Source organism: Camellia sinensis, chromosome 4 (genome assembly GCF_055761805.1).
Source record: "Camellia sinensis isolate YWXY chromosome 4, ASM5576180v1, whole genome shotgun sequence".
Taxonomy (NCBI): domain Eukaryota; kingdom Viridiplantae; phylum Streptophyta; class Magnoliopsida; order Ericales; family Theaceae; genus Camellia; species Camellia sinensis.
In genome coordinates, this window is record NC_138964.1 from 65906989 (window position 1) to 66195346 (window position 288358).

General features: G+C 37.4%; 5 protein-coding genes, 1 long non-coding RNA gene and 1 pseudogene across 29 annotated transcripts; 3 read left to right on the forward strand and 4 right to left on the reverse strand.

The window, feature by feature from the left end:
* The first annotated feature begins 13614 nt into the window (after positions 1-13614).
* LOC114289378 (uncharacterized) lies at positions 13615-19854 on the forward strand. 2 transcript variants are annotated; one of them, XM_082925088.1, is made up of 4 exons: positions 13615-14234; positions 15278-15682; positions 18608-18705; positions 19505-19854. In XM_082925088.1, exons 1-4 carry the CDS (start codon positions 13704-13706, stop codon positions 19719-19721), a joined length of 1251 nt encoding a protein of 416 aa, XP_082781214.1. In that variant the 5' UTR covers positions 13615-13703; the 3' UTR covers positions 19722-19854. The 2 variants fall into 2 exon arrangements, with proteins under 2 accessions (XP_082781214.1, XP_082781215.1); XM_082925089.1 differs by having other exon boundaries at positions 19508-19854.
* Positions 19855-20654: 800 nt separating this feature from the next.
* LOC114282700 (uncharacterized) lies at positions 20655-40214 on the forward strand. 22 transcript variants are annotated; one of them, XM_082925107.1, is made up of 13 exons: positions 20876-21432; positions 29837-29992; positions 31389-31512; positions 31658-31825; positions 36192-36248; positions 36331-36471; positions 37333-37498; positions 37642-38467; positions 38577-38635; positions 39252-39321; positions 39425-39523; positions 39606-39658; positions 39787-40214. In XM_082925107.1, the coding sequence occupies exons 8-12, from the start codon at positions 38306-38308 to the stop codon at positions 39642-39644; spliced, it is 429 nt and encodes a 142-aa protein (XP_082781233.1). In that variant the 5' UTR covers positions 20876-21432; positions 29837-29992; positions 31389-31512; positions 31658-31825; positions 36192-36248; positions 36331-36471; positions 37333-37498; positions 37642-38305; the 3' UTR covers positions 39645-39658; positions 39787-40214. The 22 variants fall into 22 exon arrangements, with proteins under 22 accessions (XP_082781229.1, XP_082781226.1, XP_082781232.1 ...); XM_082925094.1 differs by having other exon boundaries at positions 37642-37774; positions 38004-38467; positions 39425-39658; XM_082925101.1 differs by lacking the exon at positions 31658-31825 and having other exon boundaries at positions 37642-37774; positions 38004-38467; positions 39425-39527.
* Positions 40215-63747: 23533 nt separating this feature from the next.
* On the reverse strand, positions 63748-71880 carry MCM5 (Minichromosome maintenance (MCM2/3/5) family protein). Its single transcript, XM_028233115.2, has 18 exons — positions 71446-71880; positions 70929-71072; positions 70662-70841; positions 70477-70575; positions 70215-70351; positions 70001-70106; positions 69361-69495; positions 69186-69263; positions 68843-68947; positions 68601-68692; positions 68374-68506; positions 68146-68241; positions 67669-67760; positions 67504-67594; positions 67018-67127; positions 64795-64924; positions 64596-64697; positions 63748-64063 (listed from the first exon to the last, which is right to left on the reverse strand). The coding sequence occupies exons 1-18, from the start codon at positions 71737-71739 to the stop codon at positions 63980-63982; spliced, it is 2208 nt and encodes a 735-aa protein (XP_028088916.1). The 5' UTR covers positions 71740-71880; the 3' UTR covers positions 63748-63979.
* A 24696-nt stretch (positions 71881-96576) lies between these two features.
* On the reverse strand, positions 96577-226860 carry LOC114266517 (dicer-like protein 4). Its single transcript, XM_082925113.1, has 24 exons — positions 226525-226860; positions 225536-225713; positions 205661-205771; positions 199615-199755; positions 199426-199498; positions 198284-198324; positions 197902-198045; positions 197689-197817; positions 189943-190081; positions 189572-189668; positions 186177-186366; positions 152263-152423; positions 151965-152171; positions 151231-151493; positions 150864-151138; positions 150360-150787; positions 131861-131955; positions 127708-127913; positions 126603-126812; positions 125667-126128; positions 125298-125570; positions 123117-123443; positions 98908-99326; positions 96577-97126 (listed from the first exon to the last, which is right to left on the reverse strand). The coding sequence occupies exons 1-24, from the start codon at positions 226665-226667 to the stop codon at positions 96976-96978; spliced, it is 4863 nt and encodes a 1620-aa protein (XP_082781239.1). The 5' UTR covers positions 226668-226860; the 3' UTR covers positions 96577-96975.
* On the forward strand, positions 105373-106520 carry LOC114284287 (alcohol dehydrogenase class-3 pseudogene; annotated as a pseudogene). The gene has a single exon (XR_014366661.1). The product of XR_014366661.1 is annotated as an alcohol dehydrogenase class-3 pseudogene (transcript).
* On the reverse strand, positions 181182-182335 carry LOC145824700 (uncharacterized). The gene is made up of 2 exons (XR_014366662.1): positions 182251-182335; positions 181182-181211 (listed from the first exon to the last, which is right to left on the reverse strand). It is a non-coding gene; the product is annotated as an uncharacterized LOC145824700 (long non-coding RNA).
* A 39497-nt stretch (positions 226861-266357) lies between the features above and the next one.
* LOC145823814 (uncharacterized) lies at positions 266358-273503 on the reverse strand. The gene is made up of 4 exons (XM_082923338.1): positions 272612-273503; positions 272119-272351; positions 270692-271128; positions 266358-266586 (listed from the first exon to the last, which is right to left on the reverse strand). Exons 1-4 carry the CDS (start codon positions 273501-273503, stop codon positions 266358-266360), a joined length of 1791 nt encoding a protein of 596 aa, XP_082779464.1.
* Between the last annotated feature and the right edge of the window lie 14855 nt (positions 273504-288358).

The window sequence follows — 288358 nt, forward strand, 5'->3', positions numbered from 1 at the left end:
TCGGCAATAAGCAAGGGTTGCAACAAACCCGCTGGCCTCTGATGCTCGGTCTTCACTTGCTGACAAGTAAGGCACTTCGACACGAAAACCGCCACGTCTTTTTTCATACCCTGCCACCAAAACTGGCGACCCAAATCATGATACATCTTAGTGCCTCCTGGATGCACCGCAAGGCGTGGATGGTGAAACTCTCGGAGTACTTCCTCTCGGCAAGACTCCGGCACAAACAAACGGTCCCGATATCTCACACTCAGGTCGGGATACACCGTCAAACCCTTCTCAACCTTCTCATTGGAGATCTTCTCTCGGAGGGATTCTACCCCAAGGTCACCTCTCTGTGTCTCTAATACTCGACTCACCAGTGTAGGCTGCGCAACAACAGAAAATAAGGCCGCAGCCTCAACAGATTTGCCCAGAAGCAAATCAAACTCGCCAAGTGTCCCCAACATCTCCCACTCCCGGATGGCTATGCAAGCTACATCACTAATGGACTTCCTACTAAGGGCATCGGCCACAACATTGGCCTTTCCTGGGTGATAATGCAACTCAAAATCGTAGTCCTCAATGAACTCCATCCACCTCCTCTACCTCAAATTCAAGTCTCTCTGTGTAAACAGATACTTCAAACTCTTATGGTCCGAGAACATCTCGAACCTCTCACCATAAAGGTAGTGCCTCCAAATCTTCAAGGCAAAGATCACTACCGCTAGTTCTAGGTCATGAGTAGGGTAATTCTTTTCGTGAATTTTCAACTGATGTGAGCCATAGGCTATCACTTTCCCTTCTTGCATCAACACACAACCCAAACCCTCTCGTGAAGCATCACAATAAACGGCACAACCCAAGCCTCTCTCCGGAATAATCAAGACCGGAGCGGTGGTCAGTCTAACCTTCAACTCCTGGAACGACTTTTCACAAGTCTCACTCTATACAAACTTGACCCCTTTCTGCGTTAATCTAGTCAACGGCGAAGCTAGCCTGGAGAAATCCTTCACAAACCGACGGTAGTACCCAACTAATCCCAGAAAACTGCGGATCTCAAAAACGCTCTTAGGCTGTGCCCAATCTTGCACTGCCTCAATCTTGGATGTATCAACAGACACCCCTTCCCCGGATACCACATGGCCTAAGAATTTGACCTCTTCTAGCCAGAACTCACACTTCTCAAATTTGGCATATAGCTTGTGGGCTCTAAGTAATTTAAGCACCATTCTCAAGTGTTCCTCGTGCTCCTCCTCAGAAGGTAAATAAACCAGGATGTCATTCACGAAAACGGCCACGAAGCGATCTAAGAATTCCTGGAAGATCCGGTTCATCAAGTCCATAAAGACTGCCGGTGCATTGATAAGCCCAAATGGCATCACCAGAAACTCATAACGGCCATACCGCGTACGGAATGCCGTCTTCGGAATATCCTCCTCCTTGACTCTCAACTGGTGGTAACCCGATCTCAAGTCTATCTTAGAGAAACAACGGGAACCTTTCAACTGGTCAAACAAGTCGTCTATACGGGGCATAGGGTACTTATTCTTGACCGTAGCCCGATTCAACTTCCGGTAGTCAATACAAAGTCTCAAGGCACCATCTTTCTTTTTAGCAAAGAGGGCCGGTACTCCCCACGGTGAAACACTAGGGTGAACAAAACCCTTATCTAGCAATTCCTGGAGCTGAATCTTCAACTCACTCAACTCAGCTGGGGCAAAACGGTAAGGTGTCATAGAAATCGGCACCGTGCCGGGCACTAAATCAATAAAGAACTCTATCTCTCGGTGAGGTGGAAAACTAACGAGATTTTCGGGAAGAACACTCGAATACTCACAAACCACCCTCGGCAACACATTCTGGGTCTCATCACACTCACTACTCAAAAGGCTGGCAAGAAGACCACTAAGCTCACTCCGCTCTCGTGGATCATACACCGGTGGTAACACACTACCAACCCGATCCCCTAAGAAATGGAAACACTCCCCGCTCAAGGTACATACTGTGACCCTCTAGCGGTAGCAATCAATAACTGCCCGGTATGACGATAGGCAGTCCATACCCAAAATAACATCAAAACCCTTCATGGGCATAATGACAAAAGGAAAAGGAAGCCTACGGTCGGCGACCTCTATATCACAACCTTTACATCCGTGTTTCAAAATTAATTCACCCCCAACAGGTGATACAACACATATAGGAGATGCTAACTGTGCCAACTCCAATTCCAAAACAGATGCAAATGCAGCAGTTACAAAGGAATGAGATGCACCCGTATCAATCAACACACTAGCAACCGAGTTACAAAACAGAAAGGTACCTCTCACAACTAATGGAGCCGATACTAGATCCTGCGTGGTAACAGCATACATGCGCCCTGTAGGTCCCTGATCTACCTGCTCACCCCTAGGAGCATACGACTACTGCATAGACTGGGATGATGAAGCTCCCGGATTGGCCCTCGAGGCTTGCACAGACTGAGCTGGCTAATAACTTTGCGTCTGCCTAGAACTAGACGCTCCCGAAGTGGCACTCAACTGTGGGCAAAACCTCTTCAAGTGCCCAGGCTGACCACACTGATAACAAGACAAAGGCTGGCCCCTGCCCTGACTCTGGCCTTGAGGTCGAACTGAAGAAGAAGCAGCTCGCTGACCTCCTCCCTTCTGTGGGCAAACTGAAGACTTGTAACCCAGCTGGCCACATGCGAAACAAGTCAAGCCTCCCTGACTACCTCTCCCGGAGCCTACACTCGGCACTAGGAAGGTCGATCTAGCCAAACCGCCCTGAGATTGCTGAGGGTTGAAACCTCTCTGTCTCCTGCCATCACCCTGGCCATCTTGGCTTCTCTTGGAGCCTCTCTGTCCCTCCTCTTCCTCCTGCATCATAATCTCCATATGAGCTGCAGCATCCACCAGACGTCTATACTCTCGAATGAAAGACCCTCCAACCCTCAACTTGAGTCCACGCCTCAATTTCCGTTCAAACTCAAAGCAACGGCGTTCCTCGGACACCACAAGTTCAGGTGCAAACCTGGACAAACTTGTAAATGTGGCCTCAAACTCGGCCACTGACAAACCCTGCTGCTTAAGCTGGCAAAACTGTTCCGTCAGCTTTCTCCCTAGCAGCTGAAGATAAGAACTTCTCCTAGAAGGCATTTACAAAAACCCCCCATGCACCATCAACATTACCCTTCTCGTACTTCCATCACTGACCCGCATCTCCTTTTAGTTGGAGGGATGCCAAGGTCACCTTTAAAGCCCCGTCCTCGATGCTAAGCATCTCAAACGTCTTCTCCATCTGTTCCAACTACTCGTCAACCTTAAGTGGCTCCTTCGGATCCCCAATAAAATCGTCCGGGTTAGACCGGAAAAACTCTCTCTTCAAGAAAGAAGGCCTGCCTCAGCAACATGGGCCTGAGCCTGATTCCCAGCTCTGAGAATACCCAAAGCTCCTGCTATCTCTCGGGCCAAGGCACTCATAGCCTGCTGACTCGCTGGCTCGGCCACATTAGCCTGACCAACTCCCTCCTGCATTGCTGGAACGTCATCCGGTAAAGGCATTTCCTGCCTACCACGCCTACCTCCACGTCCTCGTACTCGTCCTGACATCCTAATAAAGGTGACAAGAACATTAGAACATTCATAAATGTGCCGAAACTAAACACTCGCGTCCTACTACACGGACAACTGCAATTCACTCTACATAAGCACATAAACACATAAGCACTTACGAATTTCATTTCCGGATAATGACAGTCCCGAGGCGTTACTAGAGTTCCGGTTAAAAACAGCATTGATCAAGTGCCTTTCCAACAAGACTCCCAGGAACCCAAGGATCCAATCAACATCCTAGAAGCTACATTCCATACCCACATAGTCACATAAGCATGTTATCAATTAAACACATAGCATATGACACTACATCTAAGTCTCTATCAAGCGAGACAAACCCATTGTGATACTAATCACTTCCCACGTATCCAAAGTATTCGAACCTGGTACGCTCTGATACCAAGTTGTGACGCCCTCAAAATAATACATAAAACCCATCACTTTAGACATGTAATGATATAAGAGAAATCAACATCTTTCTATTCATCAGAGTAGTTCTTACAACAATATTAAATGTTAACAACAAAAGCAAATGCCCTACGGGCTTACAGCTTTCCAAGTCAACACTTGGTTACAAAAAGAAGAGTACTAACTCTATACAAAATAAGCCCTTGGCTTGATATACATGTAATACAAACAAAATAATCAAAAAGAGTCTTCAACTCCCATAACCATCCAAGCTATGTCCTTGGAGGTGGTATGCTACCTGTACCTGAAAAAGATGTCCCATAAAGGGTGAGCCAACGCCCAGTAGAGATATGCTAAACACAACATGAGCAATAACTAAGACATTAGCAATTGACAAATGTTTGACTCGCATAACCCAATTCATATACCACTTTCATCACATGACCACAGTGTCCATATCTCATCTCATTTTCCATTTCTTATCAAATTCACAATTCACAACAACGGCTCAGAACCTAGCCAACAATTTACATGAGGTAGTGACTCATATTAAACATTTCCCATTTCACAATATATAGGCATACTGGCTATATCAACACTTTGATAGATAAGCATATAAGCTATATCAATACTTCCATAGATAAGAATATGAGCTATATCAACACATTAACTGATAAGCATATGAGCTGTATCAACGGAGTCCATTCCCTATCTCCTCCCAAACGTTAACCGGTTTAGAGGTCCATCCCCTATCTTCCCCTAAACCATGGAGTACATCCCCTATCTCCTCCCCCACACACAACGTATATACACAAAGGTCATATACATAATCAATCAATACATATAGTTAATGTATTCTGCCAACCGTCATACTCTATGACACAACCAATTGATTAGTTTTAGTTTGCCTAACCATCATGCATTGTCTACAACAATTAAAACTACCCTCCACCGGTAGCCCAGAGCAATTATTTCTAAACAGATAATAAAAGTACCAACAGATAAAATATCTATATTTCCAAAAGTGAGTGATTAATAAATCCAACTTCACTAATCCATCCCATAATGAGCCAATTTCATTATATTCAACTCAATTCCACAATTTCTCACCAAACGTCATTAATTACACTAATGACCCAAATATACCCAAACATGGCATAATTCCCCTTATTCTCAATATTGACTCCAAGAGTCCATATATTACCAACAACATCAACATACTCATTTTGAAACCCAAATACATATTTATGGTCCAAAATAATCAAAAACCCTCTTTTCAAAAGTATACGTTTGAAACCCTAGTTTCCAAAACCCAAAGCCATTTATACAACAAACTCAATATCTAGGTCAAAACCCATAAGAGTGAGTAGGAATCCCTACCTCAAAAGATGAAACCCAACGAAGGAGACGACAAAAATGAAGATGCTCCAAATCCCGAAATTTTTGGATCAAAGTGTAGCCCTCGACGATCAACACCTTTCTTACAAAGGCCAAAGGGTGAGAGATTACCCTAGCTAGATCAATACTTAGAGAGAAGTGGAGGTTTTAGAGAGAGAATGTCTTAAATGGCGTTTTTGAAAAGTAAGAGAGAAAGAGAAGTTGTAGAAAGTGATTTTAAAACGCCTAGTTGCCAACTGATATACGACATTCCCGCTCAAGCGGATAACAGGACGCTCGAGCCTCAAGAACAGAAAACTGGGTCCGCTCGAGCGCAAGAATGCCCGCTCGAGCTCCAAGACACAAAGATAAAGCACACCCGCTTGAGCGCGAAAGACCAGTCTGCTCGAGCGTAGATTTTCATCTCCTAGAACTTTCACCAACAAGGTACTACCCGCTCGAGCGCCAACAAGCCCACTCGAGTGCAACCCGCTCGAGCGCAAGAAACCCGCTCGAGCATAGAAAACACATCTGCAGAAGTTTTGTAGGGACACGAAATGCTAAAAGGGTGTAAACCCCGCTTGAGCGTAAAATGACCCGCTCGAGTGTACCATTCAAAAACTGGGCAACAACAATGGGAGCCAAAGCTCTACCAACCTGTAACAACCAAGCCCAACACATCCTAAAACTCAAACAAATGGATTTAAAGAACGACAACAAGATAGATATAACTACCAACTCCACGGAACCAAAGTCCGGGATACAATAGATACAAAAAGGAAAACCAGGATCGCTATACTTTCTTAAATGGTGAGTTAGATGAAGAAATTTACATAGAACAACCATAAGGGTTTTCTGTTCCAGGAAAAGAAAAGAAAGTGTGTAAATTGGTTAAATCATTATATGGTTTAAAACAAGCGCCAAAGCAATGGCATGAGAAATTTGACAAGGCAATGATGTCAAATGGATTTAAAATTAATGAGTGTGATAAATGTGTTTATATTAAAAACATAGACAAAGGTTGTCATTGTATGTCTTTATGTAGATGATATGCTCATCATAGGTAGTAATAATAATATGATTAAAACTACCAAGAAAATGTTGAATAAACATTTTGACATGAAGGACATGGGCATTGCTGATGTAATTCTTGGTATGAAAATTACCAAAACATCAGAAGGATATGCTTTGTCACAATCTTATTACATTGAGAAAATACTTGACAAATTCAGCAAAGATGATGATCATCTTGCTAGAACACCTGTAGATGTTAATTTGTTTCTATCTAAAAATATACAGGAAAGTATTTCTCAATTAGAGTATGCCCAGATTATTGGAAGCTTAATGTACTTGATGAACTGCACTCGTCCGGATATAGCTTATGCAGTAAGTAAATTAAGTAGATATACGAGTAACCCAGGAGTAGAACACTGGAAAGCAATTATAAGGGTTCTTAGATATCTCCGATTTACTCGTAACATTAGGCTTAATTATATCAGTACTTGAAGGATACTGTGATGTAAATTAGATATCGGATACTAGAGACTCAAAGTCCACCAGTGGGTATGTCTTCACTCTTGGTGGGGCGGCTGTATCTTGAAAATCTTCCAAACAGACTTGCATTGCTAGGTCTACTATAGAATCTGAATTCATAACTTTAGACAAAGCTGGGGAAGAAGCAGAATGGCTTCGCCACTTCCTTGAAGATATTTCAATATGGCCAAAATCGGTGCCTGCTATATGCATACATTGTGATGGTCAATCAGCAATAGGTAGAGCACAGAGTCATATGTATAATGGTAAGTCACGACACATTCGTCGTCGACATAATACCGTGAGACAACTACTCTATAATAAAATTATTTCCATTGAATATGTGAAGTCTAAAGACAACATAGCGGATCCACTAACCAAAGGGTTAGCAAGAGAGTTAGTTGAGAATTCATCGAGAGAAATCGGACTAAAGCCTATTAAATAAGAGTTACCACAACGGCAACCCAACCTAGTTGACTGGATATCCCAAGATCTAGGTTCAAAGGGACAACCGAGTTGTGAATGACTCAAAAGGATCACTGGGGAGTTTAACTCCTACCTATTTCTATGATGAAAGAGTGATGTCTGCAGCGGTTTAGGTTAAGTAATACTTTTAATGATTCTTATATCTAGGTAAACCTAGTGGAGTATGGCAGGATACTCTTCATAAGAATCACCTATGTGAGTGTGAACTGGGCCGGTTCTATGAGATTTGTGAAGAGCTACAATTCTCTAGAACACTCATGAAAGACCAAGTTGTTCATGGCCAAAATGAACACAATAGTGAGAACTAAACTGTGTCTGGGGATATACTGTGTGAGTTCTATTGTCTTGGTTTACACAAACGGCTGAACAGTTCAAGACATCATGTTCACTAGTTAGCTAGTAAATCTAATAGTGTCTCACAAGGGAAGGTTCAAAGCCAAAAGCTACCTATCATTTTCAGAATATTTCCAATTTTTGTACTTTTTGTATTTAGATCATGTTGTTGCATTTTCTCTCCGTCAAATTCTTTTCATGTGGGGGATTGTTGGAAAAATGGTTTAATATAGGCATATTTTGGGCCAACTTTGAGCCCAAAATTGAGTGGGTCCCGAACGTCTTTTGGGGTGGGTCCGAAGAGGTGAAGTGTTATTTGCCGCGTGGCAAGTCACACGGTGAAGACGGTACGTCAAAACCATTTATGAGTGAATGGGAAGTTGACGTCGTTTTCGAGTTCGTGGAATTGAACATTTAAAGATTTAAATGTGGGTTTCCTTTTAATGAGTTGTCCCACATTGAAACTTTAAGAGAGTTTTTTTTTGTGTATATAACCTCTAGACTACAACACTTGTTGAGCCCCAAGAGGCACCCCAAGTTTGTAGAAGGGAGAAGTTATGGATAAAGTGAACCATAGCCCAAACCACCACACACGCGCACGCACCACCGCCGTCCGTGCGTCCGTCCGTGCGTCCGACCAGTCGAGTCGTGCAGGGCGCGGGTGTAGGATGTGGGTTGGGTCGGTTCTTATATTAATTTTTTGGACAAAATTTATTTAAATTTTAAATAAAATTAAATTCAAATTTTGTGCCAAAAATTGAATTAATTTTCTGTCTAAATTTATCTCTTTCAATCCAAAATTCCTCAACAGATTAAAACTGTTTTTCAGTTATTTAACTTCTAGAAACTGCTCAGTAGTTCCGGGTGTAACTGTCCAGCAGTTAAATCTGTTCAAACAGGTTGTAGATCTGTTTGAATTTTGAAGTATACCTGTTCAAACAAGTACATACCTGTTCGGTTCCTCACAGCACATGTTGGACAAATTTGTTGTGCCTATAAATACCAACATTCTAGCAGTGTTAAAGCATCCGAAAATCAGTCTGCAAGTTATATGTTTGCTGTCCTATTTCTCTCATTTGCATTTATAATCTACATTCTAGTTTTAGAGAAAATTAAAGAGAGTATTAGAACACAAGGTTCTAGTTTGCCGGCCAAATTTGTTTTGAGTGCTACTACAAATCTGTGAAGATCATTGTATCTTGGGAGATAGACGTCACATAACCGTAAACACCATAGCAGGGCGAATCTGTCTTAAGGACAGAGTGCCACACACTCGACTTGGTCTTTTATTTTTCATTTGGTTCGACAAAATAAATTCTGTAAGTTTTTATTTTATTTTGTTTGATTTAGTTTCAATATATTTTATTTACACAAAAGATTGTTCCAATAGTTATAGCCATGTTGTACTAGGGATATTTTGGATTTTGAATTTTCTATGTCTACAGTTGAAAAATGATGGATGTTGATTGTGAAATGAATTTTAAATTTGGGGGATGCACCAATAAATCCCAAATTAATAACTTATGCACTGTTTAGTCCTAAAAGTTTTTTTATAGACTGAAAGGTCCCATTACAATGTTAATAACATCAGATACAATGTTAATAACATCAGAGTCATGTTACAAACATTGGATTTCAAACATCTAATGTTCATCAAATTTCAATAATGTTTGAAAATATAGGATGAAAAACATCTAATGTTCATCAGATTTCAATAAATTTTTAAATTATAGAATGAAACATCAGATCATTTACATCATTCACATCATGTTGATGTAAAAATGGGACTAAATTGAGCATAAGAAAACTTTTAGGACTAAATGGTTCAACGTTTCAAAAACTAAGACTTATGGGTAAATTTTCCTTTAAATTTATCCATTATGATAATTTTATTTAAGGATAGAATTGTACCAAAAAAAATAAAATTAGAGGGGGTTCGCTTTTGTAGAAGTGAGTTTTTGGTTAGAAGTGTACCATATGAATCTTTAGTTATGCATCCTTTAAAAAAGGGTGTAATATATGAATATTTAGTTACGCTATTTTTTCTTTTAATTATGACAAATTTTCTTCTTTATGTATGATATTACTTTAGTTATAATACAAAAAATTAGAATAATTTCATTTTTTTAATTATGCACACTCTTTGAAGGGTTTTTTTCTTTTTCTTTTCTTTTTTTTGTTTTTTGTTTTTTATTTTTTGTTTTTATTAATGTTATTGGGTTCCCGCCAGTTTTAATTCCCGCGTAATATATATATATATATACGGGGTGCGAACTTCACACAAATCAAGCGCCACTCTTCTCTCTCTCTCTCCAATGGCGCATCAGAAGAAACTTACAGAGTACGAGCTTCGAAGGCTTGAGAACATCAAGCGCAACGATGAAATGTTCGATTCTCTTAAGATCCATTCCAAAATTAACGACCTCTCTGCTTCAACTAAGCGCCAAAGGTCTCTCTCTATCTTACATTTTTTAAATGCCTATACATATATATGTATATATATATAATGTTAAAGATCTACTAAACTCTCTCTCTATTTCTCTCTCTAGAGCTCTGTTATAAATACCATGTTATAAATGATGTATTATTGATTTGTTTGTATTAATTACAAAGAGTAATGAACTCTCTCTTTTATAGAGGGGAGAGTGTTACAAAGGGGCCAAAAGAGCCGAAAGAAGAAAACATAATTATTAAACACTTTACATATTATATTCTAACAGCCCCTCTCAAACTCAAGGAGGATAGGCACTAGCCAACTTGAGTTTGGAGAGAGTAACAAAACAGAAAAATAAACTGATAAATAAAATAAAACAGGATAGGAGACACGGTATGGTCGTGTCAGACCGATGTAGCAGACAGTTTATGGGGTCATGTCGGACCGTTGTAGCAGACAGTTTACGGGGTCATGTCGGACCGTTGTAGCAGACACTGTGTGGTCGTGTCAGACCGATGTAGAAGACAATTTATGGGGTCATGTCGGACCGATGTAGAAGACAGTTTACGGGGTCATGTCGGACCGTTGTAGAAGACAGTTTATGGGGTCATGTCGGACCGTTGTAGAAGGACAGTTTACGAGGTCATGTCGGACCGATGTAGCAGGACAGTTTACGAGGTCATGCCGGACCGATGTAGCAGGACAGTTTACGGGGTCATGTCGGACCGTTGAAGCAGGACAGTTTACGGGGTCATGTCGGACCGTTGTAGAAGCTTGTGGTGGTGCACCAAGGGGGCGACTTAGGGAGTGCGCCATGGGGTGACTTGAACATGATACTGTGTATAACCCCCCCTCAAACTCAAATAGGTGTAAAGATAGAAACCTATTTGAGGTTGAAACAAAGGGATTGATAAAGCTGACTGGTGTAGAAGACACTGTATGAGTGTGTAGATAGGATGCCCAAAAGATATACATGGATGTAGATATCGAGCCCTCAAAAGACGTGCCCTCAAAAGGTGTAGAAACCTATTTGAGGTTGAAACAAAGGGATTGATAAAGCTGACTGGTGTAGAAGACACTGTATGAGTGTGTAGATAGGCTGCCCAAAAGATATACATGGATGTAGATATCGAGCCCTCAAAAGACGTGCCCTCAAAAGGTGTGCCCGCACCCTCAAAAGGCGTGTCATCAAAAGGCGTGCCCAAATGCATCAAAAGGCGTGCCATGAAAAGGCGTGCCAGTTTGTCGGCGAGAAGAGGCGCGCGATGCGCGTGGCTGCCTCGGCTATTTAACCAAGACAGAGCTGAGGCAGAGGCGAAGACAAACAATTGGCGAAAATCCTCTGAAAAACTCTTCGTTTTGCTGAGAAGGTTTTGCTGAGAAGATACTCTGTAACACTCTCTATAACACTCTGGTGCCCAGAAAAAATGGCTTCGTCTTCCCGCGGGCTGCTTACCCTCTTTCCCGACCTCAACGAGTCCACAGGAGAGAGAACTGGGGCGGTGTCCCGTGAACCTCAACCAAACACCACTGGGTTTGCTCCGTTGAACTTCCCGATGCAGGCAGTGGAGCAAAAAATGGCGGTGCAGTCGGATGTGGAAGCCAATCAGTATACGTTGAAGGCATGTGTGGAGTCCATGACGGCGGTCACAAATCTGTCGCACCGGCTACAGAGTAGGACAAATGAGGTGCAGCAGTTAAACTCCCAGCTGGCTCTGCTCCAACGCATGTATAAGGATGCGCGAGCAGAGATGAGCGTGCTAAGGGCAGAAAACAAGGAGCTGAAGCGGAAGGCCACCGTGATGTTCCGATTTGGAGGGCCGCCATATGCTGCAGTGGAGGAGCAGGGACTAAATGTGCTCGGTGGCGTGGGAAGCACGGAGGCAACACCGTCAAGGGTCGGCCAGGACGGAGGCAAGAAGAAGAGACCTGCTGCAGAATAGAGAAGGGATGTGGTTGTTGTTTGTGTTTTTTTTTTTTTTTTTTTTTTGTTTTTTTTTTTTTTTTTTTTTTTTTTTTTTGTAAAATGGTGATCGGGGTGAGGCCCGATATGAATAAAATGATTTTGGTGTGCAAGCGTCTGCGTCTTTGGTTTGTTTTTTATTTTATTTTTTTTTTTTATTTTTTTTTTTTATGAACAGAAAATATAAAAGAGAATAAAATAAAATAAAAAATAAAAAATAAAAAAAGAGAGAAGGCATGACAACTGTCTCTCGGGCAAGTATGTGATAAAATAAAATAAAAAAGGTGGGGGTGGTGGAAAAGTATGTTGGTTTTCAGGAAAAGAAAATGTAAAAGATAATAAAATAAAAAGAAAGTAAAAAGAGAGAAGGCAGCTTTAAAAAAGAAAACAAGAAAGCACAGGTCACTCACTCACTCTCTTTTTCAGAGAAAGAGAGTACATGCTTTTCTATTGTAATTACTCCTGTAGATGAGTTGCAGGTGCAAGGGGTTTATAACCCTGGGCTTCTGAGGAAGATCAGTGGTGTTGGATTTTCTGGGGGTCGAGGGGCTGGCCCTGGGGGTCGACGCCGGGAGTGATCATGTCGGGGCGTTGGTACATGTTGGAGAGGAGTAAGGTTGGGCTGATGCTGGGTTTGGTGTGGAGCCTGGAGCAGCGATCTCCATGCCTGCAAGCTCCGAGCTTGAAGTAGAAAGGGCAGTTGACTCTGTCCTTCTCTGTTCCGAATATCGAAGCCAAGTGCTCAGGTGAGAGCATGGCCCGTGCTTGGGAGGTACTTTCAGTGTTGCCTTTTTGCCGGCTCTCGAAAGCCGAGGCTCGATCGAAGCTGTTGTAGCTGTAGAGATCGACGAAGGCTGTGGAGAGAGGGGTTGAAGTGTTGGCGCTGACGGAGGCGCCGGAGATTGATCGGAAAGTGTGGTCTCCTCCGAGTGGACTGTGGAGGAAGAAAGATGATTCGGGTCGGGTCTGACGTAGCAGAAGGAGTGACCCAGATCGTCGAGTGGGTCGGAAATGACGATGGACAAAGAACTCCATCATGGCCGGTGAAGCAGACGCTGATCTTCCCCACAGAAAATCGCAGTGTTTTTCTATGCCCTAGCTTCCTTCTGAAGAGAAAGAGAGCCAGAGCCCTCAGCCCATGTGTGTGTTGTGGTGTCTGTGTGTATGGCAGTGTGTGGATCAATATGTGATGCTTCTGCTAACTCCGAATCAAAACAGCGGGAGAGAAGGTATGTGTAGAGGTCCGGCGGGCGGCCAAGGCGAGACTGCCGCCCGCCGGTGAAGCAGAATGACTAGGTTGTTAACCTAGCTCTGATACCATGTTATAAATACCATGTTATAAATGATGTATTATTGATTTGTTTGTATTAATTACAAAGAGTAATGAACTCTCTCTTTTATAGAGGGGAGAGTGTTACAAAGGGGCCAAAAGAGCCGAAAGAAGAAAACATAATTATTAAACACTTTACATATTATATTCTAACAAGCTCAAATCAAGTCTTACAAAAATGTCCCGGAGAAGAAATCGAAAATCGAAACCCCAATTTTCATTCGGCGTTCGCTACGGACCAAAGGAATGCCACCTGATGCCACCAATATGCACGATTTTGATGAAACCCTAACTAAGACCCCCAAATCAAACCCTAAATATGAGTCCTCAGGTCCTATTACCATCGGTGATGCGTATTGCGGTTACGCCTCTCACCAACAAAAATTCACTGAAAAAATCATGGGTGTTTTTAAAAAACCCCAATTGTGTTGCGGTCATGACTCGAGGGAGGAAATTGAAGGGGGTTCCTGCAATTCGATGGCTCGTGTGAATGAAAATGTCAATTTTGGCTACCCAATTCGGGTTCGGGGTTGTGTTGATTTGGAATCAATGGGGTTGGAACCAGAAAACATAGCTAGGGTTGTACCAGGGAGAATACTAGTGTTGAGGTTCTTTCCGTCTACGGATGTGAAATTGATTGCCGTGGGAAACAATTTTGGGAATGTTGGATTTTGGGATTTTGATGTTGAGAATGAGGATGGAGATGGGATTTATCTGTACCGCCCTCATCCACGGCTGGTTTCGGGGATTGTAATTCAACCATTTTCCATTTCAAAGGTATTACTTTTGCAATTTATTTATGCTGTGTTTGGTTGGGGGATTTGGGAAGGGATTTGGAAAGGGAAATGGAAAAGGTAGGTGAAATGTGAATAAATCATGCCTATATTTCACATAGTTTCACATACCTTTTCCCTTTCTCTTTCCAAATTCCTCCCCAAATCCCTCAACCAAATACAGCATTAAAGTATATGTTTTTTGCCCTATAAAGAAGTAATATAGCATGTGTATGTGCAATTATCCTCGTTCACTGCTCGAGCGATGAAAAACCTCTCTGCACGAAATCAACAATTTAAAGAGGCACCCTCTAGCACATTTCTTCACCTTTTTCTTTCTATCTTCTTTCTCCTCTCCCTCTTTCCGAAAACCCCAAGTTTCTTACCCCAAATCTCTCTCATTTCTCTAAGATCTAGCCTAAATCACTTGTAAGGAGTGAAGTACATGTAAAGATCTTGTTCTTTTACTGATTGGATCTTGGTTTTGTGAAGGATTCTTCTAGAAGCCTTGCTTTCTTGCTCTTTTATTGAGGTAGGGTTACTTTCAACTTAGTAACTCTTTGATTTGAAGATGTTTACGTGGTGTGATTGCAAATATAAGACTTGATTTAAAGATTGAGTGAGGTAAAACTTGTATTTGACAAAAAGGAAAAATTTTATTTGATTATTGTTGGAGTTTTCCTCAATCTTTCATAGAATATGATTATTGATGTTGAAAATTTATGCATGTGTGAAAATAAAGTAAAAGTCCCAAAATTATTGGAACCCTAATTTTGATCTTGATGAGTAGTGCTATTGTGACTAAAATTACCTTTAGTTCTTGGAATTTTAAGAATGATTAGAGGATGGAAGTTATGGATGATAATAGTTGAATTGAGATTTTGATTTTGATATGAATGAAATTATAAATTCTATTTCTGTATTTATTTCTTGTGATATTGAAAACTGGTTCCTTGAAACAACCAATTCTTGTATCCCATTTGTTGGTAGTCACATGACTCAATTTGGCTTGTGCATTCCTCTGTTTGTCTATCAATGTGTATGTAGGTTTATACTAGCTGCTATGATGGATTTATCCGATTGATGGATGTCGAGAAAGAAATATTTGATCTGGTTTATTCCAGCGATCATGCTATATTTTCTATTTCTCAACGAACAAATGATGCAAAGTCCTTGTATTTTAGCGAGGGTCATGGAGTTCTCAATATTTGGGATGAGAGGGCAGGAAAATCTTCAGCTTCGTGGATTTTGCATGAAGATAGAATCAGCACTATAGATTTCAATTCAGAAAACACTGACATGATGGCAACGAGCTCCACAGATGGAACTGCTTGCATTTGGGATTTGAGAAATATTGATGCAGATAAGCCGAAATGTTTGAAGACGCTTAACCATAAAAGGGCTGTGCATTCTGCTTACTTTTCACCATCTGGAAGCTATCTAGCCACAACAAGTTATGTAACGTTTTTTGGACTGGTTATGTTGTTTGTGACTCTCAGTAAGTATCTTGATAGAAATGATGTGAGACTGAGCAATATATTCTATATTTTGTTTCTGTGGGATGTTGACTATAGTGATTAGGTGTAACGATCCGGATCATTGCAACATTGTGAAGTGAAAATAATATTTAATTGCTTCTCCGATCAATTTATATATATGTATATAAAGCTTAAGCATCTAATAAATTATGTCTTTTAAAATTACAAGTTGCAATTGTCTCCAAATATTAAATAATACAAAATAACACCAAAAATTCGGTAATCAATGATTAATCTAATTATCTGAAATTGTATTGGCTTTCATTCCAAATCAACAAACAAATTCATTGATGGGATAAGCTCGACAGCTGAGTAAGTCACCAACTACCACTGCTAGTTGGAGATCAAGTAGCAGAAAATAATCAAAAAGGAAGAAATATGTTTTTTTGATGAATGAAATGATTTACTTGCGAGGTAGATCAATGGCTGAATGAACAGCGTAACAATATATCTTATTAAAGAAGACAATAAAATAATCCAATTATAGAGTCAAATTTATTTGTTGAAAGCAATGGTTCGATGTCCAATGGTATGATAATTCAATCATCAGAACTCAAGTCTTAGCAACCACAGCCATATTAGCCGATAACAAAGCCCAAAACCACACATAGGCCTGTGGTAAAGTTTCAGAAGAAACTAGTTTGCCAACTTTTAACCCTCATTGTCTAGAGTCCAGATCATAGCGAGACAAGACTCAAGTGCTAAATTTTGTACATGAACTTGCTTACTTTGAAGTACAAAACATTTTGATATCCTTGACATAAATATTTTGATACAAGTAATCACAATAATTAAATAATATCACTCAAAATTATTTCATACTTGATCCATATTTTAACAATACACATGCAAAACACAAAGAAGTACTTTTCAGGTAGAACATTGAGGCTGAAACATTAACAGTGGTATCACTTACCTCAAGTGCTAAAAGAATCCCAAAACTAACTTCAAAATACCACGATCCGCTTCAATCTCATAGTCCTGATAAATATAACACCACATAAATAATTATGGAAGGATTACACTCCAGTGTATTTATTAAAAAAAATTATAAATACATTAAAAATCTATAATTTTAATTATTAATATTCATAAACTTGACTACTAATCTGTAATTATTTTTTTAAATTTACACTGATATATAATTTCCTCAATAATTATCAAAGAAAACATTACCTAATGTGTGTTCATGCTATAATCTAAGTCTAGGATTGTTCATTGTCTACAACTGTCATCTATTCTATCTACTTCAGGTCTTGCAAATGTCCTTAACCCATACCCACTTATAATAATCCAATCCCCTTTGTTGATTAATATTAATGCCCATAAACTCACCAGTTTGGTTAAGCAATTTCGTTCATAAGTTCCTTTTTCTTTTTTCTCTTTTTTTTTCAACTATGGTTTCTATGATATCCAACCAGCCATAGGTGGGTCACCAACTCCAACCCACTAGAGAGTGGAAGAAGGTAGGTGACAACCAATGAGGTTCTCTCTCATTTGTGTATAAATAGAGGAAGAGAGAGCTTAAGAATGAGAGAGCAAACCAAGAGAGAGTAAGAGATGTGAGCTAGAAAGACCGTCTCTCTCGGTGTGAGAGAGGGAGACGGGTGAGTGGGTGAGTGAGGATAGTGTGAACTCCTCCTCTACTGTAATCTTTCTGTAATTTCTCCATTGTTATAGTGATAACCGGTTACTCTCTCGTGGACATAGGCATTGAGGCCGAACCACGTTAAATATGGTGTCTCATTCAGTGTGTGTGTTTTTTTGCTTGGTATAATTTATGAAAGGTCTTGGGTGGGATCCCCGATCCCCAACAATATATACATGCAAGTGATATGAATCCCACACAACACACCTTGGCTCCTTGCTTCTTGCACTGACCCAAGCAAGGTACAAATGTTGCCATGCTCTGCTACCTCAGGCACTTCTCACGGGTTAATCGCCAAAAACTACCCAAACATCATACATAACCTGTGCGTTCTAGCCAAACCCTAAAGTAATTTAGCCCCAAATTGAAATACAATAAATAATAGAAAGGAGAGGTTGTACTAGAGTTCTTAGCTTAAAGAATAAATAGATTGACCTAGTACCAAGAATTGATTCTTCAACCTCTTTTGTTGGAACCCTCAAGAGATCCCCTTCTTTGGATTTTTTGAGAATAACTGTAAAACCTAATGAGGTTATTAATCTAATTTTTTTTTAAATTACAAAGTTACCCTCTTCATATATTTGTTATATGCATGTCTTGGGTATTACATTAGGTTTTAAGTCTACCATTTCTTTTGAGATCACAATTTAACACTCAAGAGAAAGCTGGTGATGATACTTTTAAGATGGTGTATAATTTTTGAAGGGGCTTCAGCTTAAATATTTTTCTATTTCAAGTATGTATACTCCGAATTTAAGTTGAGATGTTCACAATTTATTATTAAACTTTACTGAAAACCAAAAAAAAGAAAAGAAAAGAAAATTCATATTAGTGATCGTCACAACATGAGCTAAAAATGTGTTGATGCTCAACTTCTAATTGCACTTCGGCTTATTTGCTCTGGGTTCTAGGTAGGTTTTCTCTTTCTATTTACCACCATTTTAATGGAGGTACTAATTAATTGTTCAGAACATATAGTTACTAGTTACTAGTCAACCCTTCCACTCTAGTCATAAAGTATTTGAGTTACCAATTCTTTTTTAGTATATATAGATTATGTTATATGATCAAATCTTATTTTTGTCAAAAATAACTTGCATATCGCTCTGGAAGTGGTCATAGGAATTTGTTACTTTGATAATCAGTTTGGTGGCTCACTCTTACTGATCTTCGAGGTTTCAATCTCTTCACAGTATTGATGACAATGTTGGCTTACTGACTGGGGCTAATTTTGAAGACGTAACTATGATCAACCATAATAATACAGACGGATGGACTTCTTCATTCAGGTATAGTTTTTGTATGTTGTCATGCTGTTGTGATTAGGTCTGGAACAATCAGCTCACTGTTCTTTGGTAAAACTGATTTACATTTGTGGGTGTTTTCTCATCTAAACTTAAAACTGGATTTATGTGCTTTTGTAACTGATTCACTTTGCAAAATCTACCTTGACTCGGACCTTTTAGATTAGACTCAGAATAGACATCCATGTGTAGATTATATAATTAGATATGAATCATTCACATTTTTTTTTATGCTGGTTGTTCATAACCGTTCTATTTAGCCTTACATGTTTGTAATGAAAAAATAAAATGGAAAATGAATCATCATCCTACCCATGCAGATGTATATTATCTCCTATTTGTTTTTAATGTGTTCATGTTCCCACTTTTGTCATGTAGTTGTTAGAATCGACGGTTTGATTCATGATTCATGCATAGATGGATGTGAATCTATAGGTGAATCTATTTTGGAATAGAATTGACAATGAATCTTATGATTCACAATTCGATTAATACTACAATTCATATGATTCTTGAACTGTCGAGTTGGATAGATTTTGTAGCCCTTTTTCCTTCTTTTTGTGAAAATTTCAAAATACAAATTCTAAGAGTATTTAGTGTGAAAATAACCAATATTCGTGCATGATTTGTTGTTCTTTTGGTGATTAAAAGATTTAATAGGATAAATTAATCTCGACCTTTTGGATCTTCATTTTAACACAAGAAATTTGTATATAAAACTCTGTATCTATCTATATAAGATGGGATTGATTGCTAATATAGCTTCTTCTTTTGGTTGAAAAAGCAGAGCAATATGGGGTTGGGATGATTCATATCTCTTCATTGGTAATATGAAAAGAGGAGTTGATGTTATCTCCGCGGCTAGGAGAGTACGTGTTGCGACTTTACAGAGCCCAAATTTGTCTGGAAGTCCATGCCGCTTTGATACACACCCTTACCAGATTGGGATGCTTGCAGGAGCCACAAGTGGAGGCCAGGTTTACACATGGACAACAACTTGAGCTTCTCTTTTTCAACCACCACGACGGTTGTACTTTAACTTAAAATTAACTTGTTGATGAACAATCAATTTAGTTTATATGTATGCTACTTCATTTGGTAAGTTTTAAATATATTTATGGTTTTGCCTCCCAACTTTTTCTTGCCCGGCCATTTCTGCAAAAACTGTATGTGAACCAGTTTAGATTATTTCTTTGGCAATTTCATTTCTAACTGAAAAACATTAATGAGGTGACCCTGTGTATTGCCATTCCAATGTACCACATTAGCTAAATTATTCTATTTTTTTAAATTTATTACTTATAATCATTATGGGTTTTATATCATCACTTAAGGTGAGGCTTACTATTATTGTTAGTGTCTCTAAAGTTAGTTAACTCCATAAATTTGGAGTAATTTGCAGTGAAATTAGAGTGATTGTGCTGGAGGGGAGTAATGATTTTTGAAATTCCTAGATCTATTATCACGAAAAAAAAATTGAAAAAGAAAAATTGGTAGATTCATACTGAATATCTCGTGTCCAACTTGAAATTTTTTAGAAGTTTAAGCAATATAAATTTTATTTAAGGTATGAATAGTGAATTGAACAACCCAAATTCTGTTATTAATAAATATAAAATATATAATAAACATGAATTTAAGTCATTGTTGAATTTAATATAATATTGCTTATTTTCTCACTGTTGAATTTAAGTCATTGTAATGTGATTAATTCTACTGTTTGATACATATGATTCAAATTAATTTTTTTTCTTACGTTTCATGTTTGAAATTTTACAGGTAATTTTTATTTTTTATTTTTATGAGGTGTAATGCATTGATTCAGAACAAGATAACTTTCTTTTGTCAAATTTCAACACTTCATACCTAATCCTAATTCTGTGATAAACTTGAGCTTTAAGGTTTGGGAAACTAACTTGGCAAGGTTGGACGTGGAGGAATTCCTCTATACTTTGTACACTTTAAACAAATTTTGGACAAGTAGAAAGTCCAACCGAACCTGCCCAAGTTACAGTCATGTTGTACCAGGGATATGTTGGATTTTGAATGTTGCATATCTACAGTAGAAAAGGATGGATGGTGACCATGAAATGAATTTTAAATTTATCCATTATGATAATTTTGTTTAAGGATAGAATTGTTCAAGAAAAAAATTAGAGGGGGTTCGATTTTGTAAAAGTGAGTTTTTGGTCAGAGGCGTATCCGTAAACAGAATCATCATTATGGATACATTTAAAATTATACCCTCATTCTAATAGGGTTAAACTAGGCGTATCCTTAAACAAAATTATCACGCCTCTAATCAAATATGAGTCATTTGGCCCTATTAGAATGAGAGATGCGTATTGCGGATATGCTTCTGACCAACAACTCAATGAAAAATCTCCGGTGTTTTGAAAATATCCCAATAGATGGAGGAAATTGAAGGGGGTTCTTGCAATTCGACGATTAACGTGAATGAAAGTGTCAACTTTTTTGGAATCAATGAGGTTGGAACCCAAAAATATAGCGAGGGTTGTGCCAGGCTGAATACTAGCATTGAGGTTCTTTCCGTCTACGGATATGAAATTGATTGCTGTGGGAAACCAATGTGGGAATGTTGGATTTTGGGATTTTGATGCTGAAAATGAGGATGGAGATGGGATTTATTTGTACCGCCCTCACTCGGCACCGGTTTTTGGGATTGCAATTCAACCATTTTCCATTTTCAAGGTATTATGTAATTTATTTTAAGTTCATATTTTTTGAACTATGAAACAAGTAAATGTTGTTTGTGTTCTTGCATGTGCAATTATTCCCTTTATTTGGCACATTTCTGCATTCATTTTGTAACCAGTTCTTTTATATTCCTTCTCATTTGTTGGCTGTTACATGACTCAACTTGGCTTCTCAATTCCTCTGTATGCCATTGCTTACCACTATATTAGTTGTGGATGGTTGATTTTCTTATATTTCATGTTCAGCTAAGTAGCAGAGATACGTGACACAACATAGATATGAGTCTAACACATCAATTTTAAAAAAAAAAAAAAAATACACGTGCGCATTATTCTTTTTTTTTTTTTTTTTTTATGAATTTGTTATATGTCAAATATATGAATAATTTATTTAAAGGTTTTTATTTTTATTTTTTTTGATCAGCAAAAGAGAGAATCTTTATTGTTGAACAAAGAAATCATTACATCAACAAAGATAAAGGATAAGTGCAGAAAGCATCATTACGAAACATACTCACTCCAGCTATGTTAGCACCAATATGTCCACTCAATCACTAGCTAGCACAACACCAGGAGTTGGTGAGCAACCAACCACAAAACAAGAATACAATAAACACCCAGCTAATCAAATGACAACAACCCAAAGCAGGCATAACCCAGCTGTTCCTCCTCAGACAGTCCTCTGATCACAGAACCTCACCTAACATATACATTGGCTCACTTGTTTGTAGGCTATGCATTATATCATTGACAGAATAAAGACATCCTATATCATTGAGCTTTAATCCAAAGGGACAACCTTACTTTGATAATCTCACTAAGAGCCTCAGTGTTGGGTTGAGTGCCGATAAAGATGCATTCATTCCTATACTTCCACACAGACCACACCACAGCCACAGGTAAAGCTCTCCAAACTTGCCTCTCTTTCTTTCTGAATTTCCACCCCATCCACCATTGAAACAAACTCTCCATAGACCCAGGCCAAGTATAACCCAACTCAATCCCCACCACTCTAAAATGTTTGACCAAATTTGCCACACAAAAGGGCACCATAACATTCAAGGTCTCTGTTTCAGATTTGCAAAATACACAACAAATGTCTACATTATTCCTTATAACTAATTTATTTAAAGTTAATGACATAAAAGTAACATAACAATAATTAAAATTAAGGATGTTTCATAAATTAAAAATCGATATCATTCACCCAACAATTGGAATCTAAAGAATGCAAAAATTTGTGGTACATTAAAATACACCTGATGCATACCATGTTGCAAGATAGCTTCCAGAGGGTGAAAAGTAAGCAGAATGGACAGCTCTTCTATGGTTAACTGTCTTCAAACATTTTGGCTGATCTGCATCAATATTTCTCAAATCCCAAATGCAAGCAGTCCCATCTGTGGAGCTTTTTGCCATGATATTAGTGTTTTCTGAGTTAAAATCTATCGAGTTGATTCTTTCTTCATGCAAAATCCACGAGGCTGAAGATTTTCCTGCCCTCTCATCCCAAATATTGAGAACTCCAAGACCCTCGCTAAAATACAAGGACTTTGCATCATTTGGTCATTGAGAAATAGAATATATAGCATGATTGCTGGAATATACCAGGTCAAATAATTTTTTTTTTCAACATCCATCAATAGAATAAATCCATCATAGCAGCAAGTATATACCTGCATACACAATGATAAATATCATGTTGGACACGACACTCTGTAAACATTCCTAAAATGTGTTTCTGACACTTCTTCAACGTGTCATAATAAAAAATATAAATTTATAATATCAGATAGTTTGCCGACACTTCTCAAAAACTTTGCCGACACTACTTGAACCCAAGTAAGAATCATGAGGGAAATGATGCAAGGCAGAGCAATATATTCTCTATTCTCTTTCTATGATGTTGACTATATTGCATATAGGGGTAAATCTACTATCTCTTTGGAGTTAAAAAAACTAGGAAAGTGATTCACAAGCAGAAAATCTATACAGAATTTTATACCAGAATAATATAACAATGACAATTTTAAAAATATAAGTCGCATTGACAGGCCTTGTTTTTAAAGGGATAGGATAGGACCCAAGACTGCACATCATTCTGGGTCAAAATTCTGTATGAGTTTTATTTTCATTTTTATAGCACTACTCAAAAAAGTAACTCTCAAATTAAGGTGGTGATGTTATTTTTAAGATTGTGCCATTTTTTAAGAGGTTTCAGCTTAAATATTTTTCTATTTCAAGCACATACTTGTAGATTTAAATTAAGATGTTCAAAATTTATTATTAAACTTTTACTTGAAACAAATAAGAATAATAATAATAAGAAGAAGAAGAAGAAGAAGGGACAATTACACACACACAAAAACCCAATGTTTGAGTCTTGTAACAAAATAAATCTTGAGTTTTTAATTTTGTCAATTTAAACCCTGATCTTTTAATTTATTTTCAATTTAAATCATTCACCTATTTTCACTAAGTAAAACCAACAAAAATAAATAAATAAATAAATAGTACTTTAATCATTAAACTCAATGTAGGTATATATAAAATATCTAAAATATCATTTTTATTGATTTTAATAACTAAAATACTTATTTTTCCATTGATTTTACTTAACGGAGATAAGCACATAGTTTATATCAAAAACCAATCAAAAGTTTAAGATTTAAATTGACAAAACTAAAAACTGAGAAATTATTTTGTTATAAGGCTCAAACTCTAGGAATTTTTTTGTAATTCCCTTAATAGTAATTCATATTAATGATTGTCACTGCATTAACTAAAAACATGTCAATGTTTAAACTTCTAAGGCTTCTAGATATTTTTTCTCCTTCTATTTACAACACTAATTGGTAACTTGAATCTGAGTTTGCCCAAAATTGCTTGAATTTTGGCTTGCGCGGTTCGGCCGGTCATCTGGCCAGTTATCTAGCTGGTCATCTAAAATTGCCCGAATTTTAGCTTGCTAGTTGTTCGGCAAGTCATCCGACTGGTCGTCTGGCCGATCATCCGACAAAAGGTGACAGCCATGATCGACAAGGGTGACAACCGCAGTAGACAAGTGTTGCACCGGTCGTCCGGGCGGTCAACCGGCAAGCACAAATTCGGACTTTCGAACAAACTCAAATTTGAGTTTCCAATCATTTTTCATCTACTTAATACTACTTTAATGGAGATATACTAATTCATTGTAAGGAAAATGTAGTCAACCCTTTCACTTCAAGCATGAAGTATTTGAGTTACCAATTCAATTTTTTGCATAAGATTATATTATATGATCAAAACTTGTTTGGTCCAAAATAACTTACACATCACTCTATTATTAGTGGTCATAGGAATTTGTGTTACTTTGAAAATAAGTTTGGTGGCTCACTCTTATTGATCTTTGAGGTTTCAATCTCTCCACACATTATCAATGACAATGTTGGCTTCCTGATTGAAGCTAATTTTGAAGACATAACTATGATCAATCAAGGGAATCATAATAATATGTCTACATTCAGGTATGGATTTTTGTAGATTTTCAAATTCTGATGTTATTAGCTCCGAAACAATCAGCTCGGTGTTCTTCGCTAAAACTGATTTGAATTTGTTGGTTTTTTCTTAGCTGAACTTAAACTGAAGTTATGTGCTCTTTTAACTGATTCACTTTACAAAATCTAACCTTGACTCAGAACCTTTATATTAGACTTCAGAGTAGACATCTATATATAAATTATTTAATTAGGTATGAATCATCCAATTTTTTGTTTTTTTATTTTTATTTTTATTTTTATTTTTTGTGATGCTGGTTGTTTATTAATGATTTCTATCTGGCCTTACATGTTTGTAAAGAAAGATGACAATGGATAATGAATCATCAACCCACACATGCAGATTTACATCATCTGCTATTCTTTTAATGTAGCGATCCCAATTTTTCCACTTCGCTGAGTATGTCGGGGATTGAGTTGCCCGGTCAGCTCACGGGCGTCCAAGGGCAGCGCCCTGCCGGGGATCGAGCTGCCCGATTAGCTTGCGGGGGTCCAGGGGGCAGTGCCCCTTGACGGGTCCTAGGGCAGCGCCCTGACAGGGATGAGGGGCAGCGCCCCCAAAGCAAAAATGCAAAATGCATTAGAAATTGCTTGTCCGCTCGAGCAGCCGTTTATGCGCTCGAGCGGAGAATGTTTAGTTTCAGAAGTTTGACCTGTCTGCAAAAGTACTAGAAAAGTGTATTTGACACTCGAGCGGGGCTTTCCACGCTTGAGGGGACCATGTTATATCAGTTCGTGAATCTTATATTTCAGATCACTTTTGTATATCTCTCTCTCTAAAAACCCTTTCCTCTCCCTTCTCTCTACATTTCCCTATGCCAAATTTGATCAAAACCTTGATTTCTCAATATCTATTAGAGTTATGTCATAAGTTCTTCATCAAAGTTGGTTAACTTATCGAGGGCTTCATTGTGTGTGGTGAAGATCAAGTTTCAACACCGTTGATTTTGGGGGTTTCATCTTTTTCCTTCTTCAAAACTTGAGATAGGGATTTTCTTAGAGTTATATATATATTTTTGCAAGATCTATATGATTTTCGAAATCATCTTTCGATAGCTTTGAAAATTGATTGTTGATTCGAGAAGTTGAGCGATTTTGAAAGTGGGTTTGTCTCTTGTTTTTTTAAAATGATCTTATAGGTTTTGATCTTCGTTGATTAAAGAAAAGATGATTTTGAAAAGTTTTCTTTCAAAAGATTTGAATTGTATAATTTTGGTAAGAAAACCTAGAATTTGGGGATTTTTTTAAAAGAGACTGAAAATATATGAATGATATTGTTATATTTATTTTGTATGTCAAAATAAATAGATGTTTGGAAAATTTCTTATTTATATTTATATAAATGATGAATTTTAGGGAATATGAGAATTGTTGTTTATTTTAGAAATTATTATTCAAAACATTGAAATAGTCTTGAAATAACTAATTGTTGAGAATACTTGAGAAGAGGAAATTGTATTATTCCTTGGAAGATGAATTGGAATAAAAGTATTTATATTCATTTTGTGTTATTGGCATATCAATATTAAACTTTGAAAGTTGATTTGAAAACTTGCATTGAGAAAAGAATTTTGAGAAACAAGTTTTCATGGAATGGTTTTGGGGTAAATACATTGGTAAGTTTTGATAGGTGGTGTAGATGATATTGAATAAGTTGGCCTAAGAGTTCGAGGTGAAAGACCAAAAACTCGCGCGGATAGGTGTCGAGCCTTCCGATTAATACCGGTAAAAATGATAATTTGGTAGTACTTGTATAGTCTACTTGTAGACACCGACCTAGGGATTACCAGAGTCGTGTTTACCGCCCTTGAAATAAATTGTTAAGTTTTGAACAATTGAAATTACATGATATCATTGAGCATGATAGTTTTCAAAAGATGAAAATGTGATTTATCTTCAAAAATGGCATAACATGGCATGTGCATTTCCTCTTTTGAGACTTGTACAAAATATATATACTTTGTTAAGAATTTCCTACTGGGCTTTATGCTCACCCTACGGGATTTTTGTGTAGGAAAATATGTGGTGATCGCACCCAACTAGAGGCGTGGAAGTATGTGTGTTGGGAGTACAATGCTCTCATTTTGCTATGACTCTGTGTGTAAGCCAAGGGCTGTATTTATGTGGGTTTGAATAACCATTTTGTGTAATCAGGCTCAAGCCTTGGAAACTTATAAACCCTTGGGGGTATTTATTTGTTTATTTACTTGTTATTGGATTAATGTATTATTGCATGAAGAACTATTGTATCATGTAATGTAAGTTTGGAGATTTATATTCGGTTTTCCTTGAAAGAGCCGTGATTGTTGTCCTATCATTTGGGCTAGAAATTTGGGCCGTTACATTTAAGGTGTTCATGTTTTCATTTTTGCCATGGTGATGTGTTGCGTATTTTTTAGAATATTTCAGTTCAATTCATTTTCAATAGTTTGTGCTGAATCTTACCATTCTCATTTTGATTCAATTCATAATTCTCAAAGTTACAATTTTAATTCACTATGTGATTCTTGATTTGTTAACTATGCTTATAATTAGTAGGATTTAAACCCACATCTCTTCTGATGAAGGCAAATGTTTTGCCAATTAGATGATGTAATCATGTTTTTATACAAGAATTATTAATGTGTCAAATTTAAATTATTTTATTTTCTCATTGTTTACCATCATTTTCATAGTTTATGCTGAAGTTTAAAATTCTTGATTTGATTAGATTCATAATTTGCAAAACTAGTATTTTGATTCATGATGCACATCAGATGACTTGAGCCTTATAGGACGTGCACACATGATACACAACACAATATATTTATGTACACTTAGGGTAACATACTATGTTGATAGCTCTTATATGATTCACAGAATATCTTAACTTACATGTGGTACATTATATATGTTTTATTGAAGTTATCTGAATCTTTTACATGTGCTATATTATACATGTTTTATTGAAGTTATCTGGATCAAAAAGATTGTTGTAGACAGTCCTCATGTTTGAATCAAAAACTTTGTATTTTTCTACTTCCAATTGGTTTTTAAAAGAACATTTAATTTGGTTTGGTATTGGTTATAATATATTTTTTATATATTACACATGATTTTTTTTGAATGTTCAATGGGTATTTAAAATCTGTTTGGTGGTACACTACAAGAATTCACACATTTGCCGACCACTTTTGCCGACCAAAAAAATTTTGGTCGCAAAAAAATGACATTTAGCGACTAAATATTAATTAGTCGCGAATGATCATTATTTTTGGCGACCAAATATTATTGGTCGTAGAAGGTTATATTTTGGCGACAAAAAAATGAGTTGGTCGCAGAAAGTGGTATACTTTTGCCGACCAACTACAAATTTGGTCGCGGAAGGTCACATATTTTTTGGCGACCAAAAATTTGGTCGCGAAAAACTTATTTTCCGCAACCAAAAAAAATTAGTCGCCAAATTAGTACTTTTAGCGACTAATATTTTAGTCGCCGTTGATTGAAATTTGGCGACTAAAAAAATTTGTCGGCGAAAGAACCTGTTTTTGCGACTAATTTGATCTTTTAGTCGCCAAAAGTTTGGGGAGAAATTTGAAACTTGGGGCGGGAATTGAATTTCAGAAAAAAAAAAATTAAAGCCCTGATCTTCTTCGTCTCTATCTAAAAAAAGCCCTAATCTGTGTCTCTCTATGTTGGCCCGCCCCTCCCTCTTTCTGTGTTCTCTCTCTCAATCGGTGCCCACTCTCTCTAGCTCACCGAAGTCCCTCACCACCATTGCTCACGTCGGTCGCACGTCGCCACCGCTGCAAATCGCCATCGCCAATAATTTTCTACTTCACACTGTTGATGCATCAATCGAACCCAGATTAGGGTAATTTGGTTTAATATGGTGATATGTAATAAGTTTCTCCTAATATTGGATTCTAGTAATCAATTTCCTTTGTTGAGAAAGAACCCAGATTGGATGTCTCTCTCTCTTTCCTTTCTCTTCATCGGCATCAATTTTCTTCCTATGAACGAAGATCAATCGAAAACGATGACATCGATCGCCTCCTTCTCGTCCATTCCGATCTCTCCTCTCTCAGTCACCAGGTAACTAATTCGTACTTCTAGAGAGAAATGAGATAGCAATTTCATATTTGATCGAACAATGGTTTGGAGAAAATTGATTCACCGAACTGCATTATTCTCTCTCCTTCAATTTTGTCACAAACTGCATATATATATATATATATCTGCTACGTGATCAGAAGGAAGACTACAGATGATTAATCTGCATATATATTAATCTGATAGATTTTACGTGATCAGAAGGAAATTGTTTTCACCGAGTTCGACGTCTTTTTCGTGATACAGATGATCAATTGCTTCTCTTTCAACCTCTTGGCCTCTAACCTAGGTAATAAATTCCCACCTGAACAATTTGATCTCTTGTTCTTGAACTTCACAACGATTTCAATTGGTTTAGGGCTTCACATGTTTATTAAATCAATATTAGTGTTGTTGGAGATATGGGTTTTATTAGATTCGTATCAATTTTGATTGGATTCGATGCTAAATTGAGGTTTGATTGAGTTGTCAAGCTATTACAATTCAAGTATTAATGCACCAAACCAATTGATGGTTTGAAAACACCTATATGGTTCCTGGAATTGTATAATGCATACATACCAATGAAATTTTTGTAAGAAGTTTATGCATTGGTTCTAGATGTGTTGAAAGGGTACAGTTACAGTATAATGGTTCATGATTATGAATGGGTGTGACTCTCTTTTTTATTTTATTTCAATATCTGCAAACCATTTGGAGTTTCATAATTCTCTGCAGATGTACTGCCTGTCTGCCTAAAGTACTGAACTTTTATTCTTATGTGTATTGTAGGGGCTTTTTGGTAGATAAAAAGAGGGGGTTTAATTGTTAGAGTCGAAGCAAGAGGAGGAGACGAGATCATGAATACTGGGTTTTTGGAGGGATTCTATCTAGGGTTTCGAGTGCGATGGCATTGGATGCGCCCTACCTGTTGAAGCTCCTCCTAAGGTTAGTCCTCCCGTCGCTACCACACCTCTGGTCTCGTCCTCTCTCTCTCTCTCTATTGCTCCATCAGATCTGGTCTCAAACACATGATTTACTATCTTCCTAGCTCTTCGATCTGGCCTTTCTTCAGTCGAATTGTACTCTTTTTAATCTTTCAGTTGCTATTTTTGGTCTGCTCTCTTTTCAATAGAATCTCATTCACTTTGATCTTTCTGTTTTTCAATCTCAGTATTTTCAATTTTTTCAATCTATGTTTGTATATTGGTAGAACATAATTTTATGTATTTCTAATCAACATAAGTTATTAGACTATGTTATTCCTTTTTGTCTGGAAGGAAGAACATTAGAATCGTTGATTTTTTTTTTTTTTAAATTCAGATTAAGGGTGAGAATGAGATTCAGCCCAGTTGATGTGGGAGCCATGAGAAGATAATAAATTGATTACTAGTATGAAGAGTTAGTCTTGTTAGTATAAATTGGGTATTGCATCATTTTTTCTATTTATCTTAAATTTTCTATTCCCTGAACATGTTATGTATGAACCAAGACTGCACTGGATGTACAACTCTCTCAATAAGTCAACAAAATCAAGATGGAGAAAGGAATAGTCTCCCTAAGCCAAAAGATACAAGGAAATAAAAATAGTACCTTTGAAAGACAAAATGATCCTCTCACAATTATCAGAAACACCTTTGTTTTCTCTCATTCCACAAGCACCATATGAGGCAAAGAGGAATAACCTCCCACGCTCTACAAAAACTACCTCTGGACAACCTCTCCTTCAAGAGGCAAACAAATCCTGAACTGAATAGGGCATCATAAATAACAATGGTGTAAAAAGATAGTTGTCACTTCCCACCTCACTCTTGCACATGTAGCACCAATCCATCAAAAATTTTCCCCCTTCTCCTCAGATTATCAATTGTCAAAATAGCTTTTTGTGCAATTGTCCAAGTAAAGAAGACCACGCTAAAAGGAGTTCTCGAGCACCATAAGGTCTAGAACTTCTCGCTGGTGCAGATATTTTCTGTCTTGAAATTATGCTGTTTGGTGGGGCAACAAGGGGTGCACTTGGTCAAATTTTCAGCAAAGCACATAGAAATTAGGTGCAGAAAAGCTGAAAAATGCTAAGCTTGTTTGTCTTCTGGCCCAAAAACAAGGTTGATTCAAATGAGCTTGTCCATTTTTGAATACATGATGAACGCTAGTTGTTTGCAGATTGCTTTTTAACACTGGTTTCAGGAATTGGATGTTATATACAATATATAGTGGTTTTCATGTTGAATATATAAATTCTGAAAAAAAGGATTTTTCTTGTATACATATTTGCTTTAAAAGCATCAATTTTTTGTTGTTCATCCTGACTCTTCATTGATTTAATCCCATTCTGTTCTCCAAGTTATGAGGAAGAAAAACGAAGAACTAACACTAAAAGCTATTAAAGGATCTACTGATCTTTGTGTATGTGGTTTCTGGAATCATGCCAAGAAGTTCAAGCTGTAATCAATTTTCTAAAACCACAGGTGATTTCCTTTTAGAAACTCAGTAAAACTTGATAATGGGCAGATCATTGAGCAGGTTGATTGCCTCCTTCATATGGCTCACTACAGCAGTCATCTTCAATCTTTTTATGGAGACATTAAATAAGTGTGAATGTTTTGACTACAGGCTGTTTTCTTGGAACTATGCTCAAGTCGTGTGCCTGTACTTACTCTTCAGACTTTAAAGATCTGTGTCGGTTTCTTGTATATATTAGTTCAATCCTCTTTTGGTTTGTTTTTCCCATGATTAACTTTTAGATGATCATCTCTGGGCAAGCTTGCTTTGCAAAGGATGGTAATATGTCATTTTCCTCCTCCCCTTATCTTAGTACATAGCTATCTTTTGTTGAAATTCAATATGGGAGATTTAAAGAGGTATTTTATTAACTATTTATAAGCATTGCCATTTTGTGTTTTGGAAGAGTAGAAAATATTCAAATGTTTTAGATCTAGCATATATGAGCTCATTTGTTGACATTAATGGCCCATTCATGAAAGGTGGGTCTGGGTTTTTTTGTTTGTTTGCTTCTTTTTGTTTGTTTTTTTCCCAATCCCATTTAGTAGATTCTAAGATATCATTTTGGGGGCCATATTATATGGAAGCTTGTTGATCTTCTTTGAGCATGCTTACTTTGTCCTAGAAGTCTGTTGCTTTTGAATTTTGTATATCTTGAATATATACGACTTGAAGGTCCTGACACTCTGTACCCAGAATGCCTCTGTATGTTAGATCTGTGCAGTGAAAAATGGTTTTTCTCTTCAGCATACCTTTTATTTAGTCTTCACACCAACCACAAAGGAAGGGATCAAAATTAGCTACTTTAAGAATCTAAGCTGGAGACCATTGTTATTTAGATGAAGTTTGTGTTGTCCAAAATGTAGAGAACTTGATCATAGGGGTAAAGGAGGCTTATTTCCATACCCAATAAAAGTGTTATGGTGTGTGACTTATAAGTTAGCCAAGAAAAGTGTTATGGTGTGTGACTTATTTCCATACCCAAAAAAAGTGTTATGGGGTAAAGGAGGCCTCCTGACATCTAATATTTCACTTGGCACTTAGCAATTTTCAAGTTGGGGCATTATTGGGTTGCATTCCTTGAAATGTCCTTTTGATAAAATTTATATCCTTTGTCTCGCAACAATTTATATTTCAACTAGCATTTAGCAATTTTCAAGTTGGGCATTGTTGGGTTGCATTCCTTGAAATGTCCTTTTGTGTAGAAATTTAATGTATAAAGAGAAATAGAGAATTGTATTATTGATTGATATTGATCTTCTATTACAATGATTCATGATTCCTATATATAGAAGAGGGTGAGTGTGTAGTAGGTAAGGAGTAGGTGAAGTGGAGGTGGTAGTGGTGTAGTGGGTTAGGTTTAGTGGAGTAGGTGAGGTGGTAGTGGTGTAGTGGGTTAGGTTTAGTGGAGTAGGTTTAAGTGGGTGAAGTAGGTGGAGAGTAGGTGGATTTTAACAGCCCCCCGCAAACTCAAGGGGGATAGGAACAAACCAACTTGAGTTTGGAGAGAGTAACAAAACAAGAAAATACATAAAAATAAAAAAGGATAGGAGACACTGTATGGTCGTGTCAGACCATTGGTGAAGACACTGGATGGTGGTGTCATAACGTTGTAGAGGACACTGTATGGGGGTGTCAGACCGATGTAGAAGACAGTTTATGGGGTCATGTCGGACCGTTGTAGCAGACAATGTTGTGACAGTTGTTGTGACAGTTTACGGAGTCTTGCTGGACCCCTGTAGAAACTAACCGGAATCAATGTCGGGACAGTTTACAGAGTCTTGTCGGACCCTTGTAGAAACTAACCGGAATCTATGTCGGGACAGTTTACAGAGTCTTGTCGGACCCATGAAGGAGCTAACCGGAATCAATGTCGGGACAGTTTATAGAGTCTTGTCGGACCCTTGAAGGAGCTAACCGGAATTAATGTCGGGACAGTTTACAGAGTCTTGTCGGACCCATAAAGGAGCTAACCGGAATCAATGTCGGGACAGTTTACAGAGTCTTGTCGGACCCTTGTAGAAACTAACCGGAATCTATGTCGGGACAGTTTACAGAGTCTTGTCGGACCCTTAAAAAGTCGCACCCTCAAAAGGTGTGCCCAATTTATCAAAAGGCGTGCCATCAAAAGGCGAGCCCAAGTCATAAAAAGATGTGCCGGACATGATGGCGAGGCACGTGAGTGCCTTGGCTGGCGCGCCCGTTTGTCGTCTGGCGTCAAGTGGCGCGCGATACGCGGGGCTGCCTCGCTATTTAACCAAGGTTGATGCTGAGGCTGAGGCAGACAAAAAGCTTCTGCAAATCCTCTGAAAAAACTCTTCGTTGTGCTGAGAGAGAGAGTCTGTAACACTCTGTTGCGAGAGATATTCTGTAACACTCTGTTGCCCAGAAAATGGCTTCGTCGTCCCGTGGGCTGCTCACTCTCTTTCCCGACCTCAACGAGTCAACAAGAGAGACAACTGGTGCGGTGGCACTGGAACCTCAACCAAGCGCCCCGGAGTTTACTCCGTTGAACTTTCCGATGCGGTCTGTGGAGCAAAGAATGGCAGTGCAGTCGGATGTGGAGGCCAATCAGTATACTTTGAAGTTATGTGTGGAAAGCATGACGGTGGTCACAAACTTGTCGCACCGGCTGCAGAGTAGGACAAATGAGGTGCAGCAGTTAAATTCCCAGCTGGCTCTGCTCCAACGCATGTATAAGGATGCGCGAGCAGAGATAAGTGTGCTAAAGGCAGAAAACAAGGAACTGAAGCGGAAGGCCACCGTGATGTTCCGTTTTGGAGGTCCGCCATATGCTGCAGTGGAGGAGTATGGGGGAGTGAACGTGCTCGGTGGACAAGGAAGCACTGAGGCAACACCGTCAAGGGCCGTCCAAGACGGAGGCAAGAAGAAGAGACCGGCGGCAGAGTAGAGAAGAAAAAATCCCACTGTGGGTGTGGGTGTTTTTTTTTTTTTTTTTTTTTGTTGTAAAATGGTGATCGGGGTGAGTCCTGATATGAATAAAGCAAGTGTGTTTGGCAAACTCGAATGGTAGGTGTGGTAATGCAGAAAAATCAACTGGAATGAATTTTTTTTTTTTTTTTTTTTGTGAAAATAATAATAATAATAATAATATTGGTATCATGGAGTGGGCGGTGGTACAAAAATATTGTGTAGAAAAAGAGGGAGATGGTGGAAAATTATTGTTTAGACAGAGAGAAGGCATGTGAGGTGTAAAGTGGAGGACAAAATAAAAGAAAAAAAAGGTGGGAAATGTGATGATTTCTGTCCCTTCGCACAAAAACAGTACCACTAAAAGATGTTGTGGCTGCAAAGCCTGAAAAACTTAATGCATCAGTGGTTGATGGCAGAGACAATTGGAGTGTGGGACAGAGACAGCTTCTGTGCTTGGGGAGAGTCATGCTGAAACACAGCAAGATTCTGTTTATGGACGAAGCAACGGCTTCTGTCGACTCCCAGACTGATGCTGTCATTCAGAAAATCATTCGCGAGGACTTTGTGTCGTGTACAATAATCAGCATAGCTCACAGAATACCCACAGTTATGGACTGTGGCAAAGTGATGGTTATGGATGCTGGATGGGCAAGGGAATATGAAGCCCCATCTCAGTTGCTCGAGAGGCCTTCGTTATTAGCCCAGCAATACTCAGATTACTATGCATTTAGAGGCCATGAGGTGTACCAAACACCATTCAAGGAGGGGAAGAAAAGAGGGTCTGAGAAGCTTGATCAGAAGCAGGTTGACCATAGGAAGTCCATTGATGCATTTGGACAGAGGACTTCACAGTATAGAGGTGTCACAAGGCATAGATGGACCGGTAGATATGAAGCTCATCTATGGGACAACAGTTGTAAGAAAGTTGGAAGAGGCAGGAAAGCGAAGGTATGTGTACAAAATTCCAGCGGGCAGCGAAGGCAAGGTTGCCGGCCGGCTGCCCGCCGGTGAGAAAACAAAATACGGGCCTAAATCTTATGGCTCTGATACCATGTAGAAATTTAATGTATAAAGAGAAATAGAGAATTGTATTATTGATTGATATTGATCTTCTATTACAATGATTCATGATTCCTATATATAGAAGAGGGTGAGTGTGTAGTAGGTAAGGAGTAGGTGAAGTGGAGGTGGTAGTGGTGTAGTGGGTTAGGTTTAGTGGAGTAGGTGAGGTGGTAGTGGTGTAGTGGGTTAGGTTTAGTGGAGTAGGTTTAAGTGGGTGAAGTAGGTGGAGAGTAGGTGGATTTTAACATTTTGATATCCTTTGCTTGTTTTAAGAGTGACAATCATTTATATCCTTGTCTTGCAACAATTTATGTTATTACCTTTCAACAAGTTACATTCTGTTTGCCTTATATATATCATACTCAGCATGACAGCATGATAGCACGATGTCATTCCAATATTTCTTGAATTCTCTTACTATTTTCCATTTTTGAATTTTTGGCAGATAAATGCCATTTATATTCGAGCCTTGTCAAAGGATATAGAATTTTAAACATTGTTCCCTACATACATTTTAAATTTGATTTCTCCTTCCTCATGTTAAATCCTATGAGTTCAACAATAGATACGCAACCTATGAGCTTTTGATTACGTTATTATAATAATAATCTATTGCTCAAAATATTGATTTGTTTTCAATTATTTGCAGGTAATGAGTCCCTCAATGGCACTGAAGGGACAAATTCAGTTAAAGTTGTGAATGGAGGTCTGCTATCAAATGCTATCTACACAGTTTTTAAAGACATGTTTGATAGAATCTAATTCATTTAGAAATTTTCTTTTGGCAGTGGCAGTTGTACAAGGAAGGACACGCACTCTGGTTGAGAGGTTTGAAAGGAGAGAGAGGGAGATTAAATAGTGATGAAGTTCAGGCACCCGATACAACCCCTCAAATAATACCTGAGATGGCTAAAATATCCCCTATGTTGGTATGGTTTTCCCTCCTAAAATAGTTATCTTCTATGGCTATTATGCATAGATAAATTGATATGTAATTTGGTTTAAATTTATATGACCTCTCACTCACACAGGATATTTTGAATTAGTAGACTACATTATTTTGTTATATGCAGATCCTAATAGTCCAAATCCAGCTACCATCATTTCTACCGTGTCTAGTTGCCGTCAATTATCACCATAAAGAACTGGTCACTAAACCATAATTATTACAAGATATCAACAAAATCAACCTTTAATGAAATATTTATACATTTTCTAACAAATACCTTTCTCTTTCTCTCATCCCTTTGTTGGACCCGAACCTCCATCAACCATGAAAGCACCACCATTCCCTTTGCAACCCCCTCTGTTACAGATAACCACAACCTCACACTAGTTCCCTCACCCAAGACAAACCAACACTAGCTTTCATATCTACCATTCATAGCTCTAATCAATCAACTCCATTGCAAAATATTTAATAAATCCTCAACTTACTCACATATCTGTGGATATAATGAAACCATAGGCTACAACTCAATTGAACTAAGCCTTTCTCCCAATTACTTGGGATTGGCATGGATCCTATTAAGCCATTTCACCAAAGTTAATACATTAGAAGGATTGACTGTGTACATATAAAAACAGTACTGACAGATAAATTGGCCAATGTTAATGGCCAGTTGTAATGAGAATGGTGTTCTATTCTGGACTATTTAAAATAAAACCCTGTATTTCAATTTTTTTTTTTTTTTTGATTTCAAGGTTTTTCTCTTACATAATGCAGACATATTCTTAGATTTTGTGAAGTAGTCTTTTGAATATTTATCATGCTACTTGGAAACTTACAGAATGGACATCCACAAATTACTGAAAGGGAGTTGACATCTGCAAATGATGGTAATGTTGCTGAAGATCTGATGCAGAATCATGAGGACTGTGTTTGTTGGGAATTTAAGGAAGGTTTTGATGCAGAATCATAATGCAGACACATTTTTTTTTTTTTTTGATTTCAAGGTTTTTCTCTTACATAATTGCTTGATGTTAGGATTTAAAATATATCTGTTTGATATCAAATGATAATTCTGTTCACATGCTTCTCACAAACCTGCTGGGGCAAAAATTTCCATTAATATTTGGTTGACATGGATTATTTCTAGGCTGAACTTAGAGCAAGTGTTTTTGAGGCAATTGAAGAAGAAGATAGGACAATAGAAAAGGAAGAAGGTTTGCCTCCTGCACTATTGGGTAGCTGCAATGACTGTGCAAAACAACTTCATGCTTCACCTTCAGGTTCCTCTTCAAATCTATTATTTCTCCTTTTTATTTATTTACTATTTTTTTAATTATTTTTTATTATGACTTTGAAGCTGTTGGGTGTTTATATTTTATAGGCTTAATACTTTCATAATTTATTTATCTTATGCTCCTGAAAGTTGTCTTTTGTATGACCATTGGAGTATTGATATCTTCTTTATAAAGTATTATATATATATATATATATATGACCATAATGTGTCAGGTAGTGGGAATGTGAATTGACTAATTGAAATACATGTCACGGACACTTATATGGAAGAGACGTGTCATGTTGGACCTCGTGTCAGACACTGACACACTATGAAATTTGAAATGAGAAGCAAAATACGTGTGGAAGAGACGTGTCATTTTGCAACATGAGAAGCAGAATGACGGTATTTACGGCTGCAAAATTTGAAAGATATGTAGACGGTATTTACTGCTGCAAAATTTGAAATTGGAGAGGGAAGATTGGAAGGGAAAATTGTTGGGGAGAAGAGGAAAAAAATTGATGATTCAGTGGACATGGTGGTTTCCAAGGAAGGTTTTGATGATGAGGATAAACTTCTGAGGACTGTGTTTGTTGGGAATTTAACATTGAAGGTTAAGAAGAAGGCTCTGTTTAAGGAATTTAGCCAATTTGGAGAGGTTGAGTCTGTGAGGATTCAGTCCATTCCTCTATTGGATGTAAGTATGTTTCCAAGATTTATTCCTTGGTTTTCATGTAAAGTGCTTCCTGCTCATTTTATACGTGTTAGCCGATTCTAGTTTTAACTATTGATGATTGTTTTATCAGACCAAAAAACCGACGAAGGGTGCAATTATCCAGAAGAAAATAAATGATGCTGTTGATAGGTATGCTTATATATATATCAATTATCAAATTCAATTCATCAAATGTAGTATGCTTGTCACAAAAAGTTATGATATTTAATGGCATCATCTCATTTTATTTTTGATTCCTGCAATTCGTTGGACATAATGGTGTCGTCTCCTTTTTGCCTTTGGAATTGCTTTGTGTATTAATATGCTCCCATTTATAGTTTTGCCTTTTGTTCTTGAATGAAATTCTCTTACATTGATTCAGACGTCCACTTTTATCATTTCCCAATATCTGTACTTTTGTTGCATTTAATAAAATGTATGCACATCCTTCAATGTGTGATTTCGATTCTTTACTGATGTTGGTTGTTAGAAGTGGTTTCTTTTCATTGATCATATGGCTTCTTCAGTTAACCATCCAACAGACATTTAACTAATAATCTTTAAATTATCTTTCTCACAAATCATTAATTTTTATATCTTTAATAAAAGCAGGTTGGTTCCTAAAAAAATCATTAATTACACGAGGCCATGAACATATTGAATTGTAACTATTAGTGTGTTGATTGTTTCATCAGGTTTTGTTTTGTTTTATTTTTTTTTCCTATTGTCGTTATTACACCAGTAATAAATTGTTGGGATCTTGCAGTGTTCACGCTTACATTGTCTTTGAAACAGAGCAAGCTGCCCAAGCTTCTTTGGCCCATAATATGGCTGCGGTATGTTGCTCTTTTGACAGTTAATCAACATGATTCTGGGTACAATTGGATATTTTGCTAGGAGAATGTTTTAGCTGCATTTGTAATGGCTTTGTTGATCTAGGTTGGAGGAAATCACATCCGTGTTGACAGGGCATGCCCACCTCGCAAGAAACTAAAGGGAGACAATGCTCCACTCTATGATAACAAGAGGATGGTTTTTGTGGGTAATCTCCCATTTGATGTGAAGGTGAATTGCTCTTCTTTTTCTTCTTATTCTCTCTCTCGCTCTGGGTATTTTGCAGAATGCAGGCTGCCTATTTGCTTCTCATGTTGCAAAATGACATGTCTCTTCCATGTAAGTGCAAAATGACGGTATTTACTGTTGCAAAATTTGAAATTTTCGGAAAAATAATTTAAGGGCAAATAACTCATCATTTTTTTTTATCACTTTATTTAATTGCTTGGTTTTGCATTTATATATAGGATAAATCAGCAGATGTTCGTAAAGCAGATGAAGTATGCATTGGTGAAATTTTCAGAGTTTATGGTCTTGATGCAGTATGTAGACAAAAAATTTTGGTGCCTCCTTTGGTTTTTGAACCAGACGAGCACCCTCCCCAACATATTTCTTAACAAGTTCACGAAGCTAAATTGTACTAGACTACTTGGCAGTATGAACATTTTTTAGAGGATTAAATATTTTTGGATGGATGTGTATGGATAACAAATATTAGTAGTTTTATTTGTTGATAGCTGCGCATGGATAACAAATAGTTATGTTTCAAATTGTTATGCTAGATGGATGTGACTTGTGAATGAAAACTTAGAATAGTTGTATTGTGTCAAATGTTAATGAATTATGTATTGTGTCGAATGTTAATGATTCAGTTAATTTGAATGATGTTTTAAAATTATAAGTTTGTTATGGATTGAATGAATTATTAGGAATTACAGGTGTATTGTTTTCCTGCTTTGGCGACCAATTTATTAGTCGCGGCATCCAAAATAAATTTTTTTCGCAAAAAATGATAATTGCCGACCAAGAGTTTTGGTCGCAAAAAATACATCTATTGCCGACCAAAACAGCTCTTGGTCGTGGAAACTCACTTTTGCTGACCAAAAGTTTTGGTCGCGAAAAGTAACAAATGGCGATCAAATTTTTTGGTCGCGAAATGTGATAATTGGCGACCAAAAAATTTGGTCGCGAAATGTGATAATTGGCGACCAAACTTTTTGATCGCGAAATGTGACAATTGGCGACTAAGAAATTTGGTCGGGAAAATATCACTTTTCGCGACCAAAGTGTTTTAGCGACAAAATAAATTAGTCGCGCTAATTAAATATTTAGCGACCAAAAAATTTAGTCGGTAAATCCAACTTTTGCCGACCAACGAAAATTTTGGTCGCGAATTACTTTTGCCGACCCTCAATTGGCGACCAAAGTAGCGACCAAAAATTTTGGTCGCGGATAACTTTTGCCGACCAAAAATAGACTTTTAGCGACCAATTTTTTTGTTGCTAAAAGTGTTAATTCTTGTAGTGGTAGCTAGGGTTTTGAAAAAGTCCAAGAGATTCATTGTGCTCACTCCTAATATTGATATATTTTATATATATCAATTTTGGTGGGTGTGTGCTTGTGATATGAGCTTGCTGTGAAAGACCAATTCAGTGGTTCAATTTGTCAAGTACTGTGTGTGTAATTTGGCTGGGATCAAAGAACTTGGTTCAATCTTATTTGTTTAGTGCTCAATTTCAGTGAGTTTCGAAAGACTGCTTCAGTCCACTCTCCGCTGCCTCTATTCCAACTTCGAAGGTGTTTGCTACTACTGCTGTGTGCTTTGAGGGTGTTGGTTTGGTCTATTATTTTAGGTCTTCTACAATCTGTTTCGAAGATAATTTGTTCATCTATTTAGTGAGCTATTTCCTCTATGTATTTGTGATTATTTGAAATTCACCTAAGGGTGGTTTGTGAGACCATTCATATTTCGTTTGTAATCATTTGAAAACTCTTGGTTGATTGTGGAATCAAACTACAGTCCTGTGGACGTACCTCACATTGAAGGAATTACGTAAAAATTATTATGTCGTTATTGATTTAATCTTTTGCATTATTTTTATTTCCATCGATTGATTTACATTTGTGGGAAATCATCTATTTTTCATAACAACTAGTACCAAAGCTTACGGTTTATTTGGGTTCATTTATTTGTGTAAATCAATGAATGGAGGATCTATTATTTTCTAAAGATTTGTATGGGTTTATTGAGGGTGATAGTGGTAAATCCGGGGGTATGAAAGATGATGAATGGAAGATGCTTAATCAAAAAGTTGTTGATGTTATCCATAGCACGTGACTTATGGAAAAAATTAGGTTTTTATGATAGAAAATTAGTCACAAATAAAACTTTTCTATTTCGAAAGTTGGTTGATTTAAAATATAATGAGGGTAGCCTGGAACATTTGAATGAAATGAAGAGTATTGTTAACCAACTTTCTTCTATGAAATTTGTTTTTGATGATAAGTTGCAGTCTTTGATGCTACTTAGTTCCTTACCTGAAAGTTGAGAGACTTTGGTTGTGACGGTTAGTAATTCGGTGTTCGATGGAGTTGTTACAATAAGCCAAGGCACTAGTACCTTGTTGAATGAAGAAAATAGAAGAAAATCAAGGAGTTTCTCTCATTCAGAGGCATTTGTTGTGAAAACCGAAGCAAAACAAGGGAAAGGAGTAAGACTTCTCATGGTCTAGATCAAAATCGTGACAAATCAAAAAATGGTTCTTTTTCAAAGAAAGACATTGAGTGTCATTATTGTTGTCAGGAACCAAAACCGACCTCTATAGGTTTAGCGTCATAACCGGCCAGTAATCATAGATTACCTAGGGCTTCCATACGAATAAATCCATTTAATGTAAGGTATGGGGCTTAGCGAAAGTATAAATTAACATAACATCTATCCATTGAGCCATGCATATATGAAAAGAACTTTATATAATAAACAAAGATTTGTTCCAAAAGTACATTCATCACATTTGTACAAATTTTCCTGTCTTATAGTTATACAAAACCCCAACTATACACAAATACAAAACCATTGAAGAAACAAAAAGGGGTTTAACTAGCATGGCTCCACCTGAGCCTGGTTTACTTCGCTTGGAAGCTCCTTAAAAGGCTGACTCGAGTAGACTTGAGGCTTTCTTAACTCTGATGTTCAGTTTTTCCACCTACATATATATATATATATATAAACAATAAGCTAGGGCCCAATGAGTAATAACAGAATAAAAAGGTTGTATGAATGAAGTTCGATAATATTGCCAAACCAAATCTCATTTCAATTCTCAATATTCAATAAATTTCATCGTTAATATCATTCAATATCAAATTAAGTGGCACATCCATGAAGCAATAACATTTTGATCACAATGAATCATAAAGGTCAAGCCAATGGACTACAAAGGGTCAAACCAATGGACCACAAAGGGTCAAACCAAAGATCTCTGTGTTTCAATTAATCCAATAGCCATGATATTGTTACCTCTAGGCAAGGCCTATGATCGATGGATGCCACAATACAGTTTTATATGTGAACGTCATTCATCGATAGAAAGTATCATTTTAATCAACCAATCAATCAATCGCATATTGATTTCAAGAACAATAACAATTTCAAAATAAATATTACTTGAACATATCTTTATAAAGTTACTACTCACAGTGGGTTATGTTATTACTAGGCCTCGAACGTCCACCTATACAAAAACACATAACAAACACCCAAATGAAGTACCATTCAATATCCATTTTATTTAATTCAATTCTCCTCATGTGTTTCTAACTCATTCCATGTTTATATGAGTTCAATTGGTGCCTAAGAGCACTAGAAATGATATGAGGATGCAAGTATGCACTTAAAAGAGTGAGTCAAAAGTTGCTGAAATTAGGGTCCTCACTCGAGTGGGAGTATAAAAATAATGGTGGTCGCTCGAGCACAACTTCGGTCTCTCGAGCGGTCTATAAACTCTGCAAAAGTACTAGTTGCTTGAATTTTACGCTTGACGATCGCTTAAGCCAAAGATTGAATAAAAGTTGGTTTGCTCGAGAGTGCACTTTGTTGCTCGAGCTACCGTGCAAATGTTTGCAAAAATACTGGGAGCATGAATTTTATGCTCGAGCAAAGTTTTACTCGCTCGAGCGAACTGGTCGAATTCTGGAATTTCCAGAATTGTGTTTGAAGTTCAAACTTGATATTCAAAGGTCCAAAACTTGTGTTTTTGGTTCAAAAACTTTGAAAAACATTGTATAACATGAAAACACTACCAATTTAAAACCATTTATTCAAATTCATACTCCAATTGTCCAAATTCAAGCTTATATTGTGTAGTTAAAACCAAGCATGTCATGGATTAAGTCCTCTTCTTTGTAAAACACCACAACGTGATATGAAATGCATGAATCCAAGGATGATCTTCAAGTTCATGCCGCCTAAGCTTCATGCATGTATGAATTTCAAGAAATCTTAACTCAAAATGAAAGATCAAGCATGCATGTGCATAATTCAACTCAAATTCATCATATTCATGGTAATTCATGCTCAACCTACTCAAATTCAAACCAATGATCCTATAACTCCATGAATTTAGTTTCTACATGACTCAATTCCAAGAATTTAGGATGAATCTCATACCTAATGTGTGAATTCAAGTGTATTATGGCTCAAATCTTCAAATCTCCTATAATCCTCTACAATACTCCTTGTTTCCTCTCTGAATATTGAGTTCTTCTTTCTTTCTCAAAATCTCAGCTCAAAGTTGTAAATTGTTAGTTTAAAAGATGAATTAGGCTTTTATAGGGTGTAATTAGATTAGCCTAATTAAGCTTGCTTATGATTAATTAATCCTACTCAATTTTGATTGATATTAATTATTTTATTCTAATTATTTTGGTCCGAATTAAATTTTGACGAAAGTTGCCATAAAATTCTAAATATTTTAATTATTTTATCGGGCTAGTCAATTTTGGCTTCTGAAGCCATTCGTGCTTTCAATTTCTGATTCTAAGTCGTTAAGTGAACAGATATTCCATATAAGAACAGATAAGTTGTAATGCCCTGAAAATAACCAATATAAATTATCTACACTAACTAACATCCACGAAATAATAACAACAATTCTCCCAACTTTACATCGTTAATCAACAAGTTTATACAAAAGTTCCACATGTAAATTATATATTCAAGGATACATGAATACATAAATCTATAGCATGTAGAGCATCATGTTCCCAAAAATAATAAAATGCCCTCATGGGCTTACAAATTCCAAGGCTTAAGCCCGGTTACACAAAAGTGGCCTCTCGGACCCATACATAAATAGCCCTTGGCTAGCAATTAAATCATAACAAAATAGAGTTATTACTCTTCATAACATATCCACGTTCTCAACTTAGCGGGATCACCATATCTTTTCCTACACCAAAATCCCATAGGGGTGAGCATAAAGCCTAGTAGAGAAGTTATGCAACCTTCAATGTTAAATGCAAATGCAAATGCCATGCGATGCCATTTTAAAGAAAATTCTATGCACATGCTCTTCTTAAAAATCATCACGTTTCCAACAATGGTTTAAAATCTCAATAATTTTGAAATCTCCAATTTTAATCAATAGGGGTGGTAAACATGACTCAGGTAATCCCTAGGTTGGTGTCTGCAAGTAGGCTCAACTAGTACTACCAATAACCCCACTTTACCGGTTGCTAACTGGAAGGGAAGTGGTACCTCCTCCGAGCGTGTTTTCGGCCTTTCATCCTGGACACTCAGGCTAACTTACCATTTCCATCTACATCCCCTATCCGGACTTACCAACGTATTTATCCCAAACATTTCAATAGTTCTCATTCAAAACATTCTTTTCCCAATGTAACGTTTCCAACTCAATTCAAGATGTGCAAAAATGATCATGAAAAGAATGAGTATATGATGCAATGATTAATATCTCATAACATTTCTCCATTTCTCTTACTTCCAATGCCATTTCACAAATGACCATTTGCTCAATCGATGCTATCAACACATAGTAAGAGCTTCTCATCATACACAATTTTTTAGCATTTTAGTCTCATCAAGGCTATATGTAATTTTTCAAACATCCATTTCTGAAGTTGCAATTCTCATAATCCATGGTACTCAACAATTATCATCTCACAATTATACAAGTTCATACATTTAACAATAGTTTTTAAAACAATTTTCCTCATTCTCATATATTAACAAGATTGCCATTTTGCAAACCACACCATGAAACCTACACCCATTCATTCTTTTAACACAAGAAAAGAGAGAAATCCATAGGCATTTCCATACTTTCCCAAAATCCCCAATTTCTAGGGTTTTTCATCAAAAACCAAACATTCCCCATTTCCTTGGTGAAACCCTACCAAAATCATCTTTCTTATGTTTAATGAAAAGGAAAACCCTCTAGGATTAACAAAAGGGTTGAGATTTAAACCCACATTTATAACTCTCTACATTTTGGATCTCAAAATAAAAATCAACATGAGAACTTCAAGAAAACTCTTAAATAAAATTAATATAGCAAAACATGTATATATAACTCAAGAAATCCCTACCTCAAAGTTTTTGGAGAAGATATGAGAGAAGAAACCCTAGAATCAAAAGAAGAGAAATCTTTGATTTCCACCACACAAAATGAAGCTCTAGCTTTTGATCTCCAAGATTAATGAGAGAAGATGACTCTACACCCAAGGGATTGCAAGGAAAATCAAAGAGTTTTGGTGTTTAATGAGGGTTTTTAGAGAGAAGGAGGAGAAAATTAATGTTTAGAGTGAGAGGGAAATGCCCAGAATGTGATATACACTCGGCCAAAAAGAGAAGAAAAAAAAAAACTGAGATTCGGAATACCCAGATTGCCGCACGTATGGAGCGCCTTCCCCGCACGTGCAGCCTTACCCCCTGCACGTGCAGCCCCCACCCCGTACGTGCGGCCCCCACCTCGTACGTGCGGCCCTGGTCCAACAGCGCAGAATTTCCCCAGTTCGCTCCCGGACTCGGCTGCGCACCCTCCAAAACAAAAGGAAAGCCAACCCGAAGTAAACAAGGATGAGAATTTGAGAAGGAATGTCCGGACACACAAAAGTGAGCATGTAATCACACAATTAAACTCATAATCATGCAATTAAGCTTATTGAAACAATATTACTTCTAGAAAAGAGTGCACAAGTCATGTACAAAAATATTACTTCTAGAAAAGAGTGCACATGCTTCTACTGATGATGCTTCTTTTCATAAAAATATTACTTCTAGAAAAGAAAATTGTAACAATTCGTACTCCTTGGACTAGTAGGATTTCTTTTGACTCTCTTATTATTGTACTTGAAGCCTCTTTCATTGATTTTAGAGTATTGATTGAGGTGATATCAAATAGTAAAGTATGATTGAATCAAAAGCATTAATGTGGATAATTATCCCATAAGCAGCCTCCACTCTTTTACCTTTTTGCCTCTCCACACTTTGAATATGGATGTGAGGCGAGAACCATTGGAAATTTTGTTTCCGAGACTTCAATTTGGACACAAGAATGACCTAAACAGAGTTCGGATGAAGGAGTTATGTCCATTTGAAATTTGAGTACCTGTGTTAGAAGCAAGTCCGCTCGAGCGAGCTTTTGACTGCTCAAGTGGTTTGTGCAAGATTCTGAGATTCTGGGAGCTTAATTTCACTACTTGAGCCAAGCTTTGACCGTTCGAGTGGTCTGTTCAAAATCAAGCACTTTAAAGTCACTTTTTGTCTCAAACTTTTCATTCTTTCTTCATATATTCTCTCCCTCTCCTCTATACCCAAAACCCTAGACCTCCAAACCTTTGATTTCATCTATTTTTCACCAAGAATACACCATAGATCTTGCATTAAAGATGAAGAACAAGTGAAGATCAACATTTTGACCAATTGGATTTTGTATTTTTCAAAGGAATCTTCTTGATCTAGCTTCTCTACTTTTATTTTTGAGGTAGGATTACTTTTAATCTTGTATCTCTTTATTTTGAGGATGTTTATGTGGTGCTATTATGACATTGATGCTATAATTTAATGTTTGAGTTTACAAAATTGGGTTTTGCTTCAAAAATGAAATTTTCTCTACATTTTCTTAAGATTTCCATTAATGGCTATGAATTATGAAGATTTTAGTTGGGAAATAACATTTAACATGATTTAGGAGTAAAAGCCCCAAATTTATGAAAACCCTAGTTGTAAAATTTAGAGAAAAGATGAAATTGATTATTTAATTCTTTAAAATTGATGAATGGATCATGACATTTTGAATATGTATTGATTGAGACTTGTGAAATTGGAACCTCTTGAGATTTTTTCCTAAATTATGAATATTGTTCCTCATTACTCCATTGAATTATTTGAATGGTGTGCATTACCCTTTACCTAAAGAATGTATGAATACTTGAAAATCTTGGAAAGGTTGTTTAAAGGGGTGGTAAATAGCATATTAGTCTAGGTAGGGAGTCGGTTTTTTAAAAGAGTTGTGTGTTGTTGGCAATCGCGCGGGGGAAAGTTTGGGTGCTCAATTGCTCTGTCTTGAGCTTATCGTTGGGCAAATGTGGGAAAGTGTTTTTGGGTGTCCACTGGTCTTACTATATTATAGTCAATAAAAGTGAAAAAAAAACAGATAATTTTGGGTGTCCATTCCCTGCTGTATTAATAGCTAGCAAACGTGGGGATATTTTGAATATACACCTATGCATATGTATGTATTGGGACTCTCTTTAGGGACTTCATGGCGTATTTATCCCCCGGCGTTGAATTGTGAAATAGTGAAAGTTATGAATTCATGTATTCTTTCTTAATATTATGAGTTGAATTAAATATGTTTGGTTGCGATAATGCCATATGGATTTTCGAATAACTAGATACTCTGTTAAAAGTATTTCTACTGGGCATCTAACTCATTCCTATCTAACAATTTCAGGAATCAGTGATTTGGAACCACCCCTATGAGAATGAGGGGGACTTTTGTTTTGTTGGGGCACGAAGGCTCATGGATGTATTATGTGAAAGTTCCGAGCATATGTGTTTTGGGATTGCGTGTCCATTTTGTCGTTACAAGGCATTGCCTTGATGTTTGTACACCATTAAGGCATTATTATTTTTATCCTTTAGCTTCTTGGACTATGTTAATGTTATCGTAACTAAGACAAGAATCTGAAAATTTATAATATTGATATGTAGTTCAATGAAAAAGAGAACTTTTGGGATTAATGTTACTGTTTGGTATGGTAAGATTTCAGATTAATCATGTTATGAGTAATGTTTTAATTTAATTAATTTGGGGGTGTTATAAAATGTTTTGGAGTTGGTACATTCGGATGTGTGTGGTCATTTGAAAGTTAGAACACATAGTGGTACACTTTATTTTGTTACTTTCATTGATGATTATTCAAGGAAGTTTAAACTTTTGCACTAAAAATTAAAGATCAAGTTGTAGATGTGTTTAAGTATTTTCAGGCCATGGTTAAAAGAGAAACGAGGCGAAAATTGAAGTGAATCAAAACAGATAATGGTGGTGAATACATTGGGCCATTTGATGAGTATTGTTGTAGTCAAGGTATTCGACATCAAATGACAATTAAGAAGACTCCTCAACAAAATGGTGTTGCTGAGAGAATGAATCGCACCATTGTGGAAAGAACAAGGTGTCTGCTTTCAAATGCTAAATTGTTAAGATCCTTTTAGGGTGGGGCAATGAAGATAACGGTTGACTTGATCAATTTGTCTCCTTCGTATCCTTTGAATGGTGATGTTCCCGAAAGAATTTGGACCGATATCTTATGAGCACTTGGGAGTATTGGTTACCGAGCATTTGTTCACATTCCAAAAGATGAAAGGTCCAAGCTTGATAGTAAGTCAAGGCAATGCATTTTTCTTGACTATGGGCATGATGAATTTGGTTATAGATTGTGGGATCCGGTTGACAAGAAAGTTATTCAAAGTCGTGATGTCATGTTCCTTGAAGACCAAACAATTGAAGACTCTGGCAAAGATGATCAATTGAAGCAAAAAACTAGTGATCTCATTAATATAGATCCATCTCCTTCATCTTCGATGGATGATGAAAATGGGGGAGATGTACAGCCTCTTACTAAAGATAGGAAGGATGATGTTAATCCTAATGATGTTGAGCCCGAAATTGATGAAGAGCATCCAACTCCAGAACCGCTGTGAGGCTCCTAAATTTTGTATTTCCATTAAGGCCTTTATTTTTTAACTATTTTAATAACGACCCCCAATTCCTCGTTTATTCACAATTTTAACCCTAGAATTGAAAATGCGTCCCAATCAAAGCCATGCAAACCCTAATCGATCCCAGTAACTTATGATTCATTTCTAACATTCTAATATTAATTAGTTAACTCTATAATTATAGATTGATCGCTTAAAACCCTAATTTCTGATTTCTACTATTTTCATTCGGTTATGCATCTTTTAATTTAAAACAAGATAATTCGAACCAAATTATTTTTGCTAATACTATTTTAATTATTACTACACTTGAAATAGATATTCTAATTAAGCCCAAGTGCTCACATTTTATTTTAATTGTATTTTGACCCCAAATCATTCTGTATATATAGAAAAGTACAATCCATTATAATAATATTTTTCACAAAATATCTACACTATTTTAAGATGAATTTGTAAACAAAAGAAAATGAAAAATTCCTTAAAAGCCCTATTCAATTGAAGCACATGGCCATGGAGATTTTGTGTAGTACTTTTGAAACCAATTTCATGAATTCATGGAAGACTTTTGACCAAAGACCCTAAATCAAGGATGTTTGTCTTGTACCCACCTTTCAATCAAGTTCCAAATCAACTAAGCAAGGGTTAATCCTAAGTAGATCACACTTAATCTTCCTAATCACCCATCATTTCTTTACAATTCAACTAAATACAAGTCCATTCCATTCAATTCCAACCAAAGGGCAATTAGGACCTTTCACTACATTTTTCCTATAAATAGAACCTCTCCCTCAACACTTTTTGGACATCAAACACATACACACACACACATAATTTCAGCTAGAGGGAGAGAAAGAGAAGAGAAAATGTGAGCGCATTGAGAGAAGGAGGAAGAAAGTGAGCAATGTTGTACAAACAAACCTTCTAGGCAAACAAGTAAGCCACAATACAACCCTCTCTTTTATTTTCCCATTCAAATACATGATCTTAGAGGTTTAAAGTAACAAATTCAGATGTGTATTCATAATGTTGTTGTGTTTGAATAGAATAATTAGAGTCTTGTTTCTTTTCTTACTTGTAGTTTCACTTAATAGAAACAAAACTATCTTCTTCTTTTTTTATCCATTTCTCACATTATTTCCAAATGAATGCCTCATTTCTAATAATCTGAGTTATTTTTAACATATTTAGCATGTTTTTATCATAGGAGAAGTAGAAAATTACTCATGGTTGCCCTCTTTTTCTATTACTCCTCTTATTTCAAGTTTTGTGCAAGAACGACCAATATTTTCAGCCCATTTTCAAACATTTTAGAAAAATTTAGAAAAATCTTCTTGACCTCATTTTTATGTAAAAATTTCCTTAAAGTTTTAGTTTTCAATTAAAAATGGTTTTATTTAAAAATAGTGAGTGATTTAAAAGAAAATCTGATTTTCATAACAGTAAATGAATCTGGATAGTGCTAGAGTATTTCTTTAATAACTAAAAATCTAGGACAGTTTTCCCATTTCTGAAAGATGATCTAGAAACTAGATAAAATTCTCTACAAACCCTGGAAAGGCCGGGTTCAGAAAAAAAATATGAAAATGTCTCTTAAATTATGATCTTTAGAGTGTATCTAATCTAAAAATTTGTTTTTGTCGATAATTTCATGCTTACAATTTCATGAATATGCTTATTGTCACATGGTTGGTCCTTAGTATGATATTTAAATTATTTTTTTATATTCCTCTACCATGGTGCTTTGATGATGCTCATACTTGTATAGAAATTACTGTCTTAAAAACTTGTTCTAACCCTAACTTAAAATATCTAACTCAAGGGGAAATTAAATAGGGTGTTGTTCTGTGCGAGTCCTGACTTAAGCGGAGCTTGTCTTGAGAGATCAGAGCAAGTTCGCAAGTTATAGTCTCCTAACTCAGAATGGACAACAAGATACCGTGGTGATCTTTGCAGGGGGTGCTGCCTTGGACCTGCAGGCCAGTGGGAGGATTTTCCTGTAACAAAAAAAAAAAGAAAAAGAAAAATGGGGTGGTGTTGGGTTTTCGATCACTTGAATAATGATAAGATGATAATGTATTAATTTCAAGATGGATTGATGGGACGTATTTCCTAATTGAAGGTTAAGTCTTGCGCAAGTGATTGTTCGGAATCCTTGAATGGACCAATTGTATTCGGACTCTAGGTACTTATGACAAATAAGATTGGAGGAGGTTATATATTTTTACCATCTCTTTTGAGGTCCTTGGTTGGCACTACGCAGTATGTAACCATTGTAGGCGTCCGAGGTAAGGTCTGTAAAGCAGGAAAAAATAAGGCCACTAAATAATCTGAGTCCAATTCTTGTGGTTGGAATGATGAAGTCTCTTTGGAGGATTTCCAGATTACTAACAGCTAACTTATAATCGTTTGCTTGTTTACTTGATTATTATACTTATTGCTTATTGTAAATGTGGTTGTACATTGGATTGGGAAAAAGGGATGGGGTATGTGTACATTTACTAGGCATTCTAAGCTCATGGTGTTTCATACCAGGTATTGACGAAATTTATGCGGATGATGACAAAGCAAAATATTTGAAACCTTATGGCTATCCTAGAAGAATTAGGAATTAGTAATCATATTTAGGGATTGTAAGTGTTAAAACTCTTGTCGTAATTAAGATATGATCTTGTAACTATTATTTTACTTATATATACATATATCTTTTATGAACTTATCATTATCTTTCCGTCGACTTATATAGACCTTGTGTTAATACCTTGTTAAGATCTGTCAAAAATGTAACTTTGCTATCTAAGGAGATTGAACTTTGAATGGAGGCTATATTGGCTCCTCCGATTTTTCCTGTGATCGATCTTGGTTATTAATCAAAGGACTCATTAGTGATGTTTCCTAGACTTGTAACATTAGAAGAATCCTATATTTATTTATTAATATATTCTCCGATGTTCTCGATTTTTTGGGCGTCACAGTTGTCACCACAACTTGAGTTGAGGAAATCTACAAGGAACTAGCAACCTTTGAAAATGTATCCTCTCAATGAATTTGTGTTGATATCCAATCAAGGGGAGCTCGAGAGCTACCAAGAAGCAATTGAGTATGCAAAGAAAAGTTATATGGAAAAGGCCATGGAAGAGGAAATGAATTCCTTACTTGAAAACCATACTTATATTTTAGTGAAATTGCCTAAGGGGATGAAAATTCTAAAAAATAAGTGGGTCTTCAAATTGATTTTCGATGAGATTTTCTCGCCAGTTGTGAAGATGTCTTCTATTCGGGTTGTACGTGGCATGGCCGCAAGTATGAATTTTGAAGTTAAGCAACTTGATGTGAAGACCGCTTTTCTTCATGGTGTCCTTGAAGGAGAAATTTACATTGAGCAACCGGAGAGTTTTGTGGAGAAAATGAAAGAGTATTTAGTTTGCAAATTGAAGAAAAGTTTGTATGACCTCACACCACGACAATGGTATAAAAAATTTGACTCTTTCATGATGGATAATGGTTTTTCCAAAATCACTTCAGATCATTGTGTGTTTGTGAAAAAAAAAATTGAATGGTAAATTTATCATTCTTTTGCTTTATGTTGATGACATATTAATTGTGAGTTAAAATTCTGCCATGATTAACAAGTTGAAGTTAGAGTTGAACAAGTCATTTGCTATAAAAGATTTGGAACTGGCAAAGCAAATACTTGGTATGAAAATTGTTTGTGATCACAAAAATGGGCTGATTTGGTTGTCTCAAGAAAGCTACATTGAGAAATTTCTTGAGAGGTTCAACATGGACAAAGCAAAGCCGGTTGGTTGTCCACTTGCAGGTCACTTCAAATTTAGTTTGAATCAATGTCCTACAAGTGAGAACAACAAGGAAAAGATGCTAAGAATTCCTTATAATTCAGCGATTGGTTCTTTGATATACACCATGATTTGTACAAGGTCGGATATTACTCACGTCGTTGGTGTGGTGAGTCGTTGTAGCGATCCCAATTTTGACCCGTCTCTGTGTGGTGTTCCGGACTCGGGTTGGTATGGTTTTGAACAGTGTTACGTATCTTAGTTTCCCTGTATTCCCCTTATTTTGGTTATCGGGTTGTAGCGGTGTGTTTGGAACAGGTAATGTGTAATAACCCTCACCACTGCTTACCGATAAACACTGATTACCGTTAAACTGAACTGATTATGACTGATAACTGAACTGATAATAATCTGCTTAAAGTACTGAACTGACTGACTGAAAATCGAAACTGAATTGACTGAGTATGTATGTTAATTTGCATTCTATCTGTGGATTGATTATTTGATCTGTTTGTGTTTTATGTTTAAACCGTTAATGGAAGGCCTTATCGGCGGCCGAATCCGGAAGTGATTGAGGTTTTATGATCATCATAATTTATGTGATTTTACGGTATATTTATCTGAAAACTGCTTAGGTATGATTAAATTAGATTAAATATTGACTTAATGCAAGGTTGCACTTATTTACCATTTTGCCATGGTGAGTGGCCACTACCTATACATCTTTGAGCTCATTACACATAACCAAAACATTTGCTCAGCCTTTTCTCTTGAGTGTATAGCCGACCATGAGAGGGAGAGAGTGAGAGAATTTGGATTTCATCTTGAATTGCTTGGTAATTAAAGTGTAGATTGCTACTTTGAGCTCCCAAACCTTGAATACAAGACTAAGGTAGGACATTCATCTTCTTGCTGTTGTCATAGAATTGATTCTTGCATGATTCATGCTTCAATTGTAGAGTTAAGTCTTGGTTTAGTTCATACATGTTGATATAGAGCTCATTTCATGCTTGCATGTTTGAATTGTTGAGTTTTGAGTTGAATTCATGGTAAAATGGTACATGCATGCTCATAATTTTGTAATGGTCCATGTTTTCAACTTGTTTTTGGATCAATTGGCTCCTTAGAGCATCAAATTGGAACTTCAAAATGATTTGAATTCTTGCATGTTTGCATGTTCATATTGTTCATGAAAATGGTTTAAAATTGAGTTTCAATTAAACACCCTTGGGCTTTGATTTCTCAAAATTGAGCTTTGAACCATGATATTCTATATGTTTACAAGTGTTTCCTGGAAATTCAGCCCAAGAGGATCGGTTTTGATGCTTTTAAACTTGAGTTTGAGCTTGGAGGTGCAATTTGGGATTTCCAGATTTTGCACTTCCGCTCGAGCGGGGAAAGTGGCGCTCGAGCGTGGAATCCGAGCATCCAGTATCTCTGCACTGTTTTACAGTCCGCTCAAGCGGAGGATTGGGCGCTCAAGCAGAGGATTGTGTCTCAAGCTCGAGCGGGCGTCGAGCGGAGATTTCACCCATCCAGTACTTTTACAGTACGCTCGAGCGGGAAAGTTGACGCTCGAGCGTGTACCTTTGTTGCATGACCGCTCGAGCGGGGAAACCTGCGCTCGAGCGGGACTCTGTTTTTCTGAAAATTCTGAAACTGCTTTTTGAGTACATCTTGGCATCCTCATCCCACCCGAGGCATTCTTAGGCCTAGTTTAAGGCATCTCATTGAGGGCATAGATGTAGAACACAACGAGACATTAGGGGTTAAGTTACTATCTTTCCCAACTGTGTAGCTTAGTGTGTTCAATCTGTTAACTGTGTAGGGTTGGCGACTGGAGAGGCACGCTCTAGCATACTGTAGCCCGAACTCTGTGAGTAACAATTGTGTAAATATATGTTCAACTGAGAATGTTTTCTGACTGTTTAACGAAACTGTTTTCTGAAGTAATTATTGTTAATTGTTTGAATGTATGTCCTATATTCTGAAATGTAATGTGGCATCCTTAGCAACTGTTGTATACTGTTACTGCTACTGTTACAGAGATCTCTGTCGGTTCCCTCGTGGAACCACTACTGTTTATTGATTGATGGCCATCATTACTGTTCGGTCTTTAAGACCTACTGTTTACTGCTATGCTAATGGATGTACCACATATGACTGAATAACTGTTCTGACTGAAAGACTGAAGTATTGTTTAATGAACTGCTTTCATTACTGTAAGGACATTTCATTCTTAACCTCTTTACGCATTATGTTATTCATTGGGCTTTAGCTCACTGCTCATATATATATATGTAGGTGTGCAGGCACCAGACCGCGGCTAGGAGCGTCAGGGTTACTCCAGTTTTGTCAAGCCAGCCTATGTGCCTCACTACGAGGTTCCAAGCCTATTTTGCCAAGGCTTAGGGGTGATTTAGATTCCCCCTTCTGTACCGTCTTACTGTTCTGTATAGACTGAATGTTTACCGTACTGTTATGCAGGGATTAAGTCCCTAGTCTGTATGATTGTAAATATTGTGCATACTGTTCTGTACCGTTTATGTATGAATGTATGAAAAGTCTTTTTGCATACAGATTGTCACGGCTCATTGGGCATTGCTTCTTTACTGTATTGGCTTCCGCCAGGCCCTGTACTCTGTTTTACTGTACTACTGATCTACAGGCCTTCGGTAATCTCGGATTACTGGCCGGTTATGGTGCTAAACCCATAGGGCCGGGTTTGGGTCGTGACATAATGTCTCCAAACCTTTGGATGTGAATCCAACCAGAATTGTGCCTTGCAGAGTTGTATCAGAAGTTAATTCTTTCATGTTTTGCCACTTCGCTGAGTAGGTCAGGGATCGAGCTACTCGGTCAGCTCACGAGGGTCCAGGGAGCAGCGCCCTTTGGCGGGTCCAGGGTAGCGCGCAGGTGGGGAAGAGGGGCAGCGAGCCCGAAGCAAAAATGTAAAATGCATTCGAAGTTGATTGTTCGCTCAAGCGGCCATTTATGCGTTCAAGCGGAGAATGTTTGGTTCCAGAAGTTTGACCTGTCTGCAAAAGTACTGGAAAAGTGTATTCAACACTCGAGCGGAGCTTTCTGCGCTCGAACAGGAAGCTGTGTTTGACGCTCGAGCGGACCATGTTATATTAGTTCGTGAATCTGATATTTCAGATCACTTTTTCAATTCTCTCTCTCTCTAGAAGTCATCTTCTCTCTTTGATTTCTCCAAATCCATTGGGATTTAGACCTAAGTTTTTCATCAAAGTTGGTTATCATCTCGAGGGCTTCGTTGTGTGCGGTAGAGATCGAGTTTAGGCATCATTGATTTTGGGGTTCCATCTCAATTCTTCTTCAATACTTAAGGTAGGGATGTTCTTAGAGTTATATATTTATTTTTGCAAGATCTAAATGATTTTCGAAATCATCCTTCGATAGCTTTGAAATTTGATTGTTGATTCAAGAAGTTGAGCGATTTTGAAAGTGGGTTTGTTTCTTGTTCTTTTAAAATGATCTTATAAGTTTTGATCTTTGTTGATTGAAGAAAAGATGATTTTGGAAAGTTTTCTTTCAAAATATTTGAGTTTTATAGTTTTGGTGAGAAAACCTAGAAATTAGGGATTTTTAAAAGAAATTGAAAATCCATGAATGATATTGTTATATTTATTTTGTGTGTCAAAATAAATGGATGTTTGGAAAATTTCTTATTTATATTTATATAAATGATGAATTTTATGGAATATAAGAATTGTTGTTCATTTTGAAAATTATTGTTCAAAACGTTGAAATAGTCTTGAAATGACTAATTGTTGAGGATACTTGAGAAAAGGAAATTGTGTTATTCCTTGAATGATGAATCGGAATAAAAATATTTATATTCATCTTGTGAAATTGGCATATCAATTCATTTGATTACATCAAACTTTGAAAGTTGATTTGAAAACTTGCATTGAGAAACAAGTTTTTATGGAATGGTTTTGGGGTAAATACGTTGGTAAGTCTTGATAGGTGGTGTAGATGATATTGAATACGTTGGCTTTAGAGTCCGGGGTGAAAGACCGAAAACCTACGCAGATAGGTGTCGAGCCTTCTGGTTAATACCGGTAAAAATGACAATTTTGTAGTACTTGTATAGTCTACTTGCAGACACCGAATGAAGGATTACCAGAATCGTATTTACCACCCTTGAAATAAATTGTTAAGTTTTGAACAATTGAAATTGCATGACATCATTGAGCATGATGGTTTTCAAAAGATGAAAATGTGATTTACTTTCAAAAAGGGGCATAGCATGACATTTGCATTTCATCTCTTGAGACTTGTATAAAATGTATATACTTTGTTAAGGATTTCCTACTGGGCTTTATGCTCACCCTACGGGATTTCTATGCAGGAAAAGATGTGGTGATCCCGCCTAACTAAAGGTGAGGAAATATGTGTTGAGAGTACAACGCTCTCATTTGGCTGTAACTCTGTTTGTAAGCCAAGGGCTGTATTTGTGTGGGTTTGAATAACCATTTTGTGTAACCAGGCCTAAGCCTTGGAAACTTGTAAACCCTTGGGGGTATCTATTTGTTTATGTTATTTTGAATTGAAATGAATGTATTATCGCCTGAAGACTATTTGTATCATGTAATGCAAGTGTGGAGATTTATTTTTAGTTTTACTTTAAAGAACCATGATTATCGTATTATCATTTGGGTATAAAAATTGGGACGTTACAGTCGTTTTCTCTCTAATTCGGGTAAAGAATATTGGGTAACTGTGAAATGGATTCTAAGGTATCTTTGAAGGTGTATTTGTGTTTTAGAAATGGTAAGCCGATGCTTGATGAGTTCCCGAATTTCAATATGGCCGGTGATGTTAATTCTAGAAAATTTACTTCGGGGTATTTGATAACATTTGAAGGGAGAGCTGTGGCATAACAAACTAAGTTGCAAAAATGTGTTGCTCTCTCAACTACCAAAACTGAATTTATCGCCATTACAGAAGTTTGAAAGGAGACTTATGGTTGAGCAAGAATTAGATTTGAAGTAAGAAAGGTATGTTCTTTATTGTAATAGTCAAAGTATTATTCATATGAGTAAAATTCCACTTTTCATTCAAGATCGAAACACATTGATGTAAGATACCATTAGAAGCATGATGCATTAGATTCGAAATTATTACAACTCAAAAAGGTTCACATAGATGATAGCATTGTCAAGGGATAAACATTTGAAGTGTCAAACTTTTGCGGGTAGGTGGGGGGGAGAATTGTTGGGTATATTTCCTTAGTGGAGTATGGGATCCAATTAGTTTTTTAAAAGAATATTTAATGTGGTTTGGTGTTGGTTATAATATATTTTTTATATATTATATCTGACTTTTTTTGGACGCCCAATAGGTATTTAAAATATGTTTGGTCCAAGAGATTCATTGTGTGTGCTCCTAATATTGATATATTTTATATATATATATACATATCAATTTCGGTGGGTGTGTGCTTGTAATATAAGTTTACTGTGAAATACCAATTCAGTGGTTCAATTTGTCAAGTACTGTGAGTGTATTTGCACTGGGAGCAAAGAACTTGGTTCAATCTTATTTGTTTAGTACTCAATTTCAGTGAGCATCAAAGGACTACTTCAGTCCACTCTCTGCTGCCTTTGTTCCAACTTCGAAGGTGTTTGCTACTACTGCTGTGTGCTTTGAGGGTACTGGTTTGGTTTATTATTTTGGATTTTTTACAATCTGTTTTGAAGACAATTTATTCATCTATTTGGTGAGGTATTTCCTCTATTTATTTGTGATTATTTGAAATTCACCTAAGGATGGTTTGTGAGACCATTTGTGTCTCGTTTGTAATCGTTTGAAAACTCTTGGTTGATAGTGGAATCAGACTACGGTCCCGTGGACGTACCTCACATTAAGGGAACCATATAAAAATTCTTATGTCGTTGTTGATTTAATTTTTTCGCATTATTTTTATTTCCATCGATTGATTTACACATGTGGGAAATCATCTATATTTTCCGTAACACTTTCTATATAAGATGGGATTAATTGTTGATGGCCTTCTCTTTTTGCTGAGGAAATAGAGCAATATGGGGCTGGGATGATTCATATCTCTTCATCAATAACGTCAAAAGAGGAGTTGATGTCATCTCCACAGCTAGGAAAGGACGTGTTGCGACTTTACAAAGCCCTAATTTGTCTGCAGTTCTGCATTGCTTTGATGCACAACCTTACTAGATTGGGATGTTTGCAAGAGCCACAAATGGAGGTCGGGTTTACACATGGATAACAACTTGAGCTTCTTTTTGTACCAACATTGTTGTATTAAGTTAAAATTAACTTGTTGAGCGGCAATCAATTTGGTTTGTATGTAAGCTTATTTCATTTGGTAAGTACAAGTATTCTTCATCATCCAATTCTGCGAAAACTTTGTGTGAACCAGTACTAGTTTACATTATTTCTTTGGCACTTCTTTACCTCTAATTATAAAAACATTAATGAGGTGGCCCTAAGTATAGCCCATTCTAATCTCTGCCCAATCTTTTCATTTTATTTCTCATAATTTGATTGTGGGTGGTGTGCTTGAAAATGAGGACATAAATTAAATAGAGTTCTCCTACGGACATAAATTAAACCACCGCATTTTTTATTTCTTGCTTGCAATGTTTTAGTTAATGTCAAGTTATTCAACTCAAAAAATCTGGAGTCGTTCCAAATGGTATGAGAGAATGTATCCCTAGTTGTGCTGGGTGTGAATAATGGTTTTGCTGTTCTTACCTTATCCCTAGTTCACATATCATATGTTAGAAGCCGAATCTTTGGTTACATTTCATGAGTGAATTGCATTAAGATTTTGTATATAAGATCATGCAAATTTTACTAACTTTGTTTTGTAACTGTTCGCGGGATGTCGGTAAATATGTAAGTTTTTATGCTTTAGCATCCCACTCGTGTGTGTTTTCCTTACTATGTTTAGTATTCTACCATGAGACTATTAGCTTATTTGATATAACTCATGCCAGTGGATGAAGGTTGTGTTGCTTAATTTGGAATGATATTGATTTTTATGCTTGTAAACTCAATTTCTTTGAGTTGTACATCTTTAAAAACTCTTTCAAAATGCACGAAATCAAATTGTTCCAAAATAAATGACAGTCTATACTTATATGCTTCACAAGTAAATTTTAGGATTTATTAAATAAATCAGAACATACAAAGTAAATAAAACTCATATCATGGTTTAATAGAGGTCGATCTTTGATCGGGTGAGTGGGGGTGCTCAATTAAAGAGCTTCCCCTCTCATACCTAAGGTTTCAAATTGAGATATCTTTGGTTACGACAAATAGTGGCCTTGGCACGAGTCATGGGTTTCTTAATTTTTCCAAAATATTAGATGGCGACTCTGAGATCTGGTGACACAGTCCATTTTTAGCAATGATTTTGCAATAAAATGGATTTTCTACAAAAGTTGCCGAATTTGGACTCTCATCTATGTTCACGTTGCACTCATTAAACTAGATCAAAGAGATCAAGGGTCCAAATTGTTTAACACGCACAGGTACTCCTGGGGCAATGTTACAGACATCTTTGCCATAGTTTAGTTTATGAGCATCAGTGTTCTTTACATCGATGTCAAATTAGTTTATTTTGGTCACCGATGGCATTATTTTGTTTAAGATGTGTTAACAACTAGTTGTAACTCAATTTTGTTTTATTCAAACATGTTCTCTTTAATTTTGTATGTTCAATCCGTTGGATATATAAAATTGTTATTTTGTAGTGTTTGTTATTTCCTTGTACAATTACTTCTACTCATCTCATTTCTTAACTAAAAACCCTTAAGATATTTAAGTTCTCTTCATCGAGGTAAGCAAAGAACTAGAAGGCTTTTGTCCCCTTGGGCTTTGCACGATTTTCTAGTTATAAGTGAGATTTCATTACCATCCTCATTCACATAGGCAAGACTTTGCCTTGGCACGCCGGCATTCACATCCTTCTGTGCTAAGCCTTTTTTGTGCAAACAATTTCATGTTTGAAACTTTAGAGAGATTTTTCTTTATTATTTTAAAGAAGTGTCACACATAAATGTAGACAAACTACATGCTCAACTCGAGATAAATTTCTTTTGTTGAATTTGGACAACCCAATCCTAACACTTTATGATAAACTTGAGTTTAAGGTTGGGAAAATTAGTTGAGGCTATGAGTTGGGCTCAAAAAAATTCCTCTACACTTTAGACTAACCAAATTAAGACTTGTGTTTCAATCAAGTAAGATCAGTTACATGAATCCCTTTAATCTTTTATGCAGTTGGTCCCAAAGCCATATAATAGATTACTCGACACTCTAGACTAAGCTTAGGTATACTTTAAACTAAGTTTGGACATATTCTCAACCTGACTATCCTACCATATATAAATAAAATGGTAGTCGCTACCAAAGTAAATATAATAGTTGATTTTGGGTGACCGCTCGAGCGGTTATTTGGTCGCTCGAGCAGAGATTTACAACTCCCAATATCTCGCAGGTTTGGAAGAGAGACCGCTCGAGCGAAGGAATGGTCGCTTGAGCATAAAATGTGAGCTCCAAGTATTTTCACTGTAGCTCTGCAAAACATCTAAGACCTTACGTTTATTGCTCGAGCGGTGGAAAGTTCGCTCGAGCGGTCCCTTTGTATTTTTAGCACTTTGCTCGAGCAATGGAAAATTCGCTCGATCGGTCTGTTCGGAACAGTAGAGTTATATTGCGATCCAAACACTTTTCTAACACATTTCTTTCACCCTCATTCTCTCTCTAACAGCCCTCTTTCCAAAACCGTAGCTAGAAAATCCTAGATTTCATCTAGTAATAGCAAGCATCAATCTTTGAGCCTTCATTAAAGTTATTGTTCGCATCAAGAGCTCCGTTTTGAACCGATTGGATCGTGCTATTTCGAAAGTTTATTGAGTGGATCTTCATCTCTCTTCTTACAATCGTTGAGGTAGGAATACATTTACCTTTGTATATTTATACTTTGGTTAAAATGTGTGTGAATCTTAAGGTGTATGGAACTATTGGAATGGATGATGTATGTGTATATATATAGGTTTTGTGTTGATGAAGTGGTTGTATGAAATTGATGATGGGTTGTGTAATCAATTATGAAATAGTGAGTAAATACACATGAATTAAGGAAAATAAATACTTAGACAGGAAAGCCCCAAATTTTCGTATGTAACCCTACGAGTTGTTCTTGATTTTGACTTAATGGAAAGTTGATAAGTAAAATTGGAGAATCCTTGTAATTACTTGTGTTGTGTTTGAAATGCTAATGTTTTGGAATGTGTTTGAGGTGCCCACTTGCCTGGTTCGTGGAAGGACGACGAATGTGAGAATGTGTTTGAAGTGCCCACTTGCTTAGTTCGCGTGAGGGTTACGAATGTAGGGATGTTGTAAGGTGTCCACTAGCCCATTCGTGCGAAAACGACGAAAGTGGAAGGTTTGAGGTGTCCACTGGCCATCGGTGTGGGAACGGAAAAAAGTGGAGATTGGATGTTAAATTGTGCGTTGTGTAATATCTTTTAAAACAATGAAAATTCATAGGCATTGATATAGGTCATGCATATTTAAATCAAATATTTATATACTTGGTTAAAGTTATGCTTTACTGCACAATTACTCATTATAACATTTCAAAAAATGAAGAGCCTCAAAATTGTCAACGAAGAAGAAGAAAAGACTACCTCTTTTCAAAATCTAAAATTTGTGAACTAAAAGTTGAAATGTAACTGTGAAACTCCTTTCTTCTTTTAATTTGAGTTTTGTATTTTTTATTTTTTTTTTAAATATCTCAAGTAATTATTTTGTAACTTACTCTAACTAACTAAACTGAGATCTATATAATTTTTGTAAAGTCTGTAGTTCAATAAGAAAGAGAAACATATGAATGGAATTACGTGATGCGTGTGTGGAGCATGTTCTTGTAATTGTTCAATGGTATATATATATATATATATATGGGGTGTTACAGTAAAATTCTCTGCAATAATTTTGTTATACTAGTTTAAGTAAATAGTTCAAGCTCAAGACACAAGCAGTTAAGATTCAAGTAAATGGTTTAAGCTCATTTTCAAAAACAAAAAAAAGGTTTAAGCTCAAAACACAATTATTTTTGCAATAATCTTGATCATTGCAAGAAAGTATTATAGAGAATCCTATTCCATCCCAGGGGATATTCTTGGAGAGTTGGATTTTGAGAGGTTTCATGTCTATAGTGATTCTTGATTCATAATTTGCATGGATAATGAATAATTAACTCGAACTCAATCATGTAATTCCTACAATAGTAGGGGAGTTGCAGACTAACTGGAATAATAGAGGACCACTAATTATACATGCAACTTGAAACTTGACCAATGCAATTCTCAAACTTTAATTTTTCTCTAATTTCAAATTTGGAGTCCACCAGAAATTACTCTAAAAGTGGCCCCTTGTGCATCACTGAATGGCATTCATATCATTACAAATGGAAGTCAGTGCTCATTTAAAAAAAGAAACAAAAAACATTGAAGCTGCAAATAGATGCTTCTTCCCACCCAATGTAGAGGCACTATAACTTAAAATCATTGCATTGTTAGAGGTTAATACAAAACATTACGCTTTACGAACAATAACGCGCCTTTCTCGCTTGTATTCAACCTCATCTCTCTGATGCATGATTAGTAGAGCTCTTCTAACCTGCCAAATGTGAAAACTATTATCATTAAAAAACAATTGTGTGCACCAATATACAATTGGAAGCCAAGAGGCATTAGCTATAAAAATTGCCATTATCTTTCTAGTGCCATATTCCTTTACTATTGTACTTTTTGCAGGAAGGAGTATAAGCATTAGAATATCAGGCCAAGAAAGAGTAACGGATTGAAAATGGATGGTAGAACAGATTCATTCATGTGTATGAAGCATTTATTCCTTACAATCAGTGGGTAGAAAATTTAGTCGAAGGGAACAACATTAATCATGAAATTGGAATTTTTTTCATAATCAACAATGAAAAAATGATATAAACTATTTAAGCTAATAATAAACACAAATGTAAATACTTATTAATGAAGAGAGAACTATGATACTTAATTGTCCATATATGTATGCACATAAAGTTATGAGGGGAAGTTTGAAAAATTTTCCTAAACTAGTAAAAATATAATTTTTCATATTTTGAGGGGAATCCGCCCCTCCTAGATCTAGCTTTAGATCTGCCACTACTTACAATCGATTCATTCATCCCCATCCTGCTAAGATCATCAATCAATCGTCTCTCTGATATGTGGCTTCCAATGCCCATTCTTCTCTTTATTTGGGTTTCTGCTTGCTGTTCATGAAAACAAACATGTAGAATTGTTTCACTACTCCGAGCTAGGAAATTATGGAAAGTGAAGAATGAACCAAGTCGTGTTTCTAATGCAAACCTTTATCTCATTTGCCATCTCAGGAGTAAGATTTATGTGCTGATTGATTCCTGACCTTGCTGCATCCATAGTGGCATTGTTGAAAAGCCTGATAGCTTCTATTACATGGTTATCATTTGCAACATGGGACCTAAATTATAGTGCACAAAGAAAATATTAAATGGCAAACTCACATTCTAATCAAACAAAAAGGAGAAATGAACAAAAAAATGACTGTTAAATACACCCAATTGAAAGACAATTTGTTTCAATAGTACGTAGTACGTTATTAGCAGCTGTAATTATTTTTTGGTGGGAACCTATTTAAGAGTAATTATCTTATAATCTTACTGAACCCAGAGGAAATGGGTGGATTCCTGAATCAGTGAAAATGTTTGGCATCATTCAAGAGAATTCCCAAGAATAAGATCAAATAAAAGGAACACCAATCATATGAAAGTATCTTAATATTTAGTAAAAACTCAAAAAGTGTATGGCAGGCTTGTGTTTCACATAGTTGTCAAATCGGGATTCGTATCGTGAATCGAAATGGTCTCGTACTGAATCGTGAATCGAATCGAATCGTGAATCGTAAAGATTCGGTCACTTCTTCTAAATTATTTAAAAACATATATTTACACATTTAGATGTTAAATATATCTTATGAATATAAAATATTTAGACTTAAATTAATAAAAATGTTATTTTGAATGATAATCACGTAATTTAATAAGTAAGAAATTAACAAACGTTCCTATGTAAGATCACCATCTTACATTTTTTTTTCTTTTTTAGATATTTCTTATCAACTATTCTTAATAAAAATAATAACCAAATAGACAAATTATCAATTTTTAAAGTAGCAATAATTAACAACGATATTGATATTTGGATAATAAGCATACATACTTTTCTAAGTAACAGTGAGCAAATAATAAGAAAGAATCATTTAGAATCTTTTTTTTTTAAAGCCTAAAATATTTTAAAAAGTATAACTGACCTCATACAATATTTAATTTAATAAAATAGCAATAGATAATTCATAGTATAATTTTAATCTTAAACATCTTTAGAAGGTGTATTACAATTTTTTAAAGGAAAAAAAAAAATGAGAAGAAAGGTTAAAAATGTGTTAGGTCTGACTAAATCTAATTGGATTCTATTAAAAACTTCATGATTACTAAAATAACAACAAATCATGTATATATGCTGGTTATTTTGATATTAAATGCTATTAGAAGTTGCATTATGTCATTTTTACTAAAAAGATGGAGGAAAAATAGAGTCGAAAATATGTCGGACACAATAATTTTAAAAATTGCATGAATCCTAAAAAGTGAATCGAATCGTGAATCAATTGTGAATGGTGTGATTCACTAAAGATTCACTTCCAAAATAGATTCACCCTTAGATTCGTATCGATTTTGCAAAAATTACGAATCGAATCGTGAATCGAATCGCGAATCGTAAGATTCTGATAACAGAGGTGTTTCACATAAAGCTTCACAAAAATCATTATCAAGAATGCAGCTATTAATGAAAATGAGATCATCACCTCAACTAATGGCATAGAACAAAGTCGTTCTAAAAAAAATCGTTGCAATTTTTTACCAACAGTTGTGAGACAGTTGCCACTCCCTATGATGACCCAAGATAATGAGTACAATATATTTGAGATTTGAGGATATGTAAAAGTACAATGCAGCATTCAGTGTCTATAGACATCCACAATACCAATCCTTAAGGGATATGATTTAGGTGAGGTCATATGCCTCTGTAATTAGCCTATAAATATACTTTTCTGATAAGCCTGAAGTCAGAAACCCAGCCCCTCATGGTCCCCCAACACTCCAATAAACCGCATGTAAGTAGTTGGGTAGTAGTTGGCTACTGGAACAATCAACAGTAATTCAAAAGACAGATTACTGAAACAGGATGCTAAAGCTTTCAGAGTCATTTTTCCTATAGTTGTTCTTATGGACCCTATTATCAAATCATCGAAAATTTTGAATTCTGCATTCTAATTATTCTACAACTGTAATAGATTTTTTGAATTGCTTACCTGGCAAGAACCAACAAATGCTTGTGCATATAAATTGTATTTCCAAGCATAATTTCAATAACACAGAATTCACACGACTAATGTTCTTAGAGGCATTTTAGTATAAGCACTGAATCAGGGTTCCAAGTAATATTTTGAATCACAGATAAGTGCAAAAGTTAGTATCCTCTCTGTTAACTTACAGTGTCATTTTTGCAAGTGCTTCACTCAACCTTACTATAGCTTCCAGCTGCCTCACGGTAATTGGTATTGCAGCTACCTCTCCAGTTTCATTTGACTGTCGCCTCATGTCCTACAAGGAGCAGCATTGTAGAAGAAAATGAATGAGAAAATAAAAAACTGAATCTGTGTGTGTTCGTCTGTTCCATACATATTTAGAATAACATTACCAAACAGAAACCATGTGGCACATGAACCCCTAATTATTAAATTGGGACCTAACTGGATATCAGAATGCTTAACTACATCGATGGTAATAAAATCAATCTGGATAGCCAAACTGCTTAGGGTTTTGACAAGTTATTGTTGGCCTCCAGATTTCCCTAATTTTCCATTTCAAACTATTGCAGAAGAATTGAAATGTTTCTGGTGTCAAGTTCATTGATTTATACCACAAGAGCTTCTTGAATTGTTTAATTTTCTATTTACCATAGCAGTCGAAAGGATACCTGTCTAATTTTAACATAACTCTCCTGCAACATTGTGGCTGCAGAATCTGACAGACGGGGGTGGCATTCAGTTCGACAGTATTGTATATACCTGCAAACATGTAGTTCAATTGATTCAGCATTTAACCATTATTTGACAGAACCACATCTGGAAAAGATTGACACCTTTTCAGCCAGTTATATTCTTTAGACGTTTTAGTGTCACCCATGGTTGCACCGGCAGAGGCATGGAGTTTGATTATATGACTAGCTATACTCTGTAAAAGGGAAAACATTCCAATTAGTTGCTACACATTAGGGGCATTAGCAGCCTAATGATATAAAACAGCTCCATTTTCAAATGGGATTGTATTCCACATGAGCTTTATCAGTTAATGAATTATCATTTATGAGTAGATATTTAAAAATATAAAATTGAAAATACTCGGATCTTTGACTATCCTTTTAGCAGAAATTTTGATTTTGCAAAATACTCCAAACCAAAGCATAAGTTCTACGTTAGTGCAAAGGGTAACAAAAGGAAATTGATCTTTTAGATAAAGATATTTTACTTAACAAACACAATCAACGTAATAAATTATTTCACTTCTTTGTATGCGTCCAAATGAGACACAACAATAGCTAAACAAGGATAATCAGTACCTTGTCTTGACTGTACATCCTAATATCTTTCACAATGAAGATTAGATCAAATCTTGAAAGAATTGTAGTCTGCAAATCAATGTTGTCTTGAGCAGTCTGGAACATAAATCAATCCTGTTAGTTGCTTAGTTTATAATATAAGAACAACAAATTATAAATAAAAAATAAAAAAGAAAAAAGGATGAAGAAATACAAAAATATATATATTAAAAACAGAAAACAGTAGACCTTGAGATCATCGTAACGCCCTGATGGAGGATTAGCTGCTGCAAGCACAGATGTTCTAGAATTGAGAACAGTCGTTATTCCTGCTTTGGCAATTGAAATGGTTTGCTGCTCCATGGCTTCATGAATAGCAACTCTAGACCACATGTATGTAAACCTTTCAGAATTTTCACAACCAGATATATATAAATAAAAAAGGTTCATCAAGACCTAAATTTAGTCTATATTACCTGTCTTCTGGTCTCATTTTGTCAAATTCATCAATACAGACAACACCTCCATCTGCCAAAACCATAGCCCCTCCTTCCAAGTAAAATTCGCGCTGAGTAGTGTTAAAGAATGTGCTTACAAGTCAGATAAATTTTTATCTTGAAGTAAATGGAAGATTTCATTCATCAAAATGATCTCCACGTAATAATAAGAATTACAAATACAATATCTGCATATATTCCAAACAAGATCATGAACTTACAGAGCTGCTGTCTCGAATTACGGAAGCAGTAAGACCAGCAGCTGATGAGCCTTTTCCAGAAGTATATACAGCTATTGGAGCTGTCTTCTCCACAAACTTGAGAAACTTCACAGTAAAATAATTATAAATTAGTAACTTATTTTTTGTCATAATGAAAACAACAGCATGAATTCTCTTAAAGCTTACATGAGATTTTTTAACCAAAACTAAACAAAATGGTTTTGAACCAGAACAGGGAATTTTCACATAGAAATGGTGATGGAAAAGACCGTAGTAATGAGCCCTTTATGTGATTTTTATGGAATACCTAACTCACAGGAAGCTCAAGAAATGCTAAACTGACCTGTGATTTAGCAGTAGATGGATCTCCCAAAAGCAACACATTTATATCACCTCTTAACCTCACACCATCTGGTAAAGTCTGCACAAGTAGGAAAATTGATGATATAATGCACAAGTAAGGTTCATGTTATCAATTATACTGCATCAATTTTTTAAGAGAAAGGTTCATGATATACCTTCCTTGATCCTCCAAACAAAAGACAAGCCACAGCTTTCTTCACATCATCATGGCCAAGGATAGATGGAGCAATCTTGGAGCATATGTTTTGATATGCATTTCCTTCTGAGGCAAATTTTTTTATTTCTTCTATCTGCAGACAACAAAATTATGTTAAAAAGAAAGTAATATAGAATATCAAAAGACAAGCACATAGAACTTAAATTTTTCTACAGCGAATATTTCTCTGTAAATATTGAAAACTTTGCACAAGTTGCAAGGGGCTCCGGGATCTCCATTAATGACAAAAATAAGCCTAGGCAGCGAAGAAACTAACAAAAACTTCGACTGCTTTTACAGCATTATTGACCTGATATGAAAGGACCTGCTTATTTATTTACCCTTCTGGTTACATTTTTTTCACAAATGATGCACTGGAAATTGAGGTCCACTACATTCTTCAGCCTCACAAATTGCAAATTTATCACTATATGGTACAATTCCCACAAAAAAGTGACCCACAACTAGAGCATAGCTCACATACTGGAAAAATTTGACATGGAAATACATAAACCAACAACCGTGAGAAACACATGCTATTGGAAAACATTTTAATTATTAATAACCTGCAATTCTAATTCAGATAATTTGACAAATACCTCTTCTGCTGTGAAGTTTGCCGGACACCGGGAGTCAGCCTCATTAGCTTCTTCTATTCCTACAACCCTTATATAAGGTTGTCTAATTGCAACTGCCCCTTTGTGGCTGCATAAGAGCCCAAATGTGAGAAAATAACATCCAAATAGTCGAAGCAATGAAGATGTAAGTCTCCAAAGTCATCAAACATTCAATCATGAAGTTAAAGAGTCTTACGACGTGGATGAATTAGCAGCTTGAAAGATACTATAAATCCCCATTATGGTCAATCTTGTACCAGGTACAATTGTTTGAACAAGATGACGATCGACAGAAAGAAGCATATTCCTTGGTAGCTCACCAGTAGGGACATCCTTACATTTCCCAAACCAAAGAGATTACAAGCAAATAATGATAATAAAGAAAACATACCAGGGAAAAAAAAAACAACATTAATTCAATTTCAAACTCCTCTTTTGGTGAAGCAAGAGTCTCTCACCTCAGGATTTTCCTGCAACTTCAGGGTCTGTTGATCAACATACTTGCTTTTATCTGGAACCACAATCCAGGGATCAATCGGACACGGTTCTTCCCCAGGCTACAAAAATTGCCAATCATTCATATTGTTTCAAATAATAATTCAGACAACAGGTCAACAACAACATATTATGCAATAGAGAAAACCTGAGCTATATGATCACATGATCGCGGCACAATTGCCCCGCCAAGCCCTGGACGACATGGAACAGTCTTCACATTCTTACAATTCTTACACAACAAAGTCACATAAGTCGCCTTTGCCTTAGTCCTCGATGCAGCAATAGTAATCCCAGATATCTTAACCAGTTTCGATATATATGGCGCCTACCCATCAACCAAATAAACCTTCATTTCAATACCCAAAAGACCAAAACTTTGAAATGAACTAGAAGATTCAATTAACCTACTAACCCCAAGAGATCTCATCGACACCGGATCCTCATCAGAATTCAGCAAAATCTGCACCTCCCCAGTCTCTGGTTCCTCCATTTCTCCGGTCTCTCCAGCAACTTTCGATCTCAAACTGGCCAGAACTTCAGCTGCCGCAGTTTCAAACTAATACCAATCCACAACAAAGTCCCATAATTCAAACATTGTATAACAGAAACCTAACAAATGATATCTATACTATTATATAAAGCCTGAGTTGGTGTAGACTGTCATTTTTTTGGTTTTTTCAAAATACCCTTGCCTAATGTAACTGCTCAGATCAAAATTTGTAAATTCTTGCAGTTTTAACAGTGCACACACCACTAGCATACATATATATATACACACACACAAAGACATGAATCTGAGATGAGATTTACAAAAACAAGGGCAGGTTATCCACAATAATGTCTCAAAATTCAATCAATTAACAATAATATAATTATGTATATACAAGTTTAGATCTGTATAAATGTATTTATGGTGAGATTTGAAATACCAGGGGAAGATAATCGGCGGGGGAGTTGCGAAGCAGTTCGTCGAGATTGTCGTATTTGCAGAGATCAGCGAGATCGACTTGGAGGAATTTAGGGTTTTGAACGAGGCTTTCTCTGTAGAGGAAGACATTGGGATGGTCTTTGCGTGCGTAGCTTCGTATGAACTCTTTGAATTTGCGGAGGATGGTGTGGCGGCTCGCCGCCTGCTCTGGATCTCCGCCGCCGCCACCGCCGCCGCCGCGGGGGAACTGCGCTTGGTCGCTGTAGAAGATGGCCCCCTCGTCCCAACCAGACATCTTCACTTCTCTCTCTCTCTCTCTCTCTAAGTCGCACTGGGAATGGACTTTTCTCTCTCTTGCTGGCTCTCTTTCTGTATCTCTAATGGGTTTTTGGCGGGAAGAATATGGCGGGAAATAGTGGGGGTGTGGTGTGGGCTATATTTGTGTACATCTCCCTCAATTGAGTTCCTGTCTTATTTTGGGTGTTTGGGAGGAAGGTTTTTTAGTTTTTTTTTGGCTAAAATAGTATTAAAAGATAAAATAGGTTAAAATAGTCAATAAGATAAAATGTTATATCAAATTCATAATTATTTTATTTTTTCTCTCACAAATATCACATCTAATTACAAAAAAAGCCTCCTAAAATAGGTAAAAATTAAAATAACCTACTAAAATAGTAACTTCCCAAACACCCACATTGTATAATTGAGGCCTCGTTTGGAAAGTAATTATTTTAGTCAAAATGTTAAAAAGTTCATATAACTTGCCACATCATTTTATCTATTTTTCTATATATATTTTTGTAAAAAAATTACTAAAATAATTTATTCCAAACGTAAATGAGCATTTAAAATTAATCTTTTTTTAACTAATTACAATTTTTTTTATTTTTTGTATTTTAAAAAATTACAAATAAATGGTCAGACCAATGCAAATAACAGAGGTATCAAAAAAATTTGCAAAAGATAAAAACTTAAAAAGAATTATAAAAATACATGGAATCCATTTTATTATTAAAAAAAAAAAAAAAAAAAAAGGCGGACAAAAAGGACGCGTCCTCTTCTCATACATTTACCAAATGTCAATTTTCCTCTTTCTCTTTTTCTTTCTCTTTCTTCTGCAACTCCAAAAAAATATTCAATTATCAAAAAAATATCTAGCCACTATTATCATACCCTCCCTGCTACCACCAACTCTTGCCTCCTCTTTCCTCGCCATCCCCAATCGCTTTCCATTAGAGGTGTGCGCGGTGCGGGTCGGTGCGGTTTGAGAGAAAATTAGAAATCGTATGGCGGGTGGCGGATTGATAAAAGTGTCACTAAAATTTGTCATTTTCCTTATCAAAAACCGGCGATTCAGTTGGCAAATAATGGCAGATTTGCCTTGGCGGTTCGGGCAGATTGACGGTTTATAAAAAATATAATTCAAATTACAAAACTTAAATCAAAGAGTAAAAAAAAGACGAGAGATATCATGATGTTAAGCATCTTGCGAAGGTTTCTTCTGATGCAGCAAGTGTAGCAACAACATGATAATATCAACGACTATGCCATCAGTTCATTACAAGCATCTGTGGAAGCTACAATAATCAAATACAATACATAAAATTCCCCTCGATCAGTAATGTAATACTATATTCTAAGGTATAGAACAACAAGCAAACTTAAGTAAAAAAGAATTTTTAGAATCCTATAAAACATGATTTAATAGCGGTGCGGGTCGGTGCGGTTTGAAAAAAAAAATAGAAACCGGCGGATTGATGAAAGTGTCACTAGAATTTGCCATTTTTCTTACCAAAAACCGGCGGTTCAATTGACAAATAATAACGAATTTGCCTTGGCGGTGCGGTACGGTGCGATTTTGACGGTTTCGGCGGTATTATGCACACCCCTACTTCCCACTACCTCTATTGCTCTCTATTCCTTCCCAACCTGACAATCTCCCTCACCTAAAATCTAAAAAAAAAAAAAAAAATTAGATTGGAGAAGAAGACGAATGCGAGTCACAACTCTAAAATTAAGGGTTACAACTTTAATCTCAATAATGGTTTTGTTTAATAAAACTAAGAAGTCACTTAAGTTTATTTGATTAAAAAGTTGACTAATAGTGTTTAGTTGTAAATTTTTTTTTTCGTATTCAACTTTTTCAGTTTATTTAGCCAGAAAAAAAATAAGATTTTTTATAAGCTACAATTAAAGTTTTATTAATTTATTTAAAACTCTTAAATAAATATGGACAAAATCTCATCTCTTTTGTCTTAATTATGCATCCGTTTGGGAAGTGGGTTGGCTTTTTGATTTTTTGGCTTTTGGCTATTTTAGCCTGGTTTGGAAAGGGTTTTTTGAATTTTTTGGCTTTTTTGTAAGAGAGGATTGTAATGATTATGGGTTGGATTTGATGTTTTGTTTTTTGTGGTTAAAATAGTTTATTTTGTTTTTTGTGACTATTTTAGCCAAAAAATCCTGATTTTTTTCTTCCCAAACGGAGCCTATATGACTTTTGAGGATATTTTGGATATTTGCATAACAAAAAGGCTATATGACAACTTATTTAGGCCTCGTTTGGGAATAGGTTAATTTAGTAACTTTTTGGCTATTTGGCTAAAAAGGTAGGTAAAAAAAACTTGTATGTTTGGGATGACTTTTTGGCTAATTACGAAAAGATGTGCAAAAAGTAGAGAGAAAAAGAGAATCTTTGACTTTTTGGTATGAGTTGTTGGCTTTTTGACTAATTTAGTGACTTTTTGGCTAATTGGCTAAAATAGCCTCTTGCCAAACGAGGCCTTAGCTAAATAGGTTTAACAATTTTTTATTTTTTTTTAAGGGATTATGAAAAGTTACACCAAATAAATTTATATTTGTTTTAAATCTATTAAGCTAATAATCTAAAATGTTATAATCATAAAAGCTAAATTATGTGTAATACCAAACAATGCCAACATATTTACAATTTGTTTTAAATCTTTTGAACTAATAATCTAAAATGCTATAATTATAAAAGCTAACTTATAAATAATACCAAACAGGACCAACATTAATTCAAAGTTGCCTTATACAATGCTAACTGGTGGTGTGTCCCACCCGATTATTGTGCTCTTAAATCTGCAAAATACAGATTTGAATTTGAGGGTTGGTTTGAGGTGTCCAAAAAAAGTACACTTTTTATCTTTTTACGAAAAGATGTGTAGAAAAGTAGAGAGGTGATGTAATGAAAAAAAGATAAAAAAATGGATTATATAGTGTACCCCAAACCAACTCTGAATATGAATTTTATGAGCTTTAGGTTAGTTACAGAAGTCAATTACACGATTATATTTTTGATAATTTAGGGATATACAAAATTTCATTTGGTAAAAGACCTCAAGAGGAGATGTTACAATGGGTACCGTCAAAAATGTGCATATGGTATGCCTTTTATAATTTTTTTACAAAATTTTATAATTTAAACCCAAAATGCTATAACTTTTTCACTGAAAAATATCATAACAAAATCTCAAAATGTCATAACAAAAATCACAAAATGTTATAACATTATCATCCTTAACTTTAGGATGCACATCATAAATTCGCTATTTATAACTTTATTACAAAATGTCATAACACACATCACAAACAATTATAACGTTCATCATAAAAAATCATAACTTTTTTATAATGTGCACCAATGGAAAGAGTGCACAATGTAAATTTCCCCTTTAAAATAATTAATATGATATTTCTATTATTAATCTAATAATTTAAGTTACATTTCTTTTGATTTCAATTTCATAACTAAAAATACAATAGGAATGTTTAGAGAAGATGATTAAAAGTTGACTTTTTAACTTTTTAGTTGTATTTTTTTTGGTAAGAAAAGAAGTGGGTTAAAAGCTAGGAAGTGGCTTTTAACCCACTTCCTAAAATAGGCCATAATACACATACAGATTTCTAGTCTTTAAGAATAAAAAGGTTTCAAAATATTTTCAAACTTTCATCATTTTCTTTTAATTTCTTTTTATCTAATTCGGTTTTAAATTTGAATAAAACTTCTGATTTAATATGAATTACTTTTAACTTTTTCATTAAATTTTTGTCAATTTTTAAAAGAACTTTTATTCTTATCCCAAAGATGAAAACAAAATTTTCAATGTTTCATCTTTTTAAATTTTTATCAAATTATAATTTGATAAAAAAAAATATTAATGGTTAAAATTCTCTTAATTGAAATTGTAGTGAAATAACATCTTAAAATAGTCAAAGTTTGAGTATGTAGTTAGTTGTATAATTTAATTAATTCTCTTCTCATATTTATATAAAAATTGAGACTTATGACTACATCATTATAAGTTAGATTATGGAAAAAAATTTGAGGTGTCAAACATTTTCTATTTGTAAATATCCTACATATTAAATAAAGAAAAAAGAAAAAAAAATGTAACTTTTGAATATGTGTTTATCAGTTTTGTTTTATGGACATAAACAATTGATGTTTCAATTTAAAAAATTAAAAAGTAAAAAAATAGATTGTATTTTTTAAAGACAAAAGAAATCATCTAACTCTTCTATATACTATTTAAGATAGACTATTTAATCATATAAAAAAAAATAGATATTATATTTAGAGATTATCCATAAATATTATGCTATTATATACAACTATAGTTATAACAAATTAACTATAATATATATGAAAGTTATATTAAGCTTTCATTTTCAATTAATTGAATTACAATTAACAAACTAACAAATAACAGTAATGATATAATGGGATAGAAAGAGGATAAAAATAAAGAACACGATGATATTTAAAAGTTTTAAATTTACCCAGTTATACAAAAATCTAATGTTATAATAAAATCTTGAATTCTCAATAAATTTTCACATTTTCTATAAAACAAAAATAACAATAAAAAATAAAAAATTTGATACTCATTTTTTTACTTCATTTTTATGGTCTTCATTGAAGAAAACAAAATCTAATCAAAATCTTTAGCACATAACGGATGTAGATACTTCAATTACAACCATAATCACCAGTAATTCTTCTCCACCATGCAAACCTGTAAATAAACACATAAATTTCACTAAAATCGAAACCAAAACCAAACCAACAGCAGAGAAAGAAAAATTACACAGGAAAAAAAATAAAATTAAAAAACAAATAAATTTATGGCGTGGGAGAATGTTGCCTACAACAACTTAGACCTCACCTAACCCAATTTGTTAGCATCTTTGCCAGTGCCTGTGAAGTTTAGGAGATGGGATGACTAATCAAATTATTCTTTAAATAAGACTTGAAAATTGATTAATTTATCCTATTAAGTAATTTAAAATTTTGATAGATATACATAAAAAAATAGATAATTATATTACTAAATTATAATTCAAATTTAGATATTGTCATATTTTTTTGAGATTCATATCTAAATTCTTATCTTTTTTATTTTTGTGTGGTTTCTATTTGTTTTTTTTTTTTTAAATTTATTTAAGATGGAGTTGTGGGTTTCTATTTTTTTTTAAATTTAATTTATCTGCTGTTTCTATTTGTCTTTAATTATTATTGTTTAGGTAAGTTATGATGTGAGTTAGATATGTGATGAGTTTTATTGATTTAAAGTATGATGGTGGGATATATTTTCAAATTAGATTTGTTTAGATAAACTTTAAAGATTTTTAAAATTTAAAATTGGATATTGAGATGCAAAAGAACGATTTTAACTAAATAAATAAAAATCAAATTTATTAATTTTATCTGCTTGTATATATGATTTTTAGTTTTTTTTTTTTTTTTTTGTTATGTTATAATATAATATATAAGATATAAATAGATGTCCACAACTTTTAGAAAAATATTATCTGACTTTGTGGGAAAGAGATAAGGAAGACAAGTTATATTTTTTGGAAATCGGTGAGAGAGATTAGGATGGAGAGATTATGAAATATTTTTATTATCTTTCCATTTGAAATCCATAAATCAAGGGATAATTATTATTTCTAAAATAATTAAATAAATAAATTAGTCAATAGTTTTTTTAATCTATTTTATAAATTGAAAAATCAATAATTTTAGAAAATTAATTAATTTGTCCCATTAAGTAATTCAAAATTTTGATAGATATATATATATATATAAAATAGATAATTATATTATTAAATCATAATTACATTTTGATATTGTTTTATCTTTTTGAGATCCTATCTAAATTTGTATCTTCTTTATTTTTATGTGGTTTCTATTTGTTTTTTTTTTCAATTTATTTTAGATGGAGTTGTGAGTTTTTATTTTTTTTTAAAATTTAATTTATCTATGGTTTCTATTTGTTTTTAATTATTATTATTTAGGTAATTTATGATGCGAGTTAAATATGTGATAGATATGTGAGTTTTATTGATTTAAAGTATGATAGTGGGAGATATTTTCAAATCAGATTTGTTTAGATAGACTTTATAGATTTTTAAAATTTAAAATTGGATATTGAGAGGCAAAAGAAATATTTTAACTAAATAAATAAAAATCAAATTTATTAATTTTATCTGTTTGTATATTTGATTTTTTTTTTTGTTATATTATAATGTAATATATAAGATATGGATAGATACCCACAACTTTCATAAAAAATATTATCTAATTTTTTTGAGGAGAGAAAAGGAATGCAAGTTTTAATATATATATATATTTTTTGAAAATTGGTGAGAGAGATTATGATGGAGAGATTATAAAATATTTTTGAAATCCATAAATTAATGAATAATTATTATTTCTAAAATAATTAAATAAATAAATGTAAGAAATAATGTATAGAGAAAGAGAGAGAGAATAAATTGTATGTAATGATTCCTATATATAGAAGAGTAGGTGGTAGTAGGTGGTAGGTGGAGTAGGTGAAGTGGAGGTGGTAGTGGTATAGTGGGTTAGGTTTAGTGGAGTAGGTGAAGTGGAGGTGATAGCGGTGTAGTGGGTTAGGTTTAGTGGAGTAGGTGAGGTGGTAGTGGTGTAGTGGGTGGATTTTAACAGCCCCCCGCAAACTCAAGGGGGATAGGAACTAACCAACTTGAGTTTGGAGAGAGTAACAAAACAAGAAAATACATAAAAATAAAAGAGGATAAGAGACACTGTATGGTCGTGTCAGACCATTGGTGAAGACACTGGATGGTGGTGTCATAAAGTTGTAGAGGACACTGTATGGGGGTGTCATAACCATTGGTGAAGACACTGTATGGTGGTGTTATAACGTTGTAGAGGACACTGTATGGGGGTGTCATAACCATGTAGAGGACACTGTATGGTGGTGTCATAACGGTGTAGAGGACACTGGATGGCGGTGTCAGACCGATGTAGAAGACAGTTTATGGGGTCATGTCGGACCGTTGTAGCAGACAATGTTGTGACAGTTGTGGTGACAGTTTACGGAGTCTTGCTGGACCCTTGTAGAAACTAACCGGAATCAATGTCGGGACAGTTTACAGAGTCTTGTCGGACCCATGAAGGAGCTAACCGGAATCAATGTCGGGACAGTTTACAGAGTCTTGTCGGACCCTTGTAGAAATTAACCGGAAACAATGTCGGGACAGTTTACAGAGTCTTGTCGGACCCTTGTAGAAACTAACCGGAATCTATGTCGGGACAGTTTACAGAGTCTTGTCGGACCCTTGTAGAAACTAACCGGAATCTATGTCGGGACAGTTTACAGAGTCTTGTCGGACCCTTAAAGGAGCTAACCGGAATCAATGTCGGGACAGTTTACAGAGTCTTGTCGGACCCTTAAAAAGTCGCACCCTCAAAAGGTGTGCCCAATCTTTCAAAAGGCGTGCCATCAAAAGGCGTGCCCAATCTATAAAAAGGCGTGCCATCAAAAGGCGTGCCCAATCCATAAAAAGACGTGCCATCAAAAGGCGCGCCAGACACGCGGCGATGCACGTGATCGACAGTGCGCGTGTCGGCCTCTTCGTCATGTGCTATATAAATGAAGGCGGAGGCTGAGAGAACATGTGGAAATCAAACCAGTCTGAAACCTCTGAAAAACTCTTCGTGGGCTGAGAGAGATACACTGGTAACACTCTGTAAACACTCTGTAACCAACCCATCTCTGAAACACTCAGCAACCATAACATGGCCTCTTCTTCCCGTCCAGCTACCCAGAACATGGCCTCCTCTTCCCGTGGTCTGCTTACGCTCTTTCCAGAACTGAACGAGTCCACAAGAGAAATAACTGGTGCGGTGGCCAGTGAACCCCAACCAAACACTTCTGGGTTTGCTCCTTTGAACTTTCCGATGCGGTCGGTGGAGCAAAAAATGGCGGTACAAACTGATATTGAGGCCAATCAGTATACTCTGAAGTCATGTGTGGAAACCATGACGGCGGTCACAAACTTGTCGCACCGGCTGCAGAGCAGGACAAATGAAGTGCAACAGTTAAACTCCCAGCTGGCTCTGCTCCAACGCATGTATAAGGATGCGCGAGCAGAGATAAGTGTGCTAAAGGCAGAAAACAAGGAGCTGAAGCGGAAGGCCACCGTGATGTTCCGTTTTGGAGGTCCACCATATGCTGCAGTGGAGGAGCAGGGAGGAGGCAACTTGCTTGGTGGTCGAGGAAGCACGGAGGCAACACCGTCAAGGACCGCCCAGGACGGAGGCAAGAAGAAAAGACCGGCGGAATAGGCGAGAAGAAAAATCCCACTGTTCCGATTTGTGTTGGTTGCGTTTTGTTTTGTTTTGTGTTTTTTTATTTTTATTTTATTTTTATTTTATTTTATTTTTTATGGTGTAAAATGCTGATCGGGGTTGATCCCCGGCATGAAGAAATGACAAGTTTGTAAAATGTTGTTTTTTTTTTTTTTTTTTTTTTTTTTGTTTTTGTTTTTGTTTTTGTTTTTTTTTGTTTTTTTTTTGTTTTTGTTTTGGGAGTGTTTTGTTGAAAAAATAAAAATAAAATGAAAGAAAACAAGGGAGAAAGAAAATAGATAAAAAATATTTATAGATGGATTATATGAAAAACATCAGTGCGATTGTTTCAAAATAAAGTGGGGTATTTAAAAAAGAGGAAAAGTGATTTGGAAAAAATAAATAAAAATAAGTGATTTTTGAAATCAAATGGAGGAGAGAGAGGGACAAACCCATGTGATAAAGTGGAGAGAGAGTCGGTGAGTGGGGTGCAAAAGGTGAAGGAGAAATGATGAATTGAAAATGGTTTGGGTCAAAAGTGGACACTGTTAGTGGGGAACATGAGTGCATTGATTATTTGATATAATAATAATAATAATAATAAAAATAAAAAGTTAGAACAGTTGGAGAGAATGAGTGGAGTATGGTAAGGGTTTCATCCAAAGCCAAAATTCCTGCAGCGAATCACTTCGCAAATCCTAGCATGAGCTTTTTCTCTTTCCAGGCTTATTCATGAATTTCCTGGTGATTTCAAGAGCCTCTGGTGGCATTGTGGTAGAGAACACCCCAACCTGGATTTTGGGTGGCAGCAACTGAGAACACCCCAACCTGGATTTTGGGTGGCAGCAACTGGAAAATATCATAGATCTGATTTTTAAAAACCTCGTGACAGCATTTCATCAGCTTCATCCAAGACAAACATTTTGATGCAAACAGGGCGAAGTGATTGTCTCCGCAACATGTCAAACACACGACCAGGAGTACCAACAACAACATGAACCCCACTGGAGAGAATGCGCTGATCTTCGCGCACACTAGTCCCTCCAACACAAGCATGAACCTTCACACTTTGCTGGGCAAGTTCAAGAGTGGGTGGAAGAACCAAAGCTTGGCACTCAACCAAGCTATAATCTAGCTGCTGCAGAATTCCAGAGCAGAATGTTGCAGTGTTTCCAGTTCCAGACTGTCTCGTCATATGAGGTGAAGAATTCTTCTCCATCAGCCTCACACATGACTACAGTTGCACAAATCTTTGTTGATTTTATTAGCGGAATAGGTTGAGGTCCGGCGGGCGGCTAAGGTGAGGTTGCCGCCCGCCGGGGAAGCGAAAATACTAGGTTTTAAACCAGCTCTGATACCATGTAAGAAATAATGTATAGAGAAAGAGAGAGAGAATAAATTGTATGTATTATTGATTGATTATTTAGATATGTTACAATGATTCCTATATATAGAAGAGTAGGTGGTAGTAGGTGGTAGGTGGAGTAGGTGAAGTGGAGGTGGTAGTGGTATAGTGGGTTAGGTTTAGTGGAGTAGGTGAAGTGGAGGTGATAGTGGTGTAGTGGGTTAGGTTTAGTGGAGTAGGTGAGGTGGTAGTGGTGTAGTGGGTGGATTTTAACAATAAATTAGCCAATAGGGTTTTTTAATCTATTTTATAAATTGAAAAATCAATAATTTTATAATGAGAGTTTGGAACTTTAGGAGAATTCTCATTAGAAACCCAATTTCCTTATATAACATATAGATTAGCCAATAGGTTTTTTTAATCTATTTTATAAATTGAAAAATCAATAATTTTAGAATGAAAGTTTAGAGTTCTTAGGAGGCTTTTCAATAGAAACCCCATTTTTCTTATATAATAGATAGATAGATAGATGGTATAGATAGATAACTCCAATCAAAATAAGAAACAAATCCTATTAAAAAAAAAGAAAGAAAGTAAAATCATTAAAAATAAGAAATGCAATAGTACTAAGATCATAATTAAAACATAATACAATAAATAAACATGAATATAAATTTAAAAAATAAATTAAATTTTCATACCAATTTTGAGTTTGAATATGAATTAATCTTGTTTAACTTGATCAAAGAATTGGCTAGTTGTTAGTCGGTCAATAAGGAAATCCACTTTTAAAAAAAGATTTTATCAATAAATCCTAAATGTTTGAATTGTGATCCATTTAGTTCGAAATTTTTTTGTTGTAATCCATTTGATCCTTCATTTGTGAAATGACACAATTACTATCAGTAAGAGTGTTAATCAAATCGTAACAACTGTATGAAATAAATTGAAGGTGCGCGCGTGTGTCACACTTAGGTGAAGCACACTAAGGGCCCTTTTAGTAGCTTCTATGGTTTAGTGTTAGTCACGTGCCACATTGGCCACTTGTTTTGGTGCCATGTATCAAAAAGGTACACTAAGGCTTTTCTTACTACCTTCTGTGGGTTGGGGTCTATCATGTAACACACATCCCGCCCTGGCTGGTTGGTCCCATACCAAAACAAGGGTATGCATCTGAAATTCCCCCAATAACCCCCCCCAATTGAATGGTGAGTAACGTTTATTGTTAGAAACCCTAGATTCAAGCAATTCCCATTATCGTGTTTCCAAATTTGAAACATAGAGTCATCATATCTCTTTCGTGATTCGGGGGAATATGGAAGAGATTTCCTAAATCATCATGTATGTTACATTGACAAATTACCACATTTACATTATGACGGCATGACAAGCTGAAGAGGGGAAGACCAACGATATGTTGGCGTTCCTATCTCCGACTTATTGTTTGTGCCTTGTATCAATGACAACTAAATGTATGTACCATCATCCTCTGTTGCCATTTAGTTTTGTCACAGTTCGTATGCTAGGGTTAATTGTGTTTTCGGTTTTGGTATGTTGAAATGGTGTGTTGCATGCATTTCACATATATAAATGTTAGGGGTTTATGGGTAACACATTGCACGTATATGTTGGCACAATGTATATCATACATCACTAGATTGGATTTTTTATTGTAACACCTCAAAATAAACACAATATATCCATCTCATAACCCAAAAAAAAAGAAAAAAACACAACATAAATGAATTGATAAGCGTTCATTATTCAGAGTTTGATATACAAAATGTGACACATGCGATATACATTCATAAACTGTATATCCTGAATCTACAGCATGTGTTATAAGATTGTGAAAAGAAATGAAAGCTAAACAGATAGTCACAAGCCAATAAAGGTTTACATCTTTCCAAGTCAATACTTGGGTACATCAAAAGTGAATCTTAAACTCAATATAGAAAAGCCCTAGGCTTGTACAAAATTGTTAGACATATTGTTTTTGATGATTTTGTTTTGATTTATGTTTTGATTTAATTGAAGAGTTAAATTGTTTGAAACCTTATAATTAATTTAACATCATAATTCATCCTTATTTTGTCTTGTTTATGTTTATTAGAGGCCAAAATTTCAGCTCAAACAAAGCAAGAACCAAACAGTAGAACACAGCAACAAGCAGCAGTAGCAAAAGCATTGTTTTGATTTTGTTTTGATGGATTATGATTGAAAACTTATTGTTTGATTAAATCCTTTAGTGTTCAACTATGTTTTTGAAAGCCAAAAATAAGCTTAAACAAGTGTTGAAGAAGTCCCATAACAACAGTAAACAACAGCAACAGAAGCAGCCAAAACAAAGAAGGCTGAGAATACACTGGGTGGACGTCCGTGAAGACGTCCGGCTAGGCCAAAATCAGCCTGTTTCATTCCAATTCAGTCCAACTTTGCTTCGGCTGTCAGACCAATAGTATGTTCGACGACTACGGACGACATCCTTGACGACCAGGACTTGATCAGACATCCGGGAGGAAATATGGATGGATGAGCACCAAGAACAAATCTTCATCTGGGACATTCGGGTGGCCGACCACTCTGTGCTGCAACGGCTCTTTTTCAAAATACTTGTCAACATTCAGACCCATCTTTCAACTACTTCAACATCTAATCATGTATGGGAAATGCAAGTTTGAATAGAGTAGGTTTAACCAAAATCTCACTTAATCTTCTTAACACACACAATAGACAACGGTCGATGAATTTCTTCTTAAATAAATATAAGTGCTCATGTTGAAGAAAGTAACACACTGTCACGCCCCAAGCTCCGTGACAACGCCGCACACTCATATAAGTGAGCATGTAAGGCTAAGAATCCAATCACATAACCCACAATGTAAAATACTCAAATTAAATCCTTAATTGTCATAATGCCAAAATTCATAAAAATAAATAGTTCTTATATGAAAATGTGCACCAAGTCCACTAATTTAATCCACTAACAAAACAATAATCCAAGTACTTAAATCATGGTCCTACTCTCGGCACTCCCACATGTAAAAAATCCCGCGCAGCTCTACTCTTCAGAATCTGAAAAAAAATAAGGGTAAGCTAGATAGCCCAGTAAATAACCAACCATCACTGCTAGCTGGATCAAGTATATAAAAATAAATAAATAAATCGATAACCAATAAATATAATTTTTTCTACAGTTCAATAAATGAACAATTATTTGTAAGGTGGTTTCATAGCTAAAAATAAACAATGTACAATACATTTTAAATAAAAAGCTAACAAGATAATTCAAAGTAATTCGTTGTTCAAATCGATAGTTCGATATTCAGATGGTTCAATGATTTGATTCACAAAACCCAAGTCTTAATGACTACGGTCACTTAGCTCGTGACAAGGCCCAGAACCACACATAGGCCGGTGGTAAAGCCCCAAAAGAAACTAGTTTCTGTGCCAATAAATAACCCCCATTGGCTAGGGTCCAAATCATAGTCAGACTAGAGTGATGTTCAAAATTCAAACAATACACAACTTTTAAATAAAACATTCGATATTTTCAGAATAAACGTTTAGTACAATTTTCAGAATAGTTTCACCAAATAGTCAAATAATTTTCATAATAATATTCGATGTTGTTTTATACTTGACCCATATTTTATTTTAAGAGAACATGAAGGCTATAAATAAATATTTATGATTTTAAACGATTCGATAGGAATAAAAAAAAATGAACCAACAGTGATAGAGGGTTACTTACCTTCAAACAGCTAAAATAATATTTTCCAAGCTAATCTCAAATTACCAAGATCCACCTCAATCTCACAAACCTAATAAAATATTACGCCGCTTAAACAATTATTATGTGCACCCATCCATCTATTCTTGTAACAACAATAGAATAAATTATCCCAATAGTCTATTAGGAACTCCCACGATTTAACATCAAAACAAAGCCATCACGGCTTCAGAAATTCTCAACCCATATTATTCTATTATTGTTTATATACATGTAAAAATTTGTAATTGCTTGTAGTCAATCGTGTATCCCACAAATACACCACCATTAAACTTAACCCATCACATATCAATCTCAAAATATGAACCACCCAAACGGGATGCAAAATACACTCTAAAATTGAGCAAAATCGAGACCTCCAACATAGACTACATCAATATATCTATTTAATCATATATGCCCATAAAATCATCTATTGATATATTAACACCAAAATCATAGATAAGAATATAATAAAATAAATCTTACCTTAAGTGATGAATAAAGAAAAATCACCACTCTATGAATCCTCCTTCTTCACTTTGGTTTTGTTTTGTTTTCTTTAATTTTTCTTTTACCTTCTCAAACCCTAGCCGTCTATGGAGCAATTCCCAGCCTCTATTTTGTTTGTTTCCCAAGACTTAAAGCCACAATAGGTGGGCTTATTAACCTAATTTCTCAAAGTTACAAAATTACCCATCTAAGTAATAGAAAATATAATGCCATCTCATAACTAATTCTTTGATATTAATAAATGACCTATATAAATTAATTTAATTACTAATCTATCCAATAAAATAATCCTACACACAACTTGGGTTTTACACACACAGAGACAACAAGCAAAACATTTTCATATTATTCATCACTCATATATTTTATCTTCTTTGAGTTCTTGAAGTGATCTTCATTTGAGTATTACATTCATCCTTTAGAAAATCAAACACTGAGCTTTTAGCCTTAAGCTTATTTACCTGCGAAAGGTTATCAGAAAATCCAAGAGACTTGGGCTAAGAAACTTTGTTTGATTTTGTCATCAATCTCAAACTCATCATTGGAGTTATCTGAAGTATTCTACATTGTTGTTTGATTATTTTTTCCTTTAGAAAACACACAGAGAGCTTAGCCTTAAACATATTTGCCTTTGAGAGGTTTTACCAAAAATTTGAGAGCTTCACTGTTGTATATCCATCTATGAGAGATATTTATTGTAAGCTTTCTTTGAAAGCAAAAACATCATACTCATCTTGTAAAGATCACTAGCAAGCTTGCAAAGCTAGGGAAATTAAGGTCTCTAGCAAGCCGATAAAGCTAGAATCTATGGAGGATTGTTCCACGTGTTGAGAGATTGTTAGCACCCTTGTGAAGCTAGAATAGAGTGAAAAATCTCAAGAGAAGCTTGAGGAGTAGATGTAGGCTTGGTTGAAGCCAAACCACTATAAATCATGTTTGCATTTCTCTTTCCTTATCTCTATACTTAACTATTATAGCTAATTGATATATTTGATATACTCACTGTGTTAGCTATATTTCATTGCCTTGTTGCTTGATCTTTCACTAATTAATCCATATTTGTGCTTGTCCTTGTTTGTTGTATTAGTGGTAATTTTTATTGGGGTATTAGTTATTTTAAATTGTTGAAACCTAATTCACCCTCCTCTCTTAGGTTGCTTTTTGGGTAACAAAAATTAAATATGAAACAACAACACTGAGCCTTCAGCTCCACATTCCTCCCAAGCTAAGTCCTTGGTGGAGGCATATCACTAATACCTGAAATGTTTTTTCCACATAAAGTGAGCCAAAGCCTAGTAGAAACACTACAACACAATGTATGAATTTTAACAAAGTCATAAGGTTTTATGCATATGCAATGCCAGTACCAAAACGTTTTACATTTCCTTTCAAAAACCATGCCATGCCAAGTTTATATCACAATTCATCAAATCATCTCTTTTACAATGCTAAACAGGGTAGTGAAGTACAACTTTGGGAATCTCAAACAAGTACAACCTTTCACGAATATTGTATCCGTGGGAAACCGTCAAACGGGACCCATGTAAACGTAGTCTATACAAGCATTACTATTGTCATTTTATGGATATTTCGTTCGCGGGATCGACACCCATGTATATGCGCGATTTTCGAGACTTTCACCATGGATACACATGCCAACTTAACTTTGGTGATATGCACCTTATTCCCAAGTTCACCCATTTTTCTCAAAATCATATACATTTTCAATGTATTAGTCAATATGCAACAATGCTCAATGCAAAATGGATGAGAATTTAGTTTTAGTTCACCTAATCCTCATGCAATTTCTACAACCATAGTTATCCTCCACCGATAGCTCAAAACAGATATCTCTAAACAGATAATAAAATTTTCATTAAAGATACACTTTTCCAAAATCTCAAATGGGAGTGATATTATATATCCAACTCCACCATCATCATTTCAATTTCACAATTTCCAATATCAAATCCATTTTCTCTTTAAAATCTCAACATTTACAATTTAGGGCAAAACTCCTTCTCTTTGAAAATCCATTTCAATACAAGAAATATCTCATTTGAGCATATATCAACCCCAAATTCATAATCACAACCTTTTTCAAGAAACCATTTGAAAACCCCTCTTTTACATTTTGCTTTCAAACCTTAGGTTTTACCAAAAACCCCCCAAACCACTATAGTATTTTGAAATAGCAAATAACTAAGGTAAAACTCATACAGAAGTGTAAAGAATTCCTACCTCAAAGTTAGAAGACCAAGGAGAGAGTGGAGGAACCTCAAAGAATCCGAAATTCACTTTTGTTCAGATGAAAAGAGAGCCCACAGAGTGTTCTACCTTTTTAACAAAGGGAATAGGGTGGAGAAATCACTAGATCTTGGTGTTTTTGTAGAGAGAAAGTAAGTTTTAGAGAGAGAGTGTGTGTGTAGATCTAGGGTTTTTGGAATATTTAGAGAGAGTGTAAAATGAAAAGTGACTCAAAATGGCTTGTTTATGAATTGATATATGCACAATTCGCTCGAGTGCAAGATTTGTCGCTTGAGCGACCAGATATAATAAGTTTTACCGCTCGAGCACAGAATACAAACTTCCAGTAGTTTTGCAGACAGAGGTCGTCGCTCGAGTGCAAGAAGCTTCGCTCGAGCGAAGAATACAAACTCCTAATATTTTTGTAGACCTGCAAAGGAACTGGAGTTTCACAAACACCGCTCGAGCGCAAGAAGTGTCGCTCGAGCGAAGGAACACAAATCTGGACAACACAAGTTTGAAAAACAAGCCACCAACCTATTCCAAACGCAATCAACACAACCTAATAGCCAAATTCAAGAAAGAATAGTGGGAAACAAGGCAAGAACAACTATATATAACAACGAACCCTGAATCCAAAACATCAAATGGGTCGGGTTCAAACCAGAATTGCTATAGTTATAGTCACCGTAATGTCATACGTAGGTGTTTGATGAGTGTGAATTGTGTCAGAATGGGTTTCAGCATAGTAGCAGCACGTTGTGTGATTCTTGAAAATTATTTTGCTATGATTTGAGTTTTTGAGTGTACACATTTGTTAGGGTGTGCGGGGTTGGGTCAGGGTTTAAATTGTCTGTGTGTATGTAATGTGGCGTGGTCAAAAGGTAAGTAACACATGATGTGCGTACGAGGACCACACAGGAAACAATCTCTCTACTAATAGGACTTATTAAATCAATAGAACAAAGTTGGGACTGATCAAGATAACTGTTTGTGGGATGGGATTTATTGGTAAATATCTCTTTAATGGAATCAAGTTGCATATAAGATTTTCTTTCTATTTTGTTTCAAGTTTTTAGACTTCAAACTTTTCAATTTATTTTGAGCAATGCTATGAATTCCAAGTGAATTATAAATTATGTAAACTGTCAATAAGTCATAATAGTTTTATTTAATTCCCATCAAGTCCTATTGAAAATAGGTCATAATAAAATCGTTGTTAAAAATAATATTTTGTAGCGATTTTTTTGTATATATTGCTAAAAATTGACAATTAATGACTTTTTTTTGTCATTATTTTTATAAGCTGTCACTAAAACTTGCAATTAGTGATTTTTTTTTATAACGAATTTTTTAAACCATCATTAAAAGTTAAAAATTAGTGACTTTTTTATGACAATTTTCAAACTGTCGTTGAAAATTAATAATTAGTGACGTTTTTTAATAGTGTTTGATAAAAAAAAATGTCATTAATTATCACAGGACCTATTGAACAATAAACTCATCTATTAAGAATTACACTTACGTCCCCCAAGTTTATTTGAAGTTCCTAGCATTTTTTTTTTCCTTTCAAAATAAGTTCACTTTCCTCTGTGGTTGGAATTTCCCTCCTGTACAATACATGTTAAATTTCCTTATGCAACCCATATTAGTATTGTCATTTAGTGTCTAACTTAAATACAATATATATTGTTCATGTAAATGGTTATATATAATTAAAATTCAAATTTATCTATTTTTTTCTTGCAAAATTTTAATTTTAATCCAATACTTGCAAGAATATATATATATATATATATTAATTTTCCACTTTTTCTTCATTCTAATCAAACGGAGGGAATTTTCGTGTAATCTCCTAAAACATGAGCCAATTACTTGTCAAAGTAGATTTAATTTAAACAACAATGATTCATCCCCCCTTTTCCCCTACCTCCTTTGACCCCCTCTCTCTCTCATTGGTTACATTTTTTTTTTCCCTGCTCCTCCAATCACCACCCGCCACGTGGCAAGGGGGGGGGTGAGGGGATGACCCCCAAAAGGGGGTCCCAAGTATTATTCTAATTTAAATTATCTTCCAACGTTTCTTGTTGGGCTTAAGAAAATAGTTCAAATTTTGAATATACCTTAAATTGGTGACCACGGTAAAAATTATTTTATGGGCAAGAAATATAACCTAATTGCTTGACACATTTGGATGGATATGTGCTAGTTAAGTAAAAGAAAAATGTTAGGGATCCTAAATATTTTACTAACATTTCTACTAAATGTTTTATATGGGTATGAGACCTAGCATTACTCTAATTAGAATTGAAACTAGGGTTTTATTTGGGTTAGTTTTAGGTTATGTTATAGTAACTCTTCAAAATAAATTAAATACATATGTTGGTAGAGGTGTAAAATTGGCCCACCGACCTACGGCCCGCCTGAAGCCCGAAGCAGCCCGGCCCAACTAGGACCATCTAGACTCGAGCTCAAGTCCAGCCCGTGATCTTGGGCATGGGCTTGGACCATGTGTTTTGGGGCCCAGCCCACTGAGCCACTCAAGGCTTACTCTAAGGTCCCGTCCGAGGCTAAATATCATTTTTAAGCTATTTTTGTGGAAAAAAAAAAATATATATATATATATATATATATAAAACAAATTTCAGGCTCGACCTACCAAATTGCCCGAGGCCCGAGTACCTCCTTGGGCCTGGGCTTGGGCTTGGGCTTGAGCCGAGATTTTGCTTGAGTGGCCCGGTCTAGCCTGATTTTTCGTGAGAGCCCACTAGGCCTGACCCCAAGTGGGTCGGACTGGGCCATTTTTACACCCTTATGTGTTGGATATACAATACTTGGATAAGGGTGTGGGACATGTGTCCAATCTTTTCTATCGAGTACTTCTTATATATTTGTATTTAGGAAAATACACCCATGTGAGAGATTTGATAGAAAATTTGGTGGATTATTTGGGGTCCTTAGCATAACTTGCATTTAACACTATTATTACTTGTATATATTGTTAAATGTAACACAATTTTATCCCACATAATAGATTAAAAATATAAAATATGACCCCACTTTGCTAAGTTCACATATCTTTAAATTTAAAATTTGATATATTCTACTTCTAGATATGCACCTGTACCCCAGCCCATAGAACATAAGTTTTAGATAAGTTGGTGGCTTAAGGATCGGGCCAAACTTAATGTTGTAAGAGCATCTCTAGCAGCCTCATTTCTTTCACTTTTCAGCCAAAGAAGCTAGCTTAGAAGCAGAAAACACTCTAGCAGACTCGTTCAAGCCTCACCGAAATGGATGAAAATTACAGTTACTCACCAGGACAAGCGAGGCACTATTCATATGCCTTTTAATTTTTTATTAATTTTTCCTTCCCTCATTTCTCATTTTGGCACTAAAGTGAACAAAACTTCCACCAAGTGGTTGACCACCCGATCATCACCCGATCAACCACCTTGTCGACCACCCAAAGCTCTTTTCCTACTTTGTTGTCTAGCCCTGGTTCAGTTGTCTAGTCCGTTGCTTTGCCTTGGTTGCCTACTTCGTTGCATGCTTTCGGTACTTTTAAGGCATCAAATAATTCTAAATAAAACCAAAAGATTAGAATTAAGATAATTGGATGACCGAGAGATGTCCTGGTGGATGGTAGATGACTGGGAGGATGTCCAAAACATGTTTAAAAGAAGATTGTTTAAGAATAATAATATTTTAAAAGAATATAGTTAAAGTGGAGAGTTTGTTGGAATGTATGTTTAAAAAGTGACTAGTTAAAGTAGTAAAGTGAAATTTTGGACAACTAGTTCAGCTATGCTTGCTGGAGATACTCTAATAGGTTGCACAAAATTAATTGAACTTGGGTTTTACTTTAATACCGGTAATTCTATTTGCACCCAAATAATAAATTAGTGTGCCTAACTAAAATTTTGAAATGTTAATTTCTATTATACCCTAATGTAAATTTACTAATAAGGATAATACACATTAAACTATAAAATAAAATATTATTTTTTGTTTCATGGTTACACCCAAACTACTTATATATATTTTTCATATTCAACTCTTTTCGTTTTCTTTCCAAAGTTTTAATTTTTTTTTTCAACTCACAATTTTCATCAACATCAATTGTGAGAATTTTTAACAGGTCAAATGTCATGGTACACAAAAAAAAAAAGGAAAAACAAAAAAGATAACCATGGAAGGTAACATTGCACTCAAAATACTCCCCACAAGACCACAACTCTTCCCCCCAACGCCTTACATAAGAACACCCATAATGATTTTTCAACAATGGCGGTTATCACATTTTCAATTTTTTTCTCTTTCATTGGATTTTATTTTCTCGGGTTTGCCGACGTCATTGTCTTTTGCTGGTGCCATCCTTTCTTGTATATGAACAAAATGAATAACTGTAATGAAAAACTTGTTTAAGGGTTTTTGAAAAGGTTTTCAAAGTAATGTAGTTTGAGATTTTTGATTTGTTTATTATTCGGATGTACCTTGAAGGGTAATTTGAAAAAGACTATAGGGTATATTTAGAATAAATTATAACTTGTTAGTAAAAACTATGCTAAGCCTTCATCGATAGAGACTTAACAATAATTTTAACCAAATAACCAAATAAAAAATTAAACGACTGTGTAAAGGTTCTAATACCTTCAAAGTATAAGGATTTTTTTGGAACAATAACAATTGAAAAAGTAAAGTAGACATAGAAAAACTTCATTGAAATATTCTATGTTTATAAGGTTACAAATTGTTGAAAGCTACTCCTAAAAACCATGATAATATATACCTAAGAATTAAGGTAAATTACTCCTAAAAATAAATCAGAGACTACTGAGTTTGATGATTTCTTGATCCCTCTTCCCGTCTTCTTTGGCCTCTTTATAGGTTGTAAACTTCAAACAAATCACAAGTAACTGCCTCGACAGTTTTGTTTCCAACCATGTGCCACACTTTATGGGAATAACTTCTCCAATATTTATGCCCCACTTTGCCACCATGTTCCAACCACTGCCTGCACAAACTGAAAATAACAATAACAATAAAATAGTAATAATAATAATGTGGTCATAATTAATCTTGAAAATATGATTTATAATTTGAATCGATAGATCATTATCAGCCAATCGGAATCAATAAAATTAGATTTAACTACAACCAATAAGCCACAATTAATAAAATTCGATTTGCTCACAATCGACAAAAAAAATATTTATGGTGCAAACAATGTCCCCAACTCTTTAAGAATAAGAAATCTCAAATTCTTGGAGAGTCGTAAAATTTAAACCTGGCTACTTGTGGAAATACCATTTTTTTTTCTTTTTCTATGATCAACAGGAGCCTGACTTTAAAGATTTGAAACCCAATAAAGAAAACATTCCAACAGTTGAAGTTTTTTATGAGTCATTCTTTATATAATATTTCTAGACATATTTTCCAAACAACATTGGTTCATTAACTATTTTACTAAAATCAAATTTTGGTGTGATCCACATATCCAAAAGAGATTTGAGATAACAAAACTCGTAGATGGCCATAAAAACTCATATATGCTGACATATTGAATAATGTCAAAAATTTCAATTCACGAACATTTGATTGTTCATAATTTTCACCCATAGTTGACTTAAAATCACACCTTTTCACCATATTGTTTGCATCACTCTCTGAACTACAAGTTACAACAAAGGGCTGATTTTTTTCTTTCACATATTAATGGGTTAGAAACATTTTTTGAAAACCCATAAAAGATTTTGTCCTTGTGAAATTGCCCCCCTGCCATAGAATTTTTATTCTCATGGCCTTTCGCTTTTTCACCCATAACAATCGATGAATTAACTTTTTCATCATTCACAACTCTTAAAGGCGTAGTAATAACAATTGAAAAGCCATAAATTTTGACTTTTGCAAGAATTTTCAATGTTTCCATTCATTAATGAATTTCAATCTCAAAATGGTCAATTTGATCATTTAGTTGACCAATCACTTTATTAAAATGATTTTGTGTTTCTTATCTCAAATAATATGATAATGGCACTATTGCTTGAAATTTTTGCCAATCAAGATAATAAATTTTTTCTTGTAAATATAAAATTTCATTCTCACGTCAATATATTTCATCTTCACAAAACCAAATCATTTCATCTATTTTCTTGACACTTCCTTTCATGGAAATCCACTTTATTGAAACATCATGTGATTGTGTTTTACAAGATGTTTTCATGCCATACTTTAGATCTTCTTATACTTCATCTTGCCTTCGAACTTTTGTCATCATTCCAAATTAGGATTTATAGTATGAAAATATGATTTATAGTCTGAATCGACAAACCATAATCGGCAAACCAAAATCAATAAAATTAGATTTGACTACAATCAATAGACCACAATCAATAAAATTGGATTTGGTCACGATCGACAGAAAAATATTTATGGTGCAAACATAACCTTAAATAATTTAATAGAGTGTACGGAGAAATTGGACATACTTAATGACTTCTTAATGCAAATAAAATCCCCCCCTTTACTACTCTCTGTTGGATTGGGCTGGTTGGATGGGTCATAAACATTAGGTGAGATTATGGGTCATAGGATTTTTTGATTGGTTTACCAGTTACATATTGGGTAAGGCCTATGTTTAAAGAAACTCAACTTGTTGTATCGATATATTACTAAATCACCGACATTAATATAAATCATAATACTGTTATTGAAAATCACGCTGTCTCTAACAATCTACTTGGATAGATAGTTTTGGCGAAAAAAAGATAAGAAATTTTGAGTAAAGAAAACTGTATTACTTGTTCGTATGATTAAGTAAGAGAAAAATAAAACTCTAAGTTGTTAGTTGCGCAGTAAAAATTTGATAATTTGATTCAAGGTTTCGAGTTCGAGTCTGTCAATGGTGCCACTAGAGGTTTTCCATGTCGTTAACTTTAAAACCTCTAGAAATTAGTTCTCGACAATCCAAATACTAGATTGTTCAGATTCAATTGGATTATGTTACGTCGGAGATACCTACATTAAAATAAATAAATAAATAAGTAAAATGCTGACTTAAAGCATGCACATTTTGCATCACCAAACGAACAGCCAAATAAATAAATAAATAAAACAATTTTGAGTCAAACTTCAACCAAATCAATCATGAATCAAGTTTAATACAATCTTAATATATATATATATATATATATATATATAAACTTATCAAGTTAAAAAAGCCAAATTTAAAAAATTGATGAACTTAAGTTCAAACTTCACATAACAAGTCAATCTCAAATGATTTTGCAGCAAGTGAAACACTAGTTGAGTTTAAATAATTTAGTTCGCTTTACAAAAACAAGCTACCATTTGAATTTAACAAGAGTTAGCTTGTTTGGTTTTAATTTTCAGAAAATATTTTTCAAAAAATTCTACTTTTTTTATTTTTCATTTTTTTTTTGTTTTCAATGAATTCTTTTAATATTTTAAGCATTTTTTTTAATTTTTAGACACACCTAACATAAATATCCTTAAAAAGTATAATATTTGTGAAAAAAATATTTAAAAATTTCACTAAATACCAAAAATACAAAAAAAAAAAAAATTAATACATTTTTCATATTTTTGTGTATTTATTATTATTTTTTAAATTATTTTACTATTTAAATACATCTAAGTAAAATACATCTAAAAAAGTAAGAAAAATTGCTTAAAATTTTAAAATAAACTAAAAACAGAAAAAATAAAAATAAAAAACTCAATTTTCAAAAAACTGAAACCAAACACACTTATTCTGTTTTTTTTTTCTTTTCATTAGTGATTTTTTTTCTTCATATTTTTGTCTTTCTTTCTTTCTCTCTCTCTCTCTTTTTTTTTTTTTTAATTAAAGTTTTTATATACAACTAAAGTAAATAGACCTAGAAAGTAAAGTCTTCGTGAATAAATCTGAAATAAGTTAAAGTACACCCAAAAAAAAAAAAAAAACAAACACAAACGATTACCAAACAGGTCCTAGCATTTCAGTTTTTTTCCAAATTTCTTCATATGTACTTAATTGTTTTGATACATCTAGACTAAGTGCATCTAAAAGTAAACATAAAAATTAACTAAAACATGAAAAAAAAAAAAAAAATCACAAAAAAAAAAAAAAGCATGAAAACAAAATTTGAGAACTAAACCAAACAGTTCTTTAACACAAATTTCCATCCAGAATGAAATTGCAATAACATCTTCCTAGACACGAACAGACAGATGACATATAAGAAACTAATTTGCCACGGTCGTATAAAGAATTCTATTAAAAAAAATTTACAAATTTCGACATATAACACAATAAACAGAAACACCAAATATATATATATATATATTTATATACATTATATATAAGGTCCTTGTAGATCAGTAGCATCATTCTTCTGTCTGTACATTCGATGGTGATGTATTGTACAGATAATGTCAATTACAAGGAAACAATAAGAAGACCAAAAAAACAAAAAAACCCTTTTTTTGTCAACCTTGAATGGTAAGAGATCATCTCTATGACATGAGCTGCACAAAGTTATATGGCTAGGAGACAGCCAAGAATTTCAGTTTTTCATTCAAAGAATCATCTGCTCAAACAACATACATCCCATGGCCATCAAATTCTACATTTTTATTACAACCAACACTCATTCATATAGATGATAATCCCCCATGCCTTCCCTCAGTGGCATGGGTGCCAGAAGTTGTTAACAATCAACATGTGCATGAGAGAGAGAGAGAGAGAGAGAGAGAGAGAGAGAGAGACCTATTTGATATAGGTCTAGGAGGGGTAGATTACAAGCAAAAACTGTCATTATTTACACAAACTACAAAGTGACTGCCCTTAGGGTCGAATCCACAACTGACATATACATATAATTTAAAATGCATATAAACTGTCTTTGCTATAACAGTTATTACCTACAAGTCTGTGTTAACCAGCTTGTAAATAATACATGTATTTGTGTATGGGCAATGATTATTTAAATCTTTTAGATTGATCTCAATTTCAGTCATGCAAGTACCCTGCATTCTTTAGGTACCAAAGTGCCCCTTCAGCTGCATGCTCAGCTGCATCTTTCTTTCTTGAGTGAGGTGCTCCAAAAGCGGCAATCACATCAGAGGCTTCTTCAATGTCCACAGACACCTTGAAAATGAATCTGCAGAAGATAAGTGAGGATAAGTCCTGGAGTATCATCGATAAGTTCATGAATAGAAGACTTAATTCAGGTGTTCCGTCAAGCAACTTTGGTTAAGATCACTAAGACTACATCATATTGTGAAAACTATTACATAAAAGTTAGCTTACGTTGTGTTTGGATCTTAAATTGGCGGATGAATTTGTGAAGACAAATGAGAAAGGGAAAATTGAAAAAAATTCCGCTTCTAATTCATTCACCTTTCCCTTGTCTTTTCTGTTTCCTCTACAAATCTCTCCGCAAATCCAAGATCCAAACACAAGCTTAATGTGGAAGCTGGCCGGAAAATAAAATTTCTAGATGAAAATTGTTCACACACAAAACAGTGTAGAAGAAGTTCATTCATTTTGAGCACACTTTCCTAGAATTTGGTTTGTATTATTAGATATTACAAGGTAAAAAAATGCTTTCCACTACTAAATCATTTTCCGATGGTAGAGAAATTTTTTTGGGAGTGTAGGTGTTTGGTAGTAAGGGGATCAATTGTGATGGTGGACGCTTCAATAGCCAAGAATCATCGAAGGCAGTGAAGGGAAAAAACGTAGCCTTAGAGGGAGAGAGGGTGACAGTGAGAGGTCCTCATCACCAGAGTGGAGGAAGATTATAACTAGAGTTGTGTTCTATGTGCATGGATACTCACTTATATATGGCCCAAAACAGTTGGCGGCCAGCTTACCTACGTATAGGTAGTTAGTTCTCCTTAGCTCAACAAAGTGAAAGCAAGGTACTTCTATTCACACGCCACATAAAATCTTAGTACACTCCATTTGTGTTGTTCAGATATAAATTTGAAGACAAAAGTCAACTGTTTGGACATAAATTTCAAAACAAAAATGAATTGTTCAGATATACATTCCTCTTAATAGTTGATATACGAACAACTGTTTTCCGTTTAGAAATTTATATCCGAACATTTGACTTTTGTTCAATAGTTTATATCCAAACAACACAAATGGTGTGTGCTGAGAGTTATTGTGGTGTGCGAATAAAATTTATTGTGAATGCATCAGACTTGTCATCGAGTCCCATGATTCATACTTCGGAGGCTGTATCATAGAAAAGCTGCAGAATTAGGCATGATCCCCTTTCAAGGTGTCATGTGATGGGTCAATGCCCCTCTCTCTTTCTCTCTCTAAAACTAGTCAAGGAGGAGCTGCTCCCCAAAGAGAAGAGATCCAAGCAACTTTGATAAGCCCTCGATCCTAATCTCTAATCGTCAATATTCCAGCGATCCAGAGTGGTGGATGCCTATGCCCTGCTTCCAGTCTAAGATGTCAAGTGATGGCCATGATAGTAGCGAGTAATCCCAGCTAAGAGGGAAAGTGCATAGGGGAGAAATAAGCATACTAGGCAATGAATGGTCATGGTCGAGTAGGCAAGCTTAGCTCAGCTGGGTAGTGTTGTGAACCAAGCCTCAAGCTCTTTACATTTTGACTCATTCACTTGGCACTTTGGCTTGCAAAAAGGGCATCAAGTGTCCTAATGGGCCAAGTAGCCATACTATGTGCTTTCAAATAGTCCACTTGGGGACATCATGGTGCCTTGGTAAGACTGCTATGTGGAGATGACGATGTCAAGATTGCAATGACATGGCGCCCATAGGGCTCACCAAGTAGCCAGGGCAATATAGTTACCCACAAGGAGTTAAAGTTATGGTGAAAGTATCCCATATTTTAAGTAAAATTTACCTACAATAATAATTTCTTCAACACTAAGAAGTAAATCCAATACTATGAACTTACTCTTTTAAGTGACTTGGTCCTATCTCTTTGCAACATTTAAATGACGGAGGTTTCCAGCAGTTAGCAGCACAAATTTCGTGTAAACGTGACTTTGCTGATTTCTTGCATGAACCACCTACGAGATTATGATCACCGCCTGCAGTAGACTGTGGTCCCTGTGCCTCAAGTGAAGGTTGAGGCTCTGTTATGGATCTGATCCTGGGGTGGAAAGTCTTCTTAGGCTCCTGACTAACGGGATGCACTTTCAGGTTACATTGACTTCTAGATGATTCCTGCAACTTCAAGTTATCCAACGGAATAGCATCTGGAGCAGTGACATCTATTGATGCTTCATCATGTCCAATTAGTTTGGCCTCCATCTTGAGGCTTGACTTCAGTACTTCCTCCAATGATTTAGACTTGAGTTTGTAACCTAGAGCCTGCACATCCAGAGTCAATGAGCATCTGAAATATAGTTGGAAAGAAAGATCAAAACCTAAAACAGTTAACACGATCATGGATGACTTTAATAAACATCCCCACAAAAGATCTTGAAGCTTTATAATTTATAGGAAAAATGATGGTTCTTACTACAGAGAACACAAACATAAACACACCAGAGTATCTCAGAATATGAAATCATTATTCCTAGAGGATGACAATAACAGCTGACAGTCTCCCTAATTAGGCAGATAATAACGTTGACTGCTATGCCTTCTTTGTATTGTTTTCGATCCTCCATGCGTATGAAGTATGGGCACGGATATGATATGATACACATACAACAATAAGACAAAATCCAAAAAAATAGATACAGGTACAACTATGATACATTGAATTTTTTATTATTATTTTAATATTATATTATACATGAACTCAAAGAATAGTGAGAAACCAATATTTAGGAAATTATATACTAGTTTAAGAGCCAAAAGTATGTTTTTTTATTTTTTTTCCCCAAGGATACTTAATTTGATAAAATCTGAAAAAGTAGAATACTACTTTAATCTCACTATTTTCTTCTTCGGTAAGAAATAAAAAAAGACTCAAGTGTTCAAAAAGTATCCAATACTTATCAAAATTAACATCAAGTATTTGATACATTTAGGAAGTATCGAATACGTATCCATGAGTATCCGAGAAGTATCGATATCCAATAAGGATATGACTTCCTTTTAGAAGTATCCATGCTTCATAGCTCTAGGCTAAAACTCAATAGAAATGTTCTGTTTGTGTTTATCACAAATTCTTGCAATTTCTTTATCACAAGTACAAGCCAAAATTGTTTAGGGTGGCAATTTCTATTAGAAGATTTTTTAGGGCTATGATTTTTGACATTTCACTTGGCCCTTGTAGTCTTGTATATTATCAATGAATTGAAAGGGGGAAACCAAAACCCCAAATGGCTACGGAGGGTTTTGAAGAGAAACCAAATAAAACAAAAAATAGAAACACAAACTCGGGTCTTAAAGCTGACTGGATTATGTTATTTGGTATCTGTGTGTATGTAGCATTCATATCGTTTCGGACCTTTACTTGTATGGTTATTATATTGGATTTTGTTAGTTTAATTTGGACTTCTTGTTGTAGGAGTAGCAATTTGACATTTTTGGGCTGGGCGGATCGACCGATGGTGAATGTTTCGACAACGGATGCAACTCTCTGTCTCTGGTTTTTGGCCTTGAGGAGGCCGGTTGTCCGGGTGGCCATCCAACCTATGCATTTCGCAACTTAACCATCTTTTTCTTTTGCTTAGCAAAAGTCAGTGGTAAGTTGTTAGATTAGTACCAGGGTAGAGTCGAATTCTCACCCTCTCTTTGCAAACAAAGTCTTGCCCCCCATTCCACTCCTAAAAGTAGAACCCAAGACCTCTTCTTAGGAGAGACTTAGTGACCAAAGGGTTAGCCACTCAGGCTACAACCTATGTTACATGGACTCGGATATGGGTGTGTATGTAGAGGTCGGACTCATCAAACCATAATTTTTAGGGTACGCGGAATTGGCAAAAAAACATCATATTTTTATATTCTTAATCAAGTATGTGAGATAAAATGGTACTCGTTAGAATTGTTATATGTTCGATGTTCTGTCATTTTTGTGTAAAGTTGAGGGTACTATGATCATGTTGTTAGGTGATATGTTTTATAAACATGTGCTGATGGTTTTAGGTTTATTTTAAGAAGCTAAAAATATATATTCAATATAACGCAGTCTTCTTTTCTTCTCCTCTCTCTCTCTAACCCAAATCATACTTTTACATATTTTTACTTTCTTACTAGGTATCAAAGCATCGATTCTACCCTATCAAGTGTTCATTAGACTCTCGGGATTATTCTGAGGTGACAACGATGTGCTGACGTCATCCTCCGTACGATGACGTCATCATGACATCACAATTTGTACAAACCAAATTGGCCTCCTAAGGTCGTTTTCTCCCTTTGAAGATGATGATGATTTTTGTGGAATTTTTTGGGACCATTTGATGTGAGTTTTCAATTTTCGAATGTTTTTCGAGTTTTTGGTGGTGTTTTCTTCAATCTATGATATAGCCCATTACCTGAAGTTTATTCTTCTTGTAATCATCTCTATGGGAGCCGAAATTACCCTAGAGGGCTGTTTCTGAGTTGGCCTTGCTGTTTTGTTGGATTTTTGAGTGATTCTGTTCATTTTTTTTTATATTTTATTTTATGTTTTTTGAGCATCAACAAAATTTCATTAAAAAAGGAAAGTGAAAGAGGACAAGAAGTCCTCATACAAAGAAAGAGAAAGAGAAAGAGCAAAACAAAAGCACAAAAGGGATGACAAACAACAGCCCAATCCCTAGAGATCAAGAACAAAAGGACTCCTTTAAAAGGAGGGGATACAAATACTCAAAATGAAGCCAAATATTCCGCCCTATCCCACAAAGCCTCTACACTTGCTTCCTTGCCATCAAAGATTCTAGCATTTCTCTCCGACCATATAGCCCAGAAAATAGAAAAAACAATGCTTGTCCACATTGTTTTGGCTCTCTTGGTTCTCCCAAACCCATTAAACCTAATAAGAAGCATTTGAATGCAGTCCCGCAGAGCAACTCACACTGCTCATCACATAAGCCGAAAAGACGCTGCCATAATACACAAGCCACCGGGCAATGAAGGAATAGATGATCCGCTACCTCCAAGTTTCTCTTGCACATCACACACCATTGAGGGCAAAGAGAGTGATTAGGACTTTTCCTTTGGAAAACATCATTAGTTGTGACACCCTTTTGAGCTAAAGATCACATGAAAAACTTCAATTTATGAGGGACAACCGCTTTCCAAATTTTCTTATGAGAAGGAAACAAGGGAACAGAGAGATTATCAATGAGCTTATCAAAAAAGGATTTACATGAAAATACCCCTGAGGAAACAAGATTCCACACCCTAATATAACAAGAGGAAGAAAGAAAGACCCCCTCGAGCACCACCAACAAAGATGTCAACTCCACTGCCTCCCCATTATTCAAGTTTCTAATGAGATCAAAATTCCAAGAGATGGGTGCCATAGAAGAGCATGCCACCGACGTTATTGAAATATTTCGAGAACGAACCAACCGGTAAAGAAAAGGAAAAGATCTATCAAATGAGATATCCCCTAACCAAACATGCTCCTAAAAAAGGATGGTCACCCCATTCCCCATTCTCAATGAAAAGAAGTTAGATACAAGTGGATACAAACAAGAAATTGATTTCCACGGTGAATGACAATTGCCTCTATTAACCACATTAGAATCTCTACCATTGGGTTGAACTCCATACTTGCTTTTAACAACTGAATACCATAGCAATTCACTTTCAATAGAAAATCTCCATAACCACTTGCCCAAGAGAGCAATATTCCTAGCAACAGTATTCTTGATAACCAAGCCACCTTTTTACCTAGGAAGAGAAACAGTCTCCCACCTAACCAAACGAACCCCTTTGCCTTCTTCACACCCTTTCCAAAGAAAATCTCTCATCAATTTCTCAATTTTCTTTACAATGCTAACCGGAATTTTGAAAAGGGACAGGAAATAAATAGGAACAAATCCTAATACGGATTGTACCAAAGTATATCTCCCCCCCCTTAGAAAACAAAGGTCGCTTCCATCCCTCCAATCTTTTCCCAATTTTGACAAGAACAGGTTCCTAAAAGGAAGCCAATCTAGGATCTCCTCCCAATGGAAGCCCCAAGTATTTGAGAGGAAAGGAATCCATGGAACATCCCAACATATCCGCCACCCTATGCATATAGTTATCTTCCAAGTTAATACCTACAACACTGCTTTTGCTAAGATTGATCTCGAGGCCTGACACAATTTCAAAAATTCTCAGAATCTTTAGCAAACTCCCCACCCTATTTTCCTCCTTTGATGAGAAGAATATAGTATCATCCGCAAATTGAGTAACTCCAATCCTATCCCTTCCCACCACAAACCCTTCAATGACACCCTTTTCTTTAGCTAAATCAATAATCCTACCTAACACATCAGCAACTAAAATAAACAAAAATGGTGATAAAGGATCACCCTGCCTTAGACCCCTAGATGCTTGAAAAGAATCTCCAACCTTGCCATTCACAATGATCGACATATTGCATGACGACAAGCACCCCCAAATCCACATTCTCCACCTAACTCCAAAACCCTTCCTTTTCAAAACAAAATCCACAAAGCCCAATATGCCTTCTCAAAGCCCACCTTAAAGACAACACCTTCCTTACGTAGTCCCCTATACTCCTCCACAACCTCGTTAGCCACTAAGACTACATCCAATATATGTCATCCCTGAATGCACCTTGTGCCGAAGAAATAGTTTCCCCAAGGACAGCTCTAATTCTCCTAGAAAGCACATTCGCTAAAATCTTATAGAGAGATGTAATTAAGCTAATGGGTCTAAAATACCCAATCTTGACCGACTTCTCCTTCTGGGGAATTAGACAAATGAAGGATGCATTGGTGCACAAATTAACCTTACCACTCTCAAAGAACTCACCAAACACTCTCAAAAGATCCCCTATGACAATATCCCAACAATCTTGAAATGCAGCCATTGAAAAACCATTCGGGCTTGGAGCCTTATCTCTCTCACACTCCAATATAGCCTGTCTCACCTCATCTTCATCAAAGGGCCTTTCAAGCCAACTAGTTGTTGCTAACTCCACTAGAACCCAATTAATGCCTTCGATCCTTGGACGATCCACACCCCCATCAGAATATAGATTTGAATAAAAATTAAAAATCTCCTTGACAATATGCTCCTCCTTGCTCACAACCTCGCCATTGTTGATTTTGTTCCAGTGCTATACCTATTTGTTCATTCTGGTGATTCAACTCAAGGTTGTTAAGATCGGGATCCTACATAGGATCGTTTTGGGGGTCTGTCGGATCGGATCGAGGATCGTAAGATCCTACTAAAATGATAAAAAAATGCAATAATTTTTATATGACTAAGTAATACTATCAAAATATATATAGAATAAGCCCCAAAAAAAGAAATATAACAATTCAAGGTACCATTCAAACATATTTTTCCAAAAAAAGAAGTCAAAAACATAATAAAAACAAATACTAACACTTGCACACCATTGTCATTGTTTCTTAATGAAAACAAGCCAAACTAAATAAAGGAAGAACAAATAAAAGACTAAATAAAGTCATCATGGTCGCCGAAGGAAAAATAAATAAAGAAGAACAGCAGTGCATGAAGGAAGAGAGTTGAATACACAAGTGCATAAATAGGAGACTGGAGGAGCATAAAGGAAGATAGTTGAATACACAAGTGCATAAGTTGGTGTCCTGATATATATTTTAACGAGAACAAAATATGTATTTTACAGAAAAAAAAATGAGAACAATTAATATATAGAGAACAAAATGAGAACAAAAAAAAAAGAAGAGAGAACAAAAAACAGCAAAGAGTTTGATTATTTTTATAGAAAAAAGAGAACAAAATGAGAACAAAAAAAAAGAGAGACACAGAAAAAAAAAGAGAACAAAAAACATAAATGTTAGTATATATTAGTATATATATTAGCTGTCAAACCTTTAATAATATACCTTTAATGATGTTGTTTGGTTTGTGTTTCTACTTTCGGTTTGTAATTGTTCTCCCTCTCCTCAGGTCATCACCTGCAAAGCTGCGATTGCTTGGGAAGCGAACAAGCCGTTGTCGATCGAAGACGTTCAGGTGGCTCCGCCGCAAGCCGGCGAAGTTCGAATCCAGATCCTGTTCACTGCTCTCTGCCATACTGACCTTGAGTAGCCATGGATATGAGATGAGGCCCAAATCGGATAGCAGAGATAGAGAGAGAGTGAGAGAGAGAAAGTGAGGTGCCGAGAGGGAGAGGGAGGTTTGAATTGGTTGAGCTCCGGCGGGCGGTCAAGGCAAGGTTGCCGCCCGCCGGAAGGCGAAGAACACCAAGATCTTTTAAACTTGCTCTGATACCATGTAGAAATTTAATGTATAAAGAGAAATGATTGTATTTCTCTCTCTCACTCTCTCTCTATCTCTGCTATCCGATTTGGGCCTCATCTCATATCCATGGCTACTCAAGGTCAGGTCATCACCTGCAAAGCTGCGATTGCTTGGGAAGCGAACAAGCCGTTGTCGATCGAAGACGTTCAGGTGGCTCCGCCGCAAGCCGGCGAAGTTCGAATCCAAATCCTGTTCACTGCTCTCTGCCATACTGATGCTTATACTTGTAGCGGAAAGGATCCTGAAGGTCTTTTTCCATGTATTCTTGGTCATGAAGCTGCTGGGATTGTAGAGAGTGTTGGCAACGGTGTAACTGAAGTTAAGCCTGGAGACCATGTCATACCTTGTTACCAGGCAGAATGTAGGGAATGCAAGTTTTGCAAATCAGGGAAGACAAATTTATGTGGCAAAGTTAGGGCTGCCACTGGAGTTGGAGTCATGATGACTGACCGTAAGAGTCGTTTCTCCGTCAATGGAACTCCCATTTATCATTTTATGGGAACTTCGACATTTAGTCAGTACACTGTTGTCCATGATGTTAGTGTTGCAAAGATTGATCTAAATGCCCCCTTGGAGAAAGTGTGCCTTCTTGGTTGTGGTGTTTCCACTGGTCTTGGAGCAGTTTGGAACACAGCAAAAGTAGAACCAGGTTCCATTGTTGCTGTTTTTGGCCTTGGGACTGTTGGCCTTGCAGTGGCAGAGGGCGCGAAATCAGCTGGTGCTTCGCGAATTATTGGTGTCGATATTGACAGCAACAAGTTTGATATAGCAAAGAATTTCGGGGTCACTGAATTCGTAAATCCAAAGGACCATGACAAACCAATACAGCAGGTTATTGTTGATCTTACAGATGGTGGTGTTGACTATAGTTTTGAGTGCATTGGGAATGTCTCTGTAATGAGAGCTGCTTTGGAAGTGCTGTCACAAGGGATGGGGTACCTCTGTTATTGTGGGTGTTGCTGCTTCCGGTCAAGAGATATCCACTCGGCCTTTCCAGTTGGTGACTGGCCGTGTTTGGAAAGGAACAGCATTTGGTGCAAACACACTGGTCCACCACAACTGGGACCTCATTTTAATCAATGACCTGATCTGAGGCAATCAAGACACCCAATCTCTCTCTCTCTTCCTTTTGCCAGAATTGAATACCCACTCTCCCTCTCCTATCATACACAGATAAACACATTGTTTTTCTTATCACTTCCTCTCACTCTCTCATAAAATAATACACCACCTCTCATGGACCCGACAGACCCTAGACTCATTATTATGCTCTCCATTCTCACCTTCTCTCTCTCTTCACTTTATCACATGGGTTTGTTCCTCTCTCTCCTCCACTTTGATTTCCAAATCAATTATTTTTATTTATTTTTTTATTTTTTTATTTTTTCAAATCACTTTTAATCTTTTTTAAATACCCACTTTTATTATATAATCAACATATCCATCATTCTTTTCCCCACTCAAATATCTTATACTAGCCTTCATTGATTCCACTGGATTCCAACACTTCATTTTAATCTTATTCTTATTATTATTTTCAAAAAAAAAAAAAAAAAAAAAAACTACATTCATTCTAGTTGATTTTTCTGCATTACCACACCTACCTTTCGAGTTTGCACAACACACTTGCTTTATTCATATCAGGGATTTACCCCACTCACCATTCTCCACACACAAAAAAAAAAAAAAAAAAACAAACCAAAACACAACACCAAAAGATTTGTTTTCTTTGCTGCAGACGGCCACCCATCGACCTCACTTCTTCGCCTATTCCGCCGGTCTCTTCTTCTTGCCTCCGTCCTGCGCGGCCCTTGCCTGTGTTGCCTCCGTGTTTCCCCCTCCACTGGGCACGATCACTACTCCCTGCTCCTCCACTGCCGCATATGGCGGACCTCCAAATCGGAACATAACGGTGGCCTTCCGCTTCAGCTCCTTGTTTTCCGCTTTTAGCACACATATCTCTGCTCGCGCATCCTTATACATGCGTTGGAGCAGAGCCAGTTGGGCGTTTAACTGCTGCACCTCATTTGTCCTACTCTGAAGCCGGTGCGACAAGTTTGTGACTGCCGTCATCGTCTCCACACATGACTTCAGTGTATACTGATTGGCCTCAATATCCGTTTGCACTGCCATTTTTTGCTCCACCGACCGCATCGGAAAGTTCAACGGAGCAAAACCAGAGGTGTTTGGTTGAGGTTCACGGGCCACTGCACCAGTTATCTCTCTTGTGGACTCGTTGAGGTCGGGAAAGAGAGTGAGCAGACCATGGGAAGAAGAGGCCATGTTCTGGGTAGCTGAACGGGAAGAAGAGGCCATGTTATGGGTTGCTGAGTGTTTCAGATTGGTTACAGAGTGTTTACAGAGTATTTCAGAATGCAAATGTTCGGCGGTTTCAGACTGGTTTGCACAGCCTCCGCCTCAACCTTGGTTAAATAGCCAAGGCAGACACGCGCATCATGCGCCGCTCGGCGCTCGACGACAACATGGGCGCGCCTTTTGATGGCACGACTTTTGATGGCACGCCTTTTTATGGATTGGGCACGCCTTTTGATGGCACGCCTTTTGAAAAATTGGGCACACCTTTTGAGGGTGCGACTTTTTAAGGGTCCGACAAGACTCTGTAAACTGTCTCGACATTGATTTCGGTTAGCTCCTTCATGGGTCCGACAAGACTCTGTAAACTGTCCCGACATTGATTCCGGTTAGTTTCTACAAGGGTCCAGCAAGACTCCGTAAACTGTCACAACAACTGTCACAACATTGTCTGCTCCAACGGTCCGACATGACCCCATAAACTGTCTTCTACACCGGTCCGACATGACCCCATAAACTATCTTCTACATCGGTCTGCCATAACCATACAGTCTTCTACAACGGTCTGACACGACCATACAGTGTCTCCTATCCATTTTTTATTTTATTTGTCAGATTATTTTCCTGTTTTGTTATTCTCTCCAAACTCAAGTTGGTTAGTGCCTATCCTCCTTGAGTTTGAGGGGGGCTGTTAGTATATATTAGTATATATATTAGCTGTCAAACCTTTAATAATATACCTTTAATGATGTTGTTTGGTTTGTGTTTCTACTTTCGGTTTGTAATTGTTCTCCCTCTCCTCTATAAAGGAGAGAGCTCAACATACAACAATTAATAATACAATCATTTCTCTTTATACATTATATTTCTACAATAAACATATATATAAAGAGAACAAAATGAGAACCAAAAATAAAAAGAACAATTAATATATATAATATACACTAATATATATTTTACAGAAAAAAAGAAAAAAGAAAAAGAAAAAGAAAAAAAAAGAGTTTGATTCGAACCACAAAATGAGAGCAGCTCAAAAAGAAGGGAAGCAGCTCAGTGAAGGGAAAGAAAGAGAATTGAGCAACGAAGAAAGAGAGGAAGAGAAGATTCGAAGAGAGAGGCAGCAGAAGAACAACGAAAAGAGTAGTGAAGGGAGAGGAAGAAACAGCAAAGAAAGCAACGAAAAGAGAGTAAGAGAAGATTCGAAGAAGAAGGAAGAAGCGTACCTAGTTGATTGTGGCTTCAAATTCAGAAATTTGCTGTTGAAATTTGCCCTAATTGCAAGGTATGCTTCTCTGCTTGCTTTGCTGCTCTGCGTCGCTGTTTGTGTACTCCCGATTTTGCTTTCAAGTTGCGAAAAATAGCTTCAAATCTAGATCGCACAAAGTCGCGATCCAGAAACGAGCCCACCGATCCCAACGACCCTATTACGATCCCACCACGATCCTGACCTGGAGTCGATCCAAAGTGCGAGTCAGATCGAATGCTGTATATTGGGTCGTAGGATTGTACGATCCTACGATCCGGATCGCGATCTTAACAACCTTGATTCAACTTGGTGATTACTAGCAGTCGTAATTTCTTCCCTTGGTAATTTCTTTCTTTCGTTTGTTCCTGCTGGCTGGTGTTGGTCTTTGCTTTATGCTGCCATCTATTGTTATTTTCTAGTATTGTTGTTTATCTCATTGTCATGGCTGAGGCAAAACCTGATGCAAAATCTTCGTTAGTTAAGGATGATGACTTACCTAAGTCTATTACCCCTAAGAAATTAAATGGACTGAATTATTTGGCTTGGGCCCATGTAGTTAAGATTTTTTTGCGTGGCAAGAAAAAGTCAAGCTTTCTTACTGAACTTCCACCAGCTGATAATGATAAGGGCTATGATGATTGGCTAAGTGAGGATTCTTGTGTTATGGGGTTGCTTTGGCATAGTCTGGAACCCCATGTTACTACTACAGGGAGTTTTGTGAAACCTCTATGGAAATTTGGGACTCCCTTGCTGATTCTTTTTCAAATCAAAGTAGTGTTTCTCGTGTCTATGAGTTTTATGAACAGATCTTTGCTACTTGACAGTCTGGCCGTCCTCTACCTGAATATTATAGTAGACTTTAGAACTTGTGGGATCAATTACTGCAACGTAGACCCTTTACTGCTAATTTGGCCTAACAAAAGAAATATTGGGAGGAGTTTATGATGGCATCCTTACTTTTGAGTTTAGATTCTAATCTATGAGGTTTCAAAGATCAGATTCTTGCTAGTGAGACTTTACCTTCAGCTGCTAATGCCTTTCTCTTCCATCTTCTTATCAACAGGCTATGTCCATGTCGAGTTGAAAACATGCTACGGATGAGGAGATGAGTGCACTTCCTCAGAATCAAACTTAGGAACTTACCTCTTCCTTTTGGGAAACCTACTAATGGTTGTCGTTGGATTTACATTGTCAAGTATCTTCTTGATGGTATTGTTGAGCAACTTAAAGCCCGCAAAGTAGCCAAAGGTTATACTCAAACCTATGGTGTTGATTATCAGGAGACTTTCTCCCTTGTGGCTCGCCTAAATTCTGTTCGGATTCTACTATCTGTTGTTGTTAGTCCTTGGCCTTTATATCAGCTTGATATAAAGAATGCATTTCTTCATGGAGATCTTCGAGAGGAGGTTTACATAGATCAGCCACCTGGCTATATTGTGTTAGAATATTATTAGTAGTTGGGTTATTATTCTATTTTAATTTTCTAGGTCTTAGGGCTCCCTTGTAATCATTAATCTTCATTAATATAAAAGGGGATGATATCATAATCAAACTCTAATCTCCTTTCTTCTCTAAAACTTACATGGTATCAAAGCCAAATACCTAGTCCATTGTTGCAGTTGATCTCTGCCGACAGTCCCTTTCTCTCCCATAGTCCAGTCGGCCTCCCATCCACTCCTATAGTCCAGTCGACCTCTCCCCAACCACCTACAGTTGGCCCAACTTCGTCTTCGTCTTCGTCTCAGTCGAACCATAGCTCCGACTTTCTTGCCTAGGTCTTCAGCCCTCATCCTGGGCTCCTCGACAGCCTATTAGGCTTGGACGACAGTCTCTCGACTCTTCTAGGGGTCTGTCGGTAGCCCTTTTGGCCCCTGTCGGCAACCCCTCTGGCCTCCTTGGCCCCCATCAAGAGCTCCTCCTTGGCTCTCTTCCGTCTGTAATCAGCCTCTGTTGGATTACATGTAATTAGCCTCTCTTCGTCTTACGTCTGTAATGTTTGGTTCTTAAAAGATCTTTTAAATAGCTTTGACCTTAAAAAAAAAAAAGGAAACTAGATTCTTAATTTTCTATGTTTGTCTAGTTACTATTGTGCTTGTATTCCTCCACTTTCCATGGCAGATTCCATCAGTGTGTCCACTACTTCTTAGACACCTCGAAGTGAGAGTTCCATTATACCTACTACTATGACTGATAATCCCAACCCTAGTCTTAAAATTGCCACCTCTTTATTTAATGGTTAGAACTATCTAGCGTGGTCGCAGAGTTTGACTATGTTTTTGAAGAGCAGGGGGAAGATGGAGATGTTGATGGTTGCCTTATTATCACAGTATAACTGCATTGAGTCCGTTTGATCAATAACTAGATCGCGCAACAATAACTTGATCCATAAGAGCTCACACACCCCTTGTACCATAGCTCTGAACTCAGCTTTTGCACTTGACCATTAGTCTAGTGCCGTTGATACACTTGATTCTACTTCTACTTCTGTTAGCCAGGATACTGATGATCTCTCTGGCATGACTATTCATGAGCTTGAGGATGTTCTGCGTCACTTACTGGACCACCGATCTTTTGCTGCTCTCAGTACATCTTCCTTGTCGCTTGCCTGCTCAGGTAACTTAGCCTCTTCTCCTCATGTTTTCCTTTCACATAAGTCTTTGCCCTGGATTATTGATTATGGTGCCTCAGATCATATGTTTACGTCCTTTGACCTTTTCTCTATCTATAAACCCTCTTCAGGTCAGGACAAAGTTAGGATTGCCAATAGTATTGTTTCGTCTATTTCTGGAAAAGGTTTAGTCCATGTCACTCCTACCATACCTCTATCTTCTGCTCTCTATGTTCCCAATTTTTCTGTTAACCTGTTATCCTTAAGTCGTATTACAAAGGATTTGAATTGTAGTGTGACTTTTTTTTCCTGATCATTGTCTTTTTCAAGACCTTGTCACGAGGACGATTGGCAGTGGTAGTGCAGAAAATGATCTCTACTTCCTAGATCAACCGGACACGCTTGCTCATTCTTCCACCATGAATCTTACTACCACAAATAATTTATTGATGTGGCATTGATGTCTTAGGCATCCTTCTTTTTATTTACATAAGCATTTATTTCCATCTGTTTTTACAAACAATAATGTGTCTGAGTTTCTTTGTGAGTCTTGTCAACTTGGAAAACAACACAGAGCTTCTTTTGCTCTCAATTTTAATAAAAGTTTAGTTCCTTTTTCATTAATATATTCTGATGTCTAGGGTCCATCTTGTGTTATGTCTGTGAAAGGTCATAGATGGTTTGTTACATTTATTGATGATTTTTCGCGTACTACTTGGGTATATCTCATGAAAGACAAGAGTGAGGTTTTCTCTGTGTTCCGTAATTTTCATAAGATGATTTGTACTCAGTTTGGAGCCACCGTCAAAATCTTTTGTTCTGATAATGGGGGAGAATACATAGATTCTGGGTTAGGGCAATATTTTTCTGCGCATGGCATTGTCCATCAGACCTCTTGCACCAATACCCCTCAACAAAATGGGGTGGCAGAACGCAAGAATTATCATCTTTTTGACATGGCTCAGTGCATGTGTTTTTCTATGAGTGTGCCTCGGTCGTACTGGGGCGACGCTGTCCTCACCGCTGCCTATCTTATTAATCGTCTTCCTACCTAGGTCTTACAAAAATAAGCTCCCCTTCAAGCCCTCTTAGGTTCTGAGTCCTTGTTTTCTATTCTTCCAAAAATATTTAGCAGTGTCTGTTTTGTCCACAATCACTCTCCTACTCGTGGTAAGTTCGATCCTCACTCCTCAAATGTGTTTTCCTTGGGGACTCTCTTACTTAAAAAGGGTATAAGTGTTATCACCCTCCTTCTCGTAAGTGGTTTGTATACATGGATGTCACTTTTTTTGAGTCCCAATCCTATTTCTTGTCCTCTTCGGTGTCATAGTCCTCCCTTTAGGGGGAGCCTTGGTGTGAAGTGATTCCTGTCCTTCCTATGGTGGAACCAGTTGTTCTTGCACCACCACCTCTTACTGGGACTACAAAACCCAATGTCACCAAGGATAAGGAAGGGCAAGTTTATGTCAGGCATAAAGACCAACAAAAAGTTAACTGGATACAAGAGACCACTTCTGCTCACCCACTGCCATCTCCTGCTTCTGATAAGAGTCTACGTAACTTTGAATCTCTTGAGTCCATTGATCTTGATACTCCTATTGATCTTGATGTTCCTATTGCCAAGAGAAAGGGTGTGGGATCTTGTACTCAATATCCTATCTCAAATTTTGTATCCTACTCTCATTTGTTGTCCTCATCTAAAGCTTTTGTGCCAAATATTTCCTTTGTTAACATTCCTAATCATTTTCAGGATGCTCTTGCTACCTTTGAGTGGAAACTTGCCATGATTGAGGAAATGAAAGCACTTAGGAAGAATGGCATTTAGGAATTGACTGAGTTACCTAAGGGCAACCGCCCTGTGGGATGCAAATGGGTGTACACTGTGAAACACAAAGCGAATGGTTTTATTAAGCGTTACAAGGCTAGACTTGTGGCAAAAGGGTTCACTCAGACATATGGCGTTGACTATCAGGAGACCTTTGCACTCGTGGCTAAGATGAATTTAGTTAGAGTACTTCTTTCTCTAGCAGTTAATCTAGATTGGCCACTTCATCAGTTTGATGTAAAGAATGCCTTTCTCCATAATGACCTCGAAGAAGATGTATATATTGACATTCCTCCTGGTTTTGAGAATCATCAAACAAAGGGTAAAGTATGTCAACTTCGGAAATCATTATATGGTCTCAAACAATCTCCAAGGGGTTGGTTTGAGAGATTCACTCAAGCTATGCTTAAATATAACTTTAAACAGAGTTAGGCAGATCACAATTTGTTTGTGAAACATTCCTCACGTGGTAAGACTACAATACTCATTGTTTATGTGGATGACATAGTTCTTACAGGTGATGATCTATGAAGCACGAGTGCGGGCACGGATACGATACGGGTATGTCGATATGGCAAATTCTTAAAAAAGTAAGGTACGAGTACGGCTGGGGTACCTCAAATTTTTTTAATTATTTTTTTAAATTAATAGCTAAACATCTAGCATATAAACCAAGTTTCAATACCAAAACTAAAAAGAGAACAACTTGTCTAAAAAGATTATATAATTCTTTCTTTTTCTTTTTTGATTGTCTAAAACAGGATGCAAAAGAGAGAAAAACAATGACTCATGGGGTAAGGGTGTTGGAAATAAATTACTAGATATTTTCAAAATTGAAAGAAGAATAATAAAGGTTGCAATAAATTCTAGCAGCTAAAAAAATAAAAATAAAAAATAAAAAAACCTCGTCGTACCAGTGTCGTAGCTATGTTGTAGCCACGACGTACCCACAACGAACCCAAATGTATTTGCCGTACCCGGCATGTATTCGCTGTACCTAGTACGCATACCGTCATACCAGTATGCATACCCGCACACGGTATGTAATAACCCAACCCTCTTACATGCTTTACGTCTTTAATTATATGTGTAATTATATGCTTAATGTGAAATTCCATGTGAAATTGTGTTTAATTATGTGAATTATTCGATTATGAAATTATATCTGTCGGTTATGAGAAAATCTGTTGAAATTATGACTTTTGGACTGGGAATTGAAATGCCTTTCAAAAGGTGAAATTGTTGAATTTTTGAACTGCTCAAACAAAGACCAGAACCGCATGTGCACGTACGGGGTGCACAATCGTATGTGTGGAAAACAGGGGAGCCAGATTGAGCATTCTGAAATAAAAGCACGTGCAGAGCCGCACCTGCGGCACCTCTTTCCGCACGTGCGGCCAGTAGGGGAAATTTCTGTCAGCTTCTTCTCTTCTGTTTGACCCTCTAGAATTATTAACGGGTACATTTGATCCTGCAGAAATGCTTAAACATGAATGGGAATTTAACGAATTGGACGAATGATTAAAGAGAAAAAACTTAAGGAAAAGTGACTTACTTACGAGTTGTGCGCTATGTGTAGGTCACATACAAGAAGGGACTGTTGTTCATCCACATCACAGTGAGTAATAGTAGTGTAACGATATGTTTTATTTATGTATTGTGATTACGATTCTTATATTTTTACTTGTGAATGGCGTATGTTATATCAACTGTGTTTTGATTGGAATAACGGGGTGATTGAACGATGATATATGCAATGGACCCGAGGTCGTTCTGCTTGATTGTGAATAATGGGCCCGAGGCCATTATGATATGGACTACTTATGATACTTTGCTCTAAAGCTGAGGGTGATGGAGACATGCCGATGTCCCATCCACCTTGTAATGATATGGACTGATTATGACTCAAGGCCTAAGGTCAAGGGAGATGGAGACATGTCGATGTACCATCTACCCTTTACTGTTCCGAACAACCGTTGATATGTTGGGCCCAATGTCGTTTTGTCCTGATATTGGGCCCAAGGCCGTTTATTATTGTGTTGGGGCCGAGTCCGTTCCGGAGTGATTAAGACTAAATCAGACATGTGATTTAAAATATATTCTTCATGACTTATGCTCATTCACAAGAGCCTCCTTACATTGCTATCATTCATTGAGCCTTGCTCACTCTGTATTTAGGTATGTTTATGTAGGTGATCAGCCAGGAGGCCAGCCCTAGGTCAGTTCCAGGAGCTTTTTGTTGGACCGATTTTGTCGAGCTTCCCAAGTGGAGCCCTTTTGATCTTGTGGGTTCTTTTGTATACCACATTTTGTTAAGTCTCTAATGACTTGCTATGCGTATTTTGTCAATATATAAGTTTTGGGTTGTTACCCCTTTGTTTAGACTTGTATGACATGGACGTGTTGGGACTGAACTGTATGAGTAAATGCTCTATGTATACGATGTATATGATGTGTGTACTAAGATCCTGGCATTTAGACATCGCTCAATGGACGTTTCATTTTGTCATTATAGTTGCTTCCGTTTTAAGCCCCGATATTGTATAAGATATTCACTGATTATTTTGTTTGAGGCCTAAGTATAGGCCGGTCATGTCCAAACTTTTAGGGGCAGGTTTGGGTCATGACACGGTAAGTACCGGTAGTCATACGGCACCATTTTTGGAGTACCCGTGCTTCATAGGTGATGATAGTGAGGAAATACCTCTGTTGAAGAAATATTTAGCAAGTGAGTTTGAAATCAAAGACTTGGGGAGCTTGAAGTATTTTCTGGGAATTGAAGTTGCTCGCTCCAAAGATGGGATATTTATCTCACAGAGGAAGTATGTGCTTGACCTATTAAAGGAAACTATGATACTTGGCTGCAAGGCCTGTGACACTCCACTGGAACCCAATCAGAAACTAGGGGATGATGAAGGAGGAGCAGTTGTTGATAAGGGGGAGCTATCAGCGTTTAGTGAGTAAGCTCATCTACCTATCACACTCCCGTCTTGATATTGTTGCTGCTGTCAGTGTGGTTAGCCAGGTTATGCATGCTCCTTATTAGATTCAGTTCGAGGCTGTCATAAGAATTTTGCGGTACTTTAAGTCTGCTCCAAGTAAGGGTCTTTATTTTTCAAAGCATGATCATCTTCGTGTGGAAGCCTATACAGATGCGGACTGGGGTGGATCAATTACTGATAGGAGGTCGACTTCAGGGTATTACGCCTTTGTTGGAGGCAACCTAGTTACTTGGAAGAGTAAGAAACATAATGTGGTTGCCTAGTCAAGTGCAGGAGCTGAGTTTAGAGCTATGACACAAGGGGTGTGAGCTCTTATGGATCAAGTTATTGTTGCTTGATCTACGTATTGATCAGACGAACTCCATGCGGTTATACTGTGATAATAAGGCAGCCATCAACATTGCCCACAATCCGATTCAACATGACAGGACAAAGAATGTTGAGATTGATCGCCACTTCATTAAGGAGAAACTCACTTGTGGCACAATATGTATTCTATTTGTGCAGTTGGGTGAACAACTCGCTGATATCCTTACCAAGGGAGTTGGGAGTAAGCCATTGCATAACATCCTAGGCAAGTTGGGTATGAGAGATATCTTCGCACCAGCTTGAGGGAGATTGTTAGAATATTATTATTATTATTCTATTGTAATTATTCTATGTCTTAGGGCTCCCTTGCAATTATTAATCTTCATTAATATAAAAAGGGATGCTATCACAATCAAACTCTAATCTCTTTTCTTCTCTAAAACTTACATATTGTTCCTGGTAGTGGGCATCTGGTTTGTCAATTGCGGAAGACTTTACATGGTCTCAAACAATCTCCTCGTGCTTGGTTTGATCGTTTCAATGCCGTTGTGTTCACCTATGGATTTCGTCGTTCCACTTGTGATCCCTCTGTTTTTGTTCAAAACTCCTCTACAGGGGTTATTGTTCTCATTGTGTATGTGGACAACATCATCATCTCTGGCAATTAGGAATGGCAACGGGCCAGGGCAAGCCGGGGACCACACTCCCCGTCCCCAATCTCCGATGGTAGGAATTTTCCCGTCCCCGGCCTCGATCTCCGATGGGGAGACTATCACCGCCCCCGTCCCCGCCCCCTAACGGGGATCGGGTTTCCCCGGCCAAGAAAATACCCCGGCCAAAATGAAAAAAACAACATATATTCAACAACAGATCTGATCTAAGCATATATATAATATATTCATCAACAACAACAAGCATATTTGTTCATCATCATCATCAACAACAACACACCCATTCACAGAGAGAGAGACAAACAGATCTAAAAATGTAAAAAATAAAAAATAAAAAATCTAACACATTCACAGAGAGAGAGAGAGAGAGAGAGAGAAGACGGCGATTCAAATACATTCATCAACAACGAGAAGCATATATGTTCATCATCATCATCATTAACAACAACACACCCATTTAGAGAGAGAGAGAGACTAACAAATATGAGCTCAAAATGTAATAAATAAAAAATAAAAAATAAAAAATCGACACATTCAGAGAGAGAGACGACGGCAATTGGATGTGATGGAGAGGAGAGACAACAGCGATGGAGAGGAGAGACAGCGACGATGGAGGGACGACGGCAATCGGCAGTGAGACAGCGGTGATGGAGAGGAGGGACAACGGTGATTGGGAGAAGGGACAGCGGCGATGGAGGGACGACGGCGATCGGCGGTGATGGGAGGAGGGAGATCGGCTCCGACGTCGTGAGCAGAGCAGCTGCGTAGAGAGAGAGAGAGAGAGGGAGAGAGGTTGAGAGAAATGAATGTGAGTGATGAGAGAGTGAGAGATGCCTCACACACACACACACATATATATATATATGGAGAATATTTGGGGAATATCCGGGGAATTTTTTAGAGATATTTTGGGGTCCCCGGCCTGAAAACCGTCGGGGATTTAATTTTCAACGCCATCCCCGGCCCTATGGGGATAATTTTTGGGGAAAACCCGTTTGAATCGGGGTCGGGGGATCGGGTCCCCGTCGGGCCGGGTTCAAATTGCCATCTCTACTAGCAATGACTCCTCCAGTATTGCTAATTTAAAACATTATTTGGGTTAGCGATTTCACACTAAGGACTTGGGTTATCTTCGGTATTTGCTTGGGATTGAGATGGCTCGCTCTGCTTAGGGTCTGTTTCTCTCAATGCAAGTATGTTCTTGATCTTCTCTCTGAGAGTGGTCTCCTATGGATTCCTATGTGAAACTTGATGGTAAGACTAGTGCCTTGTTTTTTGATATTGGCAGGTATCGATGTTTAGTAGGGAAATTGATTTCTCACTGTCACTCATCCGGATATTACTTATGCTGTGAGTGTTGTTAGTTAGTTTATGCATACTCCTTGTCAACCTTATTTTGATGCTGCGTGCCGTATCTTGGGTTACTTAATGAGTGCTCCCGGTCGTGATCTCCTCTATTGTCCCTCGCCTTCTTTGCCTGTCACTGGCTTTAGTGATACTGATTGGGAAGATAGTCGAACTGACCGTCATTCTACATTTGGATATTGTACCTTTGTTGGGGGTAATCTTGTTACTTGGCGTAGCAAGAAACATATGGTTGTTGCTCGCTCCAATGCTGAGGCTGAGTATCGTGCCATGGCTCATACCACCTTTGAGATGTTGTGGGTTTGTTCTCTTCTATAGGATTTTGGTATTTCTGTTCCCACTCCTATAAGCATGTGTTGTGATAATCAGACTGCTATTTTCATTACTAATAATCCTATGTTTCGTGAGCGCACAAAGCATAATGAGGTTGATTTTCATTTTATTCGGGATTTATTGTTGCGGAAGAAACTTATGACACTAGATGTTTGTTTTGATGATTAGTTGGGTGATACCCTCACCAAACCCCTCGCTCGTTCTTCATTTCAGCGTTTGTCTGCCAAGCTGGGCATGTTCGATCTCTATTCTCCAACTTGAGGGAGAGTGTTAGAATGGTTATATGTCCTATGTTATGTTATTTTTGTGTAAAGTTAACGGGTACTGTGGTCGTATTGTTAGGTGGTATGTTTTATAAATAAGTGCTTATGGTTTCAGGTTTATTTCAAGAACCTAAAAACATATGTTCAATATAACACAATCTTCTTTTCTTCTCCTCTCTCTCTCTAACCCTAATCATAATTTTACATATTTTTACATTTTAATTGTATATAACTTACAGTGCCAAAAAGACATTTATAGTATGGCAACTAGTGGTGGGATACGTGCGTTGCACGTGAATTGTCTTTGAGAGGTGAAAATACAAGTTGAAGTTATTTTAAAAGTTCTTTACACCAAAATCTTATAAACTATTAACTAATATTACTGTACTCCCTTCATCTATGAACTTGTATATTTTGACTCCCTCAATTGTAAAAATATATTATTTTCAACCCTCAACTCAACTATAAAAATGTATTGCTTTCACTCCTACAAACTCCCTTTAGACGACTTCCAAAGAGATGTATTTATACAATTTCATAGTTGAGGGGATCAACATGTACGAGTTCATAGACGAGGGGTAAAGTGTTATTCAATAGTAATTAAGGAGGTTTTAGTGTAATTAACCTTTATTTTAAAGTTACCTATGTGATTTGAAAAGTTTATTTTTTTATTTATTTGTTTTTTTAATAGAAATTAATGAAATTACTTCAAATATCATATGATAGATAGGACAGATTTTAACATTTTGTTTTGACATTTATGGCATTCAATGGCATTGTGCACATAAATCGTACCAATATAAATCGGTGAATGGTAATTTTTTTTTTACCCAATCAAAGAAGAGAATGAATATTCAGAAGGAATCATCATTCTCCAAAATTGAATGACAATGTTTGACCTCCCAATGGAATAACCATTCTCTCAAAGTGGTGAATAATAGTGATTCTATTTTTCCAATATAAATCCATTTACTTTTTGTAATCCACATAAACATGGGAATAAAATTAAAAAGAAATCACCATTCCATTTCATATAAATTAATCTGGCTGTTTTTGTTTGATTTGAAATGAAAAAAAAAAGAAAAGAAGAAATGATTGACATATAGACTATAGTATATCCCCCAAATTATAAACATAATCATGACCGCTGATAATTTGGATGTCCGAAGTTGTAGGAGATTTTAACAACACACTCTCAAAACGTGTACCATATGTAAGTTATGATATTTTGTGGTGTCGATATCGTTTTATCTCATAATCAAATCATTTTCAATCTAATCACCATAACTAATCATAATCAAATCACTTTTAATCTCATCATAACCAACACCACAATGAGGCATAATCAAATCGTAATCACCACAATAGATTATAACCAAAGATGACAAAAAGTTATAATTGAAACATATGGTACATTTATAAAATTTTCCACATGTGAAAAAGTTTGTGGGAAGAAGGGTTACAATTCAGAAGAGACTTTAAACTAAAAATTTGCGAAATAGAGTTGTGCTATTAGTATACCATCATCACATACGATTATAAGAGGTTGTTGTTTTGGAAGTGATGATGAGATTCGAGAGTTTCGTGTAGCATAAAAACGATGTCCCAGAATTTCATTGGTGATGCCTTCTTTTACTTAGTTTGAATTTGAATTAATATGGTGTTGGTTTGGTTTAATAACACTGTTGGTTGGATTATGCCCTTTCGCTTTTGATGTGGCATTTGATTATGCCATTCCGGTTGGATTAGTTTGAAAATAGTAATTTTTTTTAAGGGTATTCTAGGAAATTAGAAGTAGACAAACATTTTGCCCTTTTTGTTTTTTATAATTAGTAAGAGATTATACAACAATATGTGCATATAATAATAGTGTTATTTACGATTATATAAGAAGTATCCGTTAAAAAGTAACCGACACATATCTCATACCCTTGTGTGAGTGTCGGGTGTCCGACATGCGTATTTGATTTATTTTGAAGAGTCCGTGTAACATCCCTTGGTTCATGACTTAACCTTCTTGAAACGCAGCGTTTCACCTGGGTATCACATATAACTTCACAAAGTTCTTTTCTTCATTTATGACCTACCATTTTTATTTCAAATGGAAGAATTCAAAAGATATTTCGAACTAGATAGATCTCTCTTTTCATAAATTCACATTTGTTCCTGGCATTGAAGCCCTTGGAGGGAGATTTTGGCAAGAGTCCAAGAATTAAAGTTGCTCTACTCCTCAAGCTCTTTGGACTCATCAGTTTGGAAGTTGATTTCTCCACTCTTCTCAAGCTGGGGTTTGTGATATCATGTACATTGAGGTAGGGATTTCTTCTCATCTTCTTAATATAGGTTTTATGGGGTATATGTGGTAGTTTCATTATGTAAAAATTGTGCATCTCAACTCATGCATCATGTGGTTAGCTAGGGTTTCAAGATTTATAAATATATTGTGTTTAACTCTCCTCCAATGCAAACATTTTGAGAATATATCACTTGTTAAATGTTAATGTGAAAAAGGCCCAATTTCTTCAAAACCATAGAATGTAAAATTGAGAGATTTTGATAAAATTGTTGATAATTTACATGTTTTTGAAATTTATAAATTTCTCATCTTTGTGATGTGCCTTACACCTCATGGATTATGTTGTATTTATTTTTTTTTTTGAAAAACCTCATCTTGATTGCATAATGGTGATTTGCTAGTTATGGAAATGTGAGAATTGACTTGGAAAAACGTTGGAAATCTTGAACTTGGCTTGTTTTGGAATTGATATAAGAACTTGAAATCACACTCTTGGAATTGAATTGGTTTGAGAACCATTGATGAAAATGTTTTGAAAATGGTTACGGTTTTGTGAATGATAATGAGCTTTCGATAGAAAACATGGTGAATTCGGGTAGTATACAGAGATGAGATTGTTAAGCCGGACTAAGACTCCATAGTGAAAGACCAAAACCCCCAGAGAGTAGGTACCAATTTGTTAAATTGGGCTGATACTCCACCGTGAAAGAACGGAAGCCCGCATGAAGTAGGCACCAATTTTTTTCCGGCTAGCAACCAATAAAGTGGGGGATTAGGTGGTTCTTGTCATAGACAACTAGACCTAGGAATTCACCTTAACTAATTGGATATGCTTTGTAAATTGGAAAGAAAGCTAGTATTTCGGATGAACTTTGTGAAACAGAAACAGTTGATTTTGAAATGAACTTCGATTTCAAGTTATGTTATGTATTATAATTATATAGCATCATGATCATATACATTGTGAATTCATATTGTTAGAAACATTCTCTACTAAACCATGTGTTCACCCCTCGTTTAACTCTTTTCAGATATTGATGATGGACCACGACTTTGATTAGGCATAGAAGATGGATATGAGCTTTAGCTCTTTTTGACGACGTAGGGCCTCGTTTTTGTGTACAGCCGTGAGCCTTATTTTAAAGCGTTAATCTCTCTCTTGTTGATGTAGCCCACAGGGCATTTATGATTTGTTGAATTATTATTCTTTCGTAACATGCCATACATTCAAGAACCATATAGGCTTTGAATATAGAATGCATGTTGGTGATTGGGAAATCATGAAATGCATATAAAGGAACAGAGTGCAGGTTGTGGGTTTAAATTCACTCTATTATATTATTCTCTCATCTATTTTTATTTGTTCATTATTATTGTTGCTTTATTCCATTTATTTTTCATGGACTCAGATCTTGAGAATCCGGGACGTGACACATTCCAACTTCAAACACCAGTGTGATTGGAAGCAACATAGAACATAGCAATAATGGCAGTTAATTGAAGAATAAAATATTTTTTACCTTTAACTTTCCATATAATTTTTGTGCAGCGATTCTTTGGGCAGCTGTTTTATTTATGTTGGTAGCGCAGGCAGTTATCCAAACATTTTTAGCTTTCACTTTCGCTTCAACTACAAACACTCCATTCTTCTTTAAATATGGAAATTCCGGTTTCCAACTATGAAAATCGCAAAGTTTCCGAAGCTCCTGTATAGGATTAAGTTGAAACTTGGAAAAGCTCATAACTGGATCCATAAAAGAGAGCACTATCTTCCAAACACGATTCAAGTCGAAACCTGTGTCAAGAAGAATGGCACCGACACAAGACTCTACCAGGTCACCTAGAGCCTGAATCAACAGAGTGAAATTATATATAATTCAGAATCCCATGAATTTAGCATAATTCCGACTTTCCAAAATCAAACCAATCAAAACTATATATTCTTTTGCACTGACCATGACAAATTGAACAACAAAAAGGTATTGCCACAATACAATCACCTACTACATAGGAAGCATGGGTGCAGGTGCGGGTGCGGGTACACATGTAGGTATTGGAAAAACTAAATAAAAAATATAAAAAAAACACGAAAACATATATATATATATATATTTTATAATTTGGAGTAATACATGGCATAAAAATTAAAATATCAAATGAAAAAAATAATTAAAATATTGTTGTAATGGTAAAAAAAAGAACCCTGAAAATATTTTGTTATATTTTTTATAACTACAAAAACACACTATATCTTTAAAGTTTTAAAAAATAGCTATAATATAATTGTTCCACTATTCTTATATTTTTTAAAACTACATTTATGCCCTGAAGTACCTACAAACGTACCCATGTCATTCCCAAGTATTTCACATACATATTTCGCATACCCAGTACATGTGCAGCCATTCAAGTACCCATACCCGTACCCATACTGGGCAAGTACCGAGCACTCATACGACAATATCTTTGAAGTACTAAGGCTTCAAAACCTACCACAACTAGAAATACAGGATAAGGCATGATTCTCAAAACCAACCATCAACACAATTTCATTTGCAATGATGATCCTCTCATATGCATTATTACGAGAAAACAAAGTGAAGTTGACAAGAAAGACAACAACAACTAATCAAGTGATGATGTGGAAACAAACTAAATTAACACTTCATGAATGGGATAATTTTATTTTTCTTTAATAACATGATGAGTTGTGATCAAGGTTTTAAATATCGCCTGTTAACTGACAAAATTTTGGACTTCTGATACCGTTATTCACTGATATATCAAACCAATACTATTTGATAATGACCGGTATATGACCGTACTCTAATACCGTTATTCGAAACCATGGTTGTGATGTGATATGATACAAAGTCATAAATTTATTGCTTATGAAAAAGAAAGCAAAAGAATAACATTATTGTGTTGTACGAAGTTATAGTTCTTTTTGATTTTTTTTTTTTTCCTATTCATATACTTTAATTATCTTTTGTAAGGGGCACTGGTTGGTGAAATGATAAAAGTTTGGGCTTCCAAGCATGGAACACTCAGGTTCTAATCTAAGGGCCACCAATTTGTGCATGTAATGGCCAAGGTTAGGCCTATCTTCACTTTTACCCTCCTCAACACTCTCAATTAGCGAGGACCAACACTAGGGAATGTCTCATGCCGTCATATCCGTCATTAGTCTACAATTTTAATTTACAAGATGACTCCTATTTTGATGTGATGTGATATGATATTCCCAAATTTACTTTCTACTTGAAAACAACAACTTATGACCACATGGAGATCAATGTGCCAAAAAGTGATGATGAACCAAATTCCATCAAACATAGAAACTATATACAAGGTATAGGCTTCACTTATAGGTATATTATTTTACCTACTCACCAAAGTGGACATCCTTGTCAATTATTTATTCTTGTTTTCAATATTGTATATTTGTATGTACGATCTAATTTAAAAGTTTTACCTACTTTAATTGGCATTCCCAATTGTGCCAATTCACATATTTTTTGGGGTTGACATCAAGCATTGTATTACACATTGGATTTGGACATATATATTGGCATCAAAACTTATACTGTTTTAGGCTATTAAGATTTGCATTTATTTTAAGAAAAATAAATGAGATAAAAAGCATCTTGATAAAGCACCAAGTTATATAAAAAACTAGAGCAAAGGTTTACAGTGACTACCTTCGGACAACTTGGCCCTTCAACAAAACCCTTCTCTAAAGCAGTTGTTTTAATGAAGTTGACATATTTATTCACAGAAGCATGGAGGCTACTTGAATTACAGAGCATAAATTCGTGAAAGGAGAGATCCACCGCAATTTTGGCAAAGGAATTATTGCACACGGACAAAGATCTCAATTCTGTTAACTGACCGGGATTTAATTTTGGATACACTGAATACAAGTAGGATGTGATTAAATAATCCAGTACAGCATCTCCAAGAAACTCCAGCCTCTGGCAAAAATCATTGTGTTAAAACATGTATCATATAATCAAATGCCTTGAATGCAGGCTCCAATTCATATGGGAGAAAGAAAACCAAATGCATACCTGATAGCAGCCTCCCCAATACTTCTTGTAAGAAGGATGAACAAATGCCTGTACAAGCAAACCTTTATGGAGAAACTGATACCCTAACAAATTTTCAAGCTTGGTAATGTCCATGTGAGCATCAAGTGTCTTGAAGATTGTGCTTGCAGAGCAAATATTACTAACTTGTGAGGCCTCAAAGTCCACTTGTATGCCAATCCATTTGAGAAATGCAGTTGCTGCCTTGAAACCACTGTCAACTATGAAAGCTCCAATAAGAGCTTCGACCACATCAGAAATGGTTTTCTTATGCAACCAATGGTGGCCTCTAGTGCATCTAACTTCAACATTTGCATCATTTGTCAAACTATTTTCTTGAGGAGAATGTATTATGGCCTCTGTTTTTGTACTACATATTACTGGACAAGGGCGTCCCAGGGTGAAGAATTGGTGCGGATCAAATGATTGATCACGTATATATTCCTAAAATACAAACACAACACTAAACAATTAAGTGATCATGAAAACAGTGGTGCATTTGAAAATGTCGCAAAAACAATTATACATAAAGGAGACCCTACTTTTGCCATTTTTATGTCAGAGTACTTTGGATTCATCCAGGACACTACCAACCATATCTACAACTACATCTACAAAGGTGATATTTTAGGAAATTCTTAGACATCTTAACATATTTTCAAACAAAAACACAGTTCTTCCCTACATCATTGACAAACACAGGATTTTCTTTTATTGAGGGAGAATACTGACCTCATTGTTAAGTATTCAGAAATTAATTGAAAATCTTGCCTTTAGGGCACATAACTACGAAATCAACGCAAAAATTTAGAGTCAGAATGAATGGAAGATGGAATGGATGAAGAATAATTATATCATTACTCCTATTTGAATTATTAGTTGGCAAGTCAAGATCATTGCCGAAAGTACACCAATTACCTGTAATTTGCTCATTGTTGCTAGCTTTAGTAAATTGGAATTATTTACTATGTTAGAACGCTTTCTCGTTAGCCATCCTTCATCAAGGGTGTCATGCAAAAGAAAGAGGTGCCTGCCGACTGCAAATTTGAGGAAAGCATCGCCAAGAACTTCAAGCCTTTCAAGAGAAAACTTTTCATTGCATTTCTCAGTTGTGAGTGCTTCGAGAACCTAATATATAAAAAACACATTATTTTTCACCATTAGAAGTTGATTATCATGAATGGTAAGAACAGAATGTTGGGGAGCTTGATATGCATTTTTGGGCACTTTTCCTAATAGCTTAAACTTTTAGGACAATTGTTGTGAAATGTATTTTTATTAATTTATATTTTCTGCATGGGTATTTTCATCTTTAGGGATAATTAGAGTTTTTCTTTCTTTTTTGTTGAATAAACTATGTAATTATTTTTTGAGATTAATAGAACAATAAACAATTTTCCAATCTTGTTTTGCACTAACTAACATGGTATCATAGCTTAGGTAGGAGGAGGCCTTGGGTTCAAGTCTATCTGTATGCATTTGTTCCTCATTTGCATTTTGTTTTTCTCTATGTTTAGATGATTGCATCTCCACATGCAAGACAGGATTGCACATGAGGGAGGGTTTTGGAAAGCTTGATATGCATTGTTGCATCCTTTTTCAATTAGCTTAAGCTTTTAGAACAATTGGTGATCTAAGACAACATTTTAAGGACTCAAATGTGCATAAGTGACACAATGTTAGACATAGCCAAATAAAACAATCTATTGAATTGCTAACCACGAACTCATCTAAAAGCTTAAGCTATTAGAAAGAGGGACAACTTTATTATGTGTCCTCAACACACCCTCTCACATGTGGCCAGGCTCTCCTTCATATAAGGGCTAAACACATGCAAATATTTTTTAATTATCGGGTAGGCGGTGAGGTTCAAACATATGATCCACTGTCTGCACTGATACTATATTGAATTGTTAGCCACCAACTCATCTAAAAGCTTAAGCTATTAGAGATAAAGGTAACTTTATTATTTATATCCTCAACGCAATCATCGAATCTAGTACAAGAAGTAGAAAAGCCTTACACGATAGGCAGTAACTTCAGCACCCTCAGGGAATGACGCAGATAACCTGTCCTTCAATTCAATTGCCACAAGGAAGCTTTCCAGACGATGCATAATTGATGGTAACAACGATAGTGAACTTCCAATATCTTTAGAAAAGCCAATTATCTTCAATTGACATAACTCAGGAGGTAAATCAATAAAGTGTTCCTCTTTTTCACGTGATTCTGATTTAAAAGATTGATAAGCAAATAAGTGCAAAATTTAGAGAAAATAATAATAATAATAATAACAAATAAATAAACCGAAGAAAAAAAGAAAAGAATCAAGAGTTGCAATAAGTAAAAAATGTAATGTAGAGCCAATATATAATACTAGGAACAGGCTAGGTGGTGTACAAGAAACTTGAGAGATAAAGTACATGCGTATATTATTTTGCACTTAATCATGAACTTATTCACTTAGAATAAGTACAAAAATTTCATACATTCTGTGTCTTCCAGCCGCTTTAGAATGATACACCCAATACTTCACATACAAATTCTATTATTAAATATTTTTCCCAAATCAAAGAAAACGTCTACTTTTTAGCATCCGGACACCTATATTAATGAGCATTATTCTTCACTTAATCACTTGTTGTAGACACCCCATTTTGATTGATCCCAAGGCTTTGGCCGCTTGCAAGCCTCCCGATGATGAAACGGTAATTACTTCACCTTTGGAATGTTTAAAGTCGTTTAGAGTTGCTATATAAACCTATTTTGGCTAAAAATCGATTTTTTGCAAAAATGACAAGTTTACCCCTGACGCCGTTCTTAGTAAACCAACTTTTTAACCCCGAGAAAGAGAGGAAAGCTCGGTTGCACTCTGATGAAAGAGATTTTCCAATATTTGTGACCGGATTCATCAAAAATATTAATCAGAGAGCAATTCGGGCTTACTTAGGCTACAAGCAAGCCAACAACATGGGACTTCGCACTTGTGCATGCATAGATGGCACATGTACCAAATCAAGTTGGGAGCTTCTATATACACACACCTAATCCCCTCTATACACACACTTAATGATACTTAATTTTATTACAATTTTATCCCTAAATGAAATTACTATTTTAGACATCAACCAAATTCATCTCAATGCACACATCCTGACTTCACGTTCATCTCAATGCATACATCCAAACTTCACGTTGAAACTGAAGCTTCAACCTTCCTTATTCATAGCTTCTTCCTCATTCATCATTGATATGGAGGATTTATCTTATAAAAATCAGCAAATAAGTGTTTATGAGAAACATAGCGAAGGAAATGCGAGTTTCTTTTTTTTTTTTTTTTCCAGCGTCGTTCGGATAACCAGAGCCGAATTGTGTTATTTGGTTCGGAAATCTACTACCGAAATAATTATTTATTTTCGGAAGTTGTTGTCCGAACAAACTAATAAATTTCGGAAGTTGTTGTCCGAATCAATTATTTAATTTCGGAAGTTGTTGTCCGAACAAAGTTAACTTTTACAACATTCAACTTCCGAAAGTTGAAAATAAATTCGGACAACTACTTCCGAATGAAGTAAAAAATTTTTTTTGCAAACTGTATACCAAATTTACAGTTTCGAATTGCAAATTAATCTTTATAATGCCATTAAAAATTTGTGATGTTATACAAAACATGCAATGTCATTACATTTGAAAATAATATCAAATACAATACGTAGTGATTGATTCATATAGGTATAAATTATGTTACAATAATTAAAATTTTAATACATTTTCTCAAATTATTTATCACTCAATAAGAGATTACCACAAATGTAAAAAGAATATACATAAGAAGGGAGAAAAAAAAAAGAAAAAAAAGAAAAACACTTTCGGAAGTTTAAAACCAAAAGTATATATACTGTTCGAAAGTTGAAATCCGAAACAAAAAATTAATTTCGGAACTTGATTGTTGTTTGAATTTAATATATTCGGAAGTTGACTGCCGAAATAATCAAAAAGTTTCGGAAACCTACTGTTGAAATAAATCACCAATTTCGGAATCCTACTTCCGAACAAATGAATTAATTTCGGCAAACTAGTTCCGAACGATTTGTTTACACTCCGTGGGCCTTCGTCCGTTTTCAAAATGATAAAAACAAAACTCTACGTTTTGATTAATTCATTTGTGATTTATTTCAACAGTAGGTTTGTGATTTATTGTTACTGACAGAGGTTGAAGATGAAAGCTCTGTATGTGTATTTGGGGATGAAAGCTGTGTGTGTGTATTTGCACATGGTAAGCTTCAATGGGTGTGTGTATCCTCAAGGTTGAAGATGTAGCTTAAGCTTCAATGGGTGTATGTATCCTCAAGGTTGAAGATGTAGCTTAAGCTTCAATGGGTGTGTGTATTTACACCGTTGGGAGAGAGCTAGGTTTGGGGTTGGGGGGGGGTGTGTGTGTGTGAGGGCAGATGTGGAATAAACTGTGTGTGTAGTGAGTAGATTAATTAGGAATTAATTTTTTTGGTGTGTGTAGTGAGAAAGATGTGCAAAAAGAGTATTTGGTGTGTGTAAATAGATGCTCCCAATCAAGTTGTGCGTGTGCACGTGAGTAGTGCGTGCGCACATTGGTGATACGTACGCACGAGAGTCGTGCATGCGCACATCCAAGCGTGGCAGAGCCAGTTTTGAAAACTCAATCTTGGTGCATTTCTGGAGGGAGGAGGCAAGAGGAAAGCAATGAGGGTTCCAGAACCTTCCCCTTTGCCTATAAAAGGGACCTCTCCCCCTCCCTTTCAAAGGGTGAACAACTTTTGTGAGATTTTGAGAGCCAAACACTCCTCCCCTCCCCTTCCTCTGCCTTAGCTTAAAATCCCACCTCTAAACTATTGAAAATCATCCTAAAGCTTGAAGAACTCGAACTATCTCAGAAACCCTTGCTTGAGGGAGGCTCGCAAGCAAGAAAATAGAGTTTTCTTGCTTGTTTTTGTGTTTTCTTCAAAACAGCAGGTAACCTCTTATCTTTTTATTATTTCAATACCTTTTCTTTGCTTATTTTCAGTATTCATTCATGTTAAGGTGTTAGTTTATCATTCCATCATGTAGGGTGTTAGTTTTGTCTACTTTTTCACTATATTCCGCATGCTTTCTTTATTTTTCCTAGAACAGTATGCTTAGAGTGTTCTAGTCTCTATCTCTGCATGCATATGGCCCAATTTAAGCATCATGTATATTGGTTTTGCATTATTTTATGTTACCTGTCTTTTTGTGCATTAAATCATGTTAGAGCCCTTAAACCAGGCCTAGATTGCATTTTGTATGTATTAGTTGTATGATTAGGACATGTTTAATTCATGTAATACATGTAAGACGTTGAAAGTGGGCATCCGGATAAGTTTCTTCCATCCTCCTGGCATATGTGTGTTATTTGCATTGTCTTTTAAATAATGCAAGTTTCTATACTTTTCTATGCAAAATTGTGAGTTTTTCATGAGTATTGCTTAACTCAGTTCATGAGTATGATCATGTCCTTGAAAAATCCATTTTTGGTAATAAAATCTTTGTTTTTTGAAAGAATATGATTTTATTCATAGAATCTAAGTTAGGTGATACTTATTTTTCAAATCACACAATTTTAAGATTAGTTAAGAGTTTTAGGTCTAATAATAAAGTTTGTGAATAATTAACCACTAAAATCATAACATAGAAAGTGAGTAGAGGGCAATCTTTGAATTGGGCAACAGAGGTTCCTATCATTCAATGACCTTCCCCTTTTGTACCTAAGCTTCTGAATTTAGAAATTTTCTGGTTATGACGGATTGGTCATTAACTTAGTTTTCATTGTTAAAGGTTTTTTTAATTCCCCTTTAAAAATTAAGTGGCGACTCTTTGTTGTTTAAAGCGAGTTGGTACCAATTTGTTTGGGAAACGGGCCATAGACTCGAAAAAGACATGGCACCCACACTTGGATTGATAAGATTCAACTAAGTGAATATTCAATTCATCACGTACATTAGTACTCCTCATATAGAATGATATCAGAATACCAAACAATTTATCCCGACAAGTCATATACGACCAATTGAAAATGTCGACAAGTTTTAAATGGCAAAAGGAATCACTGTGTGCCAAATCAAAGATAACTCAATTTGCAATAGCATCAACAAAGTAAAGATACAAATAAACTATTTGAGTACCTGAATTCCCTCCCTTCCTTAGTAAATTGTCCAAACAAAAAAGTTGTTTTGCTTTTAAAAGAGGTTGGTCAGGGTATGAAAGACGAATGCCACACCTGATTTATGGAATTAAAAAAATTATTTAAAAAAAAAAAAACAGCATAATAAAATTTAATAGGTTGGGTATATCATACAAATAAGAAATACAGTATTAGAGCCACAATGTAAAAGCAAACAGATGTCATTAAGCCATTTCCCATTTAACATTACTAGTTTATATTCTCACAGATAGTTTGCACTCCAAACCCTAACCCTTGTACTAAAGAAATATAGATAGAATTATGATCAAGATCATGTAAACAATAATCATAAAAATGAAAACCTGTAACTGACTCAGAACTTGAGGGGCACTCCACTAGTTAAAATTCCAATATTTCAATTTGTATAAATGCGAGACTCATTCACCCTCGACATATGATTATCAAATAAACAATATTGATTGAAATTAAAATTTATTTAAATTAAAAGGCAAAAGATTCTCCATGATAGTGTACAGCATGAGGGTTGTAGAATTTTCAGATCAACACAGATTGAAGGTTTGAACGACTACAAGAGGTTAAATTGAAGGCTAATATGTAGGGGAAGGGGTTAGGACTTGAGTCAAGGATGGTTGACAAAGGTTTTAGGACAGAAAATGACACTTTTGGGAATTGTAAATAGAGAATAATAGTCGTGCAAGTCAAAAAGAAGAAAAAAAACTCTACGGACCCCACCTATATGCGGTAGAAACTACCCCCTAAGGTAAGGTTGCTCCAAGACACAAAATCTGTATACAAATTCTCAAAGCTTTCACTCTAATAAATAGCACGAGCACATATGCATTTATACGCTACTGGCTCTTCGAATTCTACTAGACAGTCCAAATTTAAGAAACTAAGAAACTTTAACTAATACTTCAAGGCCTATATAACCATATATGAGACAAAAAAACATAATTTCACCGCAAGGCGAGCCATGGGCAACCCCTATAGCCCATGTCCCACAATTTCTAAAATTACCAAAAAAACGTTGACACCTAAAACCTAATAAACAACCATGAAATCTATCAACAAATTCTAACTTATAAAATACATCAAATTAAGACTAAAATTGACCCTAAACGTAATTATACAAAACCATAGACGTGCTACATGAAAATTTTAGATATGCCACTTTTCTTCTTCCCATACTCAGCATGATGGAATGTCTTTAAAGTCATGCCCATCTATTTTTTATTGTAAGAGTATAAAGTTCAGCCACATTCTCTTCCTAATCTTAAAATCTTTGATCATTGCATTCTTCTTCCTTTCTTCAACAACCACAGCATTGTCTACTTCTATTTCCTTCACATCATGTTATCTATCTTAATTAGGAGCTTCAATTAAAGGAGAAAAGAAAGGTCACATTTTGCAACCACTGATTCTAAACCACAAAGGTTAAAACTTCATGTGGTTGCTCTCACAACACGTTTCCTCGATGTTTATTAAGAAAAGCATCAATAGGAGACTTTAAAGATAGCATTGTTTCCACCTAGAATCAACTTTTGTTTCCAAAACATATATCCTCGAACCAAAATCAGTTTTTGTGGCTTTAATGTATATTGAGAAGGCATCAAACTTGGAACTGCATTCAACAATTTCAGCTAAACATTCTAACAAATCAAATACATAAAAATAAGACAACCTAATCCTAAACAAGTATATAAAACATACAAAGTGCGCTTCATAGTTTTCCATGATTTGCATTACTTTAGTTATGAAAGGAAGAGGAACATTGAAGAACAGTAGTAAACATAATTAATACACTCAGAATACTATAAATAGCAGACACTATCATACCAATTTATATTTTAAAATCTCTTATCCATTATTTTTTTTATGAAGCCTAATGCTTGATGTGACTGCACAAATACCATTCATGCATAGTTCTAATAAAAATGCAAATACTGATTGTCAAGATGTTATATGCAGATTTAATAAATCTTGAAATTGGTGTCCTTAATTTGAAGTCAGGTGATTTATGTTGGAGAGGGTTGGGACCCTTGGTTCCAGCAATAGGGAAGTTCTGTAAATTATGGCAAGTTCAATGATATTCTCAAAATGTCTCGAGAATTCCACAAAAAAGAAAAAAAAAAGAAAAAAACAATTTGTCCAACTAGTATTGTCTTATGTGTCAATTTAATTTTCTTGGGAAAAAAGGTTTAAGATAGTATTTTCTTTGTCATAATCCTAGATAACATTTATTAATAAGTGATCTCACATGTCCAAAGCCCCTATAATGTATCTCTCAGGGTTACCCTAATTGGATTGGTTATTTCAGAGCTACTTTCAAGTAGGAATTCAAACATAGAGATTCACCTTTTCTATGTTTCCCTCCTGTCCCAACCCCCAAAGTTTCAACTTCCCAATATGTGCAAAGAAAGCAGTTTCCTATTTTCAAGCATTAATTTGACAAATTTTTTAAAAAATCCAAAGATTATTATTATTTTTTCCCGGATCTTCAGGTTTCGTAGTCATATCTTGGTATCAGAATGTTCTGTAGAAACTTTTCCATTGAAGTTTGCAAAGTCAAAGGTAAGAATACTTCAGCTGGACTTTGGTACAAGAAGCTTCCCATTATTATCATATTGTGTTTCAAGTGATAAAGCTTGAATTCAAACTTTATTTGAATTAATATTTGCCAGTTTTCTTGGTTATCTCCTCATACACATTGATGTAGCCACCAAGAACTAGAAAAATAGAAATAGAAGAAACTTGGGATTACAATCCCAAAATAACTCTCAATATCAATCTAAAAAATTATTATTAATATTCATCAAAGTCTATGTAAATAAAACCACTACAAGAAGTCATATATATAGGCATAAGTACCAACTAATTAATATAATTAGAAATTATGACTTAATAGGATTTTGTTTTTTATTAGCAATTTTCAATTCTATACATATAATTAGAAATTAAGATTTAATAGGATTGTATTTCTTTGTTAGTAGTTTTCAGTGCCTTAGTTTCCTATTTTTGTGTTTCCTAATTAGGTGTGTTACTTATGCCTAATATATATAGCATCTTGTAATGTTTTTAGTTACCTAGACCTTGAATAGATAATTATTATTGAGATTGATATTGAGAGTTATTTTGTGATTCTGATCCTCAGTTTCTTTAGTTCTATTCTTCTTGTTCTTGGTGCTACATCATTTTGGTATCAAAGCAAAACTTTGGTCCATTGCCTGACAACCATTCTTTATGATAGTCATCCATCACAGCCATCCCAGAAGTCTCGTACCAATGCCTACAACTGTAAGTTTTCTGAATAAAACTGTATATTAGTCTTGAATTAATTTGAACAAAGAATACATACATCATTTATATAGAGTACCACTAATTCCTAACCCTACACGAATACATTACTGAGATATATAGAAGTCTAATAGACATAGGACACTTATTCCTAATCTGAGGAGATCACATATTCTCACACCCCCGCTCAAACTCAAGGTGTTTTAGCAGAAAACACTGAGAGTTTGTCAAGAAAAAACCGAAACCGAGCAGTGGTGTGAGTCTTAGTGAAGAAGTCAACAAGTTGCAGAGCCGAAGAGACAAAAGGAAGCGAGATAAAGCCAGACTGCAGATGCTGACGGACGAAGTAACAATCAATCTCAATATGTTTTGTCCGTTCATGGAAGACAGTGTTATGAGCAATTTGAATAGCACTTCGGTTGTCACAATAGAGAGAGGTTGGGGAAGATTGAGGGACGCCCAACTCAGATAAGAGCTGACGAAGCCAGACAATTTCAGCAGTAGCATGAGCCATAGCACGATACTCAGCTTCGGCAGTAGAACGGGCAACAATAGTCTGTTTCTTGCTTTTCCAAGAAATTAGGGAATCGCCAAGAAACATACAGAAACCAGAAGTAGATTTACGATCATTAACATCACCAGCCCAATCAGCATCAGCATAAGCCACCAAGTCTAAGGAAGAAGTAGAAGAGAACAGCAAGCCCTGAAAGATAGTACTGCGAAGATAACGAAGAATCCGAAGCAAAGCAGCCCAATGTGTAGAGCGAGGGGCAGAAACAAACTGACTAATCACATGGACAGCATAGGCAAGACCAGGGCGAGTAACTGTCAGATAGACTAAGCAACCCACAAGCTCGCGATATAACGTAGGATCATCTAGAGGAACCCCATCAGTAGTGTTGAGCTTTACATTAAGTTCAATGGGGGTATCAGACAGCTTAGTGTCAGTAAGTCTGGCACGATGGATAACCTCGTTAGCATACTTAGCCTGCGATAGAAAGTAACCCTTGGGAGAAGAAGCCACCTCAATGCCAAGAAAATACCGCAATGGTCCCAGATCCTTCATTTCGAAGGTGCGAAAGAGATGCTGCTTGACCTCAGAGATAGCAGAAGAGTCAGAGCCAGTGATGATCATATCATCTACATATAGTAAGAGAGCAACAAAACCAGCCGAGGTATGTTTTAGAAATAAAGCAGAGTCGGAAGCAGAAGGATGAAACCCAAGCTCGGTAACAGCAGTCTGAAAGCGATCATACCAAGCACGAGGAGACTGCTTCAGACCATATAGAGCACGCCGAAGACGACAGACTTGGCCAGAGGAATGGTGAAGACCAGGGGGAGGACGCATATAAACCTCCTCAGTGAGATTGCCATTAAGAAAAGCATTCTTAACATCCATCTGATAAAGGGGCCAAGAACGAACAGCAGCGACAGAAATCAAAGTACGGACAGTAGTCATCTTGGCAACAGGAGCAAATGTCTCCTCATAATCAATACCATACTCCTGGGAGAAACCTTTGGCCACCAGACGAGCTTTGTAGCGCTCAAGAGAACCATCAGAATGAGTCTTGACTTTGCAGACCCATTTGCAACCAACTAGATTCTTACCAACAGGTAAAGGAACCAACTCCCAAGTACTCGTTTTCTGTAGAGCAAACAACTCATCCTCCATAGCTTGAACCCAATGAGGATCCTGACAGGCCTCCTTGTAAGACTGAGGTTCTGCAAAAGAGTGAATAACAGACAAAAAGGTACGATAGGAAGCAGAAAAACAAGTATTAGACCAACCCAACCTTTTTGGAGGATGACGCGCTCGAGGAGGATATCGGTGTGCAGCAGGATCAGAGTCGTCAGAAGCAGGAGGATCAGCAGCAGCGGTAGAGACAACTAGTAGAGGAGGAGCCTTGCGACGAGAATAAACTAACAACGGAGGAGAAGGAGAAGGCGAAGGAGGAGGCGAAGGAGGAGTAGTCAGAGGTGAAGCAGAAGGAGAAGATGGAATAAGCTCAGGAGGAACTGTGGAGATTTACTCATCAGATGGGACCTCAGAAGGAAATGGATCAATATGAACCAAATCCTCTTTGGAAACTGGGGCGGTGAGAGGAGGAAGCTGAAAGTAAGATAGACGTTCGAGAAAGGCAACATGGCGGGAGACATAAAGGCGACAAGAAACAGGGTCATAACAGCGATAACCTTTCTGAGTGAGACTATATCCCAAAAAAACACATAGGACAGATCGGGCACTAAGTTTAGTCCTATCTTTACGGGGTAAAAGGACAAAACACACAGACCCAAATACATGAAGGAGGGAGTAATTAGGAGGTTGAGAAAAGAGAGCCTCATAAGGAGACCGACCCGAAAGAAGGGGGGTAGGCATACGATTGAGAAGAAAAGCAGCAGTAAGAACTGCCTCACCCCAAAACGGAGCTGGAACGGAGGCAGAGAGAAGAAGAGATCTAGCTGTCTCAAGAAGATGACGGTGTTTACGCTCAGCTCGGCCATTTTGGGTAGGTGTATCAGTACAAGAAGTTTGGTGAATGGTACCCAAGTTGGCCAAATATTCACAGAATTCAGTTTTAAAGTATTCCCCACCCAAGTCAGACCGCAACAATTTAATAGTAGATCCAAACTGTGTAGTGACCATAGACTGGAAAATACGATATATTTGGTAGAAGTCAGACTTATGAGTCATAAGATAAACCCATGTGTAACGGGTGCAATCATCTACAAAAGACACATAATATACTGAACCCCCTTTAGTAAGAACAGGAGAGGGTCCCCAGACATCAGTATGCACAAGAGAGAAAGAAGAAACAGAAATAGACGTACTTTTATTAAAAGGTAAAGCTGACATTTTAGCAAGTTTACACCCCCGACATTCATCAATTTGACTAGGAGAAACTTTACCCAACAATCCTGACTGAGCTAAAGACCGTAAGCGGTCAACAGACAAATGACCAAGACGAGAATGCCATAAGTAAAACTGACTCGACTGAGAATCTAATTGATACGAGGAAAGTGCAGCTGGAGAGGTGGATAAGGGGAGATGCAAGCTTTCAACCACATAGAGATCTCCAATTCTACGGCCGGTCCCAATCTGCTTCTTGGACACCCGATCCTGCACACAACAGATAGAAGAGGAAAAGATAACATCAAAACCAGACGCATCAAGTTGACTGATAGATAACAAACTGACAGATAACTGAGGAACATAAAAGACAGAAGGAATAGTAACAGCAGACATGGCAGAGGGTAAGACATACCCAACAGATAAAACAGACATACCAGATCCATTAGCAGTATTAATAGTAATAGGAACGGGTGGGGGAATACAATTTTGAAGTAAGGAAATGTGAGGAGTCATATGATGTGAGGCACCAAAATCAAAAATCCAAACAGAAGAAGGGATACCTGAAGAGGACCTAAGCAAACCTGAATGAAGAGAGGTAAGAGCGGAGGCAGATGGGAATGACTGAGAGGTGGACAAGATATGCTGAAGTTGTGCAACCTGAGCACTCAGGGAAGCCAAGTCAGGATCAGGAGCCGGAGTAGATGCAGTGTAAGCAGCAGGAGGTCGGAAAGTACTCGAAGTAGTACCGCGGAACTGTGTCTGAGAAGACGGAGCAGGCTGACGTCCCTTTTTAGGACAATTGTTCTTCCAATGACCCCTCTGATGGCAGAAAGCACACTCATCTAGCCCTAATGGTCCTCTCTTGGGTTTCGCAGTGGCCTGAAGTTGATGAGAAGGAGGGGTCGATAACAAGGGCGGCTTGGCAGGAGCCAAGAACACAGAAGGAGGCAAAGTCTGACTGGCCGTCTTAAGACGGGTTTCCTCGGAGAGGAGTTCACGAACAATAGCATCCACAGAGGGAAGAGGAGATCGGTGAAGGATGCCATCTCGAATAGCCTCATACTGAGGGGAGAGAGCTGTTAAGAACTGGACTAAACGACCCTGTTCCCGAAACTCAATACAAGCGTCTAGTATCTTGAGACTAGGTGGTTCCATAAGAGCCAACTGATCCCAGAGACCTGTCATCTCAATATAAAAGTCCTGAATAGTTTGATCCCGCTGACGAGCACCCTGAATAGTTGTTTCCAACTCATACCGCTTGGCAAAATTGGACTGCTGATAAACACCGAGTAAATAATTCCACACTTCCTTGGCAGTACTGTACTTGGAAAACATCATTCCAATACGGTCATCCACAGAGTTATGAAACCAGGTAAGAACTTGGGCATTATCACAATCCCAAGTGTCACAGGAAGACAGATACCCTTCTACCTTTGGGTCCGATGGACGAGGAACAGAACTAGAAACATAGCCCCATTTTTTTTGACCAAGAAGAAAATTCTTCATAACACTGGCCCAATAGGCATAATTGCCACCATTGAGTTTACATTTAATGGCTTGAATTTTAGGGTCCATTATTGTAATAAACTAAAGATTAATGGGTCAAAGTATACTAATAACTTAATAAATGGGCCAAACAGGAATAAGGGTTTTAATACTATTGATAACAAATCACCGGGACAGAGATAGAGAGATGAGAACCAGAGTCGCGAGAGAGAGTCGCAATGATGAACCGAGATGAAGCCACAGAGAGAGAGAGAGAGAACCAAAGTCAGAAAATCGCAAGAGGGAGTTGCGATGATGAACCGAGATGAAGCCGACGAGGACTGAGAGAGATACGATTATGCAAGGGCGATAATTGATCGCGATTTACAGCCGATGGGTTGCGACTGAACAGAGAGGCTACGGCTGTTAGGGTTTCGACTCTGCAAGCTAGGGTTTCGAACTCAGCTCTGATACCATGTAAGTTTTCTGAATAAAACTGTATATTAGTCTTGAATTAATTTGAACAAAGAATACATACATCATTTATATAGAGTACCACTAATTCCTAACCCTACATGAACACATTACTGAGATATATAGAAGTCTAATAGACATAGGACACTTATTCCTAATCCGAGGAGAACACATATTCTCACAACAACGTGGCCCTGAGCCATCGTTGAATAGCCTTCAACAATCAGCCAACCATCATCAACTTTAAACAATCTCATCATTGCCAGCCATCACCAACACAACCAGCAATGACCTGACTTCACCCAGCTAGTCCATTGAAAGTTGCCTTTACGGTCCCCATGACACATCCTATTACATCTGACTACATATATACATATATATATATATATATATATGCATAACAAGGGTCCAAACTTCAAAATCATGGTATCCATTGAAAACCTGGTTGGCTGGAATGCAAAAAAGGTTAATGCAACATTGCTAAGTGTAGCCTACTGCGCTACTAGAAAGTAGGCAGATAGTAAATACAAATCAAGAATACATATATATGAAGCTTGAGTAACCAGCTTAGGGTATGATAGAATATCACCCCCTATTTATAAATGAAGATTAGGGTTTACAAGAAAGTCAATTACAAGATAATCCCTGAGGGCACAAAATGATTACAGACAGACCTTAGTGAAACTTCCGGCTAATATAATATGCTAACACTCCCCCTCAAGCTGGTGCGAAGATATCTCTCATGCCCAGCTTGCCTAATATGTCATGAAATGGTTTATTCCCAATCCCCTTGGTGAGAATGTCAGCAAGTTGTTCACCAGACTGGACAAAAGGAGTACAAATGGTACCACTAGTGAGTTTCTCCTTAATGAAGTGGCGATCAATCTCAACATGTTTTGTCCTGTCATGTTGAACTGGATTGTGAGCGATGTTGATGGCGGCCTTATTATCACAGTATAACCGCATGGAGTCCGTCTGATCAATACCTAGATCACGCAACAATAATTTGATCCATAAAAGTTCACACACACCTTGTGCCATAGCTCTAAACTCAACTTCTGCACTTGACCTGGCAACCACATTCTGTTTCTTACTCCTCCAAGTAACTAGGTTGCCGCCAACAAATGTGCAATACTCTGAAGTTGATCTCCTATCAGTTACTAACCCAGCCCAGTCAGCATCTGTATAGGCTTCTACACGAAGATGATCATACTTTGAAAAATACAGACCCTTACCAGGAGCAGACTTCAAATACCTCAAGATTCTCATGACAGCATCAAAGTGAATCTGATGCGGAGCATGCATAAACTGACTAACTACACTGACAGCAACAGCAATATCAGGACGGGAGTGAGATAGATAAATGAGCTTACCCACTAATCGTTGATAGCTCCCCCTATCCACAACTTCTCCTCCTTCATCATCCCTCAATTTCTGATTGGGTTCCAGTGGGGTGGCACATGCTGTAAAATAAATTGACAGAGAGAGAATAAATTGTATGTATTATTGATTGATGTATGTAATTGTTATGTATTACAAATGGTGAGGGGCTCCTTATATAGGAGATGTAGTGGAGTAGGTGGTAGTGGTAGGTGTGTAGTAGGTGGTAGTAGGTGGTGGTAGGTGTAGTAGGTGGAGTAGGTGATGGTAGGTTTTAACAGCCCCCGCAAACTCAAGGGGGATAGGAACTAACCAACTTGAGTTTGGAGAGAGTAACAAAACAAGAAAATAATCTGAAAAATAAAAAATGGATAGGAGACACTGTATGGTCGTGTCAGACCGTTGTAGAAGACTGTATGGTTATGGCAGACCGATGTAGAAGACACTGGCTCGTGTTGGACCGATGTAGAAGACAGTTTATGGGGTCATGTCGGACCGTTGTAGCAGACAATGTTGTGACAGTTGTTGGGACAGTTTACGGAGTCTTGCTGGACCCTTGTAGAAACTAACCGGAATCAATGTCGGGACAGTTTACAGAGTCTTGTCGGACCCATGAAGGAGCTAACCGGAATCAATGTCGGGACAGTTTACAGAGTCTTGTCGGACCCATGAAGGAGCTAACCGGAATCAATATCGGGACAGTTTACAGAGTCTTGTCGGACCCTTAAAAAGTCGCACCCTCAAAAGGTGTGCCCAATCTTTCAAAAAGGCGTGCCATCAAAAGGCGTGCCCAATCCATAAAAAGGCGTGCCATCAAAAGGCGAGCCCAAGTCATAAAAAGATGTGCCGGACATGATGGCGAGGCGCGTCACCACATTGGCTTGCGCGCCCGTTTTGTCGTCTGGCGTCAAGTGGCGCGCGATGCGCGTGTCTGCCTCGGCTATTTAACCAAGACGGAGGCTGAGGCTGAGACAAAAAAACCTGCTAAAATCCTCTGAAAAACTCTTCCTTTTCTGAGAGAGATACGCTGTAACACTCTGCTGCCCAGTCCTTCTCTGAAAGTACCAGTCGGAAATCGCTGCTTCGCTTAAACACTCAGCAACCCAAAAAACATGGCCTCTTCTTCCCGTCCAGCTACCCAGAACATGGCCTCCTCTTCCCGTGGTCTGCTCACGCTCTTTCCAGACCTGAACGAGTCCACAAGAGAAATAACTGGTGCGGTGGCCAGTGAACCTCAACCAAACACCTCTGGTTTTGCTCCGTTGAACTTTCCGATGCGATCTGTGGAGCAAAAAATGGCGGTGCAAACTGATATTGAGGCCAATCAGTATACTTTGAAGTCATGTGTGGAGACCATGACGGCGGTCACAAACTTGTCGCATCGGCTTCAGAGTAGGACAAATGAGGGGCAACAGTTAAACGCCCAACTGGCTCTGCTCCAACGCATGTATAAGGATGCGCGAGCAGAGATAAGTGTGCTAAAGGCGGAAAATAAGGAGCTGAAGCGGAAGGCCACCGTGATGTTTCGATTTGGAGGTCCACCGTATGCTGTAGTGGAGGAGCAGGGAGGAGGCAACTTGCTTGGTGGTCTAGGAAGCACGGAGGCAACACCGTCAAGGGCCGCGCAGGACGGAGGCAAGAAGAAGAGACCGGCGGCAGAGTAGATAAGAAAAAATCCCGCCTGTAGATGTGTTGTTTGTTTTTGTTTTTTTTTTTTGTTTTTGTTTTTTTTTTGTAAAATTGTGATCGGGGTTGAGCCCTGAGATGAATAAAATATGGTTTGTTGTGCAAATTTGGAAATTGTTTTGTTTAGGTTTTTTTGTTTTTTTGTTTGAATGGAAAAATTATGTGTCAAAAGAATATATTATAACAAACATATATATATAGTAAAATAAAAGAAAGTGCGCTGGATTATGGCTCCAGGCCCTTTTTTATTTTTATTTTTATTTTTATTTTTATTTTTTTTTGTTTATTTTGCGGCAGGGGAGGTATTGGGTTTTGTGTGTTTGGGCTTTGTGTGGAATGGAAAAGGGAAGATAAAATTAAATAAATAAAGGTATGTTGGTAGTGGGGAACATGGGTGTGAAAAAGAAATAAATAAAAAAGAAAAAAAGAAAAGAAGATTGGGTTTGGACGGCGTAATTAAACAATTTGGGGATGATGGTTTTGGGTGGAGAAAAAGTGTATGTAATAATAATAAGAAAAGTGAATTGGGTGGCCCGAGGAGGGTTCAATTCAGTTGCTTATTTATTTATTTATTTTATTTGTTTTTGGTGGAGTGGATCACATGGGTGAGTGGTGGTAAAGGAAGTAAAAGAAAAAATAAAGAAATAAGAGAAGAAAAGTAAAATGGGGTGGGGGATGTATATGGAGAGAGAGAATCAGTGCTTAGGTTCTGGTTGGGACCCACTTGCTCTACATTACCAGTAAATAGTTCCAATAACCCACCACACCCATCGAAAATGAGAGTGTATTTCGAAAATAGTTTCAATAAAGCACGTCCCTCGTGCTGATAACGCCGATGATGATAAACGAAAATAAAAATCAGGAAGAGACATGCCAGGTGGGTTGAAGAATAAAAAATAAGGAAAAGGCTGAAATATTAAAAAAAAAAATTGTGGGTGTGAAAGTGAAAATATGAGAGAGAGAGAGACACAACGATCGAGATGATGAGGAGCCAAAGACAGAAGCTGGTCCTTGTGAACAGAGCACCGAACCGACTATTGAGGTAAAACGCATGAAAAGAATGGTTTCGAACAGGGAATCTGTGAGACGCTCAAGAAGTAGAAAGCAAGCACGGCGGCGGAGTGGTGGCGGAAGGCGATGCAGAAATGCAGAAATTTCAAGAATATATTGAGGCTCGTCAAGAGGAGCATCGTAAGATTCAGGTGTTCCAGCGCGAGCTTCCTCTGTGTTTAGAGCTTGTGGCTCAAGCGATTGAGGCTTATAAGCAACAGTGGTCAGGGACAAGCACAGAGTGCTTTCATGGCCAATCTGAATGTTCTGAACAGACATCAACTGAAGGAACTTGTGAAGAAGCACTCTGATGGTTGATGATTTTGATGGGGATGAACATGCATCCGCCAACTCCAATGCAGGGAGTATGTCCAAGTTGAAGGAACTTGTGAAGAAGCACTCTGAGTTCATTAGCTACCCAATCTACCTCTGGACAGAGAAGACCACAGAGAAAGAAATTAGTGACGATGAAGATGAGGAAACAAAGAAAGAAGAGTTTCTGGTATGTGTTTGTGGTATGTGTTGAAAAACTCCCGCGGGCAGCGAAGGCAAGGTTGCCGGCCGGCTGCCCGCCGGAAAGAAAGGAGTATAGGCCTAAATCTTATAGCTCTGATACCATGTAAAATAAATTGACAGAGAGAGAATAAATTGTATGTATTATTGATTGATGTATGTAATTGTTATGTATTACAAATGGTGAGGGGCTCCTTATATAGGAGATGTAGTGGAGTAGGTGGTAGTAGGTGGTAGTGGTAGGTGTGTAGTAGGTGGTAGTAGGTGGTGGTAGGTGTAGTAGGTGGAGTAGGTGATGGTAGGTTTTAACACATACCTTACAGCCAAGCATCCCAGTTTCCTTCAACAGGTCAAGCACATATTTTCTCTGTGAGATAAATATCCCATCCTTAGAGCGAGCAACTTCAATTCCCAGAAAATACTTCAAGCTTCCCAAGTCTTTGATTTCAAATTCTTTAGCTAAATATTTCTTCAACAGAGGTATTTCCCCACTATCATTGCCTGTAAGAACTATGTCATCTACATAAACAATAAGTGCTGTAGTCTTACCGCGTGAGGAATGTTTCACAAACAATGTGTGATCTGCCTGACTTTGTTTGAAGCCATATTTAAACATAGCCTGAGTGAATCTCTCAAACCAAGCCCTTGGAGACTGTTTGAGACCATATAATGACTTCCGTAGTTTGCATACTTTGCCTTCTGTTTGATGATCCTCAAAACCCGGAGGAATGCCCATATATACTTCTTCTTCGAGGTCACCATGGAGAAACGCATTCTTGACATCAAATTGATAAAGCGGCCAATCTAGATTAGCTGCTAGAGAGAGAAGTACTCTGACTGAATTCATTTTAGCCACTGGTGCGAAGGTCTCCTGATAATCAATGCCATATGTCTGAGTAAACCCTTTTGCCACAAGTCTTGCCTTGTAACGCTCAATAGACCCATCTGCTTTGTGTTTCACAGTATATACCCATTTACATCCCACAGGTCGTTTGCCCGTAGGCAACTCAATCAATTCCCAAGTGCCATTCTTCCTAAGTGCTTTCATTTCCTCAATCATGGCTAGTTTCCACTCAGAGGTAGCAAGAGCATCCTGAAAATGGTTAGGAATGCTAACAGAGGAAATATTGGACACAAACGCTCTATATGAGGATGACAAATGAGAGTATGATACAAACTGTGAGATGGGATGTTGAGTACAAGATCTTACACCCTTCCTCTTGGCAATAGGAACATCAAGATCAATGGACTCAAGAGATTCAAAGTTACCTAGACTCTCATCAGAAGCAGGAGATGGCAGTGGAGTAGCAGAAACGGTCCCGTGTATCCAGTTAACTTGTTTTCTATCTATGTCCCGGACATAAACATGCCCGTCCTTATTCTTGGTGACAGTGGGTTCTATAGTCCCAATAGAAGAGGGGGGTGCAAGAACAACTGGTTCCACCATAGGAAGCACAGTAGTAGAGGGTGGTGCAAGAACAACTGGTTCCACCATAGGAGGCACAGGAACTGGTTCCACCATAGGAGGCACAGGACTCACTTCACACCAAGGCTCCCCCGGAAATGAGGACGGTGACACCGGAGAGGACAAGAAATAGGACTGGGACTCAAAGAAAGTTACATCCATGGACACAAACCACTTACGAGAAGAAGGGTGGTAACATTTATACCCCTTTTGAGTAGGAGAGTAACCAAGGAAAACACATTTGAGGGAGCGAGGGTCCAACTTACCACGAGAGGGAGAGTGATTATGGACAAAACAGACACAACCAAATATTTTGGGAGGAATAGAAAACAAAGACGGAGAACCGAGGAGGACGTGAAGCGGAGCCTGTTTGTCCAAGACCTGGGTAGGGAGACGATTAATAAGATGGGCAGCGGTGAGAACAGCGTCGCCCCAATAGGGCCGAGGCACATTCATAAAAAAACACATGCACCGAGCCATGTCAAGAAGATGCCGATTCTTGCGTTCGGCCACCCCATTTTGTTGAGGGGTATTGGTGCAAGAGGTCTGATGGATAATGCCATGAGTAGAGAAATATTGGCCTAACCCAGAATCTATGTATTCCCCGCCATTATCAGAACGAAATATTTTGATAGTGGCCCCAAACTGAGTACAAATCATCTTATGAAAAGTGCGAAACACAGAGAAAACCTCACTCTTATCTTTCATGAGATACACCCAAGTAGCACGAGAAAAATCATCAATAAATGTAACAAACTAGCGATGACCTTTCACAGACAGAACACGAGAGGGACCCCAAACATCAGAATGTATTAATGAAAAAGGAACGAAACTTTTATTCAAATTGGGAGCAAAAGAAGCTCTATGTTGTTTGCCAAGTTGACAAGACTCACAAAGAAAGTCAGACACATGATGATTTGCGAAACTAGAAGGAAATAAATGCTTAAGTAAATGAAATGAGGGATGCCCAAGACGCCGATGCCACAGCCATAAATCAGCGGGGGTAGTAGAAGACGTGGTGGAAGAATAAGCAAGTTTGTCCGGTTGATCTAGAAAGTAGAGACCATTTTCTGCACTACCACTGCCAATCGTTCTCCCCGTGACAAGGTCCTGAAAAAGACAATGATCAGAAAAAAACGTCACACTACAATTCAAATCCTGGGTAAGACGACTTAAGGATAACAGATTAACAGAAAATTTGGGAACATGGAGAACAGAAGATAGATGTATGGTAGGAGTGACTTGGACTAAACCTTTTCCAAAAATGGAAGAAACAGTACCATCGGCAATCCTAACTTTGTCCTGACCTGAAGAGGGCTTATAGACAGAGAAAAGATCAGAGGAGCCAGACATATGATCTGAGGCACCAGAATCAATAATCTAAGGCAAAGATGTATGACACAGGAAAGCACAAGGAGAAGATGCTAAGTTACCTGAGCGGGCAAAGGATGGGGAAGCGGTACTGAGAGCAGTAGAAGATCGGCGGTCCAACAATTGGCGCAAAGCATCCTCCAGCTTAGTATCAGAAGCTTGGGTAACAGAAGTAGAATTAGAATCAAGGGTATCAACGGCACTAGACTGATGAGCCCGGGAATAGGAACCACGTCCTCGAGATTGGCCTGACCGACCTCCTCGAGAACCAGACCGATCACCTCGACCCCCGGATGGAGTCCTATAAAGCTTCCAACACGTCTCACGAGTATGCCGCGGCTTCTTGCAATAATCACAGAATACAGACTCCTTAGCAGCAGACGGAGGAGGCAGGCTGAGGCCATCTCGAGGAGTAGACAGTAATGCGGAACGGTCAGTAGAGACAGGGGACATCATAGCAGACCGACGACTCTCCTCATTTTGTACATAGGCAAATGCCTCCTGAAGTGAAGGAAGAGTGTCCATACTCAGAACTCGACCCCTAACTGGATCATACTCCACATTTAGGCTGGCCAAAAATTTAAAGACTCGTTCCCGTGCGATGAACTTCTTGTACCCGACAGAATCAGCAGGGCAAACGGGCTTATAGTCTTCCAGGTGGTCAAGGCGTTTCCAGCCGTTGGTGAGGAAAGTGAAGTACTGAAGAACAGTCTGCTCCCCCTGAAGTGAGCTCTCAATAGATCGGCGCAACTCAAATGCTTGTGAAAAATTTCCTTTGCGGGAATAGGTAACAGCCACAGCCTCCCAAATGTCCTGGACAGTCTCCATAGACAAGTAGCCCTCACCAAGTTCTGGAACCATTGAATGGATAAGCCAACTCATAATCAAAGAGTTGGTAATCTCCCATTGGTCATAACCTGAGTCAGTGGTACTAGGTGCCTGTATCCTGCCATCAACATACCCCATCTTCCCTCTGCTTTTCAAAAACATAGTCAAACTTTGAGACCATGCTAGATAGTTCTGACCATTAAATAGAGATGTGGTGATTTTCAGACTAGGGTTGGGGTTCTCAGTCATGGTAGTAGGTAGAATGGGACTCTCACTCTTTGGTGTTTGAGAAGAAGGGGACACACTGGTTGAATCTGTCATGGATACAATACTACCAAACCCGCAACAAAACTAGTGGAAATCACAAATCCGGAAGGTGGTAGTGAGATAACAGACACAATGACCACTATAAAGACATAACAAAATTAAGAAATCATTTTTTTTTTTTTTTTGTTTTGTTTTGTTTTGTTTTTTTTTTTTTTTTTATTATTATTATTATTATTATTATTTTATTTTATATATATATATTGATTTATTTAGGTATACATGTATTTATATAGAAATATATATAACAGGCTATATTTATATATATATCAGGATATATATATATATATATTTATATATACCAAGGCTGAGATCATACCACAGTGAGACAGAGGCTGAGGACGATGACGACGAGCGACGAAGGACTGGAGGAGATCGACGAGCTGAGGAGCTGACGGCTGAGTGACGATCGACAGAGGAAGGCGAGGAGATCGACGAGGTGAGGGAGACGACAGAGGAAGGCGAGGAAGACGAGCTGAGGAGATCGACGAGGTGAGGAAGACGAGCTGACGGCTGAGTGATGATCCACCCAGGTAAGCTTCGAACCCTAGAGTGTAGTTGGTGTAAAGGTCTACCAACGAGGGTGAGCCGAAACCCTAGAGGTTCTGCTCTGATACCATGAAGCTTGAGTAACCAGCTTAGGGTATGATAGAATATCACCCCCTATTTATAAATGAAGATTAGGGTTTACAAGAAAGTCAATTACAAGATAATCCCTGAGGGCACAAAATGATTACAGACAGACATTAGTGAAACTTTCGGCTAATATAATATGCTAACAATATAGACTACAGTGCAATAAGCTAAATAGAATCAAGGAGTAGATGTGAACAAAGAAGAAAACTATGGGAAAGTATTATATTTTTATAGTGTTGACCAACCATGTGTGGCTGGAGAAAGACCTAAATTAGTTCTGCATTGGGCAACAGAATAAAGAAATGAAATTGACTCACAATACAATACCAAAAGGGAGTTGTTTCAAAAGATGACACATGATATTGTAGGGTGCGTTTGACCTCGTTTTCATTCTCTGTTTTCTATTCTCAAAAACAAAAAACACGTAAACTGACATGGAAAAGTGTTTGGCAATCAGCTACAGAACAAATTTTTCTGAAAGCACCTCATTTCTTAGGAAAACAATTTAAGGTAGTTTTCTAAATTTTCAAAATTTGATTTTGCACAAAAAATGAAAACAATGGTGTTTTTTATTTTATTTTATTTTATTTTTAATTGTTTTTGTCAAAAACACAAACAATAAAGGAAAGCATTGAAAATAAAAATTATACCAAGCAGCCTTTACACTCTTGGCCAATATGGCCAGTCCCAGTGATCTATGAGAAAGGTAGATTGGGTAGACCTATCCAAAGACATATTATGACCACATCTTTGGAGATGAAATTAAATCAAGATAAAACAAAGGGGTTCCACATATTTATTTTGAATCGAGAATGATGAAGAAACAAAGTTGGAAAGCTCCGTATGAAATTATAAGTATCACCTATCGTGAACCAACTTTAGGTCCTCAAGTATTTCAACAACAAGAGCATACTTCTCAGAGTAGATGCAAATGGATTAACAAACTGTAGTGGTACCTATAATTGAGTGAATTCATGACTGAAGAAAAATAATGCATAGCATTTTTAAAAAGAAAGCTAACAATTCATTTACCTACGATTTTTTTTTTAAAAAAAAAAAGCTCACACACATACATAGAAAAACATTGAGAAAATAAAGGAAGCACAAAATGCAGTTACCTACGTTATATAGTGCTCTATATGATTTGTTGAATCTTTAAATGGGCTGTATCCATTCTTCTCTGGAACAACATCAGAAATAAAGAAAAATGTATCCTTGCATGGAGCATACACCAAACTATTTAGGACATCATTTATGATGTGAGGACCATTAGCAAGTTCCAGGTGGTTGTTCAAATGAGGGATGACACTATCTCTAGCATCCTGCCTGCTCCTGAAAATTGGTGATGATAAACATCTTCGGATAAGCTTCCAGTCAACAGTCATTGTGCTCTTGTATTCACACAGAATGACAGGAAGCAACAGGTAGAAAGTTGGTGAGCCTGAGCCACTAAAACCATTTTTTCCCAAAGAAACAAACTCCGAAATGAACTCCGATCGATCAAGGATGACCTTGAGGTACATTTCTTGAAAATTTTGTGCCTGAAGAATCTGTAAAAATACAACGGAAAAGGGCCATCAAGTTATAATGGATATTAAATTTTGTTTTTAAATAATATTTGCCTACCTCGTCTTTATCAAATTTTGCAACTCCTGATGGGACAAGCTCTGTCATCACTAATCTTCCACGAGCCAAAAAGAGATCAAGTTTCATTCTCTCAGCCTCTCTTGGGAGAGGTGCTTTCACAAAAAGAGCAAAATTTTTATAAAACCTATCTGCTGGATCAGGACTGAGTTTTATAAAATAAGAGTTAAGATAAACAGGATTCTCCAAATCAGTCCATGGTTCTTTGAGTGCAGCAGGAATACGCATCTCATGCAGTTCTCTTCTTGAAGCTTCATCTGCCAATAAACAGAATTATAATTGTCACAACTCACAACCTAGAGAAGAAAAATGGCATCAGAATTTTAGTATCTTCTTGGTGTTCCCTAACCATCACAGCTGTCTGAACCAGAAAAGTCTTGCATCAATTCCTCATTTTCGTCATCTTCATCAGGCAAGAGATACTCATTCAAGGCACCCTTTTCATGCAATTCTTTACATGCTTTCAAACAGGCATCTTTCTTGGCTGCTTCCATTGAAGATTGTGGTAAACTGCTGATTTGATGAATTGGGGCATTGGAAGGGAGAATTATGCTGCAGACTGTTCCCTCTACATCGTCGAAGCAGGAGAACTCTGGCTTGGGGTTGAAATACCTATGAAACATAAACCATCTTTAGTAAATAAATTTTTGAACTATAAAACATTTTGGATAAATTACACTAACTACCCTTGAGGTTTAGGAAAAAAAAAAAAAAAACTCATAAGTTTGGCATAATTACACTGATCTCCCTTTTAGCAAGGTTAAAGTGAGTGAAATTAATATAGATAGTGTGCATACACAGGAATAAATAAGGTAAAATATATATTTCAGTGTCACAGATTAAAACATTATTTTTCCATCCATACATATAACGAATTATTGTAGAAAATGGGACTAAGTGTTGTATGAATTAAAACTTTAAGGAAATCCAATGTAATTATACCAAACTTATGGGGCCCAATGCATTTCCTTCAACCTTCAAGGGAGGTTAGTGTAATTTACCAAAACATTTTTAGTACACTTTAGTAAGAGAACTTGAATTACAGAGCTCAAATATCAATGGGAATACAGAAAAAGACCATACTCATCATGTGGAAGTTTAGAACAATAATGGTGAAGTAATGAGATGCTATATCCAGAACTGATGGTAGCACCAGTTGATGCTACTTTGTAGGTTTTTTCCTCCAAATCAACAAATGTCACACTAGATGTTCTGGATGCAATTTCCGCATTCATTTTATCTTCCTCTTTTTTAAAATCTTCTATTAGATTCAGCTCATTCTGGTTGCCCCTGCAATGTTGTGAAAGATATAAATTTTGTCCTTGAGAAAGGAACCAAATTGATGGAGTCTATATATATGGTATATGCTTTAGAGAAGTACCTGTCCACCAAAAAAGCATATTCAGATTGTGGCATGCGTGCACGGCCTCTTGACTGTATAAAACTAGCAACAGTTTCCGGAAGATCAAACCGTATGACAAGGCAGCATGTTTGGATATCAAGTCCTTCCTCACCAACTTTAGTCGCAACTAATAAATTCAGCTGCCAAATCAAGAACTTGTCAAATTCAGTTTCTAAAAATAATCCATAAAAGCCAATTATAACATATCACACAAGTTATCAGATCCCAATCTAAGAAGTTCATGCCTGTTACACAGAACACTACAAATTCTACAATGCCATGCTTATGTGAAACAGAATGCCTTCTGAAGTATTCTCTTTCAAATTTTTATCCATTCTGATTCATCCCCAAATATTCTGCTGGAAATTTGTGTTAATGCATATAATAAGATAGTGGCATGTTGTAAGATAAATTGATAGAGAGAGAGAATAAATTATGTATATATTAATGTATTGAATGTTTTATTGATTGATATTTGTTTTGATGTATTGTATGTACATTATATAGGAGATGGAGATGTGAAGTGGAGGTGGAGTGGTGGAGTAGGTGAAGTGGAGTGTGTAGTGGAGTAGGTGAAGTGGAGGTGGAGTGGTGTAGTGGGTTAGGTTTAGTGGAGTAGGTTTAGGTGTACATTAACAGCCCCCCTCAAACTCAAGGAGGATAGGAACTAACCAACTTGAGTTTGAAGAGAGTAACAAAACAGGAAAGTAAACTGATAAATAAAATAAAACAGGATAGGAGACATGGTATGGTCGTGTCAGACCGATGTAGCAGACAGTTTATGGGGTCATGTCGGACCGTTGTAGCAGACAGTTTACGGGGTCATGTCGGACCGTTGTAGCAGACACTGTGTGGTCGTGTCAGACCGATGTAGAAGACAGTTTATGGGGTCATGTCGGACCGATGTAGAAGACAGTTTATGGGGTCATGTTGGACCGATGTAGAAGACAGTTTACGGGGTCATGTCGGACCGTTGTAGCAGACACTGTGTGGTCGTGTCAGACCGATGTAGAAGACAGTTTACGGGGTCATGTCGGACCGTTGTAGCAGACAATGTTGTGACAGTTGTTGTGACAGTTTACGGAGTCTTGCTGGACCTTTGTAGAAACTAACCGGAATCAATGTCGGGACAGTTTATAGAGTCTTGTCGGACCCATGAAGGAGCTAACCGGAATCAATGTCGGGACAGTTTACAGAGTCTTGTCGGACCCTTAAAAAGTCGCACCCTCAAAAGGTGTGCCCAATCTTTCAAAAGGCGTGCCATCAAAAGGCGAGCCCAAGTCATAAAAAGATGTGCCGGACATGATGGCGAGGCGCGTCACCACATTGGCTTGCGCGCCCGTTTTGTCGTCTGGCGTCAAGTGGCGCGCGATGCGCGTGTCTGCCTTGGCTATTTAACCAAGACGGATGCTGAAGCTGAGGTAGAGGCTAAGACAAAAAACTGGCTAAAAACCTCTGAGAAACTCTTCGTTGTCTTGAGAGAGATACTCTGTAACACTCTGTAACCAACCCTTCTCTGAAATACTCAGCAACCCATAACATGGCCTCTTCGTCCCGTAGTCTGCTCACTCTCTTTCCCGACCTCAACGAGTCAACAAGAGAGATAACTGGTGTGGTGGCCCATGAACCGCAACCAAACACCTCTGGTTTTGCTCCGTTGAACTTTCCGATGCGGTCGGTGGAGCAAAAAATGGCAGTTCAAACGGATATTGAAGCCAATCAGTATACTTTGAAGTCATGTGTGGAGACCATGACGGCAGTCACAAACTTGTCGCACCGGCTGCAGAGTAGAACAAATGAGGTGCAGCAGTTAAACGCCCAACTGGCTCTGCTCCAACGCATGTATAAGGATGCGCGAGCAGAGATAAGTGTGCTAAAGGCGAAAAATAAGGAGCTGAAGCGGAAGGCCACCGTTATGTTCCGATTTGGAGGTCCGCCATATGCTGCAGTGGAGGAGCAAGGAGTAGTGATCGTGCCCAGTGGAGTGGGAAACACGGAGGCAACACCGTCAAGGGCCGCCCAAGACGGAGGCAAAAAGAAGAGACCTGCGGCAGAGTAGAGAAGAAAAATCCCACTGTGGGTGTGGTTGTTTTGTTGTTTTTGTTTGTTTGTTTGTTTGTTTTTTTTTTGTTTTTTTTTTTTTGATGTAAAATGGTGATCGGGGTGAGCCCCGATATGAATAAAATGAGTTTGGTTTTTTTTTATTTTTTTATTTTTTTAGTTTGTTTTATTATTATTATTATGTTTTTTTTTTTTTATAAATAAGAATAATAATAATAATAATAATAAAAAAATGGGTATCATGGAGTGGGCGGTGGAATAGATTATGGAGTTTTGGATGAGTGGGTGCAGAGGTGAAGATTGGTTTAAAAATAAAAAGGGTGCACATGGTGGGTATGTGAAAGATGTTTTGGTGGGAGAGATGATTATGTTGGAAAAAAAAAAAAAAAAAAGAGAGAGACTTGGGACCCTCGTTCTTCAGGATCTGAGAGAATGCATCGAAGGAACTCTTGTATTTGACAGCCTCACCAGAGGTCATCATCATTCTTCTCCGAACAGTATCAATTGGGTATGATGCAAGGCCAGCACCGTTGGTGATGACCCAACCAAGGGCAAAGCTAGCGAGAAATTATCCTGCAATTTTCCAGTAAGGACCACTGGCTTCAGAGAATCATGCATTCCAAAGTACAGACCACGATAGACAATGATCCCAACACATGGAAGCTGTGCCTCTGTCTCTCTGCTCGTGCGCAACCCATTTCCTTTGCTGAGCCATCAACACCCTTTGATTTCAACGCCTCTGCTTTCTCAATGAAGCCTGGTACATGTTTCATACTGCAACCGGGAGTGAAGGTGCCGGGAACGCCGAAGAGGATGACCGGCGGCGAGAGAGTGGAAGAGGTGGGTTGAACCATCAGGTAGATCGGTGCGGAAGGAACGAGATTGGAGTCGAGCAAGTTGAGAATACCAGCGCAGACGAGAGAGAGCTCGGACTCGACCTTGGATCTATAGTCCTTGACCAAAACGACATGGTCATCGTTCTTGCGAGACTCCTCTTTCTGCTCGATCGAGGAGACAATACACCAGGCAGCACGGAGAGAGCCGATGACGTTCCTGTTTTCGTACAGCTTCTGCAAAAGTATCCGTCTCGCTTCAACAATCTCAGGTGTTGATAGAAGCTTGGCATCATGCTCATGCAGTCTTGGGAGCAACAAAATAAAATATATCATCCAAAATTTTTCTTCACTCAAAGAACTGCAGGTTTGATGCCTCAAAGCTGCAAAATTTGGGACCAGATCTTCAACAGTTGAAGCATGTTCTTTTTGAGCATCAGACATAACGCAATAGTCTGGGGCTTGATTCCAAAAATAGAGAAGGAAGAAAACCCATCATTGTTGCAGACATGGTGTTCGACGAAATGTCCCAGAGGGATTTTGGGTTTGCTTCGGTGAGGTGGTGAAGAAGAGTGAATGTATGTGTAGAGAACTTTAGCGGACTAGGTTGAGGTCCGGCGGGCGGTCAAGGCAAGGTTGCCGCCCGCCGGAAGGCGAAGAACACCAAGATCTTTAACCTATAGCTCTGATACCATGTAAGATAAATTGATAGAGAGAGAGAATAAATTATGTATATATTAATGTATTGAATGTTTTATTGATTGATATTTGTTTTGATGTATTGTATGTACATTATATAGGAGATGGAGATGTGAAGTGGAGGTGGAGTGGTAGAGTAGGTGAAGTGGAGTGTGTAGTGGAGTAGGTGAAGTGGAGGTGGAGTGGTGTAGTGGGTTAGGTTTAGTGGAGTAGGTTTAGGTGTACATTAACACATGTATATAATATGATAGTGGTGTTGGTGGTAGATAGTGGCATGTATAGAATATGATAGTGGCGTTGGTGGTAGATAGTGGCATGTATAGAATATGATAGTTGTGTTGGTGGTAGATAATGGCATGTATATAATATGATAGTGGTAGATAGTGGTAATATATAATATGTAAGTGGCATATAATGGGTTATAATGATGTTTGTAATATCTCCTATATAAGGAGTGTCATTTGGTCTTGTAAAATAAGAAGTTTTGAATATAACAGAAATATATTCCTTCTTCCTCATATTTTCGGAGTTCTTCTTCCTCATATTTTCTAAGTTGGTATCAGAGCAACAAAAAACACAGCAGCCCTAAAACCGTCATAGCCATGTCGGAAGGCACGTCCGAAACCACTTCAACCCCTGCCGCTGCCATTCCAGTGAAAACGTCCAACTCTCACTCTGTCCAAATCACCACCATCCGCCTAAATGGTGATAATTTTCTCCGCTGGTCACAATCTGTCCGGATGTATATCCGTGGGCAAGGAAAGATCGGTTACATCACTGGTGACAAGAAGGCTCCTGCTGTTAATGATCCGCTGTTCGACAGTTGGGACGCTGAAAACTCCATGGTTATGACATGGTTGGTCAATTCCATGGAGGAGGATATAAGCTCTAATTACATGTGCTATCCTACTGCACAAGAATTGTGGGATAATGTTAGTCAGATGTATTCTGACCTAGGAAATCAATCTCAAGTTTTCGAATTAACTTTGAAGTTGGGAGAGATTCGTCAAGGAGATGATTCTGTCACCAAATATTTCAATTCGTTGAAAAGGTTGTGGCAGGATCTTGACATCTTCAACACATACGAATGGAAATCGGTTGACGACTGCAACCACCACAAGAAAACTGTGGAAGACAGCCGTATTTACAAGTTTCTTGTCGGCCTCAACATTGAGTTCGATGAAGTGCGAGGAAGAATTATTGGCAGACCTCCTCTCCCATCCATTGGCGAAGTATTTGCTGAAGTCAGAAGGGAAGAGAGCCGAAGAAGCGTCATGCTTAAGAAAAAAGGTACTGGAAAAGCGATGCTGCGGCCAACAAGGCTGCAAATTACCAGCGCAGGTTTGATAATAAGCCACGGGTCTGGTGTGATTTTTGCAACAAGCCTCGCCATACACGCGAAACATGTTGGAAGATCCATGGCAAACCTGTCAACTGGAAAAGCAGCAAACAAGGAGAAAAGAATCGTGGCTTTCCTACCGCTAATGAAGCCGATTCAGGTCCCTTCAACAAAGAGCAGATTGATCAACTCTTAAAGCTGATAAAATCCAACTCCTCATTCGGTACTCCTAGTGTTTTGTTGGCACAAACAGGTAGAAATCCTAAAGCCTTCTCTTGCCTAAACTTCTCTCCGTGGATCATAGACACATGACTAGTTTTTCTCATTTATTTAGTACCTATTTCCCTTGTTCTGGTCATGACAAAATCAGAATAGCCGATGGTAGTTTTTCACCTATTGCAGGAAAAGGATTTATTAAACTAACTGAGAAAATTAATCTCAATGCTGTTCTTCACGTCCCCAACTTAGCCTGTAACCTTTTGTCTGTCAGTAAACTATCTAAGGATTCTAATTGTCGTGTTACATTTTTTGAATCCCATTGTGAATTTCAGGACCAGAACTCGGGGATGATGATTGGGCGTGCTAGGATGCTTGAAGGTCTTTACTACTTTGATGAAGTACCTGTTAGTAATAAAAAAGCTCAGAGCTTTAATAGTACTAGTTTAATCTCTGTTCGAGAAAAAATAATGCTATGGCACTACAGGCTAGGACATCCTAGTTTTCTTTATCTGAAACATTTATTTCCAGAATTATTTAAAGGGATTGATTGTTCTTCTTTTCATTGTGAAAGTTGCATTTTTGCAAAATTTCGTCGCTCTACTTATTTGCCAAAACCTTACCAGGCTTCCAAACCTTTTTATTTGATTCATAGTGATGTTTGGGGCCCTTCTAAAATCACTACTCTTTCTGGTAAAAGACGGTTTGTTACATTTATTGATGACTGTTAAAACCTATCACCTACTTCACCCACTTAAACCTACTCCACTAAACCTAACCCACTACACCACTACCACCTCACCTACTCCACTAAACCTAACCCACTCCACCACTACCACCTCCACTTCACCTACTCCTTACCTACTACACACTCACCCTCTTCTATATATAGGAATCATGAATCATTGTAATAAAAAATAACATACAATCAATCAATAATACAATTCTCTATTTCTCTTTATACATTAAATTTCTACATGGTATCAGAGCCATAAGATTTAGGCCCGTATTTTGTTTTCTCACCGGCGGGCAGCCGGCCGGCAACCTTGCCTTCGCTGCCCGCTGGAATTTTGTACACATACCTTCACTTTCCTGCCTCTTCCAACTTTCTTACAACTGTTGTCCCATAGATGGGCTTCATATCTACCAGTCCATCTATGCCTTGTGACACCTCTATACTGTGAAGTCCTCTGTCCAAATGCATCAATGGACTTCCTATGGACAACCTGCTTCTGATCAAGCTTCTCAGACCCTCTTTTCTTCCTCTCCTTGAATGGTGTTTGGTACACCTCATGGCCTCTAAATGCATAGTAATCTGAGTATTGCTGGGCTAATAACGAAGGCCTCTCGAGCAACTGAGATGGGGCTTCATATTCCCTTGCCCATCCAGCATCCATAACCATCACTTTGTCACAGTCCATAACTGTGGGTATTCTGTGAGCTATGCTGATTATTGTACACGACACAAAGTCCTCGTGAATGATTTTCTGAATGACAGCATCGGTCTGGGAGTCGACAGAAGCCGTTGCTTCGTCCATAAACAGAATCTTGCTGTGTTTCAGCATGACTCTCCCCAAGCACAGAAGCTGTCTCTGTCCCACACTCCAATTGTCTCCGCCATCAACCACTGATGCATTGAGTTTTTCAGGCTTTGCAGCCACAACATCTTTCAATTGGCAACGTTCAAGACTCTTCCATATTTCCGAATCTGGACAGAAATCATCACATTTCTCACCTTTTTTTCTTTTATTTTGTCCTCCACTTTACACCTCACATGCCTTCTCTCTGTCTAAACAATAATTTTCCACCATCTCCCTCTTTTTCTACACAATATTTTTGTACCACCGCCCACTCCATGATACCAATATTATTATTATTATTATTATTATTATTATTATTATTATTATTATTATTATTATTTTCACAAAAAAAAAAAAAAAAAAAATTCATTCCAGTTGATTTTTCTGCATTACCACACCTACCATTCGAGTTTGCCAAACACACTTGCTTTATTCATTTCAGGGATCAACCCCGATCACAATTTTACACCAAAAAAAAAAAAAAAAAAAAAAACCACAAACAACACCCACAGATTTGTTTTCTTTTCCGCAGCCGGCCACCCACCGCCCTCACTTCTTCGCCTATTCCGCCGGTCTTTTCTTCTTGCCTCCGTCCTGGGCGGCCCTTGACAGTGTTGCCTCCGAGTTTCCCACTCCACTGGGCACGATCACTACTCCCTGCTCCTCCACTGCAGCATATGGCGCCCCTCCAAATCGGAACATAACGGTGGCCTTCCGCTTCAGCTCCTTGTTTTCCGCCTTTAGCACACTTATCTCTGCTCGCGCATCCTTATACATGCGTTGGAGCAGAGCCAGTTGGGCGTTTACCTGCTGCACCTCATTTGTCCTACTCTGCAGCCGGTTCGACAAATTTGTAACCGCAGTCATGGTTTCCACACATGACTTCAATGTATACTGATTGGCCTCCACATCCGACTGCACTGCCATTCTTTGCTCCACAGACCGCATAGGAAAGTTCAACGGAGCAAACTCCGGGGCGCTTGGTTGAGGTTCCAGTGCCACCGCACCAGTTATCTCTCTTGTTGACTCGTTGAGGTCGGGAAAAAGAGTGAGCAGACCACGGGACGAAGAGGCCATATTCTGGGTAGCTGAACGGGAAGACGAGGCCATGTTATGGGTTGCTGAGTGTTTCAGAGAAAGGTTGGTTACAGAATGGCAACAGAGTGTTCCAGAATCTCTTTCTCAGAAACGAAAGAGTTTTTTCAAAGGATTTTAGGCGGTTTCAGACTGGTTTGCACAGCCTCCGCCTCAACCTTGGTTAAATAGCCGAGGCCGACACGCCACTCTGTCGCTCACGTGCCTCGCCGCGTCTCTGGCTCACCTTTTGATGGCTCGACGCTTTCTGTCAAGCACGCCTTTTGATGAAGTGGGCGCGTCTTTTGAGGGCGCGACTTTTGAGGGCTCACTATATATATCCATATATATATATATTTGGGCAGCCTATATACACCATCATACAGTGTAGTTTTTAAGGGTCCGACAAGACTCTGTAAACTGTCCCGACATTGATTCCGGTTAGCTCCTTCATGGGTCCGACAAGACTCAGTAAACTGTCCCGACATTGATTCCGGTTAGCTCCTTCATGGGTCCGACAAGACTCTGTAAACTGTCCCGACATTGATTCCGGTTAGTTTCTACAAGGGTCCAGCAAGACTCCGTAAACTGTCACAACAACTATCACAACATTGTCTGCTACAACGGTCCGACATGACCCCATAAACTGTCTTCTACATCGGTCTGACACAACCATCCAGTGTCCTCTACAACGTTATGACACCACCATACAGTGTCTTCACCATCGGTCTGACACGACCATACAGTGTCTCCTATCCTCTTTTATTTTATGTATTCGTCTATTTTCTTGTTTTGTTACTCTCTCCAAACTCAAGTTGGCTAGTTCCTATCCCCCTTGAGTTTGCGGGGGCTGTTAAAACCTATCACCTACTTCACCCACTTAAACCTACTCCACTAAACCTAACCCACTACACCACTACCACCTCACCTACTCCACTAAACATAACCCACTCCACCACTACCACCTCCACTTCACCTACTCCTTACCTACTACACACTCACCCTCTTCTATATATAGGAATCATGAATCATTGTAATAAAAAATAACATACAAGCAATCAATAATACAATTCTCTATTTCTCTTTATACATTAAATTTCTACAATGACCATACCCGCTTATGTTGGATTTATTTGATGAATAAAAAATCTGACGTGAAAAATTTATTCACAAATTTTTACAATATGATTGAAAACCAATTTCAAACCAAAATTGGTATTTTACATTCTGATAATGGAACAGAATATTTCAATGAGCAGTTGGGTGAGTTTTTGGAAAAAAAAGGGATTTTTCATCAATCTACATGTCAGGATACCCCTCAACAAAATGGCATTGCAGAACGAAAAAATAAACATCTACTTGAAGTAGCACGTGCTATAATGTTTTACATGCATGTTCCTAAATATTTATGGGGTGAAGCAATTTTAACAGCCTCTTATTTGATAAACAGGATGCCTACAAAGGTGTTAACATACAAAACACCTTTCGATTGTCTAAAATTTTTTTTTCCTGACACGAGGTTGTTTTCTGATTTACCCGCCAAAGTTTTTGGATGTACTGCCTATGTTCATGTTCCCAGTCAATTTCGTTCAAAACTTGACCCCCGTGCTATAAAATGTGTTTTTTTGGGTTATTCCTCAAACAAAAAGGGGTATAAGTGTTTCGATCCTCAAACTAAGAAACTTCATGTGAGTATGGATGTGTCATTTGTGGAAACAAAATCCTATTTCCCCAACACTTCTCTTCAGGGGGAGACAAGTGGAGTAGAAGACCATTTTTGGGATATTTCTATCCCGCTCCCCAATGTCATTTATCCTACACAAAAACCACATCTGTCTGATAATGATCACTTAGGAGAACCAAGTTCTATGGTGCCTAGTCAAGAAGATTCTTGTTTAGGGGGAGAAGTACTACAAAATGATCTAAATCCTGAGCTTCAGGTTTATACTAGGAAACGATTTCATCTGAGGAATAATGACCCGAATGTCCATCCTAATGACCCGAATGTCCACCCGAGTTCTGGCATCGAAATTTTAGGTAATCCTATTCCTTCTATTTCCGACCTTGATGTTCCTATAGCAATTAGGAAAGGTGTCCGAAATTGCATTAAACATCCTATTGCAAATTACCTCTCCTATCAAAGACTGTCTAAAAACCATAGAGCTTTCACATCTAGGATTTCACACTTGTTTGTTCCAAGGAATATACAGGAAGCATTGGATGATCCGAATTGGAAATTAGCAGTCATGGAGGAGATGAATGCTTTAAGGAGAAGTGGTACTTGGGAGATAGTTGATCTACCCAAAGACAAGAAAACAGTTGGGTGTAAATGGGTGTTTACGATAAAATGTAACGCAGATGGAAGTGTTGAGAGATACAAGGCGAGACTGGTGGCTAAAGGCTTCACTCAAACTTATGGGATCGACTATCAGGAGACGTTTGCTCCTGTTGCTAAAATAAATTCCATCAGAGTACTGTTATCTCTTGCAGTAAATTCAGATTGGCCTCTACATCAACTTAACATTAAAAATGCATTTCTCAATGGTGATCTTGAAGAGGAGGTGTTCATGAGCCTACCGCCAGGATTTGAGCAGAGACTTGGAAGCGACAGAGTATGCAGATTGAACAAGTCATTATACGGACTCAAACAATCACCAAGAGCGTGGTTTGAACGCTTTGGGAAGGCAGTTATCAGTTGTGGCTTCTCGCAGAGTCAAGCAGATCACACAATATTTTATAAACATTCAAAAAACAGTAAAATTGCAATTTTGATTGTTTATGTTGATGACATCATTTTAACTGGTAATGATGAAGCAGAGTTAGCAGCCCTCAAAGAGAAACTCGCAAAAGAATTTCACATTAAGGATCTGGGAGCCCTCAAGTATTTCCTCGGAATGGAATTTACAAGATCCAAGGAAGGTATATTCGTTAATCAGAGAAAATATGTTCTTGATCTCCTTGGAGAAACAGGTATGCTTGGTTGTAAGATGGTGGAGACTCCGATCGAGCCTAACTTGAAGTTACAAACTGCTAAGGCTGAAGAAGTCAAAGAGAGGGAACAATATCAGCGACTTGTCAGGAAATTGATTTACTTGTCTCATACGCGGCCTGATATTGCCTTTGCAGTCAGCATGGTAAGTCAGTTCATGCACTCACCAGGGGCAGAGCATTTTGAGGCCGTTTATAAGATCTTAAGATATTTGAAAGGAACTCCAGGGAGAGGCTTACTGTTCAAGAAACATGGACATCTTCAAGTTGAAGTATACACAGATGCAGACTGGGCAGGAAGTGTTACAGACAGGAGATCAACATCCGGATACTGCTCCTTTGTAGGTGGGAACCTAGTTACATGGCGGAGTAAAAAACAGAATGTGGTAGCTAGAAGTAGTGCAGAAGTAGAGTTCAGAGCTGTTGCCCATGGAATCTATGAAGTAATGTGGATTAAAAGAATTCTTGAAGAATTAAAGCTTTCTCACCCGACACCTATGAAGGTCTATTGTGACAACAAAGCAGCTATATCTATAGCTCATAATCCAGTTCTACATGATCGCACAAAACATATAGAAGTGGATAAACATTTCATCAAGGAGAAAATCAATGCTGGCATAATCTGTATGACCTACCTTCCAACAGGTGAACAATTAGCTGATGTGCTAACGAAGGGACTACACAAGAAGCAATTTGATAAGCTGACTAGCAAGCTGGCTATGGAAGATATTTTCAAACCAGCTTGAGGGGGTGTGCTGGAAATTTGTGTTAATGCATATAATAAGGTAGTGGCATGTATATAATATGATAGTGGTGTTGGTGGTAGATAGTGGCATGTATAGAATATGATAGTGGTGTTGGTGGTAGATAGTGGCATGTATAGAATATGATAGTTGTGTTGGTGGTAGATAGTGGCATGTATATAATATGATAGTGGTAGATAGTGGTAATATATAATATGTAAGTGGCATATAATGGGTTGTAGAAATTTAATGTATAAAGAGAAAAAGAGAATTGTATTATTGATTGATGTTTGTAATTGTTGAATTATTGAATGCTACAATGATTCCTATATATAGAAGAGTAGGTGGTAGTAGGTGGTAGATGGAGTAGGTAAAGTGGAGGTGGTAGGTGGAGTAGGTGAAGTGGAGGTGGTAGTGGTGTAGTGGGTTTAGTGGAGTAGGTGAGGTGGTAGTGGTGTAGTGGGTTAGGTTTAGTGGGTGAAGTAGGTGATAGGTTTTAACAGCCCCCCGCAAACTCAAGGGGGATAGGAACTAACCAACTTGAGTTTGGAGAGAGTAACAAAACAAGAAAATACATAAAAAATAAAAGAGGATAGGAGACACTGTATGGTCGTGTCAGACCGTTGTAGAAGACCGATGTAGAAGACACTGGCTCGTGTCGGACCGATGTAGAAGACAGTTTATGGGGTCATGTCGGACCGTTGTAGAAGACACTGTTGTGACAGTTTACAGAGTCTTGCTGGACCCTTGTAGAAACTAACCGGAATCAATGTCGGGACAGTTTACAGAGTCTTGTCGGACCCATAAAGGAGCTAACCGGAATCAATGTCGGGACAGTTTACAGAGTCTTGTCGGACCCATAAAGGAGCTAACCGGAATCAATGTCGGGACAGTTTACAGAGTCTTGTCGGACCTATGAAGGAGCTAACCGGAATCAATGTCGGGACAGTTTACAGAGTCTTGTCGGACCCTTAAAAAGTCGCACCCTCAAAAGGTGTGCCCAATCTATCAAAAGGCGTGCCATCAAAAAGGCGTGCCCAATCCATAAAAAGTCGTGCCATCAAAAGGCGAGCCCAAGTCATAAAAAGGTGTGCCGGATATGATGGCGAGGCACGTGAGTGCCTTGGCTGGCGCGCCCGTTTGTCGTCTGGCGTCAAGTGGCGCGCGATACGCGTGGCTGCCTCGGCTATTTAACCAAGGTTGATGCTGAGGCTGAGGCAGACAAAAAACTTCTGAAAATCCTCTGAAAAAACTCTTCCTTTGCTGAGAGAGAAACTCGGTAATACTCTGTAACCAACCCGTCTCTAAAACACTCAGCAACATGGCCTCTTCTTCCCGCCCAGCTACCCAGAACATGGCCTCCTCTTCCCGTGGTCTGCTCACGCTCTTTCCAGAACTGAACGAGTCCACAAGAGAAATAACTGGTGCGGTGGCCAGTGAACCTCAACCAAACACCTCTGGTTTTGCTCCGTTGAACTTTCCGATGCGGTCGGTGGAGCAAAAAATGGCGGTGCAAACTGATATTGAGGCCAATCAGTATACTCTGAAGTCATGTGTGGAAACCATGACTGCGGTCACAAACTTGTCGCACCGGCTGCAGAGTAGGACAAATGAGGTGCAACAGTTAAACTCCCAGCTGGCTCTGCTCCAACGCATGTATAAGGATGCGCGAGCAGAGATAAGTGTGCTAAAGACAGAAAACAAGGAGCTGAAGCGGAAGGCCACCGTGATGTTCAGATTTGGAGGTCCGCCATATGCTGCAGTGGAGGAGTATGGGGGAGTGAACGTGCTGGGCGGCGTGGAAAACACGGAGACAGCACCGGCAAGGGCCGCTCAGGACGGAGGCAAGAAGAAGAGACCGGCGGCAGAGTAGAGAAGAAAAATCCCGCCTGTGGATGTGGTTGTTTGGGTTTGTTGTTGTTGTTGTTTTTTTTTTTTTTTTTTTTTTTTTTTTTTTTTTGGTGTAAAATTATGATCAGGGCGAAATCCCGATAGAAATAAAATGAGTGTATTGTGCAAATCCGAATGGCTTGAAGGTACAAGACTGAGCAGAAAAATTAGATGGAATGAATTTTTTTTTTTTTTTTTTTAATTTTTTTATTTTTAATAATAAAAAATTGAGGTTCAAGGCAAAGTTGGGCTGTGGAAAGAAGAAAAAGAAAAAGTAGCACCCACGTGAGTTCCATCCAATTTTTTATATATATAAGATAAAAAAAAGGTTTGGACGGTGGAAAAATATTTTAAAATAGAAAAAATTATATAATATAGTTATCTCTTTGAAACTATATGTTGGTGTTGATCAAAAAAGTGGGACAAATTACCAATACCGCCAATCTTGTAGACATCCTGAAGTGGGAGACGAAGAGGCTTGTCTGATGGCCTCTTGGGCTCTGTAATCATGTCGAGGGCATCAAGAAGGGTTGGGCCCTTGTACCATGTTACCGGTGTAGAAGACACTGTATGAGTGTGTATATAGACTGTCCAAAAGATATACATGGATATAGATATCGAGCCCTCAAAAGTCGTGCCCTATTTTGTGGCTTGGAATAGCAGGGGATTGAAACCAGACGCAAGGAAGGCCGGTGTCGCGACGGAGCTTTGGCAAAGGGACATCGACGTGCAAGCGGTGGTGGTCTCCGGCGACTGAACAGTAGTGCACTCAGAAAGGAAATTTCAAGGTATGTGTAGAAAAATTTTAGCAGATTAGGTTGAGGTCCGGCGGACGGCCAAGGCGAGGTTGCCGCCCGCCGGTGAAGCGAAAAATACTAAGTGCTTAACCTTGCTCTGATACCATGTAGAAATTTAATGTATAAAGAGAAAAAGAGAATTGTATTATTGATTGATGTTTGTAATTGTTGAATTATTGAATGCTACAATGATTCCTATATATAGAAGAGTAGGTGGTAGATGGAGTAGGTAAAGTGGAGGTGGTAGGTGGAGTAGGTGAAGTGGAGGTGGTAGTGGTGTAGTGGGTTTAGTGGAGTAGGTGAGGTGGTAGTGGTGTAGTGGGTTAGGTTTAGTGGGTGAAGTAGGTGATAGGTTTTAACATGGGTTATAATGATGTTTGTAATATCTCCTATATAAGGAGTGTCATTTGGTCTTGTAAAATAAGAAGTTTTGAATATAACAGAAATATATTCCTTCTTCCTCATATTTTCGGAGTTCTTCTTCCTCATATTTTCTAAGTTATTCAAAACCAATTTACGGCCTTAAAAGGCCTTTTCCACAACCATTTCCATTCTGAATACAGACCTTTGTTTGTTTCTCTTCCCTTAGTGTGGGATCTCTCCCGTCAGCTCAACCCTCGACGTCTCGGTCTTCATATGTGTCAGCTAGAATAGTGCAATGCAAAGTATTGGAGGTCTATATCTAGCATATCTTTTGAAAATCCACTCATCAGCAAAAGTGCTAAAATAGACCAATCATGAGACATAGAGTTGCCACCTAATCTTTTATGGGGAAACTAGGAAACCCTAACTCCTACCAATATAGGCCACTACCCATTACAACCAAAGGATCCGGTCCGGGAGTTTAGGTATGAGGGGGGAAGGTCATGAATTGAGCATCCCTGCTCACCCAATCATGAGACATAGAGTTGCCAGCTAATCTTTTATGGGGAAACTAGGAAACCCTAACTCTTACCAATATAGGCCACTACCCATTACAACCAAAGGATCCGGTCCGGGAGTTTAGGTATGAGGGGGGAAGGTCATGAATTGAGCATCCCTGCTCACCCAATCAAATACCAGCCTCAACTAATTCTTGATATGAGATTCATTAATACAATATGATCATATAACCCAATTATTGATGTTAACTTTACTACGCGGAGCAATCAAGTATAGACCAAATCGCCTACTTCGAAATATTCTAATCTCTCACATTTCGAAAAGAGTTTTTAACAAGAATCTCGTAAAAAAGGAGAGATAACTCGCACATGAGGAGATCGGAACCACCATAATTTAGGCAATAAAGTCTCCATACAATGAGCAATCATAGAGATATATCACATAAGCACAAAGCCTCATGGAAGTATGCTGGATATAGTAAATAAGTAAAAAACACACACAGGATGCAAAAAAAAAAGAAAAAAGAAAAAGCTCACCTAGTACTCCTCCATGCCATGCCATGCCATGAGCATAATGGGTTAAAAGTCTATGCATGATTCTAGATGCGTTAACCTAAGGGATGATATGCAATGGAATGGAAAGTGTAACGCTCCAAATTTCTATCCCAAATGATAATACAACAATCATGGCTCTTTCAAGGAAAATCGAATATAAATCTTCAAACTTTCATTATATAATACAATAGTTCTTCATGCAATAATACATTAATCTAACAACAAGTAAATAAACAAATAAATATCCCCAAGAGTTTACAAGTTACCAAGCCTTGAGCCTGGTTACACAAAACGGTTATTCAAACCCACACACATACAACCCTTGGCTTACACACAGAGTTACAGCAAAATGAGAGTCTCGTACTCTCAACACATATTTCCTCGCCTTTAGTTAGGCGGCATCACCACATCTTTTCCTGCACAAAAATCTCGCAGGGTGAGCATAAAGCCCAGTAGGAAATCCTTAGCAAAGTATATATATTTTATACAAGTCTCAAGAGATGAAATGCACATGCCATGCTATGCCCTTTCGAAAGAAAATCACATCTTCATCTTTGAAAACCATCATGCTCAATGATGTCATGCAATTTCAATTCTTCAAAACTTAACAATTCATTTCAAGAGCGGTAAATACGACTCTGGTAATCCCTAGGTTGGTGTCTGCAAGTAAAGTATACAAGTACTACCAATTTGTCATTTTTACCAGCATTGACTGGAAGGCTCAACGCCTATAATCTGTCATTTTTACCAGTATTAACTGGAAGGCTCGACACCTATTCAATTTCATCTACACCACATGTCAAGACTTACTACCGTATTTACCCCAAAACCAATTCATGGAAACTTGTTTTTCAATATTCTTTTCTCAATGCAAGTTTTCAAATCAACTTTCAAAGTTTAATGTAATCAAATGAATTGATATACTAATATCACAAGATGAATATAAATACTTTTATTCCAATTCATCATCCAAGAAATAACACGATTCCCTCTTTTCAAGTATCCTCAACAATTAGTCATTTCAAGACTATTTCAACGTTTTGAACAATAATTTCTAAAATGAACAACAATTCTCATATTCTCTGAAATTCATCATTTATATAAATATAAATAAGAAATTTTCCAAACATACATTTATTTTGACACACAATAAATATAACAATATTATTCATGGATTTTCAGTCTCTTTTAAAAAAATCCACAATTTTTAGGTTTTCTCACCGAAACTATACAACTCAAATCTTTTGAACAAAGACTTTCCAAAAATCATCTTTTCTTCAATCAACGAAGATCAAAACCCATAAGATCATTTTAAAAGAACAAGAGACAAACCCACTTTCAAAATTGCTCAACTTCTTAAATCAACAATGAATTTTCAAAGCAATGGAAGGATGATTTCGAAAATCATCTAGATCTTGCAAAAATATATATATATAACTCTAAGAAAATCCCTACCTCAAGTTTTGAAGAAGAAATGAGATGAAACTCCCAAAATCAACGGTGTCAAAACTCGATCTTCACCGCATACAACGAACCCTCGAGAAGTTAGTCAACTTTGATGAAGAACCTATGGCATAACTCTAATGGATCTTGAGAAATTAAGGTTTTGATCCAATTTGGCGTAGGAAAATGTAGAAGGAAGGGAGAGGAAAGGGTTTTTAGAGTAAGAGAGAGACCTAACAAGAGTGAGATACACTCAGCCTAAAGAGAAGAAAAGACCAAAATTTCGGACTCACCCACCACCGCACGTGCGGTGCTTCTCTTGCACTTGCACTCCCGCACCTGCATTTATTGTAGTAGCCAAACAAGCCCTCCCCTGTTTTCTACATGTGCAGCTCAAGCAATTTCGAATGCATTTTGTATTTTTGCTTCGGGGGCGCTGCCCTCGGACCCGCCAAGGGGCACTGCCCTCGGACCCGCCAAGGGGCACTGCCCCCTGGACCCCCGCGAGCTGACCGGGCAGTTCGATCCCCGACCTGCCCAGTCGAAGTGGCAAAACATAAAGAAGGATCGAAACCAGGATCGCTACAACCTTCCCTCCTTCAAGAATTTCGTCCTCGAATTTCAAATCAAACTACCAAAACATAGGGGTTTCTAGTGATCAAAGCCACGCTATTTCATTTTCAAATCACAATACTAACTCTCAACCAAATTCCACCATTTCCACCCTGGTTATCTCATTAACAACAACCTCCCAAATACGCATAAACATGAAATTTCCTAAAAAGTAATGGTAACTCTCAACAACCTTATACTTAAAACGCCGCACATATCAACATGTGGTTAACAACTTTAAATACGTTTCCCCCAACACTAGGGAATATTATAAAGAAAAGCAACTTAAGCATTTTCAAACAAATCCGGATATTTGGAGCGGACTTCCGCCTCCCGTTCCCATGTCGCTTCTTCAACCCCATGGTGTCTCCACAACACATTTACCAATGGTATAATTTTGCCCAGTAGCACTTGCTCCCGGGTATCTAATATTTGAACCGGTCGTTCCTCCTAAAAGGCATCCTCATCTACCTCCAAGTCAACCCAATCAAGAACATGAGAAGGGTCGGGTTCATACTTCCTAAGCATAGATACATGAAATACGTTGTGAACTCCCAAAAGTTGTGGCGGTAAAGCTAACCGATATGCCACTTCTCCAATTCGCTCTAAGATCTCAAAAGGCCCAATGAACCTTGGAAATAATTTGCCACTCTTACCAAATCTCATCAAACCCCGCCTTAGTGAGATTTTTAGAAACACATGGTCACCAACTTCAAAAGATAAAGGTCGTCTCCTCTTATCGGCATAACTCTTTTGTCAACTTTGGGCCGTAGCTAACCTCTTTCGAATGAGAACAACTTTCTCGGTTGTCTCTCTAACAATTTCCGAACCCAGTAACGGTGCATCACTCGCTTTGGCCCAACAAACCGGTGACCTACGAGGTCGGCCATACAAGGCCTTAGATGATGCCATCCCAATACTAGCTTGGTAACTATTGTTGTAAGCAAACTCAATCAATGGTAAGTGCCTTTCCCAAGGCCCCTTAAAATCAAGAACATAAGCTGTAAGCATGTCCTTCAAAATCTGAATGGTACATTCTGACTGTCCATCGGTTTGAGGATGATAAGCGATGCTAATAGTCAACTTAGTTCCCAACGCCTCTTGAAGACTTTACCATAACTAGGCAGTAAAACGAGGATCCCTATCTGACACAACAGTCACAGGGACTTCATGACGTCGAACTATCTCTCTAATGTACAACTCTGCCAAGCGTTCAACTAAGTTGCTGGTGCACATCGGAATGAAATGTGTAGACTTAGTCAACCTATCAACAATCACCCAAACGACATCATTGCCTCGTTGTGTTCTAGGAAGCCCAACTACAAAATCCATGGTAACACGCTCCCATTTCCACTTGGCTATCGGTAAGGGTTGTAACAAACCCGCTGGTCTTTGGTGTTCGGCCTTCACTTGTTGACAAGTAAAGCACTTCGATACAAATAAAGCGATATTCCGTTTCATACCCCTCTACCAAAACTAACGACTAAGATCATGATACATTTTAGTGCCTCTCAGGTGTACCGCAAGGCGTGAGTGATGGAACTCCCGAAGTACTTCCTCTCTACAAGATTCTTGAACAAACAAATGGTCTACGTAACGTACACTTAGATCCGAGTGAACGTTCAAACCTTTCTCTTTCTTCCCATTGGAAATCTTAACATAGATTGATTCCACATCACGGTCTCCTCGTTGTGCCTCTATGACCTTACTAACCAAGGTAGGTTGAGCATTCAAAGTAAACAAGGTAGCATTCTCTCCGGACTCACCCAAGTGCAAATCAAACTTGCCAATAACATCTAACATATCTCATTCCCGAATGGCTACACTTGCCAAACTACTCACAAATTTTTGACTCAAAGCATCGACCACCACATTGGCCTTTCCCGAATGATAGTGTAACTCCAAGTCATAATCCTCCATAAATTCCATCCACCTCCGTTGTCGTAAATTTAAGTCTTTTTGAGAAAACAAACGCTTTAGACTCTTATGATCGGAGAAAACCTCAAACTTCTCACCATACAAGTAATGCCTTCAAATTTTCAAAGCAAAAATCACCGTTGCTAATTCTAGATCATGGGTGGGGTAATTTTTCTCATGAGTTTTCAATTGTCGTGAACCGTAAGCCACAACTTTTCCCTCTTGCATCAAGACACAACCAAGTCCATCCTCGGACGCATCACAATAGACAGTGTAATTCAAACTGTTAGCATATTATATTAAGTGTTAGCATATTATATTAGCCGAAAGGCACACTAGGGTCTGTCTGTAATCACTGTAATCATTTTATGCACTCAGGGATCATCTTGTAATTGCATTTCTTGTAAACCCTAATCTTCTTTTATAAATAAGGGGTGATATTCTATCATTCCCCAAGCTGGTTACCCAAGCTTCATGGTATCAGAGCTACACCTCTAGGGTTAGGATTCAAAAACGTACCTAGTTGGATCATCGGCTGGGTTGATCTCCTCCAGCCGTCCTCTGTATCGTCTTCGTCTTCGTCCCTCAGCCCGTCGATCTCCTCCAGCCGTCATCGCCCTCGTCTGCTTCGTCTGCTCGTCTGCTTCGCCTCAGCCCGTCGATCTCCTCCAGCCGTCATCGCCCTCGCCTACTTCGTCTGCTCGTCAGCTTCGCCTCAGCCCGTCGATCTCCTCCAGCCGTCATCGCCCTCGTCGTCCTCATCTCCCTCGTCTTCGTCACTCTGGTATCTCATATATAAATATATATATATATATATATGCTGATATATATAAATATAACCTGATATAGATATTTATATATGTATAAATACATGTATATATAAATAAATCAATATATATATATAAAAAAAAAAATGGTTTCTTAATTTTTGTTATGTCTTTATAGTAGTCATTGTGCCTGTTATCTCACTACCACCTTCCGGGTTTGTGATTGTCACTAGTTTTGTTGCGGGTTCGGTAGTATTGTATCCATGACAGATTCCACCAGTGTGTCCCCTTCTTCTCAAACACCAAAGAGTGAGAGTCCCATTCTACCTACTACCATGACTGAGAACCCCAACCCTAGTCTGAAAATCACCACCTCTCTATTTAATGGTCAAAACTACCTAGCATGGTCTCAAAGTTTGACTTTGTTTTTGAAAAGCAGAGGGAAGATGGGGTATGTTAATGGCAGGATACAGGCACCTAGTACCACTGACTCAGGTTATGACCAATGGGAGATTACCAACTCTTTGATTATGAGTTGGCTTATCCATTCGATGGTTCCAGAACTTGGTGAGGGCTACTTGTCTATGGAGACCGCCCAGGACGTTTGGGAGGCTGTGGCTATTACCTATTCCCGCAAAGGAAATTTTTCACAGGCATTTGAGTTGCGCCGCTCTATTGAGAGCTCACTTCAGGGGGAGCAAACTGTTCTTCAGTACTTCACTTTCCTCACCAACGGCTGGAAACGCCTTGACCACCTGGAAGACTATAAGCCCGTTTGCCCTACTGATTCTATCGGGTACAAAAAGTTCATCGCACGGGAACGGGTCTTTAAATTTTTGGCCGGCCTTAATGTGGAGTATGATCCAGTTAGGGGTCGAGTTCTAAGTATGGATACTCTTCCTTCACTTCAGGAGGCATTTGCCTATGTACAAAATGAGGAGAGTCGCCAGTCTGCCATGATGTCCCCTGTCTCTACTGACCGTTCCGCATTACTGTCTACTCCTCGAGATGGCCTCAGCCTGCCTCCTCCGTCTGCTAATAAGGAGTCTGTCTTCTGTGATTATTGCAAGAAGCCGCGGCATACTCGTGAGACGTGTTGGAAGCTTCATGGGACTCCATCCGGGGGTCGAGGTGATCGGTCTGGTTCTCGAGGAGGTCGGTCAGGCCAATCTAGAGGACGTGGTTCCTATTCCCGGGCTCATCAGTCTAGTGCCGTTGATACCCTTGAGTCTAATTCTACTTCTGTTACCCAAACTTCTGATACTGAGCTGGAGGATGCTTTGCGCCAATTGTTGGACCACCGATCTTCTACTGCTCTCAGTACCGCTTCCTCGTCCTTTGCCCGCTCAGGTAACTTAGCATCTTCTCCTTGTGCTTTCCTGTGTCATACATCCTTGCCTTGGATTATTGATTCTGGTGCCTCAGATCATATGTCTGGCTCCTCTGATCTTTTCTCTGTCTATAAGCCCTCTTCAGGTCAGGACAAAGTTAGGATTGCCGATGGTACTGTTTCTTCCATTTCTGGAAAAGGTTTAGTCCAAGTCAATCCTACCATACATCTATCTTTTGTTCTCCATGTTCCCAAGTTTTCTGTTAATCTGTTATCCTTAAGTCGTCTTACCCAAGATTTGAATTGTAGTGTGACGTTTTTTCCTGATCATTGTCTTTTTCAGGACCTTGTCACGGGGAGGACGATTGGCAGTGGTAGTGCAGAAAATGGTCTCTACTTTCTAGATCAACCGGACAAACTTGCTTATTCTTCCACCACGTCTTCTACTACCCCCGCTGATTTATGGCTGTGGCATCGGCGTCTTGGGCATCCCTTATTTCATTTACTTAAGCATTTATTTCCTTCTAGTTTCGCAAATCATCATGTGTCTGACTTTCTTTGTGAGTCTTGTCAACTTGGAAAACAACAGAGCTTCTTTTGCTCCCAGTTTGAATAAAAGTTTCGTTCTTTTTTCATTAATACATTCTGATGTTTAGGGTCCCTCTCGTGTTCTGTCTGTGAAAGGTCATCGCTGGTTTGTTACATTTATTGATGATTTTTCTCGTGCTACTTGGGTGTATCTCATGAAAGATAAGAGTGAGGTTTTCTCTGTGTTTCGCACTTTTCATAAGATGATTTGTACTCAGTTTGGGGCCACTATCAAAATATTTCGTTCTGATAATGGCGGGGAATACATAGCTTCTGGGTTAGGACAATATTTCTCTGCTCATGGCATTATCCATCAGACCTCTTGCACCAATACCCCTCAACAAAATGGGGTGGCCGAACGCAAGAATCGGCACCTTCTTGACATGGCTCGGTGCATGTGTTTTTTTATGAATGTACCTCGGCCCTATTGGGGCGACGCTGTTCTCACCGCTGCCTATCTTATTAATCGTCTCCCTACCCAGGTATTGGACAAACAGGCTCCGCTTCACGTCCTCCTTGGTTCTCCGTCCTTGTTTTCTATTCCTCCCAAAATATTTGGTTGTGTCTGTTTTGTCCATAATCACTCTCCCTCTCGTGGTAAGTTGGACCCTCGCACCCTCAAGTGTGTTTTCCTTGGTTACTCTCCTACTCAAAAGGGGTATAAATGTTACCACCCTTCTTCTCGTAAGTGGTTTGTGTCCATGGATGTCACTTTCTTTGAATCCCAGTCCTATTTCTTGTCCTCTCCGGTGTCACCGTCCTCATTTCCGGGGGAGCCTTGGTGTGAAGTGAGTCCTGTGCCTTCTATGGTGGAACCAGTTGTTCTTGCACCACCCTCTACTACTGTGCTTCCTATGGTGGAACCAGTTGTTCTTGAACCCCCCTCTTCTACTGGGACTATAGAACCCACTGTCACCAAGAATACGGACGGGCATGTTTATGTCCGGGACATAGACAGAAAACAAGTTAACTGGATACACGGGACCGTTTCTACTACCCCACTGCCATCTCCTGCTTCTGATGAGAGTCGAGGTAACTTTGAATCTCTCGAGTCCATTGATCTTGATGTTCCTATTGCCAAGAGGAAGGGTGTGAGATCTTGTACTCAACATCCTATCTCACAGTTTGTATCATACTCTCATTTGTCATCCTCATATAGAGCGTTTGTGTCCAATATTTCCTCTGTTAGCATTCCTAACCATTTTCAGGATGCTCTTGCTACCTCTGAATGGAAACTAGCCATGATTGAGGAAATGAAAGCACTTAGGAAGAATGGCACTTAGGAATTGACTGAGTTACCTCCGGGCAAACGACCTGTGGGATGTAAATGGGTATATACTGTGAAACACAAAGCAGATGGGTCTATTGAGCGTTACAAGGCAAGACTTGTGGCAAAAGGGTTTACTCAGACATATGGCATTGATTATCAGGAGACCTTCGCACCCGTGGCTAAAATGAATTCAGTCAGAATACTTCTTTCTCTAGCAGCTAATCTAGATTGGCCGCTTTATCAGTTTGATGTCAAGAATGCTTTTCTCCATGGTGACCTCGAAGAAGAAGTATATATGGACATTCCTCCGGGTTTTGAGGATCATCAAACAGAAGGCAAAGTATGCAAACTTCGGAAGTCATTATATGGTCTCAAACAGTCTCCAAGGGCTTGGTTTGAGAGATTCACTCAGGCTATGATTAAATATGGCTTCAAACAAAGTCAGGAAGATCACACATTGTTTGTGAAACATTCCTCACACAGTAAGACTACAGCACTTATTGTTTATGTAGATGACATAGTTCTTACAGGCAATGATAGTGGGGCAATACCTCTGTTGAAGAAATATTTAGCTAAAGAGTTTGAAATCAAAGACTTGGGCAGCTTGAAGTATTTTCTGGGAATTGAAGTTGCTCGCTCTAAGGATGGGATATTTATTTCACAGAGAAAATATGTGCTTGACCTGTTGAAGGAAACTGGGATGCTTGGCTGCAAGGCATGTGCCATCCCCCTGGAACCCAATCAGAAATTAGGGGATGATGAAGGAGGAGAAGTTGTGGATAGGGGGAGCTATCAACGATTAGTGGGTAAGCTCATTTACCTATCTCACTCCCGTCCTGATATTGCTGTTGCTGTCAGTATAGTTAGTCAGTTTATGCATGCTCCTCATCAGATTCACCTTGAGGCTGTCATGAGAATCTTAAGGTATTTGAAGTCTGCTCCTGGTAAGGGTCTGTATTTTTCAAAGTATGATCATCTTCGTGTAGAAGCCTATACAGATGCTGACTGGGCAGGGTCAGTAACTGATAGGAGATCAACTTCAGGGTATTGCACATTTGTTGGCGGCAACCTAGTTACTTGGAGGAGTAAGAAACAGAATGTGGTTGCCAGGTCAAGCGCAGAAGCTGAGTTTAGAGCTATGGCACAAGGTGTGTGTGAACTTTTATGGATCAAATTATTGTTGCGTGATCTAGGTATTGATCAGACGGACACCATGCGGTTATACTGTGATAATAAGGCCGCCATCAACATCGCTCACAATCCAGTTCAACATGACAGGACAAAACATGTTGAGATTGATCGCCACTTCATTAAGGAGAAACTCACTAGTGGTATCATTTGTACTCCCTTTGTCCAGTCTGGTGAACAACTTGCTGACATTCTCACCAAGGGAATTGGGAATAAACCATTTCATGACATCGTAGGCAAGCTGGGCATGAGAGATATCTTCGCACCAGCTTGAGGGGGAGTGTTAGCATATTATATTAAGTGTTAGCATATTATATTAGTCGAAAGGCACACTAGGGTCTGTCTGTAATCACAGTAATCATTTTATGCACTCAGGGATAGCACTCAGGGATCATCTTGTAATTGCATTTCTTGTAAACCCTAATCTTCTTTTATAAATAGGGGGTGATATTCTATCATTCCCCAAGCTGGTTACCCAAGCTTCACAAACCTCTTTCCAGAATTATCAAAACCGGTGCGGTAGTCAATCTAGTCTTAAGTTCTTGGAATGACTTTTCACACGCCTCACTCCATACAAATTTGATACCCTTTCTAGTCAACCTAGTCAAAGGTGCAGCTACTTTAGAAAAGTCCCTTACAAAACGTCGGTAATACCCCACTAATCCCAAGAAACTTCGGATTTCAAAAACATTCTTAGGTTGTTCCCAATCCTGTACGGCATCTATCTTTGAGGAATCCACAATTACTCACTCTCTAGACACTACATGCCTCAAAAACTTCACCTCAATTAACCAAAACTCGCATTTCTCAAATTTGGCATACAATTGGTGCTTACTAAGTAGACCTAGAACTACCCGCAAGTGAGTCTCGTGTTTCTCCTTAGAAGTTGAATAAATTAATATGTCGTCCACAAAGACGACCACAAAACGGTCCAAGTATTCCCAAAAACTTCTGTTCATCAAATCCATAAAGGAAGCCGGTGCATTGGTCAACCCAAAAGGTATTACAAGGAATTCATAGTGGCCATAATGAGCACAAAAGGCCGTCTTCTGAATGTCCTCCTCCCGGACTCTCAACTGATGGTCCCCGACCTCAAATCTATTTTTGAGAAGCAACGAGACCCTCTAAGTTGGTCAAACAAATCATCTATTCTAGGTAGAGGATACTTGTTCTTAATTGTAACTCTATTCAACTTGCGATAATCAATACACAACTGTAGTGACGCATCCTTCTTCTTCGTAAAGAGAGTCGACGCTCCCCAAGGCGATGTACTAGGACAAATGCAGCCCTTGTCTAAAAGTTCTTGGAGTTGAATCTTCAACTCATGCAATTCAGCGGGTGCAAATCTATACAGTAACATGGAAATCGGTGCCGTGCCAGGCACTAATTCAATGGAGAACTCGATCTCCCGGTGAGGTGGTAAACTAGTAAGATCTTCTGGAAAGACGATCGGGTATTCACAAACTACCCTTTGTAACTCAACACGAGCCCCGTCACTCTCACTATCCAAGAGAGTTGCAAGAAGGCCACTAAGCTTGCTCCTACTACGAGGGTCAACAACTAGCGACAAGGCTCTATCAACTCGGTTCCCTAGAAAATAGAAACGATCACCACCCGAAGTGCACACTGTAACTCTCTGACGGTAACAATCAATCACAGCTTGATAAGAACATAACCAGTCCATGCCTAAAATGACATCAAAACTTGACATATCTAGCAACACAAAAGCAAACGGAAGTCGACGCCCGACAACTTCTATTTCACAATCATGACAACCTCGGTCTAAATCAACTGTACCTCCAACAGGTAACTCTACTCTTAGTAGAGGCACTAACCGTGCTACCTCTAACCCCAATGTAGAAGCAAATGCAGTAGATATAAATGAATGAGACGCACCCGTGTCTATTAATACATTAGCCAAAGAATTACACACAACAAAAATACCTCTCACAACTGAGGATTCTGGCAACTGCTCTGGCACGGTAACAGCATACACATGCCCCTGTGGCCCCTGATTAACTTGCTTCCCTCTCAGAGCATAGGCCTATTGTACTGACTGAGCCGAAGTGGCTCCCTGATTAACTCGCGAAGCTTGGACTGATTGAACTTGCTGGTGGCTCTGAGTCTGCCTCGACCCTGATGCGCCAGATGCGCCTCCCAACTGTGGGAAAGTTCTCTTCATATGCCTTGGCTGACCACACTGATAACAATTAAATCCTTGACCTTTACTCTGAGACTGAGACTGACTTTGAGATTGGTTAGGTGGTGGTAACATTAACTGCCCTCCTCCCTTCTGTGGGCATGAGAAGGATTTGTGACCAGGTTGGCCACACTTGAAACATGAGAAGCTACTCGATGCACCTTTTCTCGGACCCGTACTAGGCAAAGGAAAAGTGGATCTAGACTGCTGTGGCTGAGACTGGGATGGATAGGTGTTCCTGCTCTTCTTGTTCTGCCTATAGTCTCCTTGAGACTCTTAGCCCCTAAACCTCGAACTCCGAAGCCTCTCCTCCTCGGCTTGTATGGAAATTTCTACGTGTTGTCGTCTCCACAAGACGGTCATATTCCTGAATCATATTTCCAACAAGCTTGAACATAATTTTTGTTTTCAATTTCTTTTCAAATTCAATGCAACGGCACTTTTCCGTTGCCACCAACGGTGCTGCAAATCTGAACATAATTTTTGTTTTCAATTTCTTTTCAAATTCAATGCAACGGCGCTTTTCCGTTGCCACCAACGGTGCTGCAAATCTGGACAAACTAGAGAAGACCGCCTCAAACTCAGCCACGGGCATGTCGAGTTGTTTGAGGTCTTTAAACTTTTGCCTCAATCTCTCCGTAGCAGTGAGAGGTATGTACTTATCTTGGAAAGCAACCGCAAAGGCTTCCCATGTCGGCTCCACTCTACCCTTGGCATATTTCCACCATTGACCCGCATCTCCCTTGAGGCAGTAACTCGCTAAAGTCACTCTTAGTTCACTATCTTCGATGTGAAGCATCTCAAATGTCTTCACAGTTTGTTCGAGCCACTCATCCGCTTTCTTGGGCTCAGGGCCACCATGGAACTCATCCGGTTTGGCCCGCAAAAACTCTCTAGGAAGGAAACTCGCCCTTGACTCCGCGGTGTTCTCTCGGGCTTGATTCTCCATCCTCAACAAGTTCATAGACTCTCTTAAAGCCCCTGCCATTTCTCGAGCTAGGGCCCCCATTGCGATTTGACCCGCTTATCCCACCTGTTCGGCCACATTAGCTTGGCCTGCTTGCTTGGCTATATTAGCTTGGCCGAACCCTTCTTCTTGCACCGAAACCCTATGGACCAGTACCTCATGCACACCTCGGCGAGCCCTACCACGCCTCCTGCCTCTACCACCACGGGTTTGACCTCTTCCTGACATCCTATAAATGACAATAGAATTAATTTAGCACACTAACCCACACGTGCCCGCAACTTGCCTTATACGTTTGATCAAAATAATTCTGTATATTCCTCTACCATATAACAATTAAATTTCACCCCACATAAGCACTTAGTCATGTAAACACATACGGATTATACTCTTATAATGAGATTCGTCCCACGAAAAACCAAGAATTCTTAGTATAATGAGTATTGATCAAGTACCCTTCTAATAAGACCTCAAGGAATTTAACAGGCACAAACAACATCCCAAAAGTCTAATCTCATACCCATTTAGTCACATAAGCATATGTTATCACATAGTCACAAAATGCATAACACTTCCTAAGTATGCTAGATGAACCCATTGTGGTTAAACAACCACTTCCCACGAGCTCCAAGTATTCAAACCCGGTAGCTCTGGTACCGAGTTGTAACGCCCCAAATTTCTAGCCCAAATGATAATACAACAATCATGGCTCTTTCGAGGAAAATCGAATGTAAATCTCCAAACTTACATTACATAATACAATAGTTCTTCATGCAACAATACATTAATCCAACAACAAGTACATAAACAAATAAATACCCCCAAGAGTTTACAAGTTTCCAAGACTTGAGCCTGGTTACACAAAACGGTTATTCAAACCCACACACATACAACCCTTGGCTTACACATAGAGTCACAGCAAAATGAGAGTCTCGTACTCTCAACACACATTTCCTCGCCTTTAGTTAGGCGGCATCACCACATTTTTTCCTACACAAAAATCCCGCAGGGTGAGCATAAAGCCCAGTAGGAAATCTTTAACAAAGTATATACATTTTATACAAGTCTCAAGAGATGAAATACACATGCCATGCTATGCCTTTTTGAAAGAAAATCATATCTTCATCTTTGAAAACCATCATGCTCAATGATGTCATGCAATTTCAATTCTTCAAAACTTAACAATTCATCTCAAGAGCGGTAAATACGACTCTGGTAATCCCTAGGTTGGTGTCTGCAAGTAGACTATACAAGTACTACCAATTTGTCATTTTTACCAGAATTGACTAGAAGGCTCAACACCTATAATTTGTCATCTTTACTAGTATTAACTGGAAGGCTCGACACTTATTCAATTTCATCTACACCACCTGTCAAGACTTACCACCGTATTTATCCCAAAACCAATTCATGGAAACTTGTTTCTCAACATTCTTTTCTCAATGCAAGTTTTCAAATCAACTTTCAAAATTTAATGTAATCAAATGAATTGATATGCTAATATCACAAGATGAATATAAATACTTTTATTCCAATTCATCATCCAAGGAATAACACGATTCCCTCTTCTCAAGTATCCTCAACAATTAGTTATTTCAAGACTATTTCAACGTTTTGAACAATAATTTCTAAAATGAACAACAATTCTCATATTCTCTGAAATTCATCATTTATATAAATATAAATAAGAAATTTTTCAAACATCCATTTATTTTGACACACAAAATAAATATAACAATATTATTCATGGATTTTCAGTCTCTTTTAAAAAAATCCACAATTTCTAGGTTTTCTCACCAAAACTATACAACTCAAATCTTTTGAACAAAGACTTTCCAAAAATCATCTTTTCTTCAATCAACGAAGATCAAAACCCATAAGATCATTTTAAAAGAACAAGAGATAAACCCACTTTCAAAATCGCTCAACTTCTTGAATCAGCAATCAATTTTCAAAGCTATCGAAGGATAATTTTGAAAATCATCTAGATTTTGCAAAAATATATATATAACTCTAAGAAAATCCCTACCTCAAGTTTTGAAGAAGAAATGAGATGAAACCTCCAAAATCAACGGTGTCGAAACTCGATCTTTACCGCACACAACGAAGCCCTCAAGAAGTTAGCCAACTTTGATGAAGAATCTATGGTAGAACTCTAATGGATTTTAAGAAATCAAGGTTTTGATCCAATTTGGCGTAGGAAAATGTAGAGAGAAGGGAGAGGAAAGGGTTTTTAGAGAGAGAGAGAGAGACCTAACAAGAGTGAGATACACTCAGCCTAAAGAGAAGAAAAGACCAAAATTTTGGACTCCCTACCACCACACGTGCGGCGCTTCTCCTGCACTTGCACTCCCGCACCTGCATTTATTGCAATAGCCAAACAAGCCCTCCTCTGTTTTCCGTATGTGCGGCTCAAGCAATTTCGAATGCATTTTGTATTTTTGTTTCGGGGGTGCAGCCCCTCGACCACGCTAGGGCGCTGCCCTCGGACCCGCCAAGGGGTGCTACCCCCTCGACCCCCGCGAGCTGACCGGGCAGCTCAATCCCCGACCTGCCCAGTCGAAGTGGCAAAACATGAAAGAATGATCAAAATCGGGATTGCTATGATATGCAAAGGAATGGAAAGGATACTCACCGAGTACTCTAGCTAAATGCAACAGAAAAGAAATAATTAGAAAATATGCATGATCCTAGATGCAAAAATGCAAGCCACACACATGAAATGAATCCTAGTAGCCTGGTTGCTACTAAATACGACATGTGAATCATCAAAGAAGTGCACACCACGTAATGACAGCAATATCTACTAAAACACGATAATTCGGGCTTAGATGCATGATCCTAATCTAATCATGTGAATGTCATGAAATCAACATAGGATCTAAATAGAGCAGATAAAGCTAAACTAAGAGAGAGAGTAAGGAGAAGGAGAAAAGAAGGCAATCCCAACACATGACAATTATTATATCATCCAAAATAACTACTACGTGAACTCTGATGAGAATAGGGAGGTTCTATCCCTTATATTCACGGAGATAAGTATGAACTACTCAAGTCCATGGGAAAGAGATTTGAGAGGGTAGATCCAACTTATTCTCATGAAGGAAACCGTTCCTAGGTTTCTTAGGCCAACAAAACTAACAAAAACAACAGAATGAAGGAAACTCTAATGAGAATAAGGAGATTTTACCCCTCAAACACAAGGAAAAGGTCATAAACTACCCAAATCTATGAAAAAGAGTGATGAGAGGGGATATTCATCCTATTCTCATAGAGAAAATCGTGCCCGGGCTTCTAGAGCAATGAAAACATGAAAAACAAAGGAGACTCTAATGAGAATGAGAAGATTCTACCCCTCAAACACATGGAAAAGGGTATAAACTACCCAAATCCATGAAAAAGTGTGATGAGAGTGGAGATTCATTCTATTCTCATATGGGAAACTGTGCCTAGGCTTCTAGAGCAATGAAAACAACAAAAACATCAAAAACAAAGGAGACTCTGATGAGAATAAGGAGATTCTATCCCTCAAACACATGGAAAACGGTACAACCTACCCAAATCCATGAAAAAGAGTGACGGGATAAGAGATTCATCCCATTCTAAGAAAACAAGAAAAACAGTTTGGACTTCGCCAGAGTCTCTATACAAGCCCTAAATCACTACAAGAAGGGGTAGAGAGAGAGAGAGAGAGAGAGAGAGAGAGAGAGAATCTAACTAACTAATCAACAACCCCAACAATAATTCCAGAAGCATTTGGGTAGAGAAAGTGATAGAAAAGAAAAGAAAATGCAATAGAAGTAGGGATTACCTCTGAATCTCATAGAGGTAGGGCCTAAGCTAGTTCCAAACTCTAGTCCAAGCTCCTTCAAGTCGATGATCAACTCTTGCTCTTAAGTCTTCAAGCCAAGAGGTAAAGGAGCTCCATAGAATTGAGAGAGTAATTGCTTTAGAGTTCAAAAATGGCCAGTCCTCAACCCCTCCACAAGGGAGTGATTATGTAGGCTCAAGATGCTTGGAATATGCCATTTGGGGCTCCAAAGATCTGGATGGCACCAAGATGCTGGAGGACCACCTTCCAGACGCAGTCCGCTAGTCGTAGAAATGGATCAGCCAGACAAGATAATGTACAACCAGCATCAGTCTCTCTCTCAAAACAATTCGGTAAAACACATCAGTCCGGGTGTGCTTGGAAACCCACGGCCGGACATGAAAATGTCTGTTGGTCACTTTTTGAAATTCACCTGGCTGAGCTTTTCTGTTTGGCATGCTTAGAAAGGTATGGCCGGCCATGATCACTTCCAGAAGGTTTTCCCACCTTCTCACTCATTCTAGCTTTCTATACTCGTTTCTTTTGAAATAGATCGACAATTTTGGAAAACACGAAGCTGGAAATTGCTAAAATGCTTGAGAAGGCCTCTCTTGCCTTTAGAAAAACATTTTGGAAAATAGGTTTTGAAGGTCTGGAAAACTCTTTGGCCAAAACGGGTATAGGAAGGGTCGGTCTTCTTCATTTGAGGCTCGAACTTGAGTTGATCCTGCTTTCATCATCGAGAGCTTTTCGGAGAGCGCCCAAGTCTCAAGGCCAATAAAAAATAAGGTGTCTACACTTAGCTTTGTACACAACGTGCATCTTGAATAATCAACCATAAGTTTGATTTGTGATTGGGACAGTTATCAAAATCCAATAAGCAAATAAACACTAACAAAGACAGACCTATGGTTACAGTTCATTATAGTGGTAAGTCGATATATCTTATTACATCTAGAAGCAGCTATACTGCAGGCAGTGCAGTGATCAGTCATGTAATCTTAGCCACTTACGGAACACAAACCAACAAATGTAAATTGGTTTTGCATCCCTACTTACACCAGCTTAATTAGTTAACTCATTGTCATATTTACATCTGGTAGAGACTAATTAGGCCAGCACAGAAAAAACATATCAAATATGCATTAACTCTACTTACTAAGGAGCAGAATATCTAATAATGCACTACGCTAAACCGAACCAAACTAAACATTCTGTCCCAATGAAGCAAGGTCAGCTACATAAATCTTTTCACCAATCAGCTCTACCAAGGCTATATGCTCAGTTAAATTAAATAAATTCAGATATTTTTTCACTACTGCATCTCATGTCAACATAGGTCTTCCTCTCCCCATAGCATCTCCATTTATGGTGACCCTATCACTCTTCCTTACAATTGAATATATAGGTCTTTGTTGTACCCAACCAAACCATTTTAACTTGTTCTCTCTCAATTTATCTTTAATAGGTGCTACTCTTACCATTTCCCGAATATATTCATTTCCAATTCTATCTTTCTAGTCTTGACACACATCCATGTAAGCACTTGCTCCAAAAGCTTAGTTGTTAGGTAACTAGTCAAACAATTCATACCAAGCTCTCTCTCCCAAATGTGAATTTACAATTTGCACATGGAAAGACAGACAAACAGAAGGTATAATTAAACACACAAATAGAATACAGTTTATGCAAACAAACATGATTGCAGCAAACACAAGCTGAGAGACTTGTATCCACAACCTTCGAAGAACCAAAGCTTTGATACATGTCAAACAACCAGTATTCATCAAATAGAAAGGTAATTGGAGGCAATCATATTGCCAATATATACATCATGCGTAGAAAGTAATTAAGATCACTTCTTAAGCAATCTATAAAACCAAACCAAGCCTTAAGTTCCATCAAATGGGGTCGGCTTCTTAAGCAATCTATGCTTCACCAAAAAAAACTTAAGAAAGAAAATGCGATCACAGGTATCCATAAACTTTAAAAATCGTTTTATTTACAAATACTTCAAAAATAACTTAAAAATAAATGTCCCCAAAAAACAATAAAAAGAGGAAGAATATGATGATTTCAAAAATTTGTGGCATCCAAAAAAAAAAAAATAAACAATTAACACTACACAACATGTTAAGAATTACCTTGCCAGACCGGAACTTTTCCAAAATGATATTCATATTTTTCCGGGACATACACTTCAGCCCAGAATGAACTCCTACAAGGAGATCACACTTCCAAGATAGGAAATTAAGGGTCTGAAGTATGTACGACAAGGATCGTGCAATTACAATCCTATTAACAAAAATTATACATTTCATATTTGGTTGTAACCTGAAAAAGAACATAATAGAGAGTTTTAGGCACATCCAACAACTATAGTGACAGAGATCAAATATAAAGTAAAAAGAAGAATACTTATAATAAAAAAAATAAAAAAGGATAAAAGACGAATCACCTGTATATATCAACATCATAAAAAAATGTATAAAACATTCTTTAGATTTGAAAAATAATCAACTGTGCAAGACAGAAAAAGATGGAAATATTGTAGGATTACCAAAACCTAAAAAGCTAGAGAATGCAGACAAACAATAAATGGAACTGAAAACAAGTTGTTTCTAGACTTCCTGCAATACAAACATTTCAGTTTGATCATTGTTTTTAGACTTCTAGCAATTCAAATTATCTGAGTTTGCTTTGACCTTCAAAAGATTATCCACCAGCACAATATTACATTTTGCTGGCCCTAGGCTTTCTTAAGAACACAAATCTATTTTTTCTGGGCTCAGGCCTAAAGGGAAAAATCAAAGGGAACAAACAAGAAATTCAACTCCTTACTAGGTTACAGCATAAAATATAATATTAACTTGATTCATCATCATTAAAACATCATTGCTAGCTGTATACATAACAACAAAGATGGTAACTCTCTCATGTTCAGCTTGCTATAGTACTAATATGAATCACTGTAATCTGTCGATGATTAGACTTCTGGTTTTTCGTTTAATTATTACTGTTGTTGCTGTTGTTAAATCTCCTTTTAAATGGGGTCAATGTATATATTTGATATTTTTGGTTTAGATGAGGATAACTGGGAGAATAAAGCTGTAGAAGCTAGATGTTACAGGAATTTCTTAGCCTATTGGAATTCACAAGATAAATGTTGTATCACAACTGAAATTTTTGAACCCTTCTATCCAATTAGAAATGTTCTTTACACAGGCTTTTGCATGGATAAAATTCATACTTCTAACCATCTCAACATATAATGCCCGTTTGACTGGGGTTTTATTCATTAAATCTTTTATCCAAACAGAAAAATTGAGGCTATATGACTTAACCACCAAGAGCAAGTTGCACTGGTAGCTCCTACATTTCACCATTATGCAGGTTCTTCGAAAAGATTGCAATGAAAAAGTGCCTAGGAAAGAAAACTTGGATGGTCAAGGTGGTGGAGAGATGATGTAAAACCAAGAGGGAGAAAGAAGAGACAGGGAAGAGAAGAAGAACACAAGTGCCACAGCCCTAGTCACAACCTTATCAACTCAAATCTATTAATCAACTCTAAATAATATAATGGAAAAACATAATATTTATAGTGCACTAACCATAACTAAAATAGGAAACTAAACCCTTACAGAAAAAGAAAGTAGAATCCCTAATAAAACTATAAACCAAATATTAACAAATGTCCTAATAAAACTATAACTAAAATAAATAAACAAATATAAACATTAAAGACTTAAAATTATAAAATTGTAAATAAAATCCCCATGCCAAGATTAGGGCGCTCACATTGTGCATCATTCTCCCTGACTGAAAAAAAGAACTCGACCATGAGTTCCCTTTTAAATATTGAACTCGTCCATGCCAACAAATCACATACTTACAAATATGCTAGCTGCTTTGTTTTCATCCGATACCAACTGATCTCGGTCCACAATGTGTTAACAAAATCCACCAGACATCTATTGAAAACACAAATATATTCTTCAACACCAACAAAATCAATCACATCTAATTTGATGAAAGAATCAGTTGGTGGAGCGCCATTAGGATCCAACAATTTGAATGCATCTTCATATTCAAGGAGTTCTTTTGGTAAAACCATGTTCCATGTGAAATTTTCTTTCCCTTAACAACTTCTTGAACTACTGAATTTAATCACTTTCCTATACTTTGAAACTGCTTTATCAACAATTTCCACTTGATCATCACAATTCCTTCGAGGAATTTCTGAAGTCACTTGGATCCAACACATCTACTCCAGCATTTGCTCATGACGTCTGCTTATTTCTTTAGAAAAAGGTTTTAAACTCTAAATTCAACGGAATTGGTCACCAGGGCAGATACATACAAATACATATATGGGAAAGAGTTTTTCTTCTTCTTCTTTTTTTTTTTTTTTTTTTTTGTTTCTTGATTTATTTATTATCTTATTTTTATTTTAGTGGCTAGACAGCTGGGTAAAGGTTTTTTTTTTTTTTTTTTTTTGGGACTGAAATTAAGGGGAGAAAACTGAGTGACAGAGAGAGGGAGAAATAGGGCACTGAGAACAGAACAGAGAGAGAAGGGAATAGTGATGGGAGCCTGAGCTCTGATACCAAATTGATGTAGAACCAAGATTGAGAAAAATGAAAAAAAGAGAAGAGAAGAACACAAGGGCCCCGGCCTAATCACAAAGCCACAACCTTATCAACTCAAATCTATTAATCAACTTTGAATCATACAAAGTAAAAACTTAATATTTATAGACCACTATGTGTAATTAAAACAGGAAACTAAACCCTAATAGAGAAAGGAAACTAAAATCCCTAATAAAATAAGAAACTAAATATTAAAACTCCCAAATAAATTATAATTAAAAATAAATAAATATTAATATTAAATGCATAAAATTATAAAATTGTAAATAAAATCACCATGTCAATATTGGTCTGTGCACGGTCCACATCAAGAGACCTGAGTTTTCCATATCTTTTTGGTCATACTTTTAATGGCCAGTCTGGGTAACATATGATGCATGGTGAAAAGTAAAGTAAGAGGTGGCTCTTTGTCTTTCTTCTTATTAAGTCATGAACCTTCTGTAAATTGACATCACTGTAGATGTTTGCAAGGGACTGATTTCTGCAGGTGACAAACACAACTATTGAAAGCTTATGTGGTTAATAGTAAAAGAAACATCATTTTACTACTGGTGAAAAATGACTCTTCCTTTTATTAAGCAACATCATTATACTACTGGTCTATTGAATTTCCCCAGCATATACAATCCATAGAATCTAGAATACTTAATGATTTTCATAACAAATTTCACCTGAAAGAAATTTTTTCATTACATGGGTCATAAAACAGTGATATCTGCTCGTCTAAATTCACATAATTTATGAGGCACATAAGAACTTTGCAATAGTATGCAGAAGACAAGTAACTTGCTAAATCATAACATAAGTAGCCAAAAGATCCAATAGCAGTAAAACCAGAACTGTTTAAAACATTTCACATATAGGTGCCAATTAGCAATAAATGTACCAACCTAAAAGTGGAAAGAATTCCAATAAGTTGTAAAAGCTTTTTTGAGAAAAGAGGCTCCTTCAAGACCTCCACACAGGATAAATCAGCTTCAATTCCATCTAGAGAAACAGCATAAGCAAAATATCACTGTTCAGAATGAAAAAATAAATTAAAAAATAAAATCCATTTTCATACTTGATTGTGTAAGAATTTTTCGTGATACAGTTAAAAATAAGAAAATAGTAATACTAACTGACTAACTGGTGATATCCATCCACACACAATCATGAAGCTCACAAGACATTTTTATGCAATAATGTAGGAATGTAGATGATAAATAATTGTTAAAGAGTGTATGGCTTTAACCAGAAAGCTTTTAAAGCATAATAGTACCTGTCTTGCAATCACGAGCAAAGACTGAGGCAGCTTGAGCAAGATATCTGTTCCATATAGAAATGTCATCACCATTTCCTTCTGCAGCTATCAATTCATTTCTTTCAGGGCAATCACCCTTCAAAAGAATGTCACAAGCCTTTAACAAAAGCAAAAAGGCAAAGTTAAAACATTCCAGTGACCTCCCATCAAAGCATTTCATTATTTTTTTCTCAAAATACACAAGTTAGAAGCATTCTTTAAATTATCTTGATTGTTGGGCTCATGGGTGTCATTCAAAGAGGGCTAAGAAGGGATGGAAGTGGGCACCTTTGTGCTTAATGCGCTGCCTTTGGAAGGGAGAATCAAGTTTTCTTTACTTAGATCCATCCATTTTTGGTTGATGGAGGAATTTTGTCGATCCCCCTTTTTGTTAGTTCACTTTATAGAAGAGCTACACAGTGAGGGTTTATAATTGTATTTTTTTTTTTTTTTTTGTAATTACCTCCTGTTTCTTTTTGTACAATGGTGACGCCCCATAGCATCCTTTTAATCATTCCCAATTTACTCATCAAAACAACAGAGCAACAGTTCTTAGATATCATATAAACAATCAAAATATGGTTCAAATAAAATATAAACAGAATTTCATAGCGTGCTGATTATTTGCAAGCTATTATAAAATTAAAACAACTTTGGTTTAAAAAAATCCCTACATAATTGGCAATTACCCTCTAATCATAACAAGATCAAGATATTCAATTTTCTCTAAGCCCAAAACATTGTAATTGGAAGCTTGAAGTGTACAATGTCATTGAACACTAGCATCAAGGTGGGAGAGCATTTTGTATTAATATTGAAATGAAACAACAAAAAAGAATCGATTAATCTTTCAAAAATTGATAACATTCAGTCTCTGTGACCTTGCACCACTTGGCAAATGATTTCTGGTCATGTACTTCAGGCCAAGCAAATTGAAAGATACTCCACTATTGGTCATTTGATGCAAGCCATCTGCAATTTCAGTATTACAGAAAAAAGTGTCCCCTGGAATTTGTTCAAGGGATCAAGTAACTTTGACAAACCAATGAAATTGCAATTGTCAACCATCAAGGACAAGGCTTTATGCTAATTCCTAAATCATCTTACAAAGAACTCTTTTATCTCATCATTGTGTAGATGTCTTTGCAACTTAACAGTCCTAACAAAAGAATAAGATGCAAATAAAAAATATTCAACCTATGAAGCACAAATGCATCCCTCAAAGGGACATGCACATGTCCAACACATATTGAAAGCAAGTATGTGCCAGACACATCTGTCCATGTCCAATTCTTTTTATTTTTTTCAGAAAGGCTCACAGCGGACACATTGGGAAATGCGTGTCTCTTTTCACGACAACTCATGGACACAGCAGGATATCTTTATTTTTTGAGAAGTCTCAGTGAGGAGTCAAAAGTATGGAGAGAAAAGAAACTTATATCTTTTTGGGGCTTTCAGAAGGAAAGGAGAGAAAAAAGGGGTTTTATATTCTTCGATCTGAACAACTGAGAACATACACACACACACAAAAAGTGCTGGAAATTTGTGTTAATGCATAGAATATGATAGTGGTGTTGGTGGTAGATAGTGGCATGTATAGAATATGATAGTGGTGTTGGTGGTAGATAGTGGCATGTATAGAATATGATAGTGGTGTTGGTGGTAGATAATGGCATGTATATAATATGATAGTGGTAGATAGTGGTAATATATAATATGTAAGTGGCATATAATGGGTTATAATGATGTTTGTAATATCTCCTATATAAGGAGTGTCATTTGGTCTTGTAAAATAAGAAGTTTTGAATATAACAGAAATATATTCCTTCTTCCTCATATTTTCGGAGTTCTTCTTCCTCATATTTTCTAAGTTGGTATCAGAGCAACAAAAAACGCAGCAGCCCTAAAACCGTCATAGCCATGTCGGAAGTCACGTCCGAAACCACTTCAACCCCTGCCGCTGCCATTCCGGTGAAAACGTCCAACTCTCACTCTGTCCAAATCACCACCATCCGCCTAAATGGTGATAATTTTCTCCGCTGGTCACAATCTGTCCGGATGTATATCCGTGGGCAAGGAAAGATCGGTTACATCACTGGTGACAAGAAGGCTCCTGCTGTTAATGATCCGCTGTTCGATAGTTGGGACGCTGAAAACTCCATGGTTATGACATGGTTGGTCAATTCTATGGAGGAGGATATAAGCTCTAATTACATGTGCTATCCTACTGCACAAGAATTGTGGGATAATGTTAGTCAGATGTATTCTGACCTAGGAAATCAATCTCAAGTTTTCGAATTAACTTTGAAGTTGGGAGAGATTCGTCAAGGAGATGATTCCGTCACCAAATATTTCAATTCGTTGAAAAGGTTGTGGCAGGATCTTGACATCTTCAACACATACGAATGGAAATCGGTTGACGACTGCAACCACCACAAGAAAACTGTGGAAGACAGCCGTATTTACAAGTTTCTTGCCGGCCTCAACATTGAGTTCGATGAAGTGCGAGGAAGAATTATTGGCAGACCTCCTCTCCCATCCATTGGCGAAGTATTTGCCGAAGTCAGAAGGGAAGAGAGCCGAAGGAGCGTCATGCTTAAGAAAAAAGGTACTGGTGAATCAATTGAAATTTCTGCTTTAATTAGCGATGCTGCGGCCAACAAGGCTGCAAATTACCAGCGCAGGTTTGATGATAAGCCACGGGTCTGGTGTGATTTTTGCAACAAGCCTCGCCATACACGGGAAACGTGTTGGAAGATCCATGGCAAACCTGTCAACTGGAAAAGCAGCAAACAAGGAGAGAAGAATCGTGGCTTTCCTACCGCTAATGAAGCCGATTCAGGTCCCTTCAACAAAGAGCAGATTGATCAACTCTTAAAGCTGATAAAATCCAACTCCTCATCCGGTACTCCTAGTGTTTTGTTGGCACAAACAGGTAGAAATCCTAAAGCCTTCTCTTGCCTAAACTTCTCTCCGTGGATCATAGATTCCGGTACCTCCGATCACATGACTAGTTTTTCCCATTTATTTAGTACCTATTTCCCTTGTTCTGGTCATGACAAAATCAGAATAGCCGATGGTAGTTTTTCACCTATTGCAGGAAAAGGATTTATTAAACTAACTGAGAAAATTAATCTCAATGCTGTTCTTCACGTCCCCAACTTAGCCTGTAACCTTTTGTCTGTCAGTAAACTATCTAAGGATTCTAATTGTCGTGTTACATTTTTTGAATCCCATTGTGAATTTCAGGACCAGAACTCGGGGATGATGATTGGGCGTGCTAGGATGCTTGAAGGTCTTTACTACTTTGATGAAGTACCTGTTAGTAATAAAAAAGCTCAGAGCTTTAATAGTACTAGTTCAATCTCTGTTCGAGAAAAAATAATGCTATGGCACTATAGGCTAGGACATCCTAGTTTTCTTTATCTGAAACATTTATTTCCAGAATTATTTCAAGGGATTGATTGTTCTTCTTTTCATTGTGAAAGTTGCATTTTTGCAAAATTTCATCGCTCTACTTATTTGCCAAAACCTTACCAGACTTCCAAACCTTTTTATTTGATTCATAGTGATGTTTGGGGCCCTTCTAAAATCACTACTCTTTCTGGTAAAAGATGGTTTGTTACATTTATTGATGACCATACCCGCTTATGTTGGATTTATTTGATGAATAAAAAATCTGACGTGAAAAATTTATTCACAAATTTTTACAATATGATTGAAAACCAATTTCAAACCAAAATTGGTATTTTACATTCTGATAATGGAACAGAATATTTCAATGAGCAGTTGGGTGAGTTTTTAGAAAAAAAGGGAATTTTTCATCAATCTACATGTCGGGATACCCCTCAACAAAATGGCATTGCAGAACGAAAAAATAAACATCTACTTGAAGTTGCACGTGCTATAATGTTTTACATGCATGTTCCTAAATATTTATGGGGTGAAGCAATTTTAACAGCCTCTTATTTGATAAACAGGATGCCTACAAAGGTGTTAACATACAAAACACCTTTCGATTGTCTCAAAGCTTTTTTTCCTGACACGAGGTTGTTTTCTGATTTACCCGCCAAAGTTTTTGGATGTACTGCCTATGTTCATGTTCCTAGTCAATTTCGTTCAAAACTTGACCCCCGTGCTATAAAATGTGTTTTTTTGGGTTATTCCTCAAACAAAAAGGGGTATAAGTGTTTCGATCCTCAAACCAAGAAATTTCATGTGAGTATGGATGTGTCATTTGTGGAAACAAAATCCTATTTCCCCAACACTTCTCTTCAGGGGGAGACAAGTGGAGTAGAAGACCGTTTTTGGGATATTTCTATCCCGCTCCCCAATGTCATTTATCCTACACAAAAACCACATCTGTCTGATAATGATCACTTAGGAGAACCAAGTTCTATGGTGCCTAGTCAAGAAGATTCTTGTTTAGGGGGAGAAGTACTACAAAATGATCTAAATCCTGAGCTTCAGGTTTATACTAGGAAGCGATTTCATCTGAAGAATAATGACCTGAATGTCCATCCTAATGACCCGAATGTCCACCCGAGTTCTGGCATCGAAATTTTAGGTAATCCTATTCCTTCTATTTCCGACCTTGATGTTCCTATAGCAATTAGGAAAGGTGTCCGAAATTGCATTAAACATCCTATTGCAAATTACCTCTCCTATCAAAGACTGTCTAAAAACCATAGAGCTTTCACATCTAGGATTTCACACTTGTTTGTTCCAAGAAATATACAGGAAGCATTGGATGATCCGAATTGGAAATTAGCAGTCATGGAGGAGATGAATGCTTTAAGGAGAAGTGGTACTTGGGAGATAGTTGATCTACCCAAAGACAAGAAAACAGTTGGGTGTAAATGGGTGTTTACGATAAAATGTAACGCAGATGGAAGCGTTGAGAGATACAAGGCGAGACTGGTGGCTAAAGGCTTCACTCAAACTTATGGGATCGACTATCAGGAGACGTTTGCTCCTGTTGCTAAAATAAATTCCATCAGAGTACTGTTATCTCTTGCAGTAAATTCAGATTGGCCTCTACATCAACTTGACATTAAAAATGCATTTCTCAATGGTGATCTTGAAGAGGAGGTGTTCATGAGCCTACCGCCGGGATTTGAGCAGAGACTTGGAAGCGACAGAGTATGCAGATTGAACAAGTCATTATACGGACTCAAACAATCACCAAGAGCGTGGTTTGAACGCTTTGGGAAGGCAGTTATCAGTTGTGGCTTCTCGCAGAGTCAAGCAGATCACACAATATTTTATAAACATTCAAAAAACAGTAAAATTGCAATTTTGATTGTTTATGTTGATGACATCATTTTAACTGGTAATGATGAAGCAGAGTTAGCAGCCCTCAAAGAGAAACTCGCAAAAGAATTTCACATTAAGGATCTGGGAGCTCTCAAGTATTTCCTCGGAATGGAATTTGCAAGATCCAAGGAAGGTATATTCGTTAATCAGAGAAAATATGTTCTTGATCTCCTTGGAGAAACAGGTATGCTTGGTTGTAAGATGGTGGAGACTCCGATCGAGCCTAACTTGAAGTTACAAGCTGCTAAGGCTGAAGAAGTCAAAGAGAGGGAACAATATCAGCGACTTGTCGGGAAATTGATTTACTTGTCTCATACGCGGCCTGATATTGCCTTTGCAGTCAGCATGGTAAGTCAGTTCATGCACTCACCAGGGGCAGAGCACTTTGAGGCCGTTTATAAGATCTTAAGATATTTGAAAGGAACTCCAGGGAGAGGCTTACTGTTCAAGAAACATGGACATCTTCAAGTTGAAGTATACACAGATGCAGACTGGGCAGGAAGTGTTACAGACAGGAGATCAACATCCGGATACTGCTCCTTTGTAGGTGGGAACCTAGTTACATGGCGGAGTAAAAAACAGAATGTGGTAGCTAGAAGTAGTGCAGAAGCAGAGTTCAGAGCTGTTGCCCATGGAATCTGTGAAGTAATGTGGATTAAAAGAATTCTTGAAGAATTAAAACTTTCTCACCCGACACCTATGAAGGTCTATTGTGACAACAAAGCAGCTATATCTATAGCTCATAATCCAGTTCTACATGATCGCACAAAACATATAGAAGTGGATAAACATTTCATCAAGGAGAAAATCAATGCTGGCATAATCTGTATGACCTACCTTCCAACAGGTGAACAATTAGCTGATGTGCTAACGAAGGGACTACACAAGAAGCAATTTGATAAGCTGACTAGCAAGCTGGCTATGGAAGATATCTTCAAACCAGCTTGAGGGGGAGTGCTGGAAATTTGTGTTAATGCATAGAATATGATAGTGGTGTTGGTGGTAGATAGTAGCATGTATAGAATATGATAGTGGTGTTGGTGGTAGATAGTGGCATGTATAGAATATGATAGTGGTGTTGGTGGTAGATAATGGCATGTATATAATATGATAGTGGTAGATAGTGGTAATATATAATATGTAAGTGGCATATAATGGGTTATAATGATGTTTGTAATATCTCCTATATAAGGAGTGTCATTTGGTCTTGTAAAATAAGAAGTTTTGAATATAACAGAAATATATTCCTTCTTCCTCATATTTTCGGAGTTCTTCTTCCTCATATTTTCTAAGTAAAAGAAACCTAGCAATCCTATTGGGACAACAAACAGCAAGAAGCCAAGAGATGAACAATAAGCAAAAAGAGACAAAGAACAAGACACTGCCGTGTCAGCCAAAAAAGGAAAAAGAAGAAGCCAATCTACCTGGTCTAGAGCCTTCAAAAGATAATTCTAGACCAATAGTTTCTTTACTTTTAAAATGTGGAGTACCGACAGCTCTACTCATTTTCTCTACTTCAACTAGCACTCAATACAACTCAACTTTAGGCAGGAGCCCAACAGCACCTCAAATATAGTTATTTTGGGCAAGGGGCCAATTTAGTTTGCATTGGCTGATATTCATGTTTGGACATGATCCGAAGGAAACAAGCATCAAGCTAATTCATCTTCATGTTCGGGGAGTGTAATGTATGAAGAAAAAAGTGAGAAATAAAATAAAAGACCTACTTACTCCTGAAAAAGATAAAAAATTAATTCTTGCTCTTAAATATAAAAATAAAATAAAAACTTGACTGTGTCATGCCGTAAATTTTTAAAACCATCATGTCAATGTGTCCATGTCATGTTGTGCCCATGTCCATTATTATCCAACCTGAATTTTAGACTCCAGGTCTTGAAGTATGAATTGTAGTGGGACGGAGTAAGAACAACAATTTATTCATCCTTTTGTTAAATTAGCGTCCGATCTCCACTACCTCACCCAAGCTCTAATCCTTGATGAAATTTGTCTTCTCTTGCTGCATTAAGCACCTTTGAGAGAATATTTCTTTTATTTATAAGTAAAATGTAAAACTAATTAGAAAAAGAGGCACCAAGGGAGCACCATCCGTATACACTGAAGGGGAATCAAAGCCAAACCTAAATCATTGACAACAAACTTGAAAACATTTGTAAGTTGTAACCATAACAGAAAGTCAATGCTCAAAGAATCAGCTTCAAACGGCAACATGAACAAAGCATGTTATCCAAACGAAGGTGATGAGATGAAGCAGCAAAGTATCTCTGCCTCACATTGACATGTTGAGAAACTAGTGGTTTTAACTATGGAGTACATAAAAGAAATATTTAAACAAAAATTGTGTGAATATCAGAACAGCCATTACAAAAAATCAATGCTGCAATAGCATACCTGAAATGCGCCCCAAACGCCAAGATTTTCCAGACAAAATATCAGATAGTTGTGCAGTCTCCAGAGCATCTTCTTGGTGCTCTTAAGGCTTCCAAGATCATCAGTCTTCGTGCTCAATGTTGACACAAACTGCTCATTATGCAAGTAGCAACAAGTGAAAGTATGTTCAAATGCCATGAAGTTTACAAATGAACAATGTCGTCACAGCTTTACCTGGTGTTTTATCTCCTCAAGATTCTTATAGTAAATCATATGAGGAGAAGATGAGTTGCTCACGCAAGGACCATAATAATATATTTTAAACTTAGGAGATGCAACGAATTGTTCCAACTCTTCCTTGTCCTCAACAGAATAAACCTATGAAATAAGTGAGAAAACTTAAAAAAATTAACTTCAGATATAAAAAGAATAAAAAATGAAACACCAACATTTGCATATCGACATCTTAATTTCCTGGTGAAAGCAAACCAAGCTAGAGCTTGGTTAATAAATGAAACAACTCTTCATTCACATATATCAAAAAATGAAAAGGAAAAAAAAAAAATTGCATTGACCCAAAGTTTTCCCAAACTTCTCAGCAGCATCCACAACCCACCTTAGAGTGAAGTAAGGTTTCAAGAGTATTTATGGAAGCACCTGAAATAGTAACATGGCAACATGAAGTCTACAATATCAGTAAGAAAATACATAAGTTACAAATGACACAGACATTAGTTTATAAGCATAATGGAGAATGACAGTAACAAGTAATTATCATTTGCTAAACTCGAAGTACTGAACAACAATGGTCCATTAAACAATTGAAAGACATAGCAATAACTTTGATATTGGTCATGTAACAAGGGAAGTTCTTTTTTCTTTTTTTATCCCCATAATAAACATACCCTGTAGGCGTGCTAGGCTCACACTCTCTATCAATGGACAAGTTTCAAACTTCATTAATATAGGTGTGTTAAGTTACCAATTCTCCCAAAAGCCTAAGCTGTTAGGAAATGGACCCAACAATGTATATCAAGCTATCTAACACCTTCCCTCACGTGCAACCCCGTCTTACACATGGAGATACAAACAGAGAACCAAACAAAAAGAGAAGCAAACAACTAAACAACCAAACACAGAAGAAGAAATCAAACCGGGAAAGAATACGAAATGCCAACGGAGAGACTTGAAATCAAATTAAATTAAAACTTATGAATAAATAAAATTTACAAAATCTTCAATTTCCTTATATCCAACGCCTTTCCATTCCCCATAGGCATTGAAATCAAATAATATTCAAGATCAAGAAGACAATTGCTGCCACCTCGTAGTCACAAAAATATTGAATTGATTGTGTAACAACAAAATAAAGTTAACTTCATGGAGGCTCTAGAAAAATAATGCTTTGAGAACAAAGTGATTAATTTAAAAGGACACAAAGTCACAAAGCACAAACGACACCAATGCAATGCAAGTATAGTTTTCCATGTGACATTAAACACAGTAACACATCTTTTCATTCACATTAGAGAATGAACCATATTTTCAGTTCATTTTGTTCCAAATTTGCAGCATAAAACACCTTGAAGATATTGTCAGCCACTTCAGCTTTCTTGTTACATTACATGCTAAACTTATAATTGTAACCATTGCAAGCTTGATATATGAAGATAATTTGACCATGTTTAGGCCTCTAGAATTGCAAAATTATTTCTAGACATGGGTATGCACACACACGCACACACACTCTTTCATTACCTTTCCCCAACTTTGGAGATGCAGTCATACCAAATATACGGGGAAGTTTTGAGGCATCATTTTTGTAAAAGACCTACAATATTGCCAGAAGAATATGCATGTCAAACAAAACCAACCAAAAGGAAGTGAAGATGAAGAAGTGGATAGAAAGAAGCAATAACTGCAAGATATTTTTGAGTGGTTTATTACTTTCATGATTTCTGCATAAGGATGATCACTGTTAAGTTGTGCATGATGGCACTCGTCAAATATTAGAAGTGCAATTAGCTCAATCTTGATGAAGCAATGGCAGAGTTTACGAAATAGTAGTTGAGGGGTCATAACAAAAACCTGCACCAAAAGTATGACAATGAATTAACCATGATAACTATACTACTACATTGGCATAACTTCTATAGTGAACTAACCATGAGAGAATCCAGCTTACTGAAATCATGGCATGTTGTTAATATAACAAAAATTACTTAGCAGATACCTTTTGCACAGCTTGTAGAAGGTAACATATAATTGTTAATTTTAGAAGAGAAAAAGTTAGGGTATGAGTGGTTTATCATACCCTTTTATATTAAATCATAAACATAAGTTAAGGCCTAAATAAAGGCCCCTTACAGCAAATAAAGAGGCTGAATGAGAATAAAATAGGAAATATCCTAACACATTCTAACACTCTCCCTCAAGCTGGTGTGAAAATATCTCTCATGCCCAACTTGTTGAGAATGTCACGGAATGGTTTAATCCCTAATCCTTTGGTAAGAACATCAGCCAATTGATCCTCAGACCGCACGAAAGGCATACATATAGTGCCACTAGTAAGCTTTGCCTTGATAAAATGCCGATCAATCTCCATATGCTTGGTCCGATCATGCTGAACTGGATTGTGGGCTATATTAATGGCGGCCTTATTGTCACAGTATAGCCTCATAGAATCTGTCTGATGAATCCCCAAATCCCGCAATAATAATCTAATCCATAAAAGCTCACACACACCTTGAGCCATAGCTCTGAATTCGGCCCTGCACTAGACCGCGCAACAACATTTTGTCTCTTGCTTCTCCAAGTAACTAGATTTCCTCCAACGAAGGTACAATAGCCAGAGGTGGATCTTCTATCAGTTACTGAGCCAGCCCAATCAGCATCTGTATATGCCTCCACACTGAGATGACCATGTTTTAAGAAATAAAGACCCTTTCCCGGAGAAGATTTCAAATATCTCAGAATCCGCATAACCGCCTCTAAGTGAGTTGCACGTGGAGCATGCATAAACTGACTAACCATACTCACTGCAATAGCAATATCAGGCCGCGAATGGGATAAGTAAATAAGCTTACCCACTAGTCTCTGGTATCTCCCCCTGTCTACAGGCTCGCCTCCTTGATCCACACTAAGCTTTAGTCCGAGCTCTAGTGGTGTATCACATGCTTTACTTCCAAGCATTCCCGTTTCTTTTAGCAAATCAAACACATACTTTCATTGACATATGAAGATACCATCTTTGGACTGAGCAACCTCAATGCCTAGAAAGTACTTCAAGTTGCCTAAGTCTTTGATTTCAAACTCATTAGCCAAATACTCCTTTAACCGAGGAACCTCCTCAACATCATCTCCTGTGAGTACAATATCATCCACATAGACAATGAGGGCTGTCGTTTTACCATGTGAGGAGTGTTTCACAAACAAAGTATGATCAACTTGACTCTGTTTGAAACCATATCTCAGCATGGCCTAAGTAAACCTCTCAAACCAAGCCCTAGGACCATAAAGTGACTTGCGTAACCGGCACACCTTTCCTGTGGTTTTAATATCCCCAAAGCCTGGGGGAATGTCCGTGTACACTTCTTCTGCCAGATCTCCATGGAGGAAAGCATTTTTCACATCAAATTGATGGAGAGACCAGTCAAGATTAGAGGCAAGGGAGAGGACTCTGACATAATTCATCTTAGCAACCAGTGCAAATGTCTCCTGGTAGTCTACTCCATAAGTCTCAGTAAAACCCTTGGCCACCAATCTAGCCTTGTAACGTTCAATTGAACCATCGGCTTTGTGCTTTACAGTGTACACTCACTTACATCCAACAGGTCGTTTGCCCTTAGGTAACGCAGCTAATTCCCAAGTGCCATTTTTAGCAAGCGCTCTCATCTCCTCCATCATGGCATATGCTTCCACTCAGGAGTAGAAAGAGCATCCTGAAAATTGAAAGGAAGACTCACAGAAGAAACTTTAGACAGAAAAACTTTATAGGAAGAAGACCGAGTAGTGTAGGAGACAAAATGAGAAATAGGATGTTGAGTACACGACCTAACCCCCTTCCTTATAGCAATGGGTACATCTAGATCAGAAAGAATTGAGTTACCGAGAGGTTCACCAGAAGGAGAGGATTCTGGACACTCATCAGAAGAAGATAGTAGTGGAGAATCCGAATTGGTCTCTTGTACCCCAGTAACTTTCTGTCTACCCTTGTCCCTGACATACACTTTGCCGTCTTTCACTGCAGATGGAAAGTCAGCATTCTCAGATGGAGAGTCAGCATTCTCAATAGTTGGGTCATCAGTAATAATAGTCTCAGGAGTCGCAATAACTGATGGTGATGGTAGTGATACAGGAGTCTCTTCACACCAAGGCTCCCCCTGAAGAGATGACAGGGACACCGGGAAGGAGAGAAAGTAGGACTGAGATTTAAAGAAAGACACATCCATAGAGACAAACCATTTGCGAGAGGGGGGATAATAACACGTGTAGCCCTTTTGAGTGGCGGAGTAACCCAGGAAGACACATCGAAGAGACCGAGGATCCAACTTATTACGGGTAGGAGAATGGTTATGAACAAAGCGCACATACCCAAAGGTTTTGGGAGGAATGGAGAAGGCAACAAAAGCTTGGAAGCCGAACAAAACCTGAAGAGGAGTTTGTTATGAAGAACCTGGGTAGGAAGCCGATTGATGAGGAAGGCAGCAGTGAGAACTGTTTCCCCCCAATAGGATCGAGGAACGCGCATTTCAAAGGATAAACAACGCGCAATATCAAGAAGATGCCGGTTTTTACGCTCGGAAACATCATTCTGTTGAGGGGTATTGGTACAAGAAGTTTGATGAATAATACCATGAGTGACAAAATAGCTGGCAAGTCTAGAATCAATGTATTCCCCCCCATTATCAGAACGCAAAATTTTGACAACTGCCCCAAATTGAGTGCAAAGAATTTTATGAAAATTTTGAAACACAGAAAATACCTCACATTTGTCCTTCATAAGATACACTCGGGTGGTCCTAGAACAATCATCAATAAAGGTGACAAACCATCTTTGACCCTTTAAAGACACAAAACGAGAGGGACCCCATACATTAGAATGAATTAAAGAAAAAGGAACTAAACTTTTATTAATAGAAGGAGCGAAAGAAGCTCTGTGTTGTTTGCCAAGTTGACACGACTCACAATGAAACTCAGAAACATTATTTTTCAAAAAAACAAAGGGAAAAAGATGCTTAAGTAACAAAAAGATGGATGCCCAAGACGGCAGTGCCACAGCCAGATGTCTTCCTTGGTAGATGGAAACTGAATGGATGAGTGAGCCAGCTTGTCTGCTTGATCCAAGATATAGAGACCATTTTCGTGTCTACCACTGCCAATCATCTTCCGCGTGATAAGATCCTGAAATAGGCAATGATCAGGGAAAAAGGTCACACTACAATTTAAGTCCCTAATAATACGACTCAAAGACAAAAGATTAACACTAAAATTGGAAACATGTAGGACAGAAGATAAAGGAAGAGAAGCAGTGACATGAATTAAACCTTTCCCAGACACAAAAGAAATAGTACCATCAGCAATTCGAACTTTATCCTACCCTGAAGAAGGGGTATACGTGGAGAACAAATCAGAAGAACCAGACATGTGGTCGGAAGCACTAGAATCGATAATCCAAGATAACGTTTGATGAGAGGGGAAAGCACTTGTAGAAGAAGCTAAGCTACTTGACTGGACAATATTACCTGAAGATGAACTAGAGGCCCGACGGTCTAGCAAGTGGCGAAGAGCAACCTCCAACTCAGAAATAGAAAACCCCGAGATATCAGCAGATGAATCAACTGGAGCTGTGGACTGTGGCTCAACTGCATCAGAATGATGGGCTCGACATTGGGCCCATGGCCTCGAGACTGTCCGGAGCGACCGCCTCGAGAACCAGAACGGTCTCCACGAAATGTGACGAGTGTGGCGAAAGCGACGACAAAAATCACAGAAGAGAGTATCCTTCTCAGAAGGAGGACGAGAACCACGATCCCCATCTCGAGAGGGGGCAGAAACTAGGGCAGATCGATCAGAAGAGGCCGATGGAAGCATAGCAGAACGACGACTCTCCTCATTCTGCACATAAGCAAACGCTTCTTGGAGAGAAGGAAGAGCATCCATACCATGCACACGACTCCCAACAGGATCAAACTCCATATTCAAACCTTCCAAAAACTTGAAGACCCGCACTTGTTCAACAAATTTCCGGTAACCAGCAGAATCTGTGGGACAGACAGGCTTGTAGTCCTGAAGATGATCAAGTCGCTTCCACCCATTGCTAAGGAAAGTAAAATACTAGAGAATAGTCATCTCACCCTGAATGGACCGGTCAATAGAGCGTCGCAACTCAAAAGTTTGTGAGAAATTACCTTTGTGGGAATACGTAGTGGCCACAGCCTCCCAAATATCCTATGCTGTGTCCATAGACAAGTATCCCTCACCGATCTCCAAAACCATAGAGTGTATCAACTAACCCATGATAAGAGAATTGATAATCTCTCACTGATCATAACCTGTATCAGTGATACTGGGAGCCTGAACACGCCCATCAACATATCCCATCTTCCCTTTACTCTTCAAAAATATAGTCAAACTCTGTGACCAGCTAGATAGTTTTGACCATTAAAGAGAGAGGTGGTGATTTTCTGGCCAGGGTGGAGAGAATCAGTCATCGAAGTAGTCAAAACAGGACTCGCGCCCTGTGTAGCAGGCTGCGAAGTAGTAGACTCACTAGTCAATTCGGCCATAAAGACGTCGCGACGAAACCCTCACAAACACACCCAGAGTGAATCACAAACCCGAAAGATGGGAGAATATAATAATGAATTTAAAATAAATTTAAGAGAACATTATTTTTTTTCCTTTATTTATTTATGTATTTTTTATTTTTATTTTTAGTAGACCGTCAGAGAGAGATTAAGAAGAGGAGATTACAGACTAAGATAAACTTACATATTATGAAGACACAGAGAGAGATGAAGACGAAAGAGTTACATGTAGAGACCGAGAGAGAGAGATGTCGACGAAGACAGACCACAGAGCTCCAAGCCAGCTGACGAGCCCTAGGGTGCTGGCGAAGCTCTAGGGGTTGCGGCTGTGCCTTCGACTGGAGTTGTGACTCCGACTGGGGCTGTCGAAACCCTAGGTGCCTTCAACTGGGGCTGTCTGAACCCTAGGTGGCTTCGCCTAGGGCTTGCGGGCTGAGGTGGTGGTGCTGCGACCTCGCCTGGGGCTTTCGGGCTGAGGTGGTGGTGCTGTGGCTTCGCCTGGGGCTTTCGGGCTGAGGTGGCGGTGCTGTGTTGACGCTGTGGTGGTACAGCTAGGTTTTTTTTTTTTTTTTTCTTCTTCTAGTTCTGCTCTGATACCATGTTAATTTTAGAAGAGAAAAAGTTAGGGTATGAGTGGTTTATCATACCCTTTTATATTAAATCATAAACATAAGTTAAGGGGATAAAGGGTCACTGCTGTGCGTGAAGCACAACAGTGACTGTGGTGCCTCCATTTGAGGTGCATTATGGCCTTATTTTTGTGATCCAAACCGTCCATTTTGTAGAGTTTGTTGAGTACTTCATGCCTACCAAAAATCATATTAATCGGATATCAACAACTATATGATTGATAACCAAAAAAATAAATAATAAGTTTTATTTTGAGAAATAACATAAATAATATGCAATTCGATCATATAGTTGTTGATATCCGATTAATATGATTTTTGGTAGGCATGAAGTACTCAACAAATCCTACAAAATGGACGGTTTGGATCATAAAAATAAGGCCATAATACACCTCAAATGAAGGCACCACAGTCACTACTGTGCCTCACGCACAGCAGTGACCCCTTATCCAAGTTAAGGCCTAAATAAAGGCCTATTATAGCAAATAAAGAGACTGAATGAGAATAAAATAGGAAATATCCTAACACATTCTAACAATAATCACTGTAACTAACCTCGTATTCTTCCATCTCTTTTTCCCAATCATGATGTCTCTTCAAACGCTTAGAACTTCCACAATACGTCCCAACTTTAAAATCAGTGGAGCCTTGTATAACTTTTGCTTGCTGCAAAACAATACATTTTTAAAAAAAAAGTAAAAACCACTAACAATAAGTAGATAATTATACCCTTAAAATCAAGTTTTCGAACAAATAAATATAGATAGTTTGTAAATCAGAAAATAACTCAATAGAAATAAATAAACTAAAACAAAATATTCATAAGAAGCTTGATCATGCCATATAAATCAAATGCTTGCTTTAGTACTGATCCTTGATAAACCAAATTGTTTCCCAGCCTCTGACTTCAACAAAGACAAAGCATCAACCAAAAACAAATAGTTATTCAAAACATATTCCAACTTATTTATGCTGATTAGTTTAAAAGAGAATAAAAAAAAATCATAGCACAAACAAAAACACATACTTCCATAGAGAGCGATGAAGTGATATATATATAGAGAGAGAGAGGTAATAATAAACATTCTTTGACCGAGCACAATTCATCACATAAATAAATCTTTTAAAGCTTATTTGGCATGAGACTCAGAGAAGTTTATGTAGAATTTGATATACTTAAGAAAGGAGTCCATTCTAGAAATGTTGAATTAGAACAATTAAGAGTTCAGGAATTGAGCTTCAGCCCTCTGTCGTCAATACAATTGGGTAGAGTTAAGTTTCAGTTGTCATCATGTGCTTTTACACTTCAGGTGGATCTATGAAAAGTGCTATTTACTCTGTGTGTGTGTGTGTGTGTGTGTGAGGGGGGGGGGGGGGGGAGGGGGGAAGGGGAGGTAATAACACTCTCCAACCATAGTCTATGCCAATGGCACACTTCACCAAATAAATAAATCATGTAAGGCTTAGTTCACATGGGACTCAACAATTTTATATGGAAATTTGATGTTGGACCATTGATGCAGGACTAGAAGAAATGAAAGCAAAAATAAAAAGGAAGAAGAAGAACAAAAAAACAAACAAACAATAGTAAACTATTAGAATAGTATATTATTAGTTGGGTCATTATTCTATGCCTTAGGGCTCCCTTGTAATTATTAATCTTCATTAATATAAAAAGGAGATGATATCACAATCATTCCCTAGTCTTTTTTCTCTTCTCTAAAACTACATGGTATCAAAGCCAACTCACCTCATTCTTTGTTAGCCACCCCAGCCTCAGCCGACAACCTTCTCCCATCACCCACCCCAGTCGTTAGCCCTATAATCCACCCAACACCAACCGACACCTCTTCTCCCTTTTCCGACCTACCTTGGCTGATTTCGGGCCACACCCATGTTGTTTTAGGGGCCGCGGCTCACCAGCAGTGCTTCGATCAGATTCACGACTCACCCGCTGTTCTCTTTTAGGCCTGTTGGTAGCCCTAGATTACTCTTCTAGGTCTGTCGACCCTCCTGGCCGTCCCGTAGAACACTTCCGGTCAACTCCTTGCTCAATCCGACTCCTTCTGTATCGACTAAAAAAATGCTAATAAGTTTTTTAATTCTTTAATTTTCTTAGTGGTCATCATGCTCGTATTCCTCCACCTTCCGAGTTTGTGATTGGCACTAGTTTTGTTGAGGCACTAGTTTTGTTGAGGGTTCGGTAATATAGTATCCATAGCAGATTTCACCAGTGTGTCCACTACTTAGAAACCTCGGAGTGAGAGTTCCATTATACCTACCACTATGATTGATAACCCCAACCCTAGTCTTAAAATCACCACCTGTCTATTTACTGGTCAGAACTATCTAGCGTGGTCGCAGAGTTTAACTATTTTTTTGAAAAGCAGAGGGAAGATGGGGTATGTTGATGGCAGGATACAGGCACCCAGCACTACTGACCCGGGTTATGACCAATGGGAGATTACCAACTCTTCGATTATGGATTGGCTTATTCATTCGATGGTACCAAAAATTGGTGAGGGCTACTTGTCTATGGAGACTGTCCAGGATATTTGGGATGTTGTGGCTACCACCTATTCCCGCAAAAGGACTTTCTCACCGGTATTTGAGTTGCGCCGCTCTATTGAGAGCTCTGTTCAGGGAGAGCAGACTATTCTTCAGTACTTCACCTTTCTCACCAACGGCTAGAAACACCTTGATCACCTGCAAGACTATAAGCTTGTTTGCACTGCTGATTCAGTAGGGTACAGGAAGTTCATTATACAAGAAAGGGTCTTCAAGTTTCTAGCAGGTCTCAATGTGGAGTATAATCTGATTCGGAATCAGGTTCTGGGTATAGACACTCTTCCTTCACTTCAGGAGGCATTCGCCTATGTACAGAATGAGGAGAGTCACCTGTCTGCGATGATGTCACATGTCTCTACTAACCGCTCAGCATTACTGTCTACCCCTAGAGATGGCCTTAACTTGACTCCCATTCCTCTGTCTGCCGCCAAAGAGTCTGTATTCTATGATTACAGTCGCAAGCCACGGCAAACTCGTGAGACGTGTTGGAAGCTTTATGGGACTCCATCCAGGAGTCGAGGTGATCGGTCTGGTTCTAGAGGAGGTTGGTCAGGCCAGTTTAGAGGACGTGGCTCTCAACCACGGGCTCATCAGTGTAGTACCGTTGATACACTTGATTCTACTTCTACTTCCGTTGGCCAAGTTTTTGATGGTCTCTCTGGCATGACTACTCATGAGTTTGAGGATGTTCTGCATCACTTGCTAGACCGCCAGTCTTTTGCTGCTTTTAGTACATCTTCCTCGTCGTTTTCCCGCTCAAGTAACTTAGCCTCTTCTCCTCGTGTTTTCCTTTCTCACAAGTCTCTGCCATGGATTATTGATTCTGGTGTCTCAGATCATATGTCTGAATCCTCTGACCTTTTCTCTGTCTATAAGCCCTCTTCAGGTCAGGACAAAGCTAGGATTGCAGATGGTACTGTTTCTTCTATTTCTAGGAAATATTTAGTCCATGTCACTCCTACCATATCTCTCTCTTCTGTTTTCCATATTTTCAATTTTTCTATTAACTTGCTATCCTTGAGTCGTATTACAAAGGATTTGAATTGTAGTGCGACTTTTTTTTTTCGTCTAATCATTGTCTTTTTTAGGACCTTGTCACGAGGAGGACGATTGGCAGTGGTAGTACAAAAAATGGTCTTTGCTTCCTGAATCAACCGGATAAGCTTGCTCATTCTTCCACCACGAGTCCTATTACCACAGATAATTTATGGTTGTGGCATTAGTGTCTTCGACATCCTTCTTTTTATTTACTTAAGCATTTATTTCCATCTATTTTTGCAAATAATAATGTGTTTGAGTTTCTTTGTGAGTCTTGTCAACTTGGAAAACAACACAGAGCCTCTTTTAATCCCAGTTTTAATAAAAGTTTAGTTCATTTTTCATTAATACATTCTGATGTCTGGGGTCCATCTCGTGTTGTGTCTATGAAAGATCATCGATGGTTTGTTACATTTATTAATGATTTTTCTCGTACTACTTGGGTGTATCTCCTAGGTTTTCTCTGTGTTCTGCACTTTTCATAAGATGATTTATACTTAGTTTGGGGCCACTGTCAAAATCTTCCGTTCTGATAATGAGGGTGAATACATAGATTCTGAGTTAGGGCAATATTTTTCTGCTCATGGCATTATCCATTAAACCTCTTACACCAATACCCCTCAACAAAATGGGGTGGCGGAACACAAGAATTGTCATTTTCTTGACATGGCTCGGGCATCTGTTTTTCTATGAGTGTGCTTCGGTCCTATTGGGGCGACGCTGTTCTCACCGCTGCCCATCTTATTAATCGTCTTCCTACCCAGGTCTTGCACAAACAAGCTTCCTTTCAAGTTCTTCTAGGTTCCGAATCCTTATTTTTCATTCCTCAAAATATTTGGTTGTATTTGTTTTGTCCACAATCACTCTCCTACTTGCGATAAGTTGGACCCTCGCTTCCTCAAATGTATTTTCATTGGATACTCTTCTACTTAAAAAGGGTATCAGTGTTATCACCCTCCTTCTCGTAAGTGGTTTGTGTCCATGGATGTCACATTCTTTGAGTCCCAATCCTATTGCTTGTCCTCTCCAGTGTCATAGTCCTCCCTTCAGGGGGAGCCTTGGTGTGAAGTAATGCCTGTGATTCCTATGGTGGAACTAGTTATTCTTGCACCACCACCTCTTGCTAAGACTATAGAACCCAATGTCACCAAGGATAAGGAATGACAAGTTTATGGCAGGTCTCAATGTGAAGTATGATCCAGTTTGAAGTCGGGTTCTAGGTATAGACACTCTTCACTTCAAGAGGCATTCGCCTATGCACAGAATGAGGAGAGTCACCGGTCTACTATGGTGTCACTTGTCTCTACTAATCGCTCAACATTGTTGACTACCCCTAGAGATGGTTTCAACCTGACTCCCAGTTGTTGGTCTTCTTTGAGTCCCAGTCCTATATGTTGTCTTCTCCGGTGTCACATTCCTCCCTTCAAGGGGAGCCTTAGTGTGAAGTGATGCTTGTGATTCCTATGGAGGAACAAGTTGTTCTAGCACCGCCACCTCTTACTGGGACTACAGAACCCAATGTCACCAAGGATAGGGAAGAGCGAGTTTATGTCAAGTACAAAGACAGACAGAAAGTTAACTGGATACAAGAGACCACTTCTGCTCACCCACTGCCATCTCCTGCTTCTGATGAGAGTCCAGGTAACTTTGAATCTCTTGAGTCCACTGATCTTGATACTCCTATTGATCTTGATGTTCCTATTGCCAAAAAAAAGGGTGTGAGATCTTGTACTCAACATCATATCTCAAATTTTGTATCCTACTCTCATTTGTCGTCCTCATATAGAGCTTTTGTGTCAAATATTTTCTCTGTTAGCATTCCTAACCATTTTTAGGATGATCTTGCTACCTCTGAGTAGAAACTTGCCATGATTGAGAAAATGAAAGCACTTTAGAAGAATGACACTCAGGAATTGACTGAGTTACCAAACGGCAATCGACCTGTGAAATGCAAATGGGTGTATACTGTGAAACACAAAGCAGATAGTTCTATTGAGCGTTACAAGGCTAGACTTGTGGCAAAAGAGTTCACTCAAACATATGGCATTGACTATCAAGAGGCCTTTGCACCCGTGGCTAAGATGAATTCAGTTAGAGTATTTCTCTCTCTAGCAACTAATCTAAATCGGCCACTTCATCAGTTTGATGTAAAGAATACCTTTCTCCATGGTGATTTAAAAGAAGAGGTATATATGGACATTCCTCCTGGTTTTGAGGATCATCAGACAGAGGGTAAAGTATGTCAGCTTCGGAAGTTATTATATTGTCTCAAACAGTCCCCAAGAGCTTTGTTTGAGAGATTCACTCAGGCTATGCTTAAATATGGCTTCAAACAGAGTCAAGTAGATCACACCTTATTTGTGAAACATTCATCACGTGGTAAAACTACAATGCTCATTGTTTATGTGGCTGACATAGTTCTTACAGGTGATGATAGTAAGGAAATACTTCTGTTGAAGAAATATTTAGCAAGTGAGTTTGAAATCAAAGACTTGGGGAACTTGAAGTATTTTCTAGGAATTGAAGTTGCTCGCTCCAAAGAAGGGATATTTATCTCACAGAGGAAGTATGTGCTTGACATGTTGAAGGAAACTGGGACGCTTGGTTGCAAGGCCTGTGACACGCCACTGGAACCCAATCAGAAACTAGGGGATGATGAAAGAGGAGCAGCTGTTGATAGGGGGAGCTATCAGCGATTAGTAGGTAAGCTCATTTACTTATCTCACTCCTATCTTGATATTGCTGTTACTATCAGTGTGTTTAGCCAGTTTATGCATGCTCCTCATCAGATTCACTTCGAGGCTATCATAAGAATTTTGAGGTACTTGAAGTCTGCTCCTAGTAAAGGTCTTTATTTTTCAAAGCATGATCATCTTCGTGTGGAAGCCTATACAGCTGCTAACTGGGCTGGATCAATAACTAATATGAGATCGACTTCAAGGTATTGCACCTTTGTTAGAGACAACCTAGTTACTTGGAAGAGTAAAAAATAAAATGTTGTTGCCAGGTTAAGCGCAAAAACTGAGTTTAGAGCTATGGCACAAGGGGTGTTTGAGCTCGTATGGATCAAGTTATTGTTGAGTGATTTAGGTATTGATCAGACGGATTTCATGCGTTTATAATATGATAATAAGGCCGCCATCCACATCGCTCACAATCCGATTCAACATGACGGAACAAAGCATCTTGAGATTGATCGCCACTCCATAAGCAGAAACTCACTAGCGGCACAATATGTATTCCATTTATACAGTCTGGTGAACAACTCGCTGACATCCACACCAAGGGAGTTGGGAGTAAGCCATTGCATGACATCCTAGGTAAACTGGGCATGAGAGATATCTTCGCACCAGCTTGAGAGGGAGTGTTAGAATAGTATATTATTAGTTGGGTTATTATTCAATTGTAATTATTCTATGCCTTTGGGATTCCTTGTAATTATTAATCTTCATTAATATAAAAAGGGGATGATATCACAATCATTCCCTAATCCCTTTTCTCTTCTCTAAACCTACAAAAACTCTCTCAATTCAAGGTTATTCTCAATATCAATATCAATATCAAGTCAAGTCTACTAATTCCATTACATAACAGCCTACTTATAGGCATAAAAAAAAACCCTAATTAAAGTTATCAAAAATAAAAACTACAAATAATTAAATCCTAATGCCAATGGCCTTCGGCCAAATGGCATTACCCCAACACTCTTGTATAAGAGGTTTGAGGTTCAAATTCCCCTCCTTTGCTTTAATATCATGTTCTTATAATGAAATGTTAAAAATAATAATTAAATCCTAATAAAATTTTAAAACCTAATAAATATAAAATCATTCCAAAATAAATCATTATATACCTAAACTTCAATTTAACTGCATCCAATGCCTTTATGATCCCAATCATTTCTATCCACAAAGCAAAACTCTCCTCAAAAGAGTTGAAAAAGTGAATTACTCCAAGTATAGACAAGAACATGTGACAATAAATACACAGAGACACTGATATGTAAGACACGATACGTGGGAGACATGCACAAAATATATAATTTTATATATTAATTATATGTCATAAATATGAATAATTTATTTAGAGATAATAATAAAATAGGGTAACATTAATTTCTAAAATTTAAAGGAGAGGGGATTAATATTAATAAGTATAAATCTACAGTGTTTTCTTTATCATTAGATCCTAAATAATTTTGTCCAAACTCATAATATGTTAGCATATATGTATCTAAGAAATGTACAAGTATCCAAAGCATGTCCGAGTGAATTTTTTTTAAAATAATAGGACACATTTGGACATGTGTCCAATGCTTGACAGAAGAGTCTTGATGACACGCCACCTTAGAAGTGTTTGTGCTTCCAAGGAATGAAGCTCACGCTAGTGAAGCACTTCCTCAATCATGATAGCATCATAGCATGTAGACGGTGAAATGCTTCCTCATAAAAATTTCCACATAAGAAAACGATGTCTTCACTCTGATAGCACTAATATACATATGAGCTCTGGTGGTGGAAAAATATTCACTCCTATAGAAACATCAACAAAGGAAATAGGAGGTTCCGAAGTGTGTTGATCAAGGAGCATACCATCTATTTTGAAATTTGACCAATATTTAAATTTAAAGAAAGATCAGTAAAATGTACATGTCAACATTCAAGAATTGCTAAAACATGCACAAGAGATGTCAATGTGAAATATTTAATTACACTAGACATTTGAGGCAACAAAGGGAGAAAGGACCATTATTCTCATTTACAGTTGCCAATGATACTAAATTTCTTATTGAAGCCTTCTTACTTATAATTGGTACAACTTGAAGATAAAAAAAATTTGCCCAATTTAATTCCCATTAGATTGTTACACAGTCTTGGATAGAATTCAACCCTAAAAGCTAGCCATTGAGGTGAGGGTGCCCTCACACTTATATACTTCACATTACTTTATTACCTAGGCACCTATAAAGCATGGACACTCCAAAATTGGTATCGTGGTAGTGTCCAACACGCGGACACACCGGGGACACGGGGACATGCCGGGGACACGTACGGGACACACCAAATGGCGTGTTCCTTTAATTTAATTATTTTTTTGTAGGGGACACGGCGGGGACACTCGTGTCCCCATCGGGACACGGCAGAGCTCACTTTTTTCTTTTTTTCTTTTCTCTCTTATTTAGTGCTTTTATGAAGAATATTGTTGGATGTTGAATGTTTTTCCCTTCTCATCTTAGTTCTTGTTATCGTTTATTATGATTTTTTTGTGAATGGATGATCAAAAGAATGAAAAAAATTATTTGGCTTACCTATGAATGAGGTAGAGCCTTGTATTTATAATGAAACAATATTACAAAATAGGAAATGAAGATAAAAAAAGGTATTAAATATGTGATTTGACACAATCACAAATTTTATTCACACTACTATAATTACAATTCACTCTTTCCTAATTCCAAAACTACCATAATTATAATATCAATATTTCCTAATTCCAACACTCTCAAGCTGGTGTCAAGATATTCAATAAACGCAGCTTGCCGATAGAAGATTGGAGTAATGTTGGGCCTACAGACTTGGTGAACATATCTGCTAACTGCTAAGAAGAAAAGACAAAGAATGGTCTCACAATACCAATCCGAACCTTCTCTCGAATGAAATGTATATCAACCTCTATATGCTTAGTACGCTCATGTAGGACAGAATCAAAAGACAACATAATAGCAGATTTGTTGTCACAAAATAAAGAAGCAGGAGCAGTCTCCTCAAATCCTAACTCTGACAAAATAGAACGCAACCATAGAATTTCACAAGTGCCTTGTGTAGTTTTAGAGAAGAGAAAGAGTTAGGGAATAAGTTAGACTTCATTCCCTTTTATATTGATAATTGAGCAATTACAAGCATAATTCTGCAGAACCAAAAATAGAATAAATAAGAATACAATCAATTATTTCCTATTCTAATAATTTCTTATTCTAACAATTTCCTATTCTAACACTCCTCCTCAAGCTGGTGCGAAGATATCTCTCATGCCCAGCTTGTTGAGAATGCCATGAAAGGATTTGCTCCCTAGTCCCTTGGTAAGAACATCAGCTAGTTGATCCCCAGTCTTCACAAATGGAACACATATGGAGCCACTAGTGAGTTTTTCCTTGATGAAGTGTCTATCAATCTCCACATGCTTAGTTCTATCGTGCTAAACTAGATTATGAGCTATGTTGATTGCAGCCTTGTTATCACAATATAGTTGCATGGAGTCAATCTGATGAATTCCCAAGTCTCCCAACAATAGTTTAATCCATAGTATCTCACATACCCCCTGAGCCATAGTCTTGAATTCTGCCCTAGCACTAGATCGAGCAACCACATTATGTTTCTTGCTTCGCCATGTGACTAGGTTGCCACCAACATATGTACAGTATCCAGAAGTTGATCGTCTGTTAGTGACTGATCCTACCCAATCTGCATCAGTAAATGCTTCCATACTGAGATGGCCATGTTTTGAGAAGTAGAGACCCTTTCCAGGAGAAGACTTCAGGTATCTCAGGATTCTCATAACTGCATCTAAGTGAGAAGTTTTAGGAGCATGCATACACTGGCTCACCATGCTCACGGCAATGGCAATGTCTGGACGTGAGTGGGATAAGTATATGAGCTTGCCCACTAGTCTCTGGTATCTCCCCCATGTCCACTGGCTTTCCCTCTTGATCCTTACTAAGTTTCTGGCCTGGTTCTAGAGGTGTATCACATGGTCTGCCTCCAAGCAGTCTAATTTCCTTTAGCAAGTCAAGCACATACTTTCTCTGACATATAAAGATGCCATCCTTGCTCATGGCTACTTCAACACCTAAGAAGTACTTCAAACGACCCAAGTCTTTGATTTCAAACTCCTTGGCTAAGTATTCCTTCAACCGAGAGATCTCCTCAATGTTATCCCCTATCAGAACAATATCATCAACATGAACAATAAGAGCTGTGGTCTTACCATGTGAGGAGTGCTTCACAAACAAGGTGTGATTAGCTTGACTCTGCTTGAACCCATATTTCAGCATAGCTTGAGCAAACCTTTCAAACCAAGCCCTAGGGGACTGCTTTAGTCCGTAAAGCAATTTTCGGAACCTGCATACTTTACCTTTAGACTTAGCATCCGCAAAACCAAAAGGAATATCCATATAGACCTCTTCTGCTGGGTCTCCATGAAGGAAGGCATTCTTCACATCAAACTGATGAAGTGACCAATCCAAATTTGCAGCAAGAGAGTAAAATTTTCACAGAATTCATCTTAGCAACCGGTGTAAATGTCTCCTGGTAATCTACCCCATAAGTCTGAGTGAAGCCCTTAGCAACCAATCTTGCTTTATACTGTCCTATGAAACCATCTGCTTTGTGTTTTACCGTGTACACCCACTTACACCCAACTGGATTCTTACCTCTAGGTAACTCCACTAACTCCCAAGTGCCATTCTTGCTAAGAGCTCTCATCTCTTCCATCATGGCATGTTTCCATTCAAGAATAGAGAGAGCATCCTGAAAAGTGGTAAGTAGACTCACAAAAGACACTTTACACAGAAAGGCTTTATATGAGGGAGACAGATTAAAATAAGAGACATGATTAGTAATAGGATGCTGAGTACATGACCTAACTCCCTTCCCATTGGCAATGGGAACATCAAGATCTGAAACATCAGGAATAGGAGTACTAGAATTAGAATTACTTGGACTCGTAGGAGATGAGGTTGACTCTGGACACTTATCCGGAGAAGTTGGCAGTAGTAGAGCGAGAGTAGGCTCTTGCATCCAGATGACTTGCTTTCTGCCCTTGTCCCTGATATAAACTTTGTTTGCTACCTTGTCCTCAACAATTGTTGGCTCATTATCCTCTATCTGTGCAACCATCGGCGGAAGAGAAACAAGTGGAACGGGAATCTCTTCACACCAAGGCGCCCCCGGAAGAGATGACTGGGATACCGGAAAGTAAGGTTGAGACTCAAAAAACGTGACATCCATGGAGACAAACTATTTGCGAGTGGGAGGGTGATAACACTTGTAACCCTTTTGGGTGACAGAATAACCCAGGAAAACACACTTAAGTGACCGAGGATCCAATTTACCATGAGTGGGAGAATGATAATGAACAAAGCAAACACACCAAAGGTCTTAGGAGAAATGGAGAACCCGGAAGAAATAGACCTGAACAAAACTTGAACTTGAAGAGGTGTTTTTTTTTTAAGGACTTGGGTAGGAAGACGATTAATCAAATAAGCGGCAGTGAGAACCGCTTCCCCCCAATAGGATTGAGGAACCCGCATCTCAAAGGATAGACAACGGGCGACATTAAGGAGATGGCGATTTTTGCGTTCTGCAATACCATTTTGTTGAGGGGTATTAGTGCATGAAGTCAGGTGAAGAATGCCATGTGTGGCGAAATAAGTGGGAAGAGCAGAGTCAATAAATTCCCCCCATTATCAGAACGTAGAATTTTGACAACCGCCCCAAACTGAGTACAAACCATTTTATGGAAGTTTTGAAACATAGAAAAAACTTCACTTTTATCTTTCATCAAATAGACCTCAGTGGCCCTGGAACAATCATCTATGAAGATAACAAACCATATATGACCGGTTAAAGACACAAAATGGGATGGACCCCATACATCAAAATGAATCAAAGAAAAGGAAACTAAACTTTCATTAATAGAAGGAGCAAAAGAGGCTCTATGTTGTTTTCCAAGTTGACAAGACTCACATTGAAAATCTGACACATTATTTTTCTCAAAAACAGAGGGAAATAAATGCTTAAGTAATAAAAAAGAGGGATGTCCTAAGCGACGGTGCCATAGCCAAATATCTTCCTTGGTGGATGGTAACTGAATAGATGAATGAGCCAGCTTGTCGGCCTGATCCAGAATGTAAAGCCCATGTTCCTCGCTACCACTGCCAATCCTCTTCCTTGTAATAAGGTCATAAAAAAGACAATAATTAGGAAAAAAAAGTCACGCTACAATTTAAGTCACGGGTAACACGACTCAAAGATAAAAGATTAACACTGAAATTGGAAACATGGAGGACAAAAGACAAAGGAAAGGAAGAGGTGACATGAATTAAACCTTTCCCTAACACAGACGAAATGGTACCATCTGCAATACGCATTTTTTCTTGACCTGAGGAAGGGTTATACTCTGAAAATAAATTAGAGGAGCCAGACATGTGGTCGAAAGCACCGGAATCAATAATCTATGGTACAGTCGTATGAGATAGCAATCCACATGGGGAGGACGCCAAGTTACCTGAATTGGCAAAGGAAGAAGAGGGTGCACCTGTAGCAGAAGTGGAGGCTCAACGGTCTAGCAAATGGCGCAAGAGCAATCTCAAAATCCGAGGCAAATAACCCAAAAACATCAGCAACGGAGGAGACAACTGGAGATGAAGATGATGACTCAACAGTGTTTGAAAGATGGGCTCGTGCATTGGCCCCGCGGCCTCTAGTACCAGACTGACCCCCTCGAGTACCAAGATGGTCGCCTTGGCCACCAGAGGGAGTTCCATGCACCAGAGGGAGTTCCATGTAGCTTCCAACAAGTCTTTCGTGTGTGGCGAGGTCGACAACAGTAGTCACAATAAAGGTTATCCTTCTCAAAGGAAAGACGAGAACCACAAGTCACACGGTCGCCATCGCGAGAGGGTGCAAAAATCAGTAGTAGCAAAAGGAAGCATCGCAGAACGGCGACTTTCCTCATTCTGCACAAAAACAAAGGCTTCCTGGAGAGAAGGAAGCACATCCATGCCAAAGACTCTACTCCGAACCGTATCATACTCCACATTAAGGCCTTCCAAGAACTTGAACTCTTGAGCTACAAACTTCCGGTAACCAGCAGAATCAGTGGGACAGACAGACTTGTAATCCTGAAGGTGATCAAGCCGTTGCCACCCATTGCTAAGGAAGGTAAAATACTGGAGAATAGTCTGCTCACCTTGTACCTACCTTTCAATGGATCAACGTAACTCGAAAGCTTGTGAGAAATTCCCCTGCCTAGAGTAAGTAGTGGCTACGGCCTCCCAAATATCCTGGGCAGTGTCCATAGACAAGTAGCCCTCTCCAATCTCCGGAACCATAGAATAAGGGTTGGTTTGGGGTGTCCTAAAAAAGTGCACTTTTTGTCTTTTTACGAAAAGATGTGCAGAAAAGTAGAGAGGTGATGTGATGAAAAAAAGATAAAAAGATAAAAAGATGGATTATATAGGTTATGCCAAACAAGGCTTAAATCAACCAACCCATAATTAGAGAATTGGTATCTCCTACCAGTCATAATGAGGGTTGGTGATACTGGGTGCCTGAACCCGCCCATCAACATATCCCATCTTTCCCTTGCTCTTCAAGAAAATAGTCAGACTCTACGACCACGCGAGGTAATTCTGACCATTGACTAGAGAGGTGATGATTCTAAGGCCAGTGTAGAGGGTATCAGTCATAGTAGAAGGGATGACAGAACTCTCACCCTGAGAGGGCTGAGAGGTAGTAGATTCACTAGTTAAATCTGCCATGGGGACGCTACTAACTATTCCTCAACCACAACGTCAATCACAAATCCGGAAGATGAGAGCGGAGGAACAAGTACAAAAGGAACTAGAAACTCATTAACTTTTTTTTTTTCTTTTTTTTTTAATATAACTAACAAATCGTTATAAGAAAAGAGAGAGAGAGAGAGAGAGAGAGAGAAGAACACTGTGAGAGAGAGAGTCGACACTGGGAGAGAGTCGACGATAGCCTAGGAGATGCAGACAGAAGCCAAGGAAGTCAGAGGGGCTGTCAACAGGCCCTAGGGTGCCAGAGAAGCTGCCGACAGACCCCCTAGTGGACTGACAATGGCTTGGGTGAGGCCCTAGAATGCCAACAAACCCCCTAAGAGACTGACGATGGCCTAGAAGGACTATAAGATGACAGACGATGGCCTGGGTGATAGGCTGCTATGGCCGACTAGGCTCTTGGGGAAGACAGAGTTGCCGACAGATAGGAAGAAGGTATAGGCTAGGGTTTAAGCTCTAATACCATATAGTTTTAGAGAAAAGAAAGAGTTGAATAAGTTAGACTTCATTCCCTTTTATATTGATAATTGAGCAATTATAAGCATAATTCTGAGGAACCAAAAAAGGAATAAATAAGAATACAATCAATTATTTCCTATTCTAACACTTGTGCCACAGCCCTATACTCAACTTCTGCAGAAAACCTAGAAACAACTGCTTGCTTCTCTTACTTTTCCATGATATAAGATGATCACCATAGAAAGTACAAAAGCCAGAAGTAGAACGCCTATCCATTCTAGATCCTGCATAGTTAGCATCAGTAAAACAGAAGAGTCCAAATTGAGGATCATCTATGAAGAACAATCTCAAGCCAGGAGAGGTCTTCAAATATCTCAAGATGTGATGAACCGCATCAAGATGTTCTGTACAAGGTGCATGCATGAATTGGCTAACCACATTAACCACAAATGTCAAGTCAGGTCTAGTATTGGTTAGATAGATGAGACACCCAACAAGACGTTGATACATACCTGGATCCTCTAGTAATTCACCGAACTCTGATGTGAGCTTGACATTAGGATCCATAGGAGTAAAAGCAGGTTTACACCCCAACATACCAGAATCCTTAAGTAAGTCAAGAGTGTACTTCCTTTGAGATAAGGAAATCCCCTGCTGTGAGCGAGCCACCTCAATCCCTAGAAAATAATTGAGATTCCCCAAATCCTGAATATCAAAGGTGTGTCCCAAATCCCGTTTTACTTGATCAATGCCTATAGAGTCATCACCAGTGAGAATGATATCATCCACATACACCAACAAGACTATACAATGACCTGCAAAATTACAACGAATGAAGCAAGTATGGTCTGAATGGCACTGAACAAAGCCCATAGAGATGATGACTGAGCTGAAACGACCAAACCAAGCTCGTGGAGATTGCTTTAAGCCATACAAAGACTTGCGCAGTCAACATACTTGTCCCGAATACTCCCTCGCAGCTTGAAAACCAGGAGAAGGGGCCATATAAATCATCTCAAGAAGATCCTCATGCAGAAAGGCATTCTTAACATCAAGCTGATAAAGGGGCCAAGAATGGGATGCTGCAGGAGAGATGAGTAGACGAACAGAGGTAAGCTTGTCAACCGGTACAAAGATAACACCAAAATCCTTGCCAGGAACTTGAGTGAAGCCCTTGGCCACTAAACAGGCCTTATAATGGTCAAAAGAGCCATCAGGTAGGTACTTAATAGCAAAGACCCATTTGCAACCCACGGTACTCTCGCTAGAAGGTAAAGGAACCAAATCCTAAGTATAATTTTGTTCTAAAGCTGCCATTTCAGTCTGCATTGCCGCCACCTATTTTGGATTAAGAAGGGCCTCTGACACAACCGAGGAATAGACTCGGACTCAAGCTTGCCAAGGAAAGAATAATATGAGTCGGAAACCCTTTTATATGAGAGATACTAGAAAATGGGATGATTACTACTGCACAGATAACCCCAACGATTGGGGGGGTGGCGATCCTGAGGAGGATTACAGCGAGGAAGGGAAGGAGAGATATGTAAAGGGAAAGAATTACCTAACCCAAGATCCGGAGAGGTGGTAGGAGGGGGTTGCGCATAAGGGCGGCGAGAGTATACCTGCAAGGAAGGAGGGGAAGGAGGCGAAGGTGGAGGATGAGAGGGTGGCAACCTCATCCGTAACCGCATCCAAAATGGGGACTTGGCGAATACTTTGAGTAACTGAAGGGGAAACCAGCAGCAGGGGGTTAGGACTAAAAAAAGGAAGATCCTTATAAAAAGTAACATCCAGAGTATGGTGAAAATGACGAGACACAGGATCAAAACATCTATACCCTTTAGACATGGAAGAATACCCCAAAAAGACACAACGAATAGACTTGTCATCTAACCTAGTGCGAGTGGGACGCCGGTCCTAAACAAAACATGTACACCCAAAAACACGAGACAAAAGAGGAAAAATGGTAATATTAGGCATAAGAATATGGAATGGAGTAAGGCCATGTAACACACGATTAAGAGTCCTATTAATGAGATAGACAGCAGTAAGAACAGCCATGTGCCAATAAGACTTGGGCACACTCATACCACAAAGAAGACAACGCACGACAAACATAATATGACGGTTTTTACGTTCAGCCACACCATTTTGTTCAGGGGTCCAAGGACATGTAAGTTGTTGAAGAATATCCGTTCGATTAAGGTGAGAACGAAACTCATTGGAGATGTATTCCCCACCATTATCAGAGCGGATGTTCCTAACAATTGTACAAAATTGTGTCTTAACCATTTGCAAAAACTGAACAAAGATGGAAAACACATCAAACTCGCGGCAAAGTAAATAGACCTAAGTGCACCTAGTGTAATCATCAATAAAAGTCACATAATAACGATGACCTGAAAAAGCAGGAACAGGAGAGGGACCCCAAACATCACAATGAATAAGCTCAAAAGCACTAGGGACACGTGTCATATGTGGTATGTAACAAGTACGGATATGTTTAGACAACTCACAAGTAACACAATGAAATTTAGAATCCTTGCAAGCTTTATTTAATAACGGGAAAAAGTTGACATAAATATTGAGAATTAACATGACCCATACGGACATGCCATAACTCTAAAGTTTGAACAGAAAAAACACAAGATATAGAAGCAGGCAAAACAGACGCCTAAAAACTGGCTAAAGGCAAAGAAAGTTGGTCTAGTGAATCCCTAAAGTAGCATTGCCCATCGCGCTCTATCCCCTGCCAAAAATCCTCTTCGAACTCAAGTTCTGTAAAAGATACGAAGAAGGTAAGAAGATGACAGCGCAATTAAAGGTTTTAGCAAGACAACTAACAGATAAGAGATTACAAGCAAACTTGGGAGCATGCAACACAGAAGATAAAGTGATATCAGGGAATAAAGACACAACACCCTTATATTAGACAGAAGAGCAAGGACCATCAGCAAGACACAGATTAGGCAACAATGGTAGGTGCAGGAGAGGAAAGAAAAGAAAACTCTCCAGTCATATGATCATTAGCCCCAGAATCTAGAATCCATAAAGGATTAGCAGACCAAATATGGAAAGCAGTAGAAATACCTATAGCAAGGGTGGCAGTAGAGGATGATGGACCAAGAGAACTGATGGTGAGAGACCCAAGTTGGGCCTGAAGCTGACCAATTTGAGTTTGTAACTGTTGTAGATTAGGAACATTAGGAGGCTCAGAAGCAGGAGTAACTTCTACCAAAGCAGCAATGCAAGTAGAGCCAGAACTACGTGTAACAGGACCGCAAGGTCGGGAAGGGCATTGCCTTAACTTAGGATGAAGTTTGAAACAACGAGCTTTGACATGTCCAGGGCGCGCCACAATGATGACAAGTAACAAAACCAGTGGAACTTCGAGAACCAAAACTCACAGCAAGAGCCATCTGTTCTATTAAAACTGGAGGTACTAAAGGAACACTAGGCTAAACCAATCACCGGTGACGCTCATCACTGTCAATAGTGGCAAAAGCCTCATAAAGAGATGGCATGGGTGATGTGTTAAGAATCTGAATTCGAAGAAATTCAAATTTTGAGTTTAAACCCATGAGAAACTAATAAGTGTGCTGTCAGGCAAGCCTCTTGGACACAAGGAAGGCGGCTTCTGATGGAAGGTCAGTCAAAGGCTCATATTGAGCAAGTTCCTCCTAACGAGCCTGAAGATAGCCAAAGAATTCTGCTATAGAAAGGCCAAGAGAGGACTGCGAGGCCCGGGCTATATCTTGGTAAAGCTTGAAGATACGTGCATCATTGTGAGCATGAGCGTACATCTATGACAATGCCTGCCACAAACTCGGAACTGTATCGCAATAAAGGAATACATGATAAATTCGATCTTCCATGAAATTGAACATCCATCCCAATATAGTGCAGTTATCGATATCCCACTGAGCACGTGTAGGGTCTGTCGTAGCTGGCAGAATAATAGTAGATAAAAGCCAATGGGCCTTTCCCTTTCCTCCAAGGTAGAGTTTAAGGGAATGGCTCCAACCAGCAAAATTTTTCCCATTCAAGAACACACTCGTAATACAATGAATAGGAGTGTGATGGGAAAGAGAAAAATTAATACTTGGAACAGGCACAGGTTTGGTGGAGACTGCAGTAGATACCTCAGTAAGAATGGTAGAAGATAAGTTATCCATGGGGAGATAATGAGGGCTAAAATAGACAACAACACAGCAACACAGTCCGAGTAAACAACCAGAAAAGCCGGAAAAAACTCAACGGTTAAAGTGCTTAAAGTATCAACACTACACCCTGTAAAAGGGAGAAAAAAGGGTTCAAATCACCCTAAAGAGGGTATCGAACCGATCTAAGCTAGGGGAAGACCTAGTTGAAGTGCTCTAGGACAGGAAGAGACCTAGTTGGCAACAGCAGCAAGGCCCTCGGCAGGTGTAATACAGTCCTGCCGAGGGGTATAGAAGGGTGGGTAAGTGGTCTAGGAGTGGTGGGTTAGGCTGTCAGGTGGTCTAGAGGGAAGAGGAGGTCTGTTGGCTACTGGAGGAAGAAGAAAGAAGATGAAGAAACTACTAAGCAGTGAAGAACAGGGGCCAATAAGGAGGAGGGGGTGGTCTAGAGTTTTTGTGTTTTGGCTCTAATACCAAAAAGAATGAAAAGAATTATTTGGCTTACCTATGAATGAGGTAGAGCCTTGTATTTATAATGAAACAATATTACAAAATAAGAAACGAACAAAATAGGAAACAAACAAAATAGGAAATGAAGATAAAAATGTATTAAATCTGTGATTTGACACAATCACAAATTTTATACACACTACCATAATTACAATATCACTGTTTCCTAATTCCAACACTACCATAATTATAATATCACTATTTTCTAATTCCAACATGATCTATTAATTGTTTAAATGTAGTGTTTATATTTATTGAATTAATGTTACTATGTTAGTGTTTGTTAATTTTGATTTAGGATGAATGTAATATGAATCTACATAACACATAAAAATATATAAAAAAATAAAACAAAATAAAATTTGCCGTGTCCGTGTCCGTGTCCCCATTTTTTGGAAATCGTCGTGTCCCATATCCATGTCCATGTCTGTGCTTCATAGCTAGGCAATGTTGGACTTCACTTTACATGGATAGGGCTTTGGGAGAAGTAAATTAGATACAAATCTAATGTTTGGCATAATATACACAAAGTGGCTGTCCACAAGTTCAAGCCCACAACCCCAAAGGTTAGTAGTCAGAGTTTTAATTATCGACAATTGCCCCCCTATTGATGTCATTAATTAATCAATCATCCCAATGACTAAATGTAGTGGTGCTAGATTTACGACTTCTTCCAAACCATGTTCCTAAGATGCACCTAAAATAATGAACCCCACCTTGGAATCAAAAAGAGAATCCGTTCACTATATGGTTGTTACAGAAGTACTAGTGTGCACCACGTTTCCAAAGGTGGCATTTGGTTTATTTGAATGAAATAATTATTCCATCAACATGTCCATTCCCATGTTTGTTTGGCTATAAAAAATAATGAAAAATGCATTGTAAATGGAGTTATCATTCACCATTACAAGGGAATGGTCATTCCACAAGTGAGCCTGAAGAATGACCATTCCAGTCTATTTCATCTCATTCCAATGAACCAAATACAGCATAAGTGACTAACTAACCGTTCCACATTGTTGAAAATGTATATGTCAACAGAATGAGGTATACCACCATTCAAATCTAAAAGTATGCCAAACTAAGAATAACAAAAACCCCCAAAAGAATTACCTGCTGAACAAGAGCCACTGTAGGCGCAAGAAACACACAAATGTTCTTCTGAGGTTTCTTTATCAAGTGGCGCATCTTATACATAAGCAACACAGCGATGTGAGTCTTTCCACAACCTGTTTCTAAATACACAATAATGTTCTCTTCCAAAGCTTTCTTGCATAGATCCATCTGATACCTAGAAAAAACAACAGGAAAAGAAATATAGTACATTTTGCTTTCTCCACTGGCAATTAGTGAATTGATCATCAGTTGAGATAAAAAAAACGGATTGTTTACTCAACAAAAAATTATTCAACTACTTATATCAATTCAAGTATAATTTTTCCTTTTCCAACTTTTTCCCTTTTCCAACTTTTTCCCTTTTTCCCTTTTTCCTTCCGCAACACAAACAAGAAAAATTAGAGTTAGATTTTGGGTAGACACAGAAACAACACTAGAAATAAGCTTAATTGATGCAATAAATTGACTTTGATCCAGTTTTTTTTTTTTTTTTTCATAAACTAAAAATCAAACAAATAATATTAAAAGGTTCTTCCTTTGAATGTTCTGTTTCTGTTAATCTCAGTTTCCTTTTTCTTGTGCTCAATTTTCTCAGTGACCAAACAAGAACATAAAATTCAATGCACTGTAACATAGTAAAACAAAGAACCACAGAAAACCCGCAAACAAAATGCAAATGCAAAAACATCTAAGCCCAATATCAAGTTAGGACATAATTATTTTCTTTTCATTTATTTTCCATCTTTTTCCTAGCAGTCAAACACAGGGTAAATTCAACAGGTCCATAAAAAAAAAAAAAAAAAAAAAAAAAAAAAAAAAAAAAAAAAAATTGATGTGGGACTTACGCTTCTATTTTCTTTCATTTTCCTACATTTTCTCAGCATCCACTCAGCAAACTAACTTGGACATAAACAAATTTCAAAGTAAACCCATAAAACAAAATGCAATTACATGAATGAACCACGAAAAAAAAAAAACGACTTTACTTTCTTGCTATTTTCCTGGGGTCTTGTTCTGTCTCATGCACTCCACCACTGGATTCATCATCACTACCCACCGAGAGAGTAGAAAACTGCTCAGTAATCGACAGTGGTAGAGAGCCTCCACCACCACTGCCGCCGACTTCCATGGCGGCGATCACGGCGGTGGTGATCGGAGTTGAAGAAAGCCTTGACTTCTGGTTGACTGTGAACTGAGAAAGACGCAAACCGAACAGAGAAATTCGAAATCGAGAGAGATAGGAATAGTGACTTTGCGTTAGAAGTGGGTCTAAAAAAACGTACTCCGAGAGAGATAGGAATAGAGACTTTGCGTTAGAAGTGGGTCTGAAAAAACGCATTCCCTCCATCCTAAATAAAAATAAAAATAAAAATAAAAAAATTAAATACAAATTAAAAAAAATTAAAAATTAGGAGTTCTAAATTAAGAGTTTTAATAAAAAAATTGAACATTGTAAATTAAAAGTTTTAATAGTTTTAATTGGTATGTGGGTCTTATGTGATATGATATTTTAGCTTTGATTTTTTTTTTTTTTCATATCACTAGTACTCTTTTAGAGTTCCCAAATTAGAGGGATGTATCATTCTGTTAAAATAATAATTTGATTGGTTTGAATAGGATTCATTTTAGAAAATTAAGTTTCGTTTGGTAGAATTTTCTAAAATTAATTCTATTTTTATATTTTAATGCTATGTTTAGTTTGAGTTTTTAAATCAGAATTTTAAATCAATTTCAAAATATATTTTAAAAATATGTTTGGTAAATCAGACAGTTTTAGAATTTTTAGTCTACCCGGTCGTTCGCCGGATGTCCAGCCTGTGGTCTGGCTGGTTGACCGGAACAGTACTATTTTTTCTTTTTCTTTTTTCAATTGCCAATCGCGACCTGTTACTTGAAGAGAAAAAATTATATTTGTTTTTGATATTTTTTAAATATAAAAATTATTTTTTTAGATCAAAATGACAAATTATTTTTTGAATTGAATTTTAAAAAAAATTTAGTTATGAGTTTTGAATAGAATTTTCAATAGAGTTTTGAATTGTGTGTTTGGTTATGAGTTATAAGTTTTTCAATTAAATTTTGAAAATCTTTTTCAAAACTCATAAGCAAACAATTTTTCTCATTTCATATATAACATCAAAAATTCAAAACTCATAACCAAATAAATCTTCTCTTTTCAAATTATAATTCCAAAACTCACAAACTCAAAATACAACTCTATTCTCAAATTATAATTCTAAACTCTATCAAACACTACCTACATTTGTTTTTTATGTTTTTTTTATTTTCACTGAATCTTTTTAATATTCTAAGTAATTTTTTTATTTTTTTAAATACACCTAACATAAATACACTTAAGAATTATAATATTTGTGAAAAAAATCTTTAAAAAATTCACTAAATACCAAAATTATTTTAAAAAAATACGAGAATTCAATACATTTTTTATATTCTTATGTATTTATTGATTTTTTAAAATATTTGTTTTTTAGAAATCTTTTACTTTTTAGATATATCTAAATAAGGAAAATCTAAAAAAGTAAAAAAAAAAATTGTTTAAAATTTTAAAAATATTCACTAAAAACAAAATAAAAAACTCAATTTTTATAAAATTGAATCTAGAAAATTAAAACCAAACACACTAAATGGTTTTTTTTTTTTTTAGAAAGTTCACTCTCTTTTTTTTTTATAATATATTTATTACATTTTGAAAATATTAACTTTTCAAAATTATCATTGATAGTATATGTTTTTTGATAATATTAATTGTCATAATTATATTTTTTATATTGTTAATGAATTTAAAAGAAAGGCAAAATAGAAAATTCATATTATTTTAGCCCTTAATTTTTGAAAAAATACTGATATTTTAGAAAAATAAAAAATTAAATATGAGACTAATATTTTGGAACAGAGGGAGTCGAGAATGAGAGGGATATATACATACATATTGTCATTTTCTATAAGGGACTTGTGGGTAGGGATTAGTAAGTTGACTTATTGTCTAATAAATTTTATGATAATTAATAATATTTTTTATCAAATATTATTAGAAAATGTCATTAATTGTTTTTGGCAATTATTTTTAAAATTATCATAAAAAACGTTATTAATTATAAATTTTAGCAACAATTTAAAAAAATTGTCACAAAAAAATTATTAATTTTCAGTTTTTAATGACAATTTAAAAAATTCATCATAAAAAAAGTATCACTAAATGTAAATTTCAGTGACAATTTATAATTAAAAAAAATTGTGACAAAAAAAGTCACTAATTATTAATTTTTAGCTACGTGTGTAAAAAAATTGTCACAAAAAATATTTTTTGTAATGATTTTATTAAGACTAACTTTTAATAGGATTTAATATGAATTAAGCCTAACTATTAGGACTATTGACAATTTACCATTTCTCTAATCTATATGGTGGACAATTCCTCCCGTCTAAAATCTGAATTGGATGGACTGTTTAGGTTCGTGAGGCCCATGTGTGTCTCGTTTTGATAATTCGAATCATTTATGTTGTTGGGTATTTTGTGTATTTCATACAAAAAAAATTAAGTCAATTCGATAACCGTAACTTGTTCGATTTATTATTTTTGTCATAAAAAAAATATAATGTTTTTTTAAAAAATACAATGGTCTTTCATTTTTTATTTTAAAAAAATAATAAATTGAACAAATTATAATTATTAAATTGACTTAATTTTTTATATAAATAATATATATATAAAATATTTAATAAAATAAACTATTTGAATTATTAAAACAAAACCACTAACAAGTTACACAAGCCAAAATAATCCCTTCCAATTCAGATTTTGCAATCTATATATAATTTTTTTTTTTTTGGTTACAGGAAAATCATTCCTATTCCCCCGTGGGTCCAAGGCAGCATCCCTTGCAGAGTTCACCAGGATGTTCTGTTAACTGTTCCGAGCGAGAAGACTACAAGATAATTTACCCCGATCTTTCAAGACAAGCTATACTCAAGTCAAGACTTACACAATAAGAGAGTATTAAACTCATACCAAATATTAATTAGACAAGTTAAAATCTAACCTCTTAACCAATTATATTACACTCAAAAAATTGGCCCAAAAAAAAATGAACCCGTGGCACGAGAGCTTAATCCTCTGGTTTGAACCACGATGCCACCCACCCTCGGTTCATGGGTCAGGTTTTTCGTAAACGGGGAATGATGGGTGGGACCGAATTTTGGGAAAACTTATTCAATGCACCTGTGGCTTTGTCTCAAATCAATCTAAGCCATCCATTGTGTGGGACCCACTGTGGAATCCATTGATTGGTTTGGATTAATTTGAGGCATCCCACGTCAATGCCACCAAAGGCAATCAATAATTGCTTGAAGTTTTGAGAAGTTGTCACATCTATTTCAGCTTTTTCAAAATAAAATGTAAAATAAATTTAGAGGGCTTTTATCAAATTAAGTTAAATTAGTAACTTAATTTTTAAATTAAGCTTAGTTTGGGCAGAATTTTCAAACTAAGTTAAAATGTGGTTCATAACCACGCTTTTAACGTTTTTGTGGCTCTCACACCACGCTTGTAATTAAATTTTTAATTTATGAAACGTTATTGTGAACCACGTTTTTAACTGAATTTTTTTTTTTTTTGAAACGTAATTATGAACCACGCTTTTAACTAAATTTTTTTTTTCTTCTGAAAACGTGATTGTGAACCACGCTTTTAACTAAAAAAAAATTTCTTCTTAAAACGTGGTTGTGAACCACGTTTTTACTGTTCACCAATCTTCTTAAAACGTGGTTGTGAACCATGTTTTTACTGTTCACAAAAAAAAACGTGGATGATAACCACGCTTTTACTGTTCATGTATTTTTTTTTTCCTCTTGTCTTTGTTTTGGTGATAATGTAATTCAAAAAAAAAAAATTGGCATTACTAAAGCCGTTCTCATGTTAATTTTTTTTTTTTTTCTTTTGTCTTTGTTTTGGATTAGATGGTGTAATTCATAAATTTTTTTGAGTTTTACTAAAGCCGTTTTCATGTAAATTTTTTTTGTTTTTTCTTTTATCTTTGTTTTGGATTAGAAGGCGATAATGTAATTCAAAAATTTCTCCGTTTTCATGTAAATTTTTTTTCCCCCCTTTTTGTCTTTGTTTTGGGTTACAGTGGCCTACTAATGAAGTGACCCAAAAAAATTGTTTGTACTAGTTATAGTGGCCTAATGATGAAGCTTAAGAGGTAAGCGAAAGAATAAGAAGATTTAATCATATCGACAGGATTAACAAGCTAAAAATAAAATTTTCAATTCAAAAAATATAGACAGGATTTACAATTTAAAATTCAAAACCCTAATTTCAAAAAATATAGACAGGATTCACAATTCACAATGCAAAAAATATAGACAGGATTCACAATTCAAAATCCTAATTTCTGAAACCATAACCCTAATTTATGATTTCACAATTCAAAACCCTATAAGATATATTTGTAATTCACAATTATTTTATTTATTTATTTATTTATTTTTGGTGCAATGGGAAGAATTACTATAGCCTAAATTTAAGAAAAATGGAAAGGGCTTCAACTTAAATGAGAAAAAATTATCACATAGGTCCGTTCTATATTTTATATAATATATTCTTGCAATTCTATTAGTTACATATTTATTATTTCTTATGTTTTTCTCCTCTGTATTATATAAAACAATTAAAAAAATTAAAAAAACACACAATTTAATTAAATTTTTTGCAAGATATGATAATTCCTCCTAAATGAGGGTTTGAGCTTGCATCATTTACTATGAAAAAGTTAGAGAGGATATCAATGTAATACAAGATCATATACTTTATCCCTTAATTATGTGTCATTAAAATATGTTCTATTTTGTTTCTTAAATTTTTTAATTTATATCAATTTTATCATTTCTATAACATCTATAAAAGAATGAAAGCTGCTTGAATTTAACACAAAACGCCAAAATAATGAATTTAACACAAAACGCCAAAATCATGTCCAATTGTCCAAAATTGCCTTTCATTTTTTAAGTTTAATTGTCTATGGTTTAAAAAAAAACTGTAATCAAATTAAATTATTAAAATTATTGAACCAATTTGACCCAAAGCATTTAAACACAATTCGGCTCGATTTGGAACTACGTTTTTACATAATTCGTTCCTACAAAAAATCATATAACATTATCAAAAAAAAATTACTTATCATAAATTTCTAAAACCCTAATTTCTGAAACTATAACCCTCATTTCTGATTTCACAATTCAAAACCTTAACCCTGATTCATGATTTCACATTCAATTGAAAACCCTAGAAAATTTTCTCAATTCAAAACCACAACATTTTACAAATTCAAAACCACAATTTCAATTCATAAAACCTATTCTACCCACATTGATATCAATTTCAATTCACAACATTTTAACAGTCACAAACCCTATTCTACCAGCATTTCCATCAATTCACAACATTTTCATATTCATGAATCCTATTCTACCCACATTGTACCCACATTCACATTTTCACAAACACAATAAACACATAAAATTCAAATGAGACAGAGAGAGACAAACGTCATACCAGCGACAGAGAGCAACCCATGGACGGAAAGAGAGCAGAGAGAGAGACTGAGAGCAGAGAGAGAGTTTGAGAGTAGAGGGAGCGAGAGTAGAGAGAGACTGAGAGCGAGAGCAGAGAGTGAGAGAGAGCCTGAAGTCAAGATAACCTAAGTGTGAAAAGCATGGTTGCAAATGACGGGGCTAAGGAAGATTTTATATAAGTTTTAAAAGCGTGGTTACTAGGAGTGAGCAGCGGATATACCGATCCGCCAAAACCGACCAAACCGAACCGATCCGATCCGCCGCATTTTGGACGGATGCATGATGACAAGCGGACGGTTGCGGATTGATTTTCTCCAATCCGCCAACTTGGCGGACGGATGATGGATTTGAGATTCCTTTGGCCGCAACCGAACCGTCAAACCGCGAGCACCCTTAGTAATTTATGAGACTTTGTGTTTTCAATTTGTTTAAATATTTTGTTTGTGTTTTCAATTGAAAAAGAGTTCAAATATTCTGTTGAAAAAAAGTTTTCAACTTGAATATATTTTTTGAATTGAAAAAAATAAACGTATTATTTATCTATATTTTTTGGTTTTTAAAGCTAACTCTAAAAGTGATAAATAGAAAATATAACATATGCTGGTTGGTTTTATTTTCAAAAATATATATAAATGTAACAATACAGAGACATACAATCTCTACTATTGCTCTGTTCATGGTTTTGGTAGTTTGAATTATTTTTATATTTTAAGAACCACAGATTGTAATTTTTTATGTGGATGGGGCATGCTGTAATTGTAATATGTGGATGATGCATGCAGTGATTGTGATATTCTAAAGTTTCAAACTTTCTTTCTTTGGATGATGCATGCAGTAATTGTAATACTTTTTTAAATCCTTGACTGTAATACTTTCTTTTATTTTTATTTTTATTTTGAGGAAGTGCACAAGTTGAACTATGTTGAAAATTTATAAAATTTCAAACCGCCAACTCGATTCGCATCCATCCGCCAAACCGCCAATCCGCTCAATCCACATCCGCCGAATTGGCGGACGGATGTGGATTGATTTTCTCCAATTCGCCAATCTGGCGGACGGATGGCGGATTGGAGGTTTTGTGGCCGCAACCGACCCGTGCCCACCCCTAGTGGTTACGAACCACGCTTTTACTTAAAAACGGAATTTTTTTTGCTTAAAAGCGTGGTTCATAACCACGTTTTCAGAAGAAAATTTTTTTTAGTTAAAAGCGTGGTTTATAACCACGTTTTCAGAAGAAATTTTTTTTTAGTTAAAAGCGTGGTTCATAACCACGTTTTCATAAATAAAAAAAAAAAAATCAGATAAAAGCGTAGTTCATAACCATGCTTTCATAAAAAAAAAATTTAATTAAAAGCGTGGTTTGTAACCACGCTTTCTTAATTAAAAGCGTAGTTTGGAAACATGCTTTTACGATTTCAGGAAATTTCCGCGCGAGAGCCACAAAAACGTTGAAAGCGTGGTTATGAACCACGTTTTAGCCTAGTTCGGAAATTCCGTCCAAACTAGGCTTAGTTTGGGAATTAAGTTGCTAATTTGGCTTTTTTTGGGAAAAGCCTCCAAATTTAGGGGAAGAAAGGTGATTGTTGTACGGCTGCCAAGCTGTGCCCCTAGCAGGTCTTGCAAAGAAAATCATTGTCTCTTTCGGGGCAAAATGTTGGACAGTGATGGTCGGTCCGTGGGGGCCACCATGGGTCCTATTTTAATAATCTGAACCGTTAATATGTACAACTCGTCGAGTGTTATATGCCTGAAAAAAAATCACGTTTATTGAATATCGATAGCTATATGATCAGATTAGTTTTTTTTTAACAGTTAACTATCACACCATCCGTTTTGTTTATACAAAACTGATTTGATCATATAGTTAACGATATCCGATCAACGTGATTTTTTACAGGCATATATTAATTGATAAGTTTTACATATTAACGGTTCGGATTATTAAAACGGAGTCCTTAGTGGGCCTCCAAGGGCCCAACATTACTATAGAATTTTGTGACTTTACATATAGAATTTTTTTTTTCCCCCAAACAAAGTGTATACTGCTTGTCTCTATCACAAGTACGAACAACACCAGCTGCTCAGTCCATTTGTATTATACAAAATATGTAAAATATTTTTTTAATATTTTTTATTTGTGAATAGTAATGTCTTTTTTGTTTTTTGTGTAACTTTTTGACTTTTTGGATTATTTTTGAGTTGCCAAACCAAGCCTTAGATCCCTCCGGATTATAAATCCCTTTGGGGAGAGGATCCAGATGGACCTCCAACACTAGATATTAAAAAAATAGTCCGTCAGATTATTTATTTAGTTTTAATTTTAATTTTTTACATGTTAGATATTTTTTTTAACATTAATGTTTTTTTGTATTTTTTGTTAAGTTTTGATTCATAGTTTTATTTGTTTTATTTTTTTCTATTTATTTATTTTTATTTTTTACATGTTGGACATTTGTTTTTGAACATTAATGTTTAATGTTTTTGTATTTTTTATTTGTTTTATTATTTTAGATTTATTTTATATAAAAATAATTTAACAATCTCTACACCAACAACTATCATCAAAACAAACACAATTTTATTTATTCCCCTCACTATCAATCCTCTCACTACGAATCCCCTCACTATTAATCCCCTCACTACTAATCTCCTCCATTCTACCTCTGAAAACAAACGGGCCCTAGGTGGATATTTATTATATTTTATTTTTTATGTCATTTTGATGCTTATAATTTTAATTGATTTAAATTTTAAGAAAAATTTAGCCAAAATTCTTTCATTTGATCCTTATTTGATGAAAATGACAATCCAATTTATTTAGAAAATTTTCTCAAAACCTCACCATTGGACTCTTATTTGGTAAAAAGGACATCCTAATTTATTTTTCTTCATAAACCCCAAAAGGAGAAAACCATAATTAAGTAAGGACAAAGTAAAATATATATATATATATATATATATATATATATATATATATATATATATTATTGGACAATATTGCCAGAATAACATGCTACTGTGAACTAGAATAACATGTTACTGTCAAAGAGAATAACATGTTACTGTAAAACAAAGTAACATGTTATTGTCAAATAGAGTAACATATTACTGTGAGACAGAATAATAAATTACTATCAAACAGAGTAACATGCTACTGTTACTGTTTATATCAATTTCAACGGTAATAAATTTTTTTTTTTTATAAAGAATTTCATAATCAACATGGATGTTATTTGATAGATCTTGATGAGAAAATTTTAAAAATATTAATTTTATTAACAACCGAAATTTACATCAAAAATTATATTATTTTAAAGTTTAATATTTTAATAATAGTGATATTTGTTTGACTTTTCAAGGAAATTTTTTTTATACTTGTCCTTAATACATTAAAATTTTATTATAAGGGGGTTTTGACCAAATCTTCCAATTTATTTTACTTCATAAACCCTCTAAGAAGGAGGTGCATAATTGAAAAAGAATAAAGTAAAATATTTTCTCTTTTTTTTTTGACAATATTACCAGAGTAACATGATACTCTCAAACAGAATAACATGTTACAGTTTGCATCAATTTCGAAGTAATTTTTTATTTTTTTAGAATTTCATAGTCAACATGGATCTTATTTGATAGATCTTGATGAGAGAATTCTAAAAATACTAATTTTATTAAAAATCGATATCTAGATCAAAAATTATATTCAAGTTTAATATTTTGGTGATAGTGGTATGTGTCAGATTTTTTAAGGAAAACTTTTTATGCTTATGCTTAATACATTAAAGTTTTATTATAAGAGGTTTTGATCAAATCTCCCTAATTTTAATCCTTAATTTATGATTATGTCTTAATTTAATCAAATTTATTACAATTGTTAGCATTTTTTTAATAAAAAATAAGCACATAAGTGTCATATATCATGTTTTTAGGGATAAAATTATAAACTTGTTCAACTTAGTGAGTTAATCTCAACCAATTCATTGATAATTTTTCATCAAAACACTAATAGTATTATTAATTGGACCAAATTGACACAAATTTTCAAATTAATGGTAAAAGTTAAGACTATTGAAAGTGTAAGAACACAAATGACACAATGGGCAAAATATAGGAAGTATTAGTACAATTTTCCCTAAAATTTAGAGTAATTTTTTAGCAGTACTATTAGCACCCTATGAATTATTTTGGATCCACCATTTCTTTGGGCCCCCAGGTATAAATTTTGAAACCCTCAAAATTTCTTTCCCCTCCCCAAATAATACCAAAATTATCTTTATGAAAACATTCCACCCATTGAATGCACACCCCCACACTCCAAAAAAATTGCTCTTCCAAAAAACCCTAACAAAACCCACCAAGAAAAAGAAGAAAAGCCAATGTGATTAATGTCTCTGTTACCTCATCCACCATTATCACAGTTAGTATGCTCTCTCTCTCTATATATATATATATACATAATTTCTTAGTTTTCTCGTAATAATTTCTTCTCTTGCAAGAAAAAAATCATAATAATTGGTTTGGTTGGTTTTCTTGATAGATATTATAAAATTGTGAGTTCAACAGAGAACTACGCAGCGATAACTTTGGAACCTGATAATGGATTTGGGCTACTTTTGATATCTTCTGCAAGTGTTAAAAATTTTGATCATTCAATGTGTTAAGAAATTTCCACGTTCAGGCCTGTATTTCCGAACTTGAAAAAATGAAAATTTCTACAAGCATTAACAATTTTGACCGTTCAATATGTTAAGAAATTTTTCATATTCGGACCTGCATTCCCGAACATTGTTTATTTGTTTGGGAATGTATTTCCGAACAAATAAGTAATGTTTGGGCTTGTATTTCCGAACTTGAAAAAATAAAAATTTCTGTAAACGTTAACAATTTTGACTATTCAATGTATTAAGAAATTTTCATGTTCGAATATGCATTCCCGAACATTACTTATTTGGTTGGGAATGCCTTCCCGAACAAATAAACAATGTTCAGGCCTATGTTCCTGATTTTTGGTCATATGTTCGGGAGTTCAGTCTCGAAAAAATGACGAACAAATTTTATTATTTTTGCCATTTTTTTCAAGAAACTTACCCTTATAAGGCCAATCTCCTCTAAGCTAAGAACAACATCAAAGTTATGAACCTCCTCTAAGCTTTTATTGTTGTACTCCTCTCGTCTTATGGAGTTGTGATTACTAGAAAAACTTCCATTCATTGTCATTGCCGGAGAAGTGTAGGTAGTCAAATTGTTGCCACTGTTACCGCCGGAATATTGCCACCAATGGGTTTTCAAGGTTTTGAGGGTGGGTAGGTTTTGAAGGTGGGATTTGAGAAAGATGGATAGGTGGTGATGGAGGTGGGTGTTCTCATAAAACCTAATTCATGATATAGTGGGTATGTAAGTTTAATTGTACGATGAGGTGTCCCAAAATTAATGATATCCTTTTTAGTAATTTTATTTGAGGTTATTATTGTAATAAAAAAAGATTAAAAATTAAGAGTCTAAAATAATTTATGGGGTGCTAATAACAGCACTCTAATTTTTACTTTGCTCTATTAAATTTGACCTGATCTAGTAAGTGATTACTACGGGCATCCCATTACTTTAAACACTCCAATTGAAAAATTAAATTTGGACACATCAAATGATACTTATGAATCTACTTTCTACACATCATTAGTGTAATAGTTGTATAAAATGAGTGTTTAAATAAAAATAAACGGATTCAAATTTAATAATTGGATTACAAAGTAGAAATAAACAAACCACTAAAATTGAAGATTACAACTCGAAGAATAGAGAATAAAAATAAAATTGTTTGGTTCTTATTTTCAAGATTCACTTCTCAGAAAATTGAAATTTTTTGTTTTTCATATATTTTTTTTCACTGAATTTTTTTAATATTCTAAGCACTTTTTTTTTTTAATTTTTAGATACACCTAACATAAATACACTTAAAAGGTATAATATTTGTTAAAAAATATTTTTAAAAATTTACTAAATACCAAAAATACAAAAATAAAAATAAAAATGAGAATTCAGTATATTTTTCGTATTCTTGTGTATTTATTGATTTTTTAAAATATTTTTACATTTTGGATATATCTAAGTAAGGTGCATCTAAAAAAAAATAAAAAAGTTGCTTAAAATTTAAAAAATATTTAGTAAAAATAAAAAAATACAAAAAATAAAAAACTCAATTTCTAGAAAATTGAATTCAGAAAATTGAAACAAAATACATTAAATAAATTCTTGAATTAGAATTAACAAAATAGAAAAGGAAAGCAAACCTCCGGCGAACAAAACAGTAACTGATGGAATAAATTCATCATAGGTAATAGAGGCAGGCAGGCGGGTGGCGCACGCGTGTGGCTCTTTTTGCATAATTAACTTGGTTCATAGTCTTGACTCAAACCCATCATTGAAACATTCATAATTCATTTCTTTCGGAAAATTTGGATACCCAAAGGACTCACACACTTGAGTAAAACTAGGGATTTAAATACCCATCAATATATATATATATATATATATTTTCTATTAGTGGTTGGGCACATGCGTTACACGTGGCATATGATTTTTATCAAGTATTAGTACTGTAATTATATGTTTATATTAAATTGATATGTGATATGTATACAAAGTATGGAGACTTGTATAGGTAAATTGATCTGTATCCAAAATACAACTAAAGTAAGAAATAAATACATACTCAACTGAAGAATTTAAATTATAAATGAGAACTTTTATAAATATAAATATTAATTTATAATTAGATTGTTGAGATCACAATCTTATTTTAAATAATAAATAAGTCATTTAAATATATTGTATTACACAAATCTTTCTTTATTTGTTATCCTAAGTAGGCAACCCAAGAGGGGGTTGAATTGGGTTATTAAAAATAATTTTTGCAATATTAAAAAATAATAAACACAATATTCAAATTTTAACAAATAAAAAATATAACAATAATTATCAATACAAAAATATGAGAGATAGGGATAGAAAATCAAACATTGAGATTTATATGGTTCGGCACACCAAGCCTACGTCCACTTCCCAAGGAACCTCTTTGAGAATTTCTTCACTATCAAAATGAATTAATACACTACCAAGGCTTCACCAAGCTTGTGAATTTTACACAGGTCTTACTTTTATCTATTGAGCCTCACTCAACAATAAATGTCTCACCCTTACAAAATTTTCTCACAAAATAATGAATAAAAATAAGAAGTACTTTAACCCTTTTTTACAATAATTTTCTCAGAAAGAGTAGATATGAAAATGTAAGAACAAAGACAACACTTGGATCTGAAAGTGAAAAAGCAGAGTACATAATACACTCAAATTTTTGAAGCACACAATTTTTTTTTTTCTTAAAGTTCTTGATATTTCTCCCACGGAACACTTTTATATATCAAAAATATACCCGTTGGAGAGGCAGATGCTCTTCTGACAAATCTCAAGGCATCTATTTGATTTCAACATTTGCATCATGTGGCACCCTTTCCTTTTGTCAAAAATTGTGGTTGGAGATTTGAATCAAACAAACCTACTACCACGTGGGTTTTGACTAATATTATTATAATGCAAAAAGAAATAAGGTTGAAATGATGTGCCTACAAAGTCCACCTTTTTCTTTATATAATATTAATTTATATAGAAGATGCAATTTTGCTAGCTTTATATTATATATTTATATAATATATTCAAAAGATGTACAGTATAATCAAATATTTTTGTAACCAGTGCAATATACGAAACGTATTTTGTGTCAAATGATTGTAAACCATATATATTAAAAAAAATCACAATTTATCAAATAATATTTAGACATCATCAAAATTAAACAACATGATTAACAATCTCTCCTTGTTTGATGATGGCAATATAAGTATGGATTTGACACAAAATTGAAAGCAAGAAAATATTTGATAATCTTGCAACATAAGATATGTGATAATTAAAGCACATGCATAGTAATTCAAATTCATATGTTTCTCCCCTTTGACATCATCAAAATAAAATATTGATATATGGAGTTTTTATAAAGAAAAAAATTTTCAGTGCCCAAAACGAAAATCATACAAACACATTTGAGAAAAGAATCTGATTTGCCAAAAATATAAGAATGATTCTTATGTCTTCTCGTGATCATTTTTGGGATTTTGTATCATCTCCTGAAAAATGGTTCAGTAGCGCCCAAAATGTTGACAAACAAGAGATTTGAGTGCCTAAAAGTGACATAATTGGTATGCAAAGATACGACATCTTCAAGTGGTTTTAGAGAAAAAATTTGTTTACTTTTTGTGTAATCATGTCATTCCTTACCTTAGCCATCAATGGTTCGGACATAATTGAGGTGCTTGTAATTTAGGCAAATGAGAGGTTACCTATAGTGCAGTCGCATGCGATTCTAGTAAATAAAAGTCCTAGTGTTTTGGGTAATCGTAGTGATATTGATGCTATTAACAACACTATGGCTCTTAGTACACAAACGATAACTGTAGTTTCCAATATGGCTCGACGACTACGAGCAAGAATACAAGAGAATTAACAATTGAAAGACAATGCGAGCTTTTTAAAACAACAACTGGCTAATACTCATCAAGAGAAGAGAGATCTAGAAAGGAAAATTTCTCAATTGGAGAATGCGGTGCAATATTATGCAACGATTATAATGCCAAGACTCACAGAAGTCGAAAATAGAGAGAGATATGTAAAGGAGGCTCATGAAAAGCTGTTGAGAGAAGTTAAACGCAAAAAATCTGTGAAATCTTCTCAAAACTTACATGTAGTGTAGCAATATTTTCCCCTTCTGAAATAAAATTGCAAGCATTTCTTTTTGAAGAAATTGTCTGTCTTTGCTATAAAAAGAATTGTTGGTGCAGATAAGGAGTAAATAAAATTAGTTAACAACTATATATACTCCCCTTGAAGTTATGCATAGAATATACAAACGCCCCTTAAGATTGTGCTTCTTTGATTGTTTTAATCAAAATATTACATAATACGAGTCTCCCCCTAAATTAATGCACTAAAAATTACACAAACTGAAAGAAACAGCTTACCAATTTATAATACCAAAGGCCATTAAGATCCGGCCATAAACAACAACACCGAGTGCACTAGCATAAAAAGAGAAAATACAAATAAAAACAATTTCTTCATACCAGATAGAAGCAATGGTTATTAAATAAAGAAGAGTTTGTAGCACATACAACCAGATAAGAAAAATAACATAGTGCAAAAATAATTTCAACATTTTGATCAGCGATGATGGTGATGATCGGAAAGAATGGGGAAAATCGAGAATGAATGTTTGTAGATCGATGATGAATTTTTGTAAAGCGGTGATGAATTTTTGTAGAGCGGTGATGGATCTTGGTGGATTAGTAACTGATCTTAATGGATCGGTAATTGAACTTGATGAATCAGGACTGATGTTGAAGACCGGTGATGAAGGTTTTGTGTAAAGTAGTGATGGATCTTGGTAGATCGGTGAGGGATTTAGGTGGATGATGGTAGTGATGAAAATGATAGATGATAGTGATGATGGAGTCAATGTAGGGTGATGAGAGGGAGCAAGAGCAGGTGAGAGAGAGAGAGAGAGATAGGAAAACAAAGAGAGAAACAAAGAGCAAGAACGAGACAAAAAGTGGGATAGCAAAGAGAGAGATGGGATTTATAATTTTTTTTTATAATTTTATTTATATATATAATTATTATATAGGAGTATTGATCATACCAAGTTCAGTTCTAATATAACAAAATTGTTCTTTATTAAGAGACTTGGTAAATATGTTAGCTAATTGACGATGTGTAGGCACAAATTCAAGTTTAATGTCACCTTTGACTACATGATCTCTAAAAAAATGATACCTTATTTCAATGTGTGTAGTGCGTGAGTGTTGAATAAGATTTTTAGAAAGGTTAATGGCACTTGTGTTATTACATTTTATAGGAATATGATCATAGTGAAATCCAAAATCTTGAAGTTGTCGTTTCATCCAAAGTAATTGTGCGCAACACCCAGCGACGGCAATGTATTCTGCTTCAGCAGTTGATAGAGCCACTGAGTTTTGTTTTTTGTAAAACCAAGAAGTGAGTGAGTGTCCAAGAAAATGACAAATACCACTAGTGTTTTTTCGGTCAATTTTACATCCCGCAAAGTCGTCATCCGAGTAACCAAAAAGTTCAAAGGTACTTCCCTTAGGATACCATAATCCCAAATTTGGAGTGCCAACAAGATATCTGAAAATACGTTTGACTGCGGTGATATGTGACTCTTTAGGTGCAGATTGAAAATGTGCACACATACAAACACTAAACATTATATCGGGTTTACTTGTAGTAAGATAGAGTAAGGAACCAATCACACCTCCATATTTCTTTTCATCTATAGGTTTACCTTGCCCATCTTTGTCGATTTTTATTGATGTGCTCATTGGAGTTGCTGCAGGCTTTGATGATTCCATTTCAAACCTTTTGAGTAAATCCTTGATATATTTCGTTTGATTTAAATGGATCCCATCATTGGTTTGTTTAATTTGTAGACCAATGAACTAATTTAACTCCCTCATCATACTCATTTCAAATTCACCCTACATATCTTTAGCAAACTCTTTGCACAAATTTTCATTAGTAGTATCGAAAATAATACCATCAACATAAATTTGAACAATTAGCATATTCTCTTTTTTGGTTTTTATAAAAAGAGTTATATCTATTTTTCCTCGAGAAAAACCTTTGTCAAGTAGAAAATTACTCAATCTTTTCATACCATGCTCTAGGAGCTTGCTTTAAACCATATAAGGCTTTTGAGAGTTTGAAAACATGATCCGAGTTTTATGATTTTCAAAATCAGGAGATTATTCAACATAAACTTCCTCCAGAATGTACCCATTTAAAAAAGCACTTTTAACATCCATTTGATATAATTAAAAATCTTTAAAACATACAAAAGCAAGTAACATCTTAATAGCTTCAAGTCTAGCAACTGGTGCAAAAGTTTCATCAAAATCAATGCCCTATTCTTGATTATAACCTTGGGCTACCAATTTAGCTTTATGTTTAGTAACAACTCCGGATTCATCCATTTTATTTCAAAAAACCCATTTTGTACCAATAACTGGATAATCCTTAGCCGAGGGGTCAAAAACCAAACTTCATTTCTTCCAAATTGATTTAATTTTTCTTCCATTGCTAATATCCAATTTTCATCTTTTTCAGCTTCTAAAAATGATTTTGGTTTAAGTGTGAAACAAATGCTAAATTATTACAAACGTTTCTAATAGAGCAACAAGTTTTTATGCCTTTCGCTGCAACACCTATGATAAGGTTTTTAGGGTGGCCATGAGCATACTTCCATTCCTTTAGTAAGGGGTTATTTGGGGTGTCCTAAATAAGTACACTTTTTGTCTTTTTGAACTTAAAAGTTGAGAAAAAAAATATAGATATTTGGGTTAATATTTTGAATTTTTATGAAAAAATGTGTATTAAAATATTGTATAAATAAGTGTGTAAGAGAAGATAATTAATGAATCCGTACAGTTGGGCAGTGCCTCGGTTGAAAAGGATATGGGAAAAGATTGCCTACTTTTTGGCCTTTGATTAGATGGTGTTGTTCCGCTAGTGGGGGCCCACCACGGGTCCCGTTTTTCTAATCGGAACCGTTCAATGTGTAGAATTTGTTGAGTACTGTATTTTTGTAAAAAATCACGTTCATTGGATATCGATAGCTATTTGATCGTGTTAGTTTTTTTTGTCACATGTTAACTATAACGCCATCCATTTTTTTATACAAAACTGATTTGATCATGTAGTTAGCGATATTCGATAGACGTGATTTTGTACAAGCATATAGTACTCGACGAGTTCTACACATTCAACGGTTCCGATTAGAAAAACGGGACCCGTGGTAGGCCCCCACAGGACCAACTTTACCATCCAATGCCATGAAAATACACATGTAATATTTTATTTTTTTTTCCTTTCACTCATATGCTTTCAAGTCTGTACACAGGTTGCCGTGAAGTTGATTGGTAATTAATATTATGTATATTAATTTTTTTATATTTTTTTTGGTAAATGGTGATGACTTTTTAACTTTTTTGGTAACTTTTTGACTTTTTGGCTTTTTATGGAATTGCCAAACCAACCCTAAATTTAATTCCTTTTTTGGACGAGCATATTCCTCTTGAAGATTTTTCATTGTGATTTCTTCTTTTTGTTCAAGAGATGGATTTTCTTCATTTTGTGTAAATGCTCTCTATTCTTGGATTTGTTTCTGTAGTATCATTACTTACAAGATTTTTGGAAACAACGTTGTTAGATTCATCAAAGGCAACATGTACAGATTCTTCAACAAGTAAAGTTCTTTTATTGAATACTCTATAAGCTTTACTAGAATTTGAATAACCAAGAAATACAGCTTCATCTGATTTAGCATCAAATTTTCTTAAGTTATCTTTATTGTTATTTAATACAAATCATTTACAATCAAAAGCACGCAAGTGACTAATATTAGGTTTTCTACCTTTCCAAAGTTCATAAGAAGTTTCTTAAGAATAGGTCTAATCATGGCACGATTTACAACGTCACATGCAGTGTAAACGACTTCAACCCAAAAATATCTACGTAAATTATTCTCACAAAGCATAGTATGGGCCATTTCTTCAAGAGTTCTATTTTTTCTTTCAACCGCATCGTTTTATTGAGGAGTCCTACGAGCCGAGAAATTATGATCTATTCCTAGGTCATCACAAAACATAATAAAATCATTATTTTCAAATTATCTGCCATGATCACTTTTAATACTACAAATATTAAGATTTTTTTCATTTTGCAAAGTTTTGAGAAATTATAAAAAGCTTCATTTTTGTGTGCTAAAAATAATATCCATGTATATCTAGTATAATCATTAACACAAACAAGAGCATACTATTTTCTTTATAAACTTAATGTTCTAGATGGTCCGAACAAATCAATATGCAAGGGTTAAAGTGATCTAGTAGTAGAAATGATATTTTTGAATTTAAAAGAAATTCTAGTTTGTTTTCCAAGTTGGCATACATCACAAAGTTTGTCTTTTTCAAAACTAATTTTAGGAAAACCAATGACTAACTCATTTTCTGAAAGTTTTGAAATTAAATCTGAATGAGCATGTCCTAATCTTCTATGTCATGACCAACCAGTTTCATTTATTGCAGATAAACATTTAACATCAAAATGAGAAGACAAGTTATGCAAATTAAACACATATACATTCTCATATCTATGTCCTACAAACAACGTTTTATTATCTTTGGTGTTCTCAATTGTACATTGAGTTTTCTCAAAAATAACTCTATTACCTTAATCACATAATTGACTAATGCTAAGCAAGTTATGTTTTAAACCTTCAACAAGTAAAACATTTTTTATAATAGAGAAGAATTTTTACAAATACGGCCTACACCAATGATTTTTCCTTTACTATTGTCGCCGAAGGTTACATATCTGCCAACCTTTGATTGAAGTGTGGTGAACATAACTTTATTTTCGGTCATGTGCCTTGAGCATGTACTATCGAGATACCATCTATCGTTACTGGATTTTGTCTTGAAACATAACTATAAAAATTCGATTTTTCTATTGCTAACCATATTTTTTTAGGTCCGTAAAAGTTAGAATTTGACAGAGTTGAAATATCTTTAAGAACCCACATTTTTTTTTTTAATTTTAGCAAACGGATTTCTTTTAATAGGACATGATGGTGAAATATGACATTTTTTACCACAAAAGTGACACGTGAGATGTGAGTGTCTAGAAGAAGCATAAATAAAACCATTTTTGATTTTTTTTTCTTTTGAAAAAGGTTTATACCCAATTCTTTTGATTGAGGGTTGTATCAACCAAAAGATTTTTGCTTATGGAATAAGAAAGGGGTTCCACGTGCTAAATGGTTTAACCTCTTCGGAGGTTCGGGCATCACGTCTTTCTTATGCTAAGCGCAATCCCTTGTTCGATACCTCCCTTTATCGCCAATGCATTACCTCTAAGAGACTAATTTTCTATTTAAACCCTTGGAAACTATAAAGGAAAGATTCATTATAGCTCATTATCGGGTTTAGATTTGGAGTCATTATCGCTCATTTCGGGTTTGACTTCGAATTCATTATCACTTGTAAATGGGTTTGATTCTTCCTTTGTAGTTTCCCCCGTAGAAAAGGGCTCGAAGAGCTCATTTCTTGGGTCAAGTCATGCTTGCTAATATTTATTGCTTTAGACTTAGTGGACATAATCATCACATTTGGACAAAAAGGAAGAAAGGATAAGAAAATGGAAAGGTAAAGTAAAAAGAATAATAACATCGGAGTAAAAAAAAGGTAAAAATATAATAAAAATTAGTTAGGTTCAGTCGGACGTTATACTAAACCTATTGTTTCTAGAATTATCGCATACTATTTCAGTGATGTTCGATGATTCATGAGGCAAGTCTACCTCCTCCCTTGAGGTAACACCATGATAGGGAGGAGGTAATGTTTGTCTTTTGTTGCGTTTATTAAACTCTTGTCCTATCGTTTCTAAGATCATTACACAACAAATTTGCGATGATTGATGATTTGAGAATCAAATCTACTTCTCCCTTGATCATCTTCATGATAGGAAAGAGCAGAGAGGATAAACATCTCTTGGAAACACTCTATCTAGCTCTGTTCCTTGTATGGTGCCATTCTGATGCTTGCATGATAACTATTATTATAGGCGAACTCCACCAAAGGTAGGTGATCGTCCTAATTACCTTTTAGGTGTAGCACACACACACGTAACATATCTTCCAAAGTCTGGATTGTTCTTTCAGATTGCCCATCAGTTTACGGGTGATAAGCAGTGCTAAAATTCAATGTAGTCCCCAAAGCCTCTTGCAATTTGTTCCAGAAGTGAGACACGAAGCGGGGGTCCTAGTCAGACACAATTGAAACTGGGGTACCGGCAAATGAATAATTTCCTTAATGTATAGAGTTGCAAACTTAGTAAGAGAGTACGTGATTCTGATTGGTAGAAAATGTGCCGACTTTGTCAATCGATCTACTATAACCCATATTGCATCATTCTTCGAGACTGATTGCGGTAGCCCGACCACGAAGTCCATCGTAATGTGCTCCCATTTCCATTCAGGACTAAGGAGTGGTTACAGTATCCCTACAGCTCTCTGATGTTCTGCTTTAACACGCTGACAATGCAAACATTTAGAGATGTGGCTTACTATGTCTCTTTTCATTCCTGTCCACCAATAGTGTTCCTTCAAATCATGATACATCTTTGTATTGCCAGGGTGGATCGCAAACCTTGAGCTATGAGCTTCTACCAATATCTTCTTCTTGAGTTCTGGAAGGTTGGGTACGTAAATTCGATTTCGGAATTTTAGTATCCATTGTTTATAGTGAAGTCAGGATTGGGCGTACTCCTTTGCTTCTCGTATTTTTTCTTTAAAAGTTTATCTTTACATTGGCGTGCTCTAATTTCTTCAATCAAAGTAGGTTCCATGGTTATATTGGCGAGCAATCCACTGATCTGGCGGGAAACGAGGGTATATGCCAAACTTCTGATCGTCTTTCGACTCAATGCTTCTGCTACCAATACTTGTCTGATAATTATTGTTATAGGCGAACTCAATCAACGGTAGGTGCCTCTCCCAAGACCCCTTAAAGTCAAGGACGCAAGCTCTAAGCATGTCCTCCAAAATTTGAATAGTACGCTCTAACGGCCCATCGGTCTGAGGATGATAAGTAGTGCTAAGGGTTAACTTAGTTCCCAATGCCTCTTGAAGGCTTTGCCACAATCGGGCGGTGAAACAAGGATCTCTACCCGAAACACTGGTCACAGGGACCCTATGAAGTAGAACTATGTCTCTAATGTACAACTCTGCCAAATAATTGACTGAATCATCGGTGCGCATCGGAATGAAGTGTGTAGACTTATCAACAATCACCCAAACGACATCATTACCCCGCTGTGCTCTCGGAAGCCCAACTACAAAGTCCATGGTAACATGCTCCCATTTTCACTCGACTATAGGTAAGGGTTGTAGCAAACCTGTTGACTTTTGGTGCTCAACCTTCACTTGCTAGCAAGTAAGGCATTTCAAAACAAATAAGGTGTCGTCTTGTTTCATACCCCTCCACCAAAATCGACGACTAAGATCATGATACATCTTAGTGCCTCCCGGATGCACCGCAAGGCGTGAGTGATGAAATTCTCAGAGTACCTCATCTTTATAAGATTCTAGCACAAACAAACAATCTAGGTGCCTCACACTCAAATCCGAGTGGATGTTAAAACCCTTCTCTTCCTTCCCGTTGGAGATCTTGTTGCAGATTGTCTCCACCTCTTGGTCACTGTGTTGTGCCTCTATGACTCTACTAATCAAGGTGGGTTAAGCAATTAAAGTGAATAAGGTAACACCCTCGCTGATATCACCTAGCATATTCCATTCTCGAATGGCCACACTTGGCACACTACTCACAGATTTCCGACTCAAGGCATTGGCCACAATATTGACCTTCCCCAAATGATAGTGTAACTCAAAGTCATAATCCTTCATAAATTCCATCCTTCTTCATTGACATAAATTCAAATCCTTTTGGGAAAACAAGTATTTTAAACTTTTATGATCAAAGAAAACATCAGACTTCTCACCGTACAAATAATGCCTCCAAACCTTCAAAGCAAAAATTGCCACCGCTAACTCTAAATCATGGGTGGGTAGTTCTTTTCATGAGTTTTTAATTGTCGTGAACCATAAGCCACAACATTCCTTTCTTGCATCAACATACAACCAAGTCTATCCCGGGACGCATCACAATAAACGGTATAATCTAAGCCGCTTTTTGGAATTATCAAAACCGGTGCGGTGGTCAACCTAGTCTTAAGTTCTTGTAATGACTTCCCACAACTCTCGTTCCATACAAATTTGACACCCTTCCTTGTCAACCTGGTCAATGGTGCGGCTAGTTTAGAGAAGTCCCTTATGAAATGATGATAATACCCGACTAACCCTAGGAAATTCCGGATTTCCAAATCATTCTTAGATTGTTTCCAATCTTGCACGACATTTATCTTAGAAGAATTTATAGTTACTCCTTCTCCCGACATAACATGCCCTAAAAATTTTACTTCTGTCAGCCAAAACTTGCATTTCTCAAATTTAGCATACAATTGGTGCACCCTAAGCAAGTCGAGCACTATTCGTAAGTGTTCCAAGTGTTCTTACTTAGAAGTTGAATAAATCAAGATATCGTCCAGAAAGATGACCATGAAACGGTCTAAGAATTCTCAGAATACTCGATTCATCAAGTCCATAAAGGAAGCAGGTGCATTAGTTAAACCGAAAGCCATTACTAGGAATTGATAGTAGCCATAACGCATGTGAAAAGTCATTTTCTAGATATCCTCCTCCCTAACTCTCAACTGATGGTACCATGATCTCAAAATTATCTTCGAAATGCAACGAGGCCCCCTAAGTTGGTCAAATAAGTCATCCATTCTGGTAGAGGATACTTGTTTTTAACGATAACTCGATTCAATTTGCGGTAATCAATACACAACTACAATGACCCATCCTTCTTTGCAAAGAGAACCGACGCTCCCCAAGGTGATGTACTAGGGAAAATGAAACCCTAGTCTAAAAGTTCTTGGAGTTGGTTCTTCAACTCATGTAACTCAGCAGGTGCAAATCTATATGGTGCCATGGAAATTGGTGTCGTGCTAGGCATTAAGTCAATGGAGAATTCAATCTCCCAATAAGGTGGCAACCCGGTAAGATCTTCAAGGAAAACATTTGGGTATTCACAAACTACCCTTGGTAAATCATTCAAAACCATGCTACCATCATTGGCTAAGGAAATGGCAAAGAGGAAACTAAGCCCTCCTCAACTCTTAAGGTCGAACAACGGTGGAATTGATCTATCACCCCAATCATATAGAAAATAGAAACAATCTCCAGTGGGTGTGCATACGGACACTCAGTGACACTAACAATCTATAGTAGCCCAAAAGTGTGTCAACCAATACATACCCAAAATAATGTCAAAAGTGTGTATGTCTAAGATGATGAAGTCAAAAGAGAGTCGGCGATCTGCGACCTCAATCTCGCAAGAGCGGCACACTCGCCCCAATGCCACTCTACCCCCAACCAGTGACTCAACCTACAAAGGAGACTCTAACTGATCAATCTCTAACCCCAATGTAGACGCAAAAACAAAAGATATGAATGAATATGACGCACCATTATCAATCAACACACTAGCCAAAGAATTGAACACAACAAAATTACCTCTCACAATAGAGGATTCTGGCAACTGCTCCGGCACTGTAATAGCATACATGCCCCCCTGTGGCCTCTGATCAACCTACTCATCTCTCGGAGCATAGACCTGCTGTACTGATTACGATGAGGTCGCTCCCTAATTAGCTCGTGAGGTCTAGACTGAATGAGCTTGCTGATGGCTCTGAGTTTGCCTCGACTTTGATGTGCTAGATACTTCTTCAAACTATGGGCAAGCTCTCCTCAAATTCCCTGACTGACCACATTGAAAACATGTAGGTCTTTGTCCCCTACTTTGAGACTGACTCTGAGATCGGTTAGGTCATGGTGGTGGTGGTAACATCTGCTGGCAGGCACTAGCCTTGTGACCCTGTTGGCCACACTTGAAACAAGTGAAGCCGCCCTGAGCATTCCTCTCCAAGACAATACTTGGCAACGTGAAAGTGGATCTGGTCTGCTAAGATTAGGGTTGGGATATAGCGAAGCCCCTATGCTTTTTACTAAGTCTAAAGTCACCCCGAGTCTCTTGACCCTTATACCTCGAACCTCAAAGTCTCTCCTCCTTGGCCTGCTGTAGATGGTTTTTTCTACTCCTCGAAGGGGTTTAGTCTCCTCGGGTACGATAGCCCTAAAGTTCGGACTCCTGTGGTTCTGAATTTGGTTTCACAAGTACAATGTGAAATAGAAAAACGAATGAGAGTCCAAATTCGACAAATCTTAGAAAATCCATTAATCATCAGAGATGCCAAAAATGGATTGCATTGCCAGATTTCAGAGCCGCCACCCAAATACTTTTGAAAAATTTAGGAAACTTGTGACTCGTGCCAAAGGCTGCTTGTCTGTCGTAACCAAAGTTGTCTCGGTTTGGGAACTTCGGTATGAGAAGGAAAGGTTATGAATTGAATCAAAGATCAGCCTCTACTAATCATGATGTAATTTTTATCAACAATAAATGCTCTTGTTTTGACTTTATTATGCTAACTTACTATGTGAGGCACACAAGTATAGACTGTTTCACTTGCTTTGGAAATGACTTGATTTTATGTGATTTTTGTAAAAGAGTTTTGAGTGCACACAATTTGAAAGAAAAAAAATGAGCCCATACATACATTTTGATCAAAATCATCCCCAATGCAAGTAAAATAACCTTCATCCACCGGCATTCAAACAATTTATTTCTAGTAAACACGTAGCCTCATGGTAAGATGCTAAGCATGGCAACAATCACACACATGAATATGCTAAAGTCAAAAATACTCACCTAGTACTCCGAGGTAAGCCAAAGAAAAATAAAGTGATTAGAAAAGAAAAAAAAAATGCATAACCCTAACAATGCACATAACTAATGCGATACATACAAGAATGCAACTACTAGGTTTGGCTATTTAACATGTCATATGGATTAACTCAAAGCATACGATAATGCACGTATTCAAGAAAATAAGAAATGCCAATAATATTCAAGGATGATGAACCGAGCCTTATGTATGCAAAAAATGGATACAAAGAATGATAATGATATGAAACGAAAACATGACACTACATGTAACCACGGTAAGCATATAAATAAAAGAGAGAAAGAAATGGGGGTTGGAAGACATACAAATATTACAAATTTTCCCTCGCACAAGAAGGTTCAAATGATTATTACAGACACAAATGAATAAATTAATTAATTAACTAATTATTACAAGTTCTAATGAAAGCAACTAATTAATTACATATATGGATCAAAGCCACCAATCTAAAGGGACTTGAACAGGAGGCGAGAAACTGCATGTGCGTAACCGAGAACACCCTCCGGAAACCTCTCTATTTGCTGCCAGAACTTGCTTTGTTTACAGTCAGAAAATTGTTCTGTTTTGCCCTCAAGATCTGCTCTATTTTGCTGTAAAAATACCACTGCCGTATAAAATGGGTGGCCGGTTGGCCTCATCAGATGGTCGGTCATACAGAGTAATGGCCAGCTGGCCTGGAGAATACCCTGCTGCAACAGAGCTGGAACAAAGCAAGACAGTATTTTCAGGAGATGTTTATCCTCTCTGCCCTTCCTTATCATGAAGATGATCAAGGGAGGAGTAGATTTGATTCTCAAATCATCAATCATCGCAAATTTGTTACGTGACAATCTTAGAAGCGATAGGACAAGAGTTTAATAAATGCAACAAAAGACAAACATTACCTCCTCCCTATCATGGAGTTACCTCAAGGGCGGGGGTAGACTTGCCTCATGAATCATTGAGCATCACTGAAATAGTATGCGATAATTCTAGAAGCCATAGGTTCAGTATAACGTCTGACTGAACCTAACTAATTTTTATTATCTTTTTACCTTTTTTTTACTCCGATGTTATTATTCTTTTTACTTTACCTTTTCATTTTCTGATCTTTTTTTTCCTTTTTGTCCAAAGGTTATGATTCCGTTTACTAAGTCCAAAGCAATAAAGATTAGCAAGCATGACTTGACCCGAGAAATGAGTTCTTCGAGCCCTTTTCTACGAGGGAAACTACAAAGGAAGAATCAAACCCATTTACAAGCGATAATGAATTCGGAGTCAAACCCGAAATGAGTGATAATGACTCCAAATCCAAACCCGATAATGAGCTATAATGAATCTTTCCTTTATGATTTCCAAGGGTCTAAATAGAAAATTAGTCCCTTAGAAGTAATGCACTGGCGATAAAAGAAGGTATCGAACAAGAGATTGTGCTTAGCATAAGAAAGACGTGATGCCACAATAATGAACATCCGAAGAGGTTAAACCATTTAGCATGTGAACCCCTTTCTTATGCCATGAGCGAAAATCTTTTAGTTAATACAACCCTCAATCAAAAGACACATTAAACAACCGTTAAACTTAAGAAAACAGTGGCCAAAATCAAAAGAAACAAAGTAGTAAAGACAAAACAACAAGCTATGGAACAAAGCCTAAGGAAGGGTGGCTAACCCCTCCACTTTTTTGTGACTTTAAATCACATATTTTAGGCCTTAAAACACTCTAAAAACAACAACTAATATAAGAAAAAGAGAGAGAAAAGATAGTTAAAGAGTTCAAAGATTACCTTTTGAAAAAGAGGATGTTCTTCTTAGTTCACAAACTACACTCTTAACACTCTCTAGGATCTGAAATTATCTTCAAAAACCTCAGCAAAAAGCTTCAAGTTTAAGCTCATAAGGTGTATGTATATTGTAAGAGAGGAGAGAGGTGTGTTGAGCAAACTATAGGCTCTTAGAGGATTTTTCTAACCCCAAACCATGAGGGGAGGTCTTGTATTTATAGAAAAACAACTTCTCACATCGGAAATATCTGTATCAAAGACAGCTAGCCCAAAGCATGTGCATGGGAGCAGGTGGCTGCTACAAAATATTTGCATGCGCTAAACATGGTCGGTCGGCTACAAGGATGTACCGCTGGCCCACTGAAAATGGCCTGCCGGCCATTTGCTGGCCAGTTATTCTCTGAGTGGTTAGGCTAGAAAAAATAAGGTTTTGGTCCAAAGGAGGTGCAAGGTTCAGGTTTTAAAGCTTGAAACCGAATCATTTTGCTGAAGATTAGAATGATTGCGTAGCGTAACATTTCATCATCGTTCAGAATAAGGCACCCAAGTTTTAAGGGTGGTCAAAATGGGGTGTCTATAGTTGCCCCTCTTTGACAGAGCTCAAAGTCATGAAATGACGTGAGTGAATGTCAAAGCTAGAAGACAACCCATTTGATAAGGCCATAAGAATTGAGCAAACAAACAAAATGTAAATGCAGTTGGTTAAACTCGAGAGTTGCCTACGTATCACTTTGCAAGGAATCAAACTAGCGTAGTTCAGGGGCAAGATGCAAATGATACACAATGTAACAGTTGAAACCACGAACGAGCATACTTTTCGAAGATCATAAAGATGAGATCAATGCAATGCAATAATTGAAACCAAAAACGAGCATACCACCCAAACATCATGAAGATGAGATGGAGGACAAGCCAAACTAAGGATCATGTAGAAAGGGTGAACAGATTCAAGCCAAACTACGCTTCACGTAGAAAGGGTGAGTGACACAAGCCAAACTATGCATCATGTAGAAAGGGTAAAAGGTACAAGCCAAATCACACTCGTGCGATAAGGGTGAAAGATACAAGCCTAAATGCAGGAAATACAAAAAGGGTGAAGGTGCAAGTCAAATCACACTTGTGTGATAAGGGTGAAAGATATAAGCCAAACTATGCATCACGTAGAAAGGGTAAAAGATATAAGCCAAATCATACTCACGTGATCACGGTGAAGGGGTACAAGCCAAACTACGTTTTGTGCAGAAGGGGTAAAAGATACAAACCAAATCACACTCACGTAATAAGGGTGAAGGGGTACAAGCCAAACTACCTTGCGCAGAAATAGTAAAAGCTCTATGCTAAACTACACTTCGAGCAGAAAGGGTAAAAGCTCCATGCCAAACTACACTTCGCGCAGAATGGGTGGAGAGTGTAAGCCAAACTACGCTTGACGCAGAAAAGGTAAAAGATACAAGCCAAATTACACTTACGTAATCATGGTGAAGGGGTACAAGCCAAACTACCCTTCGTGCAGAAAGGGTAAAAGCTCCATGCCAAACTACGCTTCGCGTAGAAAGGGGAAAAAGCTTCATGCCAAACTACACTTCGCGCAGAAAGGGTGGAGGGTGCAAGCCAAATTACACTTGTGTGACAAGTATAAAAGGTATAATGAGATGAATACATATGAATGCAAAATACAATGCGATGCATGTTCCATGCAACATAATAGAAAAGATAAACAAAAAGCGGTGTCTTGGAAAACACCTCATAAAGATCTCTATTCCAATTCCGACTTATAGTTTGGAGGTCCTCAAATGCTCAAAAAAGGATACAACTTGCTCAAGCTTGAGATCAGGGCACTTTCACACTTCGAAGAAATGTTGGGATCGAGAATGATGCATCCGGAATGCGATCTTGGAATTTTCTGGAGTTGAATCAAACCCAAATACTCAAATTTTCCTTATTTAGGATGAACACGAGACCCTTTATGCACAGAATAAGCAAGATCTCAACAAAAACACATCAGGACCACTTGAAGAATCGGTCGGCCAAATAAAGGGTCGGCCGGCCAAAATGTTGGACGGCCGACCACCCAACCTATTTCGAGAGCAGTTTGGGGTTTTAACACCCGTGGGTCTTTAAAACACAACTTAAGCCTCATTTTTCATACACCTCGCATCCGAAACCTCTTCCTTCTCTCTCTAGGTTCTCTCTCTCTCTCTCTCTAGATTTTCTCTCTACTCACTTTACCAAACAACCCATGCGACTTTTTTTCTTGAAACCTTTTTGGCCCTCTTCATTTTGAACCGATTAGATTTTGATTTGGTTGATTTTTTGGGTTTCTCGTTGTTTTTTACTTGTTTCTCATGAGTTTTCTTGGTTTTCATGTACTTGCTCTTGCATTTTCACTTTTTTCTCTCTTTTTCTCTCTTCTAGGGTTTGGTTTTGGTGTTTTCACCTATTTTTCTCATTTTTCTTACTTTTCTCTCACCACCCACCACATTCTCCATGGCTGATGATATTCTACATTGCTGTGGAGGAGATTTACCCTTCGGAGCCTGAGCTTAAGTTGTCGCCACTAAGGGTGAGGTCATTTGACCCAACCACCTACCACCCGCGTACACATGCGATGGCCCCCAATGGCATGCTGAGATTCGAGGAATTTGCCCGCGGCGTGCCTAAGGATTGTCTTTTGTGCGAGTGCAGATCACATCTTTTTCATGACGCCTTTAAGGTAAGAATTTTTGCTTCTTTTTCTGTACTTTGCCTTTGCCATCACAATCTTTAACTGGTGATGCACTGAACAACTTTTCCATTTAAAACAGACTGACACTCCTGCTTGGAGATGCTACGAGACTGTGACAGCGAAGGACTGGTATAAGGATCTCCCTACTAGAGCCCAAGAGTTGGTTGATGAGGAAGGCTTTGACTTATTTTGCTCTCGACTTTCGCGGTTGCAGGCTAGTCGGTCCCTGCTTAACGCTTTGGTGGAGAGGTGGTGGGACACCACCAACTCCTTCCACTTCTCCTCCATGGGGGAGATGACGATGACCCATTTTGATTTGTCTATGTTACGGGACTACGAGTGGAGGGTGATCCGATCCCCTTTGATCTTGACATGAGCCAATGGGAGGCCGTCTAGATCTATTTGTTTGGAGCACGCCCTCACTTGGACAGGTCAGCAAGGTACAACTAGTTCTATGACCACTTCCATGGGAGTCAGCCAGAGACTCAGGAGCAGATCGAGCAGTACACCCGAAGCTTCTTGATCTATATTCTTGGTACCACCTTGTTTGTGAATAGGTGTAATACCGTGGGTATCTGCTCAGTGCCTTGGTGGTGTTGCCGCGGGTCCGTTACTACGACTGGGGTGGCGTTGGCCTTGCCACCCTGTACGGCTATATGAGTTCAGGTTCCCGCAAGAAGGGGAACAATGTCGGAGGCTACTGGAGGGCTTGAGAGGAACATACTACACTTTCTATTTCCATTTTTGTTGTAAACCATGCTTTCTACTTTGCATTTTCTACCTTTATTTCTGTTTTTACTTGTTAATTTGCAAACTGCTCTCTTCTTGTAGCTCTTGGTACACGCTTACTTTCCCGCCCTCGCTTCGGTGCCAAGAGACGAGGTAAAGACAGCTATGCCTCACTCGAGGTGTCACGATGGTAGATGCTACCCCCGACGCCGCAATGTCACCACTTTCACTTACTAACACCGCTTCTTTAATAAGGTGACGGCAAGCAAGGTAATCTGAAACTCATACCTATTCCATTCCATTTTTACTATTTTAGCCCATTCTATACTCTAACAACTGAGACAACTGACAATAACTAACAAAACTGTGAATTCTCTGTTTGCAGGTTACGTAGTAGTCGTAGGTGGTCATGCCTACCGAGACGAGGGATGAGTATGTCGGGTCCTGAGCTAGCTCCTGGTTGCGGATCCTGCTGGAGGGTCTTTTCTGCAAGACTTGGTACTTGGGGAGCATTTTGTTCGCTAGACCTTGGGTCTACCGGACCTTGTTATTCCTACTCCCCTTCTACTCTCTTTGAGGACCGTCGATAGTCTTCCTGTTAAGGTTATCGTGCAATTCATGGTGAGGCAAGATGCTGATCTCTTCCACAGAGTTGGGGATTACACTACCTTCATCCGGACCTATGTTATGCCGTCTCTGACTAAAGCTCACACGGGAGGCGCTGCAGATGTTCTAGCTGCCAAAGGTGTCACTCGTACAATCGAGCTTGATGTTGGAAAGGCTGCCCCCGCCGTTCATATAGCCAGTCTGTCCATAATCCCAACTACAATCACATATTGGCGGCTGAGTGGGATGGCCCACTAGATTCCGATTGAGTACCCAAAGGAGCATGAGTATATTAGCGACCCTAACGTCCAACATATATGCCCTTTGTCTTGTTCGGCCATTTGTATTTTATATTCCATTTTCTCTGTATACTGATGTTCAAACTCAATTGCTGGTGTCGATAGATTATGTGGACAACCTCCTCGGGTTGGTCAACTCCTTGGTCCACATGGTGCAGAGGAGGGAGGCACTGCTAGCTTACCATGGTCATCAGGTATCCCATTTTTCTCATATGACATGCACTGATTTCCTTTTTCCATACTCACATTGTTCCTGCACCAAACTGTACTGATGTTCTGTTTCTTGCAAACTCTTTTCAGCCTCTGCCTACACCAGCAGCACCTGTGGCACCCCCTCCCACTGCGAGGAGGGGAGACAGACGGGCTCTCGCACATGGCAGGGGTAAGAGCAGAGACAGAGGTATGGGTAGAGGTGCCCAGAGTCGTAGCTGGAGTAAGAGTATAGATAGCGAGTGTCGAATGTAGGGAGCTTCGTTGTCCGCTGAGAGGACCTTGACCGGAAAGGATACTGAGACCAAAGACACCGAAGAGATCGTAAGTGAACGCTCCGAGTTTGAGGATAGAGATGATGATTCTGACTCGAAGTCACACTCTTCTAGTGAGAGCGATGCTAATGGCGACAATGATTCTAAGTCTCATCCTTGAAAGAGGACGAAGAGGGCTTCTCGATGCACCTGACCTGAAGGACGCTGTTTTTGGACTCCTCTTTTTTCTTTTTTCTTTTTGTTTGCTTTAGTAGTTTAGAACTTTGTATAGCTTCAAACAGACCTTTTACTTTTTGTTTTTGAAAACTTGTATTTTTTCTTTTGTAAAAACTATGATAAGGGTCGAACGCTACAGTTTATAAAAGGAAGAATTTTTTTTCTTTGCATAGCATCACGAGAATGGCACAACACTTGCACAAAAATGATTCATTTTTGAAATTAAAATTAAGAATGATCACACTTGAATGAATTCTTAACCGGATATTGAGCCTACAACCAACCAAAACGCAAAATACAAATCAATAAAGGAAAACGAAGTAAAAACAACCTAAACACATCTATTTACACTTAGCAGAAACAAAAGACTCAAAAACAAAGAGGGTAGACATAACACTGCTGCCAAACTGTTTGGTCAGCATGCTTGGCCAGCCAGCCAATGCAATGTACGGCTGGCTGGTGAAGTGGCTGACCGGTAAGACCTGCGGCTGGACAGCTGGCAACAACTGTCAGCCACTCACACACCCTTATCTTCTATAAAGGTCATCTCTTGCTGTTTCTTCAACAGAACCTCATATTTTTGGTAGTTTTCTCTTAAAATGGAGACTTTCCTTGTTGATAGGCTCAAAGATTGGACGACCACTTTGGATAGCACGGAAAAGGTTAATTTCAACGATTTTGGCATAAATGCTCTCTTTTCCTTGAGCCACATTTCACTTTGCTTTCCATTCCTCCATGTTGTTACCCGCTGTTAGGACCCTGTTACTCATGTGTTTTGCTTCGGATCATAAGAGATGTGTCCCACTCTCGAAGAGTTTCAAGTGTTAATGGAGTCTCAGCGCAATGAAGAAATTATGCCTCAACCCCTTTTTGGTCATGAATGGATGTGTGGCCTTTCTTTCAACGAGGCTAAATCTTTGGCTTATGATGGAGAGTTGAACATTCTTGGCTTAATTCACCATTTCGCTAACATTAGAGATAGGAGCGACCTTCTTTGGTGAGGTTACTGCCAACATGCCCTCTGCGTATGCTTGCTCGCCCATTATCTTCTTGCCCCTAGTGGCAGCGGAGTCAGCATCTGACTGATTGAAGTGGCCCAATGCCTCAAGGAGGCCTGAAGCTGTATGGGCTTGGCACTGACTGAGACCATAATGGGTTTGGATGCTTTCCATTAGCGAGAGACCTCTCGATTTGCGGGGAGTCCACTGCTTCTCCAGGTATTGTTTTCCACCAATTCTTATTTATGATTTCTTACATCACTTTGGCACTCATTTTTTATTTTCTCTCAAAGCCCTTTCCTTACTTTTTCTCTCAATGCACATCTCTCTATTCTTTAATCTCTCTTGTTGTTTTTATCCCTCCACAAGTGTGGTTGATGGATAAGCTGAAGGTCATGGACCCTTGCCCCGAGTATTCAGCCAGATCCTATTTCTTTCACCCACAACTAGTGAGCTTTCCCACAGAGGGATTGTTGTGCCATTAGATGTGCTGTAGATCCCCGACTGACATCGCTTAGCATTGCCCCTGGCTTAACTTGACCGAGATCAGCTACAACATGTCTTGTCAGCTAGGTATATAGTTGATCGCCCTCACACACTGTGTTTTCTACTTCCCATTCCGGTTCAGACTCCAGTTTGGGCATGATCAGACTCGTCCAGAAGAGGGGGTAGAATATACTGCTCAATTTCCAGTTCGTGCTTCACACTTGGCTCGATACCTCGTTGCTTGGAGGATAAGAGAGCTTTTGGCCTCTGCTACTAGCTTCAGTTGTGCCTTTTCTGGCGAGTGTTTGGCCTGGCTTGAGGATGAGACACAGGTTGGACCATCCTTGGCTGCAGAGACTTCTAAGAGTGCAAGCAAGAGACAAAGGACCACTACCTGACTTATCTGTGCCCCTAATTTATTGCTTTGACTTTCCTTTTCAAGTTTTTATGATGTAAAAACAACTTTGATTTAACCTGAGAGTTGGAGGGTGTACTTGTGTTGAAATCATGTAATTAAAGTTGTGAGTACTGATAATTTTCCTTTATGGTCCAAAGAATGGTCTGTGTTGCAAAAAGTAAAATTTTGAGAAAATCAACTTCATTAAAACTTTCCAAAACAAATTTTCGCGAACAGTCACTACCTAACACACAGGGAACAATCCTCAAGACGTACAACCCCAAATCAAAAAAAATCATAACTACCCACAACTGTAATCACCTTCACTATTGTTATGCCCCTTGTTTCATCTTGCAACTAACCCTTCTGCTGAACGGAGGGAAAACAATCAAGCCGGCAGATGGTGAGATGGGCTGATCAAACATCGGATATGACAATGGAGTTGAAAATGGTTAGGGCTGAACTTCAAGATGAAGTTGCCTACGTATCCCAAAGATAGGAATCAGGTCTTATGTAGTTCGGTTCCATAGCCGCCCTTTTGGATTTTCAACATTGCGAGCTCTATTTTTCTTTATTTCTAATTTTTTTATTTTCTGACTTTTGCCTAGGTCACCCTTCTGAGTTTTTGGCCTAACAAGCCTCTCAAGAATAATATTTCTTCAACTTGTCCATATTGATCAGTTGCGAGAACTCCAAGCCATCTAAATCCATGAGGATGATTGCTCCTCCTGACCAGATAGATTTGATGATGTAGAGACCAGTCCAATTGGGTCGGAACTTGCCCCTAGGGTCAGAGATGGGAGCTCGGTTATCTTTGAGCACCATATCTCTTACTTTGAGGTTTTTGGATTTGACTTTCTTGTTAAAGGCCCTAGCAATTCTGCACTGATATCCCTGGATGTGATACAACACCTTCAACCTTCTTTTGTCAAGCAACATCAATTGTTCAAACCTATTCTGCTGCTAATCCGCCTTTGCTATCTGACACTCGGCCATAATTCTTAGCGACGATACCTCGATTTCAATTAGCAAAACAGCTTCTATCCTATATACCAAAGAGTAGAGGGTTGCCCTGTAGATGTTTGAATTGATGTTCTATAACCTCAGAGTGTGAAAGGCAGTTTATCTGGCTAGTCCTTGTAGGTTTCCACCATCTTTCACAGAATGTTCTTGATATTCTTGTTTGCAGCTTCTACGGCTCTGTTGGTCTGTGGCCTATATGTTGATGACTTGTGAAAAGCCATATTGTATTTCTTAAGCAAATCCACCACCTCCCTTTTAAAGTGTGAGCCATTGTCCGAGATGATCTCATTTGGCACCCCATACCTGTAGATGATGTTATTCCTAATAAACTTTGCCACATGAGATGCTTTCAACACAGAATACGACTGTGCTTCCACCCACTTGGTAAAATAGTCGATTGCCACTAAAATGAACTCATGTCCATTAGAATCCTTTGGCGAGACTGCTTCGATGATGTCCCCAGACTAAGAAAGGCCATGGTGAAGTCATATTGTAGAGCTTTGACGGCGGGATATTCATGCGATTAGTATGGATTTGATATTTGTGGCATCACTAAACAAAGTTGATACCATCTTCCTCTATGGTTGACTAATAATAGCCTTGCCTGAGGATCTTCCAGGCCAGCATCACACCAGTCATGTGTGCTCCACACTCTCCTCCATTGATGGCCTCCATGAGACATTTTGACTCTTCCTCTTCAACACAGAGCTTGTGCATTCCCAGATGCCCTCTCTTGTACAACTTACTTTCGCATATGATGAACTGAACGGCTAGACGCCGTATTCCCTGTTTATCCTTGGCATTTGCTCTTGGTGGATACACGTCATTCTCTAGGAAGTTCCAAATGTCATGATACCAGGGATTCTTGTCCTGAACTTCGTCTATTATGGCTATTGTATTATGAGCGGCCATCCTTCTGTTCAATGATAATCGGACGGTATGTCTACCATGGAGGATAGAGTTGCCAGCACATCAGCAAACCGATTGTTCTCTCTTAATAAGTGTATAAATGCCAGTTTTTCAAACCTTGGAATCAGAATGTCTAGGGTCTGGTGATAAACTTTCATTTTCTCTTCTTTGACCTTCCAGTCTCCATTGGCTTGAGAAATGACCAAGTTTGAGTCTTTGATAACGACCAACCTTATTGCCCTTAGTTTTAGGGCAGCTTTTAATCCAACAATACACACCTCGTACTCTACTTCGTTGTTAGATACTTTGAACCGAAGTTTGAAATCTAGAGGTATATGAGAATCATCAGGTGCTATGAGCAACACGCTTATCCCATAACAATATTGATTAGCCGCTCCATCAAAGAACAGTTTCCACGCCTCCTCATCTACCTGCGGGATCTCCTCATTTGGGAATCAGTACTCTATTGCTTCATCTCCTTCTATTGGGTGGCCTGCTAGAAATTCTGCTACTGCCCTTCTTTGACTGACTTGCGAGAGACATACTTGAGGTCAAATTCTCAGATAAGAAGCAACCAATGAGCTAGCCTACCCGTAAGTGCCAATTTCTCAATGAGATATTTGATGGGATCCAATCTTGTAACCAGAATTATGGAATGGGCTAACAGGTAGTGTCTCAACTTCCTAGTGGCCCAAACCAAAGCTAAGCAAGCTTTCTCCAAAGGAGTGTAGCGGGTCTCATAATCCAACATCTTCTTGCTCAAATAGTAAATGGCCTTTTCCACCTTAGCTTCTGATTCTTGTGCTAGCATGATAGGTACATGATCAGTAGCTTCCCCGGCTCTGGTGGTGACAATATAGGGGGATTTTGAAGGTACTTCTTAACTTGTTCGAAAGCGAACTGACATCGATCGTCCCATTGGAACTTCTTCCCCTTTTCAAGAGACCAAATAGTGGTTCACAAGTCAAGGTTAATTTAGAGATAAACCGTCTTATGAATTTCACTTTTCCAAGAAAGCCGTGCACCTCATTTTCAGTCCTTGGTGGTGGCATTTCTAAGATAGCCTTGATCTTGGATGGATCTACTTCAATTCCTCTCTGCGTAATCAGAAAACCCAATATTTTCCCTACAGTCACCCCAAAAGTGCATTTCTGTGGGTTCAATCTCAGCCTGTACTCCCTGATCCTCTCAAAGAACTTCTCTAGCGCAATGTAGTGGCCTTTTCACTCATTGGATTTTACAATTATGTCCTCCACATACACCTCGACTTCTTTGTGGATCATGTCATGTAGTATTGTGGTTGCAACCCTCTAATATGTACCCTCAGCGTTCTTCAACTCAAATGGCATGACCCTATAGCAGCAGGTACCCCATAGTGTGGTGAACGTAGTCTTTTCTCTGTCCTCAGGCACCACCAAGATCTGGTTGTACCCCAAAACCCCATCTATGAACGATAACAAGGCATGGCCAGCGGTGAAGTCTACCAATTTATTAATGTGTGGCAACGGAAAATAGTCATTCAGACTAGCCTTATTCAAATCCATGAAGTCGACGCAAACTCCAATCTTGCAATTTTTCTTCAGAATCAGAATGATATTGGCCAACCAGGTCGGATATTTAGATACCATCAAGAATCTTGCATCGATCTGCTTGGTGACTTCCTCTTTAATTTTCAGTGCCCAATCTGGACGAATTCTGCAAAGTTTTTGCTTGACTGGTCGGGCCTCAGGGGGTCGAGAGGGATCCTGTGCTATACAATCTCATGATCGATTTCAAGCATGTCTTTTGTCGAACCACGCAAAAACATCTTTGAATTCTTTTAACAAAGTAATTAAAAGCTTGTGTTCCTCTTAAGACAATGTAGAACCAATCTGGACTAAGGTTGTATCTTTCTCAGTACCCACGTTAATTGAAATGATCTCATCTATGCAAGGCTTAGCACGCCTCTCCTCCTCTTGGTCAATTAAGTTTTTCAAAGCTCGAGGAATTTCTTTCTTTTCATTTTCATTAAAATTTTGAAAATCCTGGTCAACATAATGAATTAATGGCACAGAGAAGTAAACAAAAACTACAACATTCTCATTAAGAAGTTTGGCTCCTCGGTTACAACAGACTCAAAGGAAAATGCAAAAAAGGACCTACATAGGACTTTGGTACCCAGGTTACCACCCCTGGAAGTGCCAAACTCAAACTCCCTAGACTGACTGAAATTTGACTCTGACCCGACAGACTTGGTGGAATCAAACTCAGACTCATCATCCGATTCAAAATTATCAATAGAGTCCTTTTTGAATTGCCAAACTAGGATTGGAGGCTTAGCTGCATCCACAATGAGACCGATGTAATCTGCCGCTAGTTCATCCCCAATCATAGAGCTAGTAACACTATCCCTCAAGTTAACGGGCTCATCCTTGGCGTTGGAATCCGCTAGGAGGCCAGCTAGTGCCATCCCCAATAGTTCCTCTTTATCGCTATCCGAGCTTGGGTCAATCCTCTCCTCCTCGCTGTCTGACAACTAGTGATTAAAAAAGATCTTAAACCCAGGGTATCTCTTCTTTGTTTCCCGTTTGATCCACGGTTTCGAGAATCCACATAAAGGGAAGTCTTCTCTTTGATGGACAAAGTGTTCGTTTAAGGTCCCTCTGATCGGCTTGTGGACCAACTCAAATTTCCTCTTTGCTTTTTTTTGCTTTAATTCTCTCATTCAATTCGTCTCCCTTCCTCTTTCAATCCTCTCCAGTCCCTAACCCAAAAGCATAGGGGTTATGGCTTACTTATTTGGCAATAGTATTTCCCTGCCTCCCACTTCTACCTAGTCCCGATATGAGAAGGTGTCCTTGCTTGTTCATCATATATAGATTGGGCGCTCACTTAGCCCCCACCATCCTCTGCCATGATAGTCTGCACCAACCGTGCCTCTACCAAGGAGAAGCCAGAGAGGAACACATCCTCTTCTCCATGTAGTATTTCTAACAAGGATGTGGTGGTTCTCAGGAGAGGGTGGATTGAAGAATTGCTATAAACAATCGCAATCCCCCCTTTGAACGGATACTTCACCAGTTGGTGTACTGTTGAAGAAACTACCTTTATTTGGTGCAACCACAGTTTGCCTAAGAGCAAATTGAAGGTTGCTGGCACATCCATCGCATGGAATTCAACCTCATGTTCAGATGGACCAATCAGTATATGGCTCTCAAAGGTTCCCATGACATTGCGACTGGTATTGTCGTAAGCTCGGACGACTTGAGTCGTAGGTGTGAAGTCAGCTGGCTTCAAGCCTATGGTATAAGCAGTCCTCGCCGGACAGACATTGATTGTCGAGCCGGTGTCCACCAACACTACCGGGATCCACTTCTTTCGGCTTTCCAAGGTTACATACAAAGCTATGTTGTGGTTGGCCCCTTTAGATGGCAAGTCTTTGTTTGTGAAAGACAACAATGGAGTAACATCCCCAAATGTGACCAAAGACACCAATTGGTTGGGAGTGACGTCCACAGGCAGCTTGGTTTTCTTTAACGTCTCTAGCAATGCTTGTCTGTGTTCCTGGGAAGCCATCAACAACCCCTAAATTGAAATATCTGCCTGGATTTTCTTAAATTGCCTCAACATCAGGTTTTCTTCTATCTCTTCCTCCTTTATCTTTTCGGCCTCTTTCCCGAAGGGTTCTCCTTGGTCTAGGGATGGGGGTTTGAAATAGCGACTACTTCTTGTCATGTGGTTGATCTCTTCCGTGTACCATGTATTATTAGGGGTGCTGGTCCCCTACCATTCATTAGTGTAAATAAGGCTTAGATCACTGTCCTCCCACCATTCTCCCGCTATCATTACTGGGCCATTATCTGGCTCTACCCAGATCATGTTCACATTACTCATTCCGTCGGCACGCTGTTTCTCCTCTGCGACTGACTCAATTTCTGCCTCTCGATAATGTCTTAGTTTTCTTGGCATCTTCTCTTTATTATCGGATTCCCATTCAGACTTTTCTTCAATTTTGACATCGCCTTCCCCTGACTTGATGTCTTCTTTTCTTTTCCCTTTCACCAGCTCCAGGGCTAGTTTTGATCTCTTTATTTCCTCTATTCTCTCCTTTTAAAACTGTTCCAGCAGTCGTTCCGTTTCGACGATAGTCATCCTTAGACTTGCAGTTCCCGTCAGTTTCTTCTTCTTTCAGGTTCTTCTTTGTCAGTTCCTCTGTGTCAGATTCCTCATCACTACTGTCACAACCCAAATTAGCATCGTAATTGGCCAGTAATCCTGGGATTACCAAAGGCCTCTGAACAAATCATCACATAATAAGGGCAGCGGAAGCAAATATATAAAAATACATAGTTTATAGAGCTGTGCAGACAAACATGGGCCATAAATTTAAAACTTATATACATATACCCACATATGATGTCATATACATATCCATCTTACATCGTCATTATACATATTATACCAAGAACTGTTCACTTAAAACAACCAAAAGTCTTAAACTTATGATTTGATTTGCAAAACTCGACCACAGACTCTTTTCGGAACCTCCTCGAGAGGCACAAAAGTTGGCTGACAAAACAGAAGTCTAGGCGATCATCACTAAGCCTGGTCACCTATATACATAAATAATATAGTGAGTTGGAGCCCAATGAATAATAACAGAGTAAAGATTTTAATGAATGATGTCCATAACAGATTCATAAATCAGATTTCAAATCTCTTATCAAGTCAGAATCATAATCATGTTCGTATTCATATCAGAAATAGAGTCATAATCATATTCATATTCAAATCATGAATGGTACATCCATTAGCGTTAATATATCACATTGGTCATTTATATCAAGTTCCATAATGGAACCTCCGGTACCGAGTGTCATATAACATACATTGGCCATGATATTGTTTTCCCCGGGTGAGGGGCCTCATGCCACGACATTGTTTCCCCTGGGCGAGGGCCTCATGACCATAAGCCACAGTACTATCTCCCTTGGGCGAGGGCCTTTGCTAAGGATACCACAAATACATTTCAAAGAATTAGGGCATCATTCATGTAATTTTAAAATAACATGCTGTACGATTCTTTTCAGAAACAAGTCATATCATATCATAATGTTAAGAAAGTATTTCATATTAATCAGAGCTTTACAGAGTTATTACTTACAGATAGCTTGATAACAGAATGGATGGATCAAACAGCTCGCAAAACGTGACCTACACAAACATATAACAGATACACATATTGAAACATACACTTGGATAGTGCTTAACTTATTTCGTTTCGTTCTTAGTGTGTTTCTAACCTTTATCTTTTATCCTCATTATAATATCTTAATTAGGGTTTAGGAATGCCTAAGAACCAATGAGGATGCCAAAATGTACTTCAAAACACTTGGTCAAATTTTCAAAAACAGGGTCGTCCGCTCGAGCACAACTTCGGTACCTTGAGCGGTATGCAAAGCTTGCAAAAGCACTGGCTGCTTGAATTTTCTGCTCGACAGATGCTCGATGGTCGCTCAAGCGTATGACTGAACAAAAAAGGCCTCCGCTTGAGCGCAACTTCGATCACTTGAGTGGTATGCAAAAGTCTATAAAACTTCTAGGAGCCCTCATTTTATGCTCGAGCACAACTTCAACGGAAGGTCAAAAATAAGGGTGGCTGCTCGAGCGCAGATTCTGCCGCTCGAGCTAGCCCCCAAACTCTGTAAAAGTACTGGGAGCACGCATTCTCCGTTGGAGTGTAAACTCCACCGCTCGAGCGAAGGGTGCAAATTTTGGAATTTCCAGATTGATGTTCAAGCTTTAAAACTTAAATTCAAACCAACAAAACACATCCTTTTAGGCCCAAAACTTGAGGAAACACATGTAAACTTGTAAAACATTGTGAATTCAAAATCATTTTGCAAAAATCAAAGCCCAAAAGCATGCCAATTCTGCAAAATCGAGCTTGAAATATTGAAACATAACAGGCATGAAATTTGTTGACTTCAAAGCTTTCAAAACATGATCAAACAAGGTAAAATGGTATGACACTTAATGAAATTCCAAAACCAAGCTATGATCAATGCATGCATGAGAGAATTCTTGAGTAAACATCTTCAAAATACCATGATATGCACATGCATGCATAATTAACTCTTCTTTTCTACTTTGCTTAGATCATTTATGCATCTCATAACTTAATTCCTTTGACTTCATGCATTAACCAACTAAATCACAAGAGTAAAGGCTAGAATTCTTACCTTAGAAGCTTAATTATGTTCTAGATGTCCAATTGCTTGAATTTCCAATTCAAAACCTTAACTTTCCCAAGGGATTCTTCCTTTCCAAGCTTGATCTCAACTCTCTCTTAGCCTCTCTCTCTCTCTGTCTCACGTTTGAGCTCAAAAGATGAGGAAATGAAAGTGTCTCTAATGCCCCTAAGTCACTAAGTTGCCTTATATAGGCTTGATTAGGTTTCCTTAATTAAGCTTGGTTTAGACTTAAGTAGTTGGCATTAATTTATTCTAATTATTTGATTCCGAATCAAATTTCAATTGAATCTACCACAAAATTCTAAAAATTCTAAATTACGCATATAATCAATCAATTTCGTGATTAGATGTCGATAAGGCCTTCAATTCGTTTATTGAATCGGAATTACAGATAGATATTCCTACCATGAACAGATATAAATGAAAAAAACATATAACACATGTAATTAATGCAAAATTTCCTCTTAATTACTTATTAGGCATTCTTGATCATAGATTATAGGCTAATCACAGGTCGGGGTTGTTACAGTCTTCTCCTCTTAAAGAGTTTGGTCCTCTAAACTCAAATTGCCTTCAGTCTGGAAGAATATCGGATCCAAACAGAACAAGTCAAGGTAGCTCTTCATCATATCCTATTCGGTCTCCCACGTTGCATAAGTTTCCCCATGATTTTGCCAATCAACATTCACCAATGAAATTTCTTTGTTTCTTAGTCTTTTGATTCAGCGGTTCATAATCTGGATTGGTCGTTCCTCATATGTATAATCATCTTTTAGAAGCACATGAGTCGACTAAATCACTTGTAATGGATCTCTCAAATAATCCCGAAGCATTGAGACATGAAAAATATTGTGCATATTCTATATAACCGGAGGTAAAGCCACTCGGTATGTTACTGAATTGATTTTCTCTAGAATGTATGTTACTGAATTGATTTTCTCTAGAATCTCATACGGCCCAATGTATCTTGGCGCCAACTTGCCTTTCACCCCAAACCATGTCTGACCTTTCATTGGAGTCAGTTTTATAAACACATGGTCTCCAACCTCATATTCTCTGTCTCTCCTCTGGACATCCGCATAACTCTTTTGACGGCTCTGTGTAGTTTTCAAATTATGTTGAATCAGTTTCACTTTTTCAATTGTTTCTTGCACAAGTTTCGGTCCTAACAACGGTTTATCGGCTACTTTGGCGCAGCAAATCGGAGATCAGCACTTCCTACTATATAAAGCTTCATAAGGAGCCATTCTAATGCTTGAATGATAGCTGTTGTTATATACAAACTTGGCCAGAGAGAGGCAAGTCTCCTAATTCCCTTGGAAATCTAATACACACATCTGTAACATGTCTTCCAAAGTTTGATTGGCTCATTTAGATTGGCCTTCTATCTATGGATGGCAGGCACTACTTTGTTGCAGTTCAGTTTCCAAAGCCTGTTGTAAACTCTTCTAGAATCTTGACGTGAACTTAGAATCTCTATCAGATACAATGGATACTGGCACATCGTGCAATTTCAGAATCTCATTCACATAAATGTTAGCTAACTTATCCGCATTATAAAAAGTTTTAATAGGCACAAAATGTGCAGATTTAGTTAAACAATCAACAATTACCCAGATAGAGTCCATACCTCGAGAGGAGCGAGGCAACTCAACAATGAAGTCCATCATAATATGCTCTCATTTCCATTCTAGTATTAGAAGCGACTAAAGTAATCCAGCGGGTCGTTGATGTTCAGTTTTAACTTGTTGGCAATACAAACATCTAGCCACAAAATCAGCGATACTCTTCTTCATTCCTGGCCTCCAGAAATTCTGTTTTAAGTTACGGTTCGTCTTTGTATTCCCTGGATACATAGCGAATTTAGAGTTGTGAGCTTCAGTCATAACATGTTTTCTCAAATCTAGACAGTCTGGCACACAAAATCAATTTTGAAACTTCAACACATTGTTCTCCAACACAAATCCTGGCCTTGTTTTGAGTCAATCTCATCAACAATTTTCTTCAAGAACCCATCTTCATGTTGTTTCTTTCTAATTTCTTCAATGATTGCAGGCTCGGCAGAAATGGCAGCTAGGACTCTAACCTGGTCATGCAACACAATTTCAAAATCTCATTCTTTTCCAAATCACATAGCAATTCTTCCTGACCAATGAGCAAACATGACAAATTTCCAATTGACTTTCTACTCAAAGCATCTGCAACAGTATTTGCCTTTCCCGAATGGTACAAAATCTGCAAGTCATAATCTTTAATCAACTCTAAACATCTTCTTTGTTCCAAGTTTAATTCTTTCTGAGTAAAGAAATATTTCAAGCTTTTATGATCAATATACACTTCATAAGTTACTCCATACAAATAATGGCACCAGATTTTCAACGCAAAAACCACAGCTACAAGTTCAAGATCATGGGCCGGATAATTCTCCTCATGTGGTTGGAGTTGACGAGAAGCATAAGCAATCACTTTATCATTTTGCATTAACACACATCCCAGGCCTTTGTATGATGCATCACTGTAAATCTGAAATCCATTTATACCATTAGGCAAGGTTAGAATTGGTGCGGTTACCAATCTAGTCTTTAATTCCTGGAAGGTTGACTCTCGTTGATCATTTTATTCAAATGATACATTTTTCTGTGTCAACTGTGTCAATGGCATGGCAAGCTTGGAGAAATCTTTTACAAATCTTCTGTAGTAACCAGCAAGTCCTAGAAAACTTCGCACTTCAAATACATTTGTCGGTCTTGGCCAGTCTATAATAGCTTCAATCTTCTGTGAGTCAACTGATATGCCATCCCTATTAATTATGTGCCCCAGAAATGTCACACTATCTAGCCAGAATTCACATTTTGAAAATTTTGTATACAATTTTATTTCTCTCAAAGTCTGTAACACAATTCTCAAATGGTTCTCATGTTCTTTCCTGCTTTTAGAGTATATTAAGATATCATCAAGAAATACAACAACAAATTCATCCAGATATGATTTAAACACCCTGTTCATAAGGTCTATGAAGGCAGCAAGTGCATTAGTCCCCCCAAATGACATTACCAAAAACTCATAGCACCCATATCTTGTTCTGAGTGCAATTTTCTCCATATCTTCTGCTTTAACTTTTGGCAGGTGATACCCAAATCTAAGGTCTATTTTAGAGAACACTTGTGCTCCCTGGAGCTGGTCAAATAGGTCATTTATTCGGGGCAGTGGGTATTTGTTCTTGATAGTCATTTTGTTTAATTTTCGATAGTCTATATATAGCCTTAAAGATCCATATTTCTTTTTGACAAACAAAACTGGAGCACCCCAAGGTGAAGTGCTCGGGCGAATAAACTTCTTATCTAACAAGTCCTGAAGTTGAGTTTTCAATTCTTTCAATTCAAAGGTTGACATTCTATATGGGGTTTTGGAAATTGGTTGTGTTCTAGGTATTACATCAATAGTGAATTCAATCTCCCTATCAATTAAGTCCCCAGGTAATTCATTCGGAAACACATCGGGAAATTCACAAACAACAGGAATGGTTTCCACATTAGAACTATCAGAAGTCTCAATCAAAACACAACACATATAACCCCTACATCCTTTCCTAAGCAGTTTATCAGCTTTCATGGCAGAAATCAAATATAGGGGAGAAACTACCCCATTCCCAGCAAACATGAACTCAAGTAAACCAAGTGGACGAAACACAACAGATTTATTCACACAATCAATAGTTGCATAGTACTTTGTCAACCAGTCCATACCTAGTATGTAGTCAAAATGATCAATACCCAGTGGCAATAAATCAACTTATACAATGTCACATCACCAATCACAATATCACATGCCAGATAAACATAAGCACATACCATAGAACCCCCAGATGGCATAGATACAGACAATAAATAATTTATGGGTTCTAAAGGTCTAGTTAATTTTTGGAAAAAGGCATGCGACACAAAAGAGTGTATAGAACCAGAATCTATCAAGACATATGCATTTTGGGCATAAATGGAAATTATACCTGACACCACAGACTCAGTGTTTTGCATATCTTCAGGCACTAGTGCGAACACTCTGCCTTGTTTTACCATTTCATTTCCAGTGTTATTAGTTCTTGCATTTGACCTCAATATAGAAATAGATCTAGCTGAACTTGCTGCGGGGCGGTTGTCATTCTCAGACCCAAGCGGACAGTCTTTCATCATGTGACCAACCTTGCCACACTGGTAACAGGCACCAGATGCACAGTAACATACACCCTTATGCTTCCTTCTATATTCAGAACAAACAGGTGTAGATCCACTACTCTGACTAAAGCTACTGGAGGATCCCGTGCTTTGCTTATTTAATAACGACCGACCCTTTTTTAAATTGAATCCAGATCTCTTACCTCTCAATTCAGTTGTTGGAGCTTTAGTATGTTTCTTTGCAGCTATGTTGGCTTCAGCCATGCGAGCTCTATCAAGCACATCAACATACTTGGGTAGTTTCAATACACCGACCCGATCAAACAACTCTAGATCTAACCCTCTTTCAAATTTCCAAGCTTTCTTATAGTTCGTATCCACCATGTAAGGAGCAAATCGAGCTAACTTAGTGAATTTAGCCTCATATTTGACTACAAACATCTTGTCTTGCTTGAGTTCTTGGAATTCGGACACCTTGCGGTCTCGAAAGCACTGGGGAAAGTACTTTTCGTAGAAGATCTCTTTGAATTGATCCCAAGACATGGTCCCATTATCATTGCGGGTAAGCATCCACCAACACCTAGCTTCTTCTTTGAGAGTATAAATGGCCAATAGAACTTTCCGAGTTTCAAAAGAAGGGAATACTTCAAATAATTTTTCTATTTCTAGCATCCATGTCTCAGCTTTCAACGACTCAATTCCACCCAAAAAGGTTGGCGGCTTCATTTTCGTAAATTTATGAGTCAAACTGATAATGTCGTTATTTATCGGTTCAACTTGGACTGGAGGGGGCGAAGCTGGCAGAGGTTGTTGTCTTTGTTGTTGTATCATTGCTTCTGTCAAAGCTTCAAGCATCCTTTCCGTTTAGTTCATCCGAGTCTCGGAAGATTCAGCTATACCACCACTTGTTGTATTTTCCATTTGCTATAGGCAACCAGAGCACTAATAAACATAGGCAAATAATTCTCTTCACAGTGTTCAATTTCAATTCATTTCATTTCAATGTTAATATATATTGGTTCAAAGATGTTCATATATTTCACACACTCACACATGTAGATGTAATGTCCCTAATTCTTACTAGGATATCCTATAGCTCATATGGACTTATGTGTGTTATATAACTTGTGCTCTGATACCACTCTGTCATGACCCAAACCCGTCCCTTTGGGTTTAGCGTCGTAACCAGCCAGTAATCCTAGGATTACCAAAGGCCTCTGAACAGATCATCACATAATAAGGGTTGCGGAAGCAAATATATAAAACATACATAGTCCATAGAGCTATGCAAACAAACATGAGACAAAAATTTAAAACTTATATACATATACCTACATATGACGTCATATACATATCCATCTTACATCGTCATTATACATATTATACCAAGAATTATTCACTTAAAACAACCAAAAGTCTTAAACTGATGATTTGATTCACAAAACTTGACCACTGACTCTTTCCAGAACCTCCTCTAGAGGCACAAAAGTTGGCCGACAAAACAGAAGTCCAGGCGATCATCACTGAGCCTGGTCACGCACCTGGTCACCTACATACATAAATAATACAATGAGCTGGAGCCCAGTGAATAATAGCAGAGTAAAGATTATAATGAATGATATCCATAACAGATTCAGAAATCAGATTTCAAATCTCTTATCAAGTCAGAATCATAATCATGTTCGTATTCGTATCAAAAATAGAGTCATAATCATATTCATATTCAAATCATGCGTGGTCATTCATATCAAGTTCCATAGTGGAATCTCCAGTACTGAGTGTCATATAACATACATCGGCCACGGTATTGTTTCTCTCGGGTGAGGGCTTTATGCCACGGTATTGTTTCTCCCAGGCGAGGGCCTCATGACCATAAGTCACAGTATTATCTCCCCTAGGCGAGGGACTTTGCTAAGGATACCACAAATACATTTCAAAGAATTGGGGCATCATTCATGTAATTTCAAAATAAGGGTGGCCGCTCGAGCGCAGATTTTACCGCTTGAGCCAGCCCTCAAACTCTGCAAAAGTACTAGGAGCTCGCATTCTCCGTTAGAGCGCAGACTCCACCACTCAAGTGGATGGTGCAAATTCTGAAATTTTCATATTTGATGTTCAAGCTTCAAAACTTAAATTCAAACCAACAAAACATATCCTTTTGGGCCCAAAACTTGAAGAAACACATGTAAACTTGTAAAACATGGTGAATTCAATATCATTTTGCAAAATCAAAGCCCAAAAGCATGCTAATTGTGCAAAATCAAGCTTGAAATGTTGAAATATAACATGCATGAAATTTCTTGACTTCAAAGCTTTCAAAACATGATCAAACAAGGTAAAATGATATGAAACTTAATGAAATTCCAAAACCAAGCTATGATCAATGCATGCATGAGAGAATTCTTGAGTAAACATCCTTAAAATACCACGATATGTACAGGCATGCATGATTAACTCTTTTTTCCTACTTTGCTTAGATCATTCATGCATCTCATAGCTTAATTCCCTTGACTTCATGCATTAACCAACTAAATTACAAGACTAAAGGCTAAAATTCTTACCTTAGAAGCTTAATTGTGTTCTAGATGTCCAATTGCTTGAATTTCCAAATCAAAACCTTAACTTTCCCAAGGGATTCTTCCCTTCCAAGCTTGATCTCAACTCTCTCTCTCTCTCTCTCTCTCTCACTCACTCACACACACACACACACACACACACACATTTGAGATCAAAAGATGAGGAAATGAAAGTGTCGCTGATGCCCCTAAGTCAATAAGTTGCCTTATATAAGCTTGATTAGGTTTCCTTAATTAAGCTTGGTTTAGACTTAAGTAGTTGGCATTAATTTATTCTAATTATTTGAATCCGAATAGAATTTCAATTGAACCTACCACAAAATTCTAAAAATTCTAAATAGCACATATACTGAATCAATTTCGTGATCGGATGCCAATAAGGCCTTCAATTCGCTTACCGAATCAGAATTACAGATAGATATTCATACCATAAACAGATATAAATGCAAATAACATATAACACATGCAATTAACGCATAATTTCCTCTTAATTACTTATTAGGCATTCTTAATCATAGATTATGCCTTCAATATTTCAAAGATTTCCTTTAGGTCTGCCAGATGATCTTATGGTTCTTTACTCTTGACAACCATGTCATCAATGTAGACTTCCACAGTCTTCCCAATTAAGTGCTTGAATATCTTGGTAACCAACCTCTAGTATGCCGCACTTATATTCTTCAACCCAAAGAGCATTACCCTGTAACAGTAAAGTACCTTTGGGGTGATGAATGATGTCTTTTTTTCATTTAGGGCATACATTGTTATCTGGTGGTATCCCTTATATTCATCCGGAAAGTTCATTCTTCCATGCCCTGATGTTGCATCAACAAGTTGATTAATCTTGGGTAGGGGAAAGCAGTCCTTCGGGCATGCTTTGTTCAAACTAGTGAAGTCTACACAGACCCTTCACTTGCTATTCTTCTTCTTTACCACAACCGTATTAGATAGCCAGGTGGGGTAGTTTACTTCCCAGATCACTTGTGCCTCTAATAGCTTTTCCATCTCCTCTTCTACTGCCTGCACATGGACCAAAGTTGGTCTCTTTGATCTCTGAATCACTGTCTTGGCTATCCGGTCCACGTTAAGTTTGTGGTAGGTGACCTCGAGACTAATCCCTGAAATCTCATAGGGTGTCCAAGTGAACACTTTTATGCTTTCTCTCAAAAAGAATTTCATTTTCCTTTCTTCTTCCTTGGCTAAGCCAGAGCTGAGGAGGAAGAATTGCTCCCCATCTCCTTCTTGTACAAGAACTTTTTTCGCTCTTATCAGCGGTTCTTTGCCGACATCATCCAAGACCTCATGGTCTTTGCTTTCAATCTTTGGATTATCTGCTTCCCTTACATTGCAGGTGTACTTCATTGCTGCCATAGAACAATTTTTTGCCTGTACTTGGTCTTTCCTTACTTTTTTAATCCCCTGTTCAATAGAGAATCGCAACAGTTGGTGCAGCGTTGAGGGAACAACCCTCATTGCATGCAGCCAAGGTCTTCCTAGAATGATATTGTATGGGAAGGGAGTATCTATCACAGCAAATTGTAGACACCCCATTTTTGACCGACCCCAAGACTTGGATGTCATCGTTTGTGCACTCGATGATTGTGACTATTTGTGCTCGTTTTAGTGCTCGAAGTCCTCGGCAAAATGCCTTGTCTTTGAGCCTTCAAACCCCATCCATTTTGTACCCTGTTTTGGACCAAAACCTTCAAGCTTACAACCCCTGGTGGCTGCCGGCCACCAATTGAGCCTGTTGACCACCCAAGTGGCTTGCCAGCCACCAGTGTCTTTTTTCAGATATTTTGTTGACAGCTGTTCCAACTATTAGCATAATTGGTCTCATCTCTATACACGTGTATGGATGGATTTTTCTCAGCCAAATGCTTGTTTATCTATATATGGGGTCTCCTCCCCCATTTTTAAAGGTTAGAAATTTTGGAACAAAAATCTCTCTACATTTCTCTCTCTCTCTTGCAAATTTGTACACACTTGCCTAGTTACACTACACTTTTGCATATCTTTCCTTAACCAAAGTTGATCATCTTGGAGCTGTGGTTTCTTGAAGCCTTCTTGGAGCTCTTGAAAGTGGTTTTGGCTTGGATTAGTGCCTAAGATTGAGCTTTGCTTCAAAAGGTATAACATTTGCCTCTTTACTTTGTTTTAGTACACTTGTTTTCCAATCTTTTCAAAATGTTTTTGGGCTGCTTTTGAGCTATAAAAATCTCTGTTTTTATGGGCTGAAATTGGTGTTTTAGGCCATTTAAGGTTAGGGAGGTGTCTCACCCTTCTTTATTCCTTGCTTTTAAGGCTTTTTCACCTTTGTTTTCCACCTACAAACTTTTTGTTCTTGGGCTTTTAGCACTATATTTCAGAGTATTTTCAGTGGGAAAAATCATGTTTTGAAGTCCAAAATTAGAGAGGTTAGCCTCCCCTCCTTGTGTCTTGCTTGCTAGCCTAGTTAGCTCCATGTGTTAGCTTAATTTTTTAGCCTTTTGTAGCTTAATTCTAGCATGTTTTAGGCTCTATTTTAGACTGTTTTAACTCTGCTTTGGGTTGTTTATTGCATTTAAGTCTTGTTTTGCATGCCTTTAGTGTAATGGTCCTCACAAGCTTGGTGTTCTAGGCCTTTAGGCAACCCTTGATGAGTTGATTGCATGTTTTAGTGCTTTTCTCACTTCATTTCAGCACTTATAATCTCTGCAATCTCCCTCATTTCTTCACTCTTTATTTGCTTTGAGGATTGTTTCAACCATAGGATAGTTTAAGCTTGAGATAGAGGTTCATTGCTTAATGGTTTAATCCTCTTTTGAGGGTTCATTACCAACGGCATGACATCTTTCTCGTGCCTTAAACTACCCCTTGTTTGACACTTCCTTCCCTTTAGAGGACTTCTCACCAATGGACTTAATTGGTTAAAGAATGGAAAGGTAATTAAAATGGGTAAACAAGTTAAAACTAAAAGTGTGCAAGATAAGAAATTGGCTTTGTTTTGATGTGTTCAATCAGACGTTAATTGAACACAAGGAAAATTGGGGCATTTCATACTCAAAGTGATGAAATGTGCCAGGTTTCCACGGTCTCCATTGCCCTTGATCATGCATGATAGGGTGATGGTCTTTTTAGTCTTATTTGTGCATCTATTAACTTGTACCTCTTGGTTCCTTAGCCATCATGCAATGAAATTGCTTGATTGATGGTTTGAAACCAAGTGCATCACTCATTTGAGATGTTTTGATAATAAGGAGAGATACACAGTACATACAACCTGTAAGAATGCTCTCTCTTTGCCATGTTTGCTGTCTGTTGCAGCAAGGAAAAGTGGATTATCAGTGACCGGCCAGGCCACTGCTGCTGGTCGGTAGGCCATTAGTGTTGGATGGCAACCCCTCAATGGTGGTCGGTCGGCCGGCCACCACTTCTGGCCTGCTGGCCACCAGTGAATTGTGGGCAGTGTCCTTGTGAAACTTGGCAGAGTTGATCTGGAGAAGGAAACAGTGCAAGAGTTGTGCAAACAGAGGCTTTTCAGGGCAGGCATCGGATATTCTTCGGGTGGAAACCAAGCATGCATGGGCCTCCCTCGCTTCCTGGGACTAGTTAGCTAGTTAATTAGTTTAGATTAGCATTTAATGCTTTAGTAGCCGAGCTTATTAATTGCATGCTTGGTTTCCACCTGAAGCTAATTGAATCATATGCTATATTAGTAGCCGAGCTTATTAATTGCATATTGCATGTGTTGCATTAGACATTTTGCATAGTTAGGAATCATACATATTTTTCTAACTCATATCTTCTTAGCTTGGAGTACTAGGTGAGTTTTTAATGCTTTAGCATACTTACATGAGTGTGAGTGATTGCCATGACTAGCATGCTTACCATGAGGCTAAGTGCTTACTTGTTAAACTGCTTGAATGCCTGTGGATGAAGACTTGTTGTTTGAATTGGAACGATTCAACAAATGTATGTTTTTTTTAAGCCCACTTTGTTAAGTGGAAAATTCACAAACTTTAAGCCCACTTGAGGTGGCAAAATCAAACCCTCTTCACAAAATAAACATGAAATTGAATTATTCCAATTCAGGCAAACTAGTATATACTTGCTTGTGCGCATCACATAATAATGCTAGCCTAATAACCGGAACAAGAGCACATAATGTTGATAAAAAACATATTATGATTAGTAGAGGCCGATCTTTGATCGGGCAAGCGAGGGTGCTTAATTCATGACCTTTCCCTCTCATACCCAAGTTCCCGAGCCAAGACAACTTTGGTGATGATGGACACGTGGCCTTTGGCACGAGTCATGGGTTTTCTAAATTTCGCCAAAACAAAATATTTAGGTGGCGACTCTGTATCTAGCAAAGCAGTCCGATTTTGGCATTTTTGATCCTAAAATCAATTTTTCAAAAGATTTGCCAGATTTGGACTCTTTGGTGTTTATCAATTTTACATTGCACTTGTGAGATTAGATTCAGAACCATAGGAGTCCGAACTGTATGGCTTCTTTTGAGCTTCTGAAAGGGGAGGCGCGAAAAAGTTGAGCTACACAAATTCTGTCATTACCTTCTTGGTCCCTGCCTGCACCTCTAGACTAGTGGCTCTTAGAGGCCACGTCAGCGTCCCATTGAATCCGACCATAGGGCTTTCAGATTACTCTTGATCGTCCTTGTGGAGGCCAAGCTCCTTATAATATCTAACATACATGATGTCACAAGAGCTACCCTGATCAATCAAGATACACCTCACTTGGAAACCTCCTACCTTCAATGTCACCACCAGTGCATCGTTGTGTGGGTGCTGAACCATGTCCAGGTCCTTTTCGATGAAAGATATCATTGGCCCCTGATGTCCACATGTTTTGGGTTTTTTTTTTCTTTCTGTTGGACATGGTAAACATGTTGCAGATGCCTTACCCTCTGAGTTTCGCCTCGCACTTCGTTCTCGTTGACCTTCAAGTGAATCACATTGATTACCTATGGCCCCTCTGCTTGTAGTGGTGATGGTGGTGCTATTGTTGCTGCTGCTGGCGCCTTGGCCAACTTTGTCTACTCCTCTTTTGTTTTTGCTTTGTCGATCAGGTCTCTCAGGTGTCCCTATTTGACTAGATCTTCCGGGTATGACTTCAGAGCACGGTACTCCCATGTCATGTGACTGTCTTCCTCATGGTAGGCACAACGCTTCCCAGGATTCTTGCCCATAAACTCTCCCAGGACCCTCTGTGGTGCCCTGTAGTATAGCTAGTTCCTAATTCTCTCCAAGACCTTATAGACGGGAATCTTGAAGACTATACTTATTGCCTACATAGATCTCAACCCCAACCCCGGTTTGTCAATGATGGTATTTGCTCGGCCTCGCTTCGGCGAGCCGTTTCTCCTTTCTTATTTTGGTATATTCTTCCTTTTCTTGTCTTCCTTTACCTTGGTGTATTTTTCTATCTGTACCATCATCTCCCCTATGTTTTTCAGGAGTGTCTTTTCAAGCGACTGCCGGAGTGGGCAATTATCTTCCAAGCCGTTCTTAAAAGACAGGACTGTGAGTTCTTAGTTACAAGCCGGAATCCAGTTGTATACCTCATAGTACCTCTTGGCATAGGCCTTAAGACCTTCGCCATCATTGATCTTTATAGCCAGTAAGGAGTCTACCCTTAGTGGCTGCAACTTGTTCATAACAAACCTGGCCACAAACGTCTCAGCCAGGCCTTCCCAACTCTTCATGTATCCTTTCTGGAGTTTGCGGAACCAATCTGATGTTATTTCCCCAAATGATGACGGGAATACCTTACACAATAGTTGCTCGTTCACACTCCACAAAGCCATTGAATTTAAATATAAGTCGACATGAAAGTTCGGGTCAGACTTACTAGCATAAACTTGAAACATCGGCATGCTAAACCTCTTCGGCTAGGCGTTGGATGTAATCTCGGCGTTGTGCCTCTTTCTTTGGAGGTAATCTCTCAGGTCCTACTTCGTTCGTTTGGAAGCTCGGCTATCAATCCACTTCAGCCTTTTCAGTGCGCTGCTTCCGGTGTAATTGTGCATTCTCTTAGACTTCCCTTCGTCCACTGCATCATCAAAACAAAGGACTTGCCCTTGGATCTGTCGAGATCCTCTAACATAGGTCCCTTTGGACTGTGGTGTCCTCTGTGACTCTCAAACAGACTCTCCGTTCGACATCTCGGGATTACCGATGTGAATCTTCCTGTCCCTTAGCATGCTGCGGGACAGTGGGTACTATCTTCTGTCCTTCATTCTGGGCATCGGCCTTGTCTGTTGGAGCCGGTTTGTCCTGTAAGGGAAACATCGACTGTATTACGCTATTTTGCATTATCAAGTTGACTACTGTCTGCAGGTCTATCAACTTCTTCGCCATGTCCTTTGGTTCTTTATCTATTCTCAGGCATCTATCATTCCATACATAAAGATCACCTTCATGGTAGTATTCTTCTCGACTACCCTTCTTGTTCGCGATTCGGCCCTTGCCGGCATTGTTGGTCCCAGGGTCAATCCTCTCATTTAGTATTAGGACCCATATGTTCCTTCTCTTCGCTATAAAGATGATCCCCGATCCTCTCTCATTGCCGTTGTTGGCCATCTATTCTATGCTAGTTTCCACAAACGACGCCAAATTGTGGGTATTGATTTCCGACCACACAACCAAACAAGGAACTCATCTGGAGAGCACACGGCATAATAAATGAAACCAACCACCTAGCAACAAGAAAATGAGAATACCGTGGTGGTTCGTCCACTCGGGGGCACTCCGACGATCAAGTCAGCCATACAATCTCAAAGATCTCACACAAGTACTCAATGCACAAATTAAAGCCTACCTTAGACCCACAAGGATGCCTCACCTTTATAGCCAGTAGTGACCCAGTCCTCTAGAAGTTTCACTTCATAGGACTCCAGCTCAATGCTCGTCTCGAACTCTTGGCTAGATAGGGATAAACTTCTCAAGAGCCTTATCCTTATCCAGACTAAGAACCTCCTCTTATCTAGGACTCTTGTCCTCTATCCAGATATCTTGTAATCTCGGTATTACCGCACCGAACCTTGGCGATACCGCGACCATCTCAGCAACTATGACTCACTTACGTGGCACTTTAGTCGACATATCGGAACCACCTCGGCCACGTGGTGTCATTCGCAAAATACTTCTCCACAACATTCAACAAACCTCAGGCTATGATATTCATGGTATATATTATTGTTTAAAATAGTATTAGTTATAACTTTTGTGTTGTTTGGTTATTAGCTAAATTATTAAATCAAAGTTTATTATATTTTATTATTGTGTTTGGTATGTCCCAAAATGATGTTAATTATTACTTATTGTGATGGTTTTGATTACAGTAATGATTCTTTTTAAATTTAAAATAATAATAAATTTCTATGATTATTTCACAATTCTTAAATAATATAATGAAAATCATCTAATATAATCATACATTGGAAATAATCTCAATCTCAATTTAAAGTGCGTTTTCTTTATGCTAGGAAATTATATTAGTTATATGACCCCATTTTATTATAGTCAAGGAGTTGTGTTTACTTCTTTAGATCTATAAATGATGGTGCAAGGATATGCACCATTTTTTAAGTGTATATAGTACAATTTCTCATTCAATAATAACAGTTCAATAAAATTTTGACATTTGTGTCATCATAGATAATATTAGGGTTGAGTTCATCCCAGTATGTGGACTCATACAATTGAGATTACTAGACCAACCACAATTGTTAGTCTAATGATCCAATTTATTCATCTTATAGGCCTCTTTGTGAAAAAATGTAGTAATATGATTTAATCATATTAAAATTAGGTGGTTGTAATTATCAAATCAATCTAATTTTTTTAATAAATAGATCAAATCATTAGAGTAAAAACTAGGTGTTATGTCTCTCTTTGTGCAATGCTCTCCTTCTTTGTATGCAAAAGCCCCCTCCCCCAACAAAGCTCTTCGTTGCTGGCCAGCTCCACTATTCCTCCACCTTTTTCATTAGTTGGCGGCTCACTTTCTATTTTTTAGTTATTTATTTGTTTTCGTTTATGTTGCGTTTGATTTTTAAAGATCAAATGTTGTTTTTTTTTGTTGGTATTTTTCACAATAATAATAGAAAAGTAAATTATATAAAATAAAATAAAAATAGAAATGACAAAACAATATTCTTTTCCTTTATTAAAGAATGAAAGGTAGAATAAATTATGACAATATGAACTGATTACATGATAGAAGAATTTCGCACTAAACCAATGGGTAGAACAAATTAGTAACATGGACAACTAACAATTAACATACAAGACATAAATTGAATTTGGAAAAACTAAAAAAAAATAAAATTGAAAGACAAAGATAAGCAAATCAAAGCCTGTACCTATCCTATCAAAGTTTGAGGGGAAAGGCTCTTTTTTATGCTTGTAGGGGAAACCTAAGCCATGAAGGCTATCATCATTAAGGCTATCAACTCTAGTTATTAGGGCTAGAGTTACAAAGGTCCAAAAACTTACATGTGCTTAATACATATGGATAAATATGTATTAAGCACTGATGTTTGAATAATTCAAGTAGATAGATTGCAAAACGGATATGAGTGTTGGGTTATAACCTGATCCAAGCCCAATCTCAAACACATGCACAAGCTAAATTCAACATAACCCAGCCCAGGCTAAGCTCAAGACTAGGTCTAAGTCCAAACCAAACCCAGCACATGCACAAGTAATAGCCTGGGCCCAATCCAGACAAAATTAAATCCAAGTCTAAGTCCAACTTGTATTAATGCCCACTTTATGAGAGTGTTTCTTATTCAAAACTCAATGCTTTCAGCTCATACTTTTTGTGTTGTAACCTTTTTACTTAAGAGAACACAAAACCACTTGGATCTAACTCAACCAACGATTGAGTCCCACTTTAATTTAACATTAAAGTTGCTAAAAAAACTATATTTTCCAACACTTGCTCCGATCACTTTGTACTTCTTTACCACCTCAACTGTCTCCTTTCCTCTTATTAGTCTTCTTCTACGCATTACTGCCAAAGCTTCCTAATCTGGACTTAGATCTTCCAAACTAGACTCAGATCGGCTACACACAATTATTAATGCCCTTTTAACATGTTGATCCACGCTATGCAACCATCCATGGTCCATTAGGGTCAATTGTTCTTCTCTATTAGGTATTGCAGCATTTTAATCCAAGTGGGGGTTTGTAGAAGGTTACGGTAGGATTTCATTTGGTCTGTTTGATTTTCATTTATTTTTATACATTTTGTTTGTTCGTGTTATTATGCTTCCCTCTATGCAAAGGTTCATGGAAGATGTTACAATATGCACCCTAAAAAAGGTGTATATGGTATGCTTTTCATAACTTTTTCACTACAAAAGTCATAACTTTTTTTACTAAAAAATGTCATAACAAAATCTCAAAGTGTCATAACAAAAATCACAAAATGTCATAATATTATCATTTCTAATTTTAGGGTGCACATCATAAATTTACTATTTATAACTTTACTACAAAATGTCATAATACACATAACAAACAATCATAACATTCATCATAAAAAAATCATAACCTTTATACGATATGCATCTTTTGAAAGGATACACATTGCTCTAAGGTGGTTCATTTTTGTTTCTTATGTGCAGGTTTCAACCCCGTTGTGTAGGGTTTTCTTTCATTTTTGGAAGTTTTATTGTATTCCAATGTACTTAATTGATTGATTATAATGGGATGTGCAATGCAATAAACCTTTTTGCTATTTTTTCAAATTTTTTTTAAAAAAAAAAAAAAAAGGAAAAGAAGGGAAATTTTTTTGAAAGATAGGCACGGCAAATAGATTTGAATTCTCTCTATTTTATTTTCATTGGCATGCTATAAAATGAGTGGTATGATTTTTTGCCACAACTAATTTAAGCATGTTTCTAATTTTAATATTTGTAATCATGACTTGTAAAGAGAAGACACGAATAAAATAAAATGAAAGAAGTTTAATTTATTTCTTTAATTTTTTTATTAATAAAATAAAGAAGAAATTATAAATAATAAAAAAACAAGATTTGACTCTTATAACAAAATAAATTCTGAATTTTTTATTTTGTTAATTTAAACTTTAATCTTTTGATTTGTTTTCAATATAAATCATCTGTTTATATTCATTAACTAAAACTAGCGGAAAACAAAATGATATTTTAGTTATTAAATTTAATGAAAAATAGTATCTTAAACATTTTATGTACATCTATATTGAGTTTAATAACTAAAATATATTTTTTCTACCAGTTTTACCTAACGAAAATAGGCGGATGGTTTCTATTGAAAACAAATCAAAATATTAAGTTTAAATTGATAAAATTAAAAACTCAAGATTTATTTTATTACAATGATTAACCCTTGGAATTTTTATTTTTTTCTTAAAATAAATTTTAAACATAACATGAAAGTTTAAGTGTCGTTTGTTTACAGTTTATTATTTTATTATTTAGAAAACACTATATTTCATAAGTGGCCAATGACGATTATTGACAATTGCATATTGCGGGTGAATATGGTTATTGAAGTGGGGTGACTGCTGATAACTTTTTTTATGATTATAGAAATTTTTTAATTTAAAAAATAAAATAGAAACTATAATTACAAACGTTACTAAACACCTCCAATTGTGGGCGTTTACAATTTCGTGTGCGTTTAGATTTGGGTGTGCAAGTTTTGGCTTGTCACTTGCCATGTGGTTTTCTAATTTGGAAAAATTGGTTGAATTTCTACTTTTGGGTGGGGTAGATAACTCATTCAAAATTCTAGTGGAGAATAGCCAAGGGTGACCCCAAGGGTGACCCACTTGGGTGAGTTGTTAGCACATCCGCGTCAGACTCTCTGTAATAGTTTTGAAGCTATTGTAGAGAGTATTAGCATCAAATTTTTTCTCCATCAGGTTCAACTTATTGTAGAGAGTATTAGCATCAATTTTTTTCTCCATCAGGTTCAACAATTTTTTTGTATATTAACTTTTTGTTAAATTTGCTACAGTACCTCAACAATTTTGTTGAGACACTGTTCATTAGTTACATGATTTTTTATTATATTTTTTGGAGCAAAACTGAGCCAAAATCTTTAAACTGATCGTCCGCCCGGATGTCCCTCCGGATATCCCACCGGATGTCCCGTGAGTGCTTGTAGCAAAAGAAGAAAAAATGCCAAAAATTAGTCTAATCGATCGACCGGCCGGTCAACGGCAATTTTTTTTTTTAAATTGTTTGAATGGCACCTCATCAATTTAATAAAAAAAATAAAGAATAACAAATATAATAAAAAATTAATAAGATTGAGTTAGAATAGAGAGCTTGATGCAATGAGTACTAAAAAGGTGACTAGCTAAAATAACAAAAGTAAATTTTGGGTTATAATTTAACTCAAAATTTGTTGAGATTGATGCAGATACTCGTATTATGTATTTTGAAGCGTTATAGGAGTACTAGTTATGTCTCAGTTAGATAACAAGGCATTAAATGCTTATATAATTTTAAAAAATAAAAAATATTATGGAGTTACATAAAATTTTTATATAGAATTTTTTATGTAAAAAGATATATTTTAAAGCTGATTTTTTTTTTAAAACAAAATATAATTTTAAAAAATAAAAAATATTATGGAGTTACATAAAATTTTTATATAGAATTTTTTATGTTAAAAGATATATTTTAAAGCTGATTTTTTTTTAAAACAAAATATAACTTTAAAAAACAAAAAATATTATGGAGTTCCGTAAAATTTTTATATAGAATTTTTTATGTAAAAAGATATATTTTAAAGCTGATTTTTTATTCTAAAACAAAACATCCATAAATATTGCTTTATTAATATCACATTACTTTTGTAATATTTTTTGTATACATTTTTTTTTTCAACTAGAGTTTTTATTTATTTATTTATTTTTATTTTAATCATAATCACAACCACAACTACGATCACGTACTTTTCTAGACTCGTGTGATGATTTTTCCTTAAGAGATACATTTCATTTTTGCTCACCAAGTTTGAACTTGCAGATGCAGTGTTGATTAATGAAACGAAAATCAAGCACCACAAATTTGATAAAGAGATACTCTCTCTTAAAATATATTAATTTTTCAAAAATAATTCGATTTGTCCTAAGGCTTACAAGTCCTATTTATAGTGAAAAAGAGGTTCAATTACAATAGGAAATAAATTAAAAAGGCAATTCTTGCTAATCAAGTCTAAATAAAAGAGAATAACAAATTTGCAAAAAATAAAAGATTTGACTTAAGCTCAAATCTTCAAAAAATATAATAAAAACTAAATATACTGGAAAATAACCTAGTCTTAAACGGATTTATTTAGACCAAGTAATTAAAGAAATAAATATTTTCTGAAACGGCAAAATCGTGCAATTGAAGGCCTAAATAGTGGAATTTGGCTAAAATCTATCGTACACCATAGCAAAGCAATGAGTAGGGATGTTCACTGTTCGGTTTTGGACGGTTTGCGGATTGGTTTGGACCTGTCCGCATGTATGCGGTTTGGGAAAAATTCAACCCGCAACCTCCCGTAGTGCAGGTTGCGATTTGTGCGAATAGGGTTCATGGATGTGCGGACGGTTGCGAGCAGTTTGTGGATTGGACTTTTTTCAATTTCAAGATTCAATTTCAATTTCCAGATTCAATATAATATAAGATTGATTTCAATTTCAAATGTGATTAACAAATTCAATTTCCCCTCCATAAAAAAGTAGATTCAATTTCCTACAATGTTCATAGAGCAAACAAAAACAAAAACATTCAAAAACAATGTTCTCAAACAATGTTCTCTACAACATTTCTTTTTGTATCATGAAATTAGGTTTTAGTGTTGGCCAAAAATATTTAGGATAGGATGAATGAAATCAATAGTTTAGGTTTTTTCATTATAAAAAAAAAAAAAAATCTAAGTACGGGTGGGTTCTTGCGAGTGCGGGTTAAACCCACAACCCGCTCCCAACCCGCAATTATGCCATATTTCA

Coding starts and splice junctions, on each gene's coding strand:
- LOC114282700 (XM_082925091.1), top strand. CDS start 38,306: ATGGTGGTTTCCAAGGAAGGTTTTGATGATGAGGATAAACTTCTGAGG. Junction 38,468..38,576: donor AGTCCATTCCTCTATTGGAT/GTAAGTATGTTT, acceptor TTGTTTTATCAG/ACCAAAAAACCGACGAAGGG. Junction 39,322..39,424: donor TGGCCCATAATATGGCTGCG/GTATGTTGCTCT, acceptor TTGTTGATCTAG/GTTGGAGGAAATCACATCCG.
- LOC145823814 (XM_082923338.1), bottom strand. CDS start 273,503: ATGAAGCCGCCAACCTTTTTGGGTGGAATTGAGTCGTTGAAAGCTGAG. Junction 271,129..272,118: donor ATGTGGAAACCATTCCTGTT/GTTTGTGAATTT, acceptor AATGGATTTCAG/ATTTACAGTGATGCATCATA. Junction 266,587..270,691: donor AAATTGTGTTGCATGACCAG/GTTAGAGTCCTA, acceptor GGGTTGTGACAG/TAGTGATGAGGAATCTGACA.
- LOC114266517 (XM_082925113.1), bottom strand. CDS start 226,667: ATGGAAGTCGGCGGCAGTGGTGGTGGAGGCTCTCTACCACTGTCGATT. Junction 197,818..197,901: donor TTGAGGAGATAAAACACCAG/GTAAAGCTGTGA, acceptor CATAATGAGCAG/TTTGTGTCAACATTGAGCAC. Junction 123,444..125,297: donor AAGGGCCAAGTTGTCCGAAG/GTAGTCACTGTA, acceptor CTGTTGATTCAG/GCTCTAGGTGACCTGGTAGA.
- MCM5 (XM_028233115.2), bottom strand. CDS start 71,739: ATGTCTGGTTGGGACGAGGGGGCCATCTTCTACAGCGACCAAGCGCAG. Junction 68,507..68,600: donor AAAATGAGACCAGAAGACAG/GTAATATAGACT, acceptor CATGTGGTCTAG/AGTTGCTATTCATGAAGCCA. Junction 64,925..67,017: donor GCACTTGCAAAAATGACACT/GTAAGTTAACAG, acceptor ACTATAATTTAG/GTCCCATGTTGCAAATGATA.
- LOC114289378 (XM_082925088.1), top strand. CDS start 13,704: ATGCCACCTGATGCCACCAATATGCACGATTTTGATGAAACCCTAACT. Junction 14,235..15,277: donor AACCATTTTCCATTTCAAAG/GTATTACTTTTG, acceptor ATGTGTATGTAG/GTTTATACTAGCTGCTATGA. Junction 15,683..18,607: donor GAAGCTATCTAGCCACAACA/AGTTATGTAACG, acceptor CAATCTCTTCAC/AGTATTGATGACAATGTTGG.